Below are 288,358 nucleotides of genomic sequence, written 5' to 3'. Positions count from 1 at the left end.
AACCTGCAAGGACTGTTCTTGGAAGAATCAGCAAACCCATCTCCCATAACACAATACTGTAGCCACCTTTGCGTTGAAATACCGGAATACATTATCTTTCCCCAGCCGTTTTTTCCCAAAAGACATCCCACCTGAAAAGCCTCTATTGTCAGGAACTGGCTGCTATCTCCCAATCAGCAGGCAAACAAAAGGCAGAGGAGAGAATAGAGACTATAGCCCTGAGATGAGTCTGCAGCTGTCCCAAATGCTACACCCTATTCCGGTCTGTCAGTGCACTATATAGGGAATAGGGTGCCATTTAGGATGCAATCGGAGTCTGAGCTCCAGTCTGTCAGTCAGCTCCCTTGGTCCATTTCTCCATCCAACTTAGTTAACAGGCTCTAATGTGGCCCTTGGGGAGCCCTAATTTGGCTCCTGAGGGCCTCCAAATAGGGCCTGGCAACCTCTACGCCTCTGTTTCCAATAAGCCTGGCCCATCTAGCGCTGAAGAGGAGTGCAGGAAGCAGGTAACAGAGACACCCCCCCCCCCCCACACACACACACAGACATACTCTGCCTCACCAGCAGACCAGCTGCTTATGTGTTTAGCTTATTTTCTTCCTTTTTTATCTCTTTAGTACATTTTCACAACTTTTGGTACAAAACACCAAACTGGTCACACAGCCAGTCTTTCATGCAAAACCTGTCATTGTGCATTCATTTGGATTGTAAACCTCTCACCACAACCATTGAGTCTAAATATAAGTTTATGAAATGTAAAGAGAACATTGGTTTAATCACCTAAACACAATGAGATCTTTTCAATTTAGTTGTTTTAACTACCAGTTAATCCAATAGCAAACAATGCAAGACACGCGTTTCAAATCGCCCTTAGAAAAGCTGAAAGCAATATACTACAGTACTGTAAATTACAGTTTTCACATTGGGCAATACACTTACATTACCCAACAAAATTGACAGAAAATCTATAATTTCCATAATATCTACAGTGCCTTGCAGAAGTATTCATCCCCCTTGGCGTTTTTCTTATTTTGTTGCATTACAACCTGTAATTTAAATGGATTTTTATTTGGATTTCATGTAATGGACAAAATTGTCAAAATTGGTGAAGTGAAATGAAAAAAATAACTTATTTCAAAAAATTCTAAAAAATTTATAACGGAAAGGTGGTGCATGCATTTGTATTCACCCCCTTTGCTATGAAGCCCCTAAATAAGATCTGGTGCAACCAATTACCTTCAGAAGTCACATAATTAGTTAAATAAAGTCCACCTGTGTGCAATCTAAGTGTCACATGATCTCAGTATATATACACCTGTTCTGAAAGGCCCCAGAGTCTGCAACACCACTAAGTAAGGGGCACCACCAAGCAAGCGGCACCATGAAGACCAAGGAGCTCTCCAAACAGGTCAGGGACAAAGTTGTGGAGAAGTACAGATCAGGTTTGGATTATAAAAAAGTATCCGAAACTTTGAACATCTCACAGAGCACCATTAAATCCATTATTAAAAAATGGAAAGAATGTGGCACCACAACAAACCTACCAAGAGAGGGCTGCCCACCAAAACTCACGGACCAGGCAAGGAGGGCATTAATCAGAGAGGCAACAAAGAGACCAAAGATAACCCTGAAGGAGCTGCAAAGCTCCACAGCGGAGATTGGAGTATCTGTCCATAGGACCACTTTAAGCCGTACACTCCACAGAGCTGGGCTTTACCGAAGAGTGGCCAGAAAAAAGCCATTGCTTAAAGAAAGAAATAAGCGAAAACACGTTTGGTGTTCACCAAAAGGCATGTGGGAGACTCCCCAAACATATGGAAGACGGTACTCTGGTCAGATGAAACTAAAATTGAGATTTTTGGCCATCAAGGAAAACACTACGTCTGGCGCAAACCCAACACCTCTCATCACCCCGAGAATACCATCCCCACAGTGAAGCATGGTGGTGGCAGCATCATGCTGTGGGGATGTTTTTCATCGGCAGGGACTGGGAAACAGGTCAGAATTGAAGGAATGATGGATGTCACTAAATACAGGGAAATTCTTGAGGGAAAACTGTTTGTCTTCCAGAGATTTGAGACTGGGACAGAGGTTAACCTTCCAGCAGGACAATGACCCTAAGCATACTGCTAAACAAACACTTGAGTGGTTTAAGGGGAAACATTTAAATGTCTTGGAATGGCCTCAATCCAATTGAGAATCTGTGGTATGACTTAAAGATTGCTGTACACCAGCGGAACCCATCCAACTTGAAGGAGCTGGAGCAGCTTTGCCTTGAAGAATGGGCAAAAATCCCTGTGGCTAGATGAGCCAAGCTTATAGAGACATACCAAGATACTTGCAGCTGTAATTGCTGCAAAAGGTGGCTCTACAAAGTATTGACTTTGGGGTGGTGAATAGTTATGCATGCTCAAGGTCTTATTTCACAATTAAAATTACTTTGCATCTTCAAAGTGGTAGGCATGTTGTGTAAATCAAATGATACTACCCCCAAAAAATCTATTTTAATTCCAGGTTGTGAGGCAACAAAATAGGAACAATGCCAAGGGTGGTGAATACTTTCGCAAGCCACTGTATCCAATGTGTAATCAAAGGTGTGATCAATGAAGATATCCTCTACAAGCATTCATGCAATTATATTTGAAAAATAAAATGTGTTTTTTTGCAACATAGGTGTAGTGTCTAATCAAATGTAAGAAATTAAATGAAACATTAAAAGAATGAAAATAATACATAACATTTAGCACGCATTAATTTGCATCAAGCCTGTCTTGAGCGTTGGGCCATAAATTCTCATCCAGAGTGAATGTCCTCATTGTTTATGCACCGCGGGAATTCAAGCTTGACATTGGTCTGCATTGTCGTCGCATGCCTCATCCATGGCCAGAAGGAGGGTGGTACGCTCATCGGGATGGCGATCGTACACCTTCCACCCCCATTCTTGAATAGGGTTGAGGAAAGGAGAGTATGGGTGCAGGTATAGGGTCACGAATCAGGGATGGGCCCGAAACTATGCCTGAACCACCCCTGCATAGTGGAACTTGACACAATGACATAGGTGACCCATTCACCTTGACAGGCCTGCCCAATTTCATTGAGAAACACAATGAGGTGTGCAGCATTGTAGGATCCAAGTAATGGTCTACGTCCTACCAAACCATCTTCAGCGATAGCTGCTCATATGGAGATGTTTCCACCACGTTGTCCAGGCACTTGGACGGTCGCCCGTTGGCCAATGAGGTTCCGCCCACGGCGTTGAGTTTTGGCCAGGTTGAATCGCGCTTCATCAACAAATATATACTTGTGATGGTTCACAGCAGCATCAAGCACCATCACCCTCTAAGAATATATTTTAGTTAGACATTTTACAGTATAGGTCCAATATGATACTGTAAAGTAGCATGTTCATCAAATAGTAACAGTAATACAGTATATAGTGCTTTACCTGAACATACTCGGCCCACAGTCATTTCACCCGGTCGTTGTTTCTCTCAAAAGGCAACAGGTAAATGTGTTTCATAGATACCTGGTGCCTCTTAAAAAGGCAGGCGATTGTTGGTAGGCTGATGGATGCCACATAGGCAAAAAGGTGTCATCGTTTTCCTCAATGGCGTGCTTTATTTCGGACAGCCGTAGGTTATTCCTGGCCCTCACCATGTCCACCACTGCACCCTCCCCTGCTGGTTGGTCAGCACACGGCCACCACCATGGGGTCTTCTGTCAATTCAGAGGGTACACCCAAGTATACTGTCAATAGATCATTCTGTAAGAATAATTTAACTTGTTTTGTGAATTTACATGAATTACAATATGTAATTTACTGTAAATGTAATGGTAAAGCATAGTGCATATCCTGCAGGCTTACTGGTTTTCTAGGCAAAATGTTCTCATGATCAAATTGACAGTTGATCTTTTCAGATTGGGGTGAACTAATCTAGCAGCCTCTGCCATGGTAAGGCCTCTGTTTATCACATGGTCAATGACGATGGCCTGGACTTCATTAGACAACAGTTCCCTGCAGTCTACCGCCTTCTCTCTGATGTCCACCTCTTTGACGGGCCCCTTGTCCACAAATTCTTTGCTGTCTATCCTGCTCCATGTTGAAAGAAATTGAAAGTGTTCACACACACCCTTTTATATGGTGACCAATTGTGGTTACCACTATGTGAAATCAATTAGCAATAACGAGTAGTCATTATGTATGGTTATCATGTATCATACACGTAATTTGTTTATACTTTACAAGTACAGATTTTATTTCTGTAGTTTGCAAAATCCATATATAGTAGACAAAGCAGTTTAAAATCTATAGGTTTACCAAATGGTTAAGTGATTAACCATTAAGCGCAGTTGGATTAGGTGATGGTCAAATGTATTTAAACAAATGAGAAGAGAATCATATGAAAAGTTTTGTGAGCATTGCATTGTGAAAGGCAATTACTTTATATGAAAGGTATTTCTAGATGAAACACTGATTAGGTTTGGTGAAAAAGTAACTGTGTGATTTTGTGTGTTGTACTTAAAGTTTTGAAAAACTTTTGAGTTTTGTACTAAGAGTTGTGAAATTTGACCATATACTTGTGAAAATAGACTGGGGATTGGGGAAAGCTGTTGACCATAGGAGGGCACCGTGCTGCTCAATTGCCCCACCTTGTCTGACTTTGCACTCCAAGGGATATAGTCACCGATATCTAGTTTTACGTTTTTTATTAGTCATATGTACGGGATACACATGGTATACACCGTCCAATGAAATGCTTACTTGCAGGTTCTTTCTCAACAATGCAATAACAATAAGAAATAATAAAATACAAGAATAAGTTGTTCTTTGATTGAGATCCTAAAATTCAGCTACATGGGTTCTATACTTACATTTACCAGACGTTCTTATTCAGAGCGACTTACAGGAGCAATTAGGGTTAAGTGCCTTGCTCAAGGGCACATCGACAGATTTTTCACCTAGTCGGCTCGGGGATTAGAACCAGCGACCTTTCGGTTACTGGCACAACGCTCTTAACCACTAAGCTACCTGCCGCCCCATAATTCTATAATACACCTACTCAGATTTCACATGGACACAGAGTAGCAGTAGCATTGGCATTGTCCTCTCATGAGCCTCATCAAAAAGTGTTGTCTGTGTGTGGACAATGTAAATGGGATGGAAGACAGCACAGATGTTCTGTAACACCAACACACTCACACACACACACCAGCAGTAATACACACTTATACTACAACATAATTTGCTGACTTCGCAAAGTCAGAAATGGGGTGATTTGGCCACTGCTCCACAGTGGAACATGTGGTTAATGGTTATCAGACTCATTTAGGATGTGTAGGAGATAGAAAGAGTTGTAGCCTTCTGCTTTGGGGGAAGGTAATTGTTCAAGATCAGCAGCTTTATTGCTTGGTCATTATCATTCCCCAAAGATGATTGCAAAATGTGGAGGCTGGTTGGGACATGGTTGGATTTTGTGAGGGTTTTATCGGGCCATCCTCTCCCAGTGACTTCCTTTGCAGTCTTGGCATCTGTGATGATGTTATTTTACTATCATTAAAGCATAGCTGCATGCTTTATGGTCACTGATACACTGTACAATTGTCTTGTATTATGTTCCATTGGGGGCAGTTTTTAGTTTTGGTTAGAATGTGGTGGAGAATGAGAATAGGTAGAGACTAAAAGGTAGAGGAAGAAAACTATAGAAGAGAGGGGAGGAGATAAAGAGAGAGAGGAGAGAGAGAGAGAGAGAGAGAGAGAGAGAGGAGAGGAGAGAGAGAGAGAGAGAGAGAGAGAGAGAGAGAGAGAGAGAGAGAGAGAGAGAGAGAGAGACGGAGAGAGAGAGAGAGAGAGAGAGAGAGAGAGAGAGGGGGGGGGAAGAGACGGAGAGAGAGAGAGAGAGAGAGAGAGAGAGAGGGGAGAGACGGAGAGAGAGAGAGAGAGAGAGAGAGAGAGAGAGAGAGAGAGAGAGAGAGACGGAGAGAGAGAGAGAGAGAGAGAGAGAGAGAGAGAGAGAGAGAGAGAGAGAGAGAGAGAGAGAGAGACACAGACAGACAGACAGACAGACAGACAGACAGACAGACAGACAGACGGGAAGAAAGAGAAAGAGAAAAAGAGAACGAGAGAAAGAAAGAGAAAAAGGGAGAGACTGCATGATGATGTTTTACTGCGGAGAGAAGGATAACAGAGAGAGGGCAGGTCTGCCAGGTGCTGGTCTGCTGGTCATCCCAGTGGGAGATTCAATGGGTTTGTCCCAAATGGCACACTATTCCCTATTTAGTGCACTATGTTTGACCAGGGCTCAATTGTTTCTGTTGTTATCCCTAAAGGAGGAGCTCCTTCTGACTTAGATAAATACCGTCCAATTTCCAAATGATCTTGCCTTTCCAAAGTTTTAGAATCCCTAGTCAACTCACAGCTAAGAACTTTTTTAACTTCTCACTCTATTCTTAATGTGCACCAATCCGGTTTTAGACCTGGACCAACAGTAGCGCCGTTTCAGCTGCTACGCTTGTTTTACATGATGTGTTAAATTGCTTAGATCATAAAAATAATTGTGCTGTATGTATAGAACTTTCCAAGGCCTTCGACATTGTTGACCATGTTCTCATTCAAAGGTTGACTGAAATAGGCCTGGATCAGGCTTCTTGCAAGTGGTTTGAGAATGATCTGTCAGACAGGACACAATGTGTGATTTCTGATGGTGTTAAGTCTAGTTTCCTGGATATAAAGAAAGGTGTACCGCAGGGTTCGGTATTGGGACCTGTTCTCTTTGCCATTTATTTAATGATATTGATCTATCTGTTAAAATATGTAATATTCATCTGTATGCAGAAGATATTGTTATTATATGCCATAGCACCAACTGTAGACCCCACCCCCCCGGTGATATCCTATGGAATTATCCATATAATGACCTAATGTATACTGAGTATACAAAACATTAGGAACACCTTCCTAATATTGAATTGCACCCCCTTTTGCCCTCAGAACAGCCTCATTTAGACAGAGACATGGAATCATACAACAAGGCTCTTTGATTCACGGCCCATCAGACTCCATTTCCAGCAGATTAGCAGAGAAGAAGGGTCTGGCTGTTCCACCACAGCTCTAATGTACTGTTATTAAAGATGTGCATCACACCACGTCCCCGCAGACCACACCAGACCACAAACACACACGGCCGCAGGCAGGCAGGCACACGCACGCAAGCACACACGTCACACACATACACACTAAAATAATATTCTCAGTCTCCGGCATAGCTGCTGTATCATTTAGCAAAACGGTGCAATGACGTAACATGGGGCTGATAGAGGGAGGTTGATAGTTTAGACTTGGTCTGTGTCCCAAATAGCACCCTATTCCCTATGTAGTCAAAAGTAGTGCACCGTATAGGGAATAGGGTGCCATTTGGTTTAAACCCTTGGTCCAGTGTTACACAACTCAGATTCGTAAATGGTAGCCTACGTACAGTGCATTTTTGACCAGGGCCACCCTGTTTTTTGTCTCTATAGTAAAGAGATACAGTGCATTCGGAAAGTATTCAGACCCCTTCACTTTTTCTACATTTTGTTACATAACAGCCTTATTCTAAAATTGATTAAATCTACAAACAATACCCCATAATGACCAAGCAAAAATAGATTTTTAGAAATGTTCCTCTGACACATTAGTGCGGCTGGCTTCCTGGTTAAGCGGGCGGGTGTTATGAAGCGCGGTTTAGCGGGTCATGTTTCGGGGGACGCATGACTCGACATTCGCCTCCCGAGCCCGTTGGGGAGTTGCAGCGATGAGACAACATCAAAATTAGGAGAAAAATTGGGTAAAATATTATAATAATCCCTTGCCCTCCCACACACGCACGTGTGCACGTACACGCGCACACACACACACACACACACACACACACACACCAGAGCAAAGTTTATGCCTCCTGTCATTTATACAGCAACCGAACCCCTTTTGTTTAATAAACAATTTGTCAGTGATGAATCGAAAGCCAACTCTAATTTGATTACCCATGAAACGGGGCAGTCGGCGGATATGCATGGGACTTTTTACTTTCTTTGTGAGGGTAAACAGAAATGTTATAGCCAGTGAGTGAGTGCAATGCAAAATGCTGTGTGTGTGTGTGTGTGTGTGTGTGTGTGTGTGTGTGTGTGTGTGTGTGTGTGTGTGTGTGTGTGTGTGTGTGTGTGTGTATGTGTGCACACTGCCTGCATATGTGGAGAAGCAATCCTTAGGGGCTTGCAATTACATCTAAATGACATAATCAGTCAAGATGGATGACTGCCTCCCGTCCAGAGTGTTTTGAACTCTCAGCCGATCCAACTCAATCACGTCTGGAGGGAAATGATGGAATGTCTAATGGTTTTCCTCTGTGTTGCTCTTATTCCTTCTCCTTTTCACATAACTTGATTGTGATTGTGGTTTACTGACTCTACTTACCTATCTGAAGGAGACTGATGTAACTAAAGATGGAATGTGTTTTTTGTCCATAGTCTAGGGCTGCGTCTCAAATGTAACCCTGTACCCCTTTATTGTGCAGAACCTGGTCAAAAGTAGTGTATCCTTCTATATAGGGCAGGGATGATGGGGGTGGGGCCAACTTTGATGGGGTGGGGGCCACAAACCCCCCCCAAAAAAACACATCCATACCCGTACATCTAACCTTTAGGGGGCCCTAAGTGAAATTTTGTTTCCCCAACCTTGCGAGTAAAACATTTTAGCGGCCCACCTCTTGACAGTGGAGAGAAAGAATTCAAGTTTTAGAGTAAATTTTTTGCATTTCTATAAATTTTTCCATGGGGCGTAGAGAACATGTTGCAATTTTAAAGCAAGTTTGCTGCAAATCTACACATTTTGCCATGGGGAGCAGTGAAATTTAGAACTAATTTTGTCATCGACTGCTATTCTACAACATTTTCCAGATGGTGGAGAGCAATGTTTGCAGTTTTTAATATGATATCTAGGTGAGAGTGACTAACAAAGTCAATGGGGGCACCCCGGTCGGTAATTCGACCATGATTATTACAAGTTTAGCTAGACTAATTTAGCAATCTAAAAAATTAAAGCTGATATGGGCTAATTGACTGTCAGTGACTGACATAAGAAGAGAAAAATTGCTGATGCACAACCAAATTTCGAAATTGCACCTTGTGTATTCTATTATTTTAACTCTCAACAGTAAGTTGTATTTGGAAATGAATCCGCAGCCCTACAAAAGGGGGGACACAGGCCACCACATGCCCCTCCCTGATATAGGGAATAGTGTGCAATTTTTTGTGATTTTCCCCCTTACCTTTTCACATAACTTGATATTGTCTGTGGTTTACTGACTCTGCTTGCTTACATATCTGAAGGACTGAAGTAACTCTAAGATGGAATGTTTTTTTTATGCCTTTGTAGTGCTATTATTTAAAGGTCTAGGAATGACAAACTTGTGTAGTGTTGACTGTTTTCACACATTAGATTTGGTTATAAGGGTCCTCAGCTCTAGGTGGCACTGTGGGACAAAATGTTAACTACACCAATCACTACTCTGGCTCCATGCTTTAGGTGTAGGGTGAAGTTGCCTCTAGTGTAGATCTGGGGTTGGGGAGGGGAAGCTGATCTTAGATCTGTAGAGGAAACCTCACCTCAGAGCTCACGGTTTACATAAGGGGCGACAGAGTGAGTATTGTTTGTTATTTTAATGTCAGCACTCTGGGAGAGCTTGGTTGTACAGTACTTGCTGAAAGTTACAGTCATGTTATACAATATTAAAGGATCAAAGAGTTGGTTTATTGTAACAGAACCTTACTCAGTGTTGGAGTAGGTCTGTTTGGTGTAGCTATATATTTTTTTTACATTCAAAGGGGCAATCTGGATGGATGGATGGTCCTTGCATCCATAGCTCTGTCTATGAATTTGGTTACATTTCTCCAGCCCCATCTCGCAACCGTACCAAAACAGTGGTGGGGTGACCGCTTTGTTGTTGAATGAATCCTAGATTTCCCCTTCAACAGAAGATCTCTTTCGCAAGAGTTCAGGACAATACTACATAGCTGTGGAGTGAACAGTGAAGAGCTGTAGTCTAAATCTGAAGTGAGCACAGTAATAGTCAACACGGTGCTTCATTTGCAGCCATTGCAGAGACATCAAGAAAAAAAAAATTAATCAAGGTGTCTCTGTCATATTCTTTTCAATTTATAAAATGAGCGGTTGAGAAACCCTGCAAAAGCTATAACCACGGTTGCCTTGTTTTTTGGCTTCCATCAAACAAACCTTTCAAGCGTGAATTGTTTCTGTTCCTCCCGACGCTGTGACATCATCAGAACCGCTGGTACAGTGCCACATCCACATCTCCCATGGGAGCCTCATCATTACCCACAATTCCAGGGTTGGCGAAGAGGAGACTCTCTGCCTGGTGAAGCCGCCGCTGCCGCCGTCCTCGCTCTGTGCCATGCTGTCTGTCACACAGGAGAACAAGACAGATATTTCGGTTACGAAAAACAAACAAACAACATAAAAATAGACATGATCTGTGATGGGAAAAACAAATCTACGTGTCAATGGTTGATATTTGAGATGAAATTGAGTGTGATAGGCACATTTCCTCTGATCTTTTGATTTCTTTGGAAACAGGATGAAACACTAATGCAAGGCGGTGCTATTTTCCCAGTAGATTATTTTATATATTTTTTGTTTCCCTATGATCTAGGCTAACCAACCTGGGCCAGTCCAATACCCTTTTCACACTACTGTGACGACCCAAACCATTTTCTTTTCATATTGTCCTTTCCAGAACGTTCCAGCTGCTATGGTGGATATGTAACCAGGCCAACCCAGCTCGGCTTGGTTCGATGATATAACATACTGTACATAACCGGCTTTGAGCTGTATGTATAGCTTTCCTAGCCAGACACAAGTTCAAGTTTAATTCAAGTTCAATGTAAGTACAAGCACATACATGAGGGGATGATTTCAAGACTATAACCTAATCCAGGCTTGTCGACCTACCCTAACCTAACCCACCTGCCCTACACCAACCTATAGCCTACAGTACGTGTAATAACCACTAGTTACCTTAGGTATTGCCTATTTTCCATCCACTGTCTGTGCTCTTCAGTGCCAGATAGTGTTTGTGTGTATCTCAAAGTCATCTCAAAGCCCCCACAAACATAACAGTCAAACAGTTGCCCTCCTTTCCTGCAACACAACAGCCATTAGAATGCAAACACCCACGCCACAACGATCAGTGAAAACAAGACAGAAACATATGACTCTGAGAAAGCACCCATGGCAGAAAAATCATTCATTCCTAATGTCAGCCCCGATCTTGACAATGACAAACGGTGAAAGGACTCAGAGGAGGAAAATAATTTCTGAAACCCTCCAGGTGCCATTTGAGAGATATTTACCTTGTAAAGATCTTGACATTTCACTGTGACTGTCTAATAATATCCTGTTTATGAATAACAGTGTGTGTGGAGTGTCTCGGGGTCCGAGGTAGCTGTTAGAGGAAGATATTGATTGCTCCTGCGGGAATGAAAACTGCCGCCAAGATATAGACACCTGCAGAGAGACTTTCTCATGGATGATCCCTTAGCCTTGTCAAAGGGGTTTACCCTTGCGTGTGTGTGTGTGTGCGCCTACCTACGGTCAGACTCAATGGACTGAATTATTGACATGATGATTTAAAACGCTTCTCTTATAAGTCAGTAACAAAGAATTATACTGTTATATTGTTTGTTGGTCTTTTTATGATGAATAGGGCATACTGCGCATTAAATCAATGTGTGGCATTACATACTTTAGCTACCTTTATTCTGCATTTTTACATTTTAGCAGACGCTCTTATCCAGAGTGACTTACAGTTAGTGCATACATTTATTTTTTTCATACTGGTCCCCCGTGGGAATCGAACCCACAACCCTGGCGTTGCAAGCACCATGCTCTACCAACTGAGCTACATGGGATTCTACTTTCAGAAATGTAACGAAATTGTTTAGATAGATTTAAAAAATAAATACTTTAGGCTAGTTTGAATCAATACTTTACTGCAGTCTGAATGAAAGTTGCACGGTTTGCTAAAATTGCTGCCATTGATCACTGGTTGTCATTCATTTTAACTAAATTTTAATTGATTTTTAAAAAGAGGATGGAGGAGACCACTCTGCCAGGGTTTCTTTGTTGAAGAAGATGTCTTATTGTTCTTTGACTGTACTGCCGGAGGGAATTTGAAGAGGCTTGTTGAAAAAAGGGCTTGCAGAAAACCCAAATCAATCATCCAAAAAACAATTAAGTATATGTTTGCATCGATTCACTAAGTGGATCCCACTGAGACAGAAATGTTGTGAGTTTGAGTGAAAAGTTCAGCATCTTCAGTGAGTTTTCTGTGGTGAGTGGTGATGCATTCAAAGAATTTCAAATGTAGTCTGCCAACCAGGCTGTGGAAGAAAAATGAAAGAATATAGCTAGTGCTTTTAGTTGGCCAGCAGTGCATTTTCACCGATATAGAAACAAAATGTTATTCTATTTTTATGCTTTCACCATCTTCGAATAGCTCTATTGCCTTCTCCTCATTTGCTCACATACAGTACAGGCTCACCAACACTCCAGTCTTAGGCTGCATCCCAAATGGCACCATATTCCCTTCCCATTGGGCTCTGGTCGAAAGTAGTGCACTATATAGGGAATAGGGTGCCATTTGGGACTCAGCCTTAGCCTCAGCCTCTAGGAATGGTAGCAGAGAGGTGTATTACGGTCTGGCTGTTGCCATGGCAGCCAGGTGATGTACAAGTAATTGATGTGTTGTAATGGAGCGGAGGCCACACTCCCTCCCCCACACTTCCTCACCCCTCCTCTCGGTCCTTCCTCACACACAAATCCCCCTTTATGGAGGATAATCCAATGACAGCCATTTTAGCTGGAGGGATATACTTTATTTTATTTTATTCTTTATTTATCCATCGCTTTTGTTTTTACAAGGCAATTTGTTTGGTGGCGGATAGAGAGAGTGGGGGAAGTATTAACCTAGCTTTCCATTACTTTTCCCTTCTCTTCCTCTCCTCCCTCCATCCCCCACCAACCACCACCCCCTTATCCTTTCTAGATTAAGCTGACCAAGAGAAAAAAAAAGCAGCATAATCATGAAAGTGACACATTTCAGCCATGGAGGAGAGGGTGAGGTAGGCTTTAAGGTCACAAAGTCTCTCTCTCTCTCTCTCTCTCTCTCTCTCTCTCTCTCTGTCTCTCTAGCTTTCTGTCTCTCTTTCTCCCTCCCTCTCTTTATCTCTCTCTCTCTCTCTCTCTTCTTTGTGATTGGTCTTGGCGAGGATATAATCAGAGACGGCAGTAATGTATCCCTGACCAGTTTGTGGCCAATTACCCAGTCAGAGCCACGGACGCTCACCTTCCCTGTGACTGGCAGGATTAGTGGCCAAGTCCCTTTACCTGTCAACTTCTTCATGAGTCATGACTATACCTGAGTGAAAGTTTTCCTTTGTGTGTCCTAATTAACATGACCATGGTTGTTTATAACTGACTGCAGTTTGAAGTATGAGCTGTCAGTCAGTCTCAGTTGAAAGATGAGGGCGAGGGTTGTGGAGATTGTTTTACAACAATTGCACTGTAACAGAGTGCAGAGAGAGAGAGAGGCATCTTGTCTTTAGGTTGAGGAGGGGGGAGGGAGAGAGAGAGAGAGTGACAGTGAGGCCTTAGCGTCTTTAGGTTGAGGAGGGGGGAGGGAGAGAGAGAGAGTGACAGTGAGGCCTTAGCGTCTTGTCTTTAGGTTGAGGAGGGGGTAGGGAGAGAGAGAGAGTGACAGTGAGGCCTTAGCATCTTTAGGTTGAGGAGGGGGGAGGGAGAGAGAGAGAGTGACAGTGAGGCCTTAGCATCTTTAGGTTGAGGAGGGGGGAGGGAGAGAGAGAGAGTGACAGTGAGGCCTTAGCGTCTTGTCTTTAGGTTGAGGAGGGAGAGAGAGAGAGTGACAGTGAGGCCATAGCGTCTTGTCTTTAGGTTGAGGAGGGGGGAGGGAGAGAGAGAGAGTGACAGTGAGGCCATAGCATCTTACATTTGAGTCATTTAGCAGACACTCTTATCCAGAGCGACTTACATGAGCAATTAGGGTTAAGTGCCTTGCTTAAGGGCACATCGACAGATTTTTCACCTAGTCGGCTCGGGGATTAGAACCAGCGACCTTTCGGTTACTGTCACAACGCTCTTACCTACTAAGTCTTGTCTTTAGGTTGAGGAGGAGGGAGGGAGAGAGAGAGAGTGACAGTGAGGCCATAGCGTATTTAGGTTGAGGAGGGGGGAGGGAGAGAGAGAGAGTGACAGTGAGGCCATAGTGTCTTTAGGTTGAGGAGGGGGGGAGGGAGCGAGAAAAGGGCAACCAGTGAAGAACAAACACCATTTTAAATACAACCCAAATGTATGTTTATTTATTTTCCCTTTTGTACATCATTACAACACTGTATATAGCCATAATACGACATTTGAAATGTCTCTATTCCTTTGGAACTTTTGTGAGTGTAATGTTTACTGTTATTTTTTTATTGTTTATTTCACTTTTGTTTATTATCTATTAATGTTTACTGTTAATTTTTTATTGTTTATTTCACTTTTGATTATTATCTATTTCACTTGCTTTGGCAATGTAAACATATGTTTCCCATGCCAATAAAGCCTTTTGAATTAAATTGAATTGAACTGAGAGAGCGAGAGAGAGAGGTCAGTGGACTGACACTGTGGCTACTCTCCAAAGACAGACAGAAAAAAATCATTACATTTACGTCATTTAGCAGACGCTCTTATCCAGAGCGACTTACAGTTAGTGAGTGCATACATTATTTTTTATACTGGCCCCCCGTGGGAATCGAACCCACAACCCTGGCGTTGCAAATACCATGCTCTACCAACTGAGCTACATCCCTGCCGGCCTTTCCCTCCCCTACCCTGGACGACGCTTGGCCAATTGCGCACCGCCCCATGGGTCTCCCGGTCGCGGCCGGCTACGACAGAGCCTGGATTCGAACCAGGATCTCTAGTGGCACAGCTAGCACTGTGATGCAGTGCCTTAGACCATCCCCCCATCTCTCCAAAAACTACAAATGTAAAACACAAGGACCGAGGATCTGCCTCTCACAACAGATTGGCTCAAAGAGCTGAAATTGCTGTTGGTTTGAATCCCTTCTGTACCTTTCTCTCATGCAATTCAATTTCAATTTAAGGGGCTTTATGGGAAACATGTGTTTACATTGCCAAAGCAAGAGAAATAGATAGTAAACAAAAGTGAAATAAACAATATAAAATTAACAGTAAACATTACACTCACAAAAGTTCCAAAAGAATAAAGACATTTCAAGTGTCATATTATGTCTATGTACAGTGTTGTAATGATGTGCAAATGTAAAAGGGAAAATAAATAAACATAAACATAAATATAGGTTGTATTTACAATAGTGTTTGTTCTTCACTGGTTGCCCTTTTCTTTTGGCAACAGGTCACAAATATTTCTGCTGTGAAGGCACAGTGTAGTATTTCATCCAAAAGATAAGGGAGTTTATCAAAATTGGATTTGTTTTCGAATTCTTTGTGGGTCTGTGTAATCTGAGGGAAATATGTGTCTCTAATATGGTCATACATTTGGCAGGAAGTTAGGAAGTGCAGCTCAGTTTCCACCTCATTTTGTGGGCAGTGTGCACATAGCCTGTCTTCTCTTGAGAGAAGACAGGCTCTCTCGCTCTCTCTTTTTCTCTCTCAATTAAATTAAAATGGGCTTTATTGGCATGGGAAACGTGTTTACACTGCCAAAGCAAGTGAAATAAACAATAAACAAAAGTGAGAAGACACAAAACAACATCAACAAAAAACGATTAGAATTTAACAGTAAATATTGCACTCAAAAAGGTTTCAAAGCGCTCTCGATTTTCTCTCCTTTTGAATTGTTCTCTGAAGTTGAAGGAGGGAGAGTATTGGGTTGTGAAAGGAAAAGCAGACAGAGGTCGATCCCAAATGGCACCCTATTCCCTTTATAGTGCACTACTTTTGACCAGGGCCCATAGCTCTGGTCAAAAGTAGTGCACTATAAAGGGAATAGGGTGCCAATTGGGACATACCCAGAGTACCTCCTCTGAATTAAGAGGTCTAGTTGGTTGGAGACGCCCAGTCTAGGCCTTTGAACTTTGTGACATGTCCAAGCTGAGGGCAGCTTATCCCTATCACTTCAAAGCCTCGAAAGGTGAGGCAATGTTATGTCAGTGTCTCGTGGAGAGCACGGCTGCATGCTCGCGGAATAAAAAAATGAAAGCTGAGAGAAAAGTGTCAGACTTCTAATCTCTGTTTACAAAGAGCCTTTCATGTGTGCTAGGTTATGTCTCAAATGACACCCTATTCCCTATAAATTGCACTACTAGTGACCTTCTATGGAGTTTTTCCTAGCCACTCTGTATCTACATCTGCATTGCTTGTTCTTCCATAGCCACTCTGCATCTACATCTGCATTGCTTGCACTTTTGGGTTTTAGGCTGGGTATCTGTATAGCACTTTGTAACAACTGCTGTTGTAAAATGGGCTTTATAAAATACATATAATTGATTGACTAGGGAATATGGTTCCATTTGGGATGCACCCCTAGAGCTGTAAAAGCTTTGGGTCACCTCAGTGTGGGATGTTTGGGTCATAGAAATCAAATATATTCTATTAATTCTATTTCTATGGTCTGGGTTTTGTTTGCAATCTGAGTGCTACTGTGAGTGTTCAAAATCCTCTGGTCTCATACTGTGTAAGTGGAGATTTTTTCCAGAAATTGCAATAATTTTTTTGTGTGTGTAAGACAGGCCTAAAAAAAAACACAAAAACACTGAAACGCCAAGCATCTCAGTCTCTCAAGGCAAAGTTACATTTTCCATATGTTGGCATCTTTAACCCACCAGCCTAATAGCCTGGTTAAAGGTCAATGCAGAAATTTTTATCTCAATATCAAATAAATTCTGGGTAATAATTAAGTACCTTAGTGTGATTGTTTTAAAATAAAATGGTCAAAAATAAACAAAAATAGCTTCTAAGCAAAGAGCAATTTCTCAAGCAAGAATTTTGCTAGGACTGTCTGGGAGTAGTCTGAGTGGGGAGGGGAAAACTGACAACTAGCTGTTATTGGCAGAGAGGTTTGGAACTCTTTCTTATTGGTCTATTAACTAATTTAATGGTGATGTCACCAGGCAGGCCAAAACTCCATCTCACCAAAAACAGGTTGAAATTTCAGGTGGTCTTTTCAAACAGCTCTTACACTAAAAGGGCATGATTGTAATTTTCCCAATTTCACAGTAATATTCCAACCTCATAGTGTGGAAATATAATAAAACACAGGAAAATCACATTGACTGCACTGGTCCTTTAAACCAGGCTGAATGTTGCACTCACTATTGCACCCACCACCCCAAACCCCTTGTCTGTGTTCTTACTGTGACGAGGTGTGAATGAAGGAGTCAGGCGCAGGAGGTAAAATACCGAAGTCCAGAGTTAATTCCGTTTACATAAATCAAACGCCCCAAGCGTCAAACGAAACTATTAGAAGGGAAAACATCCACCTTGGCATAAACACAGTGAATAGTAGCTCAATCGAGCAACACGCTCTCACAACAAACAATCACTCACAAAGACAAGGGGAACAGAGGGAACACTTATACACATACTAATTAGGGGAATGAGCACCAGGTGTGTGTGATTGACAAGACAAGACGCGTGATGAGAATGGGATCGGCAGTAGCTAGTATTCCGGTGACGACGAACACCGAAGCCTGCCCGAACCAAGGGGGGGCAGCCTCGGCTCCAGCAGTGCGCCGACCCTGGCCTCGGGGACGGCCAGGAGGACGCGGAGCAGGGCGAGTCGGATGGCGATGGTGGAAATCCCTCAACAGGGAGGGATCGAGGATGTCCTGCCTTGGGACCCAGCACCGTTCCTCCGGACCGTACCCCTCCCACTCCACGAGATACTGAAGGCCCCCCACCCGATGCCTCGAATCCAGGATGGAACAGACCGAGTATGCCGGGGCCCCCTCAATGTCCAGAGGAGGTGGAGGAACCTCCCGCACCTCAGACTCCTGGAACGGACCAGCTACCACCGGCCTGAGGAGAGACACATGAAACGAGGGGTTAATACGGTAATCAGGGGGGAGTAACAACCTGTATGTCACCTCGTTTATTCTCCTCAGGACTTTAAACGGCCCCACAAACCACGGGCTCAGCTTCCGGCAGGGCAGGCGGAGGGGCAGATTCCGGGTCGAGAGCCAGACCCAATCCCCTGGTACAAACACCGCAGCCTCCCTGCAGTGGCGGTCAGCGTTGGCCTTCTGACGACGCACGGCGCGCTGGAGGCGAACGTGGGCAGCGTCCCAAGTCTCCTCCACGCGCCGAAACCAGTCATCCACCGCAGGAGCCTTGGTCTGGCTCTGGTGCCACGGTGCCAGGACCGGTTGGTAACCTAAAACACATTGGAAGGGTGTTAGGTTAGTGGAGGAGTGGCGGAGAGAGTTCTGAGCATATTCTGCCCATGGCAGGAACACCGACCACTCCCCCGGCCGGTCCTGACAGTAGGTCCGCAGGAACCTACCCACATCTTGATTCACCCTTTCCACCTGCCCATTACTCTCGGGATGAAATCCAGAGGTCAGGCTGACCGAGACCCCCAGACATTCCATGAACGCCTTCCAGACTCTAGACGTGAACTGGGGACCTCGGTCGGACATTATATCCTCTGGTACCCCGTAGTGCCGGAAGACGTGAGTAAACAGAGCCTCCGCAGTTTGTAGGGCCGTGGGGAGACCGGGCAGAGGAAGGAGGCGGCAGGACTTTGAAAAGCGGTCCACAATGACCAGGATAGTGGTGTTGGTGTTACCTTGGGAGGGGGGAAGATCAGTGAGAAAATCAATACTCAGGTGAGACCATGGTCGTTGTGGAACTGGTAAAGGTTGTAGCTTTCCCGCTGGGAGGTGCCTTACTCTGGGCGCACACTGAGCATGAGGAAACATACACCCCCACATCCTTAGCCAAGGTAGGCCACCAGTACTTCTCAGTCAGGCAGCGCATTGTACGACCGATACCTGGATGACCAGAGGAGGGTGACGTGTGTGCCCAGTAGATCAGACGATCACGGATGAGCACAGGCACGTACTGCAGCCCAGCTGGACACTGCGGTGGAGATGGATCTGTGCGTAATGCCTGCGCTATATCTGCGTCCATCACCCATACTACCGGCGCCACAATGCATGAGGCCGGAAGTATGGTGATGTTGTCTCTGGGCCTCTCCTCTGTGTCATACAGCTGAGACAGTGTGTCTGCCTTCACGTTCTTCGTACCCGGAATGTATGAGAGTGTGAAATCAAACCGGGTGAAGAAGAGGGCCCACCTGGCCTGGCGAGGATTCAGCCTCCTCGCTGTCCGAATGTACTCCAGGTTACGGTGGTCTGCCCAGACGAGGAAAGGGTGTTTCGCCCCTTCGAGCCAATGTCTCCACACCGTCAAGGCTCGGACAACAGCCAACAGCTCCCGATCACCAACGTCGTAGTTCTGCTCCGCCGAGCTGAGCTTCTTAGAAAAGAAGGCACAGGCACGGAGCTTGGGTGGCGTGCCCGAGCGTTGGGATAAGACAGCTCCTATCCCTACCTCAGATGCATCCAACTCCACTACGAACGGTAGTGATGGATCAGTGTGAGCCAGTACCGGGGCTGAAGTGAACAGACCCCGCAATCTACTGAAGACCAAATCAGCCTCAGCAGACCAGCGGAGCCAGGACGGCCCACACTTCAACAAGGAGGTAATGGGAGCTGCGACCTTGCCAAATCCCAGAATAAACCTTTGATAGTAGTTGGCAACGCCAAGGAAGAGCTGCACCTCCTTTACCGTGGTTGGAGTCGGCCAATTACGCACGGCTGCAATGCGGTCTCCCTCCATCTCCACACCTGTGGTGGTAATGTGATATCCGAGGAAGGAGATTGACTGCTGTAAAAACTCACACATCTCTGCCTTGGCATAAAGATCATTTTCCAGCAGTCGGACCAGTACCTTGCGAACCAGGGACACATGCTCGGCGCGCGTAGCGGAATACACCAGGATGTCATCGATGTAGACCACCACACCGCGACCAAGCATGTCCCGAAACACGTCATTCACAAAGGACTGGAAAACGGATGAACTATTCATCAAACCGTAGGTCATCACCAGGTATTCATAATGCCCCGAGGTTGTGCGGAATGTTGTTTTCCACTCATCCCCTTCCCGAATACGCACCAGGTTGTATGCACTCCTGAAGTCTAATTTGGTGAAAAAGCGGGCCTCATGCATTGACTCAATCACTGAAGGAATGAGGGGAAGAGGATAACTAAATCGTACCGTCATATTATTCAGTGGTCGATAATCAATGCACGGGCGTAAACCGCCATCTTTCTTCTTCACAAAGAAGAGACTCGAGGGTGGAGGGACGTATATACCCCTGGCGCAGGGACTCTGTGACGTATGTTTCCATAGCCTCCGTTTCAGCCTGCGACAGGGGATACACATGACTCCTGGGAGGTACATCGTCTACCCGAAGGTTTATCGAGCAATTCCCCTCCCGATGAGGTGGTAATTTAGTCGCTTGAGTCTTGGAAAACGCGAGCGCCAGATCATGGTATTTGGGGGGAATGCGCACGGTGGGGGTACTGTCTGAACTTTCCACCGTGGTCGCACCAACGGAAACACCTAGACACATACCCGGACACTCACGCGACCACCCCGTAAGAACCCTCTGCGGCCATGAGAAATTGGGGTTGTGAAGGGCTAACCACGGGATACCCAAGACTACAGGGTAAGCAGGAGACTCAGTAATCATAAAGGTGATCTGCTCAACATGCGTCTCCTGCGTAATCATGGTGACTGGTACCGTAACTTCCTTAACCAACCCGGACCCTAATGGTCGACTATCAAGTGCTCTGATGGGGAGTGGAATGGTTAGGGGAACCAATTAAATGCCTTGACGGCATGCAAATGCCCTGTCCATAAAATTCCCAGCTGCGCCTGAATCGACTAGCGCATTACACTGGGAACCTACCAAGTGATCGGGAAAGGAGATAGATAAAGGGCTCTGAACACGTTTGGGTGTTCGTTACCTGAGGTGATGCGTGAGTACCCTGCCTACCGCCTCCAGACCCAAAAGAACGTTGACTGTGACGTGAGGGGGATTGTCCCTTCATGCCACCAGAGTGGCACTGTCGCTGTCCTCCTGCGCTCTCTCGACCGGCGGCTCCCTCCAGCTCCTAGCCTCGGCGGAAGTCGTGACACTCACATCATTTATTCAGGATCCTAAAACTAGAGAGGACCTCCACAATACCCTTGGCTGCTCCTGATCACTGTTGTTTTTACACACCCCTACTCAGTTTCCACATTGAGAAAGCTAGACAAGGAGATAGAGCGCAGTAGATCCAAAATGGCCTCCACTGGCAGTAAACATGGCTCACAGGAACAAGCCCCCAATCTACAGGTTTCCCTTCACACAGAATAAAAGATAGAGAGAGGAAGAGAGGATGGAAACAGGGGTTCAGGAACACCCCCCACCCATCGTTCCTCACCAGCCGACCCCTAGCGTGCCCTCTTGGGGCAGGGTGTGCCACGTTCCTTCCCTCCTCCCCATCTCCTCTCCCCCAGGTCTCCATGCCCCACCCGTCCTCTTACCCCCTGGCCCAGAATGAAAGTGCTGGGGTCGGGGAGGAAACGGCTGCCCCGGCCCCTCTGGTTCTCTTAGAGGAAATACACAGGCAGGCTTGCTAGAATAGGAGACTACATGGAGTCAGAATGAAAGAATAGGAAAGGGAACAAAAGGAGTAAAAATGTCAACAACAAAAAATGCTATCGTTTTTATTTAACGTTTATTTAACTAGGCAAGTCAATTAAGAACAAATTCTTATTTACAATGAAGGCCTAAAATATGGCTCTGTCATCAAAATAATTATCATTTTTGTCAGCGAAAGGTAGTCTTCATTCCTTCCCAGACTAGCTATTTTCGGGCAATTTCCTTTGCTTTATTCTTACAAAATCATGGTCATCTTTATCCTCCTCCTCTCTTTTGCTGAGGAAAAACACTTGTAGTATCGATTGAATCACAACAACTGCAGTTTCTCCAAGGGATTATGAAAATTACAGCCCCAGCATGAAGTGAAAGGTTGGGAGGCTATGGATTCATCCACAGCCCTAGTTACAGAGGAGCTGCAGACATAAATAGCTTCAGCTTTCATCTAAACCTTGAGTTAGAATGCATCCCAAATGGCACCCTATTACCAACATAGTGCACTACTTTTGACCAGAGCCTATAAGCTGGTCCTATAGACAGTGGTGTAGGGGAGGGTGAATGCATGTAAACGCCGTTTACGCACTTTTTATTTTTATTTTGGCCGAGCGTTTACCCAACTTTTCCAGGAAAATGCATTGAAAGTATAGGGAGTGTTACTTCTCTAATCCTGACCAGCGATCAGCATTTACGCACGTATATTTCTACCACTACATCACTGCCTATGGGCCCTAGTCAAAAGTAGTGCACTATAAAAGTAATAGGGTGCCTTTTGGGACGCAAACAAGCCTGTGTAGACATGGGTTCAGCTCTGTAATGAACACAACGGTAAGAAGAAAGTTGTCAGTTTCCTGCACTGTGCTAGTATTGTTGCATGGTTATAGCCTACATATCAGCTGTCTTGAGAAGGGAAAATGCACACCTACAAGAAACACTTTAAAATATTTTTTTTAAATAAGGTCGCCACAAATTACATAATTGGTTAGAGTAGACAATAGAAAAAGTTTTCTAGGATTGTATTCCCTAGTACCAAACGGAAGAAATCAGACTGAAACAGGCAGCGACTACCTAAACTTTTCCAAATGCTGATTAGAATTTTTCGTTGCAAAACACTTTGCTACTGTGTGCACTAATGAACACCTAGTTGAATGGATCAATGAGAAAAAGGACCACTGAGAATGGGAAGTCATGTACTGCATGTAATGAAGAACACACCTACAGGGGGCAGTGTTCATCCTCCATGAGGAAAAAAAGGCTGTTTCCATCATGTGCTAAAGGAAGCTTGGCCGCATAGCTCTGTTAACAGGTCAAAAGAAAACAGACACTTTTTCGTATGTCTTCCCTTTACATCAGTCAGAACTGTTCTTAAAGGCTCTGGAAAAGGTGGCAATTTTGGGAACGCAACCATGTGGTGAGGCAGCGTCTGGATAGAGTTAGGAGGCAGATGGACAGACAGACAGGCATACACAGACAGACTGCACAACCATCCGTTCACACCTCCATGGAGGTAATCAGATATCCTCAGCTGTACGACATGACTCCGTACAAGCCCTGACTGGCTCCACTTATCCCTCCTCATCGACCAGTGTTCACCTACCTACCACCTCCACAGACACAGGGGATGTCCGCACTGCTCCAGTGAACAGTCAGCCTTACAGGCCTTACCGGTTATTTGTGTGAAAGCCCATTTAACCAGGAAGACAGAGGGCTTGAAGCTCAATAGTGGATGTATGAGACACACTTTACCCCAAGTCATGTTTCTACGAAAAGCTGCTGTGTTTGTTAGTGCACACCGTAGCAAAACATAGCTAAACGCTTTGCAACAGAAAATGAAAACAAGCGTTTACTTATTGGACAAGTTTGGGTAGTCCCTCCCTGTGTCAGTTTGTTGTCTTCAGTTTGGTGCCTAGTGAATTCACGACCCTGGTCCTCGTACAAGGCCTTGTGACAGACTAGCGCCCTGTCCAGGGGGTGTACTCCTGAGATAGGCTCCTGCTCTATGGGCCATTCTGGCTTGGACAAGGCTTACCCTCGTTCAAGTCCAAAACAAATCTATTGACAAATGTATTTACTAGTAGATTTTTTGCTGCTGCTGCATCAATTTCAGTTGCACATCGTTCTCCGACCATCCAGTGTTTGGATCCCATTATGCATACCCTTCATACAAGTCAAAGTCAGATGAATCTGAGTTGGTCTGATGAACCAATTATACAGTAATTGTTCTGGTCTAGACGAGCAATCCATTATGTGAAAAGGTTGCATTGTGCCTGTCTTCTACAGATTGGGAATGATTATTGGGTTTTTTGAATGGCATTTTGATCTCTTTCTTTCTCTTTTTGTCTTTTCTCTTTCCTTACCTTTTTTGCTGTCTCCAACCCCCCATCCCTCTCTCCATTCTCTCTCTATTGAATATGGCCATCAATGTGGGGGGTAATACAGACAGGGAACCAATCGTACTCTTATGCACTATAAGCTCAGCGTATAATACATTTTGGAGTGGGCTATTGGGGTTAAATGATGACGTGTGATGGGTGAGGATTTGTAATTAGTGCATATTTGCATAACTTAATTGACTGTGTTTGGTTGATGGAACGTCATTAGTTCTGGTACCGCCGTTGACACATGTTAATGTAATGTGATGTGATGATGAGTACCACACACACACACACACACACACACACACACACACACCAACAAGCTTATCTTTACAGAGAAAACTGCCTTAACCTACAGGTCCTTAAATGAGCTTACACATTTATGTTTACACTCCACTGAAGAACTTGACAGATGTTAGTTTGAGTGGAGCTTGATCAGTGCATCCAAACTAAACTATCCATTATGCTAATAAGAGGGCCTGTTATAAAGGTTACACTTAATTAGTTAGTTGTCGTTAAAGTCACTCTGATCTCTGCTTTAATCAGGAGAGTCTCCTATCACCCTTAAAGAGATTCTCCGGTACTTCTGTATGCTTTTTAGCCAGTAGTTCTGAAAGTAGTGCCAAAAGTGGCCCCCGAAAATTGCGTGTTACAATACACTGAGTGTACAAAACATTATGAACACCTGCAACCAGTGTAGATCAATCAATCAATCAAATGTATTTATAAAGCCCTTTTTACTTACACAGATGTCACAAAGTGCTTTTACAGAAACCCAGCCTAAAACCCCAAAGAGCAACCAATGCAGATGTAGAAGCACGGTGGCTAGGAAAAACTCCCTAAAAAGGCAGGAACCTAGGAAGAAACCTAGAGAGGAACCAGGCTCTGAGGGGTGGCCAGTCCTCTTCTGGCTGTGCCGGGTCGAGATTATAAGAGTACATGGCCATTAAGGTCAGATCGTTCTTCAAGATGTTCAAACGTTCATAGATAACCAGCAGGGTCAAATAATAATCACAGTGATTGTAGAGGGTGCAACAGGTCAGTACCTCAGGAGTAAAGGTCAGTTGGCTTTTCATAGCCGAGCATTCAGAGGTTGAGACAGCAGGTGCGGCAAAGAGGGATGGAAAGAGAGAGAGAGAGAGAGAGAGCGAGAGAGAGAGAGAGAGAGAGAGAGAGAGGGAGGGAAAGAGAGAGAGAGAAAGAGAGAGAAAGAGGGAGGGAGAGAGAGAGAGGGAGAGAGGGAAAGATGGAGAGAGAGGGTCGAAAACAGCAGGTCCGGGACAAGGTAACACATCCGGTGAACAGGTCAGGGTTCAATAGCCGCAAGCAAAACAGCAGAAACTGGATCAGCAGCACGACCAGGTGGACTGGGGACAGGGACAGCCTGGAGTCATCAGGCAAGGTAGTCCTGAGGCATGGTCCTAGGGCTCAGGTCCTCCGTGAGGGAAGAGAGAGAGAGGGAGAGAGCAATGGAAGAATTAGAGGGAGCATAATTAAGTTCATACAGGACACCAGATAAGACAGTAAAGAATTACACCAGATAGGAAAGACTCACTCTAGCCCCCCGGCACATAGACTATTGCAGCATAGATTCTGGAGACTGAGACGGGGGCGTCGGGGGACACTGTGGCCCCGTCCGATGATATCCACGGACAGGGCCAACCAGGCAGGATATAACCCCACCCACTTTGCCAAAGCACATCCCCCACACCACTAGAGGGATTTGAACAGACCACCAATTTACAATATTAGTGTTCTTAAGGTTTTGTACACTGAGTGTATGTGCACCACGTCATTGCTCTCTCTCTCTCTCGCTCTTGCTAGCTGTCACTCAAATGGTGAGGGGCTGAAGCTCATTGGTTGAACTCAAATTGCTAGTGGGCTGGCCTACGTGGGGAAAAATGTAGGGAAAATGGCGCAGCACAGCTTCCAGAAAATGATTGATGGCACCTTTTTTTAATTTTATTTTTTATGGGGTAGATCAGCTTTAATATTGCAGATAGATCAATGTAATTGTCTGCATCACTTCCAATCCCCCATATGTTTTTTTTCTCGCAAATATATACATACATATATATATATACATATATACACACACATACATATACAGTGGGGAAAAAAAGTATTTAGTCAGCCACCAATTGTGCAAGTTCTCCCACTTAAAAAGATGAGAGAGGCCTGTAATTTTCATCATAGGTACACGTCAACTATGACAGACAAATTGAGGAAAGAAAATCCAGAAAATCACATTGTATGATTTTTAATGAATTTATTTGCAAATTATGGTGGAAAATAAGTATTTGGTCACCTACAAACAAGCAAGATTTCTGGCTCTCACAGACCTGTAACTTCTTTAAGAGGCTCCTCTGTCCTCCACTCGTTACCTGTATTAATGGCACCTGTTTGAACTTGTTATCAGTATAAAAGACACCTGTCCACAACCTCAAACAGTCACACTCCAAACTCCACTATGGCCAAGACCAAAGAGCTGTCAAAGGACACCAGAAACAAAATTGTAGACCTGCACCAGGCTGGGAAGACTGAATCTGCAATAGGTAAGCAGCTTGGTTTGAAGAAATCAACTGTGGGAGCAATTATTAGGAAATGGAAGACATACAAGACCACTGATAATCTCCCTCGATCTGGGGCTCCACGCAAGATCTCACCCCGTGGGGTCAAAATTATCACAAGAACGGTGAGCAAAAATCCCAGAACCACACGGGGGGACGTAGTGAATGACCTGCAGAGAGCTGGGACCAAAGTAACAAAGCCTACCATCAGTAACACACTACGCCGCCAGGGACTCAAATCCTGCAGTGCCAGACGTGTCCCCCTGCTTAAGCCAGTACATGTCCAGGGCCGTCTGAAGTTTGCTAGAGTGCATTTGGATGATCCAGAAGAGGATTGGGAGAATGTCATATGGTCAGATGAAACCAAAATAGAACTTTTTGGTAAAAACTCAACTCGTCGTGTTTGGAGGACCAAGAATGCTGAGTTGCATCCAAAGAACACCATACCTACTGTGAAGCATGGGGGTGGAAACATCATGCTTTGGGGCTGTTTTTCTGCAAAGGGACCAGGACGACTGATCCGTGTAAAGGAAAGAATGAATGGGGCCATGTATCGTGAGATTTTGAGTGAAAACCTCCTTCCATCAGCAAGGGTATTGAAGATGAAACGTGGCTGGGTCTTTCAGCATGACAATGATCCCAAACACACCGCCCGGGCAACGAAGGAGTGGCTTCGTAAGAAGCATTTCAAGGTCCTGGAGTGGCCTAGCCAGTCTCCAGATCTCAACCCCATAGAAAATCTTTGGAGGGAGTTGCCCAGCGACAGCCCCAAAACATCACTGCTCTAGAGGAGATCTGCATGGAGGAATGGGCCAAAATACCAGCAACAGTGTGTGAAAACCTTGTGAAGACTTACAGAAAACGTTTGACCTGTGTCATTGCCAACAAAGGGTATATAACAAAGTATTGAGAAACTTTTGTTATTGACCAAATACTTATTTTCCACCATCATTTGCAAATAAATTCATTAAAAATCCTACAATGTGATTTTCTGGATTTTCTTTTTCTCATTTTGTCTGTCATCGTTGATGTGTACCTATGATGAAAATTACAGGCCTCTCTCATCTTTTTAAGTGGGAGAACTTGCACAATTGGTGGCTGACTAAATACTTTTTTTCCCCACTGTACATATATATACACATACATACATATAAATACATATACATACATATATATATACACATATCCTTTAAACAAATATATTTCCCTATATTACTTTCCAACCCCACCACCCCTTCCCTAATTGGAGTAAACTAGTGAACAACAATGCTTAGGCCTCTACTTCCAGCTTATACATACTATATACATTTTATGGACACAGTCAATTTTACAATAATTATATTTTGTTTGTTTTTACTCATGAACTTCCTCTACCCTCAACCTCTCCGATCATTTTCATGATGTCCATCCGGTTTGCTTCTATATGCCATATCTTTCTAACTGTGCTCTTTCATAAAAGCTCTCAACCTATAACCTATATACTTATTATGGACACAGTATGCTTTACATTAGTTATCTTGTTGTTATTAGTTGTTGTTAGTTGTTATTAGTCCCATCCTTCAACTCCATTCAACACCACCCATCTATCTCTTAACACCATCCATATTGGATTTCTAATTGCCATATATATTTTTCAACTGTACTGTGATGTTTTACAAAAGTTTTGAACCATTCTATTCTCATTGTTTCTACAGATTGTAAATTGAAAATAAACATTTTTGCTAAAAGTATTATTATATTATTGATCGATTGACTATGACTTTTCAGATCACCCAGTAGCGCTATCTGCAGGGTTAGCTCCAGGTAAATATTGCAATCCTTTAGCCATTCCTGGACCTGTGTCCAAAAACAAGCTACAAATGGACAGTACCAAAACAAATGATCTAATGATTCTGTCTCTTCGCAGCAAAATCTGCAGAGCTGGGAAGATTGTATTCCCCATATAAATAACATTCTATTGGTAGCAAGAATTTTATATAATAATTTAAATTGAAAAATTCTAAGTTTTGAATCCGGCGTCGTTTTGCGCATCAGTTCATAAACACTATGCCATGGAATCGGTACGTCAAAAATCTCTTCCCAACTATTTCGCAATCTATATGGGACGGCTGTCAATCCTTTGGTCCTTAAATGAAACTGGTATACTTTTTTATTTATTAAAATTTTCTTTAACCAATTATGTTCTTTAATGCAGGGCCGACAGACAAGTTCCTTACTTTTTCCCCCTTCCACTTTCCTCTTCCATTTTTGCGGTAATGCTGCAATTACAGAGCTGCCAACTCTCACGCTTTCGCTGTGTGACACACGTTTTTGCCTGTTTTCACACGCACTCACGCCACACATCCAATTTCTCATGCAAAAAAAATAGGCCGAGACTCATTTGTTCCTTTTTTCAAACTCCCCGACGGTAGATGGCGCTGATGAGCGCCACTGAACCATATGCGCTGCACCCCGAAGTTAGCGACAGAAGAAGAGATACCATTGCCGCGAAAGTCAACAGGAGAAGAAACGGTCACTACCTCAAGAAGTCTGATAAGAAGCTGAGCTGAGACTAGGTATGTAACAATGAAATGTCGTCCAATTGAGTACTCACTCTCTTAAACTTTAAATCTTGAAAGAAATTATTTGTTTGTGCGTGTGAACATGATTTAGTGTGGTGAATGTAAACTCAGCTGATTTCGAACAGGTAAGATGTTGTTGGTGAAACCATAATTAGGAGAGGAAGTACAAAACCATCGACGCTAGACAGAGAGGAATTTGCTTAAGCAAAAGGCAGTTTATTAAACACAGAGATATCTGTTACTGTTAGCTAACATGCATGGGATCCTGCTAATTAACATGCATGGACCTAATCATATAGCACTCTATTAGTGTCAGCTGAGAAGGATGGATAAACAGAGTTTACAGCATTACTTATACAATGTAACATAAAGGAAGGGGTCCTTCTTCTAGTCCCTTGATTGGTTCCCGAGGCGTAGGAGGCGGGTCTGCTCTGTCCAGAGTAGAAGCCCCATTGGTGCACGGCAGAGTCCTCTGCCCTTGGCACCCGACCAGTAGACAGGGGAGTTGAGAATGAGTGTGCGTCCACAGTGAAATGTCTGTGTGTGTCAAAGAACTCGTGAGGCATGAGAATGAGTGTGCGTGCAAATGAAATATTTGTGTGTGTCCAGGGAACTGGTGAGGAGGATCTGGTGATTGTGGCCTTGGGCGTGGGTGTTGTCCTGTTATTACACTCCTGACTAGGCCATCTGGTGACAAGATATGGCTGCTCTTCTACTATCCTTTGTTCGACAACCAACACAACAGCCCACTGTTAATACCAGACACATGACAAATCCCCCTCTTCACGTTATAACATTTTATATTTACTACGACAATGTATTCCAAAGAATTTAACATAAATACAGGAAATGTGTGCAATAGAAGTAGATATGTTTTTGTAACTGAGAGTAGAGTTATTAAACCAACATGACCATTTGAATTGTTTAAGGTTTCAAAGATGTCCCGTAAGAGACCTTTGCCAGGACAAAAGTGAAACCTTTTATTTTATTTAAAGGACCAGCCAAGTGAGAAAAGACAGACAAACACACTGACAGAACAGCCAGAACGATTGATAGAAACGACAGGACAACAGACAGAGGAGCAACACAAAAGGACAGAGAGAGCAGGAGACAGGACAGATTGACGCACATGCAGAGGAGCAACAGACAGGACAAATAGAACAACCAACAGGGCAGATGGAAGAAGACACAGAGGGACAGACAGAAGATACCTCCAATCCAACAGCAGGGCCAGAAGAGTCGTGCTCTGGCTGGAGCAGCAACATATAGATCAATTTTCAAAAATGAGTGGACCTCTTCATGGCCATTTATTACCAGAGGGAGCCTCAACACGCACTACTGGTGTGCAGTCTGCCGTATTGAAAACTCATGTTGCCGCCAGGGTGTGACAGATGTAGTGCGCCATATAAAAAGCAAAGGCCACCAAGATAAGCAACGAGCTCTCCAGTCCACAGCCACAATATCCCAATATGCAATGGCCGTTCCATCTGTTGGGGGTATGTCTGCACAAGAGGTTAAGGTATGATATGTGTAATGATTCTGTCAAGGTTCAGTCAAGAGTTTTTTGTTCTAGTTGATCACGGTAAAGTCATGGTTGATAGTTTTGACTAATTTGTGGTTTGTATTTCAGTGTAGTACAGTCCAGTTTTCTTAATTTGAGATCTTAGTTGCTGAATGTGTTTTTTACCTGTGCCCTATTATCGCAGGCATCTATTTTAAATAAACTATGGTCTTTTGGGAGGATTAATAATTTTAAATTTCTTACAGACAAGAAGGGCTGAGGTCAAAATGACAGCTGGGTTGGTAGTTCACAACGTCCCCCTATCCTTTGCGGACCACCTGGGGCCTCTCCTAAAATAATGTTTCGGAGATTCGAAGACAGCGCAGGAGTACAGGTGTGCCAGGACTAGGTCATCCTGCATTACCAATGAAGCACTCGCACCATATTTCACACAGGAGCTTGTGAAGGAGATGAAAAAAGCCCCGTATACCCTTGTTACGGATGGGTCGAATGACACTGGCATTTCACAAACTATTTGAGATTTTTCTCCTCTGCAAAACATGTGCTTTGTGTATTTTTAAACATCTAATAACATTAACATCTGTATGATTCTAACTTGTCATTATAGGAGTGGAAAAGATGAACCAGCTTACTGTCCGGGTCTTCATGGGCAGCAAAGTTGTCCACCAGTTTTTAAATATTACATTTACATTTTAGTCATTTAGCAGACGCTCTTATCCAGAGCGACTTACAGGAGCAATTAGGGTTAAGTGCCTTGCTCAAGGGCACATTTACGTCATTTAGCAGACGCTCTAGACCAGAGCGTCTCACAAATTGATGCATTCACCCTATAGCCAGTGGGATAACCACTTTACAATTTGTATTTTATTTTTTTGTTTGGGGTAGGGGGGGGGGGGGGGGGGGGGGGTAGAAGGATTACTTTATCCTATCCCAGGTATTCCTTAAAGAGGTGGGGTTTCAAATGTCTCCGGAAGGTGGTGAGCGACTCCGCTGTGTGTGTGGGGGGGGTAGAAGGATTGCTTTATCCTATCCCAGGTATTCCTTAAAGAGGTGGGGTTTCAAATGTCTCCGGAAGGAGGTGAGTGACTCCGCTGTCCTGGCGTCGTGAGGGAGCTTGTTCCACCATTGGGGTGCCAGAGCAGCGAACAGTTTTGACTGGGCTGAGCGGGAACTATGCTTCCGCAGAGGAAGGGGAGCCAGCAGGCCAGAGGTGGATGAACGCAATGCCCTCGTTTGGGTGTAGGGACTGATCAGAGCCCGAAGGTACAGAGGTGCCGTTCCCCTCGCTGCTCCAAAGGCAAGCACCATGGTCTTGTAACGGATGCGAGCTTCAACTGGAAGCCAGTGGAGTGTGATGAGGAGGGGGGTGACGTGAGAGAACTTGGGAAGGTTGAACACCAGACGGGCTGCGGCATTCTGGATGAGTTGTAGGGGTTTAATGGCACATGCAGGGAGGCCAGCCAACAGCGAGTTGCAGTAATCCAGACGGGAGATGACAAGTGCCTGGATTAGGACCTGTGCCGCTTCCTGTGTAAGGCAGGGTCGTACTCTCCGAATGTTGTAGAGCATGAACCTGCAGGAGCGGGTCACCGCCTTGATGTTAGCGGAGAACGACAGGGTGTTGTCCAGGGTCACGCCAAGGCTCTTCGCACTCTGGGAGGAGGACACAACGGAGTTGTCAACCGTGATGGCGAGATCATGGAACGGGCAGTCCTTCCCGGGGAGGAAGAGCAGCTCCGTCTTGCCAGGGTTCAGCTTGAGGTGGTGATCCGTCATCCATACTGATATGTCTGCCAGACATGCAGAGATGCGATGCGATTCGCCAATATGTACACAACAAGTGGGACGAGGTGTGGGACAGCAAGTGAGATCATCACCAACATTACCTCCACCATAGAGGAGCATGGCATCCCTTGGGAGAACTGCATTGATCTCTCAGTTTACAATGCAGCTGTGAACATTGGACCATGTAATTCCATTGCCTCTAGGGTGCTCCAGAAGCATCCCAACACCTATATTCATGGTTGTCCTTGTCATGTGGCACATAACACCGCCAAAGCTGCAGGAGTGGGATTTTTTAAAGTGAGTTAAGGCCTGATTTATCTTTACATGTAACTTTTTATTTGTATCGTAATTACGTGCATTGACTGAATGTGTTATGATTGATTTATGCATTGCAGGTGTCCGGTTTTGATTTGGAGGATATGGTAGTGGACATCGGTTACTGGTTCAAGGGTAGCACAAATCGGAAAGGATACCTGACAGTGTAATACTGAAATGCTGAGCTGTAGAAAATATATGATATGGATTTAATGTCTAAAACAGAGTTTTGTGAGCTCCATGAAGCGGAGTACATGGAGGTCCTCCTGCATATCTCAGTCCGTTGGCTAAGCCTTGAACGTTGTGTGACCAGGATCCTGAGGCTGTATGAACCTCTGGCCAGCTACTACAAATCTGCTAGTATGGTCATCAATTTTCAATTTCATTATGCAGCAACTACATGGATTGTTAGTCACATACTTGTATTAATGACAACCTCTTGTTTTGTGTTATTTATTGATTGATTCAAGATGAAAATCAGGCCAGGTTCAAGAGACTTGTGCAGACATTCACTGACCCCATGACAGAAGTGTACCTGCTGTTCTTCCAAGCCACCGTACCAACTTTCACTTCTTTCAACTTGCTGCTTCAGAGAGAGCAGTCATCAATATTTTTGTTACATGATGAGGTGGGATTGGATTTTGCAGTTTTTTTCCATTCTGTGTTTCTTGCTGATATCTGCAGGGATCCTCTAAAACAGGTTTCATCTACTATTTTTTGTAAATGTCTGTTATAGATGGTGAAATTCGTACGCAAGCTATGTTCCAAGTTTATGGTTCCAGCAGCTCTGCAGTGCCATGAGGAGCCTTGTGAAATTGCCTTTAAAGAAAAGGCAAACCATTTACCAGGTTAGTATATGACTATTATTATGATCAAACACTGTGATATGTGATATTTAGCCTTGTACCTTATACCGATATGCTGTATCTGTGACAGGAAGAAAGTTGAACATTGGGTTCACAACAAGGGCTAAACTTAACAGATTACTCGACGAGGGTGACATCACACCACAGCAGGTGGATTCATTCCATGAAGCTGTGTTGTGTTTCCTGACAAGTGCTGTGGACTATGCACTTAAGAAGCTGCCACTGGAAGAGCCACTGATCAAGCACGCACAATTTGTAGATGTACGGCAGAGGGCTAAAAGTGACATCGAAGATGTCCTGTAGTTTGTTGAAAGGTTAGTTTTTTTTCTCTAATTATTGTCTATCATCTTAGCTAAAATACCCTGTGTTTTATGATGAGGTGTGTTCACTCCTAAACATGAGATATTCTTATGTGGCTTCTCCTCAAAGATGTGTATGAACTGCTGCTGGTTGATGACTATATACCTAAAACATAACAACTTGTAACTCTACTTTCATAAATAGGTTTTCCCATCTCCTCCCATACCATGGGCCAGAGGAGCATGACCTTCTGGGAGAGGAGTTTCTAAATTATCAGACCATGCCAATGATATCCCTGCAGGACTAAACTGAAATGGAAAGCTTCTGGGCTGAAATGGCAACCCGGAAGCATAAGGTAAAATTTTTTTCCTTTTTTGTCTTTCCTTTTGGCAGGTGTGGCTTTGCTACATCTGTTGCTTAAAATTGTTGCATGCATTTATGTGTCATGCATGTTGCAAATTATGCATGTTTTTATCTTAACTTTGTTAATGGATCAACCTACAGTATACTTACAGTATTAATCAATCAAAAATCAAGGTATGTTTTTCCATTGTGTTTTGGTGCATTTTCCATGGGTGACAGGAGCCAAAGAATTCGAGAGGCTTGCTGCCATCGCCAAGCTTGTCCTGGTGTTGCCCCATGCAAACGCAGATGCTGAGAGGGTGTTTTCAGTTGTGGGACTGAACAAAACCAAGAGAAGAAACAGCCTAGCATTGGATGGCACCCTGTCCTCAATAATGACCATAAAGATGGCCAATCTGGAGCCCTGCTTCAAATGGGAGCCTCCCTCCAATATCATCAAGGCCTCCAAGAAGGCCACAGGCCAGTATAACCATGCCGACAGATCATAGACAAGAGGCTCATTTGAGATGAGCCAGGTCTGTGCAGAATCGATCACCAGCGATCACCGCCCAATGCATGCTGGTTAGATTTGTGTCCGACTTGATCCCGACTTTCTCTGACGTCATGCACACGTGGGCAACGATAACCTCATGAGAAAATGTCCAAGGTCCCGCCCTTCTGGCCTTCTTCTCCAATGGGGTTTGAGAAGGAGGCGAGGAAATAGGATGCGAGGAAACACTGATAGAGATAGAGCGACTGTACGGCATCAAACTATTCACCAGAGGAAACTATATCTAAGCAAATCTATGTAGCTACTGTAACGGAACAGCTCAAGACTGGATGATATCACCAAACGTATCCCTCTGCCCCTTCATAAACCGTGCGTATATCAAGATGAAATAGAGAAACCACTTGGAAATGTGAACGTATAGTATGACTCTCAAGTTATAGAGGTTTATCTTGCCTGTGCAGACAAACAGGACATTTCAAATGACGAGGAAAGGGTGCCATTTAGGCTCATTAAAAAAGTGAAATATGTGGCAGCGGCAAGCTAGTTACCTCTGTTCCCTCGCTCTTTCATTTCCACCTTGTTTGCTTTTGTTGTAAACAAAGTACATAATTGCCCAAATCAATGTTAGACGTCGCTCTTGCCATGATTAGGCAGAAAATGTGGTTATGCTGCAGTCGCCATGGTTTCCAAGCACAATTATATTTTTTTGAAAGATCTCCCGCAAAGAGAGTGCATGGTATAAATAACTTAAATTAAAGCAACTCTCATCTGATTGTAGTTTTAATAATTACCCACTTACTCTTTCCGGCGGCAGCTAGGGCGAGGAGTAAAATAAAATAAAAGAGGAAAAGAAAGAAAGAAGGAGAAAAAAAGACAGGATGAGAGGAGAAGGAAGCAGGTTTATGTGACAGCAAACTAATTTGATCCATTAGAGAATGTGTGCATGTGTGTGCGCGTCTGGTACCTGTCTGCTTTTTACAGCTTCTCATTTACCCATTGAGGTGAATAGAAAAACTCGAACTTCACTTGTTAAACTCTTCTATTCACCACCATTGCATGGAGATATGAGTCTTATTGTGGTAGACATGTATAGAATGTTTCCTGACCATGTTACTGACAAGGAATACATCTGGGCTCTATAGCCTCATGAAAACCTGGTCAGGTCACATGGTAAAGAAAAGCTCCTGGCCATATAATCACACATACACCTATTTTCTTTTATAGTTTCCTCATAGGAAACAATGAGGAAACTTAATTACATCCTTGTAATTAAGAGACACACACACAGGCACAGACACACGCATACACACACGATAACATACGCACTCTACACACATGTACACATGGAGTTTGTGTTGTAGATATGTGGTAGTAGTAGCCTGAGGGCACACACTTAATGTGTTGTGAAGTCTGTTGTGAAATGTAATGTAATGTTTTTAATTGCATATAACTGCATTAATTTTGCTGGACCCCAGGATGATTAGCTGCTGCCTTGGATCCATAATAAATACAAATATTGAATAGACAGAAAAGTTAGCTAAACTCTGAAGTTTTACATGTAATAGTATTTACATATATCTTAGATCTACATGTTCATTCTTTTTCAATTTTTCTGGTGATAACACAATGGTTTGGTTTCTTCGTAGACAAAATGACCAAGACAAATATTTCAGTAATTTCAGCTGACTTTTCTTCTGTCTAAAAATATCTAGATTTAGAGTCGCAGTAAGAGTAAGAGCCAACTGATTTGCCCATGACTGCATCTCAATTATTTTTTAATTTTTTAATTTTAAATTTTTATTTCACCTTTATTTAACCAGGTAAGCCAGTTGAGAAGTTCTCATTTACAACTGCGACCTGGCCAAGATAAAGCAAAGCAGTGCGATAAAAACAACACAGAGTTACATATGCGGTAAAACAAAACATAAAGTCAAAAATACAACAGAAAATAGAAAATATATATATACAGTGTGTGCAAATGTAGCAAGTTATGGAGGTAAGGCAATAAATAGGCCATAGTGCAAAATAATTACAATTAGTATTAACACTGGAATGATAGATGTGCAAGAGATGATGTGCAAATAGAGATACTGGGGTGCAAATGAGCAAAATAAATAACAATATGGGGATGAGGTAGTTGGGTGGGCTAATTTCAGATGGGCTGTGTACAGGTGCAGTGATCGGTAAGGTGCTCTGACAACTGATGCTTAAAGTTAGTGAGGGAGATAAGAGTCTCCAGCTTCAGAGATTTTTGCAGTTCGTTCCAGTCATTGGCAGAAAAGAACTGGAAGGAATGGCGGCCAAAGGAGGTGTTGGCTTTGGGAATGACCAGTGAGATATACCTGCTGGAGCGCATACTACGGTGGGTGTTGCTATGTGACCAATGAGCTAAGATAAGGCGGGGATTTGCCTAGCAGTGATTTATAGATGGCCTGGAGCCAGTGGGTTTGGCGACGAATATGTAGTGAGGACCAGCCAACAAGAGCGTACAGGTCACAGTGGTGGGTAGTATATGGGGCTTTGGTGACAACACGGATGGCACTGTGATAGACTACATCCAATTTGCTGAGTAGTGTGTTGGAGGCTATTTTGTAAATTACATTGCCGAAGTCAAGGATCGGTAGGATAGTCAGTTTTACGAGGGCATGTTTGGCAGCATGAGTGAAGGAGGCTTTGTTGCGAAATAGGAAGCCGATTCTGGATTTAACTTTGGAGTGGAGATGCTTAATGTGAGTCTGGAAGGAGAGTTTACAGTCTAACCAGGCACCTAGGTATTTGTAGTTGTCCACATACTCTAGGTCAGACCCGTCGAGAGTAGTGATTCTAGTCGGGTGGGCGGGTGCCAGCAGCGTTCGATTGAAGAGCATGCATTTAGTTTTACTTGTGTTTAAGAGCAGTTGGAGGCTACGGAAGGAGTGTTGTATGGCATTGAAGCTCGTTTGTAGGTTTGTTAACACAGTGTCCAATGGAGGGCCAGATGTATACAAAATGGTGTCGTCTGCGTAGAGGTGGATCTGAGAATCACCAGCAGCAAGAGCGACATCATTGATATACACAGAGAAAAGAGTCGGCCCAAGAATTGAACCCTGTGGTACCCCCGTAGATACTGCCATAGGTCCAGACAACATGCCCTCCGATTTGACACATTGAACTCCATCTGAGAAGTAGTTGGTGAACCAGGCGAGGCAGTCATTTGAGAAACCAAGGCTATTTAATCTGCCAATATGGGGGCATGGGGGGGCATGGGCAAGTTGCAGCGGAGGGTGCAGAGCTGGTGACCAGGGTAGTGGTAGCCAGGTGGAAAGCATGGCCAGCTGTAGCAAAATGCTTGTTGAAATTCTTGATTATTGTAGATTTATCGGTGGTGATAGTGTTTCCTAGCCTCAGTGCAGTGGGCAGCTGGGAGGAGGTGCTCTTATTCTCCATGGACTTTACAGTATCCCAAAACTTTTTGGAGTTAGTGATACAGGATGCAAATTTCTGTTTGAAAAAGCTAGCCTTTGCTTTCCTAACTGCTTGTGTATATTGGTTCCTAACTTCCCTGAATATTTGCATATCATGGGGGCTATTCGATGCTAATGCAGTACGCCACAGGATGTTTTTGTGCTGTCAAGTCTGAGGAGAACCAGGGGCTATATCTGTTCTTAGTTCTGCATTTTTTGAATGGGGCATGCTTATTTAAGATTGAGAGGAAAGCACTTTTAAAGAACATCCAGGCATCCTCTACTGACGGAATAAGATCGATATCCATCCAGGATACCTGGGCCAGGTCAATTAGGAAAGCCTGCTCGCTAAAGTGTTTTAGGGAGCGTTTGACAGTGATGAGGGGTGGTCTTTGACTGTGGACCCGTTAAGCACGCAGGCAATAAGGCAGTGATCGCTGAGATCCTGGTTGAAGACAGCGGAGGTGTATTTAGAGGGTAAGTTAGTCAGGATGATATCTATAAGGGTGCCCATGTTTACAGATTTAGGGTTGTACCTGGTAGGTTCCTTGATCATTTGTGTGAGATTGAGGGCATCTGGTTTGGATTGTAGGATGGCCAGGGTGTTAAACATGTCCCAGTTAAGGTCACCAAGCAGTACGAACCCTGAGGATAGATGCGGGGTAATCAATTCACATATGGTGTCCAGGGCACAGCTGGGGGCGTTAGCAAGCGGGGGTCTGAGGGGGGTCTGTAGCAAGCGGCAACAGTGAGAGACTTATTTCTGGAAAGGTGGATTTTTAGAAGTAGGAGCTCAAACTGCTTGGGCACAGACCTGGATGGAAATGACACCCCATTCCCTACATACAGGTGTAGGATCTTAATTTGATCAGTGTTTTTGCTGAGAATGCGCCGCAGGATTTACATAATTCACTGAAAACCTAAACTAACACAAAGTTATATTAAGAGTATTGCACTTTTAATATAGCTTAATTTTGGCCAGCTAATAGCCAAATCACCAATCAAGCAACATTACATCGGTGGAAAAGTGTGAATGAACTAAACGTTAAAATCCTGTTGCTGCAGTATTATTTTGTTGCAACAGTACCGATCAAATTAAGATCCTACATCTGTAGTGCACTACTTGACCTGGTATCATAGGGAAAAGGTGTTGGAACAGGGTATAGGGTGCCATTTGGGACGCAACCCATATATTGACTGGTTCTGATATGCAACAGGCCTTGTACTCAAAGGTTGTGTTTTTGGCCTTATGTTTCACATTGTCCTCAACTCAAACCCTAGTCCATAACCACTCTGAAACTAGTCTCTAATTATGGTAACCCACACAACAGCCTTCCTTCAGGATATGGAGGATGAGAATGTTACATGTGTTTTTTCATTGTGGAGGTTTTGGGCCTGGAGAGAATAATTATGAGTGGAGAGAGAGAGAATACTGTACTCCATTCATGTCAACGTTAGTTCAGCCATCTACCCACGAACCCGCCTCTTGATACATGCTCACCCTGGTGTCCTGACCAAAAAGATGCACTCACATGCACACGCATAGACACACACACACATGCATGCAAGCACCTATACACACACTCTTTAGATCACAAACAGTTTAAAGCGGCTGACATTTAGGGTAGGGAGACGTTGCCCCTAACCATTGGTCTGGGTTGACATATTCTCCTACCCCTCTATTGGTTAAGGTCAAAATTGGGGACTGATTAACATATAGGCTAAAGGTCCTGCATTTGTGGTTAGGGACAACTTTGGGCCATAATGGGCTGTACTTAGAATTTACATTAACATATAAATGAATTAGCAATGACATAAGCACATGACATTTGCAGTTACATTGCCCTGTTGCTATCTACCTTGTCTCCACCACAACATTGGGAGTTCAAGAGATCGCCCGAGGCGGTTCTGACACAACCCCGCCGTTGTTTGGTTACGAGCTGAAATTGAATTGGAGTTGTTAAAACATTGCTTGCTGCCCGCCGAATCCTCAGCTGAAAATGAAAACAGACGACCTGGCGCTCCCTCTGTTTGCACAGCTCTCTGTGTGTTTGTGTATGGGTACAGCTCTCTCACTGTGAGTGTGTGTTGCACTTTCTCTGTGAGTGTGTGTGTATGCATGCATCTGTGTGTGTCTGTGTGCATGTATCTTCGCGTGTGTGTTGCATCTTGATTCCTGCGCCCTTGTTTATCTCCCATAACATTTATGGAGTGAGAACATCCCTGGAAAAACAATACATCCAAGGCAAAGGCATCCTTTGATTTATCGGCACACATGCTCAACCTCTAATAACAGTGACGACAGATCAAATGGTTTGGACCTACATTTTCCAGTTGTTGAAAGGAGGATGACGAAACCCTTGAGATAAAAGGATGTTGATATGTTTCACACACACACACACAAGCAAACGAACATAACGGTCACTCTGTGGGGCTCTGTGAGTAATCCATGTTACTGTTTTAGCCTGTTATTGTAAGCAGGAGGACTGCTATTGACAACCTGATCCCACACTGAGCTAAAACACAGAGGTGGTGGCACGACTGCTGAGAACCAGTCGATTCTGCTCTTTAAAAACCTGCCACTGATCGAAATCTGAAAGCAAATCAACAGTATTATTGACCGCGACAACTACCCTTAAAATTGCACTCCCAGATAGTTAGACACAAAAACATCCTGCGATTTGTACTGTGTAATATAGCAGAAGTGAATAATATCCCAAATGCACACACACACTAACCCTCTTTCTCATTCTCTGTAGGGATGGATGACAGTGGGAACTATTTTGTCCTGAGCATAGTTACCAGCACATACTGTACTGTTTTACCTCTACCTACCAGACAAGTGGGACAGGTGGATCAGCAAACAGCTACACTGGCTGATCAAAGGGGAAGTGACATCAGAGAACAAAGAGTCAACAGGATGAAGGACCTTATGAATGTGCCTTCTATTGTTCTTCCCCTTTTACAGGTAGGTATTGTGTGCAAAAAGGATCCATATTGAAAAAAGGAACTGTGGGTGGAGGACATTACACTGTTCAGCTGCAAGAGGAACAGTAAGAGGACTAACTGTTCTACATTTAAGATATGTTATACTTTGTTTAGTGTTTCAATCAGGATGTATAGGCTCCCACTTACACTAAATGACCAAAGGTATGTGGACACCTGCTCGTCGAACATTTCATTCCAAAATCATGGGTATTGATATGGAGTTGGTCCCCCCTTTGCTGCTATAACAGCCTCCACTCTTCTGGGAAAACTTTCCACTAGATGTTGGAATATTGCTGCAGGGATTAGCTTCCATTCAGCCACAAGAGCATTAGTGAGTTCGGGCACTGATGTTGGGCGATTAGGCCTGGCTCGCAGTCGGCATTCCAATTCATCCCAAAGGTGTTTGATGGGGTTGAGGTCAGGGCTTTGTGTAGGCCATTCAAGTTCTTCCAAACCAATCTTGACAAACCATTTCTGTATGGACCTCGCTTTATGTCATGCTGAAACAGGAAAGGGCCTTCTCCAAATTGTTGCCACAAAGTTGGAAGCACAGAATAGTCTAGAATGTCATTGTATGCTGTAGCGTTAAGATTTCCCTTCACTAGAACTAAGGGGCCTAGCCCGAACCATGGAAAAACAGCCCCAGACAATTATTCCTCCACCACCAAACTTTACAGTTGGTACTATGCATTCGGGCAGGTAGCATTCTCCTGGCATCCGCCAAACCCAGATTTGTCTGTTGGACTGCCAGATGGTGAAGCATGATTCCTCACTCCAGAGAATGCGTTTCCATTGCTCCAGAGTCCAATGGATCGGAGCTTTACACCACTCCAGCCAACACTTGCGTATGGTGATCTTAGGCTTGTGTGCGGCTGCTCGGCCATGGAAACCCATTTCATGAAGCTCCCAACAAACAGTTATTGCGCTGACGTTGCTTCCAGAGGCAGTTTGGAACTCGGTAGTGAGCGTTGCAACCGAAGACAGACGATTTTTACGCGCTACGCGCTTCAGCACTCGCCGGTCCCATTCTGTGAGCTTGTGTGGCCTACCACTTTGCGACTGAGCCGTTGTTGCTCCTAGACGTTTCCACTCCACAATAAAAGTACTTTTAGATGACCGGGATAGCTCTAGCAGGGTAGAAATCTGACGAACTGACATGTTGGAAAGGTGGCATCCTATGACGGTGTCAGGTTGAAAGTCACTGAGCTCTTCAGTAAGGCCATTCTACTACCAATGATTGTCTATGGAGTTTGCATGGCTGTGTGCTCGATTTTATCCACCTGTCAGCAACGGGTGTGGCTGAACTAGCCGAATCCACTGATTTGAAGGGCTGTCCACATACTTTTGTATATATAGTGTACTTCTGGCAGTATCTATAAAGTGGACTTGCTCCTACTTATCTTTTGTATTTGGTCCTGCTGTACATACCTACACGTACTCTACAGTCACAAGACACAGGCCTCCTTATTGTTCCTAGAATTTCTAAGTGAACATTGTACTTTTTACCCCAATTGGTAGTTAGTCTTGTCCCATGGCTGCAACTCCCGTACAGACTTGGGAGAGGTGAAGGTGGAGAACTCCAAAACACAACCCTGCCAAGCCACACTGCTTCTTGACACACTGCTCGCTTAACCCAGAAGCCAGCCGCACCAATGTGTTGGAGGAAACGCCATACATCTGGCGACACGAGTCAGCATGCCCACCAAAAGGAGTCGCTAGAGTGCGGTGGGACTTGGACATCCCGGCTGGCCAAACCCTCCCCAAACCCGGACGGCGCTGGGCCAATTGTGCACCACCTCATGGATCTCCCGGTCATGGCCGGCTGCGACATAGCCCGGGATCGAACCCGGGTCTGTAGTGACGCCTCTAGCACTGCGATGCAGCGCCTTAGGCCGCTGCGCCACTCGGGAGGCCCTAACCTTTAAGTCTTTACTGAAGACTTAGTCCTTAGTCCTTCAGTAGGTCCTGTGATCGAGTGTAGTCTGGCCCAGTGGTGCGAAGGTGAACGGCAAGGCACTGGAGTGACAAACCACCCTTGTTGTCTCTGCCTGGCCGCCTCCCCTCTCTCCACTGGATTGCTCATGCTCACCCATGCCGTCCCTAGGAGGGTGCATCCCGCCATGCCAGCTATACTCAAATTGAATAGGTTGAGTCACTGACGTGTTCTTCCTGTCCAGTTGTGTGCCACCTCGGGTTTGGTGCGGTGGGGAGATATTTGTGGGCTAAACTCAGCCTTGTCTCAGTGTAGTAAGTTAGTGGTCTGTTCAAATCAAATCAAATTTTATTTGCCACATAGATAGATAATAAACAGAGTAGCAGCAGCGTAAAAGAGGGTGTGGTGTGGGGGGGACAATGCAAATAGTCTGGGTAGCCATGATTAGCTGTTCAGGAGACTTATGGCTTGGGCGTAGAAGCAGTTAAGAAGCCTTTTGGACCTAGACTTGGCGCTCTGGTACCGCTTGCCGTGTGGTAGCAGAGAGAACAGTCTATGACTAGGGTGGCTGGAGTCTTTGACCATTTTTAGGGCCTTCCTCTGACACCTCCTGGCATTGAGGTCCTGGATGGCAGGAAGCTTGGCCCCAGTGATGTACTGGGTTGTACGCACTACCCTCTGTGGTGCCTTGTGGTCGGAGGCCGAGTAGTTGCCATACCAGGCGGTGATGCAACCAGTCAGGATGCTCTCAATGATGCAGCTGTAGAACATTTTGAGGATCTGAGGACTCATGCCAAATCTTTTCAGTCTCCTGAGGGGGAATAGTTTTTGTCGCGCCATCTTCACGACTGCTGCTACTCTGTTTATTATTTATGCATAGTCACTTTAACTCTACCCAGAAGTTTACATACGCCTTAGCCAAATACATTAAAACTCAGTTTTATACCATTTCTGACATTTAATCCTAGTATAAATTCCCTGTTTTATGTCAGTTAGGATCACCACTTTATTTTAAGAATGTGAAATGTCAGAATAATAGTAGAGAGAATGATTTATTTCAGCTTTTATTTCTTTCATCACATTCCCAGTGGGTCAGAAGTTTACATACACTCAATTAGTATTTGGTAGCATTGCCTTTAAATTGTTTAACTTGGGTCAAACTTTTCGGGTAGCCTTCCACAAGCTTCCCACAATAAGTTGGGTGAATGTTGGCCCATTCTTCCTGACAGAGCTGGTGTAACTGAGTCAGGTTTGTAGGCCTCCTTGCTCGCACACGCTTTTTCAGTTCTGCCAACAAATGTTCTATAGGATTGAGTTCAGGGATTTGTGATGGCAACTCCAATACCTTGACTTTGTTGTCCTTAAGCCATTTTGTCCTTAAGCCATTACTTTGGAAGTATGCTTGGGGTCACTGTCCATTTGGAAGACCCATTTGCGACCAAGCTTTAACTTCCTGACTGATGTCATGAGATGTTGCTTCAATATATCCACATAATTTTCCTTCCTCATGATGCCATCTATTTTGTGAAGTGTACCAGTCCCTCCTGCAGCAAAGCACCCCCACAGCATGATGCAATGCCAGGGTTGTGGGTTCGATTCCCACGGGGGGCCATGATGAAAATGTATGCACTCACAAACTGTAAGTCGCTCTGGATAAGAGCGTCTGCTAAATGACTAAAATGTAAAATGTAAATGATACTGCCACCCCCATGCTTCACGGTTGGCATGGTGATCTTCAGCTTGCAAGCTCCCCCTTTTTCCTCCAAAAAGAACGATGGTCATTATGGCCAAACAGTTCTATTTTTGTTTCATCAGACCAGAGGACATTTCTCCAAAAAGTACAATCTTTGTCCCCATGTGCAGTTGCAAACCGTAGTCTGCCTTTTCTATGGCGGTTTTGGAGCAGTGGCTTCTTCCTTTCTGAGCGGCCTTTCAGGTTAAGTCGATATAAGACTCGTTTTACTGTGGATATACCATACTGCGGATCACCACCTCAAGCTGAACCTCGGCAAGACGGAGCTGCTCTTCCTCCCTGGGAAGGACTGCCCGCTCCATGATCTCGCCATCACGGTTGACAACTCCATTGTGTCCTCCTCCCAGAGTGCAAAGAGCCTTGGCGTGACCCTGGACAACACCCTGTCGTTCTCTGCTAACATCAAAGCGGTGACCCGATCCTGCAGGTTCATGCTCTACAACATTCAGAGAGTACGACCCTACCTTACACAGAAAGCGGCACAGGTCCTAATCCAGGCACTTGTCATCTCCCATCTGGATTACTGCAACTCGCTGTTGGCTGGGCTCCCTGCCTGTGCCATTAAACCCCTACAATTTATCCAGAACGCCGCAGCCTGTCTGGTGTTCGACCTTCCCAAGTTCTTCATGTCACCCCGCTCCTCCGCACACTCCACTGGCTTCCAGTTGAGGCTCGCATCTACTACAAGACCATGGTGCTTGCCTACGGAGATGTGAGGCGAACGGCACCTCCTTACATTCAGGCTCTGATCAGACCCTACACCCAAACGAGGGCACTACGTTCATCCACCTCTGGCCTGCTAGCTCCCCTACCTCTACAGAAGCACAGCTCCCGCTCAGCCCAGTCAAAACTATTTGCTGCTCTGGCACCCCAATGGTGGAACAAGCTCCCCCACGACGCCAGGACAGCGGAGTCATTGACCACCTTCCGGAGACACTTGAAACCCTACATCTTTAAGAAATACTTGGAATAGTATAAAGCAATCCTTCTACCTCCCCCTCCCCCACCCCCCCATTTAAAAAAAAGAAGAAAAAAAGTGGTTGTCCCACTTGCTATCATAAATTGAATGCACCAATTTGTAAGTCGCTCTGGATAAGAGCGTCTGCTAAATGATGTAAATGTAAATATAGATACTTTTATACCTGTTTCCTCCAGCATCTTCACAAGGTCATTTGCTGTTGTTCTGGGATTGATTTGCACTTTTCGCACCAAAGTACGTTCATCTCTAGGAGACAGAACGCATCTCCTTCCTGAGCGGTATGACGGCTGCGTGGTCCCATGGTGTTTATACTTGCATACTATTGTTTGTACAGATGAACGTGGTACCTTCAGGCGTTTGGAAATTGCTCCCAAGGCTGAACCAGACTTGTGGAGGTCTACAAATTTTTTTCTGAGGTCTTGGCTGATTTCTTTTCATTTTCCCATGATGTCAAGCAAAGAGGCACTGAGTTTGAAGGTAGGCCTTGAAATACAGCCACAGGTACACCTCCAATTGACTAAAATGATGTCAATTAGCCTATTAGAAGCTTCTAAAGCCATGACATCATTTTCTGTGATTTTCCAAGCTGTTTAAAGGCACAGTCAACTTAGTGTATGTAAACTTCTGACCCACTGGAATTGTGATACAGTGAATTATAAGTGAAATAATCTGTCTGTAAACAATTGTTGGAAAAATTACTTGTCACACACAAAGTAGATGTCCTAACCGACTTGCCAAAACTATAATTTCTTAACAAGAAATTTGTGGAGTGGTTGAAAAACTAGTTTTAATGACTCCAACCTAAGTGTATGTAAACTTCCGACTTCAACTGTACATATTACCTCAATTACCTCGACTAGCCGGTGCCCCCGCACATTGACTCTGCACCGGTACCCCCCTGTATATAGCCTCCCTACTGTTATTTTATTTTACTGCTGCTCTTTAGTTATTTGCTTTTATTTTTTTACTTTACTTTTTCTATTTTCTATTTAAAAAAATGCATTTTTGGTTAAGGGCTTGTAAGAAAGTATTTCACTGTAATGTCTACACCTGTTATATTTGGCGGATGTGGCAAATAAAATTTGATTTGAGTATTTACTATAGTTAAAAAACTGTAGTGTTTCTGCGGACTGTAGTGTTTTTGTGGGCGTTACTGTAGCATTTAATACAGTGTTTTTTTTGCAGATAATACTGTAGTATTTACTATAGCAGATATGGGCAACTTTCATTGGGGTGGGGGCCACAGAAAATCTGAACTCATCATGAGGGGCCGCAGTGGCTCGCGACCCTGCGTACCCTCATCCACTCAGAGCCCCCCTCTTGATAGTGGAGAGAAAAATATGAAGATTTAGATTTCATTTCCTGGAATTTTATAAATTTTGCCATTGGGCATAAAGAAGATTTAGCCATTTTATAACCAATTTCATGCAATTCTACTCATTTTGCCATAGCATGATATCAGAGTGAGAGTGACTAACAAAATCAATTGGTGCCCCCGGTCGGTAATTTGACCATGATTACTACAAGTTTAGATAGTTGGCTAGACAAACTTACCCATCTAAAAAATGTTAGCTGACTAATTGAGTGACTGTCAGTGACTGACATAACAAGAGAAAAACTGCTGATGCGCAACCAAATTTCCAAATTGCACCTTGTGTATTCTACTATTCTAACTCTCAACAGTAAGTTGAGAACCCTGACTGAGTTCCAAAAATGTATCCGTGGGCCGCCAGTTGCCCATCCCTATACTATAGTATTCTACAGTATACTACAAAATGTTATAGTAAGTACTACACATAATCAAGGTATACTCCAGTGTGTAGTATAGTATTCTACAGTATACTACATCATTCTATAGTAAGTACTGTAGTATTCTATAGTAAAGTGTTGTATTTATTAATGTGGGTCTCTCTCTCTCTCGCTACCAAACCTGCTGTCTCGACCTCTGAATGCTCTGATATGAAAAGCCCACTGACAATTACCCCCGAGGAGCTGACCTGTTGCACCCTCTATAACCACTGTGATTACTACTTGACCCTGCTGGTCATCTATGAATGTTTGAACATCTTGAAGAACGATCTGGCTACAGTTAATGGCCATGTAGTCTTATAATCTCCAGCCGGAACAGCCAGAAGAGAACTAGGTTCCTGCCTTTCTACTAAGTTTTTCCTAGCCACTGTGCTTCTACATCTGCATTGCTTGCTCTTTGGGGTTTTAGGCTTGGTATCTGTATAAGCACTTTGTGACAACTGCTGATGTAAAAAGGGCTTTATAAAATAATTTTGATTGATGATAGCGATAAGGGATTGTCACAAAGTGTGTGCATTAGAACAGCAAGACTAGAGTGTGTGCATTAGAACAGCAAGACTAGAGTGTGTGCATTAGAACAGCAAGACTAGAGTGTGTGCATTAGAACAGCAAGACTAGAGTGTGTGCATTAGAACAGTGAGACTAGAGTGTGTGCATTAGAACAGCGAGACTAGAGTGTGTGCATTAGAACAGCGAGACTAGAGTGTGTGCATTAGAACAGCGAGACTAGAGTGTGTGCATTAGAACAGCGAGACTAGAGTGTGTGCATTAGAACAGCGAGACTAGAGTGTGTGCATTAGTGTGTGTGTGTGTGCCATAGTTTAGACTGAACCGCTCTCACTGAGACAATAATGTAGCTCATTATTTTGTGTCGAGTCTAAATGCATGACCAAACTGAAGCACCAATGTCTGTATAATCGCTTTCATCCTTCACCTGCTACCTCTCCAGTGGTCATTGACAATAACACAGCACAATAATGCCCATACAATGACACTCGTTTCATGGAAGTTGAATGTGTTTGACCACTGCCAAGTCCGTGCTCAAAAACCCAAAGTCCCAAAGTATTATACAGTTAGTCCACCTCCTACTACAATCACATTGTGGGGGAAAACATAAATGGAATCATATATCTCCTCAATGGCGATGCAAATGCTAGGTGTAACACCGTGTAATCCAACATGGGGATAAACAGTCCACCAGAGAGGAGGACAGGATAGGACACAATGCAGAATTGGCTAGCTTGGCCTGGGCTACCTACACAGATGGCTTGGTCCTCTCTCTCTCTCTCTCTCTCTCTCTCTCTCTGTCCCTTTCATACCTTGTTGATCAATGCACGGATGAGATGAGCAGACAGAGGGAGGAGGGAGGCCGCTGTGCATTGTTCAGTTCATAGCAGAGATATTTAGAGGGGGATTACAATGCCAGAAAAAGTTATTGGTTGTTGTGATTATGTCTGCGTCCCAAATGGCATCCTATTCCAAAGGCAATCCATCTGTTTGTGCTTTTGAGGTTGTTGGGGTCAAATAAACTCCCTTTAGAAAAAGAAAACAGCAAGAATAAGAGGAGGGGGATTCTGTCTATGTGCATTAATGTGCCATTTAAAATGTAGAAGCAATTTACCAGATGTTTACTGAAGTGATGAGATGACAGAATAATTGTGCGATTCTTTTTAGGAGAGAAGAGAGACTGGTGGGATATTATGGGATCTTGTCAAGAATAGGTTGAGTGGATGTGATAGGAGAGATGAGGGTAGTGGGTTGTGGTTGCACTGTAAATGAGGAGTGGATTAATTCTGAGTTCCTAATCGACCACAAACCAGGGGATTGGATAGGTGGAACCAATATGGCGACATTTCCCACTTAGCAGTTAGAATTTGCAAAAATGGCTGTCTGTGTTGGAATCAAGCTCCAAAATCACTCACCATAATTGACATACTGGCCCTTTAACAAAGTTTGGGCAGTGATTTGCTCGTGGTTGTTTGGTAACCATGTTGTATGGAGGACTAAAAGTGCCACAATTAAATAAATAAATACACCATTAAATAATTACTTAAATGTGTCATTAATTAATTCAAATTAGAATTAAATACATAAATGTGTAATTAAATGTATCTTTAATTAATTCAAATACCGATTCATTTTATGTAAAATACATATATAATTATTTCACTATTTACATTTACATTTCATGATCCTGCATTGCAGTGATTCATGAATTACTTAAAACTTTCAAACTGACCCATCAAAGTCAGTGGGCGGGGCTAACGCGAATCTAGTCTGATCCATTGCTTTGGTCTGAAGTAGAGTAGGCCAACCTGGATAGAGACAATGGAGGATCTCCGTGAACTTTCCAGGGAGTTGGTTAGAGACATTTTAAACTTAGCAGAGGATGTAGAAGCAGGACCTGCTGACATTATCTGGAATTGATTTGTCTTGGCTTGATGCAGAGGGTAACCAATCAGGCGTTAGGTTCCGCCTACCAACTTTTGATGGGTCAGTTTGACAGTTTTAAGTAATTCAGGAAGCACTCCAACGCAGGACCATGAAATGTAAATGTAAATAGTGAAATTATTATATATGTATTTTACATAAAATGAATCGGTATTTGAATTAATTAATGACACATTTAATAACACATTTATGTATTTAATTCTAATTTTAATTAATTAATGACACATTTAAGTAATTATTTAATGGTGTATTTATTTATTTAATTGTGGCACTTTTAGTCCTCCATAATGTTGGCACTTTGAATTTTGAAAATAAGCATTCAATCTTGTTGATACGTGTCGTCACTAGTTCCCACAGCCACAAAGTCATAAACCCCGCCCATTTCTACAAGTTATCTTCTTAAAATCTGATTTTCAGCCTAACCTTATGACTAACACTAACCTTAAATTAAGACCAAAAAGCACATTTTTGTTTTCATCAAATGTTACGCTATAGCCAATTTAGACGTTCTGGCTATGGAAACCCTATCATTGACGTGATTTACGTTCGTCAACTTCCGGGTGTCAGTACAATGCCCAACAGGTATATTTCAGTAGGCAAAATAATAAAGGCTACTCCATTTATTAATTTGACCTATACTAGAGAAGAGCAAATCTTTTTTAGCAGGGTAAGTTGTAGTTTTGAGTAGTAATTTTGAATACACGCGTGGCATTTTGTCAGTGTAAATTCGTCCAGTGACACCTGTTGCTTGAGTTTCAGTTGAGGCTCGAGCGGTATCGAGCGCCTCGTAGAATCACAGAGGAATATACAGAGTATCAAAAGAGGCTGTTTTTCAAATAACTTTTTTTCGGATGATAAGGACAACATGAAAGTCACTGTAACTTTTGGAGCAACTGCAGTGGTCGTTCCGTGTAAAGGAGAATGGACAGTTCGGGAGTTGATAGACCAAGCCAATCAGAGGTATCGAAAGATTCTGGAACAGGTAAACTAAATGGACTCTTGGAATATATTGACGTGTCTTACATTTGTTCTTATACCCTCCCTTTTAATCCGGTTTGTTTGCCATTTTAAATATTATTTCTTAACATTTTTAATGATAGTCTACTACATATTTTCATACATTAGGGTATATTCATTACCACTTGAACCGGAAACCGTTTACCTATTTAACCAAACGGAAACAAACAGCAAACTGTACGAAATGGGGAGGGACTTACCTGAATTTGTCCAATAGAAACTCGTTTTCGTTGGAAAATAATTTCCATGCCATAGATGCACAGATACTTGAAAACCCAAGTTTATTCTTCTGGACAGAGTGTATCTACCATGCTACAAATCAACTGGCCACATTGTAAATCACCTTTTTAATTACTTAGTTTTAAGCACCAGAAAGCCAGGTCTATGTTAGTGGTCATATGAGTATTGTGTGCCCCAGCTAACAAGCAGCTGTCTAGAGATATATATGAGGCTCTGTTGAAATGGTCAGTATCTCCCTGTGCAGGTGGGATTTAGTGTTTTATGTGCTGTGCATCGTTTCGCCGAGCCTGTTTGGCGGACAGCAGCCTTTGTCCTTTGACTGATGGGGTTTAGGGTGGCTGACAGCTCAGCGTTATCAACTGGTTTTCCCTGGCGCAGGGCGGCGAGAGGCTGGTGATGGACAGGGTTATGCCAGGCAGGCAGTGGGGATGCATGGCTTCCCATTAGAGCTTCCACCCAGGCACCCACCTACGTTGGTGGGCTCTCATCTGCCAGGTCTCCCTGGCCCTGGGCTGACTGGGTCAGCATCCCAAATGGCACCCTATTCCCTATATAGTGCACTACTTTTGACCAGGGCCTAAGTGAAAAAGTGAACTATATAGGAAATAGGGTGCCATTTGGGACGCACACAGGCTCTCCAGTTAAGTTACAGCCCCACATCCAGGCGTGTTTTCCCCCTGCCATTAGTTATAGGTCCCTGAGTTTGTCCTGATCAGCTAACATGAAAGAACTCAGGGACTTACTTACTATATGTGGCTGCCTAGCCTTGTCTAAATTATGTCTGGCTTCAATTAGTTTTAGTAGAAGGCTCTTCGTTGCCAATTATATGTGAAACACATCTCACTGACCTAGAAATCCCTCGGTCATGATCAAAACAAATCCAGGGTCCCACAGGGTGAAATTCCCTGTTAATGTGTCTAGTGCAATTCGTCCTAGAACAATCAAGGGTTTGGCTGGCGAGGATCCACTGTATCACCAATCATGAACTTTACAGCTCTCTAAATGCCTGCCACTGGTGTGACAGCATTCATATACCGTGTTAGGTGTCCTTGGTTTAAACAGAGGTATCCAGGGTCTGTGGGAAAAGGCACACAGAGGAATGTCAGTCACCCTATCTCAGTGGAAAAGGGAAGGTAGTGCACCTGCATGTATCCATCTCACAGTTTGTCCCTGCCACTCAGGTTACAGCCAGAGCCCGTGCCAATATGTTGAGACTCAGAGAGCCATGAGTTCTCTGTAGCTATGTTTCCATCAACTTGTCCAGTGATTATTTTTGTCGACCAGTGGACCACCTCAGAGAAGGAAGGGGAGGACCATCCTCAGTGAATTTCATAAAAAATAGTGAAACATTAGGTAGCCTTTTTAGATTAAACTATACAAAATATATTCACTTGTCACCAAATAATTGATTACAACACACTGTTTAGCAATGAAGGTCTACAGTAACTTCTGCAGCACTCTGTAGGGTTGCGCCATGGTGTTACCGGAGGACAGACAGCTTCTGTCCTCCTCTTGGGACATTGACTTCAATACAAAACCTAGGAGGCTCATAGTTCTCTCCCCCTTCCATAGACTTACACAGTAATTAAGACAACTTCTGGAGGACGTCCTCCAACCTATTAGTACTCTTGCAGCATGAACTGACATGTTGTCCACCCAATCAAAGGATCAGAGAATGAATCTAGGGTAAATGTCCCTATTAAGCCCACGTACCATATAAGCCCTCTTGCAAATTCTGAGTAAAAAAACAACAACATAATTTTTTGCTTTGTGATGTTTCTTCCAATGAAGCTGCTTGTTACATAAATGACACTTATTATTGTAAGCGAATCAGATTTGTCAATATTGAGTTATCAAAGCATATGTGTGACATGTGCCTGCTGATCCCAGAAGAAGTTGAAAAAAAAACGGGTGATTTTGGTACCCTCAGAAGATAACATTTATTGCATATTTCTACTCCTGTTTTTGGTAAGTACTCATTTGTTATCAACATTTAAGTGATTAGTGTTTTGAATAAGACATATGTTAGAATATTACTTGAATTATAAATATTGTTTCTTTTGAAATCAAAATATGAGTTTTAGCATTCTAGCAAACAGATTGCATAGTATGGTTCATTGACATAAAGCATGATAAGCAGGTATAGTTTACATTTTTGTATGCAGTTTATATTATTATATTGTTTAATTAACATTTTTACCTGGTCGGCTTAAAGGGGATGCTAGCAAAAATATCACACTGTCTGGGGTGGATGTAAATGAGTATAGCGAATTACTTCTCTGCATGATAAATGTATACTTGTCATGTTATGTTAGTTACCATATATACATTTATTTCATATAGTTGTTTTTTTATTGTCATGTGCGTAGAATAAAATATTATGTCTTTTAACCATAAATTCACTGATGTTCCTTTTAAGCCCACCTGCTCCCATTAAGCCCACTTGAACCATTTTCCTCCCTAATTTTGACGTCACCTGATGAATCAGCTCCATAATTCAGATAATTAATACCCATATTTAAATATCAGTCATATTGCATAGGTCAATTCATTCTGGATAGGCCTATATTCTATCCTAACATTAACCATTTTTTTTATCTTTAGGCCTACTTTTCAGATTAGTTTTAGTTTGAGAAGACGAAAAAACGACAGTTCATGCCCACACATGATAGAAGCATGCCGTCTGTGCGGGGAGGGAACAATGCAAAATCTGTCATTTCTGGAAAAACGTTATGGAGTAGACAGGAAGTCGTTGAGGCAGAGAGTGAAGGAGCAGCTGAGCATTGATGCACAACAGGGACATGTGATCTACCAGAGTCCAGCGGTAGAGCAGGAGATTTCAGAGTGTCTTCAGGTAGGGTTACACTATAGTGATTGATAGAAAAAGATAACATGAAACAGTAGGTAGCCTAATAGGTACACTTCAACTATGACAGACGGAATCTAAAACAAAAATCCAGAAAATCACATTGTATGATTTTAAAGTAATTAATTTGCATTTTATTGCATGACATAAGTATTTGATACATCAGAAAAGCAGAACTTAATATTTGGTACAGAAACCTTTGTTTGCAATTACAGAGATCATACGTTTCCTGTAGGTCTTGACCAGGTTTGCACACACTGCAGGAGGGATTTTGGCCCACTCCTCCATACAGACCTTCTCCAGATCCTTCAGGTTTCGGGGCTGTCGCTGGGCAATATGGACTTTCAGCTCCCTCCAAAGATGTTCTATTGGGTTCAGGTCTGGAGACTGGCTAGGCCACTCCAGGACCTTGAGATGCTTCTTACGGAGCCACTCCTTAGTTGCCCTGGCTGTGTGTTTCAGGTCGTTGTCATGCTGGAAGACCCAGCCACGACCCATCTTCAATGCTGTTACTGAGGGAAGGAGGTTGTTGGCCAAGATCTTGCGATACATGGCCCCATCCATCCTCCCCTCAATACGGTGCAGTCGTCCTGTCCCCTTTGCAGAAAAGCATCCCCAAAGAATGATGTTTCCACCTCCATGCTTCACGATTGGGATGGTGTTCTTGGGGTTGTACTCATCCTTCTTCTTCCTCCAAACACGGCGAGTGGAGTTTAGACCAAAAAGCTATATTTCTGTCTCATCAGACCACATTACCTTCTCCCATTCCTCCTCTGGATCATCCAGATGGTCATTGGCAAACTTCTGATGGGCCTGGCTTGAGCAGGGGGACCTTGCGTGTGCTGCAGGATTTTAATCCATGACGGCGTAGTGTGTTACTAATGGTTTTCTTTGAGACTGTGGTCCCAGCTCTCTTCAGGTCATTGACCAGGTCCTGCCGTGTAGTTCTGGGATGATCCCTCACCTTCCTCATGATCATTGATGCCCCACGAGGTGAGATCTTGCATGGAGCCCCAGACCGAGGGTGATTGACCGTCATCTTGAACTTTTTCCATTTTCTAATAATTGCGCCAACAGTTGTTGCCTTTTCACCAAGCTGCTTGCCTATTGTCCTGTAGCCCATCCCAGCCTTGTGCAGGTCTACAATTTTATCCCTGATGTCCTTACAGAGCTCTCTGGTCTTGGCCATTGTGGAGAGGTTGGAGTCTGTTTGATTGAGTGTGTGGACAGGTGTCTTTTATACAGGTAACGAGTTCAAACAGGTGCAGTTAATACAGGTAATGAGTGGAGAACAGGAGGGCTTCTTAAATAAAAACTAACAGGTCTGTGAGAGCCAGAATTCTTACTGGTTGGTAGGTGATCAAATACTTATGTCATGCAATAAAATGCAAATTAATTACTTAAAAATCATACAATGTGATTTTCTGGATTTTTGTTTTAGATTCCGTCTCTCACAGTTGAAGTGTACCTATGATAAAAAGTACAGACCTCTACATGCTTTGTAAGTAGGAAAACCTGCAAAATCGGCAGTGTATCAAATACTTGTTCTCCCCACTGTAGGTCTAAAGGATGAGAATCTGAAGAGTGGGTTTAAAAGCACTGGCATTTATCCTTACTGTCCAGACAGGGTGATCACAGAAGACTACGCACCGTTCACCATGGAAGATGGCCAATCACAATCATGAGGTCATTGAAAATCTGTACAAAAACAAGATGAAAGCCATCTAAGACTTGTTAGCGTAAGACTGGCAAGCAAAGACAACCACAACGTGGGCAAAAGATTGAAACAAACAAAATAAAGCTTAGACCACCCTATAACCTGTTATGTTACACTACTAAGATAACTAAAACGATAAAATCACATCAAAGAGCATATGCCTAGGAGAAAGTAGAAATTGCAGAAATGTTTCTTGTTTATTTTGCTTAAGTTATAGGCTAATGATACATGAGCTTCAAGAAGTTATGACTGATGTCTCCTCACAATGAACTGTATGTTTTAATGTTACTCCACAATGTGTTTTTAAAATGTGTTTTTACAATGTTTTCAAACTACTAGCCTAAATGTGATTAACGTTTGAAAATCAATTAAAGTTATTGTTTAAATGTAAATCCTGAAATTGACTCATTTACTATCCTTAGAACATTAGTATTGAACCTGCAAACTGTTTTTCTTTTAGTCAGTCGGTCTTCAGAAGTCTTCATAAAAACATCTTCATAAACATTTTAGCCAATTTCAAATGCCAAAAGCACACCATAGTATAGAGATACAGACAAAATGACAACACATATTGAAAGATGATTTATTGAAGAGTAGTTGCCACTATAGTTTTGATTTTGTTTGTAAATAGTTTTTGGGCTACATTCCAAAGAAGACATGTTGTAACTTTTTGTAACAGCAAAAAGGCTGGTCACGCCTATTTCAAATGCCATTTACAGGCCATAGGATAGGAGTAGAGGCAAAATAAAAAATAGATATTGAGAGCTCAGAGATTACAGATTTGAATAGAACAAGTTTGTATTGTTAAGATTTTTTAAAATATATATATTTATTTATCAACAAATCTGAAGTGGGCTTATTAGGTACCCATTAAGCCCATTCCAGACTTTCAAAATATTTTGACAAATTAAACAATAAAAACATTAGAAATTGGTATAAATTAATTATTGACACTTCAAATGAGAGATTAGACTTTAATTTTAACTAAAATGTTCTCACTTAAATTGGGGCAGTATATATAAAAAAAAATTCTGAAAAGCGGATTTGGTGGGCTTAGTAGGGACGTTTACCCTACTGAACAAAAATATAAACGCAACATGTAAAGTGTTGGTCCCATGTTTCATGAGCTGAAATTAAAGATCCCTGAAATGTTCTATACCCACAAAAACCTTATTTATCTTATGTGCACAAATTTGTTTACATCTCTGATAGTCGGCATTTCTCCTTTACCAAGATAATCCATCCACCTGACAGGTGTGGCATATCAATAAGCTGATTAAACAGCATGATCATTACATAGGTGCACCTTGTGCTGTGGACAATAAAAGGCCATTCTAAAATGTGCAGTTGTCACACAACACAATGCCACAGATGTCTCTAGTTTTGAGGGAGCGTGCAATTGGCATGATTACTGCAGGAATGTCCACCAGAGCTGTTGCCAGAGAATTGAATATGAATTTCTCTACCATAAGCCGCTTCCAACATTGTTTTTACAGAATTTGGCAGTACGTCCAACCGGCCTCACAACTGCAGACCACGTGTAACTACGCCAGCCCAGGACCTCCACATCCGGCTTCTTCACCTGCGGGATCGTCTGAGACCAGCCACCCGGACAGCTGATGAAACTGTGGGTTTGCACAACCTAAGAATTTCTGCACAAACTGTCAGATATTGTCTCAGGGAAGCTTGTCTGCTTGCTCGTCGTCCTCACCAGGGTCTTGACCTGACTGGAGTTCGTCATCGTAACCGACTTCAGTGGGCAAATGCTCACCTTCGATGGACACTGGCATACTGGAGAAGTGTGCTCTTCACGGATGAATCCCAGTTTCAACTGTACTGGACAGATGGCAGACAGCATGTATGGCGTCGTGTGGGCGAGCGGTTTGCTGATGTCAACGTTGTGAACAAAGTGCCCCATGGTGGTGGTGGGGTTATGGTATGGGCAGGCATAAGCTACGGACAACGAACATAATTGTATTTTATCAATGGCAGTTTGAATGCACAGAGATACCGTGACAAGATCCTGAGGCCCATTGTCGTGCCGTTCATCCGCCGCAATCGCCTCATGTTTCAGCATGATAATGCATGGCCCCATGTCGCAAGGATCTGTACGCAATTCTTGGAAGCTGAAAATGTCCCAGTTCTTCCATGGCCTGCATACTCACCAGCAGGGGCGGCCTGTTCAATAGGGCGATATGGGCGACGCACTGCCAAACGGGAAAAGGAAGGGATTTTTTTTCTAATCAATTATATCACGGCAACAGTAGTTATCAGTGTTGTAATCTATACGTCTGATCTGCCACAGTGCCACACTGCCACTAAATGTCGAATCAGGCTAAAGTCGTGCTTCAAATGGCTCCCCCCCCTTTTGGGGCGATTTCAGTCAGGTTGAAAATCGCCCAGAAGTCTGTCATAGACTCCCATGTAAAATCTATTTTTTTCAAATTTCAGAGCTTTCAATACAATCTCTATGGGTTTCTGAGGGCTTGCACTTACGCGCTTTCGTCATACGTAACGTAACCATGAACGTAACTAAGAAAAGAGCGGATTGTGTCTTTGAAAGAAGTTCCTTTTTGTCGGCGAACAAATGAAGATAAATTGGCAACGAAACAATTAGGACCTCCCAGACCAAATTTAATAATTCAACAGGTTTCTACTAAAGGCGGAAAGTCCTACACCCGAGGATTTTCCAAAAATTGGTACGAACGAAAAAAGACATTGCCACTCAACTGGATGAGGGATACAGGCTAGCTGTCCGCCGCCACAACGATGAGGTTAGTGTTGATAATCACAAGTTTACTGGAGAACTGAGACCAAGTAGAGACTTTGGACAGGGTGGATATGGTATAATAAAGGCAGTTTATTCAGAGGTAAAGATATCTGGAATCGCGTGCACGGACCCGTTCGTCAAACTCTTAGGGAGCTATACATTAAGCCCCATTACTTACCATATCAGATAAGAGAAATTGCTGCAGCTACATATATTTTACATCCTGGCCCTACATAGTTCACTATTTGCATCACTTACCAAAATATTACATGTGGTCATATATGCTTGGAAAGTGGAGATGCCATAGAACGTCAAAAAAGTAAACATTGCTGGAGACACATTGCCGTTTTGGAGAAGACATCGCGTTTGCTAGCGAAGAGATTTGTTGTGGCAAATGAACTTGGGCTGGGAATTGCCAGGGACCTCACGATAAGATATATGCATTGCTAGTCTCATGATTCTATACGTATTGCGATTCGATACTGTGATTTTATTGCGCACCATATGTCTGTTGCAGAGGGATCAGAAAGCCATGAGAACGAGTTTTGATCAGTCATGGAAATAAAAGTGCTGAAAACAAATTGGCTCCCAATGTGAAAAGATTGAGAACAAGCTATGAAGGAACAATAATGGTGTTTTGGTGCAGGTACAGCCAACTAGCGCTAAAATATTGCGATATTGTCAATACAGTATATCGTAAAGTATCACTATGTAACTCGATTTCTTTCACCCCAATCCCTCAAATTAACGGTAAATAACTGAATTGTTTGCCCCACATTTAGCTAAGATGATTAGCTAGCCAGCTAAAATGTTTTATTTAGTTAGCAGTCGCATCTACAATAGTTTACTGTCAATAACATGTCTCCAAAAATGACGTGGTGTCTCCAATTGTGTTGACATTTTACAATTGCGATGCGCATCCATGAGTATCCACTTTCTGTAGCTCAGCTGGTAGAGCACTGCGCTTGTAACGCCAAGGTAGTGGGTTCGATCCCCGGGACCACCCATACACAAAAATGTATGCACGCATGACTGTAAGTCGCTTTGGATAAAAGCGTCTGCTAAATGGCATATTATTATTATTATTATTATTATTATTATTATTATTATTATTATTATTATCTGAAGAGAGCCCCGAAACATTGTGTGCAGACATTTTATGCAATAAATGAAGTAGGTTGAATCTAGTAGTTCTGATCTTCTGATTGGTCCTGATGAGTTGGGCGAGGTCCCCTCCAGGCTACTGTCACTGTTGCATTGGCTCTGAGTCGGGTTCTCTGTCTTCAAATGTTCAGCCTAAGAGAGGGGATTTTTGTGTGTGTGTGTGTTTAACAGTGATGATGATGTGTGTGTGTGTGTGTGTGTGTGTTTAACAGTGATGATGTGTGTGTGTGTGTGTGTGTTTGTGTGTGTGTGTGTCCTCAGAGCAAGAACTCGTGAGTTGGAAGAACTGAGAGGCCTATGGCGTGGGTGTTGTCCTTGGCCACCTGCTGACAAGGCTGACAAGATAGGACCCTTTTGTCCATTGTTATTGGATAGGAACAGAACTTATAACCAGCTCCTGACCTAAATAGATCTTAGCACAACATTTTACTCAACATATCATATTCCATATTCACTATAACAAATATATTTACTACGACATTAGCAAGAATCGCCACATCCTCAGCCGGCTAATCCAGTGTGTGAAGTTTTGCGGAGTGTTTGAGTTAGCTTTGCGAGGCAAAGATGAAACTGAGGGCTCCACCAACCCTGGTAAGCCAACACTTTTGAGATCAGTCAATAAATGCTTCTGGTATTGACTTATATGCTGCCCCTGTCTTCATGTTGTTGCTGGACATATCTTTTTTAAAATGTGTGTAGGTCACCTAAATCATCAGAAAAATTGCCCCCCCTGAGAATTTTTTCAGGAGCCGCCACTGCTCACCAGACATGTCACCCATTGCGCATGTTTGGGATCGACGTGTACGACAACCTGTTCCAGTTCCCGACAATATCCAGCAACTTCGCACAGCTATTGAAGAGGAGTGGGACAACATTCCACTCTATTCGAAGGAGATGTGTCGCGCTGCATGAGGCGGTCACACCAGATACTGACTGGTTTTCTGATCCATGCCCCTACCGTTTTTTTAAGGTATCTGTGACCAATAGATGCATATCTGTATTCCCAGTCATGTGAAATCCATAGATTAAGGCGTAATGTATTTTTTTCCATTGACTGATTTCCTTATGTGACTCATTTCAGGAAACTAGGTGTATGTCGCGCATCACTACTTCACAGGAGAGGCATTTGGATGTACATTTGTTTTAAAAATCGATAATGTGTTTTTTTGCAGAAATGCCTTCTGGAACATGTGAACTTCCATGTGCCTTAAAAACAAACTTGTATGCCACCTGTAAATACAAATAAAATTGGTAAATTACGAGCCTAGTTGGTTCATCCACGGAAAAAAGGCTGGAATCTTCCCTCTAGCCATGATTGGCTGAAATAATGGATGAGCTGGACATAATGAGAGATGAGTTCGGATTGGTCCGCTATGTAGCACGCTTCTGTCTATAACATGAGCTGGTCAGTATGTGTAGGTAATCCTTGCTAATGCAGCTTTTTAAAAATATATTACGTAATAGAACTGCAAAAAAGTGTTGTATCCACTTTCTGGAGGACCGAGTTTTGAAATCAGTAGAATTGGAGTATGATAGCTAAGGAGATGGAGAACATTCTGCCGTTTTATTGCAAATATGCAGAGGGGGTCGAAAAGAGAACACACTATTGTATAAAACACCTGTCTCCGGATTACATCTTCAAACTAAGGGCAACCATGGCATGCGTGACAGAGAGGGAGAAGCGTCCATCCATGTATACGGGTCAGAGAGTTTTTAGCTAGCTACATTTTCAGATATTATACGTTTCAAATTTGATCAAAAAGCCAGCCGCACCAATGTGTCGGAGGAAACACCATTCAACTGACGATGAAGGTCAGCCTGCAGGTGCCCGGCCCGCCACAAGGAGTCGCTAGAGCACGATGACCCAAGTAAAGCCCGCCCGGCCAAACCCTCCCCTAACCTGTACAACGCTGGGCCAATTATGCGTCCGTAGCAAGAACTGGCAAATCTGGTGCAATCCATGAGGAGGAGATGCACTGCAGTACTTAATGCAGCTGGTGGCCACACCAGATATTGATTGTTACTTTTGATTTTGACCCCCCCTTTGTTCAGGGACACATTATTCAATTTCTGTTAGTCACATGTCTGTGGAACTTGTTCAGTTTATGTCTTAGTTGTTAAATCTTGTTATCATTCATACAAATATTTACACATGTTAAGTTTGATGAAAATAAAGGATGTTTCTTTTTTTGCTGCGTTTAGTTACGTGTTGACATCACGTGCCCCGCGTGTACCAAATTATTTGGCAATTATAATTTATTCGAAAAACACAGTTTCCATCATTTGTCGCAATTTTTGAAAGTTAAACAAAACACTCCACTCCTGTCGAATGGTTAAAAATGTTGTGGATCTCAAGAAAATGTCTTCTATATCTACCATATCCATTACACTTTGCACATTTTTGTAGAATAAACCAGTGTCAATGGACACCTGCATTGTGTTGACATTTGACAGCTTGGCATTTTCCTCACTCATACAGTTTTTGCTGTTTGAAAAGTGGGCTTCCAATGTCTTATACTGGTTTCTCACAGACTCACGCTTTCTCCAATACCCTTTTTACACTGTTGTGCCGACACTTCTATAACCAGTCTCACTGTCTGTGTAGTAGCTAGAGCAAAGCACAACTTCCTATGCTGTTGTTCGTCTCCCTTCTAACAATACATTGAAGTGCTATATTCATTATGGTTCCCTTTCTGTTGTACTTCCTCTTACTCCATAGCTTTCTATTGGCTTGTTCATTCATGTTTTTTCTTCATTTATGCTAATCCCACACGTTTCCCTGCAGCTGTGTAATTATGCGTTGCGAGGAATAAAGTGTGAAAAACCAGCACCCCGAATTTAGTGATGAAGCGCTTCGCTAATCGTTACGCGCTTCACCGCTCTCGAGATATCGCTTCAAATGGGCGACTTAGCAGTGTAATTTGCCGAAATGTACCCTCTGACTGTCACTGCTAGGCCTAATTATTTTATTGTGTTGACTGATCCCCCATTGCCACATTTCCCTTTGAAGGAGCCCCAAGAAATGTGAAAGTCCACGATTCATGGGAATTATGGAGTTTGACAATAAGAACTTCAGACAGATTTTTCTGTCCTGCATTGTTTTTCAATGTACTCTCTTGAAGTGTCATAGAGTGAGACAGGATTAAGGCAAGAGAAGAATTCTCTCTTTTAAGAGCCTTGATATGTTTGGCAATAGAATCTACATACTAATCAGATTGGAGTATGCATACATCAAGAGAGCCAGCTAAAATACTGCCAATTAGGCTAATGCCTAATGCGTAGGGATATGCACAGAGTGATTTGAATGAAAAGTCAGGTGCAGTGTCTCTCCAGTGTTTCCCTTAATTCCTCTGTCACTGGGAGAGAGCCAATCAGCAGTCTCTGTTCCTGACAGTTGCCAGGTGAAGTTCCCCTGAGATGCACACACACGCACACCTGGGTCACATTAGCATTTTACCCACTAATGGTTAAGGTTAGGATTGGGGGGGGAATGGTGATCCTAGATCTGTACCTAAGGGAAACTTCACCCTCATACAACTGTGCCATGAACCTGCTCAGGCAGAAAAATGTATGGGTGTTCCCACAGGTGAAACCTGTTTTTCAAGGGAGGTATTCGTGCTATGCCTAGAGACTAGATGGCCTACAGCTGGGTTCTTGTTTTGGTGTGCGTGTGTGTGTTTGAGTGAGAGAGAGGATCTGTGTAAGCCTAAATCTGTTTCTCTGCTCCTACTAGGTAACACTGACTACCCGTACACTTTTCACACAGTCTACTGTGATACCATAGGTATACATAAAGTGTATGAATCTGTGGGAGCCTGTGTCTGTTACTCTGCTCCCACTAGGTAACACTGACTACCCTTGACTACAGGTGTGTGTGTGTGTGTGTTGTTGAGCCAAACACACGTGGGCTATACATTTGAATATCTCTATATTTCTAAATGTTTCTATTTTGTAGCACTATCAAGTGTGGTTGTATCATTCTGGTACCCATACTGTACCACTCAAGGAAAAGAGATGCTGGCCCTATGTCTGGCATTGAGATTGCAGCTTGAATAACTATTTGTTTGGTAGTGTAAGCCTGATTTGGATGCAGCAGAGCAAGAGGCCCATTCATAACATGAACCCAGGCTAGCTCCACTAATTATCAACTAAAACACTGATACTATTAGTGCTAAACTGGGCATTTCCTGGTCCCAAGCCAAACTGCTCGTGGCCTAGTAGTTGCCTACACACTTGCTATTGTAAATAGCATTTATCGGTTAGCAGGAGAATCTGAGCAGGGTCAATCTTATTTGATTTGTGTTGGTCACTTATTCTCTGCGTAACATTAGCGGCTCTATTTTAACAAACCTAACGCAATGGTAAATGTAAGCGCAGGTGGTAGCGGTATAGGTTCAGGGGTGTGTCAAATATTTTAGCTATTTTCACTATTACTATTATCTGCAACATTTGCTGACGTTGGCGCGAAAGGGCTGGGTTTTGATTAATAAACAAGTTGTGGGTGTGTCAAGGCTTGGCCCCTCACTGGCCAATCAGAACGTGCTCCATGGCAAAATATGTGGTTGCTTCAGGTTGTGTATTTACGGTCTTTTATGTATTGCCTTGGAATCAACTCCAATTCCAATGTTAGTCCGGTATAGTTTGTTAAATAGCTTACAGAAATGAAATAACAAAATGTAGACGCTATCCCATCTTTGCTAAATAGGTTAACTTGAACCAATTTGCAGTCCACATTGTTCTAAGTAATTGCATGGCTTCAATAGCATTCACACTGATATAGGGGCTAGGCTTACTGTAAATTGCATTATGGCTGAACATGTCAAACATTGTCAATAAGCAAGATTACATACATTTTTTATAATGCCTAAAAAGAAAACAAATAATTCTAATCACATTCTAAACAAACAAAAAAAAATGTTTTAAATAGGCTATTTCACACTTACAGGCACCATCATTTCTCCCCATGGGCATATATTAAAACAATGCAGACTATGGAGGGATTTACACACATCCAAAATGGGATCTGCATGGCTAAAATAATGTTGCCCTGCCTACAATGCATAGGCATTGGTCTAAGGCCACTAGAGATCCTGGTTCGAATCCAGGCTCTGTCGCAGCCGGCCGCGACCGGGAGACCAATGGGCGGCGCACAATTGGTCCAGCGTCGTCCAAGGTAGGGGAGGGTTTGGCCGGCAGGGATGTGGGTTCGTTTCCCACGGGGGGCCAGTATGAAAATAAAAATAAAATACCTGTATGCATTCACTAACTGTAAGTCGCTCTGGATAAGAGCGTCTGCTAAATGACTAAAATGTAAATGTAATAAAAAGGGAATGTCAGCTCATTGTTTTACTCCTCTCAAATTTGATATTTTAATGAAGCTTTGGTAATTAAGATGTATTTCCAAGTGGTCTCAGGAGCCAAGCCCTTTATTGACTGTCTTGACTACTTCGCGATTGCATTGGGCAGACAAAAAAAAACCTTCATATATTTCTAAATACGAAGTATACAGGCATCAAAAGCACGTTAGGCTACTCTTGTTCCATGTGCATATGGGCAGTGTGCATCACGGCTGAATAGGCTGCGTTTCCACTGTCAAAATGTATGCCATAACCAACTGCGTTACCGCTAAAACCAGCTTTTGGTTGGTCTTAAATATCACTATCAGCACTGCCTGAAATTAGCCCTTTGGATCATGTTTTTAAGGACACGCCTCAAATATTTCCACCCTGCCCATCTGAGCGCAAGCGAGCTGATATAAGACAGGTAAATTGCCAAACCTGCTGTTAGGGCTAGAAAATGCCAGAGCGCCAGTTTGTACATGCCGAAATCGCAAACTAATGTGCGTTTGACACTAGCGCCGCCTTAACGCCAGCCAAAAACTGAGCTCTACGGTGAGGGAAAAAAGTATTTGATCCCCTGCTGATTTTGTATGTTTGCCCACTGACAAAGACATGATCAGTCTACAATTTTAATGTTAGGTTTATTTGAACAGTGAGAGACAGAATAACAACAACAAAATCCAGAAAACGCATGTCAAAAATGTTATAAATTGATTTGCATTTTAATGAGGGAAATTAGTATTTGACCCCCTCTCAATCAGAAAGATTTCTGGCTCCCAGGTGTCTTTTATACAGGTAACGAGCTGAGATTAGGAGAACACTCTTAAAGGGAGTGCTCCTAATCTCAGTTTGTTACCTGTATAAAAGACACCTGTCCACAGAAGCAATCAATCAATCAGATTCCAAACTCTCCACCATGGCCAAGACCAAAGAGCTCTCCAAGGATGTCAGGGACAAGATTGTAGACCTACACAAGGCTGGAATGGGCTACAAGACCATCAGCAAGCAGCTTGGTGAGAAGGTGACAACAGTTGGTGCGATTATTCGCAAATGGAAGAAACACAAAATAACTGTCAATCTCCCTCGGCCTGGGGCTCCATGCAAGATCTCACCTCGTGGAGTTGCAATGATCATGAGAACGGTGAGGAATCAGCCCAGAACTACATGGGAGGATCTTGTCAATGAGCTCAAGGCAGCTGGGACCATAGTCACCAAGAAAACAATTGGTAACACACTGCGCCGTGAAGGACTGAAATCCTGCAGCTCCCGCAAGGTCCCCCTGCTCAAGAAAGCACATATACTTGCCCATCTGAAGTTTGCCAATGAACATCTGAATGATTCAGAGGAGAACTGGGTGAAAGTGTTGTGGTCAGATGAGACCAAAATGGAGCTCTTTGGCATCAACTCAACTCGCCGTGTTTGGAGGAGGAGGAATGCTGCCTATGACCCCAAGAACACCATCCCCACCGTCAAACATGGAGGTGGAAACATTATGCTTTGGGGGTGTTTTTCTGCTAAGGGGACAGGACAACTTCACCGCATCAAAGGGACGATGGTCGGGGCCATGTACCGTCAAATCTTGGGTGAGAACCTCCTTCCATCAGCCAGGGAATTGAAAATGAGTCGTGGATGGGTATTCCAGCATGACAATGACCCAAAGCACACGGCCAAGGCAACAAAGGAGTGGCTCAAGAAGAGGCACATTAAGGTCCTGGAGTGGCCTAGCCAGTCTCCAGACCTTAATCCCATAGAAAATCTGTGGAGGGAGCTGAAGGTTCGAGTTGCCAAACGTCAGGCTCGAAACCATAATGACTTGGAGAAGATCTGCAAAGAGGAGTGGGACAAAATCCCTCCTGAGATGTGTGCAAACCTGGTGGCCAACCATAAGAAACGTCTGACCTCTGTGATTGCCAACAAGGGTTTTGCCACCAAGTACTAAGTCATGTTTTGCAGAGGGGTCAAATACTTATTTCCCTCATTAAAATGCAAATCAATTCATAACATGATTGACATGCGTTTTGGATTTTTTTATTGTTATTCTGTCTCTCACTATTCAAATAAACCTACCATTAAAATTATAGACTGATCATTTATTTGTCAGTGGGCAAACGTACAAAATCAGCAGGGGATCAAATACTTTAACACACTTCTCCAATTCTTGCTTTTTGTGCATGTGACCTGTTGGCCACAAAAAGGGGAAGCTAGTATTGTGTGGCCACCTCTGACAGTACTGCTGAACGATTAACTGAAAAGTTTGTTATTTTTTGTTTTTAAAACAACTAATTGACCAATGTCGGTTTAATTATTTGAATTTCATTTCATTCAGGTTTTTTCTGTGAACTCGATGCACACATTGTTGAGTTTCTCTAGAGATAAATCAGGTCAAGCCCAAACTGTGCGATGTAGTAGGGAGTTGTTTCCAACAGGCCAACATTCTACATAGTTTAGCTCAGAAAATGTAGTAATTAACTACAATGTCCATAATGCATTGCACTCATACTTGTCCGGTCTGTGTTTCTTTTACACCTGCTATTGATACGTAAAAGAGACAGAATGCGTGATCGAGAGGGATAGACTTGAAAATACATTATCTAAGTGATTGATGGTTGGTATTCAACATTCATATAAAAGTATGCCTTATTTACTTTGAAGAACTACTAAAATAGTGATTTTGTCAGACAGGATAGCCAGCAGCTCTATAGAATGAGATGAACTGACCCTTAAAAAGCACTAATCGCTCAGCACTACTGTTTAGTAAAATGGCACAGATTTCAGATTGTATCCTAAACAAAAGGTGTTGTTCTCTGTGACAATACCAGGAATATGGTTCATATGCGTTCTCAGACCTGTGTTGCCATAGTGACGCTTCAGGAATGTGCCCACCACTCTCACGGAGTGGGGGAACTAGAAATGCGTTCCCACACGCCCCCAGCACCACATACACAAACACAACTACTGTAATTGGCTATTGTCATACATTTTGATCACGTGTTATGAAATAATAATGAGGCAAGAAAACAAAAACAAGACATACACAATATGTAAGCCCCTTCCCAACGATATTTCTGAATCTGTAAAGAGAAAACCGTGTTCATCCATTTTGCGCTTTATAACCCAGTTTTGTCTTATGAAGGTTTGAGGAAATTACACTTTTACTGCAGTCTACCATATTCATATTATCAGGTTGCAAAAGATACCATTTCAACAATAACTGCTTTTCAGAAAAGTGTAAATACAGGATATACCATTTAGCAGATGCTTTTATCCAAGGTGACTCAGTCATGCGTGCATACATTTTACGCATTGGTGGCCCCGAGAATTGAAACCACAATCTTGTCGTTGCAAGCGCCATGATCTACCAACTGAGCCATACAGGACCATTAAGTGTATTTTTATCCAATAACCACCCAGTCAGGTTCTTATCAGGCTAATGTCTCCATGTTTTCTGTATGCCTACCAGAATGGGGAGGACTTCCTGGTTCGGACCCACCACGTGGAGTACTGTGACGGGGGCATCTTGGACCTGGATGACCTGCTTACTGACCTGGTGGAGGACAGAGATAAGGTAAGGTCCAATGATTTCAACATAATATATACTTAACAAAAATATTAACGCAACAATTTCAACGAATTTACTGAATTACAGTTCATACAAGGAAATCGGTCAATTTAAATAAATAAATTAGGTCCTAATCTATGGATTTCACATGACTGGGCAGGGGCGCAGCCATGTGTGGACCTGGGAGGGCATAGGCCAACCCACTTGGGAGCAAGGCCCAGCTAATCAGAATTAGTTTTTCCCCACACAAGGGTGGCTGGTCTCAGACTATCCCGCAGGTGAAGAAGCCAGATGTGGAGGTCTTGGGCTGGCGTGGTTACACGTGGTCTGCGCTTGTGAGGCTTGTTGGACGTACTGCCAAATTCTCTAAAACAGCGTTGGAGGCGGCTTATGGTAGAGAAATGAACATTCAATTATCTGGCAACAGCTCTGGTGAACATTCCTGCAGTCAGCATGCCAATTGCATACTCCCTCAAAACTTGAGACATTTATGGCATTGTGTTGTGTGACAACTGCACATTCCTGGTCTCCCGAGTGGTGCAGTGGTCTAAGGCACTGCATCGCAGTGCTAGCTGTGCCACTAGAGATCCTGGTTCGAGCCGCGACCGGGAGACCCATGGGGCGGCACACAATTGACCCAGCGTCGTCCAGGGTAGGGGAGGGAATGGCCGGCAGGGATGTAGCTCAGTTGGTAGAGCATGGCATTTGCAATGCCAGGGTTTTGGGTTCGATTCCCACGGGGGGCCAGTATGGGAAAAAAAAAAAAAAATGTATGCACTCACTAACTGTAAGTCACTCTGGATAAGAGCGTCTGCTAAATGACTAAAATGTAAATTTAAATGTTTTAGAGTGGCCTTTTATTGTCCCCAGCACAAGGTGCACCTGTGTAATGATCATGCTGTTTAATCAGCTTCTTGATATGCCACACCTGTCAGGTGGATGGATTCTCTTGGCAAAGGACAAATGCTCACTAACAGGGATGTAAACAAATTTGTGCATATGGAAAATGTCTGGGATCATTTATTTCAGCTCATGAAACATGGGACCAACACTTTACATGTTGCATTAATATTTTTGTTCAGTATACATCATGAATATGTGTACATTTGTACGTCTGGTGGGGCCTGTGTCTGGGTGAATAGGGGCAGGGTGAACTTGCCCCTAGACTCTGATCTTGGGTCAGTTTTGCATTTCCCCCACTAATGGTTAAGGTTAGGAGTGTGGAAGGGGAAGTTGATCCTAGATCTGTACCTAGGGGACACTTCACCCCGGAGCAGGTGAACAGAGGAGTACAACTAAGTGCCTGTTATTAACACAACACACGTAACCTCTCACAGACGGGGTTGGTGAAAGTGGTGATGTCTCTCATTGCCGAAACACCTTTATCACGATTACCTCCACCTCTTTCAGTGTACGTGTCATGAAGGGATGACAGCGAGATGCAGAAATGAATTACTGGCTTTCAAGCAGTGGCAAACAAGCTATACCATGTATGTACATACAGTAATGTGTGAACTGTGACTGTAGTGTGTGCTGAGGACTTGCTTATCTGGTCTGGCCTGTCTGATAGTGGTTGGTTGGTTAATGATGGATTGCATCATACATCTCATTGAGAGGCAGGGTTTAGTTATTATCACTTACAGTGTTTTGCAGTTAATCTTGTTCATGCTTTTTCTATTTCACTGAAACAACTGAACCATGAGGAAAGGGAAGTTCCTCAGATAGGGAACAATGGTTCAGTGTGAGATTCAGAGGAACTGAGATGGGGAACCATTATTAGTGTATCATGCCTTACCTGTGTGGTCACCTTCACCTGCTGTGTACGCATACGCACGCACCCACCCACACAAACTGCTCCACTTTCTAGGAAGAAAAATATACTGTATGGTTTTACATTTACTCCAAATTTGGCATTATACATTCGTAAGATGTGCTAATAACTGCTTGTAATCCATTTTCATAAAGCGGGAAGCAGAAGAGAATGATAAATTACCAACACTTACTCAGCAAGAATGGAATACCAAATGAAAATGAAATATTCATATTATTTCGGTGGTGGTGCTGTGTTCTGCATAACAATTTATGTTTAAACTTACTGGGCGAGTGTAACTCACTGTACTTGTCCTGTGCCTCCAGGACTGAAACTAAAAGTATAGTTAGTTCTGAACATTAAAGGGACAAAGGGGTAAATAATAGATGCTTGAACTCGGTCGCTAACTTTGGAAAAACATCTGTGCTCTTTCTTTTGTGATATGCTCTGGTCGTTTTTATCGAGATGTTAAAGTTTCAAGATATATTAGTTGTATGTAGGGGATGCACATGTTATACACCGTCCAACGGAACGCTTACTTGCAGGTTTCTTCCTGACAATGCAACAACAATAAGAAATAAGAAAAGATAAGAATACTAACATAAAGTAAATGTAATAGTGAGGGGAATCGTGTTGAATCATTGTTTTACAAGGCTTTTTTTATGAGTGAGAGAAGGGCTGGGCGATATTACGATATAACCGAATATCGGCAGAGCTTGGATGGCTTACTATAACATTCTCATGAGGACGATATTTAAAACAAAATGTGAAACTCTAAACATGCTGTTACTGTTGGTGTTACATATGCTTTTACTATTAGTACTAGAGGATATCCATGTGGAAGCCATGGTTAGCCTAGGTGATGACTCGAAAGCTTTCTGTGTGCTGTAACCTATTGACTCCTCATCACAACATTTTTCCTTGAGGGTTGTTTGTGTTCTATTGTTTAGCACATTATAAGTGGGATAGCATAGCAAGCATGCACTTGCTTTAATGTTGAAAACACTCAAAGCCTTGTAGTCATTCTGCCAACAGTGTTGTCCCTTAGAGAAAAGCGTCTCAGAGTAGGAGTGCTGATCTAGGATCAGGTACCTCATGTCCATGTAATCTTATTCATTATGATCTAAAAGACAAAACAGATCCTAGATCAGCACTCCTACTCTGAGGCGCCTTATGTAATTAAGAATATGTAATTAAGCTTGATTACATATTATTGCTTTCTGTGACCATGGATGTGTCCCAAATTGCACCCCATTTCCTATATAGTGCACGACTATATCTACAAGCCATCAGACTGCTGAACACTTGAACTGACCACCTGTCTGATTCTCTGCACCTTAGCACACATGCACTCACTCTTGCACACACCCGCACAGACATACACACGTACACTGAGTGTACAAAACATTATGAACACCTTTCTAATATTGAGTTGCACCCCCTTTTGCCCTCAGAACAGCCTCAATTTGTTGGGCATGGACTCTACTTGGTGTCGAAAGTGTTCCACAGGGATGCTGGCCCATGTTGATTCCAATACTTCCCACAGTCATGTCAATACTATTTTTGATACACACAGGAAACTGTTGAGTGTGAAAAACCCAGCAACGTTGCAGTTCTTGACACTCAAACCGGTGCCACCTACTACCATACCGCGTTCAAAGGCACTTCAATCTTTTGTCTTGCCCATTCACCCTCTGAATGGCACACATACACAATCCATGTCTCAATTGTCTCAAGGCTTAGCAATCCTTCTTTAACCTGTCTCCTCCCCTTCATCAACACTGATTTGAAGTGTATTTAACAAGTGACATCAATAAGGGATTATAGCTTTCACCTGGATTCAGCTGGGAAATCTGTCATGGAAAACGCAGGTGTTCCTAATGTTTTGGACACTCAGTAGTACTTTCATGCTCCACACGTATCACAACTGCTGCTACCAGACTCCTATTATACGGCTCAATTTATACACTTGCCCCCAATCCCCCGCCCTAACCAATATACGTGTAAATATTGGACTATTGGACTATAAATTGTGCCGTCCTGTATTATACTTATGCTAAAATCTTTTATATTCTGTTACCATTTACATTGTTCGTATTCTTGTAAGCATTTCGTTGGACGATGTACACTACCGGTCAAACGTTTTAGAACACCTACTCATCCAAGTGTTTTTCTTTATTTTTACTATTTTCTACATTGTAGAATAATAGTGAAGACATCAAAACTATGAAATAACACATATGGAATCATGTAGTAACCAAAAGAGTGTGCAAAGCTGTCATCAAGGCAAAGGGTGGCTATTTGAAGAATCTCAAATATAAAATATATTTTGATTTGTTTAACACTTTTTTGGTTACTACATGATTCCATATGTGTTATTTCATAGTTTTGATGTCTTCACTATTATTCTACAATGTAGAAAATAGTAAAAATTAAGAAAAACCCTTGAATGAGTAGTATAATAGTAATTATTCTACCCCTCCTTTACTACCACTGTCTTTTGTCTAAACTAACACCTGACTTATTTCACCTGCTAGCACTGACTTGTTTAAAGAAATTTACTTATTGTGATCGAGATGTAGTTGTCACTGATTGCACTGACTTTGCTCACAGCTGCTTGTTTGAAGAAGTGTACTTACCGTGATCAAGATGTGGTTGTCCCACTGGCTATCCTAAGTTGAATGCACCATTTTGTAAGTCGCTCTGGATAAGAGTGTCTGCTAAATGACTTCAATGTTAGGTGTTCTAAAACTTTTGGCCGGTAGTGTATACCATGCATATCCAGTACATACGACTAATAAAACTTGAAAGTACTTTTGACAAAACCCTATGGGCCCTGGTCAAAAGTAGTGCTCTATAAAGGGAATAGAGTGCCATTTGGAACGCACACCATGTCAATGGTTTGTTATTACTCCTTCCTGTGATGAAAAAAGTTATATCTTTAGTGCTTTTGTCCTCTCATTCCCAGCAGCACTCCCCTCTCCATCAATGATCTATGAGGCGTCCATTGTGAGATCGTCCACCGCACAGTATGTGTGCCGCGTTAGCCACGGATGTTAATGGTTCATAATGGGCATCTATTTGTCTGCTAGCGTAGCGACTAGCGAGCCCTTTACATCCGAGGCTCTCCTACCTGTGGAGCCGCGGGCGTTCAGGTTAGCATAGCGCTGTAAGTGTGTAGCATAGCTCCCGCTCCACTGGTGGTTGATGAGGGTGGAGATGAGGGGCAGTGGTGATTTGATTACACACACATGCCAGAGGCTCCATTAACCCCCCCAGTCAGGAATACCAGCCAGGAATCTCCTCATGAATATTCAGGCCTGCCTGATGAATGATGAGGGGAATGCAGAAAGATATGGAGGGAGGGAGGGAGGAGGGCGGCTGTATCTGTATCTGTGGCCCCCTGGAGCACCAAGGGGCTGGGGCCACACCACAGAGGAGAGGAGGGAGCAACCAGCTCAGTCAATTAAATACTTACAGGTTTACCACCCATCCAACAATGTCCCACAGTTTATCTCAGTGTCTATAGTAACAGAGGCAGGGTCCAGGAGGCAGCTGGTGGGATAGGCTTTGGTGGTATCCATAAAGAATGACATTCTACATTCATTCTATTTCTATGGTGGTATTAAATCATGGCTATTGGTCTGGACTTGATAGTAGGGGGGCAGCCAGGTTAGTATGACGTGGTCACTGCCACTATGGTTAGTCATTAGAAAATATGGTATTGTGTTGCTTACTGTATCTTATAGTTAGGGCTGGGCAATATGGCCTAAAAAAATGTAAACTTATGTGCGATTCACAATATATATCTTGATTTATTTACATAAACTGTATTTCAAACCGTCAGCAATAATCTAATGAATTCAGGGCTTGTGAATATACCTAGGGTAAATATAAGCCTTCCACAACCATAAAACCCACTAATAATTTAATTATTTAATAAAAATAGTAATAATCTTTGGCAATAATAACTCATCTGGCTTTCAAGTCTGTCTATGAAAATCCCCTTTTTTGTTACAACTGTAACTAGAACCATGCATAATGTACATTCACTAATAATGACTAACTTCTTGTAGCAGACATTAGGCTACAGACAATTAACACAGGTCTCATCAACAATCTCTCAAGCCCACGTGCTAGTGATTAGCCAGCTAATCTTTATAGTTCAAGTTGAGCCGACTTGGCTCTACACTACATGGCCAAAAGTATGTGAATAAATTTAATGGATTCGGCTATTTCAGCCACACCTGTTGCTGACAGGTGTATAAAACCGAGCACACAGCCATGCAATCTCCATAGACAAACATTGGCAGTAGAATGGGACGTACTGAAGAGCTCAGTGACTTTCAATGTGGCATAGTCATAGGATGCCACCTTTCCAACAAGTCAGTTAGTCAAGTTTCTGCCCTGCTAGAGCTGCCCCGCTCAACTGTAAGTGCTGTTATTGTGAGATGGAAACCTCTAGGAGCAACAACGGCTCAGCCGCGAAATGGTAGGCCACACAAGCTCACAGAACGGGACCACCGAGTGTTGAAGCGCGTATAAACTCACTACCGATTTCTGCCTCTGGAAGCAACGTCAGCACAAGAACTGTTCGTTGGGAGCTTCATGAAATGGGTTTCCATGGCCGAGCAGCCACACACAAGCCTAAGATCACCATGCGCAATGCCAAGCGTCGGCTGGAGTGGTGTAAAACGCGCTGCCATTGGACTCTGGAGCAGTGGAAACGCGTTCTCTGGAGTGATGAATCACACTTCACCATCTGGCAGTCCGACGGAAGAATCTGGGTTTGGCGGATGCCAGGTGAATGCTACCTGCCCGAATGCATAGTGCCAACTGTAAAGGTTAGTTGAGGAGGAATAATTGTCTGGGGCTGTATTTCATGGTTCAGCCGACGCTAGGCCCCTTAGTTCCAGTGAAGGGAAATCTTAACGCTACAGCATACAATGACATTCCTGACGATTCTGTGCTTCCGACTTTGTGGCAACAGTTTGGGGAAGGCCCTTTCCTGTTTCAGCATGACAATGCCCCAGTGCACAAAGCGAGGTCCATACAGAAATGGTGTTGATCGGTGTGAAAGAACTTGACTGGCCTGCACAGAGCCCTGACCTCAACCCCATCAAACACCTTTGGAATGAATTGGAACACCGACTGCGAGCCAATCCTAATCGCCCAACATCAGTGCCCGACCTCACTAATGCTCTTGTGGCTGAATGGAAGCAATTCCACGCAGCAATGTTCCAACATCTAGTTGAAAGCCTTCCCAGAAGAGTGGAGGCTGTTAAAGTAGCAAAGGGGGGGACCAACTCCATATTAGTGCCCATGATTTTGGAATGAGATGTTCGAAGAGCAGGTGTCCACATACTTTGTAGTGTATTTGCTAGCTAACAAGGTTGAACAGTTGAATTGTTATGAACACACCCTTAGCGAGTTGAAACCGCTTGTCAAAGGAACTTGTGATCTCTCAACTTTGTTGGCGGGGGGAGGGGCTTGGTGTGTGTGTGTGTGTAAACCAAAGAGTAAGAGGCGACGCAATCGGTCCAAAATAAGGCCAATACGTTTCTTTGGGCTTATTTTGAACCTAAGCTTGTTGCCTGCCTTACCGCCTTTGGGACGACTTCCTCCATTGTTAGGGCGGAGACGTACATCTCGTCATTATGTACAGATCTCTGGTGTAAATGGGAAGGTGCACAGAGGAGCGAATAAGACAAGACCAAAAATAAAACATGAGGACACATATACACACATACCCCCCTCCCCACACACACACCCACACCCTCTCTTGACATAACCTTTAGTGCTAATCAGAGCTCCAGCTCTCTACTCTCTCTGTGTGACTAATCCCCATAATCAACCCTCAGTTCCTGATGAGTGCCCACGATGATGTGAGAGTAGTCAGTCTCTCAATGTGAGGGGATTTGCACTGTGTTAGAAGAACATCACCAGAAAGCCTCTCTACTCCTCGTTATAACTGGTGGCAGCACTTTACCTCTCCCAGACAGCCATTTACCCAGGTAGACCTGTCATTCACTGCATTCAACCACCAGAAAGGCTACATTATCACAGCAATTAGCCAACTCTCTAAGTCTCCGGCTCTCCATATTGAAGTCCTGTCATAATCATCGAGGATTGGGATAGTGCATCATTCAAATGGAACTAGATGGTAGCAAATGCTTTCTATAGGCCATAAGCCTATAGGTACTTAGGAAGTCTATCATTTTGGTGGTAATAAGTAGGATTTAGTAAGTGCACTATGCTTTATGTTGCTGTACTATATTAGAAATGTGTATGGATGGACCCAACAGAAATGGCTTGAAGTTCTGTGTGTGTGTGCGTGCGTGCATACATGTGGTGTACTTGCTGTTTTATGCGTGTGTTTACGCATGTGTCTTCGCACGTGTGTGTGTGTGTACACTCGCTGTGTGTTCGCCTGTGTGTGTACACTCTCTGTCTTTCCCGTCTCATGTGATGGTCTTGTCAACCACTGTAATTAAACACAGGGAGCATAGCCATTCTCATGAATGGACTGTCACTCCTTATTAAGCATGCGCACACCACACACACACTCGTACGCACAACCCCTAACCCATACGGACATCCACTCTTCAAAAAGGAAACACCCCCACACCACCAAATGCGGCCAAATTAGAAATCTCATTTCATGGGAAATTTAATATAAAAAAAACAACTAATGATTCAATCCATCTCGTCTAATTTGCCTTTTTAATTGCTGAGTGTACAAGTCATCAAGGGCCCTGGCTCCGCTTACACTGTGGTACCCTATTTCCTATTTAGTGCACTACTTTTGACCATGGCCCATACCATAAGGCTCTGGTCATTAGTAGTGCACTTTATAGGGAATAGGGTGCCATTTGGGATGCAGGCTTTGTAAATGGTGGTGTGGATGTCTTGACCGATGTCATTCATGCATATATAAATGGTAATGCATTGGTGCCGTTCATACGTGATCATGCCTATGGGCTCATCTATGTCTGCATCCCAAATGGCACCATATTGCCTATTTATTATTCCAAGGATAATCATTCGGATGCATCGCTCTCAGTCCTATGAAAAGCTTAATTTCAAACCCATTTATTGACATACATTTATATACAAAAGCAACCCTTCAGATTTGTGCATTTCAACAAAAGCTTAAGATTCCATGAAAGTCTAGATTTGTGAGTCACAGAAAAAGCTCACTGAATGAAGACTGATTTCAGGAAATAGGCATCATGCAAGACTTGTTGATTAACAAGTGATGTTGGCTACATTGGGCTTTGTGAGAGTCGTTCACTCCATTCAGTTTGCACAGATGGCAGTATTTGACTGGCATCTGATAAGGAATATTCTTCTACACATGTAAAAAATAAGTTGTGATGAATATGAGCTCAAATTAAACCAATACCACAATCCAAACATGTCTGTTACCATTTATTGTAATTCAATTACCATTTAAAAAACGGATTGTGATTTATTAGTGTTTATCAGAAATTCTAGGCTTATGAGAAGTCTAGGCCTTTAAAAAATGGGATTTGTTTCATATTGTTAGTCTTTCCTATCAGAGATAACAAAATTATCCGGTCAGGTTCTGCCCCTACCGTATAAACCACCGACGGCAGTTGAAAAAAATGGAAGAAAAATTACTTCCAATTTGTATTCTAAAGTGGCTAACACCATATATATTTTTTAATCAGGGTTTGTACGGTCATGAAAATCCTGGTTTAATTTTATTTTAATAATATCTGTTAATGTAATTTATTTAGGCACATTTTAAAAATATTTTATCAATCAAATAAAAATCCACATATCAGCCAGGATCAGAATGACACTTTAGCGCGTCTGCGTGTTTGCTCGCATCACCTGCATGTGTGCGAGATGATTGGGCTGCTGCTCAAGGAGAGGGAGCGGTCGGACATTGCAGCAGCAGGTAGGCATAGCCTATAAAATATGATAGAGAACAGACGTACTAGGTAGCCTGTAGTACCCTGTAGTTAACTGTTTATCTATTATTAACATGTAGGCTATTAATGTTTTCTTCATGTCATGTCCCAAAAAACGTATCACCGACACTTGCGAATATGGCCATACGTATCACCGACACTTGCTAATATGGCCATACAAAGTTGATTTACTATTTTGAACGATTCATATGATTAGTTTAAACATCATTTTTGACCAAACGAACGATTCACTTCACCATTGTGTTAGTTGGTATTCGGTTCAATCGCATTGAAACAAATCATGTGAGTCACAATAATAATTAGTGAATGGTGAACATACATTTTAGGTATGGTCAGATGATGTGGCTTCAAAACTTGTTTTGTAGATATGTCCAGTTGATTTGGGCATCCAATGTATGGGACATTGCAACTCAATAGATGATAGTCAGCCTGCAAAGTAAACACTTTTAAGGTAGCTAAGATAAAAATGTACATTTCATGAAAATAAATTGTGGGCTTGCTTCAGCTGAAAAAAAAGATTTGCAGCCTGCCATAGCCATTTGATCTTTGATATTTTGAATGAGCAAATTATTTAAAAAGGCATAAAACGTTGTAATGTTGCAGGGTTTACATAAAGGGTGGTTCACCATCCTCCCAGGAGAGCTAATAGGTGTGCAGGCTTTTATCCCTGTCCCCCTCTAACAAACCACATTTTAGAAATGAGCTGCTCAACCAGACCTTGATAAACTGGCTTTGATGTGTTTGAGCAGGGCTTCATCAAAAGCCTGCACACCCAGTAGCTCTCCAGACTGAAGGTTGACTTCATGTGTTTTATACTGTTGCCTAACAGGTATTCAACTTTTTTGTGGGGTGTTAAGTGCCTTGCTCAATGACAGGAGATGGTACATTGGATCAGATCACAGCCTCCCAGTGACCACCAATTGTTGGTCATGGAAATTTGGTTAAAAGTCATGAAGAAGTCATGGAAAAGTCATGAAATTCCATCTGTCAAAATGTTAATGGACCCTGTTTTATATTAATTTCCCTTTTTTGTGTGCCTAAAGTATATTAAGCTATAGTCTCTCGGTTCCACTGCTTAGATTAAGCTGAGTGGTGGAGCTGAACGTTCTCTTGTTCTACTCAGCATGAGCTGTCGCTCAGCGGGTAAAGGTCACTGTGCAATCAGAGAACCAACGCTCATAATAAATGTATTAATTTATTATCTAATCAGCATGACCCTGATTGTAACCCTTTCGAAACAAGGTAACAGCAGTTCTTATGGTTATCAGCAATTAAACATGCCTGAATTTTGTTTTTGTTGGTCTAGGCTTATTTTCCATTTAGAAAATGGATGTTGAGTATTGAATCTAGACACTGTTTGAAATGTGTCTCATTTGGCCAGTTGGAGAGTGTCTCTGCTGTTAATGTTGGGGACCGCAGGGGGCAGGGTTTTATCTGTCGTCTTGAGTATCTCTGACGCCACATTGTTTCTTAGGATCGTCACTTCATATGTGGTTCTAAAGACCTGTCTGGTCTCGACCGCAGACTTGAGCCACCGCTTTCCCCTTCAGTCTCAATTTAGCCTACAGCTTGTGATTTCGGTCCATATTCACTACATGCTCATCAAACATCTCATTCATAAATCATGGGTATTAATATGGAGTTGGTTCTATCTTTGCTGCTATAACAGCCTCCACTCTTCTGGGAAGGCTTTCCACTAGATGTTGGAACATTGCTGCAGGGACATGATTCCATTCAGCCTCGAGCATTAGTGAGGTTGGGCGCTGATGTTGGGCGATTAGGCCTGGCTGGCAGGTGGCTTTCTAATTCATCCCAAAGGTGTTCGATGGGGTTGAGGACAGGGCTCTGTGCAGGCCAGTCAAGTTCTTCCACACCGATCACGACGAACCATTTCTATGTGGACCTCGCTTTGTGCACGGGTGCATTGTCATGCTGAAACAGGAGAGGACATTCCTCAAACTGTTGCCACAAAGTTGGAAGCGCAGTATCGTCTACAATATCATCGTATGCTGTAGCGTTACGATTTCCCTTCACTGGAACTAAGGGGCCTAGCCCTAACCATGAAAAAACAGCCCCAAACCATTATTCATCCTCCATCAAGCTTTACAGTTGGCACTATGCGTTCGGGCAGGTAGCGTTCTCCTGGCTTCCGCCACACCCAGATTCGTCCGTCGGACTGCCAGATGGGGAAGCGTGATTCATTACTCCAGAGAATGCGTTTCCACTGCTCCAGAGTCCAATGGCTGCGAGCTTTACACCACTCCAGCCGATGCTTAGCATTGCGCATGGTGATCTTAGGCTTGTGTGCGGCTGCTCGGCCATGGAAACCCATTTCATGAAGCTCCCGATGAACAATTGTTGTGCTGACGTTGCTTCCAGAGGCATTTTGGAACTCGGTAGTGAGTGTTCCAACCGAGAACAGATGATTTTTATGCGCTTCAGCACTCGGCGGTCCCGTTCTGTGAGCTTGTGTGGCCTACCATTTCGCGGCTGAGCCGTTGTTGCTCCTAGAGGTTTCCACTTCTCAATAACAATGCTTACAGTTCACCAGGGCAGCTCTAGCAGGGCAGAAATTTGACGAACTGACTTGTTGGAAAGGTGGCATCCTATGACGGTGCCACGTTGAAAGTCACTGAGCTCTTCAGTAAGGCCATTCTAATGCCAATGTTTGTCTATGGAGATTGCATGGCTGTGTGCTCGATTTTATACACCTGTCAGCAACGGGTGTGGCTGAAATAGCCGAATCCACTAATTTGAAGGGGTGTCCACATACATTTTGTAGTGTACAATCACATTCATAGTCCAGCGTCGCTCCACGCACTTGAACACCATGGGGTTAAAGTAGATTTAATTTCATCCCAGTACGCGACATCTAGCCAAAAGTTTTATGGGCCTATTCATAGAATTACATATAGAATCCTTATTCATTCAATAGGATCTCTGTGGGCTTAGTCTTAAAGATTTGTCATTTAACTTTTACAATGTATTACCTTTTTATTGTGGCATAAACACAACCAATCATGATGTTTTCATCTGATTGTCAAACAATCACTTCAAAGGGCTCCTTTACTAGTCTACCCGCGCATGTTCATCCACTCGCAACATAATCCCATTTACATTTTAGTCATTTAGCAGATGCTCTTATCCAGAGCGACTTACAGCCTCCAAACAGTGGTGAATGGAAAGAGACGTCTGTTAGACAAAACACCAAAAAGTGTAATGACATTTGGCGATGCAGTTAAAACCTAATAATATTAAGAAAAATTGTAACATGAGTAATAAAATACGCAAGAATGGAGCTATATACAGGTACCAGTACCAGATCAGTTTGCGGGGGTGTGAAGTATTTGAGGTAAATATGTACAGTGCCTTCAAAGTATTCAGACCCCTTGAATTATTCCACATTTTGTTACGTTACAGCCTTATTCTAAAATGGATTAAATATTTTTTCCCCCTCATCAATCAACACACAATACCCCATAATGATAAAAAACTGAAATATCACAGTTACGTAGGTATTCAGACCCTTTACTAAGTACTTTGTTGAAGCACCTTGGCAGCGATTACAGCATTGAGGCTTCTTGGCTATGACGCTACAAGCTTGGCACACCTGTATTTGGGGAGTTTCTCCCATTCTTCTCTGCAGATCCTCTCAAGCGCTGTCAGGTTGGATGGGGAGCATTGCTGCACATCTATTTTCAGGTCTCTCAAGAGCTATTAGATCGGATTCAAGTCCGGGCTTTTGCTGGGCCACTCAAGGACATTCAGAGACTTGTCCCGAAGCCACTCCTGCGTTGTCTTGGCTGTGTGCTTAGGGTCGTTGTCCTGTTGGAAGGTGAACCTTCGCCCCAGTCTGAGGTCCTGAGTGCTCTGGAGCAGGTTTTCATCAAGGATCTCTCTGTTCTTTGCTCCGTTCATCTTTGTCTCGATCCTGACTAGTCTCTCAGTCCCTGCCGCTGAAAAACATCCCCACAGCATGATGCTGCCACCACAATGCTTCACCGTAGGGATGGTGCCAGGCTTCCTCCAGATGTGACGCTTGGCATTCAGGCCAAAGAGTTCAATCTTGGTTTCATCAGACCAGAGAATCTTGTTTCTCATGTTCTGAGAGTCTTAAGGTGCCTTTTGGCAAACTCCAAGAGGGCTGTCATGTGCCTTTTACTGAAGAGTGGCTTCCGTCAGACAAATCTACCATAAAGGCCTGATTGGTGGAGCGCTGCAGAGATGGTTGTCCTTCTGGAATTTTCTCCCATCTCCACAGATGAACTCTAGAGCTCTGTCAGAGTGACCATCAGCTTCTTGGTCACCTCCCTGACCAAGGCCTCCCCTGATTGCTCAGTTTGGCCAGGCGGCCAGCTCTAGGAAGAGTCTTGGTGGTCCCAAACTTCTTCCATTTAAGAATGATGGAGGCCACTGTGTTCTTGGGGACCTTCAATGCTGCAGAATTGTTTCGGTACCCTTTCCCAGATCTGTGCCTCGACACAGTCCTGTCTCAGAGCTCTACGGACAATTCCTTCAACCTCATGGCTTGGTTTTTGCTCTGACATGCACTGTCAACTGTGGGACCTTTATATAGACAGGTGTGTGCCTTTCCAAATCATGTACAATCAATTGAATTTACCACAGGTGAATTCCAATCAGTTATAGAAACATCTCAAGGATGATCCATGGAAACAGGATGCACCTAAGCTCAATTTCGAGTCTCAGAGCAAAGGGTCTGAATACTTACATCAATAAGGTATTTGTTTTTTTATTTGTAGTACATTTGCTAAAATTTCATTATTGGGTATTGTATGTAGATTGATGTGGATTTTTCTTTATTTTATCCATTTTAGAATAAGGTTGTAATGTAACAAAGTGGAAAAAGTAAAGTGGTCTGAATACTTTCTGAAGGCACTGTACATGAAGGCAGGGTAAAGTGACTAGGCAGCAGGATAGATAATTCTTTGAGTAAAATAAAGAACAGAGTAGCAGCAGCATATGATGAGTGTAAAAGTTTGTCTGTATGCGTGTGTTTGTTGTTGGTATGCATGTGTGTGCGTTTTGTAGTGAATGTGTGTGGGTTTTATGTGAGAATGTCAGGGTAGGGTGTGTGTGTGTGTATATATATATTATTGTGAGTGTGCATAGGGTCAGCGCAGATTGTCCGGGTAACCATTAATTCACTATTTAGCAGTCTTATGGCTATTTAGCAGTCTTATGGCTTGGTGGTAGAAGCCGTCTCAGAGCCTGTTGGTCCGAGAGCCGATGCTCTGGTACCGTTTGCAGGACGGTAGCAGAGTGGATGGCTGGAGTCTTTGGCAATTTTTTATGCCTTCCGCTGACGCCGCCTGATATAGAGGTCCTGGATGGCAGGGAGCTCGGCCCTTGTGATGTATTGGGCTGTCCACACCACCCTCTGTAGCGCTTTGCCATACCAAGCGGTGATTCAGCCAGTCAAGATGCAGCTGTATAACTTTTTGAGGATCTGAGGGCTCATGCCAAATCTTTTCAGCCTCCTGAGGGGGAAGAGGTGCTGTCGTGCTCTCTTCACAACTGTGCAGGTATGTGTGGACCATGTTAAGTCCTTAGTGATGTGGACACCAAGGAACTTGAAGCTCTCGACCCGCTTCACTACATCCCTGTCGATGTGGATTGGGGCGTGCTCTCTCCCCTCTTTTTCCTGTAGTCCACGATGAATAAAGAGAACAATGCATTAAAGCGGCAGTGCAGTTGAGAACATGTTTTAATGATATTTCCACACTATGAGGTCGAAATAACTTCATTCGGAAATATCAGCCAATTAGGGCTGTGTATGAAACGATCTTTCTCATTTGTTTCCTATCGTGCACACACAGTATTTCAAGGGCCAAAGGAGGCTCAGGGAAATAAATGATTAAAAATGTATTTGAGTTATGTAAAGAAATAATAAACACACAGTGAATTATTAGACAGTCGAACTTGGAAAAATATGTATACTGTAATTCTTGTGCAATTCATATCTATAGGCTACATTTTTCTTAAAAAATGTTTATTGCCGTTAGTGCGTAGCCTAAGCAATAGCGGAGTTTAATTCAATAAGAGAAAAGCTGCGAAATGAAGAGTTTAAAATAAATAGAAGGGAGGGCCAGAACAGTAGTCTTATGTTTGGGAACAGGAGTGGAGAAGTATGGTTTATTTATTTCAGCATCTTGAGAGAATGAATGCCAGCTCAAGGGCTGTCTGTTTAGGTGCCATCTTTATCAGGATCATAAAAGCCGATAGTATTTCAAATACATAAAATATGCATACAAGCCAAAAAATGTATCAAAAGTTGGGTCCTTTTAATTTTCTTAAAACCAGTCAAACTCATGTCATTCGGAGAAAAAATAAATGTTATTGCATTTTCTCCCTGGTCCCTAAACGTATTTTCTGAGCGAGAGAAGCAATATGAAAGAGAAAAAAACTATACCGATATCAACTAGATTGAAGCACTCATTCTATAATTTATGACATTCTGGTGAGCAAGGCTTTATTTAGTCTTCTAGGGCAGTAATGACAAGCTGCATGTATCTAATTAAAGTTGATAAAAAAATAGCCTACCATTATAAGCAGAAACATATCTAAATCAGGCAACAGCAAAAAAAATCCTGCACCCCCTGTCAAAAAAATCCTTCTGCCAACTCTGACTGTACAGCACATTTTCTATCTTTGCAGGTTAGGATTGGGTGCGGGCCTCAGATTTTCACTTTATCACAAATAGCAGGTGCAGGTGCGCAAACAGCTGACCCGCATGTCGTGTGTGTGTGTGTGTGTGTGTGTGTGTAATGTACCCTGCTGGGTGTTCCCGCCCCGTCCAGCCTCCCCACTAATGGCTCGAATTAACTGTAAGTCAAACATCTCTGTGTGTGTGAAGGTGTGTGCGTGCTCTGTGCAGCACGGGCGCTCGAGCCAGGGGTTGTGGGGTTAACAGGAGGATGGAGTAAAATACACGGGGCAAAATGCTTTACTGTGTTCCCGCCGTAATTAAACGTCTGAAACCGCACCTGCGTCCTCTCTGACAGGTCATCATTATTTTTATCATCCGTCGCTATCAATTTACACCAGGCGCCGCCCACCCGTACTGATTCATTGATTGTCTTAATGAATGGACATCTCTTGATTAGACGGTAATGCATCTGCATAGCCCACTTGAGTTGTTATTGTGACTTTAAATAAGCCTGACATGTAAGTGACAGGTAATACCATACACTTCACAACATGTAGGAAATGCATGGATTTACATGAAAACCTTCCCAAGACTTGTCACTGGTCTTTAACAGCTGAAAAGGAACCATATCTCACCAGATGAACATTTCTAACAGAGTGATTTTTCTATATGCTCTTCTGTCTTAAAAAACCCCACTCAACACTATATTTTTGTAAAGTTTTTTATATATGTTCTATTTTCATGTTTCAAGTCTAAACATTACCAATCACCATCCAGGGTACAAAATGGCACCCTATTCCATATAGTGCATTACATTTGGACAGAAAGTATATAGCAAATGGGGTGCCATTTCAGATTTGACCACAGTCTTAGAATTATAAATGTCATGGCTGTCTTGGAGATTCTAGAAGGCTCTATAAGATTTGAAATTCCTAGCCATAGCTGTGAGGGTTAGCTCACCATGGCAACAGTAAGTATGGTGAAGCCAGTAGGCTAAATGTACTGCACATGACTGTATGATTATATGAATGGACAGAACACTTACTGAGGCCTGGGTCAACACTTTAAGGAATGATGATATTAGCAGGGTTGACGACCAGAAGCTACAGGGAATCTAGTGGCTCAAATATAAGCCTTTATCACATCTGCTATCTGTGACACGTATGCGTGGTGGCAGAAACAGACTTGCCAAAGGGCAGTTCAGGCAAATGAGCCAGATGGACCAGATGGGCTCGTCCATCTTTAGCCCAGTGGGCCAGTCTAAAAAAATGTGGGCTAATAATGGGGTCTCGAGGAAAATAATGGATTGGTTTGGGGGAATGCATGTTAGAAATGCCTGGGCCGATTTTTTTTGTCCCTGAGTTGTGGTGTGGAAAAATACCTGTTGAAAACCTAATTACTAGAACAGCTGTTCTGTGCATTTACTGTTAGTAATAAGCAATATTCTGTGGAACGTCAGTCTGATTTTTTTATTTCAACTATTTTTGGATCCCAGGTGTTTCCAAACACTCACTAGTATTATACTGCTGTGAGCTTGAGAGAGCAGACACCCACTCACTACTGCAGAGGTTGATATCACCTAGACACTGTAATTGTTCTCATGGCTTACTTGCAAGGTAAAAGCAAGGGGAAGTTGGAACAAACATTATGTGAAGCTGAGCCAGCTTCTCTCTTTTACTTTCTCTCTTCCTTTCTCCCATCGTTCACTCTTCTGCTCCCCCTCTCCTCCCTCCTCCCCCTCTCTTTTCCTCTCGCCATCTTTTTCTAATTCTCTTTCCCTCTCCTCCACTTTCCCTCTTCTCCTTATCTCTTTCCTTTTCTGTCTCTTATCCTCTCCTCCTCCCTCATTCTCTTTCCCTCTGTCCCTCTCATCCAGTCGGCACAAATCAGTAGCGTCGTTGGCTAGTCCAAGTCTTTGTTAACTGAGGAGTATAGGAGGAGGTGTCTGTTATTAAGTGCCTAATAAGAGATGGTTTAGCGTCTATTAAAACACTAAGCGTGTGCCGGTGGTAATTCATTCATTAATTATTAAGGCAAGGAAACGTTCTTAATTAAAGAACAGAAATGAAGAGAGATGATTAACAGAAGTGGACTTGATTGACAGCAAACAAATGAAGTGATGGGGAAAAATAAAAAGAGAAATGTAGTTATAAAGAGAGAAGAGAGAACGAGTGAGTGTGTGAATGGAAGAGAGAGCAGCAGATCTCCACAGGTGCATGGTTGCTCCAGCCTGCCAGCTTCCAAGTTAATCACTCCTTCCATTTCTCTCCCTGACCCTCGGGGGGTGAACGTGGAACAGGAGGGATGAGGAGGGAGAGGGGTGGTTGGGGGGAGCAGCTGGCCTTGCGTTCGCCACAGGGTAAAGAGAACCTAATTTATTAGCTTCTCACAAGGATGGTGGAAAAGTGTAGGTGGGAAAACGGTCAGTGTGACTGTTAATGATGTGTTTGTGCTGTTGGGGTGATAAATTACTATGTCTTTTAAATGTATTTTGTCTGTGACTGTGTTTTGTCAGGTCTGAGAAATATGAAGCTTCAGGCCCCCTCCCCATCTTTCTCTTTCCCCCCTCTTTCCTCCCTCCCATCATAAATTGACAAAGACACACGCACACATGCACACACTGTTCTCCTGGGCACCACATGTGATTAATGAAGAGTTTACCCTCTGAGTGTACATAAATAATTATATGGCCTGTCACAATGCACAGCTAGCAAAGCAGTACCTCAGCTGGTTGTGTGTTTGTGAATCAGAATAATCAGTCAGAAGTGGAATGTGTGGGTGGAGTGGGCACACACACCAGAGAGAGCACTCCGTCATCACAGTGGTTGATGGAAGAGATCAGGCATGGGAGAGGGAGACCGCTTTTACACCTGCAGAGATGGAAAGAGCAAGATGGGAGAGAGTGAGACATCCAGCTTTCTGGGCAGAGTAACCCATCAAATCAACGTTTATATGTTGCGTTCACAGATTAGCAGATGTTAAAGCAGGTGCAGCGAAATGCTTGTGTTTCTAACTCCAGCAGTACAATACTAATACACAAAAAATCTCCCCAAAAAGAAAGAAAAAAATAAGAAACAAGACATTAAGAAATATCAGAACGTGCAATGTCAGAGTCTGGAATATACATATGTGGTGTGTATAGACAGTATGGACAATATATACTGTATGTAGGGAAAAGGTATGTATGGCAGTAGTTGTATAAGATGAGCTACTGTATGTCGAGAATACAGTATGTACACAGGGTGTACAAAAAATTAAGGACACCTTCCTAATATACGTTTTTTGCCCTCAGAACAGCCTCAATTCATTGAGGCATGCATGGATTCTACAAAGTGTCGAAAGCGTTCCACAGGGATGCTGGCCCATGTTGACTCCAATGCTTCCCACAGTTGTGTCAAGTTGGCTGGATGTCCTTTGGGTGGTGGACCATTCTTGATACAGACGGGCAACTGTTGAGCGTTGCAGTTCTTGACACAAACGGTGTGCCTGGCACCTACTACCATACCCCATTCAAAGGCACTTAAATCTTTTGTCTCAGTTGTCTCAAGGCTTAAAAATCCTTCTTTAACCTGTCTCCTCCCTCCATCTACACTGATTGAAGTGGATTTAACAAGTGACATCAATAAGGGGTCATAGCTTTCACCTGGATTCACTTGTTCAGTCTGTCATGGAAAGAGCAGGTGTTCTTAATGTTCTGTACACCTGGTGTATATTAAGTGAGTAATCAATTATCTTAATTTTTCAGAGGTCAAATTACATTTCAACAGAATAAGGTTGCAGGAATGCTAATCTTATTTGTTTCTAACTTCAGAAACGATTCCAGAACAATAAACATTATGTAAACATTAATAAAGTGGGCAGTGTTCAGTTACTCTATGTAGCCTACATGGGGTGTCATGTAAAAAATCTTCCCAGCGTGAAATAGTTTCCAATTGTTCTGATTGTGTTGTGATTGTGACGTCATGTTGTAAAATTTCTATACAGCGTGAAAATGTTCCCAGTTCAATAATTGCACGTACGTCTCTAAGTGGATGGCTGAGCTCGTGCGGATGTTTCTCTCACACCCTCCCGTAAGCGCCCAAGTCTTTGCAATCGCAGAAAAGCTCTCCTCACATCAACCCTCAGCACTTTGACGCGCGGGTCCGGGTGTCTATATGCTGACCTCACTCCTCAACAAGCTTCTGAATGGTCAGTGTCAATACTCCTGGCCATCATGGATTGGCAGACGTGTGAAGGCCACAGAACAGTTTTTCGAGATCGAGGAAGGGTGTGAGAGAAATATCCGCGCGAGCTCAGGAAGAGCTGTGCATGCAATTATTGAACTGGGAACATTTTCACGCTTGGAGAAATTTTTGCAGCATGACATCACAATCAGAACGATTGGGAACCATTTGACGCTGGGAAGATGTTTATATGACACAGGGCAGCAGTCTCTAAGGCGCAGAGTAGATGACCGGGTGGATGACTGTTTAACAGTCTGATGACCTGGAGATAGAAGCTGTTTTTCAGTCTCTCGGTCCCAGCTTTGATGCACCTGTACTGTCTCCGCCTTTCTAGATGGTAGCAGAGTGAACAGGCCAGGGCATAAAATTTACTTTTTTGGTCCACCAGCCACAGTGGCAGGTAGATAAAAAAAATCTACCAGCCACTCAGAATTGTTACCTGCCAAAATGTTTTTTTTCTCTCTAAAATTAGACCAACAAAACACCAAAAAACTGATGAACGTGCTTTGTAATGTTTCTAAAACAAATGTATTACTAGTAAGAAGTAATGTGGTATTATGTTTAATTAAAATTTTCAGTCTTTTAACCAAAATATCACAGATGAGACAAACATTTTCACCTGCCCCTTTAAGGGCGGGAGGTTACCGTGGTAGCGGGACTCAAGTCAGGTTTGTGTCTGTGAGATTGAGTCTGACTACTAGAAGCGTTGTCCTCTCTTCCCTAGCAGTTGAAACTCAAACATATAAAAACTACCTAGCTTGTGAAAAAAACTATGTAAATAGCAAAGAAACACAAGGACAAAGTCTCACTTCAATAGACTTTCGTTTCAAGTAAATTAGACCGACTTTTATGCCTGTGCGCACCGCTTCTAAAAATGAATCTTTCACACAGCTCTTCACATGCACACAGCCCCCAGCCAGGCAGTGTTGCAGCACGAGGTGAAATAGGCTATATAGGATTCTTAATTCTTTGACTTATTATTAATTTACCAGCTATGAAACGAAACGGCAGATATACTTTGAAAACGGCTACTGCAGCATTTATTTAACCATTTTTATTCACAAATGCAAGTTAAATGCTCGCACTGTGGAGCCCTGACCACCAGCCAACGTGGCTGGTGAAAAAGACATCTTACCCGCCAATGCCAAAATCTACCCGTATTTGGCAGGTGGCGGGTGTTCATTTTAGGCCCTGGAACAGACTGTGGCTTGGGTGGCTGAGGTCCTTGATGATATTCTTGGCTTCCTGTGACACCGGGTGCTGTAGATGTCCTGGAGGGCAGGCAGTGTGCCCCCTGTGATGTGTTTGGCTGACCGCACCACCCTCTGGAGAGCCCTGCGGTTGCAGGCAGTGCAATTGCTGTACAAGGCGGTGATACAGTCCAAGAGAATGCTCTCTGGTGCATCTGTAGAAATTTGTGAGGGTCTTGGGGGGCCATGCCAAATTTCTTCAGTCTCCCACCACGGTGTCGGTGTGGAGGGACCATTTCAGGGCGTGATGTGTACAACGAGGAACTTGTGGATGGGGGCGCGCTCTCTGCTGTCTCTTGTAGTCCACGATCAGCTCCTCCATTTTGTTGACGTTGAGGGAGGGTTTATTTTCCTGTAAACCACCGCGCCAGGGCTCTCCCCTCCTACCTGTAGGCTGTCTTGTCGTTGTTGGTAATCAGGCCTCCACAAGGCCCATATAGTAGGCGTGCGTGCGTGCGTGCGTGCGTGTGTGTGTGTGTTTATGGGTGGAGAGAGAGAGTTGGGTAGGAGTGTGTGCGTGTGTAGATACGCGTGTGTACTATGTACGCATGCATGCGTGCGAGAGTGGGGTAGGTATGCTGAAAGCAAGGTGTGTGTTTCAAGGAGGTAATCCCACACATCTGGATGTAAGTTACAGATACACAGGGAAGTAGACATAGGGTTAGGGGAGTCTAGATAGTAATCTGTCCAATTTTCGACTTGTTTTAACAGCATTTTGTGTGTGTATGTGCGAGCGAGAATGTGAACGAGTGTGAGTGTGTATGAGATGGAGCAACAATGTTACGTGTGTGGGCACTGTAGTACGTGTGTAGTTTTAGGTGAGTGGTTGCATGACTACGCACACGTGCGTGCATTTTCATTTAACAACCTCGCATAATTTGAAATGTAATGAGAAGCTCAGCTCTTAATTCACTGCCTGTGAAAGAGGATTTAAGTGCGGCTCTGGAATTCTTTGGGATAAGTCAGGTCCTTTTAATGTAAACATCTAGGCCAAGGTGTACTGTTAGACTGACCGTGTGTGTGCACAGACACATTAAGTGTTGCGTCAATGGAGTACATTTGGGTATGCATGTAGTTTTAGCATTGCACCGCATGAGATGATGACTCATTACATCAGTAGGCAGGTTTCCTCCATTCGACACACACCCTCAGCACCAGAGTCACCTACAAATGCCAATCAGGCAAAGCTCAAATGCATTCTTTCTTCCTCCCGTGATGCAAGTTATCAGTGAGCTGACATGACTTGATTAGAGTCAGGTTAGGAACGGTTCTATCATATACAGTAAGTAGCCTTTCACCAATCCAGCAAAGTCAGATCAGTGATTGCTTCAAGGAAAGGAGGAAGGAAGGATGCATTTTTCCTTTTGTTCTATTTTTCACTATTTTGACATGTGATTTCGCAGGCATTTTAGGATCTGAAAAGCGTCTTCCATCAGGTTTGAGATGTGATTCAACCTATGACTAAGGCTGTGTACCAAAATTGCACCCTATTCCAAATGGGCCCTGGTCAAAAGTAGTGCACTACCAAGGAAATATGGTGCCGTTTGGGATGCAGACAAGGTATTCTACTTCTTTCAGAGGTACAGAGTAGACCCTATGTTGAAGAGAAGGCCCCCCACGCTTTAAGCTGAACAGTTCCCTGACAGTTTGTGCGTGGAGAGAGACAGAGTTGATTGGGTAACTGTATTACCGTCAGGATGCAGCCCTCGCCTCGCTTCCACATTATGCATGCTAGTAGTTTCAAAGGAAAGAGGGGGAAAAATAGGAAGAGAGAGAGGGGGACTCTTAAGATACATGACAGGCAGACAAAAGCACAGCAGCTCAATAGAGATGTGCCACACACCAACAGAGCGGATGGAGGGAGGAGGGAGAAGAGAAGGAATGGTTGGAGAGAGGAAGTGGGGGGAGGGGCAGGTGTAGTGTATTGTGGGGATGGATGTTTGTGTGTGTGATATGTTTGAAAGACACTGAGCTGTAGTTGCTGTTGCTTAGAGCTAGGTGGCACTATTCATCTCTTCCCATTGAGGGGTGTGTGTGGGGGTCGGTGAGGGGTGTGTATGTGGGGGGGTGGGGGGTGATTTTAGAATGAATACGAGTGCGCGTGTGTGCAAGCATGTTTTTTTGTTTTGTTTTAACCCTATCCCAGACCTTAACCCCTACCTTAACCATTCTAAATTAATGCCTAAACTTAACTGTCGAGTTGTTTCTGTTTTAACCCTATCCCAAACCTTAACCCTTACCTTAACACCTTAACACTCATGGGAATTGACCTATATGGATAGGCCTAAATTGAAATGTTTCTTACAGAAGAAATATAGAAAGCATATGCATAACCATGGTAGTAATCAAAAGGGAACAATTTGGAGATTATCTGAAAATGATCAGACTGAAGGTGAGGACACAGCAGTTCACCTGACACAAGACTGAATCCAAACATTACACTGTCGATTTTATGTTCATTTTACATTAACTGTACTTTTCCCCGCAATTTTTGTTAACGAAATCTGAAAATACCCTGCATACATTCAGTAACATGATAACAATATTCTTAGAAAATGTGGCATAGGTGCAACATAAGACCAAAACATGACATGAGTTAGAGTGAGGTCAACTGGTGTTTCAAGTGGTCACACAGTGTGCACAGTTCCTAAAGTAATTTCAATGCACTTTTATGACTCAGAAGAAGAGTACTCAACTATAAGGTGTGTTTTTTTTTTAGCTCTCCTAGCTGTGCCGTTGAGGAACTAGAGCAAGCACACTTAAATAAAAATTTTTGGGAACATAGCCCTGCATCCCCGCCATCACACAATTACTGTTGTTTACACAATCCAAAAACAGACCATTATAAATCGCAATCTGGGTCAAGTGGGCATCATTGGAAAGCTTGTTATATTGCCAACATGACTAGCTAAATTATAAAATATGATCTTAGTGTTAGGCTTTCATAAGGCATTTCAGAGAAGCAGATCGTAATTTTGGTGTTATGAGTGCATTCAGATGCGTGGTCCGGAGCAAATTGTCTTAGGCTCATTCTGTTCAGGACAACCCAGGGTATGACGCCATGTCATCTTAGAACTATAAAACAAATATAGTGATCATAAACATTGGCACTGTATATTACATGAGCTTTATGGTATGGAAATGTGAAGTGCACATTTGGTGCTTGTATGACATCAAAGCAGTATTTATTATAATCCTCAACGTTTCATCTTTCGAGTCCTCTTAATTCATAGCATTTCCCTCCCTCAATCAGACAAAACTTTTTCTAAAGTTGGAACATAATGATAACGATGATAGCCTTAGCTGTGGTCCTCTGTAGCTCAGCTGGTAGAGCACGGCGCTTGTAACGCCAAGGTAGTGGGTTCGATCCCCGGGACCACCCATACACAAAAATGTATGCATGCATGACTGTAAGTCGCTTTGGATAAAAGCGTCTGCTAAATGGCATATTATTATATTATTATTATTTAGCTGTTGTGTGCAAACGTGTTTGTGTGCGCTTACACCCTCAAACAGAACCTAGAGTCTAGTCACGTGTTGTAGAGAGAGTGAGAGAGTGAGAAAGAGCTCTCCGTTTCCACACCCAGTGTGGTGATTCGCTGACGCTCTTTATGTGACAATAAACACGGGTTGCTATTTGCATGGCGTTTTGGGGTTAGGATAATGAGACGAGCGGGTCACATTATTTAACGTGCCGGTCGACAGGTTGTTTCCCGGGGCCAATATCAATGCAACACAGGGAGGATGAGAAAAACTTTGACACTTGTTTGTTGAATACAAATCAAACAAGGGACGGCAGAGGCCAGGAAATGCTTTTATTAAAGAGTTTTAACAAGTCAAATATAAACCAGGGCTGCATCCCAATTCTCTACCCTTATACTAAAGCAGAGTTCCCCAACTGGCGTGATTTTATTTGGCCCCCAAAATTATTATTATGGACATAAAAGACTGTAAAAACACAAGCAAATCAGCTCCAAGTGATATTAATTTAGGAAATCTGTTAGAAGATATTGCCACGCATAATAGAGCAACATTAGGAACGCCTTCCTAATATTGATTTTCACCCCATTTTGCTCTCAGAACAGCCTCGATTCGTCAGGGCATGGACTCTACAAGGTGTCGAAAGCGTTCCACAGGGATGCTGGCCCATGTTGACTCCAATGCTTCCCACAGTTGTGTCAAGTTGGCTGGATGTCCTTTGGGTGGTGGACCTTTCTTGATACACACGGGGCAACTGTTGAGCGTTAAAAATCCAGCAGCATTGCAGTTGTTGACACACTCAAACCGGTGCGCCTGGCACCTACTACCATATACCCCATTCAAAGATACTTAAATATTTTGTCTTGCCCATTTACCCTCTGAGTGGCACACGTACACAACCCATGTCTGAATTGTCTCAAGGCTACCTCCATCTACACTGATTGAAGTGGATTTAACAAGTGACGTCAATAAGGGATCATAGCTTTCACCTGGATTCACCTGGTCAGTCTATGTCATGGAAAGAGCAGGTGTTCCTAATGTTTTTTACACTCAGTGCATGTGATCGTATACAAGTGTAAGCAAGGCTAGAAATTATTATATTTTAGTCAAATATTATATCTGTTTGGGCTTGTTGCCGCCAATTTGCAGTCTACAAATTATTTGTAATTATGTTCGGGCCCCTGACCGTCCTGCAGCTGAATCTAGTTGATGATCCCTGTCCTAAAGTGTGCACTTCCACACTTCCCGTCATTTACATTTGGTCTCTCCTATCATTGCTACGCAGACGACACACAATTAATTTTGTGTGAATTTTACAATGGTGGAAACTCCTTCCAGCTAATGATACACCAATCCAATGGTTTTAAATACAGTGATCCCTCGCCACTTCGCGGTTCACTTATCGCGGATTCGCTATTTCGCGGATTTTCATAATGCATTATTTATTTTTTTTTGGTGCATTGTGCTCTGCATTCTGATTCGCTAAAAACTCACTCCCGCTTCTTGTATCAAAACATGCTACGAATTGTGCTATCATTTTGTCGTCTCGTGCAGTTATGTGTACGTACATAAAACAGCTTGGCAAATTTACATTAAGTTGGCCAAATTATCTTGTAATTTCGAACATCTTCTAAACCCATAATGTCGACGAAACGGCCTACACGTGAGTCACTGTATTTGTATACATGTAATAGTTGCTAATTGTAAAAAAAAAAAAAGTTTTCTATTTCGCGGATTTCACTTATCGCGGGTCATTTTCGGAACGTAACCCCCGCGATAAACGAGGGATTACTGTACATGATGGGAAGTGTGCCTGTCCACACTTTGGGTAAAGGGTGGAGAATCGAGACAGTGAGACAGTGTCCCCATCCAACCATGGGCCAAATAGGACCCCACTGATTCAGATAATGATATAATCAGGTTAGGTTGAGATGGCATGGTATGCATTGGAACTTCGTGGCACCTGTCAGGAGGATTGGCATGTATACCGTATATACCGTATACCGGGGTATTTGGAAATACCCACGGGATGGTTTTTACATACAGTGGGGAAAAAAGGATTTAGTCAGTCACCAATTGTGCAAGTTCTCCCACTTAAAAAGATGAGAGAGGCCTGTAATTTTCATCATAGGTACACGTCAACTATGACAGACAAAATGAGAAAAAAGAATCCAGAAAATCACATTGTAAGTATTTGGTCAATAACAAAAGTTTCTCAATACTTTGTTATATACCCTTTGTTGGCAATGACACAGGTCAAACGTTTTCTGTAAGTCTACACAAGATTTTCACACACTATTGCTGGTATTTTGGCCCATTCCTCCATGCAGATCTCCTCTAGAGCAGTGATGTTTTGGGGCTGTCGCTGGGCAACACGGACTTTCAACTCCCTCCAAAGATTTTCTATGGGGTTGAGATCTGGAGACTGGCTAGGCCACTCCAGGACCTTGAAATGCTTCTTACAAAGCCACTCCTTCGTTGCCCGGGCGGTGTGTTTGGGATCATTGTCATGCTGAAAGACCCAGCCACGTTTCATCTTCAATGCCCTTGCTGATGGAAGGAGGTTTTCACTCAAAATCTCACGATACATGGCCCCATTCATTCTTTCCTTTACACGGATCAGTCGTCCTGGTCCCTTTGCAGAAAAACAGCCCCAAAGCATGATGTTTCCACCCACATGCTTCACAGTAGGTATGGTGTTCTTTGGATGCAACTCAGCATTCTTCGTCCTCCAAACACGACGAGTTGAGTTTTTACCAAAAAGTTATATTTTGGTTTCATCTGACCATATGACATTCTCCCAATCCTCTTCTGGATCATCCAAATGCACTCTAGCAAACTTCAGACGGGCCTGGACATGTACTGGCTTAAGCAGGGGGACACGTCTGGAACTGCAGGATTTGAGTCCCTGGCGGCGTAGTGTGTTACTGATGGTAGGCTTTGTTACTTTGGTCCCAGCTCTCTGCAGGTCATTCACTAGGTCCCCCCGTGTGGTTCTGGGATTTTTGCTCACCGTTCTTGTGATCATTTTGACCCCACGGGGTGAGATCATGCATGGAGCCCCAGATTGAGGGAGATTATCAGTGGTCTTGTATGTCTTCCATTTCCTAATAATTGCTCCCACAGTTGATTTCTTCAAACCAAGCTGTTTACCTATTGCAGATGCAGCCTTCCCAGCCTGGTGCAGGTCTACAATTTTGTTTCTGGTGTCCTTTGACAGCTCTTTGGTCTTGGCCATAGTGGAGTTTGGAGTGTGACTGTTTGAGGTTGTGGACAGGTGTCTTTTATACTGATAACAAGTTCAAACAGGTGCCATTAATACAGGTAACGAGTGGAGGACAGAGGAGCCCCTTAAAGAAGAAGTTACAGGTCTGTGAGAGCCAGAAATCTTGCTTGTTTGTAGGTGACCAAATACTTATTTTCCACCATAATTTGCAAATAAATTCATTAAAAATCCTACAATGTGATTTTCTGGATTTTTTTCTCTCAATTTGTCTGTCATAGTTGACGTGTACCTATGATGAAAATTACAGGCCTCTCTCATATTTTTAAGTGAGAGAACTTGCACAATTGGTGGCTGACTAAATACTTTTTTTCCCCACTGTATACCGTTAATATTTTTTGAAACTATTTCGTTGAAGTTTTTGAATACATTTGAATATTTGTATCAACTTTTTGCCTGCAGTCAACTTGTGCAATACGTTAGGAGATAAAGCAGATTGCGTTCTTCATTTCACCTGTCACATTATTATTTTTGTTATAAAGCTTACCGTAGTTCCCCAGAACAGCAGCCAGTCAAATGTTGGGAGAACGCGATAGCTGGTGAGTTCATAGCGTTCTATATTTATCGGTGAGTCTCTCTTTGTTGTGCGTCACACATGAGGTGATGAAGTGACACTTGTATGCAATTGACTACTAAATGTTTGCCATCAGATATCTTAACTGTCTAAGATGTGCTATACTCTCCAGCTTTGTTTTTGTTAGTTACCTAAGTGGGGTGTTGGCTTTCTACCGTGTTTGAGAAGTCAGAGTTCTGGATGAGTTATCTGTACAGCGGCCATTTTTTCCCTGTGCTTTCCGCTAGCGTTTTTTCCACTCCTCTCCGTTCTTCTCCCCTCCATGTACACATGCTGCTCTTCCTTCAGACCAGCATGTAAATGTATCTCTTTCACTTTCACTTGTAAATGTCCACACTCTAGCTAAAGTTATACTTGTATAACTTAATGAGCTGGATTTGCCTGTCTTTGCAATTAGTGCGCTCGTTAGCATTTAGCTAAAAGCATCCATGATAATTCGCTATTACTTGTGATAATTTTGTTAGCATTCTCCCGAGTGGCGCAGTGGTCTAAGGCACTGCATCTCAGTGCTTGAGGCATCACTACAGACCCCCTGGTTCGATTCCAGGCTGTATCATAACCGGTCGTGATTGGCACAGCGTCGTCCGGGTTTGGCCGGTGTAGGCCGTCATTGTAAATAAGAATTTGTTCTTAACTGACTTGCCTAGTTAAAAATGCCCAGTGGGCTTTTTGTGTGTGTTTTAGCGCCCCCTTGTGTGCTATGCCGGTAATACAGTAAATCCAGGGATGGCAGAAGAACATCCCTGCCTACCTGTCAGCACTCTTCAGCGTGCACGTCAGCAGCCCTTAGCAGCCTTCCGGTTTTGTTAGCACCCTTTGGCACACGTGATCCCTCTTCATCTCACTTCAGCCCCCCTCAGCTCTGTCTGCCTGCACGTTTGACTCATCAGCAGAGATGAGAGTTAGGGTTAGATAAACAGTAAGCTTGCACGCACATACACTCACACACACAGGAAGGCTCCAGCGTTTTCCTAACTGAGTATAAAGAAGTTGTGACTGCGCTGAAGACCACTACCTACTGTTCCTACTAAAACATGGCTATTGGCTAGACAACCTGTATGACCCTCTATTACCAATTGACATGCTACTGTAGACTTGGTGCTAGTGCCCAGAAGCTACACTAATTGAGGAGAGCTGTGTGTGTGTCACCGTGACTGTGGGGACACTGAGAATGTGTGTATGAAGGAGTAGAGATGGCTCTCGCTCTCTACAGGTGCTTCTTTTTTAGCTGTTCGTGACACTGTGGGAATTCTATGTATCTCTCACCTCATCACATCCACATTAGTCAACTCTCTCATCCTCTCTGAGGGACAAAGTCATCTGATTTAGAAAGAGGTAGAGAAGGAAAAGAGCGGGAAAGAGAGAAGGAGAAAGGAAGAGAAGGAGAGGGCATCCATCAATCACATAGTGGGTACGCTTTTCTTTGATGGCCTCTCCCTCCTTCCAGCTGATGCTCTGATGTGGCCAATTTCCTCTGCTTTGGGGCGTGGAGGTGTCAGGATATTGAATCATGGCAGAAAGGGAGAGTGAGAAGCGTGACATTCACGCCATGATTTATGATTTATTTCTACCCACCGTGTTATTGCTTATTGTTTTCTCCCCCCTCCCAGTTATGGGTGCAGATTATTTAGAAAAACACCCCCTCTCTCTGGCTCGCTCTCTTTCTCTGTGTTTCTCTTCCTCTTTCTCACTCATTTTCTCTCACTCACTCCCTTTCGCGCTCTCTCACACACTCTCTCTGTCTCTGTCTTTCTCTTGCGCGATTGCGCGCACACACACACACACACACACACCTCCCTCCTATTAATCTCTGCCTCTCTCTTTCTTCTTGCGTTCGTGTCACATTTCTCTTCCTCTCTGTGTTTCTTGTTTTCTTCTTCCCCCTGTTCTAATTGTCATTCTCTCTTTCATTAAGTGGTCATTTCCTGTGCTAGCACCGTTTTAATGAGAGCGTCATGCCACAGTGCTAATTTATCAAACGACAAATTCACGGCAGCGTGTCGGAGGACCGCTACCCTCTAATCTCTCTCTTTCCGTCTGTCTGTCTGTCTGTCTCTCTCTCTCTCTCTCTCTCTCTCTCTCTCTCTCTCTCTCTCTCTCTCTCTCTCTCTCTCTCTCTCTCTCTCTCTCTCTCTCCCTCTCTCTCTCTTTTTCTTTCTTTCTTTCTCTCTCTCTCTCTCTAATTTCTTCTCTCTCGTGTGCTCTCTCTCTATTTTCACCCTCTGTTCTCCATCCCTGTCTCCGTCCAGCTCATGGAGGCAACCGTGTCATTGTGTTTGACAGGTTCTGATTCTCCTGTCAGATTTAATTTGACTCTTAATTACGATGCGTACACACCTCAAATCCTACTACTGCTGGACTGGGTTTCTGTGGGGTGTGTGTGTTTTGTTTTAGTAAACACAGTTAACCAATAGCCATTAAAACATGGGCACACACGTGGCCACACACATGGGCACACACGCAGGCACACACACACACACACACACACTGCATATATATGTTTCTGATTTGTATGGCTAACTGGGTTTACTGAACTGGCCTCATGGAATGCGTTTTGCTGCCACGATAAGACAAATTAGTCCTAACTTCTATGTAGTATTATTATTTGGAATTCACATATCACATTCGTATGCTGCTCTGTTGGTATGCCCTCAAGCACCGGCTTGGGTTGACAGAGAGCGATAGAGCCGTTTTTATCCCTATAAATCACATTATGTGGGAGGGGAGTAACAGTAGAGTTTGGCTGGCATTCACACATTCTCTTTCTCTCTCTTTCTCTCTCTCTCTTTCACTCCCCTCACGCTGTTGATTGATGGTATTTGTGGAGCACCACACACACCTCTCCTGGCCTAGAGACTGCACAGCCCTCTCCCTACTGTTTGGTAGATAAATCTGTTTGTGCGTTTGCGTACGTGTGTGAGGGAGCTGGAGACCGAGTGTGTGCGTGCGCATCTCTGTGTGTGGGTGTGTGTCAGGTTGATGCTAATGTTAAATGCATTTCCCACCAGTTCGCTTCCCACAGAGATCAATTGCAGTTGGACATGCAAAAAGCATGAACATGAGCATTTACTATTGTCACACCATTTACATCCATGAACGGGTCTAACTAGGCTAGATTGTCCCTCTGTCTGTTGATAACCACTCTTTGTTGACGGTCTGAACGCTTTCACACATTCTGACACCCACCCACTCAGGTTTGACTTGCCACCCTTTTGGAAATGGGCCATTTGACTCTGTGTGTTGTGTCCAGTAGCATGATTCTATTGTATGATTCTATTGATCATTATATTGTATTTAAAAAAGAAAAATTAATGTTTTATTGTCACAGACACCATATAGGTGCAGTGAAATGTGTTGTTTTACATGGTCAGCCATAGTAGTACGGTACCCCTGAGCAAATTAGGGTTACGTGCCTTGCTCAAGGGCACATAAACCGATTTTTTTTACCTTGTTGGCTCAGGTATTTGAACGCGACCTTTCGGTTACTGGCCCAGTGCTCGAACTGCTAGGCTACCTGCCACCCTATTGTTTGTATTCCTGTATGATTCCAGTCCTGTTGTGTAACATGTTGTGCGTCTGTGCTTGTCTTTCAGCTGGTGGCGGTGTTCGAAGCACAGGAGCTCCAGAGAGGGGCGACAGTGAGCCCAGTGGGCAGCAGCGGGGGCTCCACGGGCCACTCCAGCCCCAGCCATTACTCCAAGCCTGACCCATACGAACGACAGACCTCCTACCTTCAGCCAATCAGAGGAGGAGAGATAGAGGTCAACGCCTCCACCCTCAAGGCCAGTACGTACCACAGTACAGCACCACTAACTGATTTAATGTTCAGGGCTATGGCATGAACAGTAGAGTAACATCCATGATTTGGTGTTACACGTCGGTTTAGGATAGTGCTTGAATTGAGACAACTCAAATTTTCAACTGCTTGAGTACCGGCACCTCTTCTAGAATATTGTCTTTAAAAAATATGTTGAGTACCGGCACCTAAATATAAAGACTAAGGCAGTCAAAATGTGTACTGGCACCTACAATATTTCAGTCCACTTCAACTATTGGTATAGGATGGTAACACCGTTGGGTGGTAACATAGTAATGACAGGGTTTTGATATTATATAGTTTTACGTGTCCGTTGTATTAGTCAATAGTGTTGCCTGGCCCTAGCCTAATGGTCGAGGAAACACCATGGCCGTGTCCGAAATGTGTCTTGCCTACTACTTACTAAAGTGACATACTCTGTACTACTCAAACTACATACTATTTAGAATGTACTTTTTAGTAAAAATGTATGCAGTAAGCAACAAAAATCAACATTGTAGGCTCACGCATACTGAGAATGTCATCTCATGCGAAATTACTTTGTTGATTCTCTTCCTCCATAGCATGCAGCGAATTCGTACTAAATGAAAAGACTAAATGAGTGTAACATTCTGGCATTTATATCATACTCAATTTCACATACTATAACTCTTTGTAATTTCACATACCCAAGCGGCCTACTATTTAGGATGCAACTATGGGTATCCAGACACTGCCCACATCTCATGTTTTGTCATATGGTGTTTCACTGGCTGTGTGAGAAATATGAGCATCCGACAGCAAAGTGTGACTGTTGAGCCTGAAGCTCTCCTAGTATATACCAGCTTGGGGCCCTCCTAGACACACTCATTTGATGGGGATAACATCAAGTGTGTGTGTGTGTGTGTGTGTGTGTGTGTGTGCAAGCGAGGGAGAATGTACCTGTGTGGGCACTGTAGTTTGTGAGTTTATGTGTGCAGTTTTAGGTGAGTGGTTGCATGACTACGCATACAGTGAGGGAAAAAAGTATTTGATCCACTGCTGATTTTGTACATTTGCCCACTGACAAAGACATAATCAGTCTATAATTTTAATGGTAGGTTTATTTGAACAGTGAGAGACAGAATAACAACAAACAAATCCAGAAACGCATGTTTATAAATTGATTTGCATTTTAATGAGGGAAATAAGTATTTGACCCCCTCTCAATCAGAAAGATTTCTGGCTCCCAGGTGTATTTTATACAGGTAACGAGCTGAGATTAGGAGCACACTCTTAAAGGGAGTGCTCCTAATCTCAGTTTGTTACCTGTATAAAAGACACCTGTCCACAGAAGCAATCAATCAATCAGATTCCAAACTCTCCACCATGGCCAAGACCAAAGAGCTCTCCAAGGATGTCAGGGACAATATTGTAGACCTACACATGGCTGGAATGGGCTACAAGACCATCGCCAAGCAGCTTGGTGAGAAGGTGACAACAGTTGGTGCGATTATTTGCAAATGGAAGAAACACAAAAGAACTGTCAATCTCCTTCGGCCTGGGGCTCCATGCAAGATCTCACCTCGTGGAGTTGCAATGATCATGAGAACAGTGAGGAATCAGCCTAGAACTACACGAGAGGATCTTGTCAATGATCTCAAGGCAGCTGGGACCATAGTCACCAAGAAAACAATTGGTAACACACTACGCCGTGAAGGACTGAAATCCTGCAGCGCCCGCAAGGTCCCCCTGCTCAAGAAAGCAGATATACATGCCCGCCTGAAGTTTGCCAATGAACATCTGAATGATTCAGAGGAGAACTGGGTGAAAGTGTTGTGGTCAGATGAGACCAAAATGGAGCTCTTTGGCATCAACTCAACTCGCCGTGTTTGGAGGAGGAGGAATGCTGCCTATGACCCCAAGAACACCATCCCCACCGACAAACATGGAGGTGGAAACATTATGCTTTGGGGGTGTTTTTCTGCTAAGGGGACAGGACAACTTCACCGCATCAAAGGGACGATGGACAGGGCCATGTACTGTCAAATCTTGGGTGAGAACCTCCTTCCCTCAGCCAGGGCATTAAAAATGGGTCGTGGATGGGTATTCCAGCATGACAATGACCCAAAACACACGGCCAAGGCAACAAAGGAGTGGCTCAAGAAGAAGCACATTAAGGTCCTGGAGTGGCCTAGCCAGTCTCCAGACCTTAATCCCATAGAAAATCTGGAGGGAGCTGAAGGTTCGAGTTGCCAAACGTCAGCCTCGAAACCTTAATGACTTGGAGAAGATCTGCAAAGAGGAGTGGGACAAAATCCCCCTGAGATGTGTGCAAACCTGGTGGCCAACTACAAGAAAGTCTGACCTCTGTGATTGCCAACAAGGGTTTTGCCACCAAGTACTAAGTCATGTTTTGCAGAGGGGTCAAATACTTCTTTCCCTCATTTAAAATGCAAATCAATTTATAACATTTTTGACATGTCTCTCACTGTTCAAATAAACCTACCATTAAAATTATAGACTGATCATGTCTTTGTCAGTGGGCAAACGTACAAAATCAGCAGGGGATCAAATACGTTATTCCCTCACTGTACATACGTGCATGTTCATTTAACAACCTCACATAATTTGAAACTGCTATGTAAAGAGAAGCTCAGCTTTGAATTCACTGCCTGTGAAAGAGGATTTAATGCATTCTCTGGCATTCTTTGGGATAAGTCAGGTCCTTTAATGTAAACATCGAGGCCAAGGTGTACCATTACAGAGTAAACTTAACCTCTTACTCTCCTCCTCTCACACTTTTCCAAACTCCCCTTTGCCCTGCCTCCCTACTTCTCTTCTCCTTTCCCATCCCCCTTTATTTCTCCTCATCCTCTTTCCCTATTTCCCCTTTCTTTCTCTCTTCACTTTTTCTCTCCTCATTTTCTATTCTTTCCTCACTCCCCCTTTCTTTCTCTCTCCTGCTTCTGTTCTCCTTGTATCTCTTCCTACTCCCCCCTTCTTTCAGTCTCTCCTCCTCTCCCACCATCCCTCAGCTGTTCCATGACCCAGAGCAGAGTGCCAGCCCCTTTCAGTCTCCCCCCGTACTATTTTTGCCACCACCTACCACACCATTCACCACCTGCCAGTCACTCACTCAACCACCCGGCTGCTACCCCCAGACCCATACCCCCCCATCCCTCTCAACGCATCCCCCATAACCCCTACCGTTCTGGGGCACAGCTCCACGCTAACCCCCTAGCACTCTCGGATGGGGCTCGGCCACTAACTGGAAAAGCACTGTAGCCTGTTAGCTTTCCCATGGTCCAGCTGAGCATTAACCCTTTTTTAAACCTGTTAGGACCCTTCCTGCCGCCCCTCAACCCCTTACTAACCGAGTTATGACGTGACCCTGTGGAGCACCCCCACATAGACTGAGACTAATTCAATAAGGCTGCTTTTGTCTTCTCAACCTAGTAACAAAAGCCTGGGTGGAGAATTCACTTAAACAGGCTCAGCCTAAACCCAGCCACCGCTATGACATTCTGATGGGGACCACTCTGTATGTGTGCACAGGGGCCTTTTTTGTTTTCTTTATCACTTTAGTTAAGCAGATTGGTTGTTAGCTGCGTATCGTATCACATGCAGCTGGTGGCCGGAGTGGGGGAGAGAGAGAGACGGGGATAGAGGGAGAGAAAGAGTGAGAGAGAGGGGCAGAACTCAATTCAGTAGTTCTACCAGTAGCCATTCTACTAGCTATGTGCATTATAAGTCTGTCCCACTAGTTAAATATTCATGTGTTAGGCTACTTCCCCTACACAGAGCTAAACTCAACAAAAATATAAACGCAACATTCCATAACCCCACCGCCACCATGAGGCACTCTGTTCACAACTTTGACATCAGCAAACCACTCGACCACACGACACCATACACGCCGTCTGCCATCTGCCAGGTACAGTTGAAACCAGCAGTCATCCGTGAAGAGTACACTTCTCCAGCGTGCCAGTGGCCATCGAAGGTGAGCATTTGCCCTCTGAAGTCAGTTACGACAACGAACTGCAGTCAGGTCAAGACCCTGGCGTGGACGACGAGCACGCAGATGAGCTTCCCTTTGTGCAGAAGTTATTCGGTTGTGCAAACCCACAGTTTCATCAGCTGTCCGGGTGGCTGGTTTCAGACGGTCCCGCAGGTGAAGAAGCCAGATGTGGAGGTCCTGGGCTGGCATGGTTACACGTGATCTGCGGTTGTGAGGCCGGTTGGACGTACTGGCAAACTCTCTAAAACAACGTTAGAGGCGGCTTATGATTGAGAAATTAACATTCAATTCTCTGGCAACCACTCTGCTGGACATTCCTGCAGTCAGCATGCCAATTACACGCTCCCTCAAAACTTGAGACATCTGTGGCATTGTGTTGTGTGACAAAATTGCACATTTTAGAGTGGCCTTTTATTGCCCCCAGCACAAGGTGCACCTGTGTAATGATCATGCTGTTTAATCAGCTTCTTGGTATGCCACACCTGTCAGGTGGATGGAGTATCTTGGCAAAGGAGAAATGCTCACTAACAGGGATGTAAACAAATGTGTGCCCAGAATGTGAGAGAAATATGCTTTTTGTGCGTAAGGAACATTTCTGGGATCTTTTATTTCAGTTCATGAAACATGGGATCAACACTTTACATGTTGCATTTATATTTTTGTTCAGCGTACATGGTCTCGTTTTATGATTGGTCATTATGTCCTACTTATGTGCCATATCTAGGGCACAGGGTTTTTTCTGGTCATAGTTTTTTCCTGTGCTGAGTGCAGTTCCTCTTCACTTCAGTTTGCTCCTCAGTTCATGCATCTTGGTTGGAAAGCAAGGTAGCGGCAGACAGCGGTGGTTCCTTCGCTAGGCCCTGTGGTGAGGAAATACTTCTGGCCCCAGTCATAAAACTGGGTGTTCTTTAGTGGGACAATATGACAGCTGTGTGTGGATGTGCTATAGCAGTGTAGAGGACAGGATTGGAACTTGGTGGTTTGAACAGTGTAATTGAGCCCCAACAGAGTCCCAGTCTGATGATTAGACCTGTATCGAATCCTATACTGCACTGAGCACACACTCCCGTCAACACACACACTCCTGTCGGCAAGAGGGGAAGACAGTCCTTATCACTGCGTCCCATGAGCACCCTGGTCAGGAGGGTTCTATTGATCTGACGAGACAAGATCACCCTGGGTACACACAGAGGCGCACACACAGACGCACACAGGACTGCATACAGCCAAATGGGAAGGTGCATTTCATCTGTGGCTATCCCTTAGTTTAGATGAGATCAAGAACCATTTTGAAGAGTGAGTTTTTCGAAAATTCTATATTCTCAGAATTCCATTACAGATTACAAACTGAATTAGCAGTCCATTAGGAGGTAATTGGTGTAGAGTATTAATCTGCTAAATCACTGCATATGCCATCCATACTCCTCAATGGATTATCATTAAACTAAACATTGAGACAAAGACAGAGGAGACTAAATGAATCATGGCTGCCTGCAACAATCTACTGCCCTCCTCTTCTGGGCCATATGATCTCCCATGACCCTCTGATCTCCCATGACCCTCTGCTCTAGGGTCAGAGATCAGAGACGTTCATTTGTGTGGGGCGGGACCTCTGGCTTTCTCATCCAATCGGTTTTGAGAAGGAGGCGAGGCAAGAGGACGCGAAGAGTATGCAATTGAGATTCACCCTAGCTCTCCCTAAATGCCTCAGGATTAGGAAGTGAATCTTCAATCCCACTTAAGCAAAAAACTTAGTCTCCCATTGACATCAATGCATGACTAAATTAAAATTCTACTTAAAAGTGGGAGTTAGGGTTTGCCCCTTAAAGTGGGAGCATTGAAGAGAGAGACATTTTACTGATCTTTAGTTAACCTCAAACCTCTACCTTGGTGATCAGAGTTTTTCCTGGTCAGGTGAGGAAAAACCCTGGGCCCTAATTATGTTTACTCCGCCTCTTCACATAACCAAATCATAGGTACTTCTCACTGGGAGGACTCTGAAGTGCTTTGACCATGACTGAGTAGTCTGAGCTGGTATTTGGTAGGGCTGGGATTTGCCAGGGACCTCACGATACGATGTTATCACGATACTTAGGTGCCGATACGCAATAGTGCCTTCAGAAAGTATTCATACCCCTTTACTTATTTCACATTTTGTTGTTACAGCCTGAATGTAAAATGGATTTAATTTTTTTTTTTTCTCACACATCTACACACTATAATCCGTAATGACAAAGTGTTTTATAATTGTTTGCCAATTTATTGAAAATTAAATACATAAATAATTCATTTACATAAGTATTCACACCCCTGAGTCAATACTTTGTAGAAGCACCATTGGCGGCGATTACAGCTGTGAGTCTTTTTGGATAAGTCTCTAAGAGCTTTGCACACCTGGATTGTACAATATTTACCCATTTATTCTTTTTAAAATGTATCAAGCTCTGTCAAGTTGATTGTTGATCATTGCTAGACAGCCATTTTCAAGTCGTGCCATTGATTTTCAAGCCGATTTAAGTCAAAATTCTAACTAAGCCACTCAGGAACATTCAATGTCGTCTTGGTAAGTAACTCCAGTTTTGGCCTTGTGTTTTAGGTTATTGTCCGCTGAACGGTGAATTCATCCCCCAGTGTCTGTTGGAAAACAGACTGAACCAGGTTTTCCTCTAGAATGTTGCCTGTGCTTATAGATGTATTCCGTTTCTTTTTAACCGAACAAAACTCCCTAGTCCTTGCCGATGACAAGCATACGCATAACATGATGCAGCCACCACATGCTTGAAAATATGAAGAGTGGTACTCAGTGATGTGTTGTGTTGGATTTGCCACAAACATAACGCTTTGTATTCAGGACAAAAAGTTAATTTATTTTGCCACATATTTGGCCTCATTGTACCACAGAAGAACCAAGAAATGAAGAGCGACACCATGGCTGTCTTTGGGCTTTTATGTAATCTGCAATGGTATTATGAAAAGTCAGGTTAGGAATACATCAGTCTTCAGTGCACCATCTGACAAGCTGTTCTATAGAGGAGCATGAAGAAAAGTAAAACATATACCTTGTCTCACATCTCTATTAACATTGCTAGGTACTTTCAGTGTTGGCAGTATTAAAATACAACAACTCATGTACAAATAAACTGTAATACAAACAAGCTACAACTTGAAATCACATTTATCCCATTCAGACCTTGGGTTGCTTTATTTATTTAACATTATGGACTTCTACACATGAGTAATCAGCGACACAGTACCTTTCTCTCTGTGTTTTCACAGACTGAGGAGAAAGGGAGCTACAGGAAGTACCAGGGTGTTAGTTGGTGATGTAAGCACCCAGATTAAATAAAATAAATTTTGATTAAATAAAAACTGAAAATGTTAATATCATCCAGCTACTATAGCTACCTCCTTAACATCAACAGGCAGTACTAGTAGTGCAACAAATGAAAATATAAACCAAAAGTAAGGTTCCTGGCGATCATAGCTGTGACGAGTACTGAGGATACGAAGAGGCAGGACGCAGACGCAGGAATCAACAAGGTTTACTTAACAATGAGAAAGAGAATAACAAAGAGCGAGAAAACGACACGACGCTGACTGAACACACAACAATGACTGAACAGTCCAGGGCTATATAGTGGTGGTGATGAGATGATGAGGTGCAGGTGCGCTGGAGGTGATTAGGGTGTGTTGGGTTTCCATTCCTGTGTTGCCGAGGTGGTGCGCTTAGACGGTGGCTCAGTAGACTGGCGAATCAGAGCGCTCGAGGGGAGCAACGGGAGGAGACATGACAGTACCCCCCCGCCCCCCCCGACTGCGCGGCTCCCGCCGCAGGACGTCACCAGCCATGAGGACGACCCCGAGGAGCGGGCCGGTCAGGGAGGAGACGGTGGAAGTCCCGAATTAGGTTGGGGTCCAGACCATCCCCAGCCAGAACCCAGCTCCTCTCCTCAGGGCCATACCCCTCCCAGTCCACCAGGTAACAGAGCCATCCCCCACGGAACCTGGAGTCCAGCAGGTCCCTCACAGCATACGCCGGACTCCCGTCAATGTCCAGGGGCAGAGGGGGCATACCCCGGGGGACGGCATCTGTCAGAGGACCGGGGGCTCAGTTTCTTGCAGGGCAGGCGGAGTGGGAGGTTTCGAGTGGACAGCCAGACACGATCACCAGGCTGGAATATGGGAGCCTCACTGCGGTAGCGGTCGGCTTGGTCCTTCTGCCGACGAATGGCACTCTGGAGACGGACATGGACGGCGTCCCAGACCTGTCCAACCCTGCGGAACCACTCGTCGACAGCGGGTGCATCGGTCTGGCTGGGTGTCCAAGGGGCCAGGGCCGGCTGGTACCCCAGGACGCATTGGAAGGGAGTGCGCCCCGTGGAGGAGTGAACGAGGGAGTTCTGGGCATATTCTGCCCAGGGAAGAAACCTCGCCCACTCACCCTGCCAGTCCTGACAGTGGCAACGAAGAAACCTCCCCAGCTCCTGGTTCATGCGCTCCACCTGCCCATTTGACTGAGGCCTATACCCGGAAGTGACGCTGGCCGTGGCCCCGATCTTCTCCAGGAAAGCCTTCCACACTCGGGAGGTGAATTGGGGTCCACGGTCCGAGACGATGTCCTCCGGAAGTCCATAGTGCCGGAAGACCTGTTGGAACAGGACCTCAGCGACCTGGAGAGCAGAAGGAAGACCAGTTAGTGGCAAACAACGGCATGATTTTGAGAACTGTTCTATGACCACCATGACTGTGGTAAAGCTGTCAGAACGTGGGAGGTCGGTGACAAAGTCTATGGACAGGTGTGACCAAGGTCGCTGAGGCACTGGTAGAGGAACTAGCTTGCCTGCCGCGGCGTTCCGAGGTGTCTTCGTTTGGGCACATACGGAACAGGAGTTGACATAGCGAGAGACATCAGTAGCCAAGGTGGGCCACCAGTATTTTTGTGATAGAGAATGCAGGGTGCGCGTAATACCGGAGTGCCCTGCCGTAAGGGTTGTGTGCGCCCAGATCAGCAGGCGGTCACGGACACTGGTGGGTACATACACACACCCCGGAGAGGCATTGGCAGGCTCTGGGTCCTCCTGATCCGCCAGGCAGATGTCTTCATCCACATCCCAAACGACAGGCGCAACGATGAGAGATGGGGGCAGGATCCCCCAGATCCTTCCTTTCTCCGGTATGGTGTATCCTAGAGAGTGCGTCGGCATTCACATTCTGGGATCCTGGGTGGTAGGACGGAATGAACTGAAAACGAGTAAGAAATTGGGCCCACCTGGCTTGACGAGAGTTCATCCGTTTCGCTTACTGTATGTGCTCCAAATTCCGGTGGTCAGTAAGAATCCGGAATGGATGGACTGCGCCCTCCAGCCAGTGTCTCCATTCCTCCAGAGCGAGGACCACCGCCAACAGCTCCCTGTCTCCAACTCCATAGTTCCTCTCTGCGGGGATACATTTTATTTTTAGAGAAAAAGGCACAGGGATACATTTTCTCTGGCTTACCTTGCCGCTGGGAGAGGACCACACCCACGCCCTCCTCAGATGCGTCCACCTCCAGGATGAAAGGACAAGATGGATCTGGGTGTTTTAGGATGGGCACTGTGGTGAACCTCTCCTTCAGCCTCTTGAAGGCAGCGTCAGCCTCCGGGTTCCAGGCTAGCTTCTGAGGCCCACCCTTAAGGAGAGAGGTGAGCGGGCGGCTATGGAGCTGAAGGACCTGATGAAACGCCGGTAGAAATTGGCGAAGCCCAGGAAGCTCTGTAGGCCCTTGACGGTGGTGGGGACTGGCCATGACCTAACGGCGTCTGTCTTCTCTCTTTCCATGAACACCACCTGAGGACTGATCCTGTATCCCAGGAAGGAGATGGCCTGTTGGTGGAATTCGCATTTCTCCCCCTTCACCAACAGGCTGTGTTCCAGGAGGCGGAGTAGGACAGTTCTGACGTCCCTGATGTGCTCCTCGAACGTAGCCGAGTAGATCAGGATATTGTCGATGTACACCACCACCTGTCTACTCAGCATGTCTCGGAACATGTCATTGACGAAGGACTGGAACACAGAAGGTGCGTTGGCGAGGCCGTAGGGCATGATGCAGTATTCATAGTGGCCTGAGGTAGTGCTGAATGCCGTCTTCCACTCGTCTCCTTCCCGGATTCTTATCAGGTTGTAGGCACTCCTCAGGTCCAACTTGGTAATGTACCGGGCCCCTTGTACCTGCTCGATTGTCCGACGGAACCAGAGGGAGGGGTACCGGTACTTGGTGGTGACTGCGTTCAGCCCCCTGTAGTCTATGCACGTCCTCAGTCCTCCGTCTTTTTTGGCCATGAAGAAGAAGCTGGTGGAGACAGGAGAGGTAGAGCGTCTGATGAACCCCTGTTTCAGGGTCTCCGCCACATACAGTGAGGGAAAAAAGTATTTGATCCCCTGCTGATTTTGTACGTTTGCCCACTGACAAAGAAATGATCAGTCTATAATTTTAACGGTAGGTTTATTTGAACAGTGAGAAACAGATTAACAACAACAAAATCCAGAAAAACAAATGTCAAAAATTTTATAAATTGATTTGCATTTTAATGAGGGAAATAAGTATTTGACCCCCTCTCAATCAGAAAGATTTCTGGCTCCCAGGTGTCTTTTATACAGGTAACGAGCTGAGATTAGGAGCACTCCCTTTAAGAGTAGAAGAACAGAAGCAATCAATCAATCAGATTCCAAACTCTCCAACATGGCCAAGACCAAAGAGCTCTCCAATGATGTCAGGGACAAGATTGTAGACCTACACAAGGCTGGAATGGGCTACAAGACCATCGCCAAGCAGCTTGATGAGAAGGTGACAACAGTTGGTGCGATTATTCGCAAATGGAAGAATCATAAAAATAACTGTCAATCTCCCTCGGCCTGGGGCTCCATGCAAGATCTCACCTTGTGGAGCTGCAATGATCATGAGAACGTTGAGGAATCAGCCCAGAACTACACGGGAGGATCTTGTCAATGATCTCAAGGCAGCTGGGACCATAGTCACCAAGAAAACAATTGGTAACACACTACGCCGTGAAGGACTGAAATCCTGCAGCGCCCGCAAGGTCCCCCTGCTCAAGAAAGCACATATACAGGCCCATCTGAAGTTTGCCAATGAACATCTGAATGATTCAGAGGAGAACTGGGTGAAAGTGTTGTGGTCAGATGAGACCATAATCGAGCTCTTTGGCATCAACTCAACTCACCGTGTTTGGAGGAGGAGGAATGCTGCCTATGACCCCAAGAACACCATCCCCACCGTCAAACATGGAGGTGGAAACATTATGCTTTGGGGGTGTTTCACCGCATCAAAGGCACGATGGACGGGGCCATGTACTGTCAAATCTTGGGCAAGAACCTCCTTCCCTCAGCCAGGGCATTGAAAATGGGTCGTGGATGGGTATTCCAGCATGACAATGATCCAAAACACACGGCCAAGGCAACAAAGGAGTGGCTCAAGAAGAAGCACATTAAGGTCATGGAGTGGCCTAGCCAGTCTCCAGACCTTAATCCCATAGAAAATCTGTGGAGGGAGCTGAAGGTTCGAGTTGCCAAACGTCAGCCTCGAAACCTTAATGACTTGAAGAAGATCTGCAAAGAGGAGTGGGACAAAATCCCTCCTGAGATGTGTGCAAACCTGGTGGCCAACTACAAGAAATGTCTGACCTCTGTGATTGCCAACAAGGGTTTTGTACTAAGTACTAAGTCATGTTTTGCAGAGGGGTCAAATACTTCTTTCCCTCATTAAAATGCAAATCAATTTATAACATTTTTGACATGCGTTTTCTGGATTTTGTTGTTGTTATTCTGTCTCTTACTGGTCAAATAAACCTACCATTAAAATTATAGACTGAACATGTCTTTGTCAGTGGGCAAACGTACAAAATCAGCAGGGGATCAAATACTTTTTTCCCTCACTGTACTTCTGAACGCAGTCACCACCAAGTACCGGTACCCCTCCCTCAGTAGACTGGCGAATCAGAGCGCTGGAGGGGAGCAACGGGAGGAGACGTGACAATAACGATCTGATTCCCCCTTCTGTCTGAACTTGGAACATTCCTGTTTGCGAGCTTAGGCCTCTGACCCTTAACCTGGATGTTCTGTTCTGTGTTGTGTACTATTCTAATAATTAGAATTTTGTTGGAATAACCACTTTAACTCTCCAGTACTATATTGAAATCCACTATTAACCACTATTATTGAAGATGGAATGAGTTCATGCAACTTATTATGTGAATTGAATAAGCACATGTTTACTTCTGAACTTATTTAGGCTTGCCTTAACAAAGGGGTTGAATACCTATTGACTCAAGACATTTCAGCGTTACATGTTTTATTAATTTCTTAAATGTACTGCAAACTAAATTCTGCTTTGACATTATGGGGTATTGTGTGTAGATCAGTGACTCAAAATCTAAATGTAATCAATTTTAAATGCAGACTGTAACACAACAAAATGTGGGAAAGGTAAAGGGTTGTGAATACTTTCTGAAGGCACTGCATGTATTGCGATTCTCACGATTCTATATGTATTGCAATTTGATACTGCGATTTTTATTGCAATTTTATGTTCCAAACATTTTGCCCACTATATGACTGCTGCAGAGAGAGCATGAGACAATTAGTTTTGATCAGTCATGGAAATAAAAGTGCTGAAAGCAATTATTATATATTTTTAAATCTACACCAATACTTGTAGTCAAATATCGATAAAATGTACACATAAATAATATTGTGATATGTAACTGTATCGATCCCCCCCATCACTAGTATTTGGTCAGATTCTGACCGTGGACAGGCCCACCACATCCTACATGTATTTATTATCCTGCTGTGTGCATCTGTGTGTTTGTGTGTGTGTGTGAGAACGTAAAGTGTTCATGCATATGTGTTTTAAATCATATTGAGATGTCATGCAGGTAGGTCCACCATTAAGAGAGACGGGGCCAATATTGGTTGTACAGCCGTCCATTAAGGTTTTACTAGGGTACTGCTTCTATATACAGAACCCTTTTTAAACCTCTACCCTATGTGTACAAGTGGAAATGTCAAAGGGAAAAATGTGGGTTTGAGGTGTACCTAGAGTTATTGCCTGGTCGCTGCCTCTAGATGTCATGGGCCACATTTAGTCGTTCTGAAGTATTTTAGAAAAAATAGTTTAGTTAATTTATGTATCAGAGTCAGAGAACCTAGAGTAATTGAGAGAGAGAAAACACGCACACACAGGCACAGAGTAACAGACAAAGGCTGTGACAGACAGTGAGACAAATAGGACACAGATCCAAGTGACATAGAGAGGATTAAACACAGAGCTTTACCTCGTAGACAGACAATACATCATCCCCTAACAACAGCAGTGTTTGGTTAAACATTGGGGACACTATTATAAGGTGTCTGTTTCTATTTAAATCCTTGGAAAAATGGGCTTCCAGATGTTAGGCCTATTATAGGAGCATGGCACTGTAGGGGTTTGGAAAGGGGTGTTTAAGGTGGATGTATTTCTGGATTCCTTTACTAAAGAGGTGTGTGTGTGTGTGTGTGTTTGCCTGTGTGTGTGTGTGTGTATTTACTCTAGTAGAGAGCACCTCCTGGTAGGTCTGGTCTGAGGTTGTCTGCCCTCTGTCAGACAGACAGTATGGTTTAGGGTGACTTGCTTGGCTGACGTGGTCAGCAGCCTGGGTGGTTTAACACTAGAGCCAGGAGGTGTTGTCCTTGTCAGGTCATGTGGTCAAGAACAGTTTTTCCCCCTACTCCTGTCTCTGCAGAGGATCCATCCATTAGGCCTTTCATACAGCCGCTACCATAGTGACGGAGCTTCCACGATAGTCCTAACATCGAAGCAAGGTCTTGGGAGCAAAGTGGGACTGGCCGATACAGTGCAGTAACACTTCTCCTTTGAACTTTTTCATTGACTTTATACTCATCCGTCTTTTATTTTGGCCCAATTGGACCAGAAAGACCCTGCCTCTTCCCCTTTAAAGTGAGATTGATGACTGGATGATAAAGATCAGAGGGAAAGCTTTGACTTCTCTCTCCTATCCCTCACTCCTCCCTCTCCTTCGCTGCTTCTCCCTCACCCCTCTGTGGCGTCCAAGTCTAACCAACTCTCTTTAGGTTACAGTCGTATAAAAAGCTCAGTTGCCCCTGCAGATCTTAGATGTGTTTCACTGGATGTGGCCCAAATGGCACCCTATTCCCATATTATTTTGACCAGGGCCCACCCTGTTCCCTATATAGTAGTGTACTATATAGGGAATAGGGTGCCATTTGGGACTCAGCCTGTACAGACTAGGCCCGGGGCTATTTGAGGTCCGGCCCTGATGCATCTTTTAAAAGCAGTGTACCTCTCTGGTACCCCAAGCCATTTCATGTGGTGTAATTGGCTTGACTGCGTAGGGGGGGGGGGGGGGGGGCTAGGTTTCAAGGAATAGGCATGGGTGTGGTGGGGGGGGCAGCAGCAGCAGCTGGTCAGATGGAGTTGTCCATTTAGGGAGGGGTGGGGGGCTCAGTGCATGTGTGTCTCTGCTCTCCCTCCCTGCTGCCCTCCCTCCCTCCCTGCTGCCCTCCCTCCCTCCCTGCTGCCCTCCCTCCCTTCCATGCTTCTTTCATCCTCTCATCAAAAAGCCACTAAGCCACCAGGAATGCAGCTATAAGACTCTTTAAAAACTTGAGTTACCTGATGACTGTTTGAAGTCGTATCTTGATGATTTGATGTCTTGGGCAGATTTCCAGGGGATTTGTGTTGTTGGAAGTTAATTGGAAAACAGTGCCTAACTTAATACCAAGCGTAGATCAGTTTACAAGCGTAGATATATTTGCATTGATGGACAACATTGACCTCTCTCTCTCTCTCTCTCTCTCTGTCTCTCTCTGTCTGTCTCTGTGTGTATTTCCCAGACACCCCTCTGCTGGTGAGGAGCAGCAGTGACTCTGCCCTGGCCCCGCCACTGGAAATTGTGAAACCTCCTTCTGATGACCTCAATGCCAGACCAGCTGAAACGGTGAGAAAGACTTTGTCTTAAAGTACAAACTGTGCTCATTTGAGTAAAATAAAGCAACCTTAGAAAATGTAATACAAAGACGAGAACAATAAAAGTGCATGAGTCTGTTTGTGTCCAGAGATGTGGTTAGAGTCTTGAGCTCTCAAATTCAAATCTGGACCTCCAAAGCCAGTTCCACTGCTTTAAATTTTTTTATTCAGGGACTGGTTGGGGACTGATTTAGACCTGGGAAACCAGGTAGGCGCATTATCATTATCATAATTATCAGGTAGAACAGAAACCAACAGTACTTTGGACCTCCAGCAGGGCATTAAAATGTTTACATTTTAAATTTAGAAATTAATTTCTGCTGTTTTGTTTAATAGGTAATGCACAAAGAAATCTGACTGCTAACGTTATAGCTATCCCACCTTGCGCAGCAATACTGCCTGTCTGGGGGGCTGTGAGCGCTGTGAGTGAAATTCTGAAAGAGTCGGTTTTAGAAGCAATGCGCACAATGCGTTGGAGGACATGCAGTTGTACTCTTACCCCTATACCTCCATCCTTACCTAACACCTGTCCCCTCTTCAGAAAGCAGACTCCTACGGTCCCTCATTGTAAGAGGCTCTGCCACACAGAGCCGAGCGCGCACACACACACACACACACGTCACACACACACACACAATGCTCCCTCAGCCTCCCAAACAGTCCGTGACCGGGGCATGGAAGTATGATCTGTCTTGCTTGACACGCTCTGTGTCTCTCCATTGTCTTTACCTCTGTTTGTCTCCCTCTCTTCCCCTCTTCCCCTGTTTGGGAACGCTCCCTGTATCACCTATTGTATTCAAATCCTCTCCTCCTGGTTCTAGTCTGCAGGCTATTGCCACCTGTAACTCCTCCATGTCTCCCTCCCTTCTTTTTGTCTCTCCTTCTCTAGCACCCCCTCTCTTCCTCTTTCTTGCGCCCTCTAGCTCACTCTGCCCATCCTTTTCTCCCTCCCTCCCTCCCTCCGAGTAGCCCTGTGGTTTTAGTCATTTCCTCTCTCTGAGGTTGTTTTCAATCCTCAGTGCTAGCAGCACCTGCGGCCCTCTGAGACCTCACCACCAAGCCCCCCCTCCCAAACCACAGAGTTATTTTTGTCCTGGGTCTCACCACACACTCTGTGTGGTCATGGGGCGTGGCTTGTGTGATTTTATTTATTTATGGCCTTTTTCCTCTGAGATAGTTCTTCCCAATGTTTTTGTTTTCACATTTGACATTGGTGTAAATGAAGGTATGTGTATAACTGGCCCCCGTCCTATAAACCTATAAGGTGCGTACCAATAATATCTCCTTTCTTTTTATGGGTGCACTCGTTTACCACTTCCCACAAATCTGAAAGCATTGGACTGGTGGAGGCATGGGCTTTCTTATACCAGTAATTTCCTTTCAAATCAGTGAAGGGATGTAAACAAGAGCACACTTTGGGATGAAGAAGAGATAATTGGGACAACCATGGATAGAGGGAGAGAGAAAAAAAGGGATGCCGCCCCCTCTCAAAATCAAATCACATTTTATTTGTCTGTCGTTCTGCTGGCTCCTGCACGATGGGATGGGGCTGTTGCATAATCTCTGAGTCACTCTCTCTTTCTGATGGATGGTAGAGAGAGACTAACCCCCTCCCTGAATACAGACCCAGAGGCAGGCGTTTGAAAGGGTTCAGCGTTTCAAGAACTCTCTCCTTTTGAAAATATGGAACCATTAAGGAAGCCCTCCGCTCTCTTTTCTTTTCAGGGGTGGTTTTGAAAAGAGACAGTTTGAGTGGGGTCAGAGTGTTTTGGCTCGTGTGTGCAGGGTTGGGTAGGTTACTTTTAAAATGTAATCAGTTAGAATTACCCATCCTAAATTGTAATCAGTACTGTAACTTTTGGATTACCCAATCTCAGTAAGTGGATCTGACTATGTTCAGTTACTTGTAGATTACTTTCCCCTTAAGAGGCATTAGAAGAAGACAAAAATGAATATTTCCAATTGAACGACATCTATTGCAGGATAAATCAATGATAGTTTACATAGCTGGCCATAAATTGATGTTGCATTTTACTTTATGGGTTGGTTATGTAGGCTTCTTCGAACCCATTGCTTTCTACTACAGATAATAATACGATTAGGCTATATATTTACATTAAAAACCAAAGTCTGTCAGATTTCCAGTCATTACAATTAATGTAATACCCCTTGATCTTCAGTAATAGGACTTGGAAGTATAGAAATATAAATTAGCCAAATTGTTTTACCCAAAACCCCCAAACCACAAAACGAAGGTCTTACAGTGCCTTGAGAAAGTATTCACACCCCTTGACTTTTTCCACATGTTGTTGTATTACAGCCTGAATTTAAAATGGATTAAATTGAGATTTTGTGTCACTGGTCTACACACAATATCCCATAATGTGGAATTATGTTTTAGACATTTTTACTAATTAATAAAAATAAGTATTCAACCCCTTTTGTTATGGCAAGCTTAAATAAGTTCAGGAGTAATAATTTGCTTAATAAGTCACATAGTGAGTTGTATGGAGTCACTGTGTGCAATAATAGTGTTTAACATGATTTTTTAATGACTACCTCATCTCTGTACCCCACACATACAATTATCTGTATGGTCCCTCAGTCGAGCAGTGAATTTCAAACACAGATTCAACCACAAAGACCAGGGAGGTTTTCCAATGCCTTGCAAAGAAGGGCACCTATTGGTAGATGGGTATAAATAAATAAAACGTAGACATTCAATATCCCTTTGAGCATGGTGAAGTTATTAATTACACTTTGGAAGATGTATCAATACACCCAAAGATACAGGCGACCTTCTTAACTCAGTTGACGGAGAGGAAGGAAACCACTCAGGGATTTCACCATGAGGCCAATGGTGACTTTAAAACAGTTACAGAGTTTAATGGCTGTGATAGGAGAACACTGAGGATGAATGACAACATTTCAGTTACTCCACAATGCTAACCTAAATGACAGAGTGAAAAGAAGAAAGCCTGTACAAAATACAAATATTCCAAAACATGCATCCTGTTTGCAATAAGGCACTAAAGTAAAATGTGGCAAAGAAATTAACTTTATGTCCTGAATACAAAGTGTTATGTTTGGGGCAAACACAACACATCACTGAGTACCACTCTTCATATTTTCAAGCATGGTGGTGGCTGCATCATGTTATGGGTATGCTGGTCGTCAGCAAGGTCTAGGGAGTTTTTTTTAGGATCAAGATATATGGAATAGAGCTAAGCACAGGCACAATGCTAGAGGAAAACCTGGTTCAGTCTGGTTTCCAACAGACACTGGGAGACAAAATCACCTTTCAGCAGGACAACCTAAAACACAAGGCCAAATATACACTTAAGTTGCTTACTAATAATACATTAATGTTCCTAAGTGGCCTAGTTACAGTTTTGACTTAAATCGGCTTGAAAATAGATCCGCGCTATGCAGCTGTTGCAAGAGCGCATTCTTCACTGGCTGTCCACTGGTCGCAAAAACAGTGATTGATAGGCAGCTTAAACTTTTGAATTCAACCATTATTGGGTTAAAATACACATACACAGTTGTGAACAGCCATCGACAACAACCAAAATCCGTAGAGCGCAAATAGCTAAAAGAGAGCAGCAGTGTGATTCATATCAATGATGTAGATATCAATAAAAGTGATATCCGTATCGCCCATAGGCTACACCACGGCTGTCGTCCTTACCAGTTGGAATAGCTTGGATGTGGTGGCAACCCTAGCTCCCTTACTGTCACGCCCCTAAACCAGATTGAGGCTGCGGTACAAATGGCACCGTATTTCACTTTTGACCACAGCCCTATGGGGGACCTTGTCAAAAGTAGTGCGCTATGTAGGGCATAGGGTGCCATTTGGGACATACACTTTTTCCAAAGATCGATGCACTACCATCTCATCCGTACTCCTCTACTGCATCCTTCGCGTCCCTCCTTTTGATCCATCTCTCTCCCTCTCTTTCTCTGATATCTCTCTCTCTCTCTCTCCCGCCTTGTTTCACTCTTTCTTTCCTTGGGAAGATCTCAATTGCATACTCCTCGCGTCCTCTCTCCTCATCTCCTTCTCTAAACTCATTGGATGCGAGAGCCAGAGGTCCCTCCCATCTGACCTTCTCCTCCAATGGGTTTTGAGAAGGAGGCGAGGACGCGAGGAGTATGCAATTGAGATTCTTCTCTTCCCCTCCCTGCCTCCCTCCCTCCCTCCCTCCCTCCCTCCCTCCCTCTCTTTCTGAAGAGGGGATGGTGAAAGTAAGATTGTGTGTACTTAAGGTCAGTGCAGCGATAAACATCCCAGTTCGTCCCCTAATAGATGTTTCTGCTACGGTGACGTTCTGGGACGACGCACAGAGTGAGGTATCAAACGCAGCAGGACCTGCTCTCTCTCTCTCTCTCTCTCTCTGCCGAGGCTGCTCAGGTGAAACCAATCCTCCCTGGAGCTGTCTACACACACCTACACACAGATATGCAAATGAAAAAACACATACGCACACACACTCCTGTGGGCTTCCTTTAGCTGTAATTATATGAACCTGGGAGCACCTCCATCCCGCAACCAAATAATCTGTCCTTTCTCCTGGAGTGTGCACTTGATTCCACATACCAGTCATTTCCTTTCAAATCCATGAAGGGAAGTGAACAAGTGAACACTTCGGCCGTGAGAAAGTCTACCCCCCCTTGATATTTTTTCACATTTTGCTGCCTTCAAATTTTATCGGAAGGGATAAAAAATATAAAAAATCCCCCTACAGATCTACTCAACCTACTCCACATTTTCAAAGTGAAAGTTATAGTAACATTTACAAATTAAAAACATTTACAAATAAACAGAAATATCATAATTGGAAAAGTCTCCACCCCCCCCATGAGTTAATACTTGGTCGAAGCACCTTTGGCAGCCATTTCAGCTGTGAATCATTTGGAATAAGATTCTACCAACTCAGCACAACTTTGCTCAAGCTCAGTACATTTCAAGGGTAAGGTATCAAAGGTATCAATATGTATGTGCCCCAAGGCATGGAGGGAAGCAAAAGTCATTCCGCTACCTAAGAATAGTAAAGCCCCCTTTACTGGCTCAAATAGCCAACCAATTAGCCTGTTACCAACCCTTAGTAAACTATTGGGAAAAAATTGTGTTTGACCAGATACAATGCCATTTTACAGTAAACAAACTGACAACAAACTTTCAGCATGCTTATAGAGAAAGACATTCAACAAGGACAGCACTTACACAAATGACTGATGATTGGCTGAGAGAAATTGATGATAAAAAGATTGTGGGGGCTGTTTTGTTAGACTTCAGTGCGGCTTTTGACATTATCGATCATAGTCTGCTGCTGGAAAAACGTATGTGTTATGGCTTTACACCCCCTGCTATAATGTGGATAAAGAGTTACTTGTCTAACAGAACCCAGAGGGTGTTCTTTAATGGAAGCCTCTCAAACTTAATCCAGGTAGAATCAGGAATTCCCCAGGGCAGCTGTTTAGGCCCCTTACTTTTTCCATCTTTACTAACGACATGCCACTGGCTTTGAGTAAAGCCAGTGTGTCTATGTATGCAGATGACTCAACACTATACACGTCAGCTGCTACAGCAACAGAAATAACTGCAACACTTAATAAAGAGTTGCAGTTAGTTTCGGAATGGGTGGCAAGGAATAAGTTAGTCCTAAATATTTCCAAAACTAAAAGCATTGTATTTGGGTCAAGTCATTCACTAAACCCTAAACCTCAACTACATCTCGTAATGAATAATGTGGAAATTGAGCAAGTTAAGGTGACTAAACTGCTTGGAGTAACCCTGGATTGTAAACTGTCGTGGTCAAAGCATATTGATACAACAGTAGCTAAGATGGGGAGAAGTATGTCCATAATTAAGCGCTGCTCTGCCTTCTTAACAACACTATCAACAAGGCAGGTCCATAGGCCCTAGTTTTGTCACACCTAGACTACTGTTCAGTAGTGTGGTCAGGTACCACATGGAGGCACTTGGGAAAACTGCAGTTGGCTCAGAACAGGGCAGCACGGCTGGCCCTTAAAAGTACACAGAGAGCTAACATTAATGACATGCATGTTAGTCTCTCCTGGCTTAGAGTGGAAGAGAGATTGACTTCATCACTGTTTTTTTTTAAAGAGTTGTAGACAAGCTGAATGTACCGAGCTGTCTGTTTGGGAATGCTGGACACCCATGCATACCCCACGAGACATGCCACCAGAGGTCTCGTCACAGTCCCCAAGTCCAGAACAGACTATGGGAAACGCACAGTACTACATAGAGTCATGAATACATGGAACTCAATTCCACATCATGTAACTCAGTCAAGCAGTAAAATCAGATTTTAAAAACAGATAAAACAACACTTTATGGAACAGCGCGGACTGTAAAGAGACACACACACACACACAGGCACACACACAGCTTTCGCAAACACATGCTAACACACGCACTCTACACACACAGTGTGTAATAAGTTGTTGTGTTATGTATTGTTTTATTGTATGTAAATTGTGGTTGGACCCCAGGAAGAGTAGCTGCTGCCTTGGCAGCCACTAATGGGGGATCCGTAATCAATACAAAAATACAAATTTGGTTGGGAATCATTAATGTACAGCAATATTCAAACCTTGTCTATTTTCATATATTGTGCTGGCAGCATCATGTTATGAGTATGCTTGTCATCGGCAGGGACTGGGGAGTTTGTCACGATCAAAATACATTTAAAAGGAGCCAAGCCCAGGTAAAAAGTTAGAGGTAAACCCCCCTCAGTCTTCTGGAAACCTAACCCTGGGATAGTTGTACTTTTCAGCGAGACAATTACACAAATGTTGATGCCAAAGACACACCAGATTGGCTTTCAAAGAGGTGTTGAGTGTTCCTGAGTGGTCTAGTCAAGGTTAGAATATTGCAGTCCATCACTGATTCCCAACCAAATGTAATGACCTTGAGCAATTTTGACTAAGAAAATGTACACTGAACAAAAATATAAAGTGTAAAGTGTTGGTCCCATGTTTCATGAGCTGAAATAAAAGATTCCAGAAATCTTCCATACGCACAAAAAGCGTATTTCTCTCAAATGTTGTTCACAAGTTTGTTTACTTCCCAGTTAGTGAGCATTTGTCCTTTGCCAAGAATAATCCATCCACCTGACAGGTGTGGCATACCAAGAAGCTGATTAAACAGCATGAACATTACACCGGTACACCTTGTGCTGGCCATGATAAAAGTCCCCTCTAAAATATGCAACTTTGTCACACAACACAATGCCACAGATGTCTCAAGTTTTGAGGCAGTGTGCAATTGGCATGCTGACTGCAGGAATGTCCACCAGACATATGGCCAAAGAATTTAATGTTTATTTCTCTACCATAAACCGCCTCCAACGTCGTTGTAGAGAATTTGGTAGTATGTCCAACTGGCCTCACAACCACAGACCATGTGCATGGCTTCGTGTGGGGGAGCGGTTTGCTGACATCAACGTTGTGAACAGAGTGCCCCATGATGGCGGTTGTGTTATGGTATGGGCAGGCATAAGCTACGGAAAACGAACACAATTGCATTTTATCAATGGCAATTTGAATGCACAAAAATACTGTGATGAGATCCCGTTGCCCATTGTGAGGCCCATTTTTTAAAAGGTTTCTGTGACAAACAGATGCATGTCTGTATTCCCAGTCATGTGATATCCATAGATTAGTGCCTAAGGAATTTATTTCAATTGACTGATTTCCTCATGTGAACTGTAACTCAGTGAAATCTTTGAAATTGTTGCATGTTGCGTTTATATTTTGGTTCAATGTATATATATGCTGCCATAAGAGTTGTCATTTCAAAAGAGTCACAGCTATAATGGCTGCCAAAGGTGCTGCCACCAATATTAACTCAGGGTTGTGTAGACTTTTCCAATTCTGATATTTCAGTTTTTAAATTTTCTCTTAATTTGAACATTTTCTACAGCTTTCTTTCACTTTGAAAATGTGGAGTAGGTTGTACTGTAATGTTGAGTGAAAACTGTACAGAGGAGCTCATGTCAGTCGTACGGTTGTGTGTGTGTGTCCTGACCCCTTCCCTAGAGGAGTAATGCTTCAGCTGTGAGTAAGGGGCAATTCTGTGATGAATGTGACGGGGTTCAAGGGTTACAGGAAAGTACACCGAGACACACAAACCATTTCTCACCACATCTGACGTGTAGCAGATCACAGTAGCACTCCCAGAGAAAACACACTCACACCTCATTTCTCATGCGTATGACAACAACCACACACACACACCTCATTTGTCATGTACGTTCTCGCTAGCCCTGGCATGTATTTGGCCACAGAATACATAATTTATCCTGAGAAAAATGCAGTCACACAAAAAGGAAAAACCACAGCAACATACTATTATATTATTTACTTTATTAAATCCAACCGTCAGTTTGTTTTTATTACAATGTATTAGATACTAATCATGGGAGATAATTATTAACACTGTTGGATATTTTGGTAAATGGTTCTGAATTTGAGCACTGCACGCAACAAGAAGTTTCCCCCATCCCTCCCGCTAATTGGGCAACTTTTTCTGAGTGAGGGAAAAGCTGTAATTGAAGAGAACTCAATGTATTTTGAAAGATGAGATATTGAGGATTATAATAAATATCTCTTTGATGTCATACAAGCAAGCCAAACACCCGTGAGTCCAAATGTGCACTTCACATTTCCATATCATAATACTCATGTGTCAACATTTATGATCACAATGTTTGATGTACAGTTACAAGATGACATAGTGTCATACCCTGGGTTGTCCTGAACAGAATTTTGTCTATTGTGAAGAACATTTGCTGTGGAACACGCACCTGAATGCAAGCATGACTCCTTTCTATGCGCACCAAAATAACAATCTGTTTCTCTGAATTGCCTTGTGAAAGCCTAACACTGTAAGATAGTATTTTTTAACTTAGCTAGTCATGTTGGCAATAGAACAAGCTTTCAAATGATGCCCACTTGACCCAGATTTCGATTTAAAAGGGGCGGTTTTTGGATTGTGTAAACAACAGAAGTAATTGTGTGATGGCGGGAATGCTGGGTTTCTGTTCCAAACAAAACAACTACAAGTGTGTTTGCTCTAGTTCCTCAACGGCACAACTAGAAGAGCAAAAAAAAAATTACTTGACTGTTCTTTGAGTCATAAAATTGCATTGAAATAACTTATGAACTGTGCACACTTTGGAGAGGTGTGTGTGTGTGGCCGCTTGGAGACATCAGTTAGTCTTCTCACTCAAACCCTTCAACATGTTTTGTCTTATGTTGCACCTACCCCATATTCTCCAGGTATATTCTTATAATATTACAGAATGTATCCAGAGTATTTTCAGATTTAGTTATCAACAAATGTGGCGAAAAGTACACAATGTAAAATGCACATAAAATCAGCAGTGTAATGTTTGGATTCAGTATTGTCCTCAACTTTGGTCTAATAATTTTCCCATAATCTCCAAACTGTCCCCTTTCAATTGCTACCATGCTTATGCATATTTCTTCTGTAAGAAACATTTCAATTTAGGTTTAAACCCCATCTTAGCCTCTCCCCCTCCCTCTCTCTCACTCTCCCTCTCCCCTTCTCCCTCTTTCTCTGTTTCTCCGTCCATTTTCCCCGTGTGATAATAGCGGAGCTCTTAATGGATGAGATAGAGGGGCGATGCACAATAGCAACGGAGACATGGTAACATGTGGCCCATTGTGGATAACCGCATCGCGGCCTAATAACTGGGTCACTATTTGTCTATCTGTGCACGGAGCATCGTGTGTGTCGTGGAGATGTGTGTGTGTGTGTGTGTGTGTGTGTGTGTGTTTTTAGGGGAGGAGAAGCGGGGGTTGGACCGAGGGTCCTGGCTGGCCAAGGGCGTAGGGATCGGGGGAGGGGTGAGGTAAGCGGGAGGCCCCCCCTGTATGTGTCATTTACGAGGGGGTTGAGACAATGGAAGAGGGGGGTGACACAATGAAAGTGGCAAGGCAGAAGGACGTAATTGGGACCCTCCTTTTGTTTTGGCGTTTTTTCCCCCGTTCTTTTTTTCTCGTGCTCTACTGTTTGATTGCGCCGTTCTTTTGTATTTTCCCTCTTTCCTTTCTTCACATTTCACCCCGGTGGCTGTTGTTGTGGCACTAGCATGCCTGACTTAAAAATAGCCTCCCTCTCCTGAGAGATATGGAAGGAGAGCAAAACCGAAAGAAGAACAGATAGAGTTGATGGAGGAGAGAGAGACACTCACGGATGAGGCTGAACCCAGGTCCGTCTGGCCATTGTCTTGTCTAAAGGTCTTTGACTAGGTGATTGATATCAACTGAAGATATTGTTTGATTCATTAATTGATTGGTGTCCCTGTTATTGGACTAGTGGAGAGCGAGTGACTGAGATACCAACAGTAGACTTGGCTAACTATGTGTGGTGTGTGTGTGTGTGTGTGTGTGTGTGTGTGTGTGTGTGTGTGCGTGCACATGTGTGTGTATACACAGGATGCCAGCCATGCACTGACCCGCAGAGGGGAACCAAAAGACCGACTGAGGCTTGACTTCCCCACCACAGCCAAGATGAGCCGGGTCACACTCAGGTAGGGGGTGTGTGTGTGTATACACAACTACATATTCTCGTGTGTGTGTGGATTGATATGTTTACAAGGTTTGTTTGTGTGCTGTTCTCTTGTTTCATAAGTATGTTTATGTGTTTGCGTATCTGTTAACGCTGTCATTTTACTTGTTTCTTTTTATGTGCGTGCATCTCTCTCTCTCACTCTCTTCTCTCTTCTCTGTCCCTCTATTGAGAGGGATTACAAATGCCCCCGTTCTTTGTTCTCCTGCTGTGACTAGATTAAACTGCCTTAGCCATGAGAGTGCGAGAGAGTTTTTAGTCCACCATACCTTTGACTCCTGCCCAGTGGCTGACCAGAGACTTCCCACTCTGCAAGCTGAATTTGTAGAGACCTGAATAGGGTGGGTGTGTGTCTCTCCATGGCAACCGCTGCTCTCTGTCAGTGCTGAGGCTGCCGCCCATGGCTAGTGCCCCAAGGGACCATAATATCCCTGTCTGTCAGTGGTCATGTGACTCCCTGTGGTGTGTGACTGTGTGTGTGTCTCCACTTCCTGCAGTTGTCACTTGTCAGTGCCAGGAGCCAGGATGCACAACCTAAACTGATATACAGCAAACCATGACCGATCTATTGACAGTGTGCTCCAATATTTCCCTTACAATTTAAGAATGGATTCGATGCGTATAGAGCTCAAAGAGCTTTACTTTGTAAACGGAGAGAACTCAACTAGCTTACTAGCAGTGAAAACACATTCAACACCAGCAATTGGCTTCGTTTATCACCAATAATTTACCCCCCAAAAAAAGGAAAGCAAGTATGTTAGTGAGGAGATTCTTCAGACCAAAGTTGATCTACGACTAGTCAGTAAAGAGTGGGTGTTCCCATCTGTCTTTCTCTCGCTCTTTTCATCCCCCTCTCTCTCTCTCTCTCTCCCCCTTTCCCTCCCTCTCTCCACCACCTCAGAGGAATGGATGTGTTTGTTTGTGTATGCACGGGATGCTAAAAAGGGAGAGGAGCGTAGCATGCATGTATTATAGCCCGGCGCTAACAAGCTCTGGCTTCCTCTGATCAGCTTGTTTGTGCCAGCGTTTGTTTTTATGAATGTAAATTGGTTGCAGAGAAGGGCGTGTGTGCGCGTGTGTGTGTGTGTGTGTGTGTGTGCATGCGCACAGGTGCTTGTGTGTATCCCCCCAACCCAGGGATGCAGGTGTACTCTTTATCTACGTACTTCCCAATAAACAAAAAGGACAGAACAGAGGAGAGATCAATAGAATAAATGATAGTGATGCGTTTGAGTCTCTCTTTCACCAGTTTATCTCCAAAGCACTGAGCTGTGGCTTTCAACGAGAGATGAATAAGGACAACACAGCCCGATACTGAGAGAGCACGGCCTTTGATAGAGATAGAGGTCCCATAGATAAGATCAGAGGAAACCGCAGAGTTTGTATGTGTGTGCGTTTTCACGTGTGCTTGTGTGCATTTGCGTGTGTGTGTGAGTTTGCACAAGTGTTTGTGTGCGTAGAGCCCAGGGACATGACTAATGTATGAGAATCGTTATGGTAGTCATTAGTGTGTGCAGTATAATGATGACTAGGGAAGGGTTGTTGTTCTGAGAAAGGACAGAAGAGAAACAGTTACTGTGGGAAGTCCAGGATATGTTAGAATTGACTACCTGTTGTATCTCCTCTGTCTCTGTCACACTGTTCTGTTTAACCTTCGCTAGGGTCACATACACACACACGCGCACACACACTCACACACTGCATACATACAGTACTGGATTGTACTGTGCACAACCTCTATCAAATGACATTCACACATACTCACACATCCAATTATGTTCAGGCGAACACACACTCACACAGCCTTACCTAAATTGAATGCATGCAAACATGCATCCATACACTGTGTGTGTGTCACTGTGTGTGTGTCACTGTGTGTGTGTCACTGTGTGTCTACCATGTCCTTTCTGCTCTCCTCTATGTTGTTGCTGAAGGCTTATATGATAGGCAGTTGATTACCTGCTCATTCAGGTTGATTTGCTTGCGTCTGATTGTCTCTCGCCCTCCCTTTCATCCTTTGTTCCTCTTTTGCTGACTTACCTAATGCTTGTTCCTCTCTCTCTCCCTCCTCTTTCTCTTTCTCTCTCTCACCCTCCCTCTCTTTCTTTTTCTTTGATGCATAACCACTGTAATCACGGATCCTGTTCTCCTTCTCTCTCTCCCTCTTTCTCCCCCTTGCTTCCCTCCCCTCTCCCTCCCTCCCTCCCTCCCTCCCTCCCTCCCTCCCTCCCTCCCTCTCTCCTGTTTGTGTGTATGAGTCACAGTCAATTCTCCTGTGTTCATAGCAGACCCCAGAGCCACACAACCAATTACATTGCCCTAATGAGCACAGAGCAGGACAGGCAGCCAGCCAGCAGGTCATCCCTGGTCTGTGTGTGTGTGTGGACATAGTGTGTGTGTGCGAGTATGTGTGTTTGCATATGCATGATTTTATTGGATTTATTTTTATTATAGTGTCATCTATCTTCAGGATGCCCAGCCCACAAGGGCCTATAGGACATTGAATACATTTACATGCACACTAATAATTCGAAATTAAACTGATTATGGCAGTAGGCCGAGTATGACAATAGTCATGTAAACACTTTACTCTGCTTATCTTAAAAGGTCAAAATCGAAGTAAGCATACGCCGATTAAAACACCAGTTTTTTTTTTTAGCAATCTTTTTGAATTATTAGGACATTTAAACAGCTTAATCAGCGTTCCCGCTGTGTATTTGTTCTGCGCATGTGCTAGCAACAGTAGCGCACGCCTCCCACTAATGCGCGAGTATGTCCGAACATCGAATAGGCTTTGCAAAAATAACATGGTCGCTGTGGTAGAACGTTTATTTTGATTGTTGATTTTCTGCATTTATTGAAGTCCCATCAGTAGCCTGATTTCAGATGTGTCCATGTAAACAGGAGTATTAAGGAAATCGTTCTTCTTGCAAAGCATGTAAACGTTTTAAATAAACTATTATATTAATCTATGCACAATAATTGTATTATTGTGTGCATGTAACCGCACTCACTTTACTCTAGCCAAAAATTATCATACATACATACAGTGCATTCGGAACGTATTCAGGCTCCTTCCCTTTTCCTCATTTTGTTACGTTACAGCCTTGTTCTAAAATGTCTTAAATATTTTTTTACCCTCATCATTCTACACACAATACCCCATAATGACAAAGCGAAAACAGGTTTTTAGAAATGTTTGCTAATTTACATAACTATTCAGACCCTTTGCTATGAGACTCGAAATTGAGTTCAGGTGCATCCTGTTTCCATTGATCAATCAAGTTGTAGAAGTCCACCTGTGGTAAATTCAATTGATTGGACATGATTTGGAATGGCACACACCTGTCTATATAAGGTCCCACAGTTGACAGTGCATGTCAGAGCAAAAACCAAGCCATGAGGTCAAAGGAATTGCCCGTAGAGCTCCGAGACAGAATTGTGTCGATGCACAGATCTGGGGAAGAGTACCAAAACATTTCTGAAGCCTTGAAGGTCCCCAAGAACACAGTGGCCTCCATCATTCTTAAATAGAAGAAGTTTGGAACCACCCAAGACTCTTCCTAGAGCTGGCCGCCCCGCCCAACTGAGCAATCGGGGAGAAGGGCCTTGGTCAGGGAGGTGACCAAGAACCCGATGGTCACTCTGACAGAGCTCCAGAGGTCCTCTGTGAAGATGGGAGAACCTTCCAGAAGGACAACCATCTCTGCAGCACTCCACCAATCAGGCCTTTATGGTAGAGTGGCCAGACGGAAGCCATTCCTCAGTAAAAGGCACATGACAGTGTTAGCAGTTGATGTTATTCTTCAATAACACAGACCCCAACGCAAATCAGGGGGAGAAAAATATATTTATTCAAAGAGAACAAATCATAGTTGTTATGCTGGGAAGTAGATGGTAATGTTCATTCTTCCCTGTTCTCAATGTTTCTCCACTGAACAAAGAGACAGGATGCAGTTTATAGCCTCAAGCCTAGCATATAGCTATTTTCATCCATATCGTGTAAACCATTTAGCATTTAGAGCACTTTTTGTATATTGTCCCCCCAATTCACTTATGTGTATTAAAGTAGTCATAAGTTTAGTATTTGGTCCCATATTCCTAGCACGCAATGACTACATCAAGCTTGTGACTCTACAAACTTGTTGGATGCATTTGCAGTTGGTTTTGGTTGTGTTTCAGATTATTTTGTACCTAATAAAAAATGTATGGTAAATAATGTATTGTGTCATTTTGGAGTCACTTTTATTGTAAATAAGAATATAATATATTTCTAAACACTTCTACATTCATGTGGATGCTACCATGGATATGGATGATCATGAATTAATTGTGAATAATGATGAATGAAAAGTTACAGAGGAACAAAGGTCATACCCCCCAAAAAATGCTAACCTCCCCTGGCATTGGTAATGGTGAGAGGTTAGCATCTCTTGGGGGTATCTTTGTGCCTCTGTGTCTTTCTTACTCATCATTATTCACGATTCATTCAGGACTATCCGTAATCATGGTAGCATCGACATTCATGTAGAAGTATTCACAATGCATTCCTAGGGAAATAAAAAATAATTGAAACTCAAAACAAAAAGCCTTGTAAGCCTTCTAATCTTGGGAAATAACATTTGCATCCAGGAACACTTCTTTTTCTAAATAGGCATTCAAGTCTTTCTTAATCACTAATCCAGAATAGTTGTGGTTTCTGTTGTTGCATTTTTTCAAACAAGGTTACTCTTCATTCATCAAATAAAGTACAGTAAAATAAAAGTGCCGTTCATTCTCCATCTTCCCTAAATTGCAGACTGTACATAGCCGCTTTTTTTCATCAATGGCATTGAACCTACCTTCTTAAATTGCCAGAGGCAGTATACCGGTTCTCAACTGGTCATACAGAGACCTTTGATGCACATTTGATTGTGTGTGAATGTGTGGCCTGCCAGATCTAGTCATTAGCTCCACTCCCCTGCTCAGCGGTGTGTTGGTAAAGTCACTGAGGTGGATCTAAATCTATGCAGGTTCTCTGAGGGAATCCTTCCCCTCCATCTACTAGGGTCTAATGGCAGCCTGCCGTGTGCGTGTGCACGCGAGAAAGATTTGGTACAGTAGAGGGTGTGTGTATACAGTCTTTGAATGCGTCCCAAATGGTACCCTATTCTCTCTATAGTATACTACTTTTGAACAAAGCCATAGGGCTCAACATAGGGCTCTGGTCAAAAGTAGTGCACTATATAGGGAATGTGGTGTCCTGTGGCCTGAAACCAATCATGTTAGAATGGCAAGCAGCTAAACCTAGCATCACACACCTCTCCGCTCCACCACGCTCCAGCCGCCATACGTACACAACCTGACAGGGCAGGTTTCACACGCTTGCATAAGCGCAGCTGGACCATGTAAATGCCAGTTAATTCACCTTGACCTTGTTCACTCAACCACTGTCTGTCTCAGAGCGCGAAGGAAGGGGAGAGAGAGTTACTGTGTGTGTGTTTTTGTCTGTGTGTGCAAGGGTTAAAGTTATCCGTCACTGCGACGGATTTCCATCATATGGATTCTGGAAAGGTTGTTTTTGAAATCAGTGTAGATCCGCAATAAAACTCTCCGGGGAGGGTCGGGGGACTGGTTTGGAGATGACAGCCTAATACAGAAGCATGTCTGTTCTATGAAATAAATTCCCAAATAAATATATTCTCAAACATTTTCTGAACTGACATGCATGTCTTGCTGACACTCCGATGTTCAGATGAAGGGAATTAAATAATATATAATGCTCACCACCGCAGCGTTCAACTCAAACAGAGGTGTGTAGCCTACTGTAACTGCTGGCAAAGTAATTCAAAGCCTATACTTTATCACTCAGGATGCTACTATTTTTGCCATGTAATGTTATTAAAATAATATCAGACAACCCCATAGTAGAAGAGTTTACCTATTTACCTAGTCGGCTTGTTGTTGTGTGTTCTATGCAAGATAAATATTATTCTCGAGGCGCATTCAAGTTGTGAGAGCCATGGGGGAGGAGACATGTATTCTGACAAGCAATAATAATAACAATCAGGATGTTGTGTCCAATGGGGTAAATGCAGATGGACAATGCTTAAGCCTATGTATTTATAGCCACTATGCTGCATCATTTGGGCTACAGGTGATAATGCTTAAGGCTAATGGCACATCTGATAATATAGCCTATATATGGTCTATATTATCAGATGTTCCATTAGCAATAAGCTAATGGCACACATTTTAACAATCATTTTTACATACGTTTTACCAATATGTCATTGGCCTAATTTCTGGAGGTGGAAATTATATTTTAGATGGTGTCAGCATTACATTTTTATTAATTTCGGAGTAGAATGTCCTTTTAAAAAGTCACCAGAACTGAGCTTCTCAGTCCTCCTTCATAAAAATTATCCTGGGAAGGACCCCGGACTCCCTAAGCAAGAGAATCGGAATTGGTCAAACTTGCAGTTTAATACATGTACATAATGATCCTCTTTCCCTAAAAGTATGATGGTCATTACTTTTTTACATGAAAGGGGAGGTTTACTTGGCCCCAGACAATCGATCTGAGATTGTTTTAAGTTTCAGTCATGGGATTTATTTTGTTTTAACCCCTGTGTGTGTGTGTGTGTGTGTGTGTGTGTGTGTGTGTGTGTGTGTGTGTGTGTGTGTGTTAGTCTCACAATTTCTAATAAAAGCTTGTAAATGTGAAGACTGAACGCACTCTAGAAAATTGATGTGGGTGTATGTATTACTGTGTGGTCCTATTTGTGTGTATCTGTGTTCCTGTTACCATGTGTGTGTGTGTGTGTGTGTGTGTATGAGAGAGTGTGTGTCAGTCTCTGACTGTGTGTTTTGTCTCTGCAGCCCCCTGACCAAGACAGTGGAACTCTCTGGAGAACAGGGACCGCTGGGGATCCACGTCGTCCCCTACTGCTCCTCACTGAGTGGACGGTGAGGAACACACACTTACTTTCACTCCCTATACATTGAAGGCTGGTTTGTGTGTGTGTGTTCAAACTGTATGTATCATCCATTCTCAGGACCCTGGGCCTGCACATTAAAAGTATCGAGGCGAACAGTCGCTCCAAGAGAGAGGGCATATTCCAGGAGGATGAGTGCATCGTTCAGATTAACGGCACCGAGCTAATGGACAAGACCTTTGCCCAGTACGTACCTCAGCTCTACGCTATCACAGGATGTGTCCCAAATGTCTCCGTATTCCCTTTATGGTGCACTCCTTTTGACCAGGGCCCATAGGTCCCTGGTCGAAAGTAGTGCACTATGTAGGGAATAGGTTGCCATTTGAGACTCATCCTGTGTCATTTTGGATGCAAGCCTGCTCTACACTATCACACATCTACCAGTGTGAGGCCTGTCTGTCACTAAGTTTCCCTTTTATTTTCCCTTTTATTAGGAGCCCTTCTTAATCCCTGCTCTTCCAAATCCTCCCTATTGCTGGACTTATCTCACACCACATCTCCACAGCAACAAAAGAGTGTGAGAGAGAAAACGAAAGCGAGAAACACTCATTCTCTCGCTTCACTGTTGTCGGGAATAGGTTCATTTAGGACTATCACAGACTTCAAAAGGAGTGGGACAGTAGCTGTGAGGGCTAGAGAGTGAGAAAGATAAGAGAGAGACAAACAGAAAAAAAATATAGAATGGGGGGGGGCTTCATGGAGGATTGTCTAATCCCCTACCTGAATGAAATGCCCAGTAAAAGAGGTGGACCTTGTTAGATCTGATAGCGTAGCCCAGAACAGGCTTGACAATAGGTCTGACACTGCTAGCCTGGTCCTTGAGAACCAGTCGCTACTAGTGACTACTACTAGAGATTACTTGTCTAAAGACTACTTGTCTTTAGTGAATTGTCTCTAGAGGGTGCAGTCTGTGACAGCTAGTCAATGCAGGTGTTGAATGAGAACTTAGTAAGCTTGAGTGTACTGGTGTTGGTACCAATGGAAGCTCTGTGCTTGGTCTACTAGTATCTACTACTAGAGTGACAGTGTGATCTTCCAACACATTTCCATAAGTACATAGTGGAAAACCGTACAATCAAGTCGGATATAACAGTATTCTCAACATTCAGTTATGTGCTTACAGACATTGATGATGTCACTTCCTCCCACACCCACAGGTCCCAGGAAGTGTTCCGTCAGGCCATGTCTTCCCCTCTGGTGCGCCTGGAGGTCCTGCCGCTGGCCAACAAGCAGCGCTATGAGAAACGCCTCATCGGGCAGCTCTTCACCGACGGTCACGACTCCGTCCCCAAAGCCAAGAGCCCCCTCATGATCCACCGAAAAATGGACGCTAAACCAGAAGTGAAACCAGAAACCGTGAAACCAGAACAGATCAATCCCAAACTGGAGCCGAGACGTCCAGACCTCCATGTCCTCCGCTCCAAGACCCCCGATCTGCCAGCCTCTCTCACCCTGCAAGGGGAGCACCAGACTGGGCACATCCCCGAGGAGAGGCCCCTCAGTGTGTCCCCAGCGGTCAGGGATCGGGATGGGGCCTCCCCCACGGCAGTGGGGGGCAACGAGAGCCCCCTGCCCCAGGAAAAGAGTCCCACTTGGCTCCCTAACCTGACCAACCAGATGGGAGGCCGGAAGCTGAAGATTGACCTGAAGAAAGGTATGGAGACACTATGGAAAAGGGGGACACTAGATGTTATAGAGCACACTGAGATGATCCACTACTTTATTGGTTCACAACATTTTGATCAAAACGGATCTTCAACAGGTTTTCAATTTAGTTTTCAATCCAGTCGATTCAGTGAAATGAAATTTAAATCATGAATTGAATCATCATAGAAAACAAAGGACAAATCAGGATTTACATTTTAATTGAAAACGGAATTCTTAGGCTGCGTTAATACAGGCAGCCCAATTCTGTTATTTTGCCAAAAGATCAGAATTGGGCTGCCTGTGTAAACCCGGCCTTAGAGATTGTGGTTGTGCTCTTCTGTGGTTAAAGCGGCAATCAGCTGAAGAAACAATAACAATTTCATTCCACCCCTGTTTCGGTAAATAGCTGAGGCAGGGGTCTGGAGAAATGTAACCACTCTCAAATCGATAGTTGAGGGAGTTTTAACCATGTTTTGAGGCTATATAGTGTTTGTTTACATTTACTTTGTTTACAAACATTTGAGTAAAACAAGCTTATATTTTGTGATCTGATGGGGTACGACAGTTGAACTAAGCTCATGAGGCATTTATAAATTATATTCTTCAAGAATCAATGGGAACATACCAGTAATTTATAAGTCCAAAAATTGATGTAGCAACTGCTGATTGCCCCTTTAAAGACTTCTCTCCCAGCGTGAGTGACTGCTAGGAGGTTTAGAAGCGTTAATGGAAGGTAGGCAGAAGCTTAGATGCCAGATGAGATTTGATCACTCGCTCACTATCTTTTAGTATGCCACTTTTGGCTTTTCTCCACCGCTCACCATGGTGGCAGTTTTTACTCATTGCTTGGAGGCACGTACACACACAGGCATGCATGCGCACACGCACAAACACACAAATAGATACACATGCGAGCTTGCACACACACACACACACACACACACACACACACACTCTTGAAATCACACTGTGAGTCCACAGGGAGAGGAGCCATGGAAGGGAACGATATCTCAGGATATCTCTCTCTCTCCCTCCCTCCCTCACCTCTCCTTCTTTCTCTCCCTTCACCTTCCTCCATCAGGCAGTGTGAGGCCTGCTCACACGTGAAATTGAAGGCAGCCCTCCTCTTAATCCACATAAGAAAACAGTTGTCCCACTGGCTTTGTGGCTGAGGTTACGTCCCAAATAGCACCCTATTCCATTTATAGTGCACTACTTTTACCAGGGCCAATGTGCACTATAAAGGGAATAGGGTGCCATTTGAGATGTAGCAGAGAGGGCCCCACGACAGACCAGTGGAAGATGATCACCAGTTTACTCAGGAGGAACCCACTAAGCCCCACACAGAATGCAGGGCGAGTGGAGAGATGTCGCCCTCCATTTATTAGCACACCAAGAGACCTTATTGCGACATGTTGGGATGACGTGGGGTCATGATGATGGGGAGTGGTCTGTCTATAATGAAGAGACGCTCTACTTTTTTGACACCACACTACACAAAGCAAGTCCTGCAGGCTCTAGTTTTATCTTATCTTGATTATTGTCCAGCCATATGGTCAAGTGCTGCAAAGAAAGACCTAGTTAAGCTGCAGCTGGCTCAGAACAGAGTGGCACGTCTTGCTCTTCATTGGAATCAGAGGGCTAATATTAATACTATGCATGCCAGTCTCTCTTGGCTAAGAGTTGAGGAAAGACTGACTGCGTCACTTCTTGTTTTTATAAGAAACAATGTGTTGGAAATTCCAAATGGTTTGCATAGTCAACTTACACACAGCACTGACACACACACTTACCCCACCAGACATGCCACCAGGGGTCTTTTCACAGTCCCCAGGTCCAGAACAAATTCAAGGAAACATACAGTATTATACAGAGCCATGAGTGCATGGAACTCCCTTCCATCTTATATAGCGCAAGTGAACAGCAAACCTGGTTTCAAAAAACAAATAAAGCAGCACCTCACGGCACAACGCCTCTCCCCCATGCCTGTGTGTGTACGTGCCTGACCTACTTGTTGTGTGTATGTACTGACATGTATGTGTAACTGATAGATACACACACACTACATGTTCATGTTTTTAAATGTATGTACACTACCGTTCAAAAGTTTGGGGTCACTTAGAAATGTCCTTGTTTTTTGTCCATTAAAATAAGATCAAATTGATCAGAAATACAGTGTAGACATTGTTAATGTTGTAAATGGCTATTGTAGCTGGAAACGGCTGATATCTCAGACTGGCCAATAAAAATTAAAGATGGGCAAAAGAACACAGACACTGGACTTTTTCTTTGCAACTCTGCCTAGGTCAGCATCCTGTAGTCGTCTCTTCACTGTTGACGTTGAGACTGGTGTTTTGCGGGTACTATTTAATGAAGCTGCCAGTTGAGGACCTGTGGGGCGTCTGTTTCTCAAACTAGACACTCTAATGTATTTGTCCTCTTGCTCAGTTGTGCACCGGGGCCTCCCACTCCTCTTTCTATACTGGTTAGAGCCAGTTTGCGCTGTTCTGTGAAGGGAGTAGTACACAGCGTTGTACGAGATCTTCAGTTTCTTGGCAATTTCTCGCATGGAATAGCCTTCATTTCTCAGAACAAGAATAGACTGACGAGTTTCAGAAGAATTTCTTTGTTCCTAGCCATTTTGATCCTGTAATCAAACCCACAATTGCTGATGCTCCAGATACTCAACTAGTCTCAAGAAGGCCAGTTTTATTGCTTCTTTAATCAGCACAACCGTTTTCAGCTGTGCTAACATAATTACAAAAGGGTTTTCTAATGATCAATTATCCTTTTAAAATGATAAACTTGGATTAGCAAACACAACGTGCCATTGGAACACAGGACTGATGGTTGCTGAAAATGGGCCTCTGTACGCCTATGTAGATATTCCATTAAAAATCTGCCGCTTCCAGCTACAATAGCCATTTACAACATTAACAATGTCTACACTGTATTTCTGATCAATTTGATGTTATTTTAATGGACAAAAAAATTGCTTTTCTTTCGAAAACAAGGACATTTCTAAGTGACCCCAAACTTTTGAACAGTATTGTAAATTGTAAAGTATTTTGTCTGTAATCTCTTTTTTGTTATATTTTGGACCCCAGTAAGACTAGCTGTCGCCATTGGCGTCGGCTAATGGGGATCCTAATAAATCAAATCAAGGATGGGAAAGATAGTATAGTGAAGACTGTTTCATGGATAACTGATAATATCCCTCTGTCCCCCACTCCCCTCTGTCTCTCTCTTTTGTTTTTTCATCTCTTTTCCTCTCTTCTTCATTCTCTCTTTCTTTCCCTCTCTCTGTCCCTCTATCGTTCCTTTAAAAAAAAACATCTTTCTCCTTCTCTTTCTCTCCCTGTTTCTCTCTCCCCAACCCCTCCCACTCTCCCCTCTCTCGCTCTCCAGGTACCGAGGGGCTGGGTTTCACCGTGGTGACCCGGGACTCGACGGTCCATGGCCCGGGGCCCATCCTGATCAAGAACATCCTCCCCCGCGGCGCCGCCATCAAAGATGGCCGCCTGCAGACTGGCGACCACATCCTGGAGGTGAAACAGTCATTCGACCTCTGACCTTTGAATTCCTTAAAAGTGCATCCTTCCTTCCTTCCTGCCATCCTTGAAGTAATGACTGATTTGATAGGTGAACTGAAGCGTTCCACCACATGGCATTCACCTGTCCATTCATTTCTAATCATCAGTGATTGCTTCATGGAAGGGAGGAAGGAAGCACTTTTTTAAGAATTCAAACAGTGCCATCTGTGGCTGATAAACTAGTTGTATTTTTTTCTGGAAGGTGGTCATTAAGCCTGTAAGTATCTAGGTGGAAGTATTTACAGTGAGGGAAAAAAGTATTTGATCCCCTGCTGATTTTGTACGTTTGCCCACTGACAAAGACATGATCAGGCTATAATTTTAATGGTAGGTTTATTTGAACAGTGAGAGACAGAATAACAACAAAAAAATCCAGAAAAACGCATGTCAAAAATGTTATGAATTGATTTGCATTTTAATGAGGGAAATAAGTATTTGACCCCTCTGCAAAACATAACTTAGTACTTGGTGGCAAAACCCTTGTTGGCAATCACAGAGGTCAGATGTTTCTTGTAGTTGGCCACCAGGTTTGCACACATCTCAGGAGGGATTTTGTCCCACTCCTCTTTGCAGATCTTCTCCAAGTCATTAAGGTTTTGAGCCTGACGTTTGGCAACTCGAACCTTCAGCTCCCTCCACAGATTTTTTATGGGATTAAGGTCTGGAGACCTCTAGGACCTTAATGTGCTTCTTCTTGAGCCACTCCTTTGTTGCCTTGGCCGTGTGTTTTGGGTCATTGTCATGCTGGAATATCCATCCACGACCCATTTTCAATGCCCTGGCTGAGGGAAGGAGGTTCTCACCCAAGATTTGACGGTACATGGTGCTGTCCATCGTCCCTTTGATGCGGTGAAGTTGTCCTGTCCCCTTAGCAGAAAAACACCCCCAAAGCATAATGTTTCCACCTCCATGTTTGACGGTGGGGATGGTGTTCTTGGGGTCATAGGCAGCATTCCTCCTCCTCCAAACACAGCGAGTTGAGTTGATGCCAAAGAGCTCGATTTTGGTCTCATCTGACCACAACACTTTCACCCAGTTCTCCTCTGAATCATTCAGATGTTCATTGGCAAACTTCAGACGGGCCTGTATATGTGCTTTCTTGAGCAGGGAGACCTTACGGGCGCTGCAGGATTTCAGTCCTTCACGGCGTAGTGTGTAACCAATTGTTTTCTTGGTGACTATGGTCCCAGCTGCCTTGAGATCATTGACAAGATCCTCCCGTGTAGTTCTGGGCTGATTCCTCACCGTTCTCATGATCATTGCAACTCCACGAGGTGAGACCTTGCATGGAGCCCCAGGCCGAGGGAGATTGACAGTTCTTTTGTGTTTCTTCCATTTGCGAATAATCGCACCAACTGTTGTCACCTTCTCACCAAGCTGCTTGGCGATGGTCTTGTAGCCCATTCCAGCCATGTGTAGGTCTACAATCTTGTCCCTGACATCCTTGGAGAGCTCTTTGGTCTTGGCCATGGTGGAGAGTTTGGAATCTGATTGATTGCTTCTGTGGACAGGTGTCTTTTATACAGGTAACAAACTGAGATTAGGAGCACTCCCTTTAAGAGTGTGCTCCTAATCTCAGCTCGTTACCTGTATAAAAGACACCTGGGAGCCAGAAATCTTTCTGATTGAGAGGGGGTCAAATACTTATTTCCCTCATAAAAATGCAAATCAATTCATAACATTTTTGACATGCGTTTTTCTGGATTTTGTTGTTGTTATTCTGTCTCTCACTGTTCAAATAATCCTACCATTAAAATTGTAGACTGATCATTTCTTTGTCAGTGGGCAAACGTACAAAATCAGCAGGGGATCAAATACTTTTTTCCCTACTGTATTCTATGTATTTATGTGCACTGTGTATATACTGTACATATTTTAACCCTTTCCTGTGATGTGTGTGTCTGTGTGTAGGTGAACGGTGTAGACATGACGGATCGAACTCAGGAGGAGCTGGTGGCCATGCTGCGCAGCACCAAGCAGGGGGAGTGTGTCTCTGTGGTGGTGGCCAGACAAGAGGAGATCTTCCTACCCAGAGTGCTGGTGAGAACACACACATCTTTATCTCTCTCTAGCCACCTCCAATTGCTCTTGACTCTGCATGATCTTTGATGCAGATACGTTACCAGGAATTTTCACCTTGCCCCTATTTGTCTTATAAATGTTGTTACCCCTCAAAACGTCTTTGTCTTTCTATTACTATTGAAAGGCATTCAACCTCAACTTTGAACTGCCCTTTTGCCCCCTGCACGCATGCCCTCACCTACAAACAAACACACTCGCACAGACACACACACACCCATTGAGGCCCAGCACACGTGCCCAGTGCCCCATTCCTCTTCCTGCCGTTATCTGGGTTTGTTGACTCAGAGGCCGACAGGAAGTCACACACACGTCCCTGCGGCCTCACAGGAAGTGGTGCGTGTCGACACACACGGGTGTTAAGTGACCGTTTACCTGTGGCCAAAGACCTCTCTGACTCCTCAATGAGTGGCGTGTTTTTACCCCCTTATCTAAATAAGCTGCCCGTCAGCTGCCCAGGCGGTACCCTATAGGAGTGTGTGTGTGTGTGTGTGTGTGTGTGTGTGTGTGTGTGTGTGTCTTGGTCGTCTCAGGAAATAGCGCTCTGTCCTTGTGTGCCACTCACTACTCCTGTAATTATTCACATTATTCAATTTCCTCAACTTCAAAGGATTCAGGAGGGACAACTCAGACGCTTTGTAGTGAACGATGCATATTCACATGAAAACACACACACACACACAGTTCCCTCATTAGCCCTTATTAAAATACCCTACATTTCCACAACATCCACACTAAGGTGCTTCTTGACTCACTCTTTTATCATGTTTTTTAAAACTCTGCCTTTATCTGGGCTGTTGAAGTTGGAGGCCCTTGGAGATAAACTCCTTATCTTCTCTGCGGGCCTCTTCCGCTAAGATAGTTTGATGTCCCTCAAACTCATGTACATGTTGACACTCACTCAAGTTCAGCAATGCTCATACACAGAACTTATGCAGGCAGGCACGTGCACACGCATGCACTCGCACACGCACACACACAATCAACCACAACTCACTCCAATACCTTAAACTTCCACATTTAGATGCAATGGTGGTCCATTGTACAGTAGACACATTCATACATAACACTTGTCTTCTCTCCTTATTATGCCTCAGTCACAACCCTAATACTGCAGCTGCACTCACAAAGCCCCCAACACAAAGACCCATCTATTCAGCCTCAGCACATGACACCAGGCCTGAATACATATTTATAAAAAAGAATGTTCCTCCCCGATCCATTCTAATGTAATTGGGTTAGCATCTCCCAGCTCTGTGAAGTGTCCATTTATAGCTGTGTGTGTGTGTTTGCGTGTGTGCGTGCGTTTCTATGGGCTATAAGTAGTAAAGGCCCCAAAAATAAAATAAATGAATACCTAAAGGGGAACTACAATTTCGAAATCAAATAGCTAAATGATCCATGAAGCAGCTTGCGATGCCCATCAGCCTTGTTACTTTATCCTCAAGAAGGCGCGATCTTGAGGCCGTGTTTACTCTGTTTAGGAGGAAGAATCCCCTCTCGACGGGCACACTGAAAACGAGGACAATCAACACAATCTTTGCCAATTTTGCCCAGTCGGGGTACACTTAGCTGAAGTCCCTTATGAGGACCTTGCGTCTTTTGCGTGAGTAAAAATAGAAACTCACACCCGACACTAATTTCCAAGCACCTTGAGGATTTATTAGCTTATGAAGTCTATTTGCCTTTGAAGTTGGAGCACATCGACTGGTATTTCCATCAATGAATAAAATGCATTATGTTGCATAGTTTTTTTTCTTTTTCTCCCGGACAATTTGGCCGGCAACAAAACATATATATATATATATTTTTTTTTTTTACTTTTACCCTTTTTCTCCCAAATTTTGTGATATCCAATTGGTAGTTACGGTCTTGTCCCATCGCTGCAACTCCCCTACGGACTCGGGAGAGGCGAATGTCGAGAGCCATGCGTCCTCTGAAGCCGTACTGCTTCTTGACACACTGCTCACTTGACCCGGAAGCCAGCCTCACCAATGTGTCAGAGGAAACATCGTCCAGCTGGCGACCGAAATCACCTTGCAGGCGCCCGGCCCGCCACAAGGAGTCGCTAGAACGCCATGGGACAAGGAAATCCCGGCCGGCCAAAACCTCCCCTAAACCGGACGACGCTGGCCAATTGTGCGCCGCCTCATGGGTCTCCCGGTCACTGCCGGTGTGACACAGCCTGGGTTCGAACCCGGGGCTGTAGTGACGCCTCAAGCACCATAGACCGCTGCGCCACTCGGGAGAAGAAAAAAAATATATATATAGGCCAAAAGCCGGCATTTACCGGCTAATGGAAACCCTGGTGCGTGCGTGGACTGCACTCAGGAAAATGGCTTCTTCAATGAGCCCAAGATTAAAATATGAAAGATCAAATTATGAGATTGCAACGCATTTGTGTGAAGATGTGTATGTGTTCATAATGTGACTTTAAAATGCCAGTTAGAGTCAACTACATTACAACCCACACTATTGTAATCAAATGTCCTATCCACCCTTACTTGTATGAAAGAACTGCAATCTCTTGTTTTGTGTGTGTGTCCGAGCGCACACACAACATATATTGGCAACATATATTTTCTCATGAGATTTTAGCAGTTTGGGAAAAAGTAATATATTTCACCTCTGGGCTTGTCAGCAACAAAAGGGCATAGCTTACACGTACGTATCCTTGTGGGGACCTAAAATAAATGTCCATTCAAAATCCTATTTTCCCTAAATCTAAACCTTGCCATAAGCCTAACTTTAACCCGTAACCCAAACCCTAAACCTCAACCTAACTCCTAAACCTAACCACTAAGCCCTTACCCTAATTCTAACCCTAATTGTAACCCTAAACCTAACCCCTAAGCTTAAAATAGCCTTTGTCCTCATGGGGACGTGGGAAATTTCCCCACGAGGGAGAATTTTCCTTGTTTTATTATCCTTGTGGGGATTTTAGGTCCCCACAAGGATAGAAGAACCAACCCACGCACACACTCAGAAAAGCGTCCCTCTGTTCCTTGTGGAAGAGAACACTCTGTGTTAACTGCCCTGTCTTCCTCTGTGAGGTGTTGACATAGTTGTTGACATGCAGCTCGCAGCAGAATAACATGGTATAGAGAGTGATGGAATGATAGCTGGATATCCTGTCATTCACACAGAGACAGAATGACTCCCACTGTCCTGTTGGAAGGGTTAATGGCCATATCCTAGGACCTTAAAACAGTGATGCAGTTCCTACTGACGTTTCCCTGTGACATTTTCCATGCTTATGTTTAGGATGATGTAATTATTTAACCTACATACACTGAGTGTACAAAACATTAAGGATACATGTTCTTTCCATGACTTAGAATGACCAGGTGAATCCAGGTGAAAGCTATGATCCCTTATTGATGTCACTTGTTAAATTCACTTCAATCAGTATAGATGAAGGGGAGGAGACAGGTTAAAGAAGGATTTTTAAGCCTTGAGACAATTGAGACATGGATTGTGCATGTGTGCCATTCAGAGGGTGAATGGGCAAGACAACAAATGTAAGTGCCTTTGAACGGGGTATGATTGTAGGTGCGAGGCGCACCGGTTTGAGTGTGCCAAGAACTGCAACGCTGCTGGATCTTTCATGCTCAACAGTTTCCCGTGTGTATCAAGAATGGTCCACCACCCAAAGGATATCCAGCCAACTTGGAGTCAACGTGGGCCAGCATCCCTGTGAAACGCTTTCGACACCTTGTTGAGTCCATGCCCTGACGAATTGAGACCCTTCTGAGGGCAAAAGGGGGGAGGGGTTCATAATGTTTTGTACACTCAGGGTATACTGCCATCTAAATTACTGACACTTGTTTATTTATTGTTTGGGAATATTCATTCAAATCACAAACTGTGCTGTCCATCAGATGAGCTGAGACCCTTGTTTAGAAGCAAAATGATAGCTTCAAGTTCAATTTGCACATGCTCAGAACGTGACTCCGGTTACTTAGACAATAAGAATAGGCGACCGGGTCTCAGAAGCGCAGCCTGGGCCTAGTCTTAGTATTTTGTCTTGAGGTGTGATCCTTGCCTTTCAAGAAAAAAATGATAATAAAATCTGATCTGGACTTGATTGTCAGTGTCCCATGTGGGTTAGTTTGTCCCTCGGATTGGATTGGATGGGATGTGGATGTATGGTTGGGGAGATGGATGGATGTGCCATGGGCAGGATCAAGGGGTCACGTCACACACGGCTGACCTGAAAGTGTGGTCATCAGACAGGAAGCGTGGTGGCCTCGCAGCTAGCCAGACCCGTTCTTCTTTTTGGCCGTGTTCGAGATAATCAAAACAGTGATGTATCATGGGTAAATTGTGACTGACTGATTTACAAATAATATTGAGTAGTTATTTGTGATGGAAGGTGATTTGTAGATCAATCAGTCTCGACACGCCTATAAAATTTGGCTGCAATGATCGAACACTCCTTTTGTCTTTCTGTCCATCCATCTGTCCATCTGCCTTCAGACAAGCTCAGCGTGGCGGTCACCTATACGTCTGCATGCCCATCACATATAGAGCTGTCTGCTTTCGCTTCCTCTCCCTTCTCCACTCCACTCTGCGCTTCTTTCTCATTGTTTGGTTGGCACCAGGATGGTTGTGTCCTGGAACCATGGTAGCTAACCACTCAAGGTGACAAACACACACGCACATACACCAAAATTATCCCAACCATCAGTAATTTGGCTTCCTCTCCTCCCACTACCGAGGCACAGGTACAGAGAACAGAAGAACCCAACATTACTTCCCATAATTGGCAGACTTCGTCCGTCTCCGATCGAGCGGTGGCGAGAGAGATCCCATCTTAATTGAATGTCGCTCTCGTCGCTAATCTGCCTCTTTTGAAAGCGTCTATTCAGAAGCCCGGCTGACTGAAGAGTGTGTATTAATCAGTCTCCTTACACCCCCACCTCCCCCTTCTTCTTCCCCATGGGTAGAAAGGTTCCTTTTGTCTTCCTCGTTCCTCTGATCGGGGGTGGTCTCCCCTCCTCTTAAAGCCTGTTAACAAGCACTTGAGGAGAGACAATGATGCGTGTTGTGCGCCAGCGGAGCCACAGGGCTCAGGAATTGAAGGGTTTGGCTCTCCCCCTAAGGAAGGTATTACAGGATATTAGTGTGGGTGTGTGTGGACCACCAGGGGTGTGTGTCTCACACCGGGAGATTTAGTTAGCTGTTTAAATGTGGTTTAGACCCTTAAGAACATTTGGTGGACATTAGTAGATAAACATATCTGATGTGAGTGTGTGTGAGTGTGTGTGTGTGTGAGTGAGAGTGTGAGTGAGAGTGAGAGTGTGAGTGTGAGTGTGAGTGTGTGTGTGAGTGTGAGTGTGAGTGTGAGTGTGAGTGTGTGTGTGTGTGTGTGTGTGTGTGTGTGTGTGTGTGTGTGTGTGTTTTAAACTCAGCCCGCCACACAGTGACCCAAAAAGTATTTGCATCAACAGATCAAACCAAATACATTCATTAAAAATTACAAAGTAATGCTGGAATATCTATCCCCTCACACTGACAATGGAATATTCTGCAGCTGTTACATCTCTTTAGATTCCCCTTCTCCTCCTCTCCCTTATGGATGTGTGTCAGGGATAGAGGCCCAAAGAGACCTGTCTGTCACATCAACTGTCAAAGTGTCTAGTCTGAGCTGGATCGCTGGATCCTTGCCTTAGTCTTTTCACTGACTCGGTTGAATAAAGAATAAATGGAGCCACATTCAGAATGAACGCTTCCCATCTTTACTAGTCCGTGTACAATGGAGCTTCCACAATAGCTTTAGGTGATGGTGATGGAACTCCATGAGAGTGAGGCCCCAGACTAGACCGCCCACTTGCCTAGGAGCTCTACCCAGGAAAAGAGAGGGTTGAGGGGGCTAGGCTGTCAGGTCTTCCCCTGCTGAGGATCCAGGGGTGGAGAACAGAGGGGGTGTTCTGTTGGCTAAACAAGGGCCTCCTCAGGACTCGGGTGCATGTCACCCAACACCAGTGGGATTATAGTGAGAAGCCAGTAAAGCTACACTGAGCCGCTCTTTCCTGCCTCTGTCGTTAGAGCGCTGGCCGTATGGCAACCTGGGAGGTTCAAAATAAATCTGCTTCCAATAACAGATAAGGTATGACGGAAAGCAGCTCAATGAGCTTTTGGATTTTATATTAGGCAGCTGTGGAAAAAAAAATCACAGACATACTCTGTGTGTCCCTTAGATTGGCCTAACATGTTGCGGGCTGAGTTTAAAAAGCACACACAATTATTGTTAACAAATGTAAACATATACAGTACACACAGAGAGATAAAAAAAGATAAACATGTTTGCTCTCCTCACAGGAAAATAGGCCGGCGATGTGAAAGACCCTCAAAGCACCTCTTTACAGGCCCGTTTCCCTGGTGACAAAACCCCAGCACCACTTTCTCTCTCACCGCTCTGTCATAATGACAGACATTTTTCTTTTCTTTTGTCACCGTTTCTTTGTCTTCTCTCTCTCTGTTTCTTTTATTCTTTCATTTGGTAGCCAATTCTCGCTCGCCGTACCACCGGGTCATTTTGTTCACGTTAAGAGTGGGAGGAAGGAGGAGAGAGAAAAGAGGGAGAGGAGGAGAGAGAGAGTGAATGGGAGAGTGGGTACCTCCAGGGATGGGTTATTACTTTTAAATGATCCCCCTGTCGCCCTCCCTCCATCGCTCTCTAGAAGGATGTATAAAAAGGTTATTATGTTTCCTTTTGAAATGGCACTCGCTCTGTCTGTGCCTTTCATGTTCAAATGGAATTACCTCTCTCTGCCTCCCTCTCCTTCCTCGTTCTCTCTTTCTCACCACCTGCTCCTTCTCGCTTCCCATCTTCCTCTCCCTCTTTTTTATTCTTCCTCCCCTCTCCCCTGTTTTTCACCACCTTGGATCCATAATGCAAATATCCCTCTTCATTCGTTTTTGTTTCTCTTTCTCCCTCAACCTCTCCCATACCCCTTATCACCTTTTTCTTTCATCCTCTTTTCCCGCTCTCTCTCTCCCCGTCATCCTCATTCGATGAGTTCTCACATTGACGATATGTTTCTCTTTCTGTGTGTGTCTATTTCACTCTCAGCATTGTATTTTTATTGACTGCACTATGCTTGTTTCAATATCAAAACAATCTCTCTCTCTGTCTTCCGCTTCATCCTTCAATCTCCCTCTTTCAGAAAGGGGAGGAGGCAAGCCCCCTGTTGCTGGAGGACGGGCGGGAGCAGCTGATGTTCGAGGTGCCCCTGAACGACACGGGCTCGGCCGGCCTGGGCATCAGCCTCAAGGGCAACAAGTCCCGGGAGAAGGGCGAGGATCTGGGCATCTTCATCAAGTCCATCATTCACGGAGGAGCCGCCTACAAGGTACAGAAGCAGGAATGAACTATCTGATGAGCTGTTTTGCTTCCGTCTTTTTTCTATCTCACTGTTTCCTTTCTCTCGGTCGATCTCCCTTTCTCTGTTGTCTGTCTTTTCTTTTTTCCAATTCTCGCTCAGCCTGCTCTCTATCTCTTTCTGTCTCTATCTCCACCCTGGTTCCCTTTCTACTGTGTCTCTTTCCTTATTTCTTCCACTCTCTGTGCCATCTATTTTTCTCTTTACTCTGAAAACCCCAACACTCAGCAGTCCTGCCCACATCTGTTTCAGTTCCCCTGACCTCTGACCCCTGGTGACCCCATTAACCTCGCCCCTCTGGCAGTGTGCTCAGACTTTTGCCAAAGCGGGACCCCCCACCCCCCCGGGTGGATCGGAGTGGGGGCCCTTTCTAGAATCTTCGACTGAAGGCCACACTCCATCTCTGTAGTGCCACTTGGAGTAGATAGATACTCTCTGAACTCCCCTGGTTCCCATCTCTTTAGCTAGATCAGATGAAAGCAGCTGGGCAGGTGTTGTGTCCCTGTGTAGATAAGGCCTGCACTGGGAACAGGGCGATGAGGTACTTGAGCAATACTAGTACATCAGAGCTTCGGTGGAAGCCTCAAACTGGACTTATGAACTCTTCTCTCAGAGGTATTTGGTATTTATTAGGATCCCCATTAGCTGCTGCAAAAGCAGCAGCTACTCTTTCTGCGGTCCACATGAAGCATGACATAATACATAGTACAGAACATTATTAATCAAGGACAGAACTACATCAATTTAAAACATCACACATAGCCTACATCTCAGTACACACACACAATATCTAGGTCTAATACATAATACAGTCCAAATTACTATATAATATATCAAATGGCTGTGTGTCTTCACAGTCCCCTTTGTCCAGTAAGGTGTTCTTTTATACGTTTTTTAAATCTGGTTTTATTGCTAGCTTGACTTACCTTGGGTGGCAGAGAGTTCCATGTAGTCATCGCTCTATTTAATACTTTCTTTTTCCCAGCCTCTGTTCTGGACCTGGGGACTGTGAAGAGAACTCTGGTTGCATGTCTTGTGTTGTACCGATGAGTGTCCGAACTGTGTACCAACTGCTTGAACATATAGTTCGGTACCTTCAACACATCGATACCTCGCACAAAGACCGATATTGATGCTGTCTATCTCTCATCAACTTTGAGCCAGGAGAGATTGACCTGCATGTTACTGATACTTGCCCTCCGTGTACATCTAAATGCGATACGTGCTGCTTTGTTCTGGAGCAACTGCAATTTACCTATGTCCCTCTTTGCCGCACATGACCACACATCTGGGCAGTAGTCCAGGTGCGACTAAACTAGGGCCTGTAGGACCTGTCTGGTCGACTGACATGTCAAGAAGGCAGAGCAACGCCCTATCATGGACAGACCTCTTCCCATTTTAGCAACCCATTGAGTCTATATGTTTTGACCATGACAGCTTGACCATCACTCCCTCTATCTTCCATCTCCTCTTCTGGTTGCCTTCTCAAAGTGTTTCAGTCCAACCCTTTTCCAAAAACAAGAAACAGGGAAGAAGGGAGATTGAGAGACCGAGAGAGATAAAAAATACAAACTTGGAGCGAGAGAAAGTTGATGAGACATTTATAGCATAAATTGAAAGTGCATGTGTGTGTGGTGTGGGGGGCTGAGGTGTGTGTGTGTCTCTGCTTGTGTGTCTGTGTGTGTTGCCTGTGTCGCAGGCTCCCTCCCTGCGCTGTGTGTGTGTGAATGCTAATTAAAAACTCTAAAGAGGCTAGCTAATGAGCGTGTGCAGGGAGGGCTGAGACGCTCGGTCTGTCCCCAGAGTCTCTCTCTCTGGCTGTCACATAGTCTCTCTACAGGCAGCCAAGGGAGGAGAAGCCACAGCCTCACACTGAAACTGGGACCTAACCCAATTCTGACAGTGTGTGTGTGTGTGTTTGTTTGTGTGTGTGTGTGTGTAGGGGGGGGGGCACGACTTCCTTGTGCAAAGTCCTCACAAGGACAGTAAAACAAGGAAAACAAGTGTGGACATTTTGCCGGTCCCCACAAGGAAAAAGGCAATTTTAGGCTTAGGGGTTAGGGTTACAATTACGGTTAGGTTTGGTGTTTAGGCTAAGGGTTAGGTTTAGGGGTTAGGGAAAATAGGATTTTGAATGGGAATCAATTGTTTGGTCCCCACAAGGATAGTAAAACAAACGTGTGTGTTTGTATCTGACTTCCGGTTTGTGTGTGTCTTTTCAGGTATGTGTGTGTATGTGCGCTTGCTCGCACACGTATGTGTGATTCTCTCTGTGTGTGTGTGCGCGTGTGGGCTTCTGCTTGCCCGTACGTGTTACTTGGTGTGTGTGTGCGTGCTTGCTTGCATGTCTTCGGAATTGTGTGTGTGTGATCTGATAGGATCAGAAGGTTTTCGGCGGTGTGAGAGGTCAGAGCCTGGCGGGGGCTGCTTAATGACTGAGGTCAGAGGTCAGTGGTGACTAATGGCTTGATGGGGCTGGTGGCACTGGGGAATCTTTAGTACCTCTGGCCATGTCTCTGTATGTCTGTCTGTCGGTCTCTGTCTCTCTCTCACTCTCTCTCTCGCTTTCTCTTTCTTTCTCTTTTCTACAGGTGTGACTTGGTCTGTAGTAGCTGCTACATTAACATTCTCTCTCCCTCTCTCTCCACCTCCTTGTCTCGCTCTCCTTCTCCTTTCTCTCCCTCTATCAATGTTCCTACCCCTCTCTTTCTCTCTCACTGCTCTCCCCCACCTCTACTATTTCCCACCCACTCCCCTCTCCAGGACGGCCGCCTGCGGGTCAACGACCAGCTGATTGCAGTGAACGGCGAGGCGCTGCTGGGCCGTTCCAACCACGCCGCCATGGAGACCCTACGCCACTCCATGTCCTGGGAGGGCAATGCCCGCGGCACCATCCAATTGGTGCTCCTCCGCCCCGCCGCCTCATCTGGCTCCGCCCACAACACCACTGCCAATGCCCAGGTACGCTACGAACGGGACAACGAGCACCGCGGTTCACTACTTCGCCGGCGAGCGTCTGACCCAAGGGGTCTCCGATACAGGCACAGATATATGCAGGGGTCAGCGCAAAGCTATACACTTAGTGATACACACAGGTACACAATGCAAGGGAACTTGCATAGTCAAACACTCGGTAACAGACACAGACACACGCAAGGCGCAGCACACAGCGAGGTACAGAGCAACACACACAGATACTCTGAAGGCCGGGCACAGGTATACACACAGAGGCACACACACAGCTACACGGATGACAACATACAGAGACACACACTCGGCAATGTGCCACACAGCCACACAACAGGCAATGTACAGAGCAACACAGACAGGTCTAGGTCCTTAGACGGCCATGTCCACAGATACACGCAGGAAGGCACACGCAGTCACACACCTGACAACATACACAGGGACACGCGCAGTCACACACCTAACAATTTACACAGACCTATATGCAGCCACACACCCGACAAACTATACATTCACACAAGAAGCCAAACACCTGACAACATATACAGTCACACACACAGCCACACACACGACAACATACACAGCTGCACACACAACAACCCACGCAGCCAAACAACCGACAACATACACAGCCACACAAACCGTTACACACACAGTCAAACGCATGACAACACACGTAGTCACAAACCCGACAACATACACATCAGCAACACACATGCATATGCAGAGAGCATAAGGGCGCTGACAGGGGCAATGTACGGTGACCTACACAGACATGACAAAACACACAACCACTTTGACATAAACAGAAACACTCCCCGATCCAACTACACACACAACCAGGACCTGATGCGACATCACCACCACAGGCTCTCGGAAGGACCCTGAGAGAACACACACACACGTTTGTGCGTATATTTATATATATGTGTGTGTATGTGTGTGTGTATGCATTTATTGATAAGTGTGTATTTATGTGAGAGTGTGTGCAGCATGAACTCTTTCCCCTGCCCAAAACTATTCCCTCTTCCCACAATGATCGTCTTCATACAGACAATGACTATTAACCACAAACCCGCTGTGACTAAAACTCAGGAGAAAAATAATGTATCTGCACTACTTATAAATAATGACTGAATTGCGTATTAATTATCATTATTAAGAAGTTACCACTAATTTAGCTGACAATAGTTTTAACTCACAAAAACTGGTGTTTCACTGTCTCTCTTCTAATCTTTGTCTGCAATGCTATTGACAATCTGGCAATATTGCCAATATCCCCGAACTGCTTTTTATACCTATCCTGTTCCTTGTGTTTACTAACGTATTTACTTTCATTATTTTAGTGTTGTTCACTTATCACCAGACCTGTCACTCAATGTTGTGTTTTTAATCTCACAAAAGTCCTTTGTTGAATAAAGTATTCCTAAAGCATTCCTCTTGCATGCTGTCTGTCTGTTTCACTGTGGTGGTGTGGTGATTCCTTGCTTTCCACTGGCTAGTACTCCCGTCCTCTCTTTTCCTGATGTTTACAGTGTATTCCGAAAGTATTTTTCCACATTTTGTTACGTTACAGCCTTATTCTAAAATGGATTAAATAGTGTTTTTTTTCACTCATCAATCTACACACGATACCCCATAATGACAAAGCAAAAAAAACGGATATATCACCTTTACATAAGTATTCAGACCCTTTACTCAGTACTTTCTTGAAGCACCTTTGGCAGTGATTACAGCCTCGAGTCTTCTTGGGTATGACGCTACAAGCTTGGCACACCTGTATTTGGGGAGTTTCTCCCATTCTTCTTTGCAGATCCTCTTAAGCTCTGTCAGGTTGGATGGGGAGCGTCGCTGCACATCTATTTTCAGGTCTCTCCAGAGATGTTTGATCGGGTTCAAGTCCGGGCTCTGGCTGGGCCACTCAAGGACATTCAGAGACCCGAAGCCACTCCTGCGTTGTCCTGTTGGAAGGTGAACCTTTGCCCCAGTCTGAAGTACTGAGCGCTCTGGAGCAGGTTTTCATCAAGGATCTCTCTGTACTTTGCTCCGTTCATCTTTCCCTTGATCCTGACTAGTCTCCCAGTCCCACAGCATGATGCTGCCATCACCATGCTTCACCGTAGGGATGGTGCCAGGTTTCCTCCAGACATGATGCTTAGCATTCAGGCCAAAGGGTTCAATCTTTTCATCAGACCAGAGAATCTTGGTTCTCATGGTCTGAGAGTCCTTTAGGTGTCTTTTGGCAAACTCCAAGCGGGCTGTCATTTGCCTTTTACTGAGGAGTGGCTTCCGTCTGGCCACTCTACCTAAAGGCCTGATTTGTTGGAGTGCTGCGGAGATGGCTGTCCTTCTGGAAGGTTCTCCCATCTCCACAGAGGAACTGGAGCTCTGTCTGATTCTTGGTCACCTCCCTGACCAAGGCCCTTCTCCCCTGATTGCTCAGTTTGGCCAGGCGGCCAGCTGTAGGAATGAGTCTAGGTGGTTCCAAACTTCTTCCATTTAAGAATGATGGAGGCCACTGTGTTCTTGGGGACATTCAATGCTGCAGAAATGTTTTGTTATTCGTTCCCAGATCTGTTCCTCGACACAATCCTGTCTCGGAGCTCTACGGACAGTTCTTTCGACCTCATGGCTTGGTTTTTGTCTCATAGCAAGGGTCTGAATACTTATGTAAATAAGGTATTTCTGTTTTTTATTTTTTATAAATTTGCAAAAATGTATAAAAATGATTGTTTGTAGATTGAATCAATTTTTGAATAAGGCTGTAACGTAACAAAATGTGGAAAAAGTCAAGGTGTCTGAATACTTTCCAAATGCACTGTATACACCTCTCGATCTTTCTTTGGAATTGTTATCTTTCAGTCTCTTTCTTTCTTGGGGCTTATTCTTTCTCTCTCTTCGCTGGGTATTGTCCCTATCCCCCATACTGACCCCTAACAAACAGTCGAGTGGCTCATTCACTCTCAAATTAAGAGGCCAAAGAAATGTGGAAAACCAATTTCCCCTTAGGGTTGATCAAGTTTTCTACTACAGTAGATTTTACTGCACTATCCTCATTCTATAAATATATGCACTTCAGAATTCCACAGTCAGAAAAGGAAAAGCATTATATAAACTGCTATAGCAATATGACAGCAAAGCAGACATGATATGCAGACAGACTACCATACTTAGTTGTTTTTTTGCACTACTACCAATTATTTACAAGGCTTTGTTACTGATTTGTACTCATTCTCAGATAATAAAGACGTGAAACGTTTGTGATGTTCCCTAGTGGACAGCTGCATCTTGGGTAATCACAACAGCCATTCAGAACCATTGTGAACCGTGACAGGGTATCTATAAGTGAAAAAAGAAACCGTTACGGTCAGTGTTAATGTCTGATGGGAGGGTAGAATGGAGGGGCAGAGTGGAGAATGAGATGATACAGCAGGGGGTTATGGGATTAAATGGGTGTGACCAATGACCCTCCCCTTTTGTGTCCTCCTGTCTGTCTCTCCTTGGCCACACCCCTTCTGGATGTCAGGCCTGAGGAAAGGGCAGTGGTGTGGTCTTAGGAAATTGGCAAGGGAAATTGTGTGTGTTGGTGCACGATATCCCCACCCCACACCCTTCCAAACCGGCAGGAAAATACCTTGACTGCGTGTGTGTGTGTGTGTGTGTGTGTGTGTGTGTGTGTGTGCTCCCTCAGAGCCTGTAGGAAAATGTGTTAACTGCCCGTGCAGTTCTCACTGCATATCTCGGTAGGCTATATTCACTCAGCAATCCACACACACACACACACACACACATCTAATCTTATCAAACCACGAGACCCCGTGATGAAAGACCAAAGCCTTGAGGGTAGCTCCAGGACCCCCACCTCTCTCTCTAACCCTACCCAACTCAGAGGAGGTGGTGGTGGGGGAAACAGTGTGTGTTTGGTGGGGCGTTCCTCCATAGCCTCATTGTGTTGACCAGCAGGTTGTTATTGTTCTGTGGATTAAGATGTGAGCTCCTCTCTGGCTGCTTTGATGGCTTTGCCTGGCTGTCAAAGACCGATGAGACAGATGGGTGGATGGATGGAACGGTACCGTGTGTGTGTGAGCCATTCTGACAGACTAAGATGTGTGTGACAGTAATACATGTAAAGAGCCGTGGTTGCCACTAATGATACCATTGGGAACATGTGTGTGTGACTGCACGCAGGAACAAAAGCACCACGGACACCCCCCAAAGCCTAACTCACACACTGTGCTACCGAACGCACACAATGAAAATCCCCTTTGATATGAGGATGATGGCATAATGAAAGGAGTTATAACATAGAGACGGTGAGCGCGTTACGCCACTACTGCTCATTACGTATAATGTGACAATGATGCAAAGCCCATAGCCACACACCCACAGAGTTACAGAGAGACGGGGTGTGGGGGATTTTGCATCTATCCATTTATTTGTATGCACGTGTGTGTGTGTGTGTGTGTGCCTGCCTGTGTGTGTGTGTGTGTGTGACAGCTGTACATCTAACCACACATCGCTCTCAAAGGAGATTCTTTTATCTACAGTACATCTCACTCTGCCACCAGCTCTCTCTATCTCTCTGTTTGCGTCTCAAATGGCATCCTATTCCCTACATAGTGCACTACTTTTGACCAGGTCCCATAGGGTGCCATTTGGGATGCAGCTTCTATCTGCGTCTCCATCTGCTCCTCTGTGGCGGTGGAGGCTGTCCGATAACACGCCTGTCATCAGCATGAGGGATTAACGTAATTACACTATTTACAAGCCTCAACCAAACAGCGAGTCTGTGGTGCAGCAGCTATTGTCCTCTTACTGATGAAACACACTCAAACACAATGTAAGCCAATGGGAAGATTTCTGTTATGATTTCAATATGAAATTGGTAGAGTTCGTACAGTGCATTAGGTGGAGTTTGTGTACAGTGCGTTGATACTGTACAATCGCCGCTTAGACACTGATACTATATCCATGTGAGCCAGTGCATGCTACCGCCAGATAAGCTTGAAAATCGATAGACTCAACAAGCAATTTGATTACTTCCTGTGACTCCCATGAGCATGAGGAAGATTCAGACTGAAGTCAATGGAAGAGTGGCACATTGTTATTTACTCGCATGTTGAGTGTCTAGGTTTTCAAGCTTCTCTGATGCTAGCCCACTTTGGTTCGAACGGAAATAGAATGATGGCGGGTAAGCGGCTACTGTGTCTCCCATAACGGTAGTTATAGATATAGTACTCTGATACTCAAAGATATTGTATGATTGCAATTTGCAAGTACACTTCTACAAAACATATGTGTGTCTATACAATGTACTTATTGTCCCAATAACTGTTCAATTAAGAAGCACGTATGTACATTTTTCTCACTCAATGATTTTATGTCCAGTGTCATCCTTCTCATATTTTACATGTACCTCTCACCTGAAAACACTTTCAGTGTCCATCTAATGTAGGAAAAACTGGGCCATTCCATGTCAAGTGCTCAGGGAAAACTTTAGGCCCTAATGCAATGCATTGACCTCTGCTCCTCTCCTCTCCCCCTGGCTGTGACAGGAGAGCCAGGAGGTGGCTAGCCCCCAGAGCCACCAGGTCCCAGACGGCCCTTCCGGACCCCCGGCTCCAGCTACAGCCCTGGAGTCTCACCGCCACAGCAACGGCCCCAGCCCACAGCTGCCCAGCCAGCCGCCCATGGTCCCGAACAACATCTACTACAGCTTTAGAGGTGAGAGGACACAGTAGGGCCTGAACTGGAGAAGAGATGGACACACTCATACTGGTGCTTGACTTACACACACAGAGAGTTTAATATAGTATACATATACACACACACACACACACACACACAGTCACGCACATACACACACACACGCAAAGATGCACACACACACTCCACTGTTAAGAAAGCTTGCCATGAAACAAAAACTGTGTACAGCGACTTTATCAAAGCAGTTATATACACTGAACAAAAATATAAACGCAACATGTAAAGTGTTGGTCCCATGTTTCATGAGCTGAAATAAAACATCCCAGATATTTTCCATATGCACAAAAAGCTTATTTCTTTCAAATGTTTTGCTCAAATTTGTTTGTATCCCTGTTAGTGAGCATTTCTCCTTTTGCCAAAATAATCCATCCACCTGACAGGTGTGGCATATCAAGGATTTGGCAGGAGTGTATTTCCAACCGGCCTCACAACCGCAGACCACATGTATGGCGTCGTGTGGGCGAGCGGTTTCCTGATGTCAACATTGTGAACAAGGTGCCCCATGGTGGCGGTTGGTTTATGGTATCGGCAGGCATAAGCTACGGACAACAAACACAATTTCATTTTGAATGCACAGAGATACCGTGACGAGATCCTGAGGCCCATTGTCATGCCATTCATCCGCCACCATTACCTCATGTAATGCATGATAATGCAAGGCCCATGTCACAAGGATCTGTACACAATTCCTTTAAGCTGTAAATGTCCCAGTTCTTCCATGGCCTGCATACTCACCAGACATTGAGCATGTTTGGGATGATCTGAATCGACGTGTAACGCAGCGTGTTCCAGTTCCCGCCAATATCCAGCAACTTCACACAGCCATTGAAGAGGAGTGAGACAACATTCCACAGGCCACAATCAACGGCCTGATCAACTCTATGCGAAGGAGATGACTCTCTGCATGAGGCAAGCGGTGGTCACCAGATACTGACTGTTTTTCTGATCCATGCCCCTACTTTTTTTTGAAGTCATCTGTGACCAACAGATGCATATCTGTATTCCCAGTTGTGTGGAATCCATAGATAAGATGAATTTATTTCAATTGAGTGATTTCCTTATGTGAACTGTAACTCAGTAGAATCTTTGAAATTGTTGCATGTTGGGTTTATATTTTGGTTCAGTGTGTGTGTGTATATATATCATCATAGCTTTCAACCACCCCATCTCCTCACGACCAACCACATACTACAGACATTATGCCTGCTGTTTGCAAATGTACCATGTCCCACCTATTCCAACGCACTCCATTTCACTTCACTTTCATACTTAACTTCATCTGCACCGATTTATGGCGAGGGGGTGACTCATTAGCCGTGTTTTTCCTAGTACGTATCTCCCTCGCTTTCATGTGCAAAGTTCTGACCTTGGAATCATTATGCTGATGAAATGGCTTCTAAGTGGGCCAGATTTGCATACGGACTATTGTGCGAGCAGCAGAAGAGAGGACTACAAACTTTTACATTCATTCTTTGGCTTTTTTTTTTTACCTCCCCCGGAGATTGCAGGAAGCCTACTCAAAGCCAGTGCTTTCAGATAAAACAGAAACATAAAGGTTGGGCATAGAAATACAGTAGTTACTGTTTGCTGTGGCAGTGTAGGAGGTATTGTCATGTGTAGTAGTACCTAGTGGAAATGCTCACAACATTATATGGGCTTAGCTTTATCCACTGATATTCACGTACTGCTCAATTTGACACAATTCCTACATATCGCTGTAGCTTGTCTGTCTCCTACTCTAACAGACTTAGGCAGGTGTTTGTGTGCTGTGTTTGTGTGTGTGTGTGTTCCGTACATGTTTCGTGATGCGTACAGAGTTGACCTTGCTAAGCTACATGAAGTATCGATCCATCATCCAAGGAGAATCAGTTACATTCATTTCCATTGTGTGTGTGTATGTGCGTGCGTGCACTCAGTTGAATATCCATCCCTCAATACTGTTTAGCTCTGTCAGATGATTGAATGTGTGTAGGTCTACTGCATCACTCTCCTAGGCAGGCAGTCTCACAGACAACTAGCATTGGCACAGCTTCTAACGTGATGGCTGTATACCAAATGGCACCCATAGGGCTCAGAAGTAGTGCACTATATAGGAAATAGGGTGCCATTTGGGACAGATCCCATGCCTCCTGTCTCAGTGGCCCTTCATAAAAAGTGATGACTGCTTTAGCTCCAGCCAGAGGAAGATATATTTTTCCTCTTATAACAGGACTGTCACTTTTGGCAAGTGTGAGTCTGCATTGACATGGCATAGACCTCATCCATGTGTCTGAGATGTAATGTGTGCTTGACACAGTGGTAGTAGAGTAGAAGAGACCTGTCAGCACTGATCTAGGTTCAGCTGAAACCACCCTCAATCCTAACCGTAGTCTTTAGGGTGATAAACTCAAAACTGACCTTAGATCAGTGTTCATGAAACACTCCAGCCTACTCTATTAAAAGGCGTTGGTCACTGGTGGAATTTCTGATTGATGTGTGGCTGTCTGTGCTGTTCGTCCCTATCCTCTCCCCGTCTAGCTCCTCCCACTAACGGTGGCCACGCCCATTACAAAGAAGAGGAGGAGATGGAGGAGGATTTCCCCCCGCCACCTTCGACTGGCGCCGTGGAGGAGATGAACGCCAAACTCCAAAACACAACACACCCTCACCGGAGGTAATCACACTGTGGCCCCGTTTGAATTCCAGACCAGGTCAAAAGTAGTGCACTACATAGGGAATAGATTGCCATTTGGGATGCATTCCTTATAAAGTTCCTTTAAAATTAGACATGGGTCATATTCATTAGTGCACACCGTAGCAAAACTTTCTGCAACGGAAAACGAAAACAAAGGTTTCTTATTGGACAAAGGTAGGTCCAAGGTAAGTCCCTCCCTGCTTCGGCCCATATGCTTCCGTTTGGTTCCTAGTGAATACGACCATGATTGGATAGGTGAATGCAAGGGTTCCACCACGTACTGTAGCTTTCACCTGTCCAGTCTTTTCAAATCAGTGATCTATGATTCAGCTTAGATCATGACACAACTAGGTTATACACTGAGTATACAAAACATTAAGAACACCTGCGCTTTCCATGACAGACTGACCAGGTGAATCCAGGTGAAAGCTATGATCCCTTATTGATGTCACTTGTTAAATCCACTTCGCTCAGTGTAGATGAAGGGGAGGACACCGGTTAAAGAAGGAATTTTAAGCTTTGAGACAATTAAGGCATGGATTGTGTATGTGTGCCATTCAGAGGGTGAATGGGCAAGACAAAAGATCTAAGTGCCTTTGAACGGAGTTTGGTAGTAGGTGCCAGGCGCACCGGTTTGTGTCAAGAACTGCAATGCTGCAGGGTTTTTCATGCTCAACAGTTTCCCGTGTGTATCAAGAATGATCCACCACCCAAAGGACAGCCAGCCAACATTGGAGTCAACGTGGGCCAGCATTCCTTTGGAACGCTTTTGACACCTTGTAAGAGTCCATTCCCCGACGAATTGAGGCTGTTCTGAGTGCAAAAGGGCGGGGTGCAACTCAATATTAGGAATGTGTTCCTAATGTTTGGAATAGTCCGTGTATTTAGCTTATGCTGTTGAACGGTGATATACAGGATCATATAACTCCCGATTGGCGCAGTGGTCTAGCTGTGCCACTAGAGATCCCGGTTCGAATCCAGGCTCTGTCGTAGCCGGCCGCGACCGGGAGACCCATGGGGCGGCGCACAATTGGCCCAGTGTCGTCCAGGGTAGGGGAGGGAATGGCCGGCAGGGATGTAGCTCAGTTGGTAGTGCATGGCGTTTGCAACGCCAGGGTTGTGGGTTCGATTCCCACGGGGGACCAATATGAAAAATAAAATAATGTATGTACTCACTAACTGTAAGTCACTCTGGATAAGAGCGTCTGCTAAATGACTAAAATGTAAATATTTAGAGTTGTCATTATACTAGTATATATTTTTTATTGGGGAACAAAACAAATGTTGTAAACACACTCAAAAGTCACATTTGTTGTCACCCAAAGCCACGTTTGTTTTTCCCAAGCTATTTCACTATCATTATGGATAATCATGAATGAATTATGAATAATGTTGAGTGAGAAAGTTAGAGGAACAAAGATTATAATCCCCCCAAAATGGGGGGGAGGGTATGATCTTTGTGATTGCTGAATTTGTCCAAATACTTATGACACCTTCAAATGGGGGGGAATAAGAACATAAAATACATTCATTTATAAATGGGAAAACAGATCTGTATGAAAATACCCTCAAATATAAAATGACATTCTGTACTTCCGCCTCGTATACTGTAAAACATTTGACCTCAAATCCAAAATGCTGGAGTATAGAGCCAAATTAAACGTTTTAGCTTCACTGTCCAACAAAATTATTACATAGCTCAGGTTCAAGTTATATCTTGATTACATGTAAAATATTATTTAATATATTGGCACGTGTAACATTTTAAAAAATGCTTGGAAATATGTTTCCCCTATATTCATTTAGGTGGCCCACTGCTGCAAAATTCTTGCCACTGCTACAAAAAAGATGATGTAAATGTTGTATAATAATTTTTGCCAAGACGCGCTTTTAAATGTATAGTCGTTGGCTCAATGACTGGAAGTCTAGAGAAACAGCTAGCATGTTATTGCTCTAACGCTAGTAGCAATGCACCCCCCACCCCCACCCTTGCCACCACTGCTGGAAAATAAAAATCACTGAAAGTATATTTACATAAAATAGAGTTAAACATTAAAATAGGACAGAACAAAAGTACAGGCTACAACGTTAGTAGTGTTGATTATAATTCAGTGTTTTATTTTCTCAGTGAGTGGAACAAGGCCCCCTATATTCCTGAGGGTCCCCTTCACCCAGACACCCAGACAGCACAGCAACCCAGACAGACGGACAACCCTCGGACAAGGAACTCTAAGAGCATGGACCTGGGTGAGCACACACACATGCACACAGCGTTGCATGCACTCACACACAGTCCGATATGGAGTGATTTCAGTGCCAACAGAGATTGTATTTGAATTCCATAGTTTTGAATTGGTATTAAGATATTGAATTTGAATATTTCTTGTTTTTTTAAATCATTTAATTCATAAATTCAATATTGTATTTCATGATTTGAAACTGAATTGAATGAATATCAATAACATTTATATATTCAATTTCAGTATGGTAGATATTTATTTCATTATCTGTGTTTCAAGTGTACAAACTATATATAATTTCAAGTTTACCAAAGTTTCATACAGTGCCTTGCAAACGTATTCAGACCCCTTAGATTTCTTCACATTTTATACACATTTTACTGTATATATACAGTGGGGAAAAAAAGTATTTAGTCAGCCACCAATTGTGCAAGTTCTCCCACTTAAAAAGATGAGAGAGGCCTGTAATTTTCATCATAGGTACACGTCAACTATGACAGACAAAATGAGAAAATAAATCCAGAAAATCACATTGTAGGATTTTTAATGATTTTATTTGCAAATTATGGTGGACAATAAGTATTTGGTCAATAACAAAAGTTTCTCAATACTTTGTTATATACCCTTTGTTGGCAATGACACAGGTCAAATGTTTTCTGTAAGTCTTCACAAGGTTTTCACACACTGTTGCTGGTATTTTGGCCCATTCCTCCATGCAGATCTCCTCTAGAGCAGTGATGTTTTGGGGCTGTCGCTGGGCAACACATACTTTCAACTCCCTCCAAAGATTTTCTATGTGGTTGAGATCTGGAGACTGGCTAGGCCACTCCAGGACCTTGAAATGCTTCTTACGAAGCCACTCCTTCGTTGCCCGGGCGGTGTGTTTGGGATCATTGTCATGCTGAAAGACCCAGCCACGTTTCATCTTCAATGCCCTTGCTGATGGAAGGAGGTTTTCACTCAAAATCTCACGATACATGGCCCCATTCATTCTTTCCTTTACACGGAACAGTCGTCCTGGTCCCTTTGCAGAAAAACAGCCCCAAAGCATGATGTTTCCACCCCCATGCTTCACAGTAGGTATGGTGTTCTTTGGATGCAACTCAGCATTATTTGTCCTCCAAACACGACGAGTTGAGTTTTTACCAAAAAGTTCTATTTTGGTTTCATCTGACCATATGACATTCTCCCAATCCTCTTCTGGATCATCCAAATGCACTCTAGCAAACTTCAGACGGGCCTGGACATGTACTGGCTTAAGCAGGGGGACACGTCTGGCACTGCAGGATTTGAGTCCCTGGCGGCATAGTGTGTTACTGATGGTAGGCTTTGTTACTTTGGTCCCAGCTCTCTGCAGGTCATTCACTAGGTCCCCCCGTGTGGTTCTGGGATTTTTGTTCACCGTTCTTGTGATCATTTTGACCCCACAGGGTGAGATCTTGCGTGGAGCCCCAGATCGAGGGAGATTATCAGTGGTCTTGTATGTCTTCCATTTCCTAATAATTGCTCCCACAGTTGATTTCTTCAAACCAAGCTGCTTACCTATTGCAGATTCAGTCTTCCCAGCCTGGTGCAGGTCTACAATTTTGTTTCTGGTGTCCTTTGACAGCTCTTTGGTCTTGGCCATAGTGGAGTTTGGAGTGTGACTGTTTGAGGTTGTGGACAGGTGTCTTTTATACTGATAACAAGTTCAAACAGGTGCCATTAATACAGGTAACGAGTGGAGGACAGAGGAGCCTCTTAAAGAAGAAGTTACAGGTCTGTGAGAGCCAGAAATCTTGCTTGTTTGTAGGTGACCAAATACTTATTTTCCACCATAATTTGCAAATAAATTCATTAAAAATCCTACAATGTGATTTTCTGGATTTTTTTTCCTCAATTTGTCTGTCATAGTTGACGTGTACCTATGATGAAAATTACAGGCCTCTCTCATCTTTTTAAGTGGGAGAACATGCACAATTGGTGGCTGACTAAATACTTTTTTTCCCCACTGTATGTATATATATATATATATATATATATATATATATATATATATATATATATATATATATATATATATATATATACATACATACATACATACACTGAACAAAAATATAAACACAACATTTAAAGTGTTGGTCCCATGTTTCATGAGCTGAAATAAAAGATCCCAGAAATGTTCCATATGCACAAAAAGCTTATTTCTTTCAAATGTTGTGCACAAATTTGTTTACATCCCTGTTAGTGAGTTTTCTCCTTTGCCAAGATAATCCATCCACCTGACAGGTGTGGTATATCAAGAATTGGATTAAACAGCTTGATCATTATACAGGTGCACCTTGTGCTGTGGACAGTAAAAAGCCACTCTAAAATGTGCAGTTTTGTCACAAAACACAATGCTACAGATGTCTCAAGTTTTGAGGGAGCGTGCAGTTGGCATGCTGACTGCAGGAATGTCCACCAGAGCTGTTGCCAGAGAATGTAATGTTAATTTCTCTACCGTAAGCCGCCTCAACGTCCTTATAGAGAATTTGTTAGTAGGTCCAACCTGCCTCACAACCGCAGACCATGTGTATGGCGTGTGGACGAGCAGTTTGCTGATGTCAATGTTGTGAACAGAGTGCCCCATGGTGGCTGTGGGGTTATGGTATGGGCAAGCATAAGCTACGAACAACGAGCACAATTGCATTTTATCGATGGCAATTTGAATGCACAAAAATACCGTGACGAGATCCAGAGGCCCATTGTGAGGCCCATTTTTTTGAAGGTATCTGTGACCAACAGATGCATATGTGTTCCCAGTCATATGAAATCTGTAAATAAGGGCCTAATGAATTTATTTCAATTGACTGATTTCCTGTAACTCATTAAAATCAATGAAATTGTTACATTTAGTGTTTATGTTTTTGTTCAATACATATATAATATGTATTTTTTTATAAATAAATAATTCATAACCAAAATATAGTAATTGCATAAGTATTCAATTTAACAAATCACATAAATTACAGTGGGGGAAAAAAGTATTTAGTCAGCCACCAATTGTGCAAGTTCTCCCACTTAAAAAGATGAGAGAGGCCTGTAATTTTCATCATATGTACATGTCAACTATGACAGACAAATTGAGGAAAAAAAATCCAGAAAATCACATTGTAGGATTTTTTATGAATTTATTTGCAAATTATGGTGGAAAATAAGTATTTGGTCACCTACAAACAAGCAAGATTTCTGGCTCTCACAGACCTGTAACTTCTTCTTTAAGAGGCTCCTCTGTCCTCCACTCGTTACCTGTATTAATGGCACCTGTTTGAACTTGTTATCAGTATAAAATACACCTGTCCACAACCTCAAACAGTCACACTCCAAACTCCACTATGGCCAAGACCAAAGAGCTGTCAAAGGACACCAGAAACAAAATTGTAGACCTGCACCAGGCTGGAAAGACTGAATCTGCAATAGGTAAGCAGCTTGGTTTGAAGAAATCAACTGTGGGAGCAATTATTAGGAAATGGAAGACATACAAGACCACTGATAATCTCCCTCAATCTGGGGCTCCACGCAAGATCTCACCCCGTGGGGTCAAAATGATCACAAGAACGGTGAGCAAAAATCCCAGAACCACACGGGGGGACCTAGTGAATGACCTGCAGAGAGCTGGGACCAAAGTAACAAAGCCTACCATCAGTAACACACTACGCCGCCAGGGACTCAAATTCTGCAGTGCCAGACGTGTCCCCCTGCTTAAGCCAGTACATGTCCAGGCCCATCTGAAGTTTGCTAGAGTGCATTTGGATGATCCAGAAGAGGATTGGGAGAATGTCATATGGTCAGATGAAACCAAAATATAACTTTTTGGTAAAAACTCAACTCCTCGTGTTTGGAGGACAAAGAATGCTGAGTTGCATCCAAAGAACACCATACCTACTGTGAAGCATGGGGGTGGAAACATCATGCTTTGGGGCTGTTTTTCTGCAAAGGGACCAGGACGACTGATCCGTGTAAAGGAAAGAATGAATGGGGCCATGTATCGTGAGATTCCATCAGCAAGGGCATTGAAGATGAAACGTGGCTGGGTCTTTCAGCATGACAATGATCCCAAACACACCGCCCGGGCAACGAAGGAGTGGCTTCGTAAGAAGCATTTCAATGTCCTTGAGTGGCCTAGCCAGTCTCCAGATCTCAACCCCATAGAAAATCTTTGGAGGGAGTTGAAAGTCCGTGTTGCCCAGCGACAGCCCCAAAACATCACTGCTCTAGAGGAGATCTGCATGGAGGAATGGGCCAAAATACCAGCAACAGTGTGTGAATACCTTATGAAGACTTACAGAAAATGTTTGACCTGTGTCATTGCCAACAAAGGGTATATAACAAAGTATTGAGAAACTTTTGTTATTGACCAAATACTTATTTTCCACCATCATTTGCAAATAAATTCATTAAAAATCCTACAATGTGATTTTCTTGAATTTGTTTTCTCATTTTGTCTGTCATAGTTGACATGTACCTATGATGAAAATTACAGGCCTCTCTCATCTTTTTAAGTGGGAGAACTTGCACAATTGGTGGCTGACTAAATACTTTTTTCCCCCACTGTACATGGACTCACTCTGTGTGAAATAAGAGGTTGACATGATTTTTGAATGACTAACCCAACATCTGTAAGGTCCCTAGTCAAGTATTGAATTTGAAGCACAGATTCAACTACAAAGACCAGGGAGCTTTTCGAAAGACCCAAAGAAGAGCAGTGATTGGTGACAATAACACATCATACATTGAATATCTCTTTAAGCATGGTCAAGTTAATAATGATGCTCTGGAGGATGTATTAAACCACCCAGACACATCAAAGATACAGTTCTCCTTATTAACTGAGCTGCAGGACAGGAATGAAACTGCTCAGAGATGTTACCATTAGGCTATTGGTGATTTTAAAATGGCTACAGAGTTCAATGGCTGTGATGGGAGAAAACTGAGTATGGATCAACAACATTGTAGTGATGCCACAATAATGACCTAAACGACAGAGTGAAAAGAAGAATACAAATATTCCAAAACATGTATCTTGTGTGCAACAAGGCACCAAATTAATACTGGGAAGAAAACACAGCAAAGGATTGCACTTTTGGGCCTAAATGCAAAGCCTTCTGTTTGGGGAAAATCCAACACAACACATCACTGAGTAACTGCCTCCTTATTTTCAAGCATGGTTGTGGCCGCATCATGGTATGGGTATGCTTCACATCGGCAAATACTGGGTAGTGTTTCAGGATAAAAATAAATGGGATGGAGCTAAGCACAGGCAAAAAACCTGCTTCAGTCTGCTTTACACCAGAGACTGGGAGAGGATTTCACCTTTCAGCAGGACAATAACCTACAACACAAGGCCAGATTTACACTGGAGTTGCTTACCAAGAAGACAGTGAATGTTCCTGAGTGGCCAAGTTACAGTTTTGACTTAAATCTGCTTGAAAATCTATGGTAAATTCAATTGATTGGACGTGATTTGGAAAGGCACACACCTGTCTATATAAGGTCCCACAGTTGACAGTTCAGAGCAAAAACTTCTGAATGTCCTTGAGTGGCCCAGCCAGAGCCCGGACTTGGAACCCGATCTAACATCTCTGGAGAGACCTGAAAATAACTGTGCAGCGACGCTCCCCATCCAACCTGACAGAGCTTGAGAGGATCTGCAGAGAAGAATGGGAGAAACTCCCCAAATACAGGTGTGCCAAGCTTGTAGCGTCATACCAAAGAAGACTTGAGGCCGTAATCACTGCCAAAGGTGCTTCAACAAATTACTGAGTAAAGGGTCTGAATACTTATGTAAATGTAGTATTTCAGTTTATTTTTATTACATTTTCCAAAAATGTCTAAAACTGGTTTTTGCTTTGTCATTATGGGGTATTGTGTGTAGATTGATGAGGATAAAAAAAATTAATAAAAAAACTTTCCAAATGCACTGTAAGTATAGCCTTTCCACTCCCTGTTTATTTTGCTCTTGTGACTGACTGGGTTCGAACCAGGTCTCCTGCCCGTCACAATACTGTGTTCGCCCACTTAGCTAAAGCCCATAAGGATGTTCAGGAAGCTAACACAAGTCTTCATGTCTCCAACAAGGTTAATCATCAAAAGAGCATGGTTCATGATTCAATTTGTTCATAAAAATAAATTCAAATTCAAAAATATTGAATTCAAGTACAGTTTCTGTTGGCACTGAAATCACTCCATAGTCTGACATAATTTGTGAAAGCCACCTTTGTCCTTTCCTAAAGTCAAAATCAGTTTGAATAGTTTAGTGTCGGTTTAAATGCGCGCTATTGACCATATCGTTGTTATTCTACATAGAAACCCTTCTGACCTCCATAATACTTAATGCATTCTTCTTCTTAATCTAATCAAGCGTTTAGAACTGACTCATGACATTTATTATCACATGGGCCCATTGGAATGGTCTTATAATGCTATGTTAACACGCATATGACCATGAAGGGTATGACCTTTCAGACAACGGTTCCTGAACTAGAACGTCTAGTCAGTCTAACACTGCTCTGTGTGCGTGCGTGTGCCCGTGTACACATGACACTGCTCAGTCTGTGCCAACTTTCTCCCTGAAAGCCGAGAGCACAGCAGCTTATTTCCTCATATTAGCCCCTGGGTGACCCTGTTAGCCTCTCTACTTTTGCTCTCACACTCTATCACCCCACTCCTTTCTCTCTCCCTCTTTTTCTCGCTCTCTTCTCTCACCCCCCCCCCCCCCCCCCATCTATCTCTTTTCTCAATCTCCCACCCGTCTCCCTCCCTTTCTCTCTCTTCTCTCTTTCAGAGTGAGGTATATCTCATTCTGTTAAAACTCTTTTGCCCGTCGCTGGTTTCCAATCCCAGTTCATTAGGGTTGTGGATTGGGTTCCCCCTCCTAAACTAATGGCACACCACTACTGCACACTGATTGGCTTTTATTAGGAAGAGGCCCCCCACATCCTACTCACTGATTCTCTTGTCTTTCCTTTTCTCTTGTTCTCTTTCACTCCCTTTGTCAATCTTTCTCCTTCTTTTTCGACGCTTCACGTTCTCTTTTCACGCTCTCTCTGTACATCTTTATCTCTCGCTCCCTTCTTTCTTTCTCTCTCTCTCTCTCTCTCTCTCTCTCTCTCTCTCTCTCTCTCTCTCTCTCTCTCTCTCTCTCTCTCTCTCTCTCTCTTCTCTCTCAATGCATCCACCTTTTTCTCTCTCCATATTTCTCCCTCACTTCACCTTTCTCCTACTCTCTAACCCCCCTCCCTTTCCTCTCCCTCCCTCATGAAAATGACAGACTGAGATGAGGTTGTTATCTGAGGGGGGAGGGAGGGGGGGGCGTAACCAGAGGCATGGGGACTGTATGACACTGTGACCCTGTGCTGTGTGTCACATTTGTAGGGGTCACCCCCTTTAGTAGTTTCCCATTTCCAAACGGGGGTTAAGCCGGGTGAGTCAAGTCTGAGGGTTTATTTTTGTACTAAACAAAAAGTAATAAGCAATATAAGCTCTGGTGCTTAGCAAATGTTTTGTTAACTAAGAGAGTGAGTAGTGTAGACAAAACATGGGCTGCATCTCAAATGGCACCCTATTCCCTATTCAGGAACGTTTGTCCAGGGTGTGTACTTATACATCAAGCTGCCTCATGCTACAGAAACAGGAGAGACATTCTGTCTCAGACAAGGCTGTTTATTTGACTTACTATATAGGGAATAGGATGCCATTTAGGACGCACACATGGCTTTTTTAGTGTTTCAGAGGTATCTGATGTTGGTTAAATAGGCTTAGCCAAGACTGTGGTCCTGAACACTCACTCTCAAGTCTGTCTTAATGGTTGGACCTGAGCCCCTATTCATAAACCCTTTCAGAGTAGGAGTGCTGATCTAGGATCAGTTTTGCCTTTGAAATCATAAGGTGGTAACTAAATCAGCACATCTACTCTGAGACACGTTTTGAATTCAGACCCAGGAGTTTTTCCTGACCACATGACCTGATCTGACATTAGTTGAGTCATGTGCATGAACGCACACACGTGGAGAAGAAACCATGCAATTCACTGAACAGTAGCCATAATGAGCTCACTAACACCAGCAGCAAATTCCTATCACAGCAGCAGAACATTTATTTGTGTGGGTGGGTGGGTGAGAGATTGTTGATGCTGCTCTCCGAACAGGGGGGATCTCTGTAACAATAGAATCAGATTAATATGCACATTATTTTTAGCTACGAGCCACACAGCTCACACACACAGCCGCCACCACAACATCTTTGTGGCTACTGTATTTGAGGGAAAACGTAACGCATGAAGCCAGCAAATATAACAGCCAGTCTAATCCATTGTCTCCTCTGTCGCAGCTGCATTTTCTCTCGCTCTCTTTTTTATTTTTCTTCCGCTCCCTCATTTCTCTGCCGGGAGAAAATTGACCTCATAAAAAATGAAAAGGGATTATTTCAGAGAAATTGCAACGTAATGAAAACCTATTATTGTGTCCCGGGTGCAGTGCCCCTCTGGCAGCTGATGCCGCTGCCGCTCCCTGCCTGCCTCCTCAATCCTGTTGGTGTGGATTAGAGAGAGGGAGAGAGGGAAAGACGGATGAGAGAGGGAGAGGGAGAAAGAGAGAGAGGGGGGGGATAGGGAGGGAATGAGGGAGAGAGTCCCCTGTTCTCGCCCTCCCCACCCTCTCTCTCCTATACCTTTTCTCTCTTTCCCTCTCGCTCTTCTCTCCCTGTGTTGCTCCCTCTCTCTTTTTCTCCATCTCTGCTCAGAGAAAACACAGACAAAGGCAACCCTTATGGTGGTCCAATATTCACTCTTTGTGTTTTCTGTGTTTCAGTGGCTGATGAGAGCAACATGAGATCCCTGGCAGAGCAGAGACCAGGTGAAGAAACACACTCTCCCCCTATCCTGATCTCTAACACACACACACTCTTCAGACACACACACACACACACACCTTCTCAGAGAAAGAAAGCGACTGAACATTGAAAAAAGGTATGGAAAATAATCCTAATTTTAATTGTGCTGTCATACTGACCGCAAAACAGGTTATGACCTCTTCAGGACTCCTCCTCTGACTCTTCCTTCCATAGTAGGGTGAAGTTGTCCCTAGACACACTGGTCATTGGTCAGTTTTGAATTTACCCACTAATGGTTAAGGTAAGGATTGGGGAAGGGGAAGCTGATCCTAGATCTGTACTTAGGCAAACTTTACCCTGGAGCGAACACACTTCAGCAGGGAGATGCTTTGTGTCACTGCACCTGTTTTATGTGTTCTCCTTACTCAGCTGGAAGCAGCAGGAAGTAATTTGTTAAGCTACATCGTTGCTCCAACAGCCCTAGATTGCATTAGACCGGGATGTTCTTAAATTGTCTCCTTTCACTTAAGTGAGAAAGAGGGTGCAGGGATTGAGTGATAGGCTTGAACGCACGCCCCCCGCAGACACGCACGCACACACACACACACACAGAAACACACACACCTTAAATCTACCACAACATAAACCTGTTGCCGCATAACGACGACTCTACAAGTCCCACCCCCACAGTAAAATACCACGCTCAGCTTTTTTCCCTCCATACACCCAAACCTATTTTTACATTTACATTTACATTTTTGTCATTTAGCAGACGCTCTTATCCAGAGCGACTTACAGTAGTGAGTTCATACATTTTCATACTTTTTTCGTACTGGTCCCCCGTGGGAATCAAACCCACAACCCTGGCGTTGCAAGCGCCATGCTCTACCAACTGAGCCACACGGGACCATACAAACCCCCATGATGCTCTGCGGCACAACCCCAATATACAACACATTTTACCCATATGATTTCCCTCAAAGCCCATTTCTGATCGGTAGTCATAATAACCCTTATGGGCTATGATAAATAAAGAGATTGATTTTCTACATCAGCCTGTAATTGATGTGGAAGCTAATGCATATTGACAGGCTGCACTGAGGCCAGTTTGCTGACGGGGCCATATTGGACTTGGCCCCCGTGCATGATTCTCTAAATGGCCCCATGCTTCTTTATGGCCTTGACATATTTCATTAGTAGGATGGTCTTTAAGAGGGGCTCCGCATCCTGTTTTAATCTGACTAAAACCTCTCTGTTCGGGCTGAGGAGAGAGAGAGAGAGAGAGAGAGAGAGAGAGAGACTTTCCTTCTATTTCTCTCCCTTCTATGTTCCTGTATCTCTCTCCCAACTCGCTCGCTCTCTCTCCTACTATTTCTTTCTTTCTCGCTCCCCTATTTCTGTCTATCGCTCTCTCATTTGCTTTTGTGATTTCTTGCTCTCACTCTCTCCATACCTTCTCTATTCCTCGCTTTCTCTGTGCTCGCACTCTCTCTATCTTTCTCACCCTTTTTATGTTTGTTTTAGACCTCTTTCTTGTTACTGTTGTTAGTCTTCTTTCTCTACTAGCTATCTCTCTCTGTCCATCTTGTCTCTCTCCTGCTTAGTCTGTCCCCTCCTATCCCCATTTCCTCTTCTCTTATTCTCCATATCCCAATTATCCTCCTTCCTCTCTCTTCCTCTGTTCTCACCTCTCCTGCTTCTCTCTCTTTCCTTCTCTCTGTGCTTTCCTGGTGTTATGTGATTATGGGTAACATGCTCCATCCTTTGAGCTTCCCCTACCAAATCATCCTCCCTTCCCTTCTCTCCTAGTGCCCCTATATCTCCTTTGCTCTCTACCTTCTCATAGCTACCGCCTGAATAAGCCTGGTCTTTAAAGCCTCCTGATTTAGGTTCTCTCTCTCTGTGTGTGTGTGTGTGGGTCCGTGCATGCATAGACACATACACAAATACACGTGTGTGTTTCTTTGCGTGTGTGTGACAGAGAAAGAGGGATAGCTCCAGTAATCCTCAGGTCCTCTGAACAGACTAGAGTATGTATCAACAGCCAGAGGAGAACATGCTCGTGTAGGAGATGGGGATAGATGGATGTTTGGAGGGGGGCCTCTCTCTCTCTCCATCTCTCCGCTGTGGTCTCTGTCTCTGCTTGGCTGTCCCCTGGCGCTTAACGTCTCCCCCTGGCAGCTCTACTCACACACAGGTCTGGGAAGCTTCCAACACACGCACGCGCACACACAGCTTCTAACACATTTTGTCTCAGCTGTTTCAAGCGTTTGGTGCGTGCGTGTTGTGGTGTGTGTGCATGTTTTGCTCCACTGATGCCTGGGTTTGTTTTTGTTGGAGACAGGGGATATCCACCCACGCTGAAGCCCTGTTACCAGTAGATGCGGGAAACACTGGATAGCTTCTGGCCAGCTGCGCAACTGGCAGTGCCCATTATTTTGTTTTGTCCCCTTCTGCAATTAGACTTTGAAAACATGTAGCCTTCCCTTTCCCCTGCCAACATGGAACCCTGCTTTATTGTAGTTCGTATCGCTCTCTCTCTACCCAGCCCCCCTCTCCCCCATCTCACTGTTGTTGATTCAAGTTGAAAGTCACCATGTTGGGCTGATTTGAATTGATGGATCACTCTGTAGTGGGAATGGCCATCTGTCTGTGTGTGTGCGCACGTGTGTGTGTATACGTGTGTGTGTGTGTGTGTGTGTGTACGTGTGTGTGTGTACTTTGCCCACACTCTACATTCTTTGTGTTCTACCGCAGTGTAGTAGTGCATTTATTAAACCTAGCTTTAACAAATGACACATGTCCCATCTCTAGTCTCTGCCCCCCTCTCCCTCTCCCCCTTCCATCCCTCCACTTGACTAATCTGCTAAAGGTGAGTCTGTAATTATGAAATGGCCTTTTAAGTCCCCAACCATTATTAGATCCATACATCTAAAGGAGCAAATATGCAGCCATAGGCTCCATCTATACATCTAAACACGATTACTGCCTGCGTCTGTGTCCCGTCCGATTTATCAGAGTGCACTCAGGGAGAGCAGATAATCTATGATTGGTTGCAGCGTTAATTGGAGCTAAACTGTGATTGGTCGGGACCTTAATTGGATTGTACTTTGATTGGGTGGAACTTTTGGGTTAAGTTAATTATTTCACGAGACAAGGTAGTGGCTACTTACATGTGCATTGCTGACCACTCTAAAACCTGTTTGGTAAGACATGAATGTATCTTTTGTTGTTGTATCTGCCTCTCCTATACATTGCCCTATGAACACTAAATTATTCTGTTTTCGTCTGGTAGAGCTCAAATGTCAACACCCAAAGGTTGTGATATTAAAATAGGTTTGAAGGATTCCACCCACCCACATTGAAACGGTTATATTTATTTTCCATTTATTGGAAAGGGGAAATATATTTTGTTTTACTAGTTCCCATCACAGTGAACGTGGTTTTATAGGCTAGCCGAGAGATTGAATCCAGGGTTCTCCGAGATGGAAAGATAAAACCAATAGTGTCTATCCTCCATGATGATGAGAAGAAGAGGGAGGCTCACGCGCGCACACACAGACACACACACAGACACACACACAGACACATACACATACACACACACACACACACACACACACACACACACACACACACACACACACAGAGACACAGATACACACACACAGACACACACCCACACACAGTCACACAGACACGGACAGAGGTGTCTCCATGACAACTGACCTTTTAAATCATCCACTGCAGGGAGAGGCTGCTTAAAAAGTGGCATTTCCAGCACCGGTGGCACCCTTGCTCAGTTGAGCTGCAGAAATGCTCACTCAAAGAGTGAAACGCTCACGCTTACAAATAATAATAACATAATCTCAGGTGCCACCTACCGCCGATGTTCCCTTGATCAAGGAACTTAACCCCCTAAACTGCTCATTGGGCGATGCCCTGCGGCTGCCCTCTGCTCCAGCCTCTCCAACCTAATGTGTGTATGTGTGTGTATATCAGGGGGGTTGGATAAAAGCAGAAGACAAATTTCCATCTCGCGTCGACTAATAAAGTATATACTATCTTCTCTCTTAGTCTCTCTAGTCTAGTGCTGGGTGTGTTTCTGCTGAAACATTGGGTTTGACACCCAGTGGCTTACAGTGTGGCTGCAGCACTCGAGTAGAGAAGCCGCTATGCTTCTCTGCATCGTACATGTGTGGTTCCAATGTGTTTTGATTTGTGTAACTCTGGTGTGTGTTGCTGGAGGTAGTTGCGTAACATTACTCGTATAGCTCAAGATTGTATTCAGACGGACAGTATTGATTTGTGTGAATCCCCTACGGAATTCCTGTCTTGTGCTGCACTGTCAGAGGATTGCACCAATCACCAATGATTGTTGACTTGACATGATGAGTGTGAGTGAATGAACCCACATTGAGCATCTGGGCCAAATGCTGATAGGGGTCAAATGCTGTTTTCACCCTGATTCTGCAGGAGAATGATAGCCCTCCCGTAGTGCTCATTATTCATTTACATCTACCTTTACCCATTTGACATACCTACACTGGATATGGATGAAAGGAAGGCACACACACACACTCTCAAACACACAGACACATGCGCGCGCACACACACACACAAACACATATGCGTGCATTTGCGCACGCAATGCACACACACACACATACACAGGTGGTGTTGTGCTTACAAATGCACACAAGCGTACACAGCACACACACACACTGAGCCCAGCGTTCACTGCAGCACCCCAGCAGCAAGCGACTTAATTCTATCAGGTTGCTAGCCGGACAGCCGTAATTACATTTATGACACAAATCCTTCCTCTCAAATTGAGCGTTTTATTTATAACCCCTTATTTCATACAAATCCCACTTCTTCCTCAGAAAGTCAATTTAGGACTTAAAAGCCACTGCCGCTACAGCACTGGCTCACTTTCCCTCCTTTCCCCTTGACTCTATCGCCCACTCTCCAAAGATCCATTTCAAGAGTAATATTCTCAGGCTTTGAAGACTATGAATCGACAAAAGAGAGTCTAAAACGAGAACATTTTGAGCTTTTATCATCTCCGAGAACGTTTTGAAGCATAAAAGTCTTGCAAATCCCTGGTGTGAGTTAGAAATAGACTCTTAGAAATAGTCACTTTTTCAGTCGGTTTTAAACTATTTTCCATACCTTTTAGCAAAATAGCGTGTCACTTTTTTCCACAGTTGCATACCCTGTGAATCTGAGATTATTTTCTTGACTTTTAGCTAAACAGTGAACCGGTCCCAAATCGCTCCCTAACCCACTCCTTGGCCCTAACGCTTCAATAATTGCAGATCTGAAGGGTGTGGATAGGTATAACCAGTGTAATGGTGGAGCTACATCAATATCACTTCCACCATACAGATCTGCAAACATTAAACGATTTGGGACTGGCTGTGTATTTCTCGCCACATCCCCTTTGCTTGTCTGTCTCTGCGGCCTACTTATGCATGCTCTGGTCTGGTGATGGACCTCTGTGACTAACCTACAGCACTAACCATTGGACCAACCTTTCTCCTGGAGAGCTATACCATCCTGCAGGCTTTTGCTCCAACCCTAATTTAGAACACCTACTGCTCTAGCTGCTCACCAGGACCTTTGTTGTTTGTTTACAGCAGGGTTGAAGCAAAAACCTGTATACCCAGTAGCTCCCCATGAAGATGGTTGGCCATGTGAATGACGTGTGCAGGAGACCTTTTCCTGCGTGACCCTTTTTTTTCTGTTATTTTCTCTTCTCTTTCTTTATCTGCTCCCTTCTTCGCAGCCCTCCTCTGTGTCCTCCCGCTTTAGTTTTTTCTGCTAGTCCTTATCCTCCTCACACTCCTCCTCCCTTCCCACCTCCTCTTCTCTCTCTTTTCCCTCCCTCCTCTTCATTAACTGTGATCTTCCTCTTTTCATCTGTCCTATCGTCTTTACAGTCCTCCTATCATGTCCTCTTGTTTTCTGGCTCTCTTCCTCCTAACTGTGGCCCATTCCTGTATACTCACGGCAGTCCTTTGGCAGACCTCCACTCCCCTTCATCCTCTTCCTTTGCTTCTACATGAATGCGTCCTTTCCCTCCCTCTCTCTCTTGCCTCGTATCTCTTACTGTTCTCCCTTTACTATATGATCACTGCATTTTGTTGTCCTGTCAACCCACACACACACACCTGTTCCTATGCATCCTTTTCACTCTAACTCCCCATTTTAAATTGTTCATCCATTTCTCCCCAACCGCTCATCTTCTCTCTCCCTCTCCTATTCCTTTCTTTCCACTTCCCGTCCTCTTCCTCCATCCTTCTATCCATGCTGACCAGGGGCTCCCTCCCTGTCTCTCCCCTTCTCAGTGTCCTCATCCAGGGAGAGTGACCTGGGTCCCACTCTGGGCCTATGGAAGTCCTGCTCCTTGGAGAGCCTCCAGTCGGCCGTGTCGGAGGCCCGGCAGCTGAGCCAGCAGAGCAAGGTGCCCTTCCACCGCCCCAGACCCCACATGGTGCGGGGGAGGGGCTGCAACCAGAGCTTCCGTGTTGCCATCGACAAGTCCTACGACGGGCCCTCGGAGCCGGAGGATGGTAAGGGAAATCGCCATAAACGTTAATGCAACGCTGAGCATGACTATGTTCCCTCAGCCCTATGTTCCCTGGTCCCTATGTTCCCTCAGTTCCCTCGGCCCTATGTTCCCTCGGCCCTATGTTCCCTCAGTTCCCTCGGCCCTATGTTCCCTCGGCCCTATGTTCCCTGGGGCCGAGGCAACATGGGGCCGAGGCAACATGGGGCCCAGGGAACACAGGGTGGACCCCAATGTTATAGTATGGTGAGGTATAGAGACAGAGTGATGTCAGTCTACCCACTGTGTTTTTATTTATTGTCCACATACTTATTTGAAGACACTCGGGCGAATACTAACTTCCACTTAGGTTGAATTTTTCATGCATTGATATCAATGGGGAAGATGCTGCACTGTACTGTACAACAAAGTTAGTCTTTTGTCATTTCATATTTTCTCGACTGTCATGTTGTTTTAGGCCATTTTAGATCAAACTTAATCTACACAGACTGTACAAACATTAGGAACACCTGTTTTTTCCATGACATAGACTGACCAGGTGAATCCTGGTAAAAGCTATGATCCCTTATGCCTCTTGTTAAATCCACTTCAGTCAGTGTAGACGAAGGAGAGGAGACAGGTTAAAGAAGGATTTTTAAGCCTTAAGTCAATTGAGACATGGATTGTGTATGTGTGCCATTCAGAGGGTGAATCGGCAAGACAAAATATGTAAGTGCCTTTGAACAGGGTATGGTAGTAGGTGACAGGCGCACCGGTTTGAGTTTGTCAAGAACTGTAAAGCTGCTTGGTTTTTAATGCTCAACATTTTCCTGTGTGTATCAAGAATGGTCCATCACCCAAAGGACATCCACCCAACTTGACACAACTGTGGGAAGCATTGGAGTCAACATGGGTCAGCATCCTTGTGGAATGCTTTTGACACCTTGTAGAGTCCATGCCCTGACAAATTGAGGCTGTTCTGACGGCAAAAGGGGGTGCAACTCAATATTAAGGTGTTCCTAATGTTTTGTACACTCAGTGTATGATTGCCTTTGGATTATTCAGAAATATACACAAGTATCCACACATGAGTTGTATACACTGATATTAATAATGAGTCATTTAGCCATTGCGTAACTCACTGACATTCAGCAAACGCGGAGAGGTCGCAAAAGGACACACTGTTTAGGCGGCTCAGTGAATATGTAGTCAGCGTTTCTGGCCAGGGAACTTTTTAATCCCACAGCAGCACATTTTTGATGCAACATCTCAAATGTGAAGCCAAAGATCTGTCTGATTGTGTGTGTGTGTGTGTGTGTGTGTGTGTGTGTGTGTGTGTGTGTGTGTGTGTGTGTGTGTGTGTGTGTGTGTGTGTGTGTGTGTGTGTGTGTGTGTGTGTGTGTGTGTGTGTGTGTGTGTGTGACCATATGACCATCTGAGCATCCAAACTGAACTGTAAAGCACTAGACTTGCCTCTGACTTTCCCTCTGGCCTCAGGGAGTGGTTGCCTCAGGCTTAAAGGGGGGAACAAGTGATTCTGAATACAAGATTGGAGGCAGCACCCCCCTCTCCCATTTCCCCAAAAAGACCTGTCATTGAACCCAGCTGCAAAGTATTGAGGCACTGCAGGAGGGATGGGGGGGAGGTATATGAGTGTGTGTTTGTCTGATCGTGTGTCTACTTGTTTGTGTGTGACATCTGTGTTGACCTTAGGGCTGTCCCCGACCCCCAAAATAATTGGTCGAGCGAGAGTTGTCCTGTTCTTTCGACCAATCGATTGGTCAAAATGTTAAAACGTATTTTTCCATATATAGACACACACCCAATGTGTTTGAATAAAATCAACTACATATGCACTGAGCTTGTCTGATGCTTTAAGCACACTGTTTGATTTAAATAATGAAGATACACAAATGACTCAAGAAAGAGCCCGATGGTCACACTTAAAAATATGACAGGGAGTGCCTGTGTGACTGGAGCACGTTGTCTCGCTCTCTTCCCTACTGCAGCGTGAAGGCACCACGGCACAGCAAGGGTTTATTGCACTGTCCGTGCTGAAGCTGCAACATCATTTCAGCCATTTAGTTTCGTACTTATTTCTGACTGAAAAGTCATGTTACCGAAATCCCTAATTTGATTAGGAAAAACCCTTTCTCTCTTTACGTGAAACATGTAAGCATCGCATGCATGTGGCCAATAGGGCCTGACCTATAGCCTATCATAATCACATCAATAAATTGGTTAGAACAAACTTCGAACACAGTAACACGTGACCGCAAAATGGATGCGGAGGACGTGGTTGCTCAGGAGGGAAAGTCAGATATGTGGAAGACATTTGACTTAGTTGTGGAAACTGCTGGAGATCAAGAAAAAGGAGGGTATAGGAGCAAGCATTGCGTGAGTATTATGTCTGCCAAACAGATGCTGTTAGATTACAATATTTTTTTAAAATCTGACCATTTGGAACAGTGTAAACAACACTAAATAAGTGAGTGCACCAGAGAGTCTGTTCTAATGAAAAAAAATATCTATAAAGCCTTTATTACAGCAGACTAAAAACAGCTGCATGCATTTGTGAATTGCGGTTTATTTATTGTTTAGGCTAATTATTCAAAGCTCCCTTTGTTATTTAATTTTAAAACTAAAATGCTTAATTGTATTTCAAAGCATGAATGTCTCGTATGCTGTGTGATGGCATGAACGAATGAATGATTGATTGATACTATATATTGAAATATAGGCCTATTAAGACTAAACAGGACGCGCTCTTAAACCTACAGCTTGATGGTGGTTATACAAGGCTACTATACAAAGCCTACTAATGATAACGACATTACTTATTATTATAATGAAGATGAGAATAATAATTGGTATAACAATAAGAAGGAGATCAAGAAAAAGGAGGGGGTAGGAGCGAGAGCTGCGTGCATAGTATGTGTGACAAACAGGTGCTGTTAGATTACAAAAAAATTTAAAGTCTTTATTAAAGCATAGCAAAGATTAAAACCAGCCGAATCTGTGAAATTGCTGTATCCAACATTTTGCCGTAGCGTGAGGCTTGGTGCTCAAGGAATCAGTAGTCTATTAAACAAACACTCAAACAGGCAACAAAAGCAAGATCTGTCTTATTTCTGTAGATATATATGGATGATTTATAAAGCCAGGCACATTTAACAGTTAGCCTATTGATTATAGACCTAATTAAGTTGGTTTCCTCTCTCCTCAATTTTCTTAGACAATTAGGCTAAGGCAAGGGCTGTTTCCTCGTCTCTGCTGCTGCCTCCGCCGCACTGTTCTCAATCCCAATATGCAGGTTAACTCTGCTATTGTGCACATAGCAACATAGGGAAAGGCGCCAATTCTACGGCAAACTGAAGATTATGTTTCAGAACTGAGGACAGCGACCATATCCAACGCAGGAGAAAGCGCATTTGTTATAAAATAATATTTGATTTATTAGTGTTGCACCATTATTTTTACATAATATAACCATATACAGTTGACCTTTAACCTTGACCTTTGATATCTCCCTCTCAGATGACCTGTCAGAGCAGAGCTCTGGCCGAGACACGCCCGCCAGTGGCTCATCCCGCCAGGACCAGATCGAATCAGAGGAAGGGAAGAAGAAGAAGAAGAAGAAGACCAAAGGGAAGAAGAAAAGCAAAGAAAAAGTGAAGAAGAAAACCGAGGACTCGGAGGACCAGGAGAAGAAGGCCAAGAAGAAAGGATTTGGGCTCTTAAGGTAGGCAACCATTTACAATTTAGTCATTTAGCAGATGTTCTTATCCAGAGCAACATACAGTAGTGAGTGCATACATTTTTGTACTGGTCCCCCGTGGGAATCAAACCCACAACCCTGGTGTTGCAAGCACCATGCTCTACCAACTGAGCCACATGGGACCAATGTTTCCCCTCTTTCCGTTTCATAATATGTATCTCTGAATTCTAGTTCCTTTCTTGCCTCTTTTAGCACTCCCCTTTTCCAACTGTTCAGGTCATTCAGCCACTGCTTATTCCAATATCACTCACCCAACATTTCCCCAATGTTTTTCCCATCCCAATAAGAACCTAACACAAATCTCACAATTTCTTTCACTAGTACAGGACATTCCAACCCTGTTCTTGGATTGCTACCCTCCTGTAGGTTTTCGCTCTAACCCCAGTTGTAATTAACCTGATTCAGGTTATTAACCAGCTAATTATTAGAATCAGGTGTGCTAGACTAGGGTTGGAGCAAAAACCTACAGGACGGTAGCTCTCCAGGAATAGGGTTGGAGAGCCCTGCACTAGTTCTACGCTCAGAATTATCTTTCTGAGATTTAGGATGAATGTGATACTGTATAGTAAAAAGATGGTTATCAATCTATTGATGCTGCTGACGTGAGTAGTCTTGTTATTACACCATAGAAGTTCAAACATTTGTAATTCAATTACGATCATAGATAGGCCAATATAGTGCCTTAGTGTCTATCGATTTTAGGCCCTCAGATAAGAATCCAATCTTCCAGCATGTCAGTGGTAATGGTGGGCAGATGTACACAGTTAACGTCTGGCTTGGTACCAGGATGGACACACACACACACACACACACACACAACCTTTTACTGGTTGGTTTCTGGGAGGGTTGTTGGTTGCAGGGGGGAGATGGAGAGGTCACAGGACAGGGCATGTTGTTATTGAGCCTGTTATCACACACATGTACACAGATGTGTGAGCACACATGTATGCACGCACATGCACACACACGTATGAATGCACGCACATTGGCGCAGTGCACACACAAACACTCACATAAACACTTACAGGAAAGGGCAGTTGAGATCAGAGAGGAAGCAGCATTGTGAGGGGCAGAGAAAGCTCTCTGGCACTGATTCCTACAGACACCACATCATTATATTCATAAGGAGCATTACTTTCATGTCTCTCTTTCTCACACACTTTTTTTTTACCCCCCTTTTCTCCCCAATTTTGTGATATCCAATTGGTAGTTACAATCTTGTCTCATCGCTGCAACTCCCCAACGGACTCGGTAGAGGCGAATGTCGAGAGTCATGCATCTTAACTGCTTCTTAACACACTGCTCGCTTAACCCGGAAGCCATCCGCACCAATGTGTCGGGGGAAACACAGTTCAACTGACAACCGAAGTCGGCTTGCAGGCGCCCGGCCCGCCACAAGGAGTCGCTAGAGCACGATGAGACAAGGAAATCCCCCTGGCCAAACCCTTCCCTAACCCGGACGACGCTGGGCCAATTGTGCGCTGCCCCATAGGGCTCCCGGTCACGGCCGGCTGTGACACAGCCTGGGATCAAACCCGAGGCTATAGTGGCACCTCAGCACTGCGATGCAGTGCCTTAGACCGCTGCGCCACTCGGGAGGCCCTACACACACACACACAGACTTGCAAGTGTACACACACACCCATGCTCACACACGAACCACACTCACACTTTCTCTCACTCTCACTTACACTCACCACACACACTCACACACACCACACACACACTCCATCACACATTCTCTTGCTCCCCAGTCTATCTTGTTCTGATACAGTGAGGGGAAACTCAATGGAGAAGGTTAGAGACATAACCTTGTGCTCTCTCTGACTACTCACTGGGTTGAAGGCTTTAGCCAGGACATTCTTGAACCATTTGACTGAAACAAAATTCCAAGGAACACTTACATTGCAATTCAACATCCAGCCAAGTGTAGCCTTAAGCGCAGAGTGCAGTTGGAGCACAAGTGGAGGGCAAGACACTTAAACACTCCCATATTTTCCACCACACACTGGCTCGGTTCACTCTGGCCTGATGATTGAATGTGAACTATGACTTAATTTGCTGGAATACGGCGTAGCTCAAATACTGCATCCCAAATGGTACCCTATTCTCTATATAGGGCACTACTTTTGACCAGGGCCCATAAGGCTGTGGTCAAAAGTAGTGCACTATATAGGGAAGAGGGTGCCTTTTGGGACACACCCAAGCTAATTGTAGATCACAAATGTTGTTTTACTCTGATGACTGTATTTCAAACGGGAAAATTAAAAACATATGACCTCAATTCCCCTCTGATCAAAAATGTGTGCAACACTGTAGCGGGACAAATGTATTTTGAGACTGATTTATTTTCATGGCTGTTATTGATTTTATGGATGTACTGTAGTCTTTTTGGACGGCCAGGTTCCTTTGTTTGCGTAGGCAGGACTTCCACAATCCATTGTGTTAGTTGGACTCACCACTCAACAAGGCTATTCTGAAATCAAAACACTGCCAGTGCCAATATTAACTGGATTATTGTCTATCTTTCTTTTCCTATTTCTTTTTCTTTTGCTCTTTCTTTCATTCTTTCTTTCATACTTAGTTTCTTTATTTCACTCTTTCCCACTTTCATTCTTTCTCTCACTCTTAGAGGACAACAGTATGGTCTCTCTGCATTCACGAAATCTAGTAGATACTTCCATCTCAACTGCACTCCCCCCACCGCCACCCCCGCCATCCACACACTCCTACACACTTCATATTCATATTCCCTCCAACCATAAAGACAGTCTTCAATGCGAGATGACTGGTTGTCCCTTCGGTACCTACAACAGTAGAGATTGAAGTGTCCTTGCTGAGCGAACCGCCTGAGGGAGTTTCAGCATTGACAGGCCTTGTGAAGATCAGCCACGTTACATGTCAGCCACGTTAGACTTCTCACCCTGTGCATACATAGACAGTACACTCTCTTAGGCTCTTATGAAAGATGTGTATGTTCAGTACAGAGACTGGGGTGGCAGCTTTTTCAAAGTGCTGGTGGAGCCTAGAAATGACTATATATTCTCATGGGTATATTCGCAAGATGTCCACATTTACTGTATGTTGAGGTATCTCAATGGTCCTGTCAACCCGAGCCGGCCTGTTTTGAGGTCCTCTTCCTGACTTTGGCAGACTGGCCGTGCCCGAATACCCAACCCGTAATTGTATTCTTAATAGTAGGCTGATTAGGTATGCGAAAATAGAACGTTTTATAGTATGTGACATTTAGAAAATGTAGTGTGCTTTAAATGCCAAGATGTCATACTCATTTCAGCTTTTCATCTAGTTTGAATTTGCTGCATGCTGTAAAGGAAATAAATAGTATTTTCAGACCCACGTGTGTTTGACAGCAGATGATAATGAGTTGATAATCAGATGAGGGCAATTCCACAGTAACAAAGATTTTTTACTTTAAAATGTATGTCAAACAAAAACCAATCACTGCAAAGTTAAACAAACCATACAACGCTATGCACAAGGACTACTTTTAACAATTTCCCCCCCTAAAATAAAATAAAATAACCTGAAGAACTGTGCAGATGCAAAGTTTGGTAACAGAATGACAGTTTGTGCTGTTGTTGCCGTCATTCTGTTACCAAACTTTGCATCTGCACTGTTCTTCAAGTAAATGTGTTTTTGAGAAACTTTCAGTGGAAATTGATAGAAGTCGTTTTTGTGCATAGAGTTGTATGGTTTGTTTAACTTTGCAATCAGTGGTTTTTGTTTGGCTTACATTTTAAAGTTAAAAATCTGAGTCTCAGTATCATTCAGTTACCAAGGAATTGCCTAAAAGGAGACTCATTGTACCAAAAGGAATGAATGTCGCCAAACAACACAATTGCGCATCAGTGGACGCATTCTCAGTACGGATGAGCCTAGTATGTTGATATTTGTTGCTTACTGCATTAATTTTTTACTAAACCGTACGTTCTAAATATTATGCAGTATGATAAGTACACAGTATTTTGTTTTAATAAGTAGTAGTCAAGACAGATTTCGTACACTGTGTGTGTGTGTGTGTGTGTGTGTATGTATGCATACATTTGTCTGTGTATATGTGTGGCTGTTTGTAGTTTGTATTTACTCTTCTGCCTGATCACAGCTCCAATAACAGGCCCTTTCCTGTGGCCTGTGTGTGTGCGTATTCTTGTACATTTGTACGCCCAGTCTTTCTATCCCATACTGCTTCCTCTCTCTCTGTCACCCTCCCCTCCCCACCTCTTCTGCCCGTCACTCCGGCTCAGAGTGGCTGTCACTAAGGCCCTCAGTGTGACAGACAGACAGGACACTGCCGTCCCCGCTACAACTGCCAATTTGGGGACATGAAAGCCGGCACGCTGATCCGCTGTTTACAAATCCCCCTCCGCTCGCTTCGATCCTCTTCCCTCTCTTTTTCTCCCTCTTCCCGGGGACGGATCAAATCCGACAGGGAACCAAGCCAATTAGCAGGGCCCGTTCCGGACCTAAATTCTCATTTCCATCAAAAAGCCTAGTATGTGGTTGTGTTGTCCTAAAGGATGGGCGCCATAGATGGACCACACCCTCCTCAGACCTACTGTAAATCCCCCATAGATGGCCTGCATCCCGATTTGCCACCCTTCTCCCGAAGTGTACACTTGCACTTTTTCCATCATGGATTTAACAATGGTGGAAACTCCCTTTAGCCAATGCTTACACCAATCCAGTGTTTTTAAATTCATGACAGGAAGTGTGCAAGTGCACACTTTGGGTGAATTGAGACTTAGGCATAGTTGTTGTATGTGGACTAGAGTGATGCTGGAGTTATAAGACGTGTTTAGATGTGTTTACGTGTTGGTTCGCGGACTTGACATTAAGCTCTGTGACGAGCTGAAGCTGAGATGTTTTTTTTAACAGTAATGTTGTTAGCTAAGTTTGTTATGGTTTGTCACGTCATGGTTTACCTTTTTGACGTTTTGAAGGCTGGTGGCTTTTTGTCCTCACAGGAGGGGATTTGTCGACCTTACGTTTTCACCTCCAAAACATGTCAGGATGTCTTGGAGAATATGTTTTTGTCTGTGTGTTCTTTGTGTCTGTTTGCAGGTTGTATTTACTCCCAAGTTTGTCTCACCACTCATCCTATGGGTAAATGATTTACTTACAACTATAATATTTGATTAGTCAGGGCAGTAGTTTTCATTTCATAGTTTTTCAGATTGATGGAATGTTTTAATAACCTGTCCAATGCCCACCAGAAACCACCACCAAAATGCCTCCTTCCTGAAAATGTTTGTCATTCTGAGGCACGGTGAATCTTATATCCTATATTTCTGGCATGGCGCAATTCTAATTTATAACTTTCCTGTGGACGTCAACAGCGGCTCGCGCTATCGAGGTACGCAGCCCGAGAAAAACAAATTATCTTTTTTTTTTGCCCCATGTTGGACTGCTTCCTGAAATGATTTGCTAATTTACTTGTTGCTGTGGTGACCTGTCAATCAAGCATTAGAGGGATTTTGAAGAAGAAAAGAGAGCCAAAGAAAGGGAAAATCCTCATGCATATATATCAGCTACTAAACCTTCAACATGACAGGCAGGCTTCTTCTTTCCTGTTCTTCTTCCTCCTCCTTCTCCAACTCTTCAGAGGGGCTCACTGTAGGAATATACCGTAGCTCCCTTAGTACAACACCGTTGATCTATGTCAAGAGGTTTGGACCTCTTGGTGTAATGGTTTGGGCCTGACAAACATGGCTTGGGCCTGACAAACAAAGAGCTGTTGGTTCAAGTCCTTTTATTGCTAATCCCGGATTCAGTGCAATATATTGGCATGTACGATGATGGATAACAAGACAACGTCTATTAAGATAAATTGCTTTAGGATAAGTATATATGGACGTCTGGATATTCCAGACATATCAATATGGCTAGACGAAAACACGAGTCAACCTCAGACGACGGATGCTCGTCATCGACCAATGAAAGCAGCTCATTGAGCCATCAGGGAGTTGTCATCTGATCTCCAGCACTTCAGGTCCTTCACTTCACTGGCCGAGTTCGACATTGCAGGCGAGTCGAGACTGACTGATCTACGAATATCCTTGCATCATAAATAACTTCTCAATATTATTTGTATATCAGTCACAATTCACCCATGATACATCACGGTTTTGATGCTCTCGAACATGGCCTCTGTCTTCATGGAGGCTCATCGACCAATGAAAGTTGTCTAATTATCCTGGTCATCTGATCTCATTGCTTCAGGTCATTCACTCTGTCTTCATCCAGCAACAAGAGACGCCAGGAAGCGATTACACCTCTTCCAATGGCCGCCGTCCCGTCATCACGCTCAGTGTGATGGATGGGCTTCCTCTGCCATTAGGTGTCTGCCGGCCATCTGTCCATCCCAGGCTGTGTGTGTGACATTCCTCCCTCACAGAAAAGGTTAAGTGGCTCTTATGAGGTCTAAGGAGAGGGGCAGGAGTGGTCACAGCACGTTAACCTCTAACCCTGCCCTTTTCATGGGGTAGGAATGCTGTCTGTAGGGGGGGAGTTGGGGATATGGAGGGTCACACTTCTTTCTTATTCTCTCATTTTCTTCCTTGGACTCTATTTTGAAATCAAAGCACAGTGCAATTATTGGCTGGCCGATGGTGTGTCTGCCTTTTTCTCTCTCTCACGCTCTCTTTTCCTTCTCTCTGTCACATACATTCTCTTTTTCCTCCCCCTTTGTCTTTCATTACAGCCGCTCACTGCTTGTTAGGGTCTTTGTCATTGTTCTGGTGTATCTGAATCCTCAACCCCTTTAGTAGTCTGGATGGAATAGTTCTACTGAGACCTTTGATCAGTCACTCTCACCTACAGTATCTCTTCATCATGGATTCTGTGTGCTGTCCTGGACTCGAGGCTGGCTCAAACAGTGCTTGGATAAACACACACACACACACAGATGTGCACGTACATACACGAACGCATGCACACACACAGATGCTCACTCACGCATGCACACACACACACACAAATTATCACTCACTTGCACGCACACATACACATGCCAAAGCTCACTCTCTCTCTTCCAAATGAGTGTGAAAATAAGACGTAACTGGCTCGTTAAATATTAATTTGTTTTTTGACAGAAGTGGGGGGGGGAAGGAGACAAGACAAATTGCCTGGAGCTAGCGCTTTGTGCATGAATCGTTAAAATATGCCAGAAATCAGAAATGCAAACAATTAAAATAAAGCCCATATTTCACGTGCCACCCTTGGGTGACAGATGCATCTCTCGCTCTGTGGCTGTCGCCCATCTCCCTCCCTCCCTCTCTCTCATCCCTCTCTCTGCTAAGCAGTCTGATTGACACGGCATTACACCCGGGACGGGCCAGACACTGTTTAAAGATGTACACGCATTCACACACACACACACACACACAGAGGAACCTTTCACTTTTCTCACACAGACACAACATACACCTTTCACTTAACACATACACACTCGCTAATGAAGACACTCCTGAGAACATATCTATCATACCAGTCAGACCTCACACCCTTAAAACATCTCTCTTACTCTCTTTTACTCGCTCTCAACTCATTCTATCTGCTTACTCCCTACTTTCTCCCTGGTTCTTCTTCCATTCCCCATTCTCTGCCTCTTTCTCTATATTGGTAATCATATTTTGTGTTGTATTAATTTCTTATACAGAGACCTCCAATGCACAATATATCTTGATTTGGTGTGTGCGTGCTACTGGATGTCCGTGCAACTGGATGTGTATGGGTGCACGCAGTGTGTGCGCTCGTGCTTTGCATGCGTATAGCATCCAACGAGAAACCGATAAATCAATAACGACACCATCCATTTTTGGCCTACAGCTAAACTAAACGTTATTTCACTCAAAGCTCACTTCAACACCATCTTTATTACGATGATCCGAATTGGCTCGACAGCAGTGGCGGTTCTAACGGCAATAGATTCATCTGGGAGGGTGGTTTTGATCTATTTGGTTGTGTAACTCTTAATACGAAGCGTTAATGGGAGGTGATTTAGCCCAAATTGCCGCCGCCTGCTGCAGGATGCATATGGAGGAAATAAGATAAATAGATTTAATTATGCCCAGTGGGGGTAACGAGAGACGAGAGACTCTGTTTTAATTATTGAAGGGGGGCGTAGCTTTCTGCTGCCAGGAAGGAGCTGTGATTAGCTTCTCATGCTGTCAATCAGGGGAAGAGGAAGGTAGAGTGGGGTATGGTGAGGAGGTGTGTGGAGGGTGGGTGGGTTCTGTGTGTGTGTCTGTGTTTCCGAATGAAAAAACACAAATGAGAGTGATATGACCCCCTGCTTTTTTAGAAGGACCGTTTCGTTCTTTCTCAACATACTTGTAAACGTCTAGCTTCTTAACTGTCCTCTGCGTGATGTACACTACTGCAGTATTCCAGTGTTCTGTCCCAGAAAACACCAAAGAGCCCCTGTTACATCACACCTCCTTATGTAGTTTTTAATTGAACTTATCCCTACTTGTCTCTCTGGCTTCCAAAACATCCAACTCCACCAAGGTACCAGTAGAAAAATACACACAGCAATCTAATTACCGTGATAACATTTATAGGCTGTGAGATTAAGTGTTCTCTCTCTCTGGAAGCCTCACTGTTCTTTCTATATATTCCTAAACTCCAACCGTGCCATACTTTCATGGGAGCTTTGGCTTATCCCTCCCTCTCTCTTTCTCATTCTCACGTTCATTCTCCATTCGCTCTCTCTCTCTCTGTCTCTCTCTCTCGCTCTGTCTCTCGCTCTGTCTGTCTCTGTCTCTCTCTCTCTCTCTCTCTCTCTCTCTCTCTCTCTCTCTCTCTCTCTCTCTCTCTGTGTCTCTCTCTTCTTGTCGTTCTCGCTCTTTCTCTCCCCGCTTGTTATTTTGGTACTCAAAAGCAGATGCATATTTAGCTGGCATTATCCCTGCGTCTTTATGGGCGATCAACTCCTCGTCCTCTGGAATGTGTAGAAATGGGTGTATCATCATATGTGTTTCTTCTTCTTTGTTTCTTTGTGCGTGCTCATGCGTGTGTGTGTGTGTGTGTGTGTGTGCTCGTGTGTGTGTGTGTGTGTGTGTGTGTGTGTGTGTGTGTGTGTGTGTGTGTGTGGTGCTTCAGCTAGCCTAAGAGGTCAGGCCTACCCACCTGGAACAATGTTGGAGTGTGTGTGTGTGTGTGCGTGCATGCATGTAACTGGAAGTGTGCGGGTGCACACAGTGTGTGTGCGCGTGCTTGCATGCGTATTGCATATGCAACACCAGACGCAACATCTCAGCTATTAGCCTCATTCATTTCCATCATAAAAGACAGACGTCATCAATGAACTCCCCTGACAGACCGACAGACAGACTGTAAACTGTCTCCTTACACCATCACTCTTGCCGACTGAACGTCTGCTTACAGACCGAATGCCTGTTTAGCTACTCGTTAGCGCTCACCAGTTACCAGTGTCCCACTGGCTCCATCCAATAGCACTTAAGGAAGCCTATTTATTTACCACTCCCTGCTCCCTGCTTGTTGTCACACTGTAAAAAAGAAAAACAGCTTCATTTCCTGAGCTGCCAACCACAGAGATGATAATGGAGGAAATGAGTCTAGCACACATAGGTAAAAGCTGTTGTATTGTATAGCTAGCACACATACTGGTAAATAGGCTACAAGAGTTTCCTCTCTTAATCTCTCTATTTCCCTCTCCCTCCCTTGCACCTCTCTCTCGCTCTCTCTGTCTCTCCGTCTCTGTTTCTCCCTCTTTTTCTCTCCTACCCTCCCTCCCTAGGGAGCCAATTCCACAGGTCGCAGGGCAGTTATATCACCCAGGCTGTCTGTGATCTCACTGTGTTCTGAACCTCATTAGAAAGAAGACACAATCCTTTTATTTTACTTTTCCCCCCTTCTCTCACCCACTTCTTCAGAATGTCATGTAATGAGCATGGAGAAGCTTCTGGAAGAGGTGATTAAGAGGATGAGTAAAGGCACCTTCCAAAAAAGCTGATTTTCACTGGAACTCAACAGGACAGTCTTTTGTCTTGTCATATTTGGACATTTTGTGGATATTGGTTCTAGTTTCTTCATTCCCTCTCAGGAGGAGTGTCACCGTCGTAGACCCAGGAGCCATTCTGGTGGCACACTGGCAGAGGCAGACTAATGATGACAGTGTTATGCTAATAATGGTTCCGTTTGGCCCCTTGTGACAGTAGGACCACATTAAACCGCGACACCAATGACCCAGTAACCCAGTGAAGCATCCATCTTACACCATTATGAGAAAGTAATGCAGCCAGTGCTATGATGTAGGTATAGTGTGTTTTTAAATGAGATCTCCCACTCTTTGTGTGGCTGTGTGTGGCTCCCTATGAGCTTTCCCACACAGAGTGGCGGCCATCTTTCTGTGTTGGTTCTCTAGCTTGTGGGGCTGTCAGGTGTTTCAGCATCAAACAGGAACAGGAAATGACAATGAGAAATGACATCCGTATTTCTGAATAAACAGGATTGATATAAGGACAAATTTACACAGCTAGATAGAATCCAGCTCCGAAGAGTCTCGTTCGATAATTTTTTGTTGTTGTCTTAAAACAAATCTGACTTCCAATTCAGATCCCCACAACACCTACTGCATACCACCTGATTGTCTTGGAAAAATAAATGGAGAGACTAACGGTGAGGAGAGGGAGAGATTAGGGAAAGGAAGGAGCGAAACATTATGATTGATGGGGTTTGGGTTTGTACCTTCCCAATGGCAGGTACATACACTGAGTGTACAAAACATTAGGAACATGCTCTTTCCTTGACAGACTGACCAGGTGAAAGCTATGATCCCTTATTCATGTCACTTGTTAAATCCACTTCAATCATTCTAGATGAAGGGGAGGAGACCGGTTAAAGAAGGATCTTTAAGCTTTGAGACATCGATTGTGTATGTATGCCATTCAGAGGGTGAATCGGCAAGACAAAATATTTAAGTGCCTTTGAACAGGGTATAGTAGTAGGTGCCAGGCACACCGGTTTGAATGTGTCAAGAACCGCAATGCTGCTAGGTAGGCTTGGGCGGTATACCGTATACCGGGGTATTTTTGAAAAAGACACGGGATGGTTTTTCAATACCGTCAAAAATATTTATTTGAAGTTTTTCAATAAATTGGAATATTTGTAGCTACTTTTTAAGTTTATACCTGCAGTCAACTTGTGCAATATGTTAGGAGATAAAGCAGATTGCGTTCTTCATTTCACCTGCCACATCATTTTACATTATGAAGCTTACCGTAGTTCCCCAGAACAGTTGAGCCAGTCACGTGTTTGTATGCAATTCACTACTAAATGTTTGCCATCAGATATCTTATAATGGCTTTCTTCCAGAAGTCAAAGAGCTCTGTATGAGTTATATGTACAGCTGCCATTTATTCTCATCCGTTTTTCTCCCATTTGCTCCATGTACACATGCTGCTCTTCCTTCAGAAAAGCATGCATCACAACTGTTCATTCGCACAATTTCTCTCGTTAACTTACGCTTGTAAATGTCTACACTCAGTAGTAAATGACATTCAGTAGCTACTAGCTATGCTTGTATGACTGTATGAGCTGGATTTGCCTGTGTTTGCAATTAGTTTGTTCATTTTTCTCTCATTACCATTTAGCTAACAGCGTCTATGTGATTTTGCTATTAGTTTGTACAACATTTGTTAGCATTCTGGTAATAGAAGCCCAATGGGCTTTTCTTGTGTTTTTAGTGCCCCCTTGTGTGCTTTGCCAGTAATACCGTAAAACTCGGAATGAGAGAAGGACGGTATGATGATATGAAAATCTGGATACCGCACAAGCCTACTGCTGGGTTTTCCACACTCAACAGTTTCCCGTGTGTATCAAGAATGGTCCAACACCCAAAGGCCATCTAGCCAACTTCACACAACTCTGGGAAGCATTGGAGTCTACATGGGCAAGCATCCCTGTCGGACGCTTTCGACACCTTGTATAGTTCATGCCCAGACGAATACACACACACAATACTGTGTGAAAGAGAGAGACGAGCCACCCAGCTCACTTCTCTCATGGAGGGCTGCCAGTGTCAATGAAGTCTGTGAAATAGATACTACTGCCAGCACCATGCTAAGAATGGGCAATAATATCGGCCATTCATATTACTGTTCTTCTAACAATGTCTGCAGGTTGTACGGGAAGCAATGCTAGGCTAGTTGGCCTTGAAGAAGTGTTTGAATGCTGTTTTTATAGTCTGGAGATGTAATCAGAAGTAGGCTGATGTAGGCCGCACTCATATCAAAGGAATTAAGTGTCACTCGTGCTAAGTTGACTAGCATTAGCTTGCTTTCCAGAGCCTGTATTTATCAAGCATCTCAGAGTAGGTTGCTGATCTAGGATCAGGTCCTCCCTGTCCATAATTTAAAAGGCAAAACTGATCCTTCCCCCAAGGCGCTTGAAAAATATGGCCTAGGACTAACCCATGCATCTGGGTCAGCTGCAAAATCGGCCAACCCAGCAGCAGTGCAGTGATCAGAGGCTGATTTGAGTGTGTCCTCTGTTGTCTTCCATCAGGGTTACCATTCACACCATGTCCCCCTGAAGGCTGTAATGAGAAGAGCCAGTGACAGGAATTAAGACAGGCCCCTGTCCCTAATGAGCTAAACACAGACATCAGATTGGACTCAGCAGGGAGCTGACACACACAGGCACACACCAAACACCACGGTCATGTTCAGTATAGGCAAAAGTCGCAGATAGAAATGTCATGAATAGAGCTGATGTGATCCCTTTTTCTATACGTCAAAGAGGCATGTTCATTTTATATATATTTCTTGAATAGTCATGAATAGAGCTGTCATGATCTCTCATTATACATGTCACAGAGGTGTGTTTGTTCTACAATGATACCTTTCTATCTGAATGTTTTCTACTGAATGCAGCCCCCATAGGAAAGGGTTGTGGCAGATTTGCCCCCAGGCCAAGCCCCTGATAACATGGGGCTGTAAGACCAGACATACTCTACCTGACAGAAAACCCATTGTGTTCTATGGATATGTGAATTAATCCAGGGATTTGTATGTCTTTCTGTCTGAAGGCCATTGGGGGAATAATCAGTAGCTCAGAGAACCATGTAAAGACTGTTTTGGTTGAGAGTGTCCTTTCGGAAGCTTGAGAGCGACATGTGATTCAACTCCATGCCTGGAGGGCAAAAACACGCCCATATTCACAAAGAGTGCTGTCTAGGATCAGTTTTGCCTTTTGCATCCAAATGATTGAGGGGAGATCTGTTTCTAGATCAGCACTCCTACTGATGTTTTGTGAATACAGGCCCTGGTTTTCAATATTTTCTTCTAGTCAGGGACTGGTCCAGACCTGGCATACCAGGTGAATGGACTCTGGCCAATTAGTGACATGAATCAATCAGTAAACTATACTGAACAAAAATATAAACGCAACATGTAAAGTGTTAGTCCCATGTTTCATGAGCTGAAATAAAAGATCCCAGAAATGTTCCATGTGCACAAAAAGCTTATTTCTCTCAAATGTGCACAAATTTCTCCTTTGCCAAGGAAATCCATCCACCTGACAGCTGTGGCATATCAAGAAGCTGATTAAACAGCATGATCATTACACAGGTGCACCTTGTGGACAATAAAAGGCCAGATGTCTCAAGTTTTGAGGGAGCGTGCAATTTTCATGCTGACTGCAAGAATGTCCAACAGAGCTGTTGCCAGAGAATTGAATGTTAATTTATCTACCATAAGCCGCCTCCAACATCATTTTAGAGAATTTGTCAGTAGGTCCAACCGGGCTCACAACCACAGACCACGTGTAACCACACCAGCCCGGGACCCTCCACATCCGGCTTCTTCACCTGCGGCATCGTCTGAGGAGTATTTCTGTCTGTAATTAAGCTATTTTGTGGGGGGAAACTATTTCTGATTGGCTGGGCCAGGCTCCCCAGTGGGTGGGCTTGGCTCCCAAGTGGGTGTGCCTATGCCCTACTAAGCCCACCTATGGCTGCGCCCCTGCCCAGTCGTGAACTCCATAGATTAGGGCTTAATTAATTAGCATGTTGCATTTATATTTTTGTTCGGTATATGTGAGAGAAAATAAAACAAAATATTTTAGGGGTCAGATAAGTACAGAGTAGGGTGAAGTTGCCCCTAGATGCTGACCCTGGGTCCGTTTTGCATTTTCCCCACTAATGATTAAGGTTAGGATAGGGGGATGAGAAACTGATCCTAGATCTGTACCTAGGGGAAACTTCACCCCAGGGATACACACTCTCAACTCTGTCTGTCAGAAAGCATGTTGTATCAGTTCAGAATACATACTGTATAGTAATACCAATTAATCAGTGGTGTAAAGTACTTAAGTAAAAATACTTGAAAGTACTACTTAAGTAGTTTTTTGGGGTATCTGTACTTTACTTTTACTTCACTACATTCCTAAAGAAAACTATGTACTTTTTACTCCATACATTTTCTCTGGGAACCAAAAGTACTCGTTACATTTTAAATTGTTAGCAGGACAGGAATATTGTCTAATTCACACACTTATCAAGAGAACATCCCTGGTCATCCCTACTGCCTCTGATCTGGCGGACTCATTAAACACATGCTTCATTTGTACAGTGGGGGAAAAAAGTATTTAGTCAGCCACCAATTGTGCAAGTTCTCCCACTTAAAAAGATGAGAGAGGCCTGTAATTTTCATCATAGGTACACGTCAACTATGACAGACAAATTGAGGAAAAAAAATCCAGAAAATCACATTTTAGAATTTTTTATGAATATATTTGCAAATTATGGTGGAAAATAAGTATTTGGTCACCTACAAACAAGCAAGATTTCTGGCTCTCAGAGACCTGTAACTTCTTCTTTAAGAGGCTCCTCTGTCCTCCACTCGTTACCTGTATTAATGGCACCTGTTTGAACTTGTTATCAGTATAAAAGACACCTGTCCACAACCTCAAACAGTCACACTCCAAACTCCACTATGGCCAAGACCAAAGAGCTGTCAAAGGACACCAGAAACAAAATTGTAGACCTGCACCAGGCTGGAAAGACTGAATCTGCAACAGGTAAGCAGCTTGGTTTGAAGAAATCAACTGTGGGAGCAATTATTAGGAAATGGAAGACATACAAGACCACTGATAATCTCCCTCGATCTGGGGCTCCACGCAAGATCTCACCCCGTGGGGTCAAAATGATCACAAGAACGGTGAGCAAAAATCCCAGAACCACACGGGGGGACCTAGTGAATGACCTGCAGAGAGCTGGGACCAAAGTAACAAAGCCTACCATCAGTAACACACTACGCCGCCAGGGACTCAAATCCTGTAGTGCCAGACGTGTCCCCCTGTTTAAGCCAGTACATGTCCAGGCCCGTCTGAAGTTTGCTAGAGTGCATTTCGATGATCCAGAAGAGGATTGGGAGAATGTCATATGGTCAGATGAAACCAAAATATAACTTTTTGGTAAAAACTCAACTCGTCGTGTTTGGAGGACAAAGAATGCTGAGTTGCATCCAAAGAACACCATACCTACTGTGAAGCATGGGGGTGGAAACATCATGCTTTGGGGCTGTTTTTCTGCAAAGGGACCAGGATGACTGATCCGTGTAAAGGAAAGAATGAATGGGGCCATGTATCGTGGGATTTTGAGTGAAAACCTCCTTCCATCAGCAAGGGCATTGAAGATGAAACATGGCTGGGTCTTTCAGCATGACAATGATCCCAAATACACCGCCCAGGCAACGAAGGAGTGGCTTCGTAAGAAGCATTTCAAGGTCCTGGAGTGGCCTAGCCAGTCTCCAGATCTCAACCCCATAGAAAATCTTTGGAGGGAGTTGAAAGTCCGTGTTGCCCAGCGACAGCCCCAAAACATCACTGCTCTAGAGGAGATCTGCATGGAGGAATGGGCCAAAATACCAGCAACAGTGTGTGAAAACCTTGTGAAGACTTACAGAAAACGTTTGACCTGTGTCATTGCCAACAAAGGGTATATATCAAAGTATTGAGAAACTTTTGTTATTGACCAAATACTTATTTTCCACCATAATTTGCAAATAAATTCATTAAAAATCCTACAATGTGATTTTCTGGATTTTTTTTCTCATTTTGTTTGTCATACTTGACGTGTACCTACAGTGGGGAGAACAAGTATTTGATACACTGCCGATTTTGCAGGTTTTCCTACTTACAAAGCATGTAGAGGTCTGTAATTTTTATCATAGGTACACTTCAACTGTGAGAGATGGAATCTAAAACAAAAATCCAGAAAATCACATTGTATGATTTTTAAGTAATTAATTTGCATTTTATTGCATGACATAAGTATTTGATCACCTACCAACCAGTAAGAATTCCGGCTCTCACAGACCTTTTAGTTTTTCTTTAAGAAGCCCTCCTGTTCTCCACTCATTACCTGTATTAACTGCACCTGTTTGAACTCATTACCTGTATAAAAGACACCTGTCCACACACTCAATCAAACAGACGCCAACCTCTCCACAATGGCCAATACCAGAGAGCTATGTAAGGACATCAGGGATAAAATTGTAGACCTGCACAAGGCTGGGATGGGCTACAGGACAATAGGCAAGCAGCTTGGTGAGAAGGCAACAACTGTTGGCGCAATTATTAGAAAATGGAAGAAGTTCAAGATGACGGTCAATCACCCTCTGTCTGGGGCTCCATGCAAGATCTCACCTCGTGGGGCATAAATGATCATGAGGAAGGTGAGGGATCAGCCCAGAACTACACGGCAGGACCTGGTCAATGACCTGAAGAGAGCTGGAACCAGTCTCAAAGAAAACCATTAGTAACACACTACGCCGTCATGGATTAAAATCCTGTAGCGCACGCAAGGTCCCCCTGCTCAAGCCAGCACATGTCCAGGCCCGTCTGAAGTTTCCAATGACCATCTGGATGATCCAGAAGAGGAATGGGAGACGGTCATGTGGTCTGATGAGACAAAAATAGAGCTTTTTGGTCTAAACTCCACTCGCCGTGTTTGGAGGTAGAAGAAGGATGAGTACAACCCCAAGAACACCATCCCAACCGTGAAGCATGGAGGTGGAAACATCATTCTTTGGGGATGCTTTTCTGCAAAGGGGACAGGACGACTGCACCGTATTGAGCGGAGGATGGATGGGGCCATATATTGCGAGATCTTGGCCAACAACCTCCTTCACTCAGTAAGAGCTTTGAAGATGGGTCGGGGCTGGGTCTTCCAGCATGACAACGACCCGAAACACACAGCCAGGGCAACTAAGGAGTGGCTCCGTAAGAAGCATCTCAAGGTCCTGGAGTGGCCTAGCCAGTCTCCAGACCTGAACCCAATAGAAAATCTTTGGAGGGAGCTGAAAGTACGTATTGCCCAGCGACAGCCCCGAAATCTGAAGGATCTGGAGAAGGTCTGTATGGAGGAGTGGGCCAAAATCCCTGCTGCAGTGTGTGCAAACCTGGTCAAGACCTACAGGAAACGTATGATCTCTGTAATTGCAAACAAAGGTTTCTGTACCAAATATTAAGTTCTGCTTTTCTGATGTATCAAATACTTATGTCATGCAATAAAATGAAAATTATTTACTTAAAAATCATACAATGTGATTTTCTGGATTTTTGTTTTAGATTCTGTCTCTCACAGTTGAAGTGTACCTATGATATCAATTACAGACCTCTACATGCTTTGTAAGTAGGAAAACCTGCAAAATCAGCAGTGTATCAAATACTTGTTCTCCCCACTGTATGATGAAAATTACAGGCCTCTCTCATCTTTTTAAGTGGGAGAACTTGCACAATTGGTGGCTGACTAAATACTTTTTTTCCCCACTGTAAATGATGTCTGAGTGTTGGAGCGTGCCCCTGGCTATCCTTACATTTAAAAAACAAGAAAATGGTGCCGTCTGGTTTGCTTAATATAAGGAATTTGAAATGATTTATACTTTTACTTTGATACTTAAGTATATTTGAGCAATTACATTTACATTTAATACTTAAGTATATTTAATACCAAATACTTTTAGACTTTTACTCAATTAGTATTTTACTGGGTGACTTTCACTTTTATTTGAGTCATTTTCTATTAAGGTATCTTTACTTTTACTCAAGTATGACAATTTGGTACTTTTTCCACCACTGCAATTAATCATCATCTCAACCGCATTGCCAACTTACAAACACACCCACTGCATTAACTCACTCTAGCAAATTATCACCCTGCATTATCACCAACCATTAACCACTGTACCAGAGGTAAAGGCACTAATGAACGTGTGGGAGTGAGTTTGGTTCGTATGTGTGTTTAATAGTGTTTGTGTGAGCGATGGGTACTGTTTCTCTGTTGTGAATTGGAACCGCTAACGTGCGTGTGTGTGTGCGCGCACACGTGTGTGTGTGTGTGATACGTGTGTGGAGGGTCTATGTGTGTAATAGATTATTTTTCTGTGTCTTGCTGAGTGGAAGTGTGAACACACTTGGCTGCGGTGTGAACTAGACTGCTGTTTGGTTCCAAACATGAAGCCCTGAGTCCACTCCTTCTCTCTCCCCTTCTCTTCCCTCCACTCCTTCTCTCTCCCCTTCTCTCCCCTCCACTCCTTCTCTCCCCTCTTATAGTTTCTCCACTACTGTGTGGCCTCCTGCTCAACTAGAAATAGTTCCTTTCATAATCTCTGCTGAGTCTATTGTTGGTTTATGAACCGCCACACTGTTTTGAATCCCAAATAAAAAAACATCTTACCAATCTGTCTCTCTCTTTCTCTCTCAATCCCCCTCTCCCTCCCCAGGTTTGGCAAGAAAAAGGAGGCGAAGAGCAAGGCGGAGGTGAAGGCTGCCAAGCAGAAGTTTGAGGTTCTGAGCGAGGAGGAGCTGGACAAGATTGAGGAGAGAGTGAGGTGAGCTCACACTCTTTGGCCTGTTGCCTGTGTGTATATCAATCAATGCGCTGTCTGTCTCTGTCTTCCTGTCTGTCGGTCTGTCACTCTCTGTCTCCACACGCCATCATTCAAACGCCACTCTATAACATATACATATACACAATATATGCCGTTTTTTGTCCAATCCCATCAAGTTAATGTGAGTTTGATTCAGACGGTGTGAGTGACAGTATCCATCCCCTCTTATGTTACCGACAGACATGATCTCCGTAACATGGAGGTGCGGGACGGCCACGTGACCCCTGACCCCCTGCCACCCGACATGGAGGACGACGACCAGGACCCCAACTACGCCCGCATCAACACCTTTCGGGAGCCCCCCAAGGGCCCCTCGCCCTCCTACCTCAGCCGCACCCCTTCTCCCCAGCGGGCCCTCGGGGGACCACCCCCCGCCGGACCCTCACACAGCCGCCAGCCATCTGCCGAGGACTTAGAGGGGCTCTATGCCAAGGTCAACAAGCAGAGAGCCCCGCCCTCGACTTCCACGTCCCAGCTTCAGCCCCCTCTGAGCGACAGGTGAGTTGATCCAAAAACCAGGAAAACACTCCCTCACAGTGCACTCCAATGTATGGCCTTGAGGTGCTATAGTAGGTCATAATCCCACTATGGGGTCAGTGGGATTGGGCAAGCATGGGGGGATATTTTGTTATCTTTGTTGCCTTCAAAGATGCACTTAAAAACAGAAATATCCATGATAGATAATGTATTTAGGTCTATGTTTTATTGAATTATTTCACTTATTTGACTATATATTTCTAATATGTTGCCTCCACTTTGGTTTCGGAGATGTTACGTGTAGGATAACCACACACGTATAGCTAACAACCCAACACACAGCCGTGCATGCATAATTTATGAGCATACTGTAGCATTTCTCAGCATGAGTGTTTAGGGTCCGCAGACCCTCAAGCTTTGCCCGAAGCAAACATTTAAAGTATGCTGTTTAGAATCATTAAGGAGGTGTTGTCATTTCAAAGAGATAGAGGTAACAAACAATCTCTACACCAGAACAATTGTCAAAGCCTGTTCTCTCTGCTACCGCACGGCAAGCAGTACTAGTGCACCAAGTCTGGAACCAACAGGATCCTGAACAGCTTCTACCCCCAAGCCATAAGACTGCTAAACAAGACTGCTACATAGCTAATCAAATGGCTACCCGGACTACCTGCATTGACCCTTTTTTGCACTAACTCTCTTGCACTGACTCTGCACACACACTGGACCGTACCCACACACTCACACATACTTACAGTGAAACCTCAACACACACACACTACATACGCCCACACATACAGTAGAACGCACACACATGTATACTGACGCCACACACACACACACACACACACACACACTCACCACATATGCTGCTGCTACTGTCTCTTTTCTACCCTGTTGCCTAGTCACTTTACCTATATGTGCATAGCTACCTCAATTACCCCGTACCGCTGCACATCGACTCGGTACTGGTACTCCCTTTATATAGCCATGTTATTTTTTACTCGTTATTGTTATTCATTATTCACTGTGTATTTCTTCTTCATGTCACTATTTGCATGTTCTTTTTCTTTATCTTAACTCTGCATTGTTAGAAAAGGACCCATAAGTAAGCATTTCACTGTTAGTCTACACCTGTTTACGAAGCATATGACAAATAAAATTGTATTTTATTTGAAAGTTAGAGAGATACAGAGACCGAGAGGGAGGGATGGGAAAGGAAGAGATTGATTGCTACGAAGGGAACGAGTCAGACAGAGAGAGGGGGAAAAAAGGGGAGGATAATTAGCCACAGTCTAGCAGCTTGACAGATCAGTTAGACTCCTCCGCCGGTGTCTCCTCCGCTCTCCTCTAACTGGACACTTAATTACTCTGTTCTTCTTTCCTCTTCTTTCTAATTCTCCCTCTTACTTTCTCACGTTCCCTTTTTATTTTTCTCCTTTTCTCTTTCTCTATGTCTCTGCCTCTCTCACTCTCTCTTTCTCCCTCTCTCACTCTCTCTTTCTCCCTCTCTCCTCTCCTCTCCCTGCTCGACTACAGCAGCATGATCTGAACGCTCCATATTCTACTGACATTTGTAATGGATGACGAATTCGAGCTATCAACAGCATAACATGATCAACTTAGTCTGGTTGGAATTGACTGTATAATAGTTTAGTTACGCCATATAGTCCTGGGTTCCAACCACACACACATTTACAGACTTACAACACACATCTGCTTGCGAAACGCACCCATTCATTGATTCATTCATGCATATGGACACACAGCTTTGCCGACACACACTCAAACCCGCTCAGTGGTTTTGCAACGAAGCCTTTTTGTAACCTAGCAACACTCCAGTCTAGAATCCAATGCCGCTTTTAGAGGACCAATTTGGATAGGGGAGAATTATATTATATTGTGGCTTCATTTGTGTGTCAGGTGTGTGTGTGTGTGTGTGTGTGTGTACACATCTGTGTGTGTACGTATGTGTGCGTACACGTGTGTGTGCATACAGGCCTACGTGTGTGCACATGCTCAGTAGTGGTGCCTCATCCTCCTCCCTCACCTGTCAGAGAGGAGCAAGTTGACTCTTGGTGTGTCTACATAATTTAGCGCAGGAAATGTTTTCATTAGGACTTCGATGGCAGGTGCGTCCATGAATGGGCGTCACATTTGATTACAGTGACACTAGGGGCTGACCTGTGGAGAAAAAAAGTTACCTACGCTTGTCAAATATTATTAGAGAAAAGGTAATCTAGTCTCTCCACAGACCAGGGAAAGGGAGGAAAAGAGGGGAGGAAAGAGGGAACAAAGAAAATAGTCACCTGAGGAGTTTCTTATAAAGCCATTTGCATATGTTGCATATGTATCGTATTTCAATGTAGTTAAATAAAGAATATGAATGTCAGAATACAAAGTATATAGCCCTAATCTTAGACACTAGTCCATCTGCAACCCATAAGGACAGTATGCACTAGTGATGTCAGTAGGAAAGACAGGCAGATGGTGTGGGTTGGAGTTCTCCAGAACTATGCTGACAGAATCGTTGTGCACATGCACCATTGCCCTCTCAGCCATCATAATTGCAACGTTCCTCAACAGATGATCAATACAGCACCATTTCCGTTTACTTAAACTTTCCTTTCTCCTGAATGCAGCCTAGGTAGGTAGAAATCAAAGCTTCTTCCTCAGTGTGTCCGGTCTTCTCTTTGATGTGGGCAGTCAGAGACATTCCGAGTTCCGGTGGCCATAGTTCATTGGTCAAGTCTCCCTAATTAGTCCTCCTGAGGTTGGACACATACATACACAGGTTTGACAAACATCCCTGAGACCAAAGGGAATGGAAGGTTCTGAAAGTTCCTGCTCCCTCATCCCCCCTGGAAAAGAGGGAAAATTAATATCTTTACCCTTTACTGAACTTTCCACTGGCGCTCTGGGCTCCCTGGTGTCCGGCTGGCAAACAAGAGGAGAAATTAGCTTCTGATGACAACCTGGTCCCATGCTCCCACGCACACACACACACACAAATAATGGAAAATGGCGCCGACAGAGAGGGCTGCCTTGCTTCTAGCTTTTAGGAAACTTTGCAGCATTTTGTTTTTTTATGTATTATTTATTCCGTTATTAGCCCAGAAAATTGTGTTATTACATACAGCCGGGAAGAACTATTGGATATCAAAGCGGCGGTAACTCACCAGCACTACCAGCATTACGACCAGGAATACGACTTTCCCGAAGCGGATCCTTTGTTCGCACCCCCCAGGGCAATTGAACTGATTCCAGAGGCCGACCCAAAACAACGCCGGAGGAGAGGTACTCGGAGTGGTCTTCTAGTCCGACTTAGGAGGCGTGCACACCACCCACCGCTTCCGAGTATATTACTCGCTAATGTTCAGTCTCTGGATAACGACGGCCCTCAAAGAACTTCATTGGACTTCATGCAAACTGGAAACCACATATCCTGAGGCTGCATTTATTGTAGCTGGGGATTTTAACAAAGCAAATTTGAGGAAAAGGTTGCTTGAATTCTATCAACACATTGACTGTAGTTACTCACGCTGCTAAAACACTCAACCACTGCTACTCCAACTTCCAGGATGCATACAAGGCCCTCCCCCGCCCTCCTTTTGGCAAATCTGACCACGACTCCATTTTGGCAGAATACAAACAGTTTAGTTATTCCCTCCGCAAGGCAATCAAACAGGCAAAACGTCAGTATAAGGAAAAAGTGGAGTCGCATTTCAACGGCTCAGACAAGAGACGTATGTGGCAGGGTCTACAGACAATCACGGACTACAAAGGGAAAACCAGCCACATCGCGGACACCGACGTCTTGCTTCCGGACAAGCTAAACACCTTCTTCGCCCGCTTTGAGGATAGTACAGTGCCACTGACGCGGCCCGCTACCAAGGACTGTGAGCTCTCCTTCTCCGTGGCCGACGTGAGTAAGACATTTAAACGCGTTAACCTTCGCAAGGCTGCCGGCCCAGATGGCATCTCTAGCCGTGTCCTCAGAGCAGGAGCAGACCAGCTGGCTGGTGTATTTACGGACATATTCAATCTCTCCCTATCCAAGTCTGCTGTCCCCACATGCTTCATACTGGCCACCATTGTCCCTGTACCCAAGAAAGCAAAGGTAACTGAACTAAATGACTATCGCCCCGTAGCACTCACTTCTGTCATCATGAAGTGCTTTCTTGGGACTAATCAAGGATCATATCACCTCTACCTTACCTGCCACCCTAGACCCACTTCAATTTGCTTACCGCCCCAATAGATCCACAGACGATGCAATCGCCATCACACTGCACACTGCCCTATCCCATCTGGACAAGAGGAATACCTATGTAAGAATGCTGTTCATTGACTATAGCTCAGCATTCAACACCATAGTACCCTCCAAGCTCATCATTAAGCTCGAGGCCCTGGGTCTGAACCCCGCCCTGTGCAACTGGGTCCTGGACTTCCTGACGGGCCGCCCCCAGGTGGTGAAGGTAGGAAACAACACCTCCACTTCGCTGATCCTCGACACTGGGGCCCCACAAGGGTGCGTGCTCAGCCCCCTCCTGTACTCCCTGTTCACCCATGACTGCGTGGCCAAGCACGCCTCCAACTCAATAATCAAGTTTGCAGACAACACAACAGTAGTAGGCTTGATTTTCCAACAATGACGAGACAGCCTACAGGGAGGAGGTGAGGGCTCTGGGAGTGTGGTGCCAGGAAAATAACCTCTCACTCAACATCAACAAAACAAATGAGATGATCAGGAAACAGCAGAGGGAACACTCCCCTATCCACATCGACGGGACCGCAGTGGAGAAGGTGGAAAGCTTCAAGTTCCTCGGCGTACACATCACTTACAAACTGAAATGGTCCACCCACACAGACAGTGTGGTGAACAGCTCCTCTTCAACCTCAGGAGGCTGAAGAAATTTGTCTTGGCACCTAAAACCCTCACAAACCTTTACAGATGCACAATTGAGAGCATCCTGTCGGACTGTATCACCGCCTGGTATGGCAACTGCACCGCCCGCAACCGCAGGACTCTCCAGAGGGTGGTGCGGTCTGCCCAACGCATCACCGGGGGCAAATAACCAGCCCTCCAGGACACCTACAGCACCCTATGTCACAGGAAGGCCAAAAAGATAATCAAGGACAACAACCACCCGAGCCACTGCCTGTTCACCCCGCTATCATCCAGAAGGCGAGGTCAATACAGGTGCATCAAAGCTGGGACCGAGAGACTGAAACACAGCTTCTATCTCAAGGCCATCAGACTGTTAAATATCCTTCACTAGCACATTAGAGGCTGCTGCTTATATACATAGATTAGAAATCACTGACCACTTTAATAAATGGAATACTAGTCACTTTAATAATGTTTACATATCTTGCATTACTCATCTCATATGTGTATACTATATTCTATACTATTCTACTGTATCTTAGTCTATGCCGCTCTGATGTTGCTCGTCCATATATTTATTAATTCCATTGCTTTACTTAGATTTGTGTGTATTGGGTATATGTTGTGACATTGTTAGATATTACTTGTTAGAAATTACTGTACTGTCGGAGCTAGAAACACAAGCATTTCGCTACACCCGCAATAACATCTGCTAAACATGTGTATGTGACCAATAATTTGATTTGATTTGATTTTTTGACATAGACACACACACGTGCCTGCATAGACATGGTGCAGGTGGGTGGATCTGACCTCTAAGGCCAGCTGAATCACCAGTTCTGTACCCAAGAGAACTTCTCAGTAATCTTAGAATTTATCTGCTTTCTGCCTAAAGTGTATGCTTAATGGAGTTATAACCTCCCACATTATTCTGTTAAACTGTTGAGGAAAGTAAAGAACCCTCTGCCCAGTGCCCACTAGGGTTGAATATTTTCCCGGTATTTTACAAATGTTCCATCCCGAGAATAAATCACTTTTCTCCCGGGTAACCCAGTATTTCCCGCCAAAACCGGAAGTGCTATTCAAAAGCATTATAAAGCATATTAATAGGCCTATGTCCAGATTTGATTAGAGCTTTGATCGAAAATTCAAGCCTGATGCTACCTGAGCCTGATGAGCCATACATTAAATACATTTTATGAGCCCTACATTAAAGACATTTAATGAGGCCAAGCCCAAAAAAGGCCAAATGATTGTGCCGTTATCCAATACATATATGATATAGGCTACTACATATTACACACAACAGAAAAACAGAAAAGGCCAAAGATGTAGCTAGCTATATGCTCTCTTGGGTAAATAAATGAAACTAGATCTACATGCATTGTGAACTGCGCTCCATACTGAGATGGGCGGTCTGTCCCCACCCTCAGCGTTGATTCATCATGCAGAGGCCGTAGAGATGCCAGATTTAGACATTGCATATAATTTAACAGTTCCATTGCATGCCATGCTGTTCATATACATAATTTATTATAATTTATCGGTTTCTTGCAGTTATTTATCCTAGGAAAAGGGAGTGGTTTTGGGCGGTAAATCTCGGTAACCGGGTTCCTGCCATTCAACCCTAGTACCCACTACCTTCTCTCTCTCCCACTTGATACTGCAAAGTACTTTCAGTAGCAGTTCCTATAGGTGCACTGAATTGTTAGGAATTTAAAACTAGTCAAGGTGTGGAGAAATGCTGGATGCAAGAGCAATATATTTAAGTGTCTTATTAAACAGAAATGTGGCACAGGGGCACCAAAATGACACTTCTGCAAGGTTCGTAATAATCTGTCACCCTATACATCACGTGTCAAACTCATTACACGGAGGGCCTAGTGTCTGCAGGTTTTCACTCCACCCTTGTAGTTGATGGATGAATTAAGATCACTAATTAGTAAGGAACTCCCCTCAACTGGTTGTCTAGGTCTTAATTGAAAGGGAAAATCAAAACCCGCAGACACTCGGCCCTCCGTGGAATGAGGTTGACACCCCTGCTCAGGAGGGAAGGGCGGACCTAAGTACTCTTCCTTATCTCTTCGTTGTTTCATCCTTCCGTGCCTAGTTCCAAAACGTTCAATCACGGCTGAGACCTGGGGGTTAGAGGATAGACTATAGACTATACTATATATTCTTAATCGCTTAAGGACACCCATGGCCGATTTTATGGCTCAGGGGCCCAGATACCAATTACTAAGACTTGCTTTACGGTAACCTCTGACCTTAGAGAGGGTACCTAGAGACCAAATTCCAATAGGGAATAATCATCAAAATAGGGTTCTTAACAGAATGAATGGGGAGTCATTTAGTAGGAATGTGCTGAACCTTTACATGGGCTGCGTCTAAAATGGCACCCTATTCCCTAAAAGTAGTGCACGACATAGTGCAGGGCTGCTCAACCCTGTTCCTGGAAAGCTACCCTCCTGTAGGTTTTCACTCTATCCCCAGTTGCAATTAACATGAGCTTATCAACCAGTTAATTGTTAGAATCAGGTGTGCTAGATTAGGGTTGGAGCAAAAACCTACAGGAGGGTAGCTTTCCAGGAACAGGGTTGAGCAGCCCTGCACTATGTCGTGCACTACTTTTAGGGAATATGGTGCCATTTTGCACTTACCCATGATCTCTCTTCTGAGAAAGAATGTCATGACTTGCTGCCCTGCAGTTTCAGCACAAGGCCTAATAGTATTTATTTATTTATGCAACACTGATATCTGGAGGGTCTCCGATGTGCCGGGGAACTTAGCTACATCATTATAGTAATTAGAATGTTTTTTCATTACGAGAGACGACATGCACGCTCAATCAAGATGGCAGCCCTAATGACGGTCCGAGGACTGCATTAATGGGTTTTTGAAAATGTGTTCGTTCTCTGCTCTGTATGTCCCTGCTCAGCTGCTGTAGCTACTGAGGTAGGAGGGGGGGGGGGGATTTGATGGGTGAAAGGAATGGTCCATATTTTAAACATTCTCACATTAAACAGTGAAGTCCTCAATTTCAAAACAAACAACATCAACGATGATATGTGAAGAACGAGGGTCTGTCTTATTTTAGGGCCGAGTCCTAATTTGGACCTTCTTGTAAATTGTGCATTTAAATCAATGGAAGAATTGGGTGAGATATCGAGTTACGTGTCTACATTTCAAATTGGTATTGGGCCTTGAGTGGTGTTAGCTGCAGGGTATTGGGCCCTGAGTGGTGTTAGCTGTAGGGTATTGGGCCCTGAGTGGTGTTAGCTGTAGGGTATTGGGCCCTGAGTGGTGTTAGCTGCAGGGTATTGGGGCCTGAGTGGTGTTAGCTGCAGGGTATTGTGTTTGTATGTGTGTCCGTTTGATTGTGTGGCAGGTGAGGGACTGCAGCTCTGTCTGTCTGTACCTCTGTGTATCAGGCTGGGCTGGGTTGGGTAGAGAGAGAGAGAGTCTGCATATCAATCGATGTCTGCCTCTGTCTGTCCCCATTGCCTGGAGGTAGGATGAATTAGAACAACACATACACATACCTCTTGTCAGCGCACCACCAGAGCACCAGCCAGGCCTGCTAATTAAGGCCATGGTCGTTAAAGGAACTTTTAGCATGTGTGCCTGTGCTGGTTCCCCTCTAATGAAGCTCTCACTCCTGCCCAGAATCAATGCCTGCCGTGGGTCACATCATTAGTATGAGTGGGAGAGGTTGGGAGTCTAGTTTGTTTGTGCATTTCGTGGGTGTGTGTGAGTGTGTACATAAATTAGTATATTTGCGCGTGTGTGTGGGTTAGCAAATTTTGCTCTTTCTCGCTCTCGCTCTATCTCATCTTATATTGGTCTGTAGTCTCTTTCCATGTCATACACAGTACAACATTTTGCATAGGGTTTGTATATGGTTCCTGTGTTATATGGTTCATGTGTCTGCCTGTGATTTTATCGGAACTCTTTCTCTCTCTTTATTTCTCTCTCTTTCTCTCAGTGAGCGTGTCCAGAAGCTCAGGAGAGAGCTCCAGCAGGCCCGTGCTGCGCCCGCCTACGAAGAGCTAGAGGTCACCCGCCGCAGAGCCCTCGACTACGACCCACCCCGAGTGAGTGTGTGCGTGTGTACATGAATGTGTGTGTGTCCTCACTTGGAGTCCTCTGGCTCGCCTCCTGCTGTGTCTACGCAGATCACAGTGACTAGATGAACCACCACAAGTGGTTTACACGCATCTTCTCAACAGAACATGGAGATTAACTCCATGATAATCCATACTTTGAGTGCCCACTGCCTAGAGACACCAAGTGTCTTTCTCTGGCTGCTTCCCAAATGGAAACCTATTCCCTATAAAGTGCATTACTTTTGACCTGAGCTCTGGTCAAAGAAGTGCACTAAATAGGGAATAGGGTGCCATTTGGGACACACACGCTGGCTCTGAGAGAAAGGAGATCCTAAGCACACTATACACTAAGTGTACAAAACATATGTCTGTTTCCATGACATAGACTGGCCAGGTGAATCTAGGTGAAAGCTATGATCCCTTATTGATGTCAACTGTTAAATCCACTTTAATGAAGGGGAGGGTGGAGTGTGGGTAGACTGTGTTAAAGACAGGTTTAAGCCTTGAGACAATTGAGACATGGATTGTGTATGTGTGCCATTCAGAGGGTGAATGGGCAAGACAGAATATTTAAGTGCCTTTTGAAATGGGTATGGTAGTAGGTGCCAGGCACACTGGTTTGAGTGTGTCAAGAACTGCAACGCTGCTAGGTTTTTCACGCTCAACAGTTTCCCGTGTGTATCAAGAATGGTCCACCACCCAAAGGACATCCAACCAACTTGACACAACTGTGGGAAGCATTGGAGTCAACACAGGCCAGCATCCCTGTGGAACGCTTTCGACACCTTGTAGGGTCGATGCCCCGATGAATTGAGGCTGTTCTGAGGGCAAAAGGGGGTGAAACTCAATATTAGGAAGGTGTTCCTAATGTTTTGTACACTCAGTGTAGATCATTATATGGATTATTCCATAGGATATCACCAGGCGCTATTATCATATGGGACTGTAATGGTGTACTTATTCATTTCCCTTTGTGCGTATGGTAACTAAGGATGATTTTGCAACAGGCAATTGCAATAAGGTTGTGAGTGTGGGCGTATATGTTTGGGTGCACACATTGGCATGTATTGCTCCCAATTGTGGAGCTGAGTCACAGACGATCCATGTTTTCTTAGAGCGTGGCTGGGTTTGTTTGGAGCTCTCTCTTGTTAGCATTAAGTGTTCTACAGCACCCTCTCTCTATATTTATCTCTCTTTAAGTAAATAACCATTAGGGTGGTGACATTTTCATCTGATCTTTTTAGCGTTACTACTCAACCTAAACAAACATGCTCTCTTTCACTTTCCTCTCTCTCTCACTTCTGGTTTGTGTGTGTGAACCGTCTAATAACGTTATCCAAACACTGAGACAATTAAAACCTTATGATCCCCGGTTCTGTTTGATCCATCGAAGAACATTATTAAAACGCTAAAACAACCTAACGATGCCTCTTGGAATCGGTTGTTGTGTGTTCCATCAAATACCCTTATTCAAACATGTAGACAATTAGGAGGCAGTGAGTGGGAGGCAACTCGCCATGATCTGATTGTTAGTTGCAGTAGAAACAAACACAACGTCAACAGCACAGCTGTAGGTGCTTCCCCTGAGGCAGCTGCTTATGGAACATTATCATTTAAACAGAGACACCAATGAAATCACAGGCAGAGACAGAAGGCATATTGAGACCTTATAGAAGCATGTTAAACCTATATACTGTATAGCCCATATAGAATATGTGAGGTAAACCTTGAGAACAAAATGAAATACTGTAAGTTACATGGAAAGAGACAGCAGACCAATAGAAGTTACAATATATACAGAGAAAGAGAGGGTGAGAAAATAGAATGCTTACAGAGAGAGAGAGAGAGAGAGAGAGAGAGATGTTTCAACGTTTCATTCAGTCTGGCAATTGTTGCGCCCATGTCTCCTTGCGTAGCCTATTTTGTGCCCTCCTTTCAGCTGTCTTTCTTTGCTCTTTTCAGCAGCCTAGTCTGGTCGCTTGAATGTTTTATAAAGATTTTATGACACTTGAGTATTGCGTTGCTGATACAAGGTCACACAAGGCCCATTCTTCCTTTATGTGCCTCGTACCGCGCTCTGAAAAATGGTTTCATTGAAAAGAATATAGAGCTACGTGTAGCGTTTCTCCATCTTTTTCAGTTTCACAGACAGACAATAACAGCAAACATAAAATACGGGTAGGTTTTTGTATGTGTCCTTTCTGTTTCATTGTTTGTCACTGTTTTGTCTTTAATGTTAAAAAGGGAGTACACAATCCTGCTTATTAACCTGCATACCTTATTTGTTTAGTCCCGTCTGGACTACTGCAACTCGCTGTTGGCTGGGCTCCCTGCCTGTGCCATTAAACCCCTACAACTCATCCAGAATGCCGCAGCCCGTCTGGTGTTCAACCTTCCAAAGTTCTCTCACGTCACCCCCCTCCTCCGCACACTCCACTGGCTTCCAGTTGAAGCTCGCATCCGCTACAAGACCATGGTGCTTGCCTATGGAGCAGTGAGGGGAACGGCACCTCTGTACCTTCAGGCTCTGATCAGTCCCTACACCCAAACGAGGACATTGCGTTCATCCACCTCTGGCCTGCTGGCTCCCCTTCCTCTGCGGAAGCATAGCTCCCGCTCAGCCCAGTCAAAACTGTTCGCTGCTCTGGCACCCCAATGGTGGAACAAGCTCCCTCACGACGCCAGGACAGCGGAGTCACTCACCACCTTCCGGAGACATTTGAAACCCCACCTCTTTAAGGAATACCTGGGATAGGATAAAGTATTCCTTCTAACCCCCCCCCCCCCCCCCAAATTGTAAAGTGGTTATCCCACTGGCTATAGGGTGAACGCACCAATTTGTGAGTCGCTCTGGCTAAGAGCGTCTGCTAAATGACGTTAATGTGCCCTTGAGCAAGGCACTTAACCCTAATTGCTCCTGTAAGTCGCTCTGGTTAAGAGCGTCTGCTAAATGACTAAAATGTAATGTAAAATGTAAAACATAAAATACAATAAGGGAATTTAACCAACAAGATATTAGATAGCCCCCAATTCCCCATCCCCTGATAAAATATCTCCAACTTAATACGAATTAAACCATTCCACAGCTCTTTGAGGAGAAAAGCGCAGATTGTGAATTGATGCTTCATTCAAACCATTTATCCACACATTACAGCTTTTTTCTCATCAAGATGAATATAGGTGTGTGTTTTGTGTGTTCTCTCTCTCCTTTTCATCCATGTTGTCAGTCTCAGTACACACCCACATATACCATCTGTCCAAGTACAGGGGCTACGTCCCAATTACAAGTACAGGGGCTACGTCCCAACTATTTTGACCAGGGCCCTATGGGCACTGGTCAAAAGGAAAGGGAAAGGGGATACCTAGTCAGTTGTAAAACTAAATGTGGCATCTGCATTTAACCCAACCCCTCTGAATCAGAGAGGTGCGGGGGCTGCCTTAATCGACGTTCACATCATCGGTGCCGGGGGAGCACTTGTTTTTGGGGGTTAATTGCCTTGCTCAAGGGTAGTGCACTATATAGGGAATACGGTGCCTTTTAGGACACAGCTCTAGAGGTTGTTATCCTGTCGAGGCATGATAATAATCCCAGAAACCCTAGACCCACTCCAATTTGCATACCGCCCCAACAGATCCACAGATGATGCAATCTCTATCGCACTCCACACTGCCCTTTCCCACCTGGACAAGAGGAACACCTACGTGAGAATGCTATTCATTGACTACAGCTCAGCATTCAACACCATAGTGCCCTCTAAGCTCATCACTAAGCTAAGGATCCTGGGACTAAACACCTCCCTCTGCAACTGGATCCTGGACTTCCTGACGGGCCGCCCCCAGGTGGTAAGGGTAGGTAACAACACATCTGCCACACTGATCCTCAACACGGGGGCCCCTCAGGGGTGCGTGCTCAGTCCCCTCCTGTACTCTCTGTTCACCCATGACTGCATGGCCAGGCACGACTCCAACACCATCATTAAGTTTGCCGACGACACAACAGTGGTAGGCCTGATCACCGACAACGATGAGACAGCCTATAGGGAGGAGGTCAGAGATCTGGCCGTGTGGTGCCAGGACAACAACCTCTCCCTCAACGTGACCAAGACAAAGGAGATGATTGTGGACTACAGGGAAAAAAAGAGGACTGAGCACACCCCCATTCTCATCGACGGGGCTGTAGTGGAACAGGTTGAGAGCTTCAAGTTCCTTGGTGTCCACATCACCAACGAACTATCATGGTCCAAACACACCAAGACAGTCGTGAAGAGGGCACGACAAAGCCTATTCCCCCTCAGGAGACTAAAAAGATTTGGCATGGGTCCTCAGATCCTCAAAAAATTCTACAGCTGCACCATCGAGAGCATCCTGACTGGTTGCATCACCGCCTGGTATGGCAACTGCTTGGCCTCTGACCGCAAGGCACTACAGAGGGTAGTGCGTACGGCCCAGTACATCACTGGGGCAAAGCTTCCTGCCATCCAGGACCTCTATACCAGGCGGTGTCAGAGGAAGGCCCTCAAAATTGTCAAAGACTCCAGCCACCCTAGTCATAGACTGTTCTCTCTGCTACCGCACGGCAAGCGGTACCGGAGTGCCAAGTCTAGGTCCAAAAGACTTCTCAACAGCTTCTACCCCCAAGCCATAAGACTCCTGAACAGCTAATCATGGCTACCCGGAGTATTTGCACTGCCCCCCCACCCCATCCTTTTTACGCTGCTGCTACTCTGTTAAGTATTTATGCATAGTCACTTTAACTCTACCCACATGTACATATTACCTCAACTACCTCAACTAGCCGGTGCCCCCGCACATTGACTCTGCAACGGTACCCCCCTGTATATATAGCCTCCCTACTGTCACTTTATTTTACTTCTGCTCTTTTTTTCTCAACACTTTTTTTGTTGTTGTTTTATTCTTACTTTTTTTGTTTAAAATAAATGCACTGTTGGTTAAGGGCTGTAAGTAAGCATTTCACTGTAATGTCTGCACCTGTTGTATTCGGCGCATGTGACCAATACGATTTGATTTGATTTGATTTGATAATGATAGTGTATATGATGTCATGTCGCCTCAGTGTACAGACTGGACAGTTGGTGGTATTTTTAGATGTGGCTGTCCATTCGGCTGCCACAGTAGCTGGCAGTGATGGCCCATACGCAGTAAGCCACATGCAACTGGCAGCCATTTTGGAGTTCCACTCTACCACAAATACGTGGCATAGGCAAGGAAAGGGTGCGTCCAAAATGAGCCCTGGTTAAAAGGAGTGCGCTATTTGGAATAGGGTGCTATGTCAGAGGCAGCCATACTTGGTATAATCCAGACATCTTTGGTATTCTGTAAATGTCTAACTGACTGAAAAACACCCAACTAAATGAAATAAAATTAAGTGTTCTACAGTCCTTTTCTGAAACGTCCATGTACCAAAGCTCGCGATTTACAGCGGAAAATGCCCTTGACCATGGAAGATGGATAGAAGACACATTGGCTTTGTCGCAAATGGCACCATATTCCCTACATAGTGCACTACTTTTGACCAGAGACCTATGGGCCATGGTCAAAAGCAGAGCACCATATAGGGAATAAGTTGCCATTTGGGATGCAACCATAATTGAAGTAATGAAGGGAGGAAAAAGGAAGGATTGAGGAAGTGAACTGGCAACCAGAGACGATAACTCGGATATCAGGGAGGGCGCTGGCAGTAGCACCTTATAACACCTTATCTCCAACTCATTACCCTGGGAATCACACACACACACACCACAGGGGCAGTGTGTTTGTGGCACATTAATGAACACAAGTCACAGATGAACACAGACACTCTATCAAACACACACCTACTCTATCACACAAATAGACACATACTACCAACACTCCACCCTCCCACACATTAACTTACACACACGCTCACAAAAGATATGACCCGTCAGCTCCGGAGCTGTCCCCCCCCCCCCCCCCCCCCGTAATGTTGTCGGGTGGACATCGATCACGTTGATGATGTTTTAATGTCAACTCCTGGGGGCAGATGATGCGAGCTGTGGCAGGCGGGCGTCGCTTCATAAACCTACCCTCCACATCATTAAGTAAACAAAAACCACCACCGTCACAGTGATGGATGGCTAGCGTGCCTCTTGTCTGATGGTGATGGTCTACTCTACTCCCAGGAGCACTGTGGGAGTGTGGGACGCCCAGGGGGCAAGAGAACCCAGAGTCAATGAGTCGATCATGCAGGTGTCCAGGCATAACCATAATTGTGTGTTGGGTGTGTAGAGCCTAGTCTTTTGAGCATGATGTTCCCTTTAGATGAGGGGTGACTGGGTAACTCTGGGCCGCGGTAACCGCAGGCTTTTGTTCAGGTCTAGCACTAACAACTCAAACAATGACTCGATCATGTGCCTGTTCAATTTAGACCTCAATAAGTTTGAATAGAAATGTTATTAGAGCTGAGCTGGAACAAAAGCCTGTACAGCACACACTACGGCCCTCCAGGACTGGACATACCCACCCATCCCCTACTGGAGTCTAGATGATCCCTGCTAGCAATAGTCAGACCATTATTTATTATCTACTCCTTAATCTAGTACATCAAAGTCTCATAGGAGGGAGCTAATGCTGTACTACAGAGAAGTGACCTGTGTGATGTTTAGATCAGTGACTGATCTACCACTGACCAGAGATCAGTCTTGTTTGGGCCTGACAGCCCAGCAGCACCAACACAAAGGGGTAATGGATGAGCTGGTGTGCTTTTCCTGCTGTGTGTGTGCTTACTGTGGGGGGCTGCTGACATACTGTAGCACAGTGGGTAGCCTACCGCATAATTATGTTGTGGACCGGAGGAGAGAGGGGGGAGGAGAGTGGGAGGGAGGGGGAAGGTGGGGGGTAGAGAGAGAGGTAGAATGATGGAAGCACGTAGAATGATGGAAGCACGTAGTGTGTTACTAACTACAGAAACGATTTCAGAACAGTCTGAGATGATGGGTGTCGAAATCCTTTTTCCTTTTGAGGTGGAACGACCCAGAAGTGAGAAAAGGGAGGTTTATCAACAGAGGGAGAGGGTAGAAGTAGGGATTAATATTTTCCCGAAATCTACCAAATTTCAATACCGGGAATAATTCATATTTATCCCGAGAGTCCCGGGAAATACTGCAAAAATCGGAAGTGCCCATATAAAGCGTTTAAAACCAAGATATGGCCACTATGGCAGGGTTCTCCCAAAACGAGTGGCGCTGCACCACATTTTCGGCTTGGCTGCGCCACTATGTAAAGATTTCACAGCAAGTGAAACTGATATTTAGTAATGATAGAGTAACAATTTTTGATCGCCAATGACATTGTTGTGAATTGCGTAACAGGCCGTCCATCATTTCCGAGCATTATCATGTTCCTCAATTAATTCAGCGCATTTCAGCAAGAGGCTATCTCAACACAGAGCACGCTCAGGACGCATAGAGCGCACCCGGAGTAGGCTATAGCGTTGTCGAATCATACAAACTTTGTAACGGCAGTCAAACAAAAGTCAAATGACCATAGTTGTTAAGCTTACTAGATAACCTCTTTCAACGAATGACAGAATATGTCCTATATTTGGCAAAATTGAGTTGATGATTATACAGATAGCAGATCAGGTCATGAATAATGGGGAGATGAAGTGTGTTAATAGTTTGAATATCAAATTATCTTAACGGAGATCAACTCTGTTTAAAAAAGAATATCCATATATATACTGTCACACGTTCTCTACGGAAGCTCTCATATGGGGAGCAAGTACGAGACAGCGCAGAGAAGCGGAGGAAATGTTAAAGCGGTATTTTGACATGCATAGGTAAGAGATGTGCTTTTGCTAGGAATTTTCATGCGAGTCAGGATATTGGGTTTCAGTGGGATTGGGACTGGATAGGAAAATAGCCTAGGCTCTATATGAGGCTATATAAGGCTACTACGTGAGTCAAGAGCAAAATAATACACTTGATTTAGGCTACATTATTGAATGCTAAATGTTTCTGATCAGTGATAGATGAACAAATGAGCTACCACTTCCACTTGTCCAGCAATGGATCAATTAACCAAATATACAGACGGAGACTCAGCGAAACATAATCACATTGATTATCACAGGCTTTTGATCAGGAGAAGGACAGGCTACTACGCGAGTGAAAAGCAACATCTAACATGCTAGGAAATGTTTTGATCGGTTAATATATGAGCAAACTAGAATAAGATGATCATGAGCACTTACCTCAATTTAGCTAACATTTCTCCTGCCTAATTGTTACCAAATATCCAAACGGAGATTCAGTAAAAATTTAAATCTGGCATTGCTTGTCTCAAAGCAGTGCGATGGAGCTGTCCCAATTAAAATGATCATCTAGGTGACCACACGACTATTGCTTGAAATTACTATAACGGTTGGATATGACTGCATTCAGGTCGCATGTGCAATCAGAATTTGAACACCCACACGATCTTAAACTAACACTTTTCAAAGACTGTTGGGTCCCTAACACCATGAGTGTTGCAAATTCCGACTTAAATTACCACTTTATTAGAGCTGATGCTGTTACACTTTCTCAGTGTTACAGAATTAACACCTGTGGTGTTACAGTGAGGGAAAAAAAGTATTTGATCCCCTGCTGATTTTGTACATTTGCCCACTGACAAAGACATGATCAGTCTATAATTTTAATGGTAGGTTTATTTGAACAGTGAGAGACAGAATAACAACAAAAAAATCCAGAAAAACGCATGTCAAAAATGTTATAAATTGATTTGCATTTTAATGAGGGAAATACAGTGGGGGAAAAAAGTATTTAGTCAGCCACCAATTGTGCAAGTTCTCCCACTTAAAAAGATGAGAGAGGCCTGTAATTTTCATCATAGGTACACGTCAACTATGACAGACAAAATGAGAAAAAAAAATCCAGAAAATCACATTGTAGGATTTTTTATGAATTTATTTGCAAATTATGGTGGAAAATAAGTATTTGGTCAATAACAAAAGTTTCTCAATACTTTGTTATATACCCTTTGTTGGCAATGACACAGGTCAAATGTTTTCTGTAAGTCTTCACAAGGTTTTCACACACTGTTGCTGGTATTTTGGCCCATTCCTCCATGCAGATCTCCTCTAGAGCAGTGATGTTTTGGGGCTGTCGCTGGGCAACACAGACTTTCAACTCCCTCCAAAGATTTTCTATGGGGTTGAGATCTGGAGACTGTCTAGGCCACTCCAGGACCTTGAAATGCTTCTTACGAAGCCACTCCTTCGTTGCCCGGGCGGTGTGTTTGGGATCATTGTCATGCTGAAAGACCCAGCCACGTTTCATCTTCAATGCCCTTGCTGATGGAAGGAGGTTTTCACTCAAAATCTCACGATACATGGCCCCATTCATTCTTTCCTTTACACGGATCAGTCGTCCTCGTCCCTTTGCAGAAAAACAGCCCCAAAGCATGATGTTTCCACCCCCATGCTTCACAGTAGGTATGGTGTTCTTTGGATGCAACTCAGCATTCTTTGTCCTCCAAACACGACGACTTGAGTTTTTACCAAAAAGTTATATTTTGGTTTCATCTGACCATATGACATTCTCCCAATCCTCTTCTGGATCATCCAAATGCACTCTAGCAAACTTCAGACGGGCCTGGACATGTACTGGCTTAAGCAGGGGGACACGTCTGGCACTGCAGAATTTGAGTCCCTGGCGGCGTAGTGTGTTACTGATGGTAGGCTTTGTTACTTTGGTCCCAGCTCTCTGCAGGTCATTCACTAGGTCCCCCCGTGTGGTTCTGGGATTTTTGCTCACCGTTCTTGTGATCATTTTGACCCCACGGGGTGAGATCTTGCGTGGAGCCCCAGATCGAGGGAGATTATCAGTGGTCTTGTATGTCTTCCATTTCCTAATAATTGCTCCCACAGTTGATTTCTTCAAACCAAGCTGCTTACCTATTGCAGATTCAGTCTTCCCAGCCTGGTGCAGGTCTACAATTTTGTTTCTGGTGTCCTTTGACAGCTTTGACCTTTGACAGCTCTTTGGTCTTGGCCATAGTGGAGTTTGGAGTGTGACTGTTTGAGGTTGTGGACAGGTGTCTTTTATACTGATAACAAGTTCAAACAGGTGCCATTAATACAGGTAACGAGTGGAGGACAGAGGAGCCTCTTAAAGAAGAAGTTACAGGTCTGTGAGAGCCAGAAATCTTGCTTGTTTGTAGGTGACCAAATACTTATTTTCCACCATAATTTGCAAATAAATTCATTAAAAATCCTACAATGTGATTTTCTGGATTTTTTTTCTCAATTTGTCTGTCATAGTTGACGTGTACCTATGATGCAAATTACAGGCCTCTCTCATCTTTTTAAGTGGGAGAACTTGCACAATCACTGTACATTAACTAGTTTTTGGGTGTTGTTTTAACACTATAGGATGTAAAGCCTTATTTGCATATTTATTTCCCAGGGTGCCTTTCCAGTGAATTTTAGTCATACCAGTACCACCCATGACTATGTTTGCTAGTGACAGAGATGATTGTTGCATTTTGTGGCTGTCAGTCCTGTAGCTTTCACCCAAGTGAGTGGCTAAGTGAATATTTTATCATAAATGTTTCATTATTTATCACAATACATAACGTTTTTGGACACCATACTTCGACAGCCTAGTTTTTAGTGATGGGTTGTTCACGAACTAACAGCTTTTTTTCATGGATCTTTTTAGTGAACGTTGGGAACCGAATCGCATCGGTGAAAGAGCCGTTCATTTGGCACCCTGATTTGCATACTGTTACTACTGCTTTTTGAGCTCAAAACAATGTTTTTCTGCAGATAAGTTACAAAATAATTATCTAAAGAGGGTGAATCCTCACTGCAGAAACAATAAATAGTGGGGCTAACATATGGAATTGTTTTAAGATGGTCATACCAAGGATCATTTTGATAGTTGAGTTTGAATTTTAGGACCCCTTTAGATATAAAACTTTTTTTTAATGAAACATTGAATTTGGCCTTAATGCTATTAGCCCATAGAAACGCATTGAATAACAGATTCATACATGGAAAAACACAGTCCAAAAAATGTCTAAAGGACGGTTGTTTTGAAGTGTCTGTCCTATATCTGAGAGTTATAAGAAAGATCAGGAAGCTATTTGCATTTATTTATTTATTTTTAGCCCCTTTTTTTTGGCACTAAACTACTTCCATATACACTGAGTATACCAAACATTAGGAACACCTTCCTAATTGATTTGCACTCAGAATAGCCTAAATTTGTGTGGGCATGGACTCTACAAGGTGTCAAAACCATTCCACACGGATGCTGGCCCATGTTAATAATAATAATAATAAGCCATTTAGCAGACGCTTTTATCCAAAGCGACTTACAGTCATGCGTGCATACATTTTTGTGTATGGGTGGTCCCGGGGCTCGAACCCACTACCTTGGCGTTTCAAGCGCCGTGCTCTACCAGTTAAGCTACAGAGGACCACATGTTGACTCCAATGCTTCCCACAGTTGTGTCAAGTTGGCTGGATGTCCTTTGGGTGGTGGACATCTTGATACACATGGGAAACTGTTGAGCGTAAAACACCCAGCAGCGTTGCAGTTCTTGACACAAACCCCGTTCATAGGCACTTACATATTTTGTCTTGCCCATTCACCCTCTGAATGGCACACATACACAATCCATGTATCAATTGTCTCAAAGCTTAAAAATCCTTCTTTAACCTGTCTCCTCCTCTTCATCTACACATTGAAGTGGATTTAACAGTTGACATCAATAAGGGATCATAGTCCCTTCCTATGTCATGGAAAGTGCAGGTGTTCTTAATGTTTAGTATACTCAGTGTATACTTCCATTCTTTTTTTTTTTTTACTGTTACCGGGCTACCTTCAGGCGAGTCTTTTGAGGCTTGTGGGCGTCATAGTCGCAAAACTGCAAACTCTGGCGCTCTAGGCAGGCTAAAGCAAATGCTACAATTATTTCAAGTATTTCAACCCAGGTCTGCTCTCTCCCTTCTCTCGTTCTCTCCCTTCTAAGCTCTTCTCACGTCAGCATGTCTATTGGACACTTTGGTATAACTGAGTGCCCAATTGTAACCCCCTTTCACATTTCACTGAACATAGTCTCCCTCCCTTTCCTAACTATGTCAGTCGCTCAGTTATTCCTGGAGTATGATACAAAGACTAACTTCTAACAGACCCATATAATTACATAAGCTGCAGTATAATTGAGAAGTTCGGCCTAGCCCAAATTGAAAGTGGGGACAAAAACTAGCCTTTAATCACAATAGCTATGCCGGTGCAGTGGCCCTCGCTCCAGCCCTGAAAGGTGTGTGTGTGTGTGTGTGTGTGTGCACGCGGCTATGGACTATGGTTAAGTGATTACCCTGTGGGTAAGTAGTTATGGGGCAGGGTGGGTCGGGAGGCTTTGGCTTGGCCCCCTGAAGAGCGCTAAACTCGTAACTGCCTTTGGTCTGCACATATTTCAGGTTTGGTGCCCTTGGATGGTGTGTGCCTGTGTGTGAATTTGTTTCTGGTGGGGTTCTAAAAAGAAAAAACGTATCACCACACACACACCCAGGTCATCCTAGTGCGTGTTTGTGCGAGTTTGTGAGTGCTTGTGTGTGTACGTATGCACGTATGTGTGTGTGTGTCCTTGCCTGCGTGCGGGTGCGTTACATTTATGTTTGTGTGTGTGTGCGCGTGTATGTGTTTTATCTAAGGCTTAGCTGAGGCTGGACTGGACGAGAACATTTACATTTTAGTCATTTAGCAGACACTCTTATCCAGAGCGACTTACAGTTAGTGAGTGCATACATTTTCATACTGGCCCCCCGTGGGAAACGAACCCACAACCCTGGCGTTGCAAGTGCCATGCTCTACCAACTGAGCTACAGGGGACTTTGGCTTGGCCCCCTGAAGAGCGCTGAACTCGTAACTGCCTTTGGTCTGCACAAACGAAGGAGACAGAGAGCTAGGGAGGTGAGAGAGAGAAGGAGAGAAAGATGCTTGCTTTTCGTAATGACAGAGTTACACTATATATACAAAAGTATGTGGACACCCCTTCAAATAACTCCGTTTGTCACATTTCTGCCCTGCTAGAGCTGCCCCGGTCAAATGTAAGTGCTAGTATTGGAGCAACAACAGCTCAGCCGCGAAGTGGTAGGCCATACAAGCTCACAGAACGGGACCTCCGAGTGCTGAAGCCCGTAGGGCGTAAAAATAGTCTGTCCTCGGTTGCAACACTCACTACTGAGTTCCAAACTGCCTCTTTAAGCAACGTCAGCACAATAACTGTTTGTCGGGAGCTTCATGAAATGGGTTTCCATGGCCGAGCAGCCACACACAAGCCTAAGATCACCATGGGCAATGCCAAGCGTCGGCTGGAGTGGTGTAAAGCTCGCTGCCGTTGTACTCTGGAGAGGTGGAGTGTGTTCTCTGGAGTGATGAATTACGCTTCACCTTCTGGCAGTCCGACGGACGAATCTGGGTTTGGCGGATGCCAGGAGAACACTACCTGCCCCAAAGCATACTGCCAACAATAAAGTTTGGTGGAGGAGGAATAATGGTCTGGGGCTGTTTTTCATGGTTCAAGCTAGGCCCCTTAGTTCCAGTGAAGGGAAATATTAATGCTACAGCATACAATGACATTCTAGACGATTCTGTGCTTCCAACTTTGTGGCAACAGTTTGTGGAAGGCCTTTTCCTGTTTCAGCATGACAATGCCCCCGTGCACAAAGCGAAGTCCATACAGAAATAGTTTGTCGAGATCTGTGTGGAAGAACTTGACTGGCATGCACAGAGCCCTGACCTCAACCCCATCGAACACCTTTGGGATGAATTTGAACGCCGACTGCGAGCCAGGCCTAATCACCCAACATCAGTGCCCGACCTCACTAATGCTCTTGTGGCTGAATGGAAGCAAGACCCCAACATCTAATGGAAAGCCTTCCCAGAAGAGTTGATGTTGTTATAGCAGCAAAGAGGGGACCAACTCCATATTAATGGCCATGATTTTGGAATGAGATGTTTGACGAGCAGGTGTCCACATACTTTTGGTCATGTAGTGTATGTTAATTGAACTGGAGACCTATGTTTCTGGCCAAAGAGAGACTGGGACCCTGCACCCCAGACGAGCAGCATTAGAGATAGAAGTTACACCTATGCACAGATCTAGGATCAGCGTTCTTCCCTCACATCCCTAGCCATAACCATAAGAGGGTATAATGACAAATTGACCTTAGACCAGCATCTAGAGACAAAGTCATCTTCAACCCTCAATCTGTGTTATCAGTGGCCTCTGAGCTTGTATATTCTGTTTTGTTTCTAAGTTTCGTCGGTGGCTTAGCTAGCTTATCTCCCGTTGTCTTTGGAATAGCTTTTGATATTGCCTTTTTTACCCTGTCCGCTCTGATGTTTCTTTGATGAATGTGTTTGCAGACACCCAACATGTTATGTGCAATACACACACACATTTATAATGTGTCGCATCAGTTCTCTCCAGAGTTTTCCTCCACTCTTTTCAAAGTCACGATGAGTCATTCCGAACACGGAACCCCCCCTCTCCTCTCCGTCCTTGTTCCCCTGCACCTCGTCCCCAGACACAAAGCGCTTCACTTCTCTTCTTCTCTTTGTTTTATGTCGGTTCATTCTGAATTCCGTGACCGCAGTCCCGACTAGGTTTTCTCAGATGAAGGCTACCGGGACTGATTTGGGCCTCTTTATCCCCGAGGCTCGAAGTCTTTGACCTACAGGAGAGTGTGTTGAGGTTATCATAATTTCCCATCTTTGATGTTGGCAGGCTCCCTGGGTGAAGATGCTGCCATGACTTGACAGAATACTGCAACGCTCATAATACTGGAAGCCCTCTGTCTATGTGTGTCTAGACTACGGGGGACATTTTCCTCTCACAAACACACGCGCTGTGAGCAAACGCACCGCAACATTTAAAATACATTTTACATTTACATTTTAGTCATTTAGCAGACGCTCTTATCCAGAGCGACTTATAGTTAGTGAGTGCATACATTATTTTGCAAACGCCATGCTCTACCAACTGAGCTACATCCCTGCCGGCCATTCCCTCCCCTACCCTGGACGACGCTGGGCCAATTGTGCAGGAGATCCGATACTGCAGCTCACCTGGAGCCAGACAAGCAGAAATACCCCTGTCCTCACCACCTCCACCAAAATCATTGGTCAGACCCTTTGTGGATTTTCCTCACACCCCTACCATTGGAAGTTGTAACCCTGAACATGAGGAGAACACCACTCAAACCCACAGTTGTGCCAATACCTTCTCCTGGAGATGTACCTCCTGCAGGCTTTTGCTCCAACCCTAATCTAGCACACCTGATTTTAATAATCAGTTGCTCACTGGGACCTTGATGACCGGTATCCAAACCAACTGTGTTACAACAGGGTTGAACTAAAACCCTGCACCCACATAGCTCTCCAGGGGGAGGGCTTATTTGGCCATCCCTGTTGTAGAGAAGTTACAAGTCAATCAGAGGCCGATGGGACAGCGCACCCCCAAGGGCTACAATCAAGTTGATACATAAATTACTGAACCTCAGCCTACCCCTGCACCCACCATCCTACCCCAATTTCCCAAAACAAGTCAATATAATTACAGGCAGATTGTACCATGTACTTGCACTGCTCAAGCTAGCTCTCCATTCCACTCTGTTTGGAAGTAACCTTACATGGCTGTAAGGGGAGGCATGACTGGGCCCCAAATGAGCCAGTCTAACCATCTGCTGCTAACTGCTAACGAGCTCTGGGAGTGTTTAGGGGACATTGGGGGGCACAGGGCTGCATGACTGTAGCAGTGAAGCGTCAAACAGACCAATACCACATGTACTGTAGGGCCAGATTGGCCAAACATAGGGGAGAGATCCGCAGAGTGAGATTTGATTAGAGACTGACTGAGCACAGTTTGTGTTTGTTTTACAAAACACCATGAGCACAGTTTGAGTTAGTATCGAGACACAGTTTCACTTTCTAGCAAGAAACAGTTTGAGTTTTGTGAGACACAGTTTGAACAAAGTAACACAGTTTGAGACTTCAGTCCCCCTGAAAGCACCCACCCTTCTGCCATGGCTAAAACTGTTCCCTCAGTGCCAGTTTGTTTCCCGAGCGGAAATCAATGGAATCTCATTACGGAAAATTATGAGGAATGGCTGATATCGGATGGATCTCGCCCGCCGCTGCTTCATGCCAGCCGACTGCAGGCGGGCGCGTCCGGTGCCAGCGGGAGGAGGTTGGGGGGGCGCCTTGTGCCAGGCTGCGATTCCTCACTGAGAGATGCGGCTAATTAGCATCAGAGATGGATGGATGGCAGAGAGAACACAAGCAATTACTCTGTTCAAAATGAGAGGGAGCGAAAAGAGAGAGGCTCAGAAGATGATTTTTTTTCCTCTCATACCTCCGTTTTACCATGAAAGCATTCCTCTTATTTTATGTCAAGACATTCAGACCCTCGTTTGAGGCGTATTGTATGCACGTGACTATAAATTGCGAGGGAAGTGAAGTGCTCCAGGAAATTCATTTCCTGTATATGCACAGTATTTTTGATGAATGCGACAGCTGGCTTTAGCTGCTTGATTGGTGTGTTTTTGCGGCACACTTAGTGGCACTCCAGACGCTTAGTTTTCTGGAAAAAACTAGCAAGAAAGGCTGATTTTTCGAGCTTGAAAATCAACTTTTCCTTTACTCTAAAGCCCCTGTTCTTGCTGTGTGGTTCTCCATTGGCTATGACGTCTGTCTTTTACTGTGAGGAAAAGTAGTCCATCAGTCTTGTATGGCAGTCTGTAGTCTGGTTAATTTCAAAAAGCTTTATTATCCATCAAATTTCATATGACAAAAGGGTAATCCATGGTGGGAAGAGTTGGCTGCCACATGGCACTCTTAACTGTCTCAGTGCAGGAGGGATACCCCAGCCTCTCACAATGCCCCATGGGCTGCTGTGGCCTGGCCTCTGCTGCTTAGTGAGTCCAGAGAAAGTATGGCCCTCTGTAAGCTACCCTGCCTGTAGAACACATTAACTCTGCCTCTGCGATCCACAGCAACACACACACACACATACACACACACACACACACACACACACTTACACATGACATCATCAGGCTCATAACCAAAATGTGTGTGAGTTTAATAGGAAACAAGATTTGATATGATCTGTTCTGTGTCCATCAATAGTTGTGGAGAGACTGCTATGAATATAATTTGTCTGCGCGTGTGTGGTTAATAAAAATGTTGGCTGAACGTCCATAATTCACTGAATCTAGATTCATACTCTACCCCGTTGCCATGGTGAGCAGTTATGCCCCGATTTGTGCATGTACTCGTGTGCGTTTGCATGCGCGTGTGTGTGTGTGTGTGTAGGATGGAGGTTCAGGAGGTTCAGACACACTCCAGGAAGTGTTAACCACCACCCCAGAGGAGTAAAGTCCTTTGGGCACACACACACTTTCCCTCTTCTATTATCTCTTTCTTTCCTTCTCTCTCTCCCTCTTATCTCCCCTCTCTCTCTCTTCCTCTCATCCTTTCTCCCTCTCTCCCCCATCTCTCCCTCTTTCCCAGAGACACATATGAGCAGACTTAACATGCAACAGAGCGGCTCTAACCTGAGCCCTGGCCCCCGGCTTACCGCTCTGCCTGGCTTCGTCCCAAATGGCACCTTATTCCCTATATAGTGCATTACCTTTGACCTGGGCCCATAGGACCAGCTGATAGGGCACTGTTCAAAAGTAGTGCACTATGTAAGCAATAGGGTGCCATTTGGAACATGGCCGACGAGACAAATGGCACACAGCAACTACAGCCATTACCCCGCACCTCTTTGCATAATGCCTTTAACCTTCACACAAAGATGGAGCGGCTCAATACTCAATACCCAAATGGCCTACCCCTAGGCATAATGTGGTTTATGCTCATGGTTTATGTCTAGCTCGAGACATGGAGGGTTTCTACATGAATTTTCAGAGGAGTAGGCTATGGGTATGGTGGTATGGTTAGGTAAAGCTTAGCCTTGTCTTGGCTAGTTACAGTTGCGGCCAAATACAGTATATTGGCACCCTTGCACTTTTGTTAAATAATAAGTTGGAACAACCCAGGCCTCTGGATAAATTGAAAATGTATATCAAATTGCATTTCTCACATGCTTCGTAAACAACAGGTGTAAACAACAGTGAAATGCTTACTTCCGGTTCCTTTTTCAACAATGCAGAATTAAAGATAAAACAATTATATAATAATGATAGTGACACGGAATAACTACACAGTGAATGTGTTGTGTGAGGAGGGGGATGTGGAGGTAAAGACCTCTCTTCAGGGGATTGCATGTTTTTGTTCCCCCCCCTACTAACCATTACTAACCCATACTGGATAATACAGTGTCCATATTAGGACAGACGCAGACAACTCTTCCTGGCACCAAGTTTTGGAGGCAACTCCTGCTGAGATTTTTAAAAGTCTGGCTAAGATCGATACAAGTCCTGCTGAGACTGAGGCGGTCCTAATATGGACGCCATACATTTTACTAATGCTAACCCTAATACAAACCCTACGCTGACCTTTTTTACGAGGAGCACGTGTGCACCTAAGTTGAAAAATGTAGGCGCACTCAAAGAAATTTAGGGGCACAATGGAAAATATTTGAGATATTAAAGCTAGAATCCTTAATTTTTCTAAATTTTAATTAGTGGTCGCACAGCAAAATATTTAGGCGCATATGCGAGTAAAAGGGTCCTTCCCTACCACTAAGCCATTCTGAGGCTTATCAAGTGATGGTGGGGGTAGACAGACATGTATTTGTAATAACATCATTTGCCCTCTCTCACTTGACTGTAGGCTACAGCTACCACTAACCCATACTAACCCTTACCCATATACTGTAACTAACCCTAATATGAACCCAAACACTAAGCCATCCGCAGGCTTATCCAGTGATGGTGGGGGTAGACAGAGACAGACAGACAGGTGTGTAATAACATTAACCATTATGTGCCCCTCTCCTCCACAGATGGCCGTGAGAGGACCTGATACCCACCCGGCACCCCGCTATGAGGACGTGGAGCGACAGTACGCAGCCCAATCCAGGTAGGCTGTGTGTGCGCGTCAGGGTTGGGCTCAATTCGAATTGAAGGGAGTTCATTTCAGGAAGTACATTTGAATTACAATTCAATAATGGAAAAAAATTCACTTATTTTCAATGACTTCTCAATCAATTGAAAAGTAAAAGCTATTTATTTGAAACGTTTTTACATTTCTGAATTTATATTTCAAATCACTTCCTGAATTGACTGCCAACCATGGTGCGTGTGTGCATGCACGTCTGTCTGTCTGTCTTGCTGTCTGTTTTAAGCCACCATCAATACAACACACACACGGCAGCAGAGAGAGTAATCCTCTTTAGAGCTTATAATTAAATCTGGAGTGTTTACCTTGAGAGAGCCTCCTCATCCCGGGAGTAGCCCTGATCAGCTCCTGGGAAACAGAAAGGATAGACGGAGGATGGATCCTTTCTCTGCGCCACAGAGGTCCGTCCACCTGGATTATGCATGAGCATGATGCGGTTCTGTGCGACTCAGTTAGTAGAGCACGGCCCAATGCCAAAGTCGTGGGTTCGATTCCGTCTGGGACCACCCATACGGAAATGTATGCACGCTCTACTGTAGGTCGCTTTGGATAAAGGGTCTGCTAAATGGCATGTATTATCATTAACAATTAAGACGTTACTCTATCCGTCTGACTCAACAACCTCATGTCAAATGGCACTTACACACGTGCACACATGTAGACTTAGTACATGCTGTACACATGCTCAAACAATCACACACTCTTTCCCCTCTACCCCCCACACACTCTGCTGTGTTAAAGTCCCCCAGCACTAACCAGACCACACAGACCAGGAGAACACACCCCGTAGATCGGTGCAGTGTGGTGGGCCTTGGAGACAACCAGGGCACACAGTGGAGTCGTGCGGAGAGAGCAGTCATTTCACGGGTTATTGCTCCGGCTGATATGAGGGGCACCAGGGAGAAGGGAGCGGAGCCACTCTCAGACTGAGATATACTAAAACTAAACAGAGCATACACTGACAGGAGCAGTGTGACTGACTGGGTCTGGAGAACTGTGTCTGTACTAGACTGTGAGCTAAAGCCTTTGTGTGTAGGCCCTTCCTGAGCTAATGCTAAGCTTATGCTAACACACGTCTCAGACTACATAACTCATGGTTACTCACAAAGGCTCCTCAGACTGTTAACCCCCTGAGCTAAAGCCTAGGTGTTAGTTTGGGGCGCTAACACAAGTCTTCAGGACTCAGACAACTTTTGGTCATCACACAATCCACCTCTGTTACAGTAGCACTGGTGGTAGCATCTTGGCACTGACTGAGGGGACTTTGTGGCAGTTGACGATAGTTGAAATCATGGGCGTCCATTGCTTTGGCCAGTGCTGTAACAATACAGTACCTTGCCTGAGACCTGAAGGCTTAGCTTAACTAAGTTAAGTTATCTTAGTTTAGCTACGTCTTCACTTCCATTGTCAAAGCTTATGTTTGCGCTCAGAGGGTTAACATGGTCTTGAGTCTTCTAGACCAGCATTTCTCAACTTCGACCGGCGTCGAATCGCAGGGGGTTAAATGAACTGTCGAGAGAAATGTCAGAGCTGTCGCTTAGCCCTCTCTTCTGATTTTAGTTATAGGTGTTAACCCCATAAGCATTTGTTCCACTCTCTGTGTGAGACTACAGTACACAGAGTGACAGGGCATTAAACCGCTGGTTGGGAGCAACACGTCTTCAGCACCAAAACAAAGAGAAAGAAAGTGCCGCAAGCACTGCCTCCGAATGATTCATTCCAAATCTTGTATGTTTGCTCTCTTGTTTTAGATGTTCACTCGAGGATGAAACACAAGCCCTGTACCCCAGAAACACTACATCTCCCCGAAGCGTCAATACCAAGATGGGGGACCTACATTTATTCCCGGAATTTGACAAAACAAAGAGAGAGAGATGGGGAGGTTGAGAGATGTATTTCTGAATTTTGGAGGGGGAAAAATACAGAAAGAAGGAGAGAGATGTGAAGAGAGGGAAGTGAAATAAATGTGTTTTTTCAAACCGAGCTGAACTTTGCGCGAGATCCCCCCCGGGCCCAGCTCATTGAAAGCCATTTCCTCTCAAATGAGTGTGTCTCTGCTGTGCGGCTGTGTTGCATTAGCATACATTTGGCCTGTCTTTTGTGAGGAAGGAGCCGACACTGGCTGGGGATGGGGCTGCACGTCTGGAAGTCCAGTGCCTTAGGGGGAATGGTGGTACCCCACTATCCTCCCCCAACCCATCCCAACCCCTGCTCCTGTAGTGGGGATCAGCTTTTCCCTACTCTGGGGTTTTGGTGCTTGGGGGGACAGGGAGAGAGAGGGAGTGAGTGGGAGGGAGGGGTAAAACACACACACACACACACTACCCCATATGGAGCACATTAAGGTCATTACTGATCTGAAGCACTGGGTCATGGGCTCCACGGCTCAGCCCCAGGTTATCCAATCAGAACGGCCCATGGCCCATAGGTGATTGGATTAGGCTGCTGATCTGGGGTTGTGTGCGGGAGGGGTGGTCGCTGGGCTGATAATTGTGTGATTAATGTGCAGCCGGTGGCCAGTGCTTCAGATAGAGGACTGATATTACCCTCATCAGCTGGGGTCTGCAGAAAATGTGTGTGTGTGTGTGTGGGTGGGGGGGAGGGGGGGTCTGAAGGGCACATTTAAAGGGGAATGGAAACACTAGGATTTAGAATGGCAGCTAATTGTAACTGTAAATCGCCATATTGGCATTGTTGTGTCACTGGCAGGAGAGAAACATTTTGAACTCCCAAAAATAGCTGAATTTACCGACTCTGATAATGAGTTTATTACAGAGAATGAAATAATGTTAGTTAGGGAGCCAATAAACGTACTAAAGCCGTTCATGTTTGAACCGATCGTTGCCCCCAGATCAAAGAGTTTGTTCTCGTAGCAGTAATAACACAGATATGCCGCCTTAAACACCTCAGCTAGAGGGTCGGCGTAGCAGTGACACAAACTGGTGTGAGTGCGAATGCTGCCAGATAATGGCTAGAGAGTATGAGTGTGTGTATGTTGTAGAGCGATGGTGGCGATCCAGCACAAAATTCCAGCGGATGGTGGCTGTATTACATCCAGTCAGAGGTTCCTGTAAATCTGTCTGGATGGCGATGTATTTATTGGACGTGTCACTAATCCTTATGAAGGACTTCCTGGCAGAAGAGGTTACTCGACCAGTCAGCAGCCGGTATGCTTGTTAAAGAATTGCTGAAATTTTGCTTGATTATTTATTGTTTAAGGTTAATTTCAGTAGTGGGTAGGTGCTCAATATACACTGCTCAAAAAAATAAAGGGAACACTTAAACAACACATCCTAGATCTGAATGAATGAAATAATCTTATTAAATACTTTTTTCTTTACATAGTTGAATGTGCTGACAACACAATCACACAAAAATTATCAATGGAAATCAAATATATCAACCCATGGAGGTCTGGATTTGGAGTCACCCTCAAAATTAAAGTGGAAAACCACACTACAGGCTGATCCAACTTTGATGTAATGTCCTTAAAACAAGTCAAAATGATGCTCAGTAGTGTGTGTGGCCTCCACGTGCCTGTATAACCTCCCTACAACGCCTGGGCATGCTCCTGATGAGGTGGCGGATGGTCTCCTTAGGGATCTCTTCCCAGACCTGGACTAATGCATCCGCCAACTCCTGGACAGTCTGTGGTGCAACGTGGCGTTGGTGGATGGAGCGAGACATGATGTCCCAGATGTGCTCAATTGGATTCAGGTCTGGGGAATGGGCGAGCCAGTCCATAGCATCAATGCCTTCCTCTTGCAGGAACTGCTGACACACTCCAGCCACATGAGGTCTAGAATTGTCTTGCATTAGGAGGAACCCAGGGCCAACCGCACCAGCATATGGTCTCACAAGGGGTCTGAGGATCTCATCTCGGTACCTAATGGCAGTTAGGCTACCTCTGGCGAGCACATGGAGGGCTGTGCGGCCCCCCAAAGAAATGCCACCCCACACCATGACTGACCCACCGCCAAACCGGTCATGCTGGAGGATGTTGCAGGCAGCAGAACGTTCTCCACGGCGTCTCCAGACTCTGTCACGTCTGTCACGTGCTCAGTGTGAACCTGCTTTCATCTGTGAAGAGCACAGGGCGCCAGTGGCGAATTTGCCAATCTTGGTGTTCTCTGGCAAATGCCAAACGTCCTGCACGGTGTTGGGCTGTAAGCACAACCACCACCTGTGGACGTCGGGCCCTCATACCACCCTCATGGAGTCTGTTTCTGACCATTTGAGCAGACACATGCACATTTGTGGCTTGCTGGAGGTCATTTTGCAGGGCTCTGGCAGTGCTCCTCCTGCTCCTCCTTGCACAAAGGCGGAGGTAGCGGTCCTGCTGCTGGGTTGTTGCCCTCCTACGGCCTCCTCCACGTCTCCTGATGTACTGGCCTGTCTCCTGGTAGCGCCTCCATGCTCTGGACACTACGCTGACAGACACAGCAAACCTTCTTGCCACAGCTCGCATTGATGTGCCATCCTGGATGAGCTGCACTACCTGAGCCACTTGTGTGGGTTGTAGACTCCGTCTCATGCTACCACTAGAGTGAAAGCACCGCCAGCATTCAAAAGTGACCAAAACATCAACCAGGAAGCATAGGAACTGAGAAGTGGTCTGTGGTCGCCACCTGAAGAACCACTTCTTTATTGGGGGTGTCTTGCTAATTGCCTATAATTTCCACCTGTTGTCTATTCCATTTGCACAACAGCATGTGACATTTATTGTCAATCAGTGTTGCTTCCTAAGTGGACAGTTTGATTTCACAGAAGTGTGATTGACTTAGTTACATTGTGTTGTTTAAGTGTTCCCTTTATTTTTTTGAGCAGTGTATATAATCAGTATCCTATAACGACATCATGATTCATGAATTCTCATTCTAACCAATAATGGGGCGTGCTCATAATAAATACATTGTGATTTAGTTTCGGTATCAGACTAACTTTTCTTATGATTTTGTTTGCAGAGCATACAGGCTGGCAGTTTATTGCCAGTTCACCCAATGGGCACAAGGGAGAATTGGACGAGGTGTACGGCGTGTGTCGTTTCTTCCATAAAGCGCGCATACCCAGAAGCAAGAGGCATTTACATAGGGTTTGAATTTGAATAAAACCAGTTAATTTAGTAAATCTAGCCTGCTGTAATTATTTTCAAGACATAGACCTAATGCCTGCGCCTTATGTAAAAATACTATTGGTTATAGAGATGTTTTTATGTGAAATGCACATGTTTAGTATTAGTGGATTGAATACATCTCTTTGCTTAGATTTACTTCCTAAAGTGTTTCCATTCCCCTTTAACTCCAGAGCTACTGTAGTAATGTAAACGTCTTCACAAAGCTTGCTGATCTCAGCAATGCAAGGCTATGTGTCTTCAACACCTGAGGACCAGTCTGACCACACACACAATCTGCCCCTGACTTTAACCTCCCCTGGTCTCAGCTCAGTAGTTTTGTTCCACGGCACCTATCTCCGACCCACTGACCCGTGTTCTCTTCTCTCCTCCTAATGATCCGTGATTGGAGCTGTGTGCGTTTTCTCCCTTGTGAGCATGACTTAGCTCTCTGACAGATGGCCACGTAAGCATTGTATGTCAATTGAACAGGTGCATGATGGGTAAATGGTTGATCAGCACATGAGCATTGGTCTCTTACTAATGTCATCCCTTGTCTGTCGGCCCTGCATTAAAGAACATAATTGGTTAAAGAAAATTGTGATAAATAAAAAAGTATACCAGTTTCATTTAAGGACCCAAAGGATTGACAGCCATCCCATATAGATTGCAAAATAGTTGGGAAGAGATTTTTGACGTACTGATTCCATGGCATAGTGTTTATGAACTGATACGCAAAACGACACCGGATTAAAAACGTATAATTATTATACAAAATTCTTGCTACCAATAGAATGTTATTTATATGGGGGATACAATCTTCCCAGCTCTGCAGATTTTGCTGCGAAGAGACAGAATCATTAGATCATTTGTTTTGGTAGTGGCCATTTGTAGCTTGTTTTTGGACACAGGTCCAGGAATGGCTGAAGGATTGCAATATTTACCTGGAGCTAACCCTGCAGATAGCACTACTGGGTTTTCTGAAAAGTCATAGTCAATCGATCAATAATATAATAATAGTTATAGCAAAAAAAAATATTTTCAATTTACAATCTGTAGAAACAATGAGAATAGAACTTTTGTGAAACATCACAGTACAGTTGAAAAATATATGGCAAATAGAAATCCAATATGGATGGTGTTAAGAGATAGATGGGAGGTGTTGAATGGAGCTGAAGGATGGGACTAATAACAACTAACAACAACTAATAACAACAAGGTAACTAATGTAAAGCATACTGTGTCCATAATAAGTATATAGGTTGAGAGCTTTTGTAAAAGAGCACAGTTAGAAAGATATGGCATACCGGATGGACATCATTACATTTTACATTTTAGTCATTTAGCAGACGCTCTTATCCAGAGCAACTTACAGTTAGTCACATTATTATTATACTTTTTTTTCATACCCCCTGTGGGAATCGATCCCACAACCCTGGCGTTGCAAACGCCATGCTCTATCAACTGAGCTACATCCCTGCCGGCCATTCCCTCCCCTACCCTGGACGACGCTGGGCCAATTGCGCGCCGCCCCATGGGTCTCCCGGTCGCGGCCGGCTACGACAGCTACGACCACTGCGCCATCAGCGAGGTTGAGGGTAGAGGAAGTTCAGGAGTAAAAACAAACAAAATAGAATTATTGTAAAATTGACTGTCCATAAAATGTATATAGTATGTATAAGCTGGAAGTAGAGGCCTAAGCGTTGTTGTTTACTCCAATTAGGGAAGGGGTGGTGGGGTTGGAAAGTAAGAAAGATAAATATATTTTTTAAATGATATGTATTTATATGTATGTATAATAATATAATATGCCATTTAGCAGACGCTTTTATCCAAAGCGACTTACAGTCATGTGTGCATAAATTTTTACGTATGGGTGGTCCCGGGGATAGAACCCACTACCCTGGCGTTACAAGCCAGGGTAGTGGGTTCGCAATATATATATATATATATTTGCGAGAAAAAAAACATATGGGGGATTGGAAGTGATGCAGACAATTACATTGATGGAAGTTATAATCTATCTGCAATATTAAAGCTGATCTACCCCCCCAAAAAAGGATTTAAAAAAAATAATTAAAAAAAATAATAATAATAATTATGTTATCCCTTTCTTCTCATTTCAATTCATTGACCTTTATTGGCATTCTAAGTCATTTTAGGTTTCTCAGACCCAAAAGAAGACTTAAACGTAGATTTTCCATACCGTCTTCCTCATTCACGATGCCCCTTAACACGGGACCTGATCTGGTGCTGTATGTATCAAGTGTCTCAGAGTAGGAGTGCCTTATGATCACAATGAATACAATTACAATGGACACGAGGGAACTGATTCTAGATCAGCACTCCAACTCTGAGAAACTTTGTGAATACGGGTCCTATTCTGTTCTTCAAATCTCTGCGGAACCTGTTAAGAAGGGATTTGACCTTTTTTGTTTGGCGTCGGCGCATCATTGCTCCCTTTTATTGCAGTGTGTTGCCGTTTTGGTCCTAAGTAAATGCAGGACCCTGCTAACTCTGTTTCCGATGAAACAGAGGGGCCCGTAATGAAATCAGTGTTTTGGAAATTAAACCGGTTTAGCCGTTAAGCTTTCATAAAGGCATCGTGTCAGTGGGCTCTGGCTGCCTGGAGAGCTCGCTCTCTTTCTGTCTCTCTCTTTCTGTCTCCCTCTCTGTTTATCCTTTCTTTTTCTCTTTTTATCATTCTCTCTTTTTCCTCTTTCTTTCCCCCCAATCCCTTCCTCTCTCCCTCTCCCACAGTCACCGAGGCAGGCACTTGTGGAAAATGAAATAAATCAAGGATAAACACACACTTTGAGCTCCCCGGGAGAGCGAGAGGGGGGCGAAACACAAAGGCCATCTGCGACCGCTGACCACTGACCAGACCAGTGAAGTCACAAAACAGACGGAAAGATCTAGTCAAGGCTGACAATGTATTTTAGATTTTTAATTGGCCACCAGGATATCTGGTAGAATTGTTGATGCTATTCAGTCTCATTTTAGTGCGTGTTATTCCTAGGTAAAGGTCTCTGTGGGATACAGTGCTGCAAAGTGTAACTGATACTAAAATGTACACTGTCACTATAGAGTACACAGAGTGATGGCAAACACAGAGACATTTTAAGTGTGGGTGTGTGCATGCGTGTCTATGTGAAAGCCCTCTCCCCAATGTTTATCTAGGCTGGTTTGATTAACACAAGTAACCTCTCTCTATAGCAGCCTAATGGTTTTCCTTTAAAGGGATACTTCGGGATTTTGACAATGAGGCCCTTTATCTACTTCCCCAAAGTGAGATGAACTTGTGGGGACCATTTTTATGTCTCTGTGTCCAGTATGAATGAAGTTAGTGGTAGTTTTGCGAGCCATTGCTAACTAGCGTTAGCGCAATTAATGGAAATCTATGGGTATCTAGTTCTGGGGAAGTAGATTAAGGGCCTCATTGCCAAAATCTCGAAGTATCCCTTTAATGAGAAACCTGCCTGGTCTGGCTTCTGTCTCTAGTGCTCAGCCTGCTGTGTGTGAGTCTGTGTGTATGTCTATCCATCCATCTGTCCTTTCTTTTGGAAAGTCCCTAGCACAAACTGAAACACTCACTTGCATGCACGCATACACACACACACTTATGCAGATTGTCAGTAAGTGCTATGGACCCTCCAGAGAATGGGTTAGATCCCTTCCAAGCAACCTGGCTGCTAGCTACCAACTGTGTTCCCTCCCACCAGTAGGGGGTATTGGGGGTCAGATAAGAACCACAGGGCCTAATTTCCTTCCGTTTACTTGGGCAGGTGCAAATAGTCCCCCTCACTCACCAGGGACAAATTCCTCCTTGTCGTAAGGCGGAAACTATGCCCAAATGTCATTGCGCACAAAAACACACAGCGCATAGACACACACACAAGACACGGCGCATAGAGACACACAGACCACATAAACACACACCCCACCAAACACACCCCTTCTCCCCATTTTCAGGCCACATCTCAAGGGCTGTTTGCATGGTATAGGCTATGTCCAAAAATGTAAATGGCACCCTTTAACCTACATAGTGCACTACTTTTGATCAGAGCCCTATGGGCCCTGGTCAAAAGTAGTGCACTATATAGGGTATAGGGGGCCATTTGGGATGCAGCCATAGAGTGGTGACAGTTGAGAGGTGTGAGTCTGATTCATTACATGGCATGTTATTAGTAGCGTTCACTTGGCCCATGTGGATAGGATCACACCTCCCTCTGTCAGGTTGTATTACATGCACAACATGACCAAAAGTATGTGGACACATGCTTGAACATCTCATTCCAAAATCAAGGAGTTTGTCTCCCCTTTGCTGCTATAACAGCCTCAACTCTTCTGGGAAGGCTTTCCACTAGATGTTGGAACATTGCTGCTTCCATTCAGCCTCAAGAGCATGATGTTGGACGATTAGGCCTGGCTCGCAGTCGGTGTTCCAATTCATCCCAAAGGTGTTCGATGGGGTTGAGGTCAGGGCTCTGTGCAGGCCAGTGAAGTTCTTCCACACCGATCTCGACAAACCATTTCTGTATGGACCTCGCTTTGTGCACAGGGGCACTGGCATGCTAAAACAGGAAAGGGCCTTCCCCAAACTGTTGCCACAAAGTTGGGAGCACAGAATCATCTAGAATGCCATTGTATGCTGTAGCCTAACGATTCCCCTTCCCTGGAACTAAGGGACCTAGCCCGAACCATGGAAAACAGCCCCACACCATTATTCCTCCTCCACCAAACTTTACAGTTGCATTCAGGCAGGTAATGTTCTCCTGGCATCCACTAAACCCAGATTAGTCCGTCGGACTGCCAGAGGATGAAGCGTGAGAATACATTTCCAGAGAATGCATTTCCACTGCTCCAGAGTCCAATGGCGGCGAGTTTACACCATTCCAGCCGACACTTCGCATTGCGCATGGTGATCTTAGGCTTGTGTGCGGCTGCTCGGCCATGGAAACCCATTTCATGAAGCTCCTGACAAACAGTTATTGTCCTGACGTTGCTTCCAGAGGCAGTTTGGAAGTCGGTAGTGAGTGTTGCAACTGAGGACAATTTTTTATGCGATATGCGCTTCAGCTCTCAGCGGTCCCGTTCTTTGAGCTTGTGTGGCCTACCACTTCGCAGCTGAGCCATTGTTGCTCCTAGACGTTTCCACTTCACAATAACAGCATTTACAGTTGACCGGGGAAGCTCTAGCAGGGCAGAAATTTGACATACTGAAATGTTGGAAAGGTCATAGGATGCCACGTTGAAAGTCACTGAGCTCTTCAGGAAGGCCATTCTACTGCCAGTGTTTGTCTATTGAGATTGCATGGCTGTGTGCTCGATTTTATACACCTGTCCACAACGGGTGTGGCTGAAATAGCAGAATTCACTAATCCACAATCACCTATACACTCGCATACATGCAGTTTGAAAGCTCTCTTTGTGCCCTCCTCTCTCTCTATCTCTACTAGCGTTAGTGAGAGTAGTGTTCTCACTGTCCACTCACAGGCATGCTCAGTGTGTCTGGCTCTGCACCTGTTGACTGTGTGTCATAACGAGTCGTGTGTGTGTGCTTCCCTTGGGAGATCTCTGAGAACTATAGTGGGGCTAGGCATGCCAGATATCAACAGCATGTGGTTTATGTAGACTTGACCACCCAAACACGGACACACAGGTGGTCCCTTATCATTCAGCACAGAGGCCCCTATGACGTCACTAAGGGCCCAGAAAAGCGATAAGGAGGGAGAGAGCGAGAGATGGAGTGTGAGAAAGATGTGAAGGAGAGAAAAATGAAAGCCAGAGGTTTCATCACTAGTGATTAGCAGCCGGCCAGCGGGGGGTGTTGAGGGAGGGGAGAGCACCTGAGCTTTCACCCCAGCACAAAGCCACCCAAACAGGCTTCCACATCACTCCCCTTTTCCTCCATCTCCCCACTAGCCTAAACATCTCTCCACCAGCTTACACAGGCCAAATCTGCTCCGAAATGACCCTTTCACAGCATCCCATCTATCCATTTATCCATCTCTCCGTCCAAAGATGAAGGGATGGCTGGATTGAGGAATAGATAGATCCAGACACTTTATTGTCCTCAAAGAGGATGTAGAGCTGGCGGTGGGATGTGGTTTATGGTCATGTGTGAATAATGCCTCTTTGGGGAAGTGCGCATGTGTATGAGTGTGTTTGTGTGTGTGTGTGTCAGGAGAGGCAGCTGAAGATTAGTGAAGTACACCCTATCCATGGAAAGGTCGTACTGGGCCCCACTTACCCATTGGGACTTGTGTGCACGCGTTCATGCATGTACACACACACACACACATACATGTGCAATGTGATCTCACTGGCCTGGGGTCACTGCTGGGCTGGACAGGGTGTGAGAAGGAGAGGTGTTTGTGTGTGTTTGTGTGTGTGTGTTTGTGTGTGTGTGTGTGTGTGTGTGTGTGTGTGTGTGTGTGTGTAAAAAGCATGTTGGTTTCACAAATGCATGTATGGAAATGGACAGGGAATTTACCAGTGCAGTTTCCCCTCTACTGTCACCTCTATCTGATCTGGGAGAAGGCCTAGTTTTGGGCTTTGGTCCTTGTTGTTGGCTGTGTGTGTAACGTAGCCCAGGCAGAGCGTGAGCAGGGAAAAATGTGAATGGGGCTGTGAAAGGTGATCCATCCTGCCTCTGTGAGTCGCCTTGCGTGTCTCCTTACCCCAGGAGCTTAGCCCCCTAATCACCCCACAGTCACTGGGAGGGAATCGGAGACACCCAGCTGCCTGCAGCCTCCTTACTGCTCTACCCCTTGGGTCACACGCACTCACACACTCAATCAGATATAAGCATTTACACACAAGCGTACACACACTTGCACACACACACAAGTTGACTGAAAACATTTTTATTCATGTATTGGGCCAGAATCAGAGAGACCAGACAATGACCAGACCAGGTGGCTGGTTACCTTCACTGCTGTGATGGGGGAAAATGGTCTACACTATCTAATGTTTCTGTACTGTGTGTCGCAGGAGAGCGGACCCAAAGGACTACCCCATCCAGTCTAGGACAGCACCCGGTTACCCTGGTAGAGACAACTACTACCCCCCTAGAGAAGCCCAGCCCCACCCCTCCAGCCTGCCCCGGGCCATCTCGCTCCCTGGGCCCCCGCAGGTGGACCCCAGGTACTACCCATCCTTGCCCCACCAGCACCGGGCCGCCCACCGCCAAGATGTGCCCCCCACAACAGGCACCCGCAACCCCCGCTATGAGACAGTGGGCAGGGGTGGGTACCGTGACGCCAGCCCCGGCCGTTTCGCCAGCCCTGATCGCTCCGGCGGCGGCTACAGGGATGGCAGGCAGCCGGACCCACGCCAGAAGAACGCCATGATCGGAGCAGTGTAGGTGCGATAGCTAGATGGACTCAGATTAGGGTTGCAGAATTATTTCCCCAAATTCCCAGATTTTTCCGAAATACTGGTTGGACGATTCCAAGGTTTTCTGACCTTATTTTGGGAAGATTACTGATTACTGCAACCCGAACTCAGACACACTCGTTCCTTCTCTACAGCCCCCTGTCTGAAAACATCCTCGCCCCCATACCTCGTTTGGTGTCTGCAGATCTGAAGGAATCAGATTGGTGTAAGCAATAAGGCTCCAACTAGATGTCCAATGGGCTTGAGCCATACTGCTTACAGGGCTTTGAGATCTACAAACATCAAAGCGGTAGGGGAAGGGTCGCATCCCAAATGGCACTCTATTCCCTATGTAGTGCACTTATTTTGACCAGGTCAAAAGTAGTGCACTGTGTAGGGAATAGGGTGCCATTTGGAAGGGGTGGTTTCTGGAACAGGCCATCATCGGAACACCACTCCTCTCAGCTGCAGACATGTTTCAGAAGCAGTAAAGTTCTATATGTGTACTGTATGTACAGTATGTATAGTGACATGTTTAGAAATGTGTGTGTTTCTTTATGCATGTGTGGGGATGTAAATAATGACTTTAGATTCACAGGGGTCCCGAATGACTGGATGTAGTAATAATGTACAGATCGGATAGAGACTTTTAATTGAATACCAGCCGAGATCTTGCAGGGTTGCTGGCTTGCACAAACTTTTTGCACAAGCTTAAAAACAGGCCCCTCCCCTTCTGCAACAACAGTGAGAGGCTAGGGATGGTGAAGTTAGGGTTTCGATTCAAATGGCACCATATTCCCTAGATAACGGAAGACAAAAAGACTGGACAGGAAGTTGACACTGGACAGGAAGTTGATCCTAAGAAACAAGGTCAGAGGAACAGGAAGTGAGGAACAGGAAATGAAGTCAACATCGAAGCATCTTTGCCCTCCTGCCATGTCCCTTCCATCCGCCTTTTAGATGTGGGTGTTTTTTTGAATGTTTTTTGTTTTGTTTTGGTTGTGGCCTTTGCTAAAAACATTCCATAAGCTGTTGTTTGCCTATAACAAAATTCTGCCACCCATAATGTGTTTTTTTAAGTAAAGTTTAATGTGTGTGGTGTTTATGATTAAAACGGCTATGTCAAATTTGGGTTATGTTATCACAAAGACGCTGTTGAACAAATGAAAAGGTACGCTCTGTGTTGACTAACTATATTTATTCATCACATGGTCTGTGTTCCAAATGGCACCCTATTCCCTATATACTGCACTACTTTTGAGCAGAACCCATATGGGTTGTGTCCATAGCCCTATGAACCCTGGTCAAAGGTAGTGCACTAAATAGGGAATACGGTGCCATTTGGGACATTGCCACAGTCTCCAGAGATGAAGGCCTAAGAGAGACACTTAAACATGTTACTCATATGCACTGGGATTATCCTTTCTCGCCATTGATATCATTTCCCTTGTGTGATGGTAAAGATTCCCAACGCTGACCATATCATGTCATATTGTACGTTAATGACGATACATTTTAACCTTTGTTTGTAAACGCATGTTTTTATATTATGCTTTGCATTAAATATACATTGTAAATGATCATATACAGTATGCAAAGATTAATTAATTTATTGTTCACCAATTTAGCTGTCTCAATTTACAGGATGATGAAATTGCGAAGTTATGCAAATGATCACGATTATAAATCACCAATATGATGACTCATCTCGCCCAAATGATTCATTAAGATTCTCAACCCAGTTTAGCCTTCCCATTCGAGATAAATTAGCCCTCTACGATAACAGAGAGGTCTAGGGTGCTTCCCAAATGGACCCTATTCCCTATATAGTGCACTACTTTTGATCAGGGCCCATTGGACCAGCTCATAGGGCTCTAGTCAAAAGTATTGCACTATTTAGGGAATAGGGTGCCATTTGGGACTAAGACCCAGTCTTACTGCTAATAAAGACTGAATCACCCTCAACAATTAAGACTGAGGAGATCTCAGCGCTGAAGTGATTACCACCCAATTTGCTCCCACAGAAAAGGAAGATCTGGCTGATTGGTTGAAATAGAGGTTGAAATGAGGATAATTAGAATCTGTGGAGAGCTCATTTTATCAGTTAGTGTTTAATTACCACCGAGGCCAGTCAGTGTGTTTGACAGTGCACTGTTTTTGACCAGGGTCCGTAGGGCATATTGTGGCCGATTCCGACCCGAGTTAAGCGTGCGTAAATGGAACGTAATTCCCTTTTATGCACTTTGTGTATTCTGACCTTGAAATTAAGCATGAGAATAGCATGCTGTTCACCTGCTATTCATTTTGGGTGGAGATCTAAGAAACTAAGGTGCGGTTGAGGTGTGTTTACAGATACGCTGTATTCTGACCTTGACTCAATTCCACAACCTTTACGTGTGAGGAAATCCATGAATAACATAACATGATATGTATTGTGTCCCCTTTTCCACAGTGAATTAGGCCATAAATAGCTATGCAGTTATTCAGAATTTTTATTGTGGGCCCTCATAATTTGCGTGGATGAAATCTGGAATACCAAGCTATATGTTTATGTAGGGCTGAACCTGCCGAGTTGATGTATGCGCTTTTAAATGTTTTAATTATATACCCAGGCTTTTCTCAGTTTTATTTTACAATTGGTATCATGTTAAATATTAGCTACTATCAGGAGCCACCGTCAGCAATACCCACATACATTTATACACTGAACAAAAATATTAAAGTGTAAATATGTAAAGTGTTGGTTTCATGAGCTGAAATAAAAGATCCCAGAAATGTTCCATATGCATAAAAAGTTTATTTCTCTCAAATTTTGTGCAACAACTCAACTCGCTGTGTTTGGAGCAGGAGGAATGCTGCCTATGACCCCAAGAATACCATTCCCACCGTCAAACATGGAGGTGGAAACATTATGCTTTGGGGGTGTTTTTCTGCTAAGGGGACAGGACAACTTCACCGCATCAAAGGGACGATGGACGGGGCCATGTACCGTCAAATCTTGGGTGAGAACCTCCTTCCCTCAGCCAGGGCATTGAAAATGGGTGGCTCAAGAAGAAGCACATTAAGGTCCTGGAGTGGCCTAGCCAGTCTCCAGACCTTAATCCCATAGAATATCTGTGGAGGGAGCTGAAGGTTTGAGTTGCCAAACGTCAGCCTCGAAACCTTAATGACTTGGAGAAGATCTGCAAAGAGGAGTGGGACAAAATCCCTCCTGAGATGTGTGCAAACCTGGTGGCCAACTACAAGAAACGTCTGACCTCTGTGATTGCCAACAAGGGTTTTGCCACCAAGTACTAAGTCATGTTTTGCAGAGGGGTCAAATACTTATTTCCCTCATAAAAATGCTAATCAATTTATAACATTTTTTACATGCGTTTTTCTGGATTTTTTTGTTGTTATTCTGTCTCTCACTGTTCAAATATAACTACCATTAAAATTATAGACTGATCATTTCTTTGTCAGTGGGCAAACGTACAAAATCAGCAGGGGATCAAATACTTTTTTCCCTCACTGTACGTCCAACTGGCCTCACAACTGCAAACCTGTATGGCGTCTTGTGGGCAAGCGGTTTGCTGATGTCAACATTGTGAACAGAGTGCCCCATGGTGGCGGTGGGGTTATGGTATGGGCAGGCATAAGCTATGGACAACGAACACAATTGTGTTTTATCAATGGCAATTTGAATGCACACAGATACTGTGACGAGATCGCGCCATTCATCCGCCGCCATCACCTCATGTTTCAGCATGATAATGCACGGCCCCATGTCACAAGGATCTGTACACAATTCCTGGAAGCTGAAAATGTCCCAGTTCTTCCATGGCCTGCATACTCACCAGACATGTCACCGATTGAGCAAGTTTGGGATGCTCTGGATCGACATGTACGACAACGTGTTCCAGTTCCCGCCAATATCCAGCAACTTCATACAGCCATTGAAGAGGATTGGGACAACATTCCACAGGCCACAATCAACAGCCTGATCAACTCTATGCGGAGGAGATGCGTCTTGCTGCATGAGACAAAGGCTGGTCAGACCAGATACGGACCTGGATTTCTTATCCTCGTCCCTACATTTTTTAAAGGTATCTGTGACCAACAGATGCATATCTGTATCCCCAGTCATGTGAAATCTATAGCTTAGGGCCTACTGAATTTATTTCAATTGACTGATTTCCTTATATGAACTGTGTAACTCAGTAAAATCTTTTAAATTGTTGCATGTTGCCTTTATATTTCACTTTAGTGTTAGTTTTCTTAAATGTATAGCTTACATTTTGCATAATTCCATTCCGTTGACCTTTCTTTCCTCTGTCATGTCTGTGTAGTTGTTCCTGAGGGTCGCTATCATTAGTCGATCATATTAGGCTTACGTTGTGCAATAATTTGGGACATGTAGCCTGTTTGAATCATTATGGAACTCAGACACACATAGCAGGTTAAACCTGGAGCCTGGCGCACGGTTCACGACAACTGGACCGTTTTCATACAGTTCTATGATTAGTGAGGATTAGGGTAGATTTATAGGACTATTGTTCAAACCTTATTGTATACTTTTTTCCACCTTCCAATATTTCATTTATTGAACTTGAATATGACAACTTTCAGGATGAATTAAACCACTGTATTCATACTTTCCTAACCCTAACCTACAATTTGCATAAATATGGGAACTACGGCTGCAAAGGCCGTTACGCACCTGCATAAGGTACAGTGGGGGAAAAAAGTATTTAGTCAGCCACCAATTGTGCAAGTTCTCCCACTTAAAAAGATGAGAGAGGCCTGTAATTTTCATCATAGGTACACTTCAACTATGACAGACAAATTGAGGGAAAAAAATCCAGAAAATCACATTGTAGGATTTTTTATGAATTTATTTGCAAATTATGGTGGAAAATAAGTATTTGGTCACCTACAAACAAGCAAGATTTCTGGCTCTCACAGACCTGTAACTTCTTCTTTAAGAGGCTCCTCTGTCCTCCACTCGTTACCTGTATTAATGGCACCTGTTTGAACTTGTTATCAGTATAAAAGACACCTGTCCACAACCTCAAACAGTCACACTCCAAACTCCACTATGGCCAAGACCAAAGAGCTGTCAAAGGACACCAGAAACAAAATTGTAGACTTGCACCAGGCTGGGAAGACTGAATCTGCAATAGGTAAGCAGCTTGGTTTGAAGAAATCAACTGTGGGAGCAATTATTAGGAAATGAAAGACATACAAGACCACTGATAATCTCCCTCGATCTGGGGCTCCACGCAAGATCTCACCCCGTGGGGTCAAAATGATCACAAGAACGGTGAGCAAAAATCCCAGAACCACACAGGGGGACCTAGTGAATGACCTGCAGAGAGCTGGGACCAAAGTAACAAAGCCTATCATCAGTAACACACTACGCCGCCAGGGACTCAAATCCTGCAGTGAAAGACGTGTCCCCCTGCTTAAGCCAGTACATGTCCAGGCCCGTCTGAAGTTTGCTAGAGTGCATTTGGATGATCCAGAAGAAGATTGGGAGAATGTCATATGGTCAGATGAAACCAAAATAGAACTTTTTGGTAAAAACTCAACTCGTCGTGTTTGGAGGACAAAGAATGCTGAGTTGCATCCAAAGAACACCATACCAACTGTGAAGCATGGGGTGGAAACAAAGGGACCAGGACGACTGATCCGTGTAAAGGAAAGAATGAATGGGGCCATGTATTGTGAGATTTTGAGTGAAAACCTCCTTCCATCAGCAAGGGCATTGAAGATGAAACGTGGCTGGGTCTTTCAGCATGACAATGATCCCAAACACACCGCCCGGGCAACGAAGGAGTGGCTTCGTAAGAAGCATTTCAAGGTCCTGGAGTGGCCTAGCCAGTCTCCAGATCTCAACCCCATAGAAAATCTTTGGAGGGAGTTGAAAGTCCGTGTTGCCCAGCGACAGCCCCAAAACATCACTGCTCTAGAGGAGATCTGCATGGAGGAATGGGCCAAAATACCAGCAACAGTGTGTGAAAACCTTGTGAAGACTTACAGAAAACGTTTGACCTGTGTCATTGCCAACAAAGGGTATATAACAAAGTATTGAGAAACTTTTGTTATTGACCAAATACTTATTTTCCACCATAATTTGCAAATAAATTCATAAAAAATCCTACAATGTGATTTTCTGGATTTTTTTTTCTCATTTTGTCTGTCATAGTTGATGTGTACCTATGATGAAAATTACAGGCCTCTCTCATCTTTTTAAGTGGGAGAACTTGCACAATTGGTGGCTGACTAAATACTTTTTTTCCCCACTGTAAGTCTAAATACCAACTACTGAGAATTGTGTAGGAATCGGGCCCACAGTGAATAGGGTGTCATTTGGGACGCATCCTTAGACTTCCACAGATCACTGTCTGTACAATGTACCCAGACTATGGTGAAACACCTTGACACCCTTCACTCTACCTGGGCCATGTTCATTAGTGCACACCGTATGCAGGTGCGTAACGGCCTTTGCAGCCGTGGTTCTCATATTTATGCAAATTGTAGATTAGGGTTAGGAAAGTATGAATGAATCATAAAAAATAAAAATGGAATGCCTTTACGCACAAAATATATTGATGAATCAAAAATACAGTGGTTTGATTCATCCTGAAAGTTGTCATATTCAAGTTCAATACATGAAATATTGGAAGGTGGAAAAAAAGTGTACAATAAAACGTTTTGCAACGGAAAACAAAATGTGCATTTCTTATTCAACAAGTCCAGGTAGCCCCTTCCTGTTTCAATCTGTTTTCTTCAGTTTGATGCTTAGTAAATACAACCCAGACTGGGTTGAAACACCTTGACCCCTTTACCTTACCCGGGTTGTGTTCATTAGTGTTGTGTTCAAAATGTTCTGCAAGGGAAAATGAGAATTAGCTTTTCTTATTGGACAAGTCCAGGTCGTCCCTTCCTGTTTCAGTCAATGTTTCTGCATTTGGTGCCTAATGAACACAATTCTGACTAAAAAGAGATTATCCAGAGGTGATATTATATCTGTGGAATGCATGGTATCTATGCATGTCTTTGTCTCTAATCTGGTAAGCATCAATTTAAGGGGAACTCCAAACAGATTTCAATATGGCTGCCAGGCCTCACACTATAGCTGTGTTCGAATACCCATACTAACTGTATACTACATTCTTAATGAGTATATACTACATACTCTTAGTTCATTTTAGTACACCGTAAACGAACGGTATCCTTTCAGTTGAGTGTACTAGCGCTTCACCTGTCTACCGGACGTTGATGCTGTTGCTATGCAACCTCTTGCTAGCATAACAAATTACTTGCTAGGCATTTTACGACTTCGGATGTTATTATATTCAATCTGGGGTGCCAGAGTGCGCTCTGGGCGTTCGTAAATTCAGAGCGTTGTCCGCTCTTGGAGCGTTCAGAGCGCACACTGCCAGGCAGGGTCACTGGACTCTTTGGCGGAGGAGTAGGGTTGATCCGAGCTTTCTGACCTCACAACGGCCATATTTACTGACACCGGCCAAATTCAACTGGTGTTGAGTGTTCGTAAATTCATCAGTTATTCTGCGTTCTGGCACAGGTGCACTCAGACGAGAGTGCTCTGAAATCGGAGTAGATAGCCAGAGGGGATTTACGAACGCACCCGAATGTCCATTGAGAACGCACAACGACGATACCACTTAGCTAAACTAAGAATGACGGGAATAATCAAGTCAATAACCATTGGGTAGTTAGTTAGATAGCATATAGTTAATAGTATACTGGCAAGTTCGATGTATTAGTAGCCAACTAACGTTAGGTAGCTAGCTAACATACCAGTACATACTGCTGTAATGATATGCGGTTCGTAAGGATAGTGTAGCTAAGAAATTATCAGCCAACATAACTTGTAAGGTAACTTATTTGAAAAGTCATTACTTTATTACATTGCTTAACATTTTCTTAACATTTGTCATAATTAGTTAAAGCAATGAATTTGTATCAGCTCTAGTTGGACTTCGGCTGCATAATTTCCACAATTTTCTTCAAATCTGTAAATGTTGTGAAGCCACGGCCATTTCCTGAAGAATTGCATTATGGGCCCTAAAAGCATGGAAATAGTGTCCACTGCTTGTATACTTCGTATTTTGGCGAATGTAGTACCACATCCGGGAACTTTTGGCATACTAACTATATCCATACTATGACCAATAAGCATACTATATACTCAATTTATGTCACAAATAATACAGTTAGTGAGGTTAGTATGAGTATTCGAACACAGCTTATATTTTTACTTTAAATTTGAGTGTCTGTCCCATTCTACTCATTCTACTTCTGAGAGCCATGACTGTCTGTCAGTCTGTGAGAGTGTGTTGTCTGTGTCAGTCTTTCAGTCTGTCTGTCTGTCAAGAGTGTGTGTCTCTCACTCCCACTCAAGCGCGGTCACGGACGGACACAAGAAATCCACTATCACGCCACATGACAAATCCACTGTCACACCCCATTACACAGAGTCGGCCACGTTCACAGGGTCACTGTCCCTCATTTGGCGCCTCAGACATCTTTTCATGCTTTATGTCAGGTTTGTTTTTAATCTCCATGTCAAGATCTTATAATTTCCCCACTTTGAGACAGAAGTCGTCTCGCTCCAATAAAAGGCCTGTCACAGGAAGCCATATCTGCTGAGTCACGTTTCGACTCCTTTTTCTACTTCCTCTATCAGTTCTGAATACATGGTCTTTGTCTTTTTGATATCCTAGAAATTCAGCTAATTTCTTTCCTTTTTTCCACTTCTACATCCTATTTGTCAGTTCTGAATGTCTGGTCTTCGTCTTTTTGATCTCATGTCGACAAATTTCTTAGCTTTTTGTAAAATATGTTTTACTTGTTTTCTTTTTCAGGGCTGGCTCGAAGGGGTGACGTGAATTAATTTGAAACCTCCTAATTTCACATTCTAATGTGAATCGCCCAAAAAACACGGCTCAGGGTGCTCTAGTCGTTTCTCGAAAGCAGAAAATAGGCAGACACGGCAGCTTCCCTTTTCCACCGGCGCCTCCTAGCAGACCTTAGCTTGTTAACATGTGTCAATCAAAGCCCTACTCTGGAGAGGGTGACGCGTGGAACAGTTATCACTCCTATGCAGCCCCTAAAAAATGTGAGAGCTGAGGGTTCGGGAGCATGTAGGAGTCCCGTACACCCTCGCATTGCCCGAAACGCGACACAGACGTGTGCTCGCTCTCTTCATGACCTCGCGCTCTTCATAAAACCACATTCCGATGCATTAAGCCCTATTCCATCATCCTTCACCACTGTCCCACATTCATTTCAACCCCCCCTTATCATGACATCATGAGCTCAGTATCGGAGCTAATCAGACTTCACTGTGTAGCCTGAGTGGATTTCCTCATTTCATTATACACTCCATTATAAAGCCAGAGACTCCTGGGCCGGGTCCCAAATGTCACCCTCTACCTATATAGTGCACCAATTTTGACAAGAGTTCAAAAGTAGTGCTCTATATAGGGAATATGGTGCCATTTGGGATGCACAATGGTTTTGGGATTATATGGGCCATGGGAATAGGAAAGTGGGCTGGTAAAGTGGAGTTAAAATGGGGATGTTTAAGTGGGTGCTTCAATGGAGATGGGAATGACGGGCTGATGAGTTAGTCAGCCGTTGACTGGACCTTCACCTGTCCTCGTACCCATTGTACTAACACAGCCGGCTGCAGAAAGCGCTCTGGCTGTTTCAGCTGGCTCCAGGGTGACATTTTCCCTAGGTACAGATCTAGGATCAGCTTCCCCTCCCGCAAGAAAATACCTTATTTACATACGTATTCAGACCCTTTGCTATAAGATTCAAAATTGAGCTCAGGTGCATCCTGTTTCCATTGATCATCCTTGAGATGTTTCTACAACTTGATTGGAGTCCACTTGTGGTAAATTCAATTGATTGGACATGATTTGGAAAAGCACACACCTGTCTATATAAGGTCCCACAGTTGACATTGCATGTCAGAGCAAAAACCCAGCCACAACTTTTGAAGGAATTGTCCGTAGAGCTCCGCAACAGCGGATCTGTCCCTCCTGTGTTGAGGCACAGATCTGGGGAAGGGTACCAAAACATTTCTGCAGCATTGAAGGTCCCCAAGAACACAGTGGCCTCCATCATTCTTAAGTGGAAGAAGTTTGGAACCACCAAGACTCTTCCTAGAGCTGGCGGCCCGGCCAAACTTTGCAATCGGGGGAGAAGGGCCTTGGACAAGGAGGTGACCAAGAACCCGATGGTCGCTCTGACAGAGCTCCAGAGTTCCCCTGTGGAGATGGGAGAACCTTCCAGAAGGACAACCATCTCTGCAGCACTCCACCAATCAGGCCTTTATGGTATAGTGGCCAGACGGAAGCCACTCCTCAGTAAAAGGCACATGACAGCCCTCTTGGAGATTGCCAAAAGGCATCTAAAGGACTCGCAGACCATGAGAAACAACATTTTCTGGTCTGATGAAACCAAGATTGAACTCTTTGGCTTGAATACCAAGCGTCACGTCTGGAGGAAACCTGGCACCATCCCTACGGTGAAGCATGGTGGTGGCAGCATCACGCTGTGGGGATGATTTTCAGTGGCAGGGACTGGGAGACTAGTCACGATCGAGGCAAAGATGAACAGAGCAAAGTACAGAGAGATCCTTGATGAAAACCTGCTACAGAGCGCTGAGGACTTCAGACTGGGGGCGAAGGTTCACCTTCCAACAGGACAACGACCCTAAGCACACAGCCAAGACAAAGCAGGAGTGGCAACTACTGTTTTGGCACTCCAGGACCGACTTCACCCAACTTCAGACTTATTTTATTTATTCGGCTATTTGTGAGATCTGTCCTTTGAATCAGACTTTGTACATAGTATACGTGTGCAATACTGTGCTGTGACTATTCCTTGTTGTATAGTAACCTGGTGTTAATTTGTGCCACATTTTACCCTTATAGCACTGACTGCTTCCCCTACTTTCAGTCACTCACACACGAGAACCAACCACCATCTTTTTCAACCGACCGTCATCATAGCAACGCCTCAGCTCCTGGCACAGCATACCTCACTGTGGGGGCAAGAGGCCGAAGATATCGCCGTGGCAACACTGAGGTGGGTTCCACACGCCACGGTTAGCGAATGAACATGCTAGTCTGTTTGTCATTCAATACCTCAGAGCAGAGTAATTAGCTCAGGTTTTAGCATGTGGCTAACATCACCTATACAAGTTTACACTGTGACTCTGTGATATGACGTTGCCATGGGCAGCTGTTTACTTTGTGCATCAAACTAATCAAATAGCGTTTGCAGTTCCTGTCTGGTTTTGAGTTTTACGACAGATTCACTACATCAGATTCAGGCCTTTCCTCTTAACAGTTATAAATATCAGAGTTATCTGGAGGAAAAATGCTCCATTTAAATACATTGGAACTAAACCATAGGCTGTCCCAAATGCCACCCTATTCCTTATTTAGTGCACTACTTTTGACCAGGGCCCAAACACATGAGCAATGGTGATGTGGCCATTTTGTTTTGAAACTCAACAGCTGAATTCCATGGCTTGGGAGCCCTTCCATCTGCCTTTCAGCACCAGGCATGCTCCAGGTGACACGTTATCCTTAGGTACAGTTCTAGGATCAGCTTCCCCTCCCCAATCCTAACCATTAGTGGCGAAAATGCAAAACTGACCCAAGATCAGCGTCTAGGGGAAACTTTGAAACTAAACTTTAACCGCCACACTCCTTCTCTGAAGGAATGTCAGCATATAGGAGGTGCTTGATTTGTGCCTGACCCAATCTCATACATTAGCATTCACACACACAAATGCATGCACATAGATACAGTGGGGAAAAAAAGTATTTAGTCAGCCACCAATTGTGCAAGTTCTCCCACTTAAAAAGATGAGAGAGGCCTGTAATTTTCATCATAGGTACACGTCAACTATGACAGACAAATTGAGGAAAAAAAATCCAGAAAATCACATTCTAGGATTTTTTATGAATTTATTTGCAAATTATGGTGGAAAATAAGTGTTTGGTCACCTACAAACAAGCAAGATTTCTGGCTCTCACAGACCTGTAACTTCTTCTTTAAGAGGCTCCTCTGTCCTCCACTCGTTACCTGTATTAATGGCACCTGTTTGAACTTGTTATCAGTATAAAAGACACCTGTCCACAACCTCAAACAGTCACACTCCAAACTCCACTATGGCCAAGACCAAAGAGCTGTCAAAGGACACCAGAAACAAAATTGTAGACCTGCACCAGGCTGGGAAGACTGAATCTGCAATAGGTAAGCAGCTTGGTTTGAAGAAATCAACTGTGGGAGCAATTATTAGGAAATGGAAGACATACAAGACCACTGATAATCTCCCTCGATCTGGGGCTCCACGCAAGATCTCACCCCGTGGGGTCAAAATGATCACAAGAACGGTGTGAAAAAATCCCAGAACCACACGGGGGGACCTAGTGAATGACCTGCAGAGAGCTGGGACCAAAGTAACAAAGCCTACCATCAGTAACACACTACGCCGCCAGGGACTCAAATCCTGCAGTGCCAGACGTGTCCCCCTGCTTAAGCCAGAACATGTCCAGGCCCGTCTGAAGTTTGCTAGAGTGCATTTGGATGATCCAGAAGAGGATTGGGAGAATGTCATATGGTCAGATGAAACCAAAATAGAACTTTTTGGTAAAAACTCAACTCGTCGTGTTTGGAGGACAAAGAATGCTGAGTTGCATCCAAAGAACACCATACCAACTGTGAAGCATGGGGGTGGAAACATCATGCTTTTGGGCTGTTTTTCTGCAAAGGGACCAGGACGACTGATCCGTGTACAGGAAAGAATGAATGGGGCCATGTATCGTGAGATTTTGAGTGAAAACCTCCTTCCATCAGCAAGGGCATTGAAGATGAAACATGGCTGGGTCTTTCAGCATGACAATGATCCCAAATCACCGCCCGGGCAACGAAGGAGTGGCTTCGTAAGAAGCATTTCAAGGTCCTGGAGTGGCCTAGCCAGTCTCCAGATCTCAACCCCATAGAAAATCTTTGGAGGGAGTTGAAAGTCTGTGTTGCCCAGCGACAGCCCCAAAACATCACTGCTCTAGAGGAGATCTGCATGGAGGAATGGGCCAAAATACCAGCAACAGTGTGTGAAAACCTTGTGAAGACTTACAGAAAACGTTTGACCTGTGTCATTGCCAACAAAGGGTATATAACAAAGTATTGAGAAACTTTTGTTATTGACCAAATACTTATTTTCCACCATAATTTGCAAATAAATTCATTAAAAATCCTACAATGTGATTTTCTGGATTTCTTTTTCTCATTTTGTCTGTCATAGTTGGCGTGTACCTATGATGAAAATTACAGGCCTCTCTCATCTTTTTAAGTGGGAGTACTTGCACAATTGGTGGCTGACTAAATACTTTTTTTCCCCACTGTACATGCACTCACAGTCTGTACATGCACATACACACACACACACACACTGACAAATAGCCTACACAAATACACTGTGTTCCATGTGAGTGACCGAGACTCCGCTGACAACTTGGCACAAAGTTTGAAATTGGCACCCTTTCCAGAGAAATGCCAGATGTTTTTGTTGGCAGTCACAGGGGTGACAGGGTCAAAAGTACTAGGTTGGCCTGTGATGGTATGTCAAGTATTCCTGTTAACTTAACACTCAGATTGACATGCCTGAGGTTGGTCGAGCAGTTAAGGCTGCCACCCTTGGCACATGTGGCAGCAGAATAGCCTGGAGGTTAGAGCGTTGGGCCAGTAACTGAAAGGTTGCTGGTTCGTATCCAGGAGCTGACAAGGTGAAAAAATATGTTGCTGTGCTCTTGAGCAAGGCAGCTAGCCCTGGAAAATGGTGACCCTGGTCGTGACCCACCAATTTATAAAGATAGGCAGTCCTCTGCCTGCTTGGAATTGAATCCCGGTCCCAACGCACTTCTACACAGTATGTCCTCTATCAGTCTCTCCTTCCTCATTTCATTTCCATGTCAATAAAACCAGCAATATTAAACAACACTCAAACTGACTTAGGGTGGGGGGATATCAACCTTTTGTTACTAAATAAGACAGAAAAAGACCTGTAACTCTTAACCTTGTAAAATACATTCTGTGCATTCGGAAAGCATTCAGACCCCTTTACTTTTTTCACATTTTGTTAAGTTACAGCCTTATTCTAAAATGTATCAAATATTTCCTCATCAATCTACACACAATACCCTATAATGACAAAGCAAAAACACGTTTTTGGACATTTTTGCAAATGTATTATTATTTTAACGGAAATATCACATTTACATAACTATTCAGACCCTTTACTCAGTACTTTGTTGAAGCACCTTTGGCAGCGATTTAAAGCCGCCAGTCTTCTTGGGTATGACGCTACAAGCTTGGCACACCTGTATTTTCAGGTCTCTCCAGAGATGTTCGATCAGGTTCAGGTCCGGGCCTGGCTGGGCCACTCAAGGACATTCAGAGACTTGTCCCGAAGCTACTCCTGCTTTGTCTTGGCTGTTTGCTTAAGGTCATTGTCCTGTTGGAAGGTGAACCTTTCGGCCCAGTCTGAGATCCTAAGCACTCTGGAGCAGGTTTTCATCAAGGATCTCTCTGTACTTTGCTCTGTTAATCTTTCCCTCAATCCTGACTAATCTCCCAGTCCCTGCCGCTGAAAAACATGATGGTGCCAGGTTTCCTCCAGACGTGAGGCTTGGCATTCAGGCCAAGGAGTTCAATCTTGGTTTCATCAGACCAGAGAATCTTGATTCTCATGGTCTGAGAGTCCTTTTGGTGCCTTTTGGCAAACTCAAAGCGGGCTGTCATGTGCCTTTTACTGTGGAGTGGCTTCCGTCTGGCCACTCTACCATAAAGGCCTAATTGGTGGAGTGCTGCAGAGATGGTTGTCCTTCTGGAAGGTTCTCCCATTTCCACAGAAAAACAAACCATGAGGTTGATGGATTTGTCCATTGAGCTCCAAGACAGGATTGTGTAGAGACACAGATCTAGGGACGGGTACCAAAAAATGTCTTCAGAATTGAAGGTCCCCAAGAACACAGTGGCCTCCATCATTCTTAAATGGAAGAAGATTGGAACCACCAAGACTCTGGAGCTCTGGTCACCTCCCTGACCATGGCCCTTCTCCCCTGATTGCTCAGTTTGGCCGGGCGGCCAGCTCTAGGAAGAGTCTTGGTGGTTCCAATCTTCTTCCATTTAAGAATGATGGAGGCCACTGTGTTCTTGGGGACCTTCAATTCTGCAGACATTTTTTGGTACCCGTCCCTAGATCTGTGTCTCTACACAATCCTGTCTTGGAGCTCAATGGACAAATCCATCAACCTCATGGTTTGGTTTTTTCTCTGACATGCACTGTCAAATGTGGGACCTTATATAGACAGGTGTGTGCCTTTCCAAATCATGTCCAATCAATTGAATTTACCACAGTTGGACACCAAGTTGTAGAAACATCTCAAGGAAGATCAATGGAAACAGGATGCACCTGAGCTCAATTTCGAATCTCATAGCAAAGGGTCTGAATACTTATGTAAATAAGGTATTTCTGTTTTTTATTTGTAATAAATGTGCAAAAATGAATACTAACCTGTTTTCGCTTTGTCATTATTGGGTATTGTGTGTAGATTGATGAGGATTATAAAAATAAAATAAAAATTGTAGTAGAAGGCTGTAACGTAGCAAAATGTGGAAAAAGTCAAGGTGTCTGAATACTTTCCGAATGCACTGTATATGCACAGATGTGTAAACAGAGATTATCGCGTGGCTGCTGATTGCAATAAAGTTCAAACTTGAACATGGAAAACAAAGATACATATGGGTAAATGCAGAGTTACATCTATGAAATTAGGCAAACAATGCATTTTTGATGCTCTGAAAACCTTACTCCATCACACATTTTTAAGAAGCACAAATAATTGTGCCATTTGTATTACGCTCTCGATAACAGCGTCTGCTAATGACATGTTAAGATGTTTGTAATTTACTTTTTATTGATAAGCTACGTTCACATTTGTACGCATTTTCTCAATATCTAAAATGATTAGTGAGAAATATTTAGTGTAAGCCTAAGGACATTTATGAAAATGTTGGCCTTATCTAGGCCTCTTTTATGACATTATGGTTGTCAGTGTTGTAAAGTACTTAAGTAAAAATACTTTAAAGTACTACTTAAGTAGTTTTTTGGGGTATCTGTACTTTACTTCACTCTTTTTATATATATATTTGTTTTGTTTGTTTGTTTTGTAGTTTTACCCCTTTTTCTCCCCAATTTCATGATATCCAATTGGTACAGTCTTGTCCCATTGCTGCAACTCCCGTACGGATTCAGGAGAGGCGAAGGTCGAGAGCCATGCGTCCTCCAAAACACGACCCTGCCAAGCCGCACTGCTTCTTGACACAATGCTCACTTAACCCCGAAGCCACCCGCATCAATGTGTCGGAGGAAACGCTGTACAACTGACGACCGAAGTCAGCTTGCAGGTGGCCGCCCGCCACAAGGAGTCGCTAGTGTGCGATGGGACAAGGAAATCCCGTCCGGCCAAACCCTCCCCTAACCCAGATGACGCTGGGCAAATTGTGCGCCGCCTCATGGGTCTCCTGGTCACGGCCGGTACTATTTATATTTTTGACTACTTTTACTTTTACTTCACTACATTCCTAAAGAAAATAATGTACTTTTTACTCCATACATTTTCCCTGACATCCAAAAGTACTCGTTACATTTTTTATGGTCCTCTGTAGCTCAATTGGTAGAGCATGGCGCTTGTAACGCCAGGGTAGTGGGTTCAATCCCCGGGACCACCCATACGTAAAAATGTATGCACACATGACTGTAAGTCGCTTTGGATAAAAGCAGCTGCTAAATGGCATATTATATTATTATTATTATGCTTAGCAGGTCAGGAAAATGGTCAAATTCATGCACTTATCAAGAGAACATCCCTGGTCATGTCTCTGATCTGGCAGACTCACTAAACACAAATGCTTTGTTTGTAAATTATTTCTGAGTGTTAGAGTGTGACCCATTTTAAATGATTTATACTTTTACTTTTGATACTTAAGTATATTTAAAACCAAATACTTTTAGACTTTTACTCAAGTAGTATTTGACTGAGTGACTTTCACTTTTACTTGAGTCATTTTCTATCAAGGTATCTTTACTTTTACTCAAGTATGACAATTGGGTACTTTTTCCACCACTGATGGTTGCATTCCAATTGTATTATTTTCATCCTCTCAACCATTGCTCTAGCCACTTGATTCAGGTGGCTACCCTTTTAAAACCGGATGCCGTTTTCCACCATGTTAAAAGCGTTATTCCGAAACCTAGATGTGTGTTGTTATTCCCTCAGGGTGCAATTAAACATGACTAAACACGTATGATTAATTAAAAACACTATGGGATGGTTTCAAGGACACAGATTAAGCCTAGCGCTTGTCTAAAAAGCTAGGCTTAATCTGTGTCCAGGATCCAACTTATATGCATTTAAGTCACTACTAAACTTTTTTGATGCATTTAATACAATAAACACATAGTGAATTTAAAATATTACTTAACATGCATGATGCATTTTTATCACTTTAATTGCATTTTCATTCACCACTGTCGACTTCGCTATATTTTTGTTTTGTGGTTTTTATATTACATACATTTAAATTCATTTTTACCAGTTCAGGTTAAAAACATAAGGAAATTAAGGAAAGTATGACAAAAGAAAAATCCACCCCATCGAAGGGACAAAAATGTTGTCAATCTTTAGAACATTTCTCCTATAGCTGCCATTTCCATTGCACATGTCGTAATATATGTTTTTTGCGACATAGTTTTCAATGGAAACCTGCATAATGTTCTCTTTTCACACAGACATTCTGATATATAAATGATGATTGATGGCTGTATCTAAACATATGAGTCAATATGGATAGTGCTTGGCTACTGTATCATTGTAACCACATTATAGCTGGCTGGTAGTGATGAGAGAGAGTTGCTCTTTGGCCACGCACACAAGTGGTGGGTTTGGTGTCGAAATGATCCATTCTAATTGGAGAATTGATTCGGGTTGGGCCCGGGCTTAGGTTTGCGCAACATTGTATGTGGCCGTTGCTGTAGAGAAGCGTCTGTATCTCTCTCTGCTCTGATAGACATGAGCCTGCAACTCTCTCTCTCCATCTTTCCAGCGTTGCACTATATGCCCATTAGTTGCTTTTTTTCCTTATATAATTTTACTGTAATGTGTCAGCATATTAATTATTAAAAGATGTAAAGTCCCCTATTTAGGGGACCTGCATGGTTCTGGTACTGATTCCAACCGTAATTTCTGCTTATAAATCGATCTGTTGACACCGTAGCTCAAAACGGCTTGCATTGAGCGGTAGCCCTGATTCTCACGGACACAGGAGTATGTCTCTTCTGCCTGTGTGAAGCAGGATGTGAAATCTGACACCACTTGAAGCTGGAATGTCCCTCCTACCATTTAATTAGCTTTTCCGACTGTCCATCAACTCCTGACTGAACCCTATGTCACAGCCACTAACAATGCATATGCATGGAATCCTTACATCATAATGTAGCAGGAGAGAGTGGTTTCGTCGCTGTAGCACATTCAGAGATCGATTCATAACCAGTCATCTAAAATAATTAATAGATTTTAAACAAAAATGTACTTTCTGTTTGTCATAGATGGACAAGATTAATATGAAATAAAAGGTGAGTTCCTAACGAGTTCAGGAAGCCAAGCTAGAGCTTTATGAGGCGTTCACAGTGATGGGGGCAGATGTTTTGGTCAATAATCAAATCAGATATCTTTATAAAGCCCCTTTAACATCAGCATAGTGCTTATACAGAAATCCAGCCTAAAACCCAGTGGAAGCACAGTGGTTAGGAAAAACTACCTAGAAAGGCAGGAACCTAGGAAGAAACCTAGAGGGGTGGCCAGTCCTCTTCTGGCTGTGCCGGGAGGAAATTATATGAGTACATGGCCATCAAGGCCAGATCGTTCTTCAAGATTTTCAAACGTTCATAGATGACCAGCAGGGTCAAATAATAATCACAGTGGTTATAGAGGGTGCAACCGGTCGGCACTTCATGAGTAAATGTCAGTTGGCTTTTCATAGCCAAGCATTCAGAGGTCGAGACAGCAGGTGTGGTAGAGAGAGAGAGGGAGGGAGGGAGAAAGCGAGAGAGAGAGCGTTGAAAACAGCAGGTCTGGGACAAGGTAGCACGTCCGGTGAACAGGTCAGGTGAGATGGGAGAATTAGAGGGTGCATACTTAAGTTCACACAGGACACCAGATAAGACAGGAGAATTTCACTAGATAGGACAGACTGACCCTAGCCCCCCGGCACATAGACTATTGCAGCATAGATACTGGAGGCTGAGACGGGGGGTCGGGAGACACTGTGGCCCCGTCCGACGATACCCCTGGACAGGGCCAACCAGGCAGGATATAACCCCACCCACCTTGCTAAAGCACAGACCCCACACCACTAGATATCAACAGACCACCAACTTACTACCCTGAGACAAGGCTGAGTATAGCCCACGTAGATCTCCTCCACCGCACGAGCCCGAGGGGGCGCAAGACCGGACAGGAAGATCACGTCAGTGACTCAACCCACTCAAGTCGAGTATAACGAAAAAAGCCTGTCACGCACCCCTCCTAGAGACGGCATGGAAGAGCACTAGTAAGCCAGTGACTCAGCCCCCGTAATAGGGTCAGAGGCAGAGAATCCCAGTGGAGAGAGGGGAGCCGGCCAGGCAGAGACAGCAAGGGCGGTTTGTCACTCCAGTGCCTTGTCATTCACCTTCGCACCCCTGGGCCAGACTACACTCAATCATAGGACCTACTGAAGTAAACACTTAAAGGTCAAGACCAAGTCAGCGTCACTCACATGGATAGGTAGAACATTCCATAAAAATTTAGCTCTATAGGAGAAAGCCCAGCCTCCAGTTGTTTGCTTAGAAATTCTAGGGACAAAATGGAGGCCTGTGTCTTGTAACCATAGCGTACATGTAGGTATGTATGGCAGAACCAAATCGGAGAGATCGGTAGGAGCAAGTCCATGTAATGCTTTGTAGGTTAGCAGTAAAACCTTGAAAACAGCCCTAGCCTTAACAGGAAGCTAGCACTGGAGTAATATGATCAAATTTTGTGGTTCTATTCAAGATTCTAGCAGCCGTATTTAGCACTAACTGAAGTTTCTAGAAGTATATGCACATTTTCTCTAACACTAAATATACAAATATGTATTTTACAGTTATAAGGATGGTGAAATCTTATAGTTAGTCATTTTATAAATTGATTATACTATATAAAATAAAATAAATCATTTCAAGCCTTGTTTTGTTGAATAGGAAATACATCATATTTAACATTTTCATGTTTTAATCATATTTGTATTGTGTACTTGAGCTTGTGTCCTCAAAAGTGACTACACCTCAGCAATTTATAACTATTTATACCAGAAAGGTGAGATTTGAACCTTTCTTGGATTATGCAACATTACTAGTTATTATTTATGGCCCTCATGAAAAATAATTACTTTGGGGGATTACGTAGATTACATTTTTTATTACATTTAATTACATTTAAGAGGTTTTAAAATATAAAATAGGCCCTATTATTACTATTCAAAATCAAATACAAATTCACTATAATTGTAACTCTGTAGACCGCCTGCACAACCAATGAACCATCAGCATCACATAGGCCTCTCCCATCCTCATTGATAGAACGTTTGGAACGTAGCCTATTCTAACCAGTCCATACAGTATACGTACAGTCCACAATCAAAGACGATTAGTTTGATTAATTTAGCTGTAGACCAATACCAAAGACATCTTAAATCTATGGGCTTTATTTACTGTTTTCCTGCTGTGCGTAGGATATGCGGTAGGCCAAAGTATTGTATAACGGCACAATCATGTTTTATAATTCGGGCTTGGGCTCATAAAATGTTTTTAATATAGGCCTCTGGTAGGGTTTGGCTTGAATTTTCATATGTGTATAGGTGACCTGCAGTGTCTGAAATGCTTTGAATTAATGAGCACCTTAGAGAGCGCTGTCCATTCCAGTACACCTATCATAGATAGTAGATAGGCTACCTGTTTGATTTGTCTGCTGTGCATTGTGTTAGTCACTTTTTTTCCTTATGCATTCCGGTACCTCAAAGCCTCCCAGGTCATCATTTACCATATCAAGTGGTGTTGGAGTTTGAAAAGAGGACAATTTGCGTTGTCTCATAGGTTATACGGGAAATCCACAACTTTTCAAACTCATATTCATCATCTCCAGTACCATCACAATGTCAACATATATGAAGCGAATTATCTATCTATCTTTTTGACTACACAACATAGAAACCTGCTGTTTTTATATATGTTGATGTTGGGCTGGTGCTGGTCCTCTGTAGCTCAATTGGTAGAGCATGGCGCTTGTAACGCCAGGGTAGTGGGTTCGATCCCCGGGACCACCCATACGTAAAAATGCATGCACACATGACTGTAAGTCGCTTTGGATAAAAGCGTCTGCTAAATGGCATATTATATTATTATTACATTTTTATATTATAAAAAAGGGTCAAGTGCCCCTTTAATGACTTTGGATTCCTTAAGGATGTTTTGGACTCATGTTACAGTATGTTGGGTTAGTATTTATTAATTTTATAACCCTTATTTTACTAGGTAAGTTGGCTGAGAACACATTGTCATTTACAGCAACGACCTGGGCAATAGTTACAGGGGAGAGGATATATAGAATAGACATAAAGCCATGAACAACTCACTGGTTAGTTGCTCTGGAAAACAGTCATGTAATCCAGAGAAACATTCCTGATGGAGAATTGTAAACATCCCAATGAGCTATAGATACAGGGTGGAGACAACCCTGGAACACACACACACACACACACACACACACACACTCTTGCATACACATCGACATATTAGACACACACTCATTTGCACACTTGCACACGCACACACACACAGCCTCTTGAGTGACACCGGCTTGGCTGCCAGTGGCTTCATTAAGGCTGAGAAATGTGCTGCTCATTACGGCAAAGCAATTAGTGGCTAATTGAGTGAAAACAAACTAAGATGGTTACTTTGACTCTTCAGCTTTCCGGCCCATGCGTCTAAATCTTGACCAATTTGCAGAATTGAATCTCACATTCAGGTTGTTTTTGGGGGGTATTTGGCACATTATGGCTCTTGGGAATCGGAGAGGAATATATTTGAGAAGTTTCAGAGTTGGTTTTTACACAGGGAGCCCAATTCTGATCTTTTTTCCACTAAATAGTATTTTGACCAATCACATCAGATCTTTTCACGAGATCTTTTTCAGAGCTGATCTGATTGGTCAAAAGACCAATTAGTGAAAAAGAGTATCAAAAATGGGCTGCCTGTGTAAACGCAGCCTTTGAGACTTACAGGAAACTGAAAATGTATCTTTGCAGACATGTTGAAATATCGGGCCTCTATCAGATTTCTTTAGATGGTGAAATTATGCAATTTGTAGAGTAAACATGCAAGTGTTTAGTTAAGAGTATCCATTCATTCACACACACACACACACACACACACACACACACACACACACACACACACACACACACACACACACACAACGATATGAGTGTCTCATTAGAGTCAAGTTCCTTTGTATATGTCTACATTGTATTCTTCTATACATTCCCTAGATCTCCCAGACATAACAGTCCACTAACCTCCCTGACCCATCTATTAATGCACACACACACACACACACACACACACACACACACACACACACACACACACACACACACACCCCTTCACATCTCACTACGGCACCCTGTCATAACCAACTGCTTGCCCTTCTCACTCCTCTCCTCCACGCAAGTTTCCATCCCTCCCTCCATCTCCCATCACCCCCACCTCCCTCCCTCGCTACCTTCTCCAGTTACCTACAGCCGTAGACAAACAGCAAGAGTCCCAGAGCTAGCCATACACACATGAACACAGTGGATTGCGCACACACACACCCACAAAGAGTTGATTGCACATGCACAAAATGAGGAGAGAGAGGGCTTACTCCCTCACACTCACACACAGGTTTGAACCACTGAACTGAGAAGACACACACATAGTTGATAGCACATGTACACAAATATTATTACAAATATTATTGATGGCACACATACACAAATGTACTTACCGCCTCACACTTAACACACACCCACATGCGCACACACACACCTGTCCGTGTATTCCACCCTGTCCTTTGTGTGGTTTGGATGCCGGGAGTCCAGAGCAGTGATTTATGTGCCTTGCTCCTCTGATTGTCTGAGCTGTGGTGGTTCACTGCCATGGCAGTGCCCTTTGACCTCTACCCCACATCAGTGCCTTCTCACCGGGGTGGAAGCACTTGATGAGGTGGGTCCATTCTAGTTTGGTGCTAATGAGTTCTGTTGGGCCTGACTCTCTGGCTCAGGACCAGGATCTAACAAAGTAGGGATGACCAGGGCCGAAAGAGTCCAAGGGCCCAACAGAGGCAGGGGCCTCATTATCTGGAAGCAGTAAGGAAACTTGGCAAACAGTGGTTGTGCTTCTGGTTACAGTGAGGCATATGACCTACAGTAACCTAGAATAGTCAGTTCTTAGTGTTGGCTCTCTGAGAAACACACACATAAACACACACACAGACATACAATCACAATAAGATACTCACAATTTTGCTTTGAGAGATTATCCATTTTCCACCAAACAATCTTTGCTCTCTGAGCCCAGTTTTTCAAAACGTTTAATCTGGATAACAATGATCCAGATTCTGTAGTCCCCTTTTTGCGATCCAGCATCAGATCAATCTGGCCGATTTTGAGCCAGTTTTTCAGAAAGGATCAAATAGGATCATTCTGATCCAGATACCACAATATCAAGTTTGCCGAATCCAGATTTCCAATGCTTTGAATAGGTTATGTTACAGGTTATGTTACTACTTCTACACTGTCATAGGGAAACAGAGATGAGGAAACTACATGAATGAAGGTAACTAAGATAAGAAATAGAGGCTGCATTTCACTTGTAAGTAAGTACATGCATTTATATGACACTCAATATAACGACTGACCACATACCTATACGGCAGTCAATTTAACAGAATGAAGCTTTTTTATTTATTTTTTATGTAAGAACGTTACATTGAAATATATTGGTTGTAGTGCTTTTCACCTTTCTGAATCCACCCTTCCAGTGGGATCAAGATTATCCAGATGTCCAGCATCAAAACTATCCTAATCACTACTGTTGAGCAAAATTAACATTTAATCCTGATTACAGGTCAGATTGGATTACCTAAACCAAATCCCTATTCAGAGGATCAGAATCAAATTTGTCAGTTTTTAAATACCCAATTCTATCCGATTTCTGAAATCCTAACAGAATTTTTTTGAGAAACTGGGTACAGATGACTCTCCAGCCTAGGTTTAGAAAGTAAACCCACTCCCACCCTCCAATACACACACTATAAACACTTTGGATAACTGACCTGGCCCCTCTGACCACCCTGTGAGTGTGAGTCATTATAGCAAGCCTTATCTAATAATATAATATCTCAAACCACAAACACACCCGTGGGTGGGGGATTGCCCTTCTGTTTTGGTTGAGGCCCAGTCCCAGCACACACAAGGCCTCTTAGAGAGATACAGCCAGTGAGAGAATAATGTTGCCATTGTAGCCCCCAGTGCGTGTAGCCACCCAGGCCCCATCCTGCACTGAGACTCCAGCCACACGAAAGCCAGAGGCAGAGACACTGGCCTGACAAATGACTCATGAAAGATTCCTTCTGGACATATACACACACACACACACTGGAGCCCACAACAAGCACACACAGATACACACACACACACACACACACACACACGCACACACACACTAGATCCCCCAACAAACTCACACACACACACACAGGGCATCCATGAGGGCTAAGTGATCTCCTCTCATCCCCTCGCCGAACCCTCTCTATGTCCAGTCAGGAGGCAGGGCGCGAGGCTCCACTCATGGCTGTTGAGGATGAGTGAGTCATCGCAAGATAATGTGTTACTACTGTGTTACTGTATGGAGTGATCTCTGCTTCTCTTTTCCAAGATTACAGGAGACATGGTACCACACGACACCTTGAAGGGGTAATCTGCGATTCAAACTACAAGAAAGTAGGCACCCCTGCCACGTTTTTGGTAAACAGCTGAGAAATGGAGCTGGAGAAATATTTCCACTCTCAACTGAATAGACAGAGCTATGGATGCAATAATTGATCATCCATGAGATGAAAATGATGGGTCCATACTTGAGAAACATTGGAAAAAGTTTAAGTTTAAACTTTTTCTCCGTCTCAAAATGTGCATCAGCCAATAGAAATTGTTGACATAGTTGCACGTGATAAAACGCTACATCTCAGCTGTTCCCATTAGATAACCTGGCACATTTAGCTCTATGCTAACCTGTAACAAATGCTGCTTCAGCCTATCAAAGATCTCAGACTTTATATCCACCAACCAATGGCGTTTCTTAAAATAGGTCAACTTGGGCACCAGAGGGATATTTGAAACCTCCAAAGTGGCGTAAAAAAAAAAAAAAGGCAATAAAATAAAAAGACAAAATTGATGAAGATTATGAAGACTAAATACACAAAATGTAAATGTCACGGATTCTGCCGAGGCTGCTCCTCCTCCTAGTTCGGGCAGGCTTCGGCGTTCGTCGTCCCCGGAGTACTAGCTGCCACCGTTGAATGTTTCTATGTGTGATTGCTTTTGTCTGTCTGTCACACCTGTGTCCATTTGTGTCTGATTACGTGTTCTATAAGTTGCCTGTGTTGTATTGGTTAGGTTGTGTGTTGTTTTTCGCCTGTCCGTAGTGCTGCGTGTTTTTGTATTCTGTTTCTTTGTTATTTGTTTTACGCATGGTTTGCGTATTGCTCGCCTCTCTTTGTTGAGGCCGTTTACTGTATCCTTGCCTGGTGGTTTTTCTCAGTAAACGTTGTTGGACTAAGCTTCGGTGTCCTGCGCCTGACTTCCACACATCATACACCTCAGCCTTGACAGAACAACACACCACTATGGAGTCAGCAGGAGCAGTGGCGGCACCCAAGTCGCTGGAGGATCGGATCAGCGACCAAGACACCATGATCCGGCAACTTGGGGCCGCCATGAACGAGGTGTCCAACACTCTGCGCCGGTTGGTTACTGGAGAGGTGCCCACGCCTTCTCACACCATCCCATCACCAACGGCCAGTCCTCCTCTCTCAGCACCGGAACCCAGTGGCATACGGCTCTCGCTCCCGAGGGCATATGACGGTTCTGCAGCCAGGTGTCAGGGGTTCCTCCTGCAGGTGGAACTCTACCTGGCTACCATACACCCAGCGCCCTCGGGATACGAGAGCGTCTCCGCCCTCATCTCCTGTCTATCCGGCAAGGCGTTGGAGTGGGCCAACGCCGAATGGAGGGGAATAGACGCCGCTACCATCACCTACGCGGAGTTCTCCCGCCGCTTCAGGGCTGTTTTCGATCACCCACCTGAGGGGAAGGCGGCGGGGGAGCGTCTGTTCCACCTCCTACAGGGGAAGAGGAGCGCACAGGAGTTCGCCCTGGAGTTCCGGACTCTAGCGGCGGATGCGGGGTGGAATGAGAGGGCCCTCATCGACCATTACCGGTGTAGCCTACGAGAGGACGTTCGTCGTGAGCTGGCCTGCAGGGACACCAACCTATCCTTCGACCAGTTGGTGGACATCTCCATCCGTCTCGACACCCTGCTGGCTACCCGCGGACGTCCCGAGTGGGGGTCGTTCATTCCACCCTCCAGCACCTCCGAGCCGATTCCCATGGAGCTCGGGGGTGCTGGCGCTAGAGAGAGGAGGAGAGAGAACCCGAGGGGGGCCATCCCCTGCACCAACTGTGGCCGTGGAGGACACACCGCGGCCAGGTGCTGGGGAGGGTCTCCTGGGAGAGGGGACAACAGGTCACGCACTGGGGAGTCATTTCAGGTGAGTAGGCGCCCCACTTACCCAGAGCTCTCTGTTGGTCACATGAGTATACCTGTGAGATTTCCACAGGTGGCACCTCATTCCCAGCATAAGGCGCTAGTAGATTCAGGCGCAGCTGGGAATTTTGTTGATCGTACATTTTGTTATAGGTTAGGAATTCCCCTTCGGCCGGTAGAAGCCCCCTTTCCTGTTCACGCCCTAGACAGCCGGCCGTTGGGGTCGGGGCTGATCAGAGAAGTCACAGCACCACTTAAGATGACGACGCAGGGGGGTCATGAGGAGATCATTCAGTTTTATCTGATTGACTCTCCTGCGTATCCCGTGGTGTTGGGGCTTCCCGGGTTAAGCGCCCATGATCCTACCATTGCGTGGCAACAGAGGGCTCTTATGGAGTGGTCTGCCCAGTGTGTAGGGAGATGTCTAGGTGTTTCCTTAGGGGCGACCTCGGTAGAGAGTCCGAACCAAGTGCCCGCAATGCGCATTCCCCCTGAATATGAGGATTTAGCACTTGTGTTTAGCAAAACGAGGGCAACACGGCTACCACCTCATAGACAGGGGGATTGTGCGATAGATCTCCAAACAGGAGCGGCACTTCCGCGGAGCCGTGTGTATCCCCTGTCTCAAGAGGAGACAGCGGCTATGGAGACTTACATAGCCGAGTCCTTGGCACAGGGATACATACGGTCCTCCACCTCCCCGGTTTCCTCAAGTTTCTTTTTTGTGAAGAAGAAGGACGGGGGTTTGCGCCCGTGTATTGATTACCGTAGTCTCAATCAGATCACGGTTAAGTACAGTTACCCTCTTCCACTGATTGCGACTATGACGGAATCATTACGCGGAGCGTGGTTCTTCACAAAGTTGGATCTCAGGAGCGCGTACAATCTGGTGCGCATTAGGGAGGGGGATGAATGGAAAACAGCATTTAGCACCACCTCGGGTCATTACGAGTATCTCGTCATGCCATACGGGTTAATGAATGCTCCTTCAGTCTTCCAATCCTTTGTTGACGAGATTTTCCGGGACATGCATGGGCAGGGTGTGGTAGTGTACATCGACGACATCCTAGTGTACTCTTCTACACGAGCCGAGCATGTAGCCCTGGTGCGCCGAGTGTTGAGGAGACTGTTGGAGCATGACTTGTATGCCAAGGCAGAGAAATGCTTGTTCTTCCAGGAGTCCGTCTCCTTTTTGGGTTATCGGTTGTCCGCGTCTGGTGTGAAGATAGAGGTTGACCGTGTGTCGGCCGTGCGTAATTGGCAAACTCCAACCACTGTAAAAGAGGTGCAGCAGTTTTTGGGTTTTGCTAATTACTACCGGAGGTTTATCCGGAGCTTTGGACAGGTTGCAGCTCCCATTACGTCCCTGTTAAAGGGGGGTCCGGTTCGCTTGCAGTGGTCAGCTGAGGCGGACAGGGCATTTGTCAAACTGAAAAACCTGTTCACCTCGGCTCCGGTGCTGGCGCATCCGGATCCCTCTTTACCATTCCAAGTAGAGGTAGACGCGTCCGAGGCCGGTATTGGGGCAGTCCTGTCGCAACGGTCCGGCACGCCACCTAAGCTCCGCCCCTGTGCGTTCTATTCTAAGAAGCTCAGCTCGGCGGAGCGTAATTATGACGTAGGGGACAGGGAGCTGTTAGCTGTAGTCCAGGCCCTAAAGGTGTGGAGGCATTGGCTTGAGGGGGCTCAACACCCTTTCCTCATTCTGACTGATCACCGTAACCTGGAGTACATCCGGGCAGCTAGGAGATTGAACCCTCGTCAGGCTAGGTGGAACATGTTCCTAACCCGGTTTGTTTTTAAGATCACATACATCCCAGGGTTCCAGAACGGTAAGGCAGACGCCCTGTCCCGGCGGTATGACACAGAGGAGAGGTCCATTGAGCCTACTCCCATACTGCCGGAGTCTTGTCTGGTGGCTCCGGTGGTGTGGGAGGTCGATACGGAGATCGAGCGGGCACTGCGTACCGACCCTACTCCCCCCGAGTGTCCTGTGGGGCGGACGTACGTTCCGCTCGAGGTTCGTGATCGCCTTATTTATTGGGCTCATACATCACCCTCCTCTGGACATCCAGGTATTGGCCGGACAGTGCACTGCCTTAGCGTGAAATACTGGTGGCCAACGTTAGCTAGGGATGTGAGGGTTTATGTCTCCTCCTGCTCGGTGTGCGCCCAGTGTAAGGCGCCTAGACATTTGCCCAGGGGAAAATTACATCCCCTGCCCGTTCCACAACGACCATGGTCCCACCTCTCGGTGGATTTTGTGACCGACCTACCCCCTTCCCAGGGGAATACCACCATTTTGGTCGTTGTGGATCGGTTTTCCAAGGCCTGTCGTCTCCTCCCAATGCCGGGTCTTCCTACTGCCCTACAGACCGCTGAGGCCCTATTTACCCACGTGTTCCGGCACTATGGGGTCCCCGAGGATATTGTGTCTGACCGAGGTCCCCAGTTCACCTCCAGAGTCTGGGGGGCGTTCATGGAACGCTTGGGGGTCTCGGTGAGCCTTACCTCGGGGTACCACCCAGAAAGCAATGGGCAGGTTGAACGAGTCAACCAGGATGTGGGTAGGTTTCTGAGGTCCTATTGCCAGGACCGGCCGGAGGAGTGGTCTAGGTATATCCCCTGGGCAGAGATGGCCCAGAACTCTCTCCGCCACTCCTCCACCAATTTAACACCTTTCCAGTGTGTTTTAGGTTATCAGCCGGTCCTGGCACCATGGCACGAGAGCCAGATCGAGGCCCCTGCGGTGGATGAGTGGATTCGGCGCTCGGAGGAGACGTGGGACGCTGCCCATGTCCATCTGCAGCGGGCCATCCGTCAACAAAAGGCGAGCGCCGATCGCCACCGCAGTGAGGGACCGGTATACGCACCGGGAGATCGAGTCTGGCTCTCGACTCGAAACCTGCCCCTCCGCCTGCCCTGCCGGAAGCTGGGTCGGCGGTTTGTGGGGCCCTTTAAAGACCTGAGAAGATTGAACGAGGTGTGTTACAGGTTACAATTCCTATTGAGTACAAGAATATTAACCCCTCGTTCCATGTGTCTCTTCTCAGGCCGGTGGTAGTTGGCCCACTCCAAGAACATGATATAGGAGAGACCCCTCCGCCCCCTTTGGACATCGAGGGGGCCCCGGCGTACAGAGTCCGGAACATCTTGGACTCGAGGCGCCGGATGGGTGGTCTCCAGTATCTCGTGGAGTGGGAGGGGTACGGTCCGGAGGAACGGTGCTGGGTGCCTAGGAGGGACATCCTAGATCCATCCCTCCTGACGGAGTTCCACCGTGGGCATCCCACGCGCCCGGGTCCGCGTCCTCCTGGCCGTCCCCGAGGCCGGGGTCGGCGCACGGCTGGAGCCGCGCGTCAAGGGGGGGGTACTGTCACGGATTCTGCCGAGGCTGCTCCTCCTCCTAGTTCGGGCAGGCTTCGGCGTTCGTCGTCCCCGGAGTACTAGCTGCCACCGTTGAATGTTTCTATGTGTGATTGCTTTTGTCTGTCTGTCACACCTGTGTCCGTTTGTGTCTGATTACGTGTTCTATAAGTTGCCTGTGTTGTATTGGTTAGGTGGTGTGTTGCGATCGCAGAGAGAGAAAGGGACAGGGCAACAACTCTTACAATTCAAACTATTGAATCCTGCAAGATACTGTCTTAATTATACAACTACCTTTTTTTTTGCCAAACTTCTAGTTCACATGGAGTAAAACAAGCATACACACAAACAAGCATATATTTTGGATTGTGATGGAGTAAGCAGTTGCACTAAGCTTATAAAGGTATTTATATAGGTTATATATTCTTCAAGAATCAATGGCTATACATAAATAATTTAAAAGTCCACAATTGGATGTACCAATCCGAGAGAGCCTCTTTAAAGTGAGCTTTATATTTGCTTCCCTTTGTTGTGTTGAATTTAAGTTGAACCTTCCTTGAGGTTTGATCCCAGAATCTTATTTTCAAACTAAGACTGTGAGAAACAGAGGGGTTGGCCCGTTCACATGTCAAATCATTATTTCCATGATGTGTTTGTGTGCCTTTGTTTACAAAGACATTAGTCTCCGGTGAACACGGATCAATTGTCTCGGTGTGCGTGCGCATGTGTGCGAGCGAGAGATGAGAGCGAGATAGACATGGGAGAAAGATAGTGTGTGTGCATATGCATGAGCGAAAATACATGATAAGCATCAGTACACAAGTGAGAGAGTGTACAGTAACACGTGTGGCGGGGGGGGGGGCAGGATTGGGATCCTGCCATTAAGAAGCAGGATCCCAATCTGACCCAGATAATAAGACACCCTTAAATAGATAATGTTCCCATGGAACAGTCCAATCCCTCAATCACTGGGGATAACATATGGAGAAACGCCTATTGGAGTTAGACAGCTGGACAACAGCCAAAGACTGCAACAGTTTAAAAGGGAATACCTATAGGATGACTATGGAAACTTTGAGCACAGTAACTGAACCTTGAAAGTGGTCCTCAGAGTGGTGCAGGATTGACACAACTAGCAGTCTTATGCTGTGATCTGTGTGGATCTAGGGAGAGAAAGGAGGGGGAGAGGGAGAGGGGGAGGGGGGCAGAAAGGAAGGACTTGTCTCTCCATTGATATCATCATTGCATTCAGAGAGAGAGGTAAATAGAGAAGGAACGAGAGTCAGAGTGAGATAGAGAATTAAAAAGAGAGAGAGGGAGATGGAATGACAGAGAGAGAGAGAGGAAAATAGAGGGTGAGAAAGATAGAAAGAGTGAGGGATAGAGAAAGAGAGAGAGTCATTGAACTAGGTCAATGAGAAATGAATAGCTAGGGCATTAGGGTACAGCTTGTCAATCATTGGTTCTGGATGTGAGCTGAACAGGTGAGCTTGCCCCTGACTGACAGAGACTAATGAGTCAATTACAGAGCAGCATGTTAGAATGTCACGCCGTCGTGGACTCTAAACCTGGGCTTAGCGTACACACAGCATCCCTGGGCACTGGGTAAATCCACCAGAGTGCCTCATCTCCACACACACACACACATACTCACACACCACTCTCTCGTTCTCTCCAATCTCTCTCTCTCTCGTTCTCTCCAATCTCTCTCTCTCTCTCTCTCTCTCTCTCTCTCTCTCTCACTCTCTCTCTCTCTCTCTTTCACTCTCTCTCTCTCTCTCTTTCACTCTCTCTCTCTCTCTCTTTCTCTCCAATCTCTCTCTCTCTCTCTCTCTCTCTCTCTCTCTCTCTCTCTCTCTCTCTCTCTCTCTCTCTCTCTCTCTCTCTCTCTCTCTGCCTCTCTCTCTCTAAAAATCACTTTCTCTCTCTCTCTCTCTCTCTCTCTCTCTCTCTCTCTCTCTCTCTCTCTCTCTCTCTCTCTTTGCCTCTTTCTCTAAAAATCTCTCTCTCTCTCTCTCTCTCTCTCTCTCTCTCTCTCTCTCTCTCTCTCTCTCTCTCTCTCTCTCTCTTTCTCTCTCTCTCTTTTTCGTCTCGTCTCGCTTCCAGAATGATGAAGTGGCACCATTTGCTATTCTGGGTGCTTCTCATTGTATTTGTTTATTCCAAGGAGGCTGTACAGTGCAGTACTCAGTTACAGCTTGGAATGGCAGGGTAATGAGCTAGGCTCCTAAATAATGAAACAAAGGATGTTGTGCATCAATTAAGAGCCATTTACTGCATCTGAAATGTATGTGTGTACATGCGTGCGCGCGCACTTGTGTGTGTGTGCACGTGTGTGGGCGGTGGGGCCTGCATGCTAGAGTGTGTGTGCTAAATATCTTTTTCTAAAACAGATTAATCAATATGGAAGACAACTCATGCTTGTTTGATATTGAAATGAGCCGTCCGCGACCACATTAAATACATTGTCAACCTAATTGCTCATTGATGTCCAGCCTCCCTCGCCACACACACACACACCAACCACAAATATTTAATTGCTTCCAAATGTTTACGTGCAACAAATGTTATTAGATAACAACAGTGAACCAATAAGTGGAAGAACAACACTGTGCTAACAATTATGACTCTGAGGCTATCCTAATATGGACACCGTAATACCAACAGTTCTATTTCCAGTGCTGGTAGATCAGGATCGTATTCAAACCGTAGCAAACCATTTTGCAACGTAAACCGATTACTCACTTTACTCACAGTAAGCATTTTACAACATAACTAAAACAGTTTCTGTTGCTAAATGTTTTGTTACGGTTTGCTGTGGTGTCCAATAATGAACACAACCCTTATTCCAATAATGAACACAATCCTTATGTAGTATGTTTGAGGTGGGGTTGAGATCTTGTTGGATCACAGGTTACTTGGCTTTGGGTCAACTCCTATCATCTACAAATATGGAAATGTTTGTGCATGAGCAATTGTTTCGAGGAATGAAGTAGTAAGGAAATGAACAAACAGTTTTTTTTCTTCCTCTACCTCGCTATGGGACGGAGCCTACAATCATTTATTGTGATTAGTGGTATTATTGACCATGGCATAATGGTGCTGTTGGTTTAACCTTTTAGCATTGGCAACAAATGACTAGCTGACCTAAGAGCAGTCTTTAAGAAATAACCTCTCACATGAACCGGCTGACCCCAGAACAGTGTTTTGGAAAATAATGAGCAGCGAAACACTAATTTACATGTGTGCACGTGTGTGTGTGTGTGTGTGTGAGAGAGAGAGCGAGAGAGAGTGTGTATGTCTGGGCATGTATTTGATCAACGCAGTCATCATGCCGAAATGGTTTTGGAATTGGGATTTTTGTGTCATTTTGGTGGGGTAAGAGGGTGGGTGGCAGCTCATGGATAGAAGATTGCATTTGCATAGAACTGAATGTGGGTTTGATGGCTCATGTTCAGTCCGGAGATTAAGACAGTATTTCAAGCACCTCCAGTAACATTGATGTCACAGCACCGCGGCGTCGCCAGTTCTTTGTTGTCACCCATAGCGTTTGATCATTTGAGTGCATAAAAAAGAAAAAACTGTCCCCTGCTCAGTTTCTATTGACAACATTGCTAATACCCAAATATGAAAGATTCACAAAAAAACATAAACACAACACACACATACACCCCCCCCCCCACACACACACACACACACTTATTGCCATCGCCATGGCAACTCAAATCAGGGAAGCACCCCTTCCCTATTACCACTGTGCCATGACAGCTTCCATTGAGTCCCCCGCTCCCTCCCTCCCTCCCCTCACTGGTGTACTCATCTGAGTAATTGTTCAGAAGGCCATTCAATGCGGTTTAGTCTCACCCAAGCCAACATCAAAGGGCTCTCACCTAGTTAATGTTGGTGTATGTGTGAGATTGAGAGAGAAAGAGAGAGAGAATGTTGTCCAATATTGTTTTTACCAATTGTCCTTTAGCGTTGACAATGATGTCAACATTGTTCATGACAATCATTCCATTTCCAATGTATGCTTTGGCAATATGCACATTATGTCATGCCAATAAAGGAATTTTATAATTGAAAAATGTAAGTTTAAAATGTAATGACAAAGAGAGAGAGAGTAGAGAGAGAGGGAGAGAAAACAAGAGATCAGCTTGCCTGTATACACTCCTTTCGTGGCATTCCTGTAATCAATGTGTTTGTGAGGTGATTGACCAACTATCTAAAAAAATTGTATATCCCTCTGTCTGTATCTGTGTGTTTACACACCAATCTGTTTTACTTGGTCGAGCCCGGGTTCACACGCAGCGTGGGGTGACTGCTATCTATTTGTTATCTCTCTCTTTACTATCTCTGTTATCTTGGTCACTAGCCACCACAGGGGGTGATAGCACATACCACCATCAACTCGTTCCATCTGTTCCCTCCAATTTATGTGTGTGTGATGTGGGGGTTAGGCCTAAGAAAGCTGTAGTACTCGTTCCTCAATGAACTTGTTTGTTTTGTTTACAAGGCAACGTAAATCCCCCAATCTGTTTTATTTGGTCAAGCTCGGGTTCACAAGTAGCAGGGGGTGACTGCTATCTCTTTGTTATCTCTTCACTATCTCTTTATTATCTGTGTTATCTTTGTCACTAGCCACGTCAGGGAGTGATGGCACATACCCCTGTCAACTCATTCCCTCTGTTCCCTCCAATTTGCACATTTGCTGAAACTGGAGACGTAGGTTGCGTCCCAAATGGCACCCTTTTCCCGCCCAAATGGCACCCTTTACCCCATGTAGTGCACTACTTTTGACCAGGGCCCATAGAGCTCTGGTCAAAAGTAGTGAACTATATAGGGAATAGGGTGCCATTTGGGAAATATACATTGAGCTTTCATAAACACTGTCAGTTGAGCTGAAATATTTTTTATGACTGACGGTTATTGGAGTGGCGATGCTTATTTGTTTTTGCACAGAGTGCAATTGATTGGCTATAGGGAAAACCAGGAAGGTCTTATTGAATTACCACTCAAATAGATTGAGTGGCGGTCCGATTGGAGCAGATCTCCGTCGTCTCTCGTCTCGCCCTCATCATTATATCATATTAGAGCCTGTCTCAATAATATAATACTGATAGGAGAGTCTTGTGTCCTATTGTTGATATTCTATATCCTCAACTAATAATGATTCATCCCTGCCTTGTCAATTTAACCTTCTCTCTCTTTCTCTCTCTCTTTTGGCGCATTTCCCTACAGGATTTACCCCAGTGTTTTACCAAAACGGCTTAGACTTCCCACTAGGCACAGACATCTATTCAACGTAATTTATTTGAAATGACGTGTAAACAAAAATAATTGTACTTTTTACCCCTTTTTCTCCCCAATTTCCATGATATCCAATTGGTAGTTACAGTCTTGTTCCATCGCTGCAACTACCGTACAGACTCAGGAGAGGTGAAGGTCGAGAGCCATGCGTCCTCCGAAACAGGACCCTGCCTAGCCGCACTGCTTCTTGACATACTGCTCGCTTAACCCGGAAGCCAGCCGCACCAATGTGTCGGAAACACCGTACAGCTGGCGACCGAAGTCAGCGTGCATGCACCCGGCCCGCCAGCGGAGTCGCTAGAGCGTGATGGGACAAGGACATCCCGGTCTAACCCTCCCCTAACCCGGACGACGCTGGGCCAATTGTGTGCCGCCTCATGGATCTCCCGGTCACGGCCGGCTACAAACCCGAGTCTGTAGTGACGGCTCTAGCACTGCGATGCAGTGCCTTAGACCGCTGTGCCACTCGGGAGGCCATGTAAACAATGTTGATTCAACCAGTGTGTGCCCAGTGGGTTTTCTGTTTTCATCTACGTGGGCCGGCAACTGTGTCTCACTGGGCCATGGCTCCGGCGGACTTGCTTACACCTGGGGTAACTGGTATTTTTCAGCTGGCATTTACATAACAATCTCCAATTGTGAACTTCAACATCTTCTCACAAAGTAACTGTCTTGACGATGCAGAGGTTGTTGATTCTGTTCTCCCCAAGTTCTTAGTGTCACACCTAATGGAAACACAATTACACTAGACCCTACATTAACAAAAAACACTGGCGACACACTGGTTTGTGTGTTGGTAAGTCTCCATGGAAATAAGACATTTACAGTGCCTTCGGAAAGTATTCAGACCCCTTGACTTTTTCCACATTTTCTTACTTTACAGCCTTATTCTAAAATGTTTTAAATAAATAAAAATCCTCAGCAATCTACACACAATACCCCATAATGACGAAGTGAAAACAGGTTTTTATACATTTTTGCAAAGGTATAAAACATAGGAAACATAAATACCTTATTTACATAAGTATTCAGACCCTTTGCTATGAGACTCGAAATTGAGCTCAGGTGCATCCTGTTTCCATTGGTCATCTTTGAGATGTTTCTACAACTTGATTGGAGTCCACCTGTGGTAAATTCAATTGATTGGACATGATTTGGAAAGGCACACACCTGTCTATATAAGGTCCCACAGTTGACAGTGCATGTCAAGAGCAAAAACCAAGCCATGAGGTCGAAGGAATTGTCCGTAGAACTCCGAGACAGGATTGTGTCGAGGCACAGATCTGGGGAAGGGTACCAAAAAATGTCTGCAGCATTGAAGGTTCCCAAGAACACAGTTGCCTCCATCATTCTTAAATGGAAGAAGTTTGGAACCACCAAAGTGTTGAGAAAAAAAAGAGCAGAAGTAAAATAAAATAACAGTAGGGAGGCTATATATACAGGGGGGTGCCGGTGCAGAGTCAATGTGCGGGGGCACCGGCTAGTTGAGGTAGTTGAAGTAATATGTACATGTGGGCAGAGTTAAAGTTACTATGCATAAATAATTAACAGAGTAGCAGCAGCGTAAAAGGATGGGGTGGGGGGGCAGTGCAAATAGTCTGGGTAGCCATGATTAGCTGTTCAGGAGTCTTATGGCTTGGGGGTAGAAGCTGTTGAGAAGTCTTTTGGACCTAGACTTGGCACTCCGGTACCGCTTGCCGTGCGCTAGCAGAGAGAACAGTCTATGACTAGGGTGGCTGGAGTCTTTGACAATTTTGAGGGCTTTCCTCTGACACCGCCTGGTATAGAGGTCCTGGATGGCAGGAAGCTTGGCCCCAGTGATGTACTGGGCCGTACGCACTACCCTATGTAGTGTCTTGCGGTCGGAGGCCAAGCAGTTGCCATACCAGGCGGTGATGCAACCAGTCAGGATGCTCTCGATGGTGCAGCTGTAGAATTTTTTGAGGATCTGAGGACCCATGCCAAATCTTTTCAGTCTCCTGAGGGGGAATAGGCTTTGTCGTGCCCTCGTTGGTGATGTGGACACCAAGGAACTTGAAGCTCTCAACCTGTTCCACTACAGCCCCGTCGATGAGAATGGGGGCATGCTCAGTCCTCTTTTTTTTTCTGTAGTCCACAATCATCTCCTTTGTCTTGGTCACGTTGAGGGAGAGGTTGTTGTCCTGGCACCACACGGCCAGGTCTCTGACCTCCTCCCTATAGGCTGTCTCATCGTTGTCGGTGATCATGCCTACCACTGTTGTGTCGTCTGCAAACTTAATGATGGTGTTGGAGTCGTGCCTGGCCATGCAGTCATGGGTGAACAGGGAGTACAGGAGGGGACTGAGCACGCACCCCTGAGGGGCCCCTGTGTTGAGGATCAGTGTGGCAGATGTGTTGTTACCTACCCTTACCACTTGGGGGCGGCCTGTCAGGAAGTCCAGGATCCAGTTGCAGAGGGAGGTGTTTAGTCCCAGGATCCTTAGCTTAGTGATGAGCTTTGAGGGCACTATGGTGTTGAATGCTGAGCTGTAGTCAATGAATAGCATTCTCACGTAGGTGTTCCTCTTGTCCAGGTGGGAAAGGGCAGTGTGGAGTGCAATAGAGATTGCATCATCTGTGGATCTGTTGGGCGGTATGCAAATTGGAGTGGGTCTAGGGTTTCTGGGGTAATGCTGTTGATGTGAGCCATGACCAGCCTTTCGAAGCACTTCATGGCTACAGACGTCAGTGCTACGGGTCGGTAGTCATTTAGGCAGGTTATCTTAGAGTCCTTGGGCACGGGGACTATGGTGGTCTGCTTGAAACATGTTGGTATTACAGACTCAGTCAGGGACATGTTGAAAATGTCAGTGAAGACACTTGCCAGTTGGTCAGCACTTGCTCGGAGTACACTTCCTGGTAATCCGTCTGGCCCTGCTGCCTTGTGAATGTTGACCTGCTTAAAAGTCTTACTCACATCGGCTACGGAGAGCGTGATCACATAGTCATCCGGAACAGCTGGTGCTCTCATGCATGCTTCAGTGTTGCTTGCCTCGAAGCGAGCATAGAAGTGGTTTAGCTCGTCTGGAAGTCTTGTGTCACTGGGCAGCTCGCGGCTGTGCTTCCCTTTGTAGTCTGTAATAGTTTTCAAGCCCTGCCACATCCGACGAGCGTCAGAGCCAGTGTAGTACGATTCAATCTTAGTCCTGTATTGACTCTTTGCCTGTTTGATGGTTCGTCGGAGGGCATAGCAGTAGAGGGCATAGCCACTCCTCAGTAAAAGGCACATGATAGCCCGCTTGGAGTTTGCCAAAAGGCACCTAAAGACTCTCAGACCATGAGAAACAAGATTCTCTGGTCTGATTAAACCAAGATTGAACTCTTTGGCATGAATACCAAGCATCACGTCTGGAGGAAACCTGGCACCATCCCTACGGTGAAGCACGGTGGTGGTGGCAGCATCATGCTGTGGAGATGTTTTTTAACGGCAGGGACTGGGAGACTAGTCAGGATCGAGGAAAAGATGAACGGCGCAAAGTACAGAGAGATCCTTGATGAAAACCTGTTCCAGAGCGCTCAGGACCTCAAACTGGGGCGAAGGTTCACCTTCCAACAGGACAACGACCCTAAGCACATAGCCAAGACAACACAGGAGTGGCTTCAGGACAAGTCTCTGAATGTCCTTGAGTGGCCCAGCCATAGCCCGGACTTGAACCCGAACGAACATGTCTGGAGACACCTGAAAATAGCTGTGCAGCAACGCTCTGCATCCAACCTGACAGAGCTTGAGAGGATCTGCGGAGAAGAATGGGAGAAACTCCCCAAATACAGGTGTGCCAAGCTTGTCAAAAATCTCAAATTTGGACTCCAGACCAAAGGAAACATTTCCACCAGTTTAATGTCCATTGCTCGTGTTTCTTGGCCCAAGCAAGTCTCTTCTTATTATTGGTGTCCTTTAGTAGTGGTTTCTTTGCAGCAATTCGACCAAGAGTGTGCAAAGCTGTCATCAAGGCAAAGGGTGGCTATTTGAAGAATCTCAAATATAAAATATATTTTGATTTGTTTAACATTTTTTGGTTACTACATGATTCCATAAGTGTTTTTTTTTCATAGTTGTGATGTTTTCACTATTATTCTACAATGTAAAAAGAAAGAAAAACCCTTGAATAGTAGGTGTGTCCAAACTTTTGACTGGTACTGTATGTGTTATGAACTCATTTATTTGACACATACAATGCACAACAGTTGAAATCTCAAACAATACTGCGGTTTAACAGTGCTGGATTTAGCTAGATAGCTCATTTTCACCCGTTGTGTGTGTGTGTGCGTCTTTCTCTGTGTGTGTGTGTCTTTCTCTGTGTGTGTGTGTGTGTGTGTGTGTGTGTGTGTGTGTGTGTGTGTGTGTGTGTGTGTGTGTGTGATGGAACAGGGGGTACATGAGTGACATGTTACCTTGGTGCTCAGACTGAGGCTGTAAGTCGATTAGGTTTGTCTGCATGGGGACGGGCAGATAGCCGTCTCCACGCCACGCCACTAACACTAAATCAAATCTGATATGCCCTCTCTTCATTTCCCATAGATATCTCCTGTTTCCTCATCAGCCTCGACACAAACACACACACACACACACACACACATACACACACAGCCTCGCAGCGCCATGGACACGCATTATTATTTCCCTTTTCATTAAATTACTATGATAAAGTGGATGTTATAGGACTAGACTTGTTAAGCCAGTCCTGTTAGAAACAGAAAGGTATTGGTATTACCTTACAGCCTTCAAACTCAACTCTGGACCTTGAAGCCAGTTCTACTTTTTTATTTTTTATTATTCCTCTCTAAATCAGGGACTGATTTAGACTTGGGACACCAGGTGGTTGCAATTCATTATCAGGTCGAACAGAAAACCAGCAGACTCCAGAACTCGTATGGTAAGAGCTGAATAACCCTGCCCACAGTATCCTCAACTGACAATGCCAGAGCAATTTATATGTCAAAGCCTCCAGGCAGGTGGGTGAGAGAGGCAAGTGAAGAGATCACCTGACAGGAGTTTATCACAGACATACAACATACTCATAAATACTATGGCGTTCCCATAGACTCCATTAAACTAAACTGTAAACGCAGTGGAATTCCGCAATAAGTCGCAATAAATCACCTTTAACAGAGGAAGAAGCAAGAAGGGTGGTCCTTTACTCGTTTCCTGTCTAAACAGAACACTCCACTGACTTCTCGCTCTCTGTGTGTGTGTGTGTGTGTGTGTGTGTGTGTGTGTGTGTGTGTGTGTGTGTGTGTGTGTGTGTGTGTGTGTGTGTGTGTGTGTGGACGTGTTTAACTATACTTGTGGGGACCAGAAGTCCCCTAGTAAACAAACAAAAATTTGACCAACTGGGGACATTTTGTTGGTCCCCACAAGGTCAAAGGCTATTTCTAGGGGGTTTAGGGTTAAGGTTAGAATTATTGTTAGAGTTAGAATTAGGTTTAGGGGCTAGGGTTAGTTTTAGGGTTAGGGTTAGTTTTAGGGTTAGGGGTCAGGGAAAATGGGATTTTGAATGGGACTGAATTGTGTGTCCCCACAAGGTTAGTGTGTGTGTGTGTGTGTGTGTGTGTGTGTGTGTGTGTGTGTGTGTGTGTGTGTGTGTGTGTGTGTGTGTGTGTGTGTGTGTGTGTGTGTGTGTGTGTGTGTGTGTGTGTGTGTGTGTGTGTGTGTGTGTGTGTGTGTGTGTGTGTGTGTGTGTGTGTGTGTGTGTGTGTGTGTGTGTGTGAGTGAGTGTGCGTGAGTGTGCGTGCGTGCGAGAATGCCTGCGTGTCTTCCTTGACCTCATGATCTCCCTATCCTCTCTCTCTTTCATATACACACACACACACACAGGATGTGGTGGGGCAATTCCAACCTCCTCACAGTGAAACAATAGGGCTTGGTGATTCACCCACTTGAATGGGCTGGGGATCATTAACATCCACTTGTAGCCTCCACTGTTATCTTCTACCAGTTTGTCGAGAGCTGCTCCTGCATATAGAGGACAAGTGATCTAATCCCCACAGAGCAAACAAGGTGTGGGAGAGTCTGGAGAGACTAACTGGAAGTTGAAGATTGGCTTCCGAGATGTAGAACTAATTTAATCTCCATTCTAAGGTGATTGCGGAGCAAGGTGGCATAACACAAAAGTAACACACAAACACACAAGAAAACGTATGACAACTCACACAAACGAACATATGAACACACATACACATAAGACAAAAAGAGCTTGTAAAAGTAAACGGTCTCTCCTTCCCTATTTCTCTCTCTCTTTCTATCTATAGCCAATTGAATGAAGGCCACTAAATTTAATGATCAACTACTAAATGTTGAAAATTATACAACGAGTGGGTCTAATCCGGAATGCTGATTGGTTAATATCGCATTCCAGCTGGTGTCTTTTCCACAAGTTACCACCGGCTAAATCTATTACGTTAAAATGCTTATTTACTCTGTTCCATCTGACTGCGCAATCCACTGTCTCATCAGCCCAGCCAGGCACTTTATAAACTTGATCTCCACTATAAAAAGCATCTAGACAGTATCTCACATTTCTTTTAGACTAACATTTAGTTTTCAACAGCGGAGATTTGTATAAACCTTGCTCTCTGTCTCTCCGACATTTGCAACATTGTTTCAATATTCAAATTCGATCTCCAGCTGTCCCATAGTAATGAACGTGTCCGGACGAGACAGAAAGGCAGGCAGCGTTTCTCAGCCAGTCGAAATCATGAATCAGCTGGCATCATTTTTATGGATATATACAAAGAAATGTAAATTGAAAAAAGGTCAAACGAAACAAAGTGCAGCTAGTTTGTAGTCTTTCCAGCTTCAGTTTGAAGTGATTGTGTTTGCTGTGTTGTTGGCTTGCTCCTCTGAACAACAGTGGCCTGACAAGAGAGCACATGTTCTATGCCAAGCGAAATCAAGCCTCATTAGCTCATTGTTATGGATGTCTCCAAATAAATGTAATTAACAGCTTAAACAAACTCAAATGCAGCTACTTTGCTGTTATTCTGGCTGCACTTTTTGATGTGACTGTAAATTAGCCGTAGTTGTCTAGCTAGCAAGCAAGGGATAAGAACGTTGCCAGCCAGTATGGCAATGGAACATTTAGAACGAACGACTGGGATAGATTAGAGACGTTAGAGTCCATAGATACAGAACAAAAAGACTGAACGACTCTGGCAACCGAACCGATTGAACGAACGACCAGCCGGCTTGGGTAGCAACCTTAGATTTGTGTCGGGACTATATCTTGTGGAAGGACGAAATAGTATAAATAAATTCCTCATTGTCGAGAGAAGTCTCTTTATGGTCTCCTGAATTCTTAGATGGTTTAGTGGTGTGTGTAGAGGACTTTTATCTCACTTGTTTATGTTTGGGTGCTTCTATGAACTGTCTCTTAGAACACTCCAAAAATAGCCTGCCCCCATATGGCCCAAACATGCACTGCACCGCAAATAGTCACTGCCAATTGAGTGGATGAACTTTAACAATTACTTATATTGTTATCATGTTTTGGTTCAATGGATATCTGCAATATCCAAAGTCTGGGGTTGGTTGCTATTTTAGCAGGAAGACTTTGGTAGGATTGCGAGGTATTGAATACTTTCTGTCTAACCTATAGATGTGACAGTGGTTTTCTAGCTTCAGTGAAGGAGGTATTTTCCATGCTGAGGGGAGAACACAGTGAGGAGGATATTTTTTTTTAGACTCCAGTCCAGATGTGCACATATCTTACAGTAGAGACAGTCGCCAGGCAGATTAGTGGATAGTGTATGCGTATAATTATTGGCCTGGGTTGGGCAGGCCTATGCAGTGGGTGGGCTGGAATTTGGTGGTGAAGAGAAGCCGTTTTGGACAGTAGACAGGCGGGTGCTCCAGGGCAAGGTCTATTCTCATGGTCCTGGAGAAGAGAAGGGGAGAACTTGCTCATCAGACATCAGCATGTGTTGGATTGTGAATGAATTTGTCAAAGAAGCAGGGCACTGTGTGGACAAATAAAGAGGGTACAGGCGTTCCCTTAGGATGCAGATTATGTTCACACAAGTTACTATTAGGATTTGAAAAAATAACTAAATAAAGAAATATTGTAAATAAAGAAAAAAAATGAGTAGGAGTATTTAAGACCAGTAAGGCCATGCAATGGAATTTGTGGTCTGTGTGAGTATGGAGAGCAGGTTCAGATAGTAGATTGCATGTGGTGTGATTGATTACAATGAATAACAAAACCTCCCTCTGTTTTGCTCATACTGCGTAACCATCCCTAACCTCACTTCCAAAACCCAGGACTTGGTCAACCGACCCTACATAGGGTCAAATAAAGTTCAGCCCGGCCTTATCTTCTGCTCTGAGGAAGATTAGAAGGCATCTGTTGTTCTATCAGAGGGGAGAGATAGCTGATAACCATGCTCACTCAACCTCCATTGACCAAACTATTTCAAAGGGTGTTTGGTAAATTGACTGATGAGTCCCTAACATGAGAGAGATAGAGAAAGAGAGAGAGAGAGAGAGAGAGAGAGAGAGAGAGACGCGCTTCCCTTGTTTTGTGGGGAAGGAGTGGTGGAGGACGGAGTTGTGGGTGAGTGAGTGGAGGGGTGTGGAGGGAGGGTGACAGAGTCAGAATGTCATGTAGGTCAGGTGACACCTCAGGGATGTGGTGAGCAGGAAGTGACCTTGCCTGAGATGAGGGTCCTGGTGGACTGTTCTCTTTCTCTCTCGCTCTCTCTCTCTCTCAGGGAAGGGGGCTGTTGAGTGAGGAAGGCCTGATGCCTCGGCAGCACAGACGCTTTCTGTTTCATTGAGACATAGAGACATGGGCGCACACACACATGCGCGCCCGTACACACACAAACAACTGGACACAAAAACAACACAAATGCACATGCGCTAGTTGTAGCGTACATATACACACTCTAGGTATTATTTGTTTTATATATATTTTTTTAGGGGTAAGTAATTGTTAACACACACACTCAAAACCACATGAGGTACATACAGTATAACCATGTGGACGAACATGCTCTCAAACACACACACACACACACACACACACAGAATGCATAACCCCTAGGGGGCCATAAAACATACAGACATTGACAAATAACTGCAGGATTCTGCGACATTGGCCAAAGGGGCAGGCAGCCTGTCTGGGGGCGATGCCCAGGAGCTCAAATTAGCCAATCACAAGTGACTTGAGACATGGATCCCCTGAGGCTATAGGTAGAGTCCCGATTGATTGACTGGATGTTAGAAAACTGTGAAATGACTGGGTGCCTGAGGACCAACTGAGATTGACAGCAGATGGAGGCTACATACATGCCATGACACACAAGTCACATGACCTGCACCAAGGGCATTGTGGTCAGATGTCTAACTAACGTTTAACTAATGTCCTACATTACTTATCTCCACTGCACTCCCATTGAGTCTTAATGGACTCGCTAACTGATTAATATATACAGTATTCTCTCATGTAATGTAGCTAATGTTAGCCTGGTCACAGATCTGGTCGTTGGTCAAGACAGCACAGTCCGATCTGGGACCAGGCTAATGTAATGTCACTTTTCAATTAGCTCTTGGTCCAGGGCATTAGCGCAGCGTGCTAATGTTGAGCCTTCCTGTCCCTTGCCTGGACCAGACCTACATTCTAATGTACTGTAAGCAGTGGGCATCTGCCTGAGCTGGACCATAGAGGCATTTCTCAGGCAGCAGATTATTTTGAGCCAGGCAGTGTGTTATTATATGAAGCCAGCGTGGCTGTATTTAGGCAGGCTTATTGTAGGGCTGTTTTGGGCCGGGCTGGGTGAGTTCCCTCCACAAGGCTGCAGGAACATATGACTTCGATTGTGTCCCAAATGGCACCATATTCCCTATGTAGTACACTACTTTTTACCAGGGCCCTACTACATAGGGAATAGGGTTTCATTTGGGATGGAACCTTTAAGCCTGGAATCACTGTTTGATGTGTGTTGTGGTATTGGGGTGAGAAAGCCGCTGTATAGAGGGGCGCACACACTGTATGCCACTGTATGATATATTGTTGACTGTATGCTGCTGTCTCATGCATGTACTACTCCCCTTCCTCCATCCCTCTTTCTTCACTGTGTGTTTTACGGGTGTGTGCGCGCACCTCTCTATAATCAACGACCAATGGGAGGCGGAGCCGAGGCGCTGACTGTAATGTGATAGCTGCTCTGTTCAAAAGTGCTATTACACACACTCTCACTCGCTCACATAAACACGCCGCGGGAGCGCAGAGAGACACGCCGCTACATACAAGAAGACGAGAGGAGCCTTGCCAGAGATGGAATGAATGATGCTTCGGAAGACCGTGTATTAATGTTCGTCACAGTTGTCATGATTTGCGCTCCATTCTTGTCCGAAATACGGAGTCTTCTTGTCTGTTGATAGTTTAGGCAGCTGTGT

At 44.3% G+C, this 288,358-nt stretch overlaps 1 protein-coding gene across 1 annotated transcript; it reads left to right on the top strand.

Moving 5' to 3' along the window:
* The first annotated feature begins 50,854 nt into the window (after window positions 1–50,854).
* On the top strand, window positions 50,855–245,011 carry LOC311112590 (partitioning defective 3 homolog B-like). Its single transcript, XM_084155734.1, has 23 exons — window positions 50,855–51,288; window positions 68,880–68,984; window positions 101,820–102,012; window positions 116,931–117,034; window positions 127,555–127,649; window positions 134,549–134,635; window positions 134,725–134,850; window positions 135,822–136,318; window positions 139,720–139,859; window positions 141,816–141,944; window positions 149,156–149,341; window positions 152,135–152,332; window positions 157,894–158,062; window positions 160,622–160,757; window positions 162,907–163,025; window positions 171,850–171,894; window positions 178,225–178,449; window positions 181,962–182,166; window positions 200,973–201,080; window positions 201,321–201,638; window positions 210,494–210,602; window positions 229,626–229,702; window positions 241,848–245,011. The coding sequence occupies exons 1-23, from the start codon at window positions 51,172–51,174 to the stop codon at window positions 242,218–242,220; spliced, it is 3,861 nt and encodes a 1,286-aa protein (XP_084011860.1). The 5' UTR covers window positions 50,855–51,171; the 3' UTR covers window positions 242,221–245,011.
* The last annotated feature ends 43,347 nt before the right edge of the window (window positions 245,012–288,358 follow it).

This window comes from Coregonus lavaretus (genome assembly GCF_964263955.1).
Source record: "Coregonus lavaretus genome assembly, chromosome: 38".
Classification (NCBI taxonomy): Eukaryota; Metazoa; Chordata; class Actinopteri; order Salmoniformes; family Salmonidae; genus Coregonus; species Coregonus lavaretus.
Note: the sequence above shows the minus strand (reverse complement) of the source record. Positions and strands in the feature narration are given on the sequence as shown.

Coding starts and splice junctions, on each gene's coding strand:
- LOC311112590 (XM_084155734.1), top strand. CDS start 51,172: ATGAAAGTCACTGTAACTTTTGGAGCAACTGCAGTGGTCGTTCCGTGT. Junction 134,636..134,724: donor TGCTCCTCACTGAGTGGACG/GTGAGGAACACA, acceptor ATCCATTCTCAG/GACCCTGGGCCTGCACATTA. Junction 136,319..139,719: donor GAAGATTGACCTGAAGAAAG/GTATGGAGACAC, acceptor CTCGCTCTCCAG/GTACCGAGGGGCTGGGTTTC.